This window comes from Oncorhynchus mykiss, chromosome 2, assembly GCF_057628025.1.
Source record: "Oncorhynchus mykiss isolate SJ-2025 chromosome 2, ASM5762802v1, whole genome shotgun sequence".
NCBI classification, from domain to species: domain Eukaryota; kingdom Metazoa; phylum Chordata; class Actinopteri; order Salmoniformes; family Salmonidae; genus Oncorhynchus; species Oncorhynchus mykiss.
The window spans coordinates 5,206,848-5,482,500 of record NC_143023.1 but is presented as its reverse complement, the minus strand read 5'-3'; the positions used below and the strand labels follow the sequence as shown (position 1 = coordinate 5,482,500).

Below are 275,653 nucleotides of genomic sequence, written 5' to 3'. Positions count from 1 at the left end.
TGGGAGTCAGATGAATGACTCTCATCCAGAGGTCTGGGGTTGAGTTGGTTGGGAGTCAGATGAATGACTCTCATCCAGAGGTCTGGGGTTGAGTTGGTTGGGAGTCAGATGAATGACTCTCATCCAGAGGTCTGGGGTTGAGTTGGTTGGGAGTCAGATGAATGACTCTCATCCAGATGTCTGGGGTTGAGTTGGTTGGGAGTCAGATGAATGACTCTCATCCAGAGGTCTGGGGTTGAGTTGGTTGGGAGTCAGATGAATGACTCTCATCCACAGGTCTGGGGTTGAGTTGGTTGGGAGTCAGATGAATGACCCAGACCCAGACACAGACCAGACACAGACCCAGACCAGACACAGACACAGACTCAAACCCAGACCAGGACACAGACACAGACCAGACACAGACCCAGACCCAGACCAGAAACAGACACAGACCAGACCCAGACACAGACACAGACCAGACACAGACACAGACCAGACACAGACACAGACCAGACCCAGACACAGACCAGACACAGACACAGACCAGACACAGACAAGTAAGCAGAAAGGCAGAGGAAGAGATTTAGACATATTCAGTTGAAGTCGGAGGTTTACATAGCCAAATACATTTAAACTCAGTTTTTCATAATTCCTGACATTTAATCCCAGTAAAAATCCCCTGTTTTAGGTCAGTTAGGATCACCACTTTATTTTAAGAATGTGAAATGTCTGAATAATAGTAGAGAGAACAATTTATTTCAGCTTTTATTTCTTTCATCACATTCCCAGTGGGTCAGAAGTTTACATTCACTCAATTAATATTTGGTAGCATTGCCTTGAAATTGTTTAATTTGGGTCAAATATTTCGGGTAGCCTTCCACAAGCTTCCCACAATAAATTGGGTGAATTTTGGCCCATTCCTCCTGACAGAGCTGGCCTCCTTGCTCGCACAAGCTTTTTCAGTTCTGCCCACACATTTTCAATAGAATTGAGGTCAGGGCTTTGTGATGGCCACTCTAATACCTTGACTTTGTTGTCCTTAAGCCATTTTGGAAGTATGCTTGGGGTCATTAACTTCCTTTAACTTCCTGACTGATGTCTTCAGTTGCTTCAATATATCCACATAATTGTACTGCCTCATGATGACATCTAATTTGAGAAGTGCACCAGTCCCTCCTACAGCAAAGCACCCCCACAACATGATGCTGCCACCCCCGTGCTTCACGGTTGGGATGGTGTTCTTCGGCTTGCAAGCCTCCCCCTTTTTCCTCCAACCAAAACGATGGTCATTATGACCAAACAGTTCTATTGTTGTTTCACCAGACCAGAGGACATTTCTCCAAAAAGTGCGATCTTTGTCCCCATGTGCAGTTGCAAACCGTAGTCTGTCTTTTTTATGGCGGTTTTGGAGCAGTGGCTTCTTCCTTGCTGAGCGGCCTTTCAGGTTATGTTGATATAGGCCTCGTTTTATTGATACTTTTGTACCCGTTTCCTCCAGCATCTTTACAAGATCTTTTGCTGTTGTTCTGGGATTGATTTGCACTTTTCGTACCAAATTATGTTAATCTCTAGGAGACAGAACGCGTCTCCTTCCTGAGCGGTATGACGGCTGCATGGTCCCATGGTGTTTATACTTGTGTACTATTGTTTGTACAGATGAACGTGGTACATTCAGGCATTTGGAAATTGCTCTCAAGGATGAACCAGACTTGGTGGAGGTCTACAATCTTTCTGAGGTCTTGGCTGATTTCTTTTGATTTTCCCATGATGTCAAGCAAAGAGGCACTGAGTTTGAAGGTAGGCCTTGAAATACATCCACAGGTACACCTCCAATTGACTCAAATGATGTCAATCAGCCTATCAAAATCTTCTAAAGCCATGACATCATTTTCTGGAATTTTCCAAGCTGTTTAAAGGCACAGTCAACTTAGTGTATGTAAACTTCTGACCCACTGGAATTGTGATACAGTGAATTATAAGTTAAATAATCTGTCTGTAAAAAATTGTTGTGCCATGCACAAAGTAGATGTCCTAACCGACTTGCCAAAACTATAGTCTGTTAACAAGAAATTTGTGGAGTGGTTGAATTTTTTTTTTAATGACTCTGTATGTAAACTTCCGACTTCAACTGTACATGGACTGACTAGAACCCCCCCACACACACACACACACCCTTCATATGCATCGTTTGCACTTCCACAGTTACAGAGCTAAATCTCCTCATCCTGTGTCTCCAGCGTAACCCCATACAAAGCTAGTTAACATAGTTAACACCCCACAGTAAGGTGCGGTAAAGGATTTCTGGTGGAGGGGGAAGCTCAGTTCTCAGACAATGCAGTCAATGCATGTCCTACTTAAATATTTACAGAGCGAAGTAGCAGGAACCTGATATATGTTAGAAATATTAATAAAAAACAGATTGCCCAGATGTCGAAACACTGAACCCCGTTCAACCGAAGATGTATTTTACCACTATTGAAGTGTGTTTACATTAGATTTATAAAAAAAAAAACTTTCTATTCAATCATACAAACCTTCCAGACAGCTAAAGCAGGAGAAAACAAAACACCGAACCGAGCAGGAGAAAACGTGTTAAATATCAGAAGAGAATTAGGGAGCCACCTTTTTAACTGTCATTTCCTGTAATCAGTAATAACTGAAGCAGAGTTCCTGCTCTGTATTCATTCAGAGGTTTGGTTCAGAACACTTGAGACAGGGAGGCTTAACAGAAGGAGAGAAGATGAAGAGGGGGAAGGAGAAGGACGTGGGGGGGGGGGGGGGGGGGCGAATCTCAATCTAAACGATGATTCTAATTGACCTCTGTGTTAATGAGTCCTTGTACACAAGAACGGCAAGATAACAACCATCTCGAAAAATCTGCCCAAAATCAAGCCTGCACTCTCACCTTCACCCGGCCTCCATGGGATGCTTCCCAAATGGCACCCTGTTCTCTGTATAGTGCATTCCGTTTGACCAGCCCTAATGGGCCCTGGTCAAAATGAGTGCAGTGTGCAGGGGACTAGGGTTCTATTTGGGATGCATCCCATTCCTCATCATGGACAGATGAAGGTATTTTATGAGGGTCCCAATTAGCTGTTACGATAGCAGCAGCTACTCTTCCTGGGGGTCCAGACGAAACATGAAACACAATACAGAACATTAACAGAGCAGAACAGCTCAAAGAACAGAACTACATATATGTCAAATGTTATAGCCTACATATCAGTAGATACACACAACATGTCTAGGTCAGGGTTCTCCAACCTGATGAAACACAACATGTCTAGGTCAGGGTTCTCTAACCTGATGAAACACAACATGTCTAGGTCAGGGTTCTCCAACCTGATGAAACACAACATGTCTAGGTCAGGCTTCTCCAACCTGATGAAACACAACATGTCTAGGTCAGGGTTCTCCAACCTGATGAAACACAACATGTCTAGGTCAGGCTTCTCCAACCTGATGAAACACAACATGTCTAGGTCAGGCTTCTCCAACCTGATGAAACACAACATGTCTAGGTCAGGGTTCTCCAACCTGATGAAACACAACATGTCTAGGTCAGGGTTCTCCAACCTGATGAAACACAACATGTCTAGGTCAGGGTTCTCCAACCTGATGAAACACAACATGTCTAGGTCAGGGTTCTCCAACCTGATGAAACACAACATGTCTAGGTCAGGGTTCTCCAACCTGATGAAATACAACATGTCTAGGTCAGGGTTCTCCAACCTGATGAAACACAACATGTCTAGGTCAGGGTTCTCCAACCTGATGAAACACAACATGTCTAGGTCAGGGTTCTCCAACCTGATGAAACACAACATGTCTAGGTCAGGGTTCTCCAACCTGATGAAACACAACATGTCTAGGTCAGGGTTCTCCAACCTGATGAAACACAACATGTCTAGGTCAGGGTTCTCCAACCTGGTGAAACACAACATGTCTAGGTCAGGGTTCTCCAACCTGATGAAACACAACATGTCTAGGTCAGGGTTCTCCAACCTGATGAAACACAACATGTCTAGGTCAGGGTTCTCCAACCTGATGAAATACAACATGTCTAGGTCAGGGTTCTCCAACCTGATGAAACACAACATGTCTAGGTCAGGGTTCTCCAACCTGATGAAACACAACATGTCTAGGTCAGGGTTCTCCAACCTGATGAAACACAACATGTCTAGGTCAGGGTTCTCCAACCTGATGAAACACAACATGTCTAGGTCAGGGTTCTCCAACCTGATGAAACACAACCTATCTAGGTCAGGGTTCTCCAACCTGGTGAAACACAACATGTCTAGGTCAGGGTTCTCCAACCTGATGAAACACAACATGTCTAGGTCAGGGTTCTCCAACCTGATGAAACACAACATGTCTAGGTCAGGGTTCTCCAACCTGATGAAACACAACATGTCTAGGTCAGGGTTCTCCAACCTGATGAAACACAACATGTCTAGGTCAGGGTTCTCCAACCTGATGAAACACAACATGTCTAGGTCAGGGTTCTCCAACCTGATGAAACACAACCTATCTAGGTCAGGGTTCTCCAACCTGGTGAAACACAACATGTCTAGGTCAGGCTTCTCCAACCTGATGAAACACAACATGTCTAGGTCAGGGTTCTCCAACCTGATGAAACACAACATGTCTAGGTCAGGGTTCTCCAACCTGATGAAACACAACATGTCTAGGTCAGGCTTCTCCAACCCGATGAAACACAACATGTCTAGGTCAGGGTTCTCCATCCTGATGAAACACAACATGTATAGGTCAGGGTTCTCCAACCTGATGAAACACAACATGTCTAGGTCAGGGTTCTCCAACCTGATGAAACACAACATGTCTAGGTCAGGGTTCTCCAACCTGATGAAACACAACATGTCTAGGTCAGGGTTCTCCAACCTGATGAAACACAACATGTCTAGGTCAGGGTTCTCCAACCTGATGAAACACAACATGTCTAGGTCAGGGTTCTCCAACCTGATGAAACACAACATGTCTAGGTCAGGGTTCTCCAACCTGATGAAACATAACCTATCTAGGTCAGGGTTCTCCAACCTTTTCTATCATGAGAACTACTGTTAAATGATGAAACGTGGTGTGTTACTGATACATTTTTCCTTCGTTTTAAAATAAATACTCTCTTTATGTTTTCTCCAGAGTTCTGTTTTCTTGGTTTTATTTGTTCCTGGTTTTTGGATTTCTTTCAGTTTTTCACTCTCATAGTTACATGTATTTCTAGAGAAACAATGAAATGGAACGTTCTGAGTCAACGTCAATGTTCTGATTCCACGTCAATATTCTGATTCCATGTTAATGTTCTGATTCCACGTCAATGTTCTGAGTCCACGTCAATGTTCTGATTCCATGTTAATGTTCTGAGTCCACGTCAATGTTCTGATTCCATGTCAATGTTCTGATTCCATTTAAATGTTCTGATTCCATTTCAATGTTCTGATTCCATTTCAATGTTCTGATTCCATTTCAATGTTCTGATTCCACGTCAATGTTCTGATTCCATGTCAATGTTCTGATTCCATTTCAATGTTCTGATTCCACGTCAATGTTCTGATTCCACGCCAATGTTCTGATTCCACGTCAATGTTCTGATTCCATTTCAATGTTCTGATTCCATTTCAATGTTCTGATTCCACATCAATGTTCTGATTCCACGTCAATGTTCTGATTCCATGTCAATGTTCTGATTCCATGTCAATGTTCTGATTCCACGTCAATGTTCTGAGTCCACGTCAATGTTCTGATTCCACGTCAATGTTCTGAGTCCACGTCAATGTTCTGATTCCACATCAATGTTCTGATTCCACGTCAATGTTCTGATTCCACGTCAATGTTCTGATTCCACGTCAATGTTCTGATTCCACGTCAATGTTCTGAGTCCACGTCAACATTCTGAGTCCACGTCAATGTTCTGATTCCATGGCAATGTTCTGATTCCACGTCAATGTTCTGATTCCACGTCAATGTTCTGATTCCACGTCAATGTTCTGAGTCCACATCAATGTTCTGATTCCACGTCAATGTTCTGATTCCACGTCAATGTTCTGAGTCCACATCAATCTTCTGATTCCACATCAATGTTCTGATTCCATGTCAATGTTCTGAGTCCACGTCAATGTTCTGATTACATGTCAATGTTCTGATTCCACGTCAATGTTCTGATTCCACGTCAATGTTCTGATTCCACGTCAACATTCTGAGTCCACGTCAATGTTCTGATTCCATGTCAATGTTCTGATTCCACGTCAATGTTCTGATTCCACGTCAATGTTCTGATTCCATTTCAATGTTCTGATTCCACGTCAATGTTCTGATTCCACGTCAATGTTCTGATTCCACGTCAATGTTCTGATTCCATTTCAATGTTCTGATTCCACGTCAATGTTCTGATTCCACATCAATGTTCTGATTCCACGTCAATGTTCTGATTCCACGTCAATGTTCTGAGTCCACATCAATCTTCTGATTCCATGTCAATGTTCTGATTCCACGTCAATGTTCTGATTCCACATCAATGTTCTGATTCCACGTCAATGTTCTGATTCCACATCAATGTTCTGATTCCATGTCAATGTTCTGATTCCATGTCAATGTTCTGAGTCCACGTCAATGTTCTGATTCCATGTCAATGTTCTGATTCCACATCAATGTTCTAATTCCACGTCAATGTTCTGAGTCCACGTCAATGTTCTGATTCCACGTCAATGTTCTGATTCCATGTCAATGTTCTGATTCCACGTCAATGTTCTGATTCCATCTCAATGTTCTGATTCCACGTCAATGTTCTGATTCCACGTCAATGTTCTGATTCCATCTCAATGTTCTGATTCAAAATCAATGTTCTGATTCAACATCAATGTTCTGATTCTGATGTTCTGCCGTTCCTGATAAAAAAGCTGCCTGCCATCCAGAACCTCTATACCAGGCGGTGTCAGAGGAAGGCCCTAAAAAGTGTCAAAGACCCCAGCCACCCCAGTCATAGACTGTTCTCTCTGCTACTGCATGGCAAGCGGTACCGGAGTGCCAAGTCTAGGACAAAAAGGCTTCTCAACAGCTTCTACCCCCAAGCCATAAGACTCCTGAAAAGGTAATCAAATGGCTACCCGGACTATTTGCATTGTGTCCCGCCACCTCCTACCCGCCAATGCCTCTTTTACGCTGCTGCTACTCTCTGTTTATCTTCTATAATCACTTTAACTATACATTCATATACATATTACCTCAATTAGCCCGACTAACCCGTGCCCCTCCACATTGACTCTGTACCGGTACCCCCTGTATATAGCCTCCACATTGACTCTGTACCGGCACCCCCTGTATATAGCCTCCACATTGACTCTGTACCGGCACCCCCTGTATATAGCCTCCACATTGACTCTGTACCGGTACCCCCTGTATATAGCCTCCACATTGACTCTGTACCGGTACCCCCTGTATATAGCCTCCACATTGACTCTGTACCGGTACCCCCTGTATATAGCCTCCACATTGACTCTGTACCGGTACCCCCTGTATATAGCCTCCACATTGACTCTGTACCGGTACCCCCTGTATATAGCCTCCACATTGACTCTGTACCGGTACCCCCTGTATATAGTCTCCACATTGACTCTGTACCGGTACCCCCTGTATATACAGTGCCTTGCGAAAGTATTCGGCCCCCTTGAACTTTGCGACCTTTTGCCACATTTCAGGCTTCAAACATAAAGATATAAAACTGTATTTTTTTGTGAAGAATCAACAACAAGTGGGACACAATCATGAAGTGGAACGACATTTATTGGATATTTCAAACTTTTTTAACAAATCAAAAACAAAAAAATTGGGCGTGCAAAATTATTCAGCCCCTTTACTTTCAGTGCAGCAAACTCTCTCCAGAAGTTCAGTGAGGATCTCTGAATGATCCAATGTTGACCTAAATGACTAATGATGATAAATACAATCCACCTGTGTGTAATCAAGTCTCCGTATAAATGCACCTGCACTGTGATAGTCTCAGAGGTCCGTTATAAGCGCAGAGAGCATCATGAAGAACAAGGAACACACCAGGCAGGTCCGAGAAACTGTTGTGAAGAAGTTTAAAGCCGGATTTGGATACAAAAAGATTTCCCAAGCTTTAAACATCCCAAGGAGCACTGTGCAAGCGATAATATTGAAATGGAAGGAGTATCAGACCACTGCAAATCTACCAAGACCTGGCCGTCCCTCTAAACTTTCAGCTCATACAAGGAGAAGACTGATCAGAGATGCAGCCAAGAGGCCCATGATCACTCTGGATGAACTGCAGAGATCTACAGCTGAGGTGGGAGACTCTGTCCATAGGACAACAATCAGTCGTATATTGCACAAATCTGGCCTTTATGGAAGAGTGGCAAGAAGAAAGCCATTTCTTAAAGATATCCATAAAAAGTGTTGTTTAAAGTTTGCCACAAGCCACCTGGGAGACACACCAAACATGTGGAAGAAGGTGCTCTGGTCAGATGAAACCAAAATTGAACTTTTTGGCAACAATGCAAAACATTATGTTTGGCGTAAAAGCAACACAGCTGAACACACCATCCCCACTGTCAAACATGGTGGTGGCAGCATCATGGTTTGGGCCTGCTTTTCTTCAGCAGGAACAGGGAAGATGGTTAAAATTGATGGGAAGATGGATGGAGCCAAATACAGGACCATTCTGGAAGAAAACCTGATGGAGTCTGCAAAAGACCTGGGACGGAGATTTGTCTTCCAACAAGACAATGATCCAAAACATAAAGCAAAATCTACAATGGAATGGTTCAAAAATAAACATATCCAGGTGTTAGAATGGCCAAGTCAAAGTCCAGACCTGAATCCAATCGAGAATCTGTGGAAAGAACTGAAAACTGCTGTTGACAAATGCTCTCCATCCAACCTCACTGAGCTCGAGCTGTTTTGCAAGGAGGAATGGGAAAAAATGTCAGTCTCTCGATGTGCAAAACTGATAGAGACATACCCCAAGCGACTTACAGCTGTAATCGCAGCAAAAGGTGGCGCTACAAAGTATTAACTTAAGAGGGCTGAATAATTTTGCACGGCCAATTTTTGATTTGTTCAAAAAGTTTGAAATATCCAATAAATGTCGTTCCACTTCATGATTGTGTCCCACTTGTTGTTGATTCTTCACAAAAAAATACAGTTTTATATCTTTATGTTTGAAGCCTGAAATGTGGCAAAAGGTCGCAAAGTTCAAGGGGGCCGAATACTTTCGCAAGGCACTGTATATGTCATCAACCAATGAGAGACAACGATAGACAGCTGCCTCTGATTGGGAACCAGACACGGCCAAAAACGAAGAAATAGAAAACAGACTTTCCCACCCGAGTCACACCCTGACCTAACCAAGTCACACCCTGACCTAACCAAGTCACACCCTGACCTAACCAAGTCACACCCTGACCTAACCAAGTCACACCCTGACCTAACCAAGTCACACCGTGACCTCACCAAGTCACACCCTGACCTAACCAAGTCACACCCTGACCTAACCAAACATAGAGAATAATAGGGATCTCTAAGGTCAGGGCGTGACAGTACCCCCCTCCCCAAAGTTGCGGACTCCGGCCGCAAACCTGAACCTATAGGGGAGGGTCCGAGTGGGCATCTACTCTCGATCGGGGCTCTGGTGCGGAAGCAGACCCCGCTCCGCTTGAGGCTCCCCCCACTTCGGTGGCGCCTCTGGTGCAGGGATCGTCGCTGGGAACCCTCACTGAAGGCTCCGGACTGGGAACCCTCGCTGGAGGCTCCGGACTGGGGACCCTCGCTGAAGGCTCCGGACTGGGAACCCTCGCTGGAGGCTCCGGACTGGGGACCGTCTCTGGAGGCTCCGGACTGGGGACCGTCTCTGGAGGCTCCGGACTGGGGACCGTCTCTGGAGGCTCCGGACTGGGGACCGTCTCTGGAGGCTCCGGACTGGGGACCGTCTCTGGAGGCCTGGTACGTGGAATCGGAACAGGTCTCACCGGACTGGGGAGACATACTGGAGGCCTGGTACGTGGAATCGGAACAGGTCTCACCAGACTGGGGAGACGTACTGGAGGCCTGGTACGTGGAATCGGAACAGGTCTCACCGGACTGGGGAGATGCACTGGAAGCCTGGTATGTGGAGCAGGCACCGGATACACTGGGCCGTGGAGGCGCTCTGGAGTTCTCGAGCATAGAGCTGGCACAACCCATCCTGGCTGGATGCTTACTTTCGCCCGGCAAATGCAGGATATCCTGGGCCGAAGAGATGCACCGGAGACCAGGAGCGCTGAGCCGGCACAATCCGTCCTGGCCGAATGCCCACTCTAGCACGGCAAATGCCAGGAGCCGGCAACGAGCGCACCGGGCTGTGAATGCGCACTGGAGACACAGTGCGCATCACCGCATAGCATGGTGCCTGACCGGTCAAACGCTCCCCTCGGTGAGCACAGGGAGTTGGCTCAGGTCTAAACCCTGACTCCGCCAATCTCCCCGTGTGCCCCCACCAAATTTTTTGGGGAGCTGCCTCTCGGGCTTCCGTTATTGTTCTATTTACTCGTATCGTCGCCGTTCTTGCTGCCTCCATCTGCTCCCTTGAACGGTGATACTCTCCAACCCGCGTCCAGGGTCCTTCTCCATTTAGGATTTCCTCCCATGTCCATTCATCCTGGCCACGCTGCTTGGTCCGTTTTTGGTGGGATCTTCTGTTATGACTCTCATTGGTGGTAGGAAGAGTGGACCAAAGTGCAGCGTGGAAAGTGTTCATGATTCTTTACTTTCAAAAAACACTCAAACAAAATAACAAAATGAAAGCACACAGTTCTGTCAGGCAGAAACACTAAACAGAAAACAAGACCAGAAGACTGGTTAAACCCTGAGCTGGGCTCTGGTTAGCTGTCAGAAGGCTGGTTAAACCCTGAGCTGGGCTTTGGTTAGCTGTCAGAAGGCTGGTTAAACCCTGAGCTGGGCTTTGGTTAGCTGTCAGAAGGCTGGTTAAACCCTGAGCTGGGCTTTGGTTAGCTATCAGAAGGCTGGTTAAACCCTGAGCTGGGCTGTGGTTAGCTGTCAGAAGGCTGGTTAAACCCTGAGCTGGGCTGTGGTTAGCTGTCTGAAGGCTGGTTAAACCCTGAGCTGGACTCTGGTTAGCTCTCAGAGACAATTCATGATCAGGGAGAGACTAAATAAGTGATAATGTTAGAAATGAACTGGTCTATAAATATAAAAGCCTCTACGGGTTTCTCTCTCCTCCAGCGATACACACACACACACACACACACACACACACACACACACACACACACACACACACACACACACACACACACACACACACACACACACACACTGCTACCAGTGGATGTGGAGAAGAAAACATCTATCTCAACTATCAACAATCCACCCTATCCCCCATCAACTCTGTGTGTGCGTGTGTGTGTGTGTGTGTGTGTGTGTGTGTGTGTGTGTATATCGCTGGAGGAGAGAGAAACCTGTGCATGCGTGCGTGCGTGTGTGTGTGTGCGTGTGTGTGTGTATATCGCTGGAGGTGTGTGGAGTTAAGGAAAGAGGTCATTATGGAGTCATCTATTAGATCTCTATGTTCTCATTAACGGATGGATTCATTTGTTTTGGATCCCTAAACACCTCGTTGGCTCCACAGCTGTATAACTACAATCCAAAGGGGTTATAAGAGTTTACACATGACTCGTTGGCTCCACAGCTGTATAACTACAATCCAAAGGGGTTATAAGAGTTTACACATGACTCGTTAGCTCCACAGCTGTATAACTACAATCCATAGGGGTTATCAGAGTTTACACATGACTCGTTAGCTCCACAGCTGTATAACTACAATCCAAAGGGGTTATAAGAGTTTACACATGACTCGTTAGCTCCACAGCTGTATAACTACAATCCAAAGGGGTTATAAGAGTTTACACATGATAGATATTTGGAGAAGCATATTTTTTGGGGGGTTCCTGTTCCATTCACAGTGGAGTAATATCAGCACGGTACATCAGATGTGATGTGTTAGTGTTGGAGAAGATACATCCGGGTGGGTATTTAATTCAATATTTCAATGGAGAAAACGTTCAGCTCGCTGCTAAAAAAACTAGACTACCACATGATTTATTTATTTTTTTGTTCAACAGAACAGGGAGTAACTTTACCTCTCGTCCAAATCAATAAATATGTTATCAGGGCTTGAGATTTACAGTTCTGCATCTGTTTGTTACAAGACTCAATATCACAATCGTTTTAAAGTGGATTCAATTTGCTGAAAGAAAACGCAAATCAATGACCAGAATCACAACTTCCCAGCTTCCATTTGGTTTGTAGTCACCCCTCGGAGCGGCCTTCAAGGCAACAGTCCTTACTACTACTAGTGATCACATGACTGGTAACCCAATATCACAGACTCACCCTGGGAGGGCTGGAGTCATAATGTTACGCACGCACGCACGCACGCACGCACGCACACACGCACACACGCACACACACACACACACACACACACGGATATTAAATCAAACATTAACCAGGTCCGGCAGCTCCCCCCCAAAAACTGATCCTGAACCAATGACCCAGTCAATTTCTAACAAAAACAATAACAGTCTCTCCCCCTTTTGTCTACATCCTCCCTCCCTCCCTCCCTCCCTCCCTCCCTCCCTCCCTCCCTCCTACCTCCAATAACTCTGCAAAGACTATCAACAACATTGAGGACAAATAGACAGTATTTTGAATAGTTATTCAGTAAGATGTCTCTCTGATGAGGTGTCAAAGAAAGAAAAATGCATAATGTGTGCAATCAAAATGGCACCCGATTCCCTTTATAGGGTCCCTCATAGGCTCTGGTCAAAAGTAATGCACTATATATAGGGAATAGGGTCCCTCATAGGCTCTGGTCAAAAGTAATGCACTATATATAGGGAATAGGGTCCCTCATAGGCTCTGGTCAAAAGTAGTGCACTATATATAGGGAATAGGGGTCCTCATAGGCTCTGGTCAAAAGTAGTGCACTATATATAGGGAATAGGGTCCCTCATAGGCTCTGGTCAAAAGTAGTGCACTATATATAGGGAATAGGGGTCCTCATAGGCTCTGGTCAAAAGTAGTGCACTATATATAGGGAATAGGGGCCCTCATAGGCTCTGGTCAAAAGTAGTGCACTATATATAGGGAATAGGGTCCCTCATAGGCTCTGGTCAAAAGTAGTGCACTATATATAGGGAATAGGGTCCCTCATAGGCTCTGGTCAAAAGTAGTGCACTATATATAGGGAATAGGGTCCCTCATAGGCTCTGGTCAAAAGTAGTGCACTATATATAGGGAATAGGGTCCCTCATAGGCTCTGGTCAAAAGTAGTGCACTATATATAGGGAATAGGGTCCCTCATAGGCTCTGGTCAAAAGTAGTGCACTATATATAGGGAATAGGGTCCCTCATAGGCTCTGGTCAAAAGTAGTGCACTATATATAGGGAATAGGGGTCCTCATAGGCTCTGGTCAAAAGTAGTGCACTATATATAGGGAATAGGGGTCCTCATAGGCTCTGGTCAAAAGTAGTGCACTATATATAGGGAATAGGGTCCCTCATAGGCTCTGGTCAAAAGTAGTGCACTATATATAGGGAATAGGGGTCCTCATAGGCTCTGGTCAAAAGTAGTGCACTATATATAGGGAATAGGGGTCCTCATAGGCTCTGGTCAAAAGTAGTGCACTATATATAGGGAATAGGGTCCCTCATAGGTTCTGGTCAAAAGTAGTGCACTATATATAGGGAATAGGGGTCCTCATAGGCTCTGGTCAAAAGTAGTGCACTATATATAGGGAATAGGGGCCCTCGTAGGCTCTGGTCAAAAGTAGTGCACTATATATAGGGAATAGGGTCCCTCATAGGCTCTGGTCAAAAGTAGTGCACTATATATAGGGAATAGGGTCCCTCATAGGCTCTGGTCAAAAGTAGTGCACTATATATAGGGAATAGGGTCCCTCATAGGCTCTGGTCAAAAGTAGTGCACTATATATAGGGAATAGGGTCCCTCATAGGCTCTGGTCAAAAGTAGTGCACTATATATAGGGAATAGGGTCCCTCATAGGCTCTGGTCAAAAGTAGTGCACTATATTATAACTATTACAACAATGTGTAATATATATGGCAGTATAACTCTGTTATAAGAATGTGTAATATATATGGCAGTATAACTCTGTTACAACAATGTGTAATATATATGGCAGTATAACTCTGTTATAAGAATGTGTAATATATATGGCAGTATAACTCTGTTACAACAATGTGTAATATATATGGCAGTATAACTCTGTTATAACAATGTGTAATATATATGGCAGTATAACTATTACAACAATGTATAATATATATGGCAGTATAACTATTACAACAATGTGTAATATATATGGCAGTATAACTGTTACAACAATGTGTAATATATATGGCAGTATAACTCTGTTACAACAATGTGTAATATATATGGCAGTATAACTCTGTTATAACAATGTGTAATATATATGGCAGTATAACTATTACAACAATGTGTAATATATATGGCAGTATAACTATTACAACAATGTGTAATATATATGGCAGTATAACTCTGTTACAACAATGTGTAATATATATGGCAGTATAACTCTGTTATAACAATGTGTAATATATATGGCAGTATAACTATTACAACAATGTGTAATATATATGGCAGTATAACTCTGTTATAACCATGTGTAATATATATGGCAGTATAACTGTTACAACAATGTGTAATATATATGGCAGTATAACTCTGTTATAACAATGTGTAATATATATGGCAGTATAACTATTACAACAATGTGTAATATATATGGCAGTATAACTCTGTTATAACCATGTGTAATATATATGGCAGTATAACTGTTACAACAATGTGTAATATATATGGCAGTATAACTCTGTTATAACAATGTGTAATATATATGGCAGTATAACTATTACAACAATGTGTAATATATATGGCAGTATAACTATTACAACAATGTGTAATATATATGGCAGTATAACTATTACAACAATGTGTAATATATATGGCAGTATAACTATGTTATAACCATGTGTAATATATATGGCAGTATAACTCTGTTGCAACAATGTGTAATATATATGGCAGTATAACTCTGTTATAAGAATGTTAATGAACTAGCACTGATACTATTTCAGTACTAGGTAAAGACTGTAGATCTGGGACTGGTGAGTTGTGGTTGTGTTGACCATATGGTGTTGATGATTACAGTGTGGAGTGCTGCCAACACTCGGACTTAATCTGCACTGAAACTAAACTCAGAACACTCTGTTGTTCAATCAGCTGGAGATTAAGAGGGAATTTCAAGACTTCTGTTTCCACGGGGATGAAATGGAATCTCAAACAAACACTTGAATCTGAATGTCAGTGTAGGAAGTAGGAAGTAGGAAGTACTGGTAAAAGTGCTGTACCACAGCTATAATTTAACACATGACTCACAGCCTTGGTAACGAGCTATAGAGGCTACAGTACATTTCTATATATTTCCATTCCAACCTCAGGGATAAAGTGTACAACTATCTGATGTATGCCCACAGTGATGACAAACCAATCCTAATACACTCAGAACATCATCATCATCATCAGTAATGTGTAATGTGACACCACAGTGACCAGAAACCCATTTGATGTGAATGCAGCCATATGATTACCTTTCTGTGGTATAAATCCCACATTATTATCCCATGTCTATATCAGCCAGCAGGCTAGCCAGGCCAGGAATATCTGTGGGTGAAGGGACAAGCCAGTGTCCTCTTCCTGGTCGGATCAGATGCAATGTCACCCAGGAGAACTCTACGGCTCCGGTCCAAATGGCTCCCTTTTCATTTTGTAGTGCACTATTTCTGACCAGGGCCCATAGGGATATGGTCAAAAGTAGTGCACTATATAGGGAATAGGGTGCCATTTGGGATGCAGTTATCTCTATACAGTCTCTCTGACGAGCAGCCACCTCTATCAGCTCAGCCTTTCCTCTGACTGAGGAGCAGCCATCTCTCTCTATCAGCTCAGCCTTTCCTCTGACTGAGGAGCAGCCATCTCTCTCTATCAGCTCAGCCTTTCCTCTGACTGAGGAGCAGCCATCTCTCACTATCAGCTCAGCCTTTCCTCTGACTGAGGAGCAGCCATCTCTCACTATCAGCTCAGCCTTTCCTCTGACTGAGGAGCAGCCATCTCTCTCTATCAGCTCAGCCTTTCCTCTGACTGAGGAGCAGCCATCTCTCTCTATCAGCTCAGCCTTTCCTCTGACTGAGGAGCAGCCATCTCTCTCTATCAGCTCAGCCTTTCCTCTGACTGAGGAGCAGCCATCTCTCACTATCAGCTCAGCCTTTCCTCTGACTGAGGAGCAGCCATCTCTCTCTATCAGCTCAGCCTTTCCTCTGACTGAGGAGCAGCCATCTCTCTCTATCAGCTCAGCCTTTCCTCTGACTGAGGAGCAGCCATCTCTCTCTATCAGCTCAGCCTTTCCTCTGATAGAGGAGCAGCCATCTCTCTCTATCAGCTCAGCCTTTCCTCTGACTGAGGAGCAGCCATCTCTCTCTATCAGCTCAGCCTTTCCTCTGACTGAGGAACAGACACCTCTCTCTATCAGCCCAGCCTTTCCTGTGTGTGAGCGTGTGTGTGTGTGTGTGTGTGTGTGTGTGTGTGTGTGTCTGTCTGTTTTATTATCGTTGTGGGTATCAGAAGTCCTCACAAGGATAGTAAAACAAGTACAATTAAATGATGACAATAACCATGGCTATTTCCATGACAATAATAGTTACCAAAAATGTCATCGTCACGCCCCTAGTGTGTGTTCACTGTCTCTCTGTCTCTGGCTCTCTGGCTCACCGGCTATCTGCCCCTGTCTCTAGCACTCTGTCTCTGGCTCACTGGCTCTCTGCCCCTGTCTCTGGCTCACTGTCTCTGGCTCACTGGCTTACTGGGTCTGTGGCTCACTGGCTGTCTGCCTCTGGCTCACTGTCTCTCTGCCTCTGGCTCACTGGCTCACTGTCTCTCTGGCTCACTGTCTCTCTGCCTCTGGCTCACCGTCTCTCTGTCTCTGGCTCACTATCTCACTGTCTCTCTAGACCCGTTATCAGGCCTCACTGTCCTCTGGTGTTCTGGCCTCCAGAGTGTCAGCCCAGCACAGACCCGTTATCAGGCCTCACTGTCCTCTGGTGTTCTGGCCTCCAGAGTGTCAGCCCAGCACAGACCCGTTATCAGGCCTCTCTGTCCTCTGGTGTTCTGGCCTCCAGATTGTCAGCCCAGCACAGACCCGTTATCAGGCCTCTCTGTCCTCTGCTATTACCCAGCGTTCTAATAGCTGGGTAATATGTGACTGCCACGACATCTGACCCCTGAAGGGTTTTACTGCAGGCCCAGACAAAGACCTGCTCCGAGGCAGCTTTAACTAGCTCCAGTATGTGTGTGTGTGAGTGTGTGTGTGTGTGAGTGTGTGTGTGTGTGTGTGTATGTGTGATAGAGGCCTGCCCAGAGCAGTTTTAACTAGCTCCAGTGTGTGTGTGTGTGTGTGTGTGTGTGTGATAGAGGCCTGCCCAGAGCAGTTTTAACTAGCTCCAGTCAGTCAGTCAGTCAGTCAGTCAGTCAGTCAGTCAGTCAGTCAGTCAGTCAGTCAGTCAGTCAGTCAGTCAGTCAGTCAGTCAGTCAGTCAGTCAGTCAGTCAGTCAGTCAGTCAGTCAGTCAGTCAGTCAGTCAGTCAGTCAGTCAGTCAGTCAGTCAGTCAGTCAGTCAGTCAGTCAGTCAGTCAGTCAGTCAGTCAGTCAGTCAGTCAGTCAGTCAGTCAGTCAGTCAGTCAGTCAGTCAGTCAGTCAGTCAGTCAGTCAGTCAGTCAGTCAGTCAGTCAGTCAGTCAGTCAGTCAGTCAGTCAGTCAGTCAGTCAGTCAGTCAGTCAGTCAGTCAGTCAGTCAGTCAGTCAGTCAGTCAGTCAGTCAGTCAGTCAGTCAGTCAGTCAGTCAGTCAGTCAGTCAGTCAGTCAGTCAGTCAGTCAGTCAGTCAGTCAGTCAGTCAGTCAGTCAGTCAGTCAGTCAGTCAGTCAGTCAGTCAGTCAGTCAGTCAGTCAGTCAGTCAGTCAGTCAGTCAGTCAGTCAGTCAGTCAGTCAGTCAGTCAGTCAGTCAGTCAGTCAGTCAGTCAGTCAGTCAGTCAGTCAGTCAGTCAGTCAGTCAGTCAGTCAGTCAGTCAGTCAGTCAGTCAGTCAGTCAGTCAGTCAGTCAGTCAGTCAGTCAGTCAGTCAGTCAGTCAGTCAGTCAGTCAGTCAGTCAGTCAGTCAGTCAGTCAGTCAGTCAGTCAGTCAGTCAGTCAGTCAGTCAGTCAGTCAGTCAGTCAGTCAGTCAGTCAGTCAGTCAGTCAGTCAGTCAGTCAGTCAGTCAGTCAGTCAGTCAGTCAGTCAGTCAGTCAGTCAGTCAGTCAGTCAGTCAGTCAGTCAGCACCGTAAACAACTCCCCATCAACCTTAGCTAATGATCCTATTTGATGCACAGTTGAAAAGCATATCAACCGGCCATGATGGAAAATAATCAAGCGCAACTTTTGCCCAGTCCAACTCACCTTTAGCCCAGTCCAACTCACTCATAATCAAGCGCACCTTTTGCCCAGTCCAACTCACCTTTAGCCCAGTCCAACTCACTGTTGGGATCTAGTGGTTGAGTCATCAGCCAATAGTACCAGTCCAACTCACTGTTGGGATCTAGTGGTAGAGTCATCAGCCAATAGTACCAGTCCAACTCACTGTTGGGATCTAGTGGTGGAGTCATCAGCCAATAGTACTAGTCCAACTCACTGTTGGGATCTAGTGGTGGAGTCATCAGCCAACAGCCCAGTCCAACTCACTGTTGGGATCTAGTGGTGGAGTCATCAGCCAACAGCCCAGTCCAACTCACTGTTGGGATCTAGTGGTGGAGTCATCAGCCAACAGCCCAGTCCAACTCACTGTTGGGATGTAGTGGTGGAGTCATCAGCCAATAGTACCAGTCCAACTCACTGTTGGGATCTAGTGGATGAGTCATCAGCCAATAGTACCAGTCCAACTCACTGTTGGGATCTAGGGGTTGAGTCATCAGCCAACAGCCCAGTCCAACTCACTGTTGGGATCTAGTGGTTGAGTCATCAGCCAACAGCCCAGTCCAACTCACTGTTGGGATCTAGTGGTGGAGTCATCAGCCAACAGCCCAGTCCAACTCACTGTTGGGATGTAGTGGTGGAGTCATCAGCCAATAGTACCAGTCCAACTCACTGTTGGGATGTAGTGTTGGAGTCATCAGCCAATAGTACCAGTCCAACTCACTGTTGGGATCTAGTGGTGGAGTCATCAGCCAATAGTACCAGTCCAACTCACTGCTGGGATCTAATGGTTGAGTCATCAGCCAATAGTACCAGTCCCAACTCACTGTTGGGATCTAGTGGTTGAGTCATCAGCCAATAGTACCAGTCCAACTCACTGTTGGGATCTAGTGGTTGAGTCATCAGCCAATAGTACCAGTCCAACTCACTGTTGGGATCTAGTGGTTGAGTCATCAGCCAACAGCCCAGTCCAACTCACTGTTGGGATCTAGTGGTGGAGTCATCAGCCAATAGTACCAGTCGAACTCACTGTTGGGATGTAGTGGTGGAGTCATCAGCCAATAGTACCGGTCTAACTCACTGTTGGGATCTAGTGGTTGAGTCATCAGCCAATAGTACCAGTCCAACTCACTGTTGGGATCTAGTGGTTGAGTCATCAGCCAATAGTACCAGTCCAACTCACTGTTGGGATCTAGTGGTTGAGTCATCAGCCAATAGTACCTGTCCAACTCACTGTTGGGATCTAGTGGTTGAGTCATCAGCCAATAGTACCAGTCCAACTCACTGTTGGGATCTAGTGGTTGAGTCATCAGCCAACAGCCCAGTCCAACTCACTGTTGGGATCTAGTGGTTGAGTCATCAGCCAACAGCCCAGTCCAACTCACTGTTGGGATCTAGTGGTGGAGTCATCAGCCAATAGTACCAGTCCAACTCACTGTTGGGATCTAGTGGTTGAGTCATCAGCCAATAGTACCAGTCCAACTCACTGTTGGGATCTAGTGGTGGATTCATCAGGCAATAGGCAGGACAGAACAGAACATCTGGACCCGAAGCCAGTTCCTCTGCTGATGTTAAACTCTTCCCCTCTAATCAAGGACTGATTTCGACCTGAGACACCCAGTTGTCCTGACCTCCAGACTCAGGTTGTAACACCCCTGGTCTAGAACTTTACTGAGCAGTAAGGCCTTTCTGAAAATAACTCAACATTTAACATAGTGATGGATACAGAGGGTTATTCCTCCAACAATAATACCACAGATGTTCAAACGACACCCCAAATCACTTGCCCCCTTACTGAGTAGTGACCTCAAACCACAAACCCACATTCCATTCGTACCCTATAATAATATGGACCCTACCAAGGCATCGACCTCTCTATATATACGCCATGGTTTGAGTAACAGCAGAAATGTCAGAGGGAGTGACTTTCAATACTTTAAAAACAATCATTATAATAACACATAATCACCAGTAGAAGTTGAAGAGTCTGTCTGCCACATCGAAATTGTTGTGTGTCTTTTTGGCTAGATTGCGACCCTGATCCCTCCCCGTCCATCCAGCCAACCTGCATATTATGCTAAACAGATCATAGTTAAATAGAACACTGCCAACATTCTAGAACCCATAAAGACCAAAGCAAAGGCATTCCGTCCTATTCTCACATTTAATGGAAAAGAGGGTCAAATATTTCACAGTGATAAAAAGGAGCATTTTGTCTGCCAACCGAACAACCAGACAGATATTCAAAGCCAGCTTGTGGAGAGGGAGAGAGGGAGAGAGGGAGAGGGAGAGAGAGAGAGAGAGAGAGAGAGAGAGGGAGAGAGGGAGAGAGGGAGAGAGAGAGAGAGAGAGAGAGAGAGAGAGAGAGGGAGAGAGAGAGAGAGAGAGAGAGAGAGACAGAGAGAGAGAGAGAGAGGGAGAGAGAGAGAGAGAGAGAGAGAGAGAGAGAGAGAGAGAGAGAGGGAGAGGGAGAGAGGGAGAGAGACAGAGAGAGAGAGAGGGAGAGAGAGAGAGAGAGAGAGAGAGAGAGAGAGAGAGAGGGAGAGAGAGAGAGGGAGAGGGAGAGAGAGAGAGAGAGAGAGAGAGAGAGAGAGAGAGGGAGAGGGAGAGGGAGAGAGAGAGAGAGAGAGAGAGGGAGAGGGAGAGAGAGAGAGAGAGAGAGACAGAGAGAGAGAGAGAGAGAGAGAGAGAGAGAGAGAGAGAGAGAGAGAGAGAGAGAGGGAGAGGAGGAGGGAGAGAGACAGAGAGAGAGAGAGGGAGAGAGAGAGAGAGAGAGAGAGAGAGAGAGAGGGAGAGAGAGAGGGAGGGAGAGAGAGAGAGACTGCATTATATTTAGTAATTTACCCACTGTCTTGCAGTGACATTAACAGTCTAGTGACAGCCAGCCAAACCAGGCAACCAGCCAGACCACCAGCCATCTAGCTAAACAGCCAGCCAGCCAGTGGTTTACACCTCCAGATATCTCGTTAGTATCCTCAGTCCCTCCGGTGTCATCAAGTCTCAGAGGCAATGTGCTCTCCTCTCTCCTCCCTCCCCCTCCAGGTCTTCAGCTGAGGCACAGAGAGTAGAGAAATACATGAAAACCCTCATTCACTCTATAGGGCAGAGACCCAAACCTTACTGTGAAGAGATCCATTAAAACCCTCATTCACTCTATAGGGCAGAGACCCAAACCTTACTGTGAAGAGATCCATTAAAACCCTCATTCACTCTAGAGGGCAGAGACCCAAACCTTACAGTGATGAGAACCATTAAAACCCTCATTCATTCTAGAGGGCAGAGACCCAAACCTTACAGTGAAGAGATCCATTAAAACCATCATTCACTCTATAGGGCAGAGACCCAAACCTTACAGTGAAGAGATCCATTAAAACCCTCATTCACTCTAGAGGGCAGAGACCCAAACCTTACAGTGAAGAGATCCATTAAAACACTCATTCACTCTAGAGGGCAGAGACCCAAACCTTACAGTGAAGAGATCCATTACAACCCTCATTCACTCTAGAGGGCAGAGACCCAAACCTTACAGTGAAGAGACCCATTAAAACCCTCATTCACTCTAGAGGGCAGAGACCCAAACCTTACTGTGAAGAGATCCATTAAAACCCTCATTCACTCTAGAGGGCAGAGACCCAAACCTTACTGTGAAGAGATCCATTAAAACCCTCATTCACTCTAGAGGGCAGAGACCCAAACCTTACAGTGAAGAGATCCATTAAAACCCTCATTCACTCTATAGGGCAGAGACCCAAACCTTACTGTGAAGAGATCCATTAAAACCCTCATTCACTCTAGAGGGCAGAGACCCAAACCTTACAGTGAAGAGATCCATTAAAACCCTCATTCACTCTATAGGGCAGAGACCCAAACCTTACTGTGAAGAGATCCATTAAAACCCTCATTCACTCTATAGGGCAGAGACCCAAACCTTACAGTGAAGAGATCCATTAAAACCCTCATTCACTCTAGAGGGCAGAGACCCAAACCTTACAGTGATGAGATCCATTAAAACCCTCATTCACTCTAGAGGGCAGAGACCCAAACCTTACTGTGAAGAGATCCATTAAAACCCTCATTCACTCTAGAGGGCAGAGACCCAAACCTTACTGTGAAGAGAACCATTAAAACCCTCATTCACTCTAGAGGGCAGAGACCCAAACCTTACAGTGAAGAGACCCATTAAAACCCTCATTCACTCTAGAGGGCAGAGACCCAAACCTTACTGTGAAGAGATCCATTAAAACCCTCATTCACTCTAGAGGGCAGAGACCCAAACCTTACAGTGAAGAGATCCATTAAAACCCTCATTCACTCTATAGGGCAGAGACCCAAACCTTACAGTGATGAGATCCATTAAAACCCTCATTCACTCTAGAGGGCAGAGACCCAAACCTTACTGTGAAGAGAACCATTAAAACCCTGATTCACTCTAGAGGGCAGAGACCCAAACCTTACAGTGAAGAGATCCATTAAAACCCTGAAGGCTCTCTGCTCTTTCAACAACCACTCCTCCTCTCCCCTCACAGCACAGAAAGTCATGATGCCAGGCCAGCCAGACAGCATTCAATGGAATCTACTTTAGTAGAGCCTCTGTCAGGTTTCAGATAGAACCTCCAGATTTGGGGAGGAGGGCATTGACATGTTATTGAATGTAGTAAAAGCTACTTATTCATTCCAGAATACATGTAGTTTAATGTTTTGTATTTATACTGTTGTATAAGAATGTTTTTTTTTCTTCAAAAGCAATGCTATGAATGTGAGGTTTCTATCTAAGGTCATCTTACTATTCAGACATTAGTGGAACAAAATGACACAGAACCAGCCTGTTACATACCGGCATACTATAAGTGGAACAAAAGGACACAGAACCAGTCTGTTACATACCGGCATACTATAAGTGGAACAAAAGGACACAGAACCAGTCTGTTACATACCTGCATACTATAAGTGGAACAAAATGACACAGAACCAGCCTGTTACATACCGGCATACTATAAGTGGAACAAAAGGACACAGAACCAGTCTGTTACATACCTGCATACTATAAGTGGAACAAAATGACACAGAACCAGCCTGTTACATACCGGCATACTATAAGTGGAACAAAATGACACAGAACCAGTCTGTTTACATACCTGCATACTATAAGTGGAACAAAATGACACAGAACCAGTCTGTTTACATACCTGCATACTATAAGTGGAACAAAATGACACAGAACCAGTCTGTTACATACCGGCATACTATAAGTGGAACAAAATGACACAGAACCAGTCTGTTACATACTGGCATACTATAAGTGGAACAAAAGTACACAGAACCAGTCTGTTACATACTGGCATACTATAAGTGGAACAAAAGGACACAGAACCAGTCTGTTACATACTGGCATACTATAAGTGGAACAAAAGGACACAGAACCAGTCTGTTACATACTGGCATACTATAAGTGGAACAAAAGGACACAGAACCAGTCTGTTACATACTGGCATACTATAAGTGGAACAAAAGGACACAGAACCAGTCTGTTACATACTGGCATACTATAAGTGGAACAAATGGACACAGAACCAGTCTGTTACATACTGGCATACTATAAGTGGAACAAAAGGACATAGAACCAGTCTGATACATACCGGCATACTTCCCTTGTAGTGCTCTGCTCTGCTGGTTCCCTCTCACAGCTAGAACCCTGACGTGGTACTCCTTCATGGCATCAAAGTCCTGGATCACCACTTTATGGTCCCCCTTGGAAACGCGCAGCTCCTTGTACTCTTCGCCTGTTGGAGGTTGGAGAGAGAAATCAGGGTGGGGACCAGGTGTGTGTCCAAAACGCCATCCTTTTCCCCATATCAGGGTGGGGACCAGGTGTACGTCCAAAACGCCATCCTTTTCCCCATATCAGGGTGGGGACCAGGTGTGTGTCCAACATGCCATCCTTTTCCCCATATCAGGGTGGGGACCAGGTGTGTGTCCAAAACGCCATCCTTTTCCCCATATCAGGGTGGGGACCAGGTGTGTGTCCAAAACGCCATCCTTTTCCCCATATCAGGGTGGGGACCAGGTGTGTGTCCAAAACGCCATCCTTTTCCCCATATCAGGGTGGGGACCAGGTGTGTGTCCAAAACGCCATCCTTTTCCCGATATCAGGATCATAGACTAGATGAGCAGATGGTATGGGGGGGACAGAACCTAATTACAAATCATTTGTAGACTGCAAATTGACCGCAGGAAGCCCAAACTAATGTGACCCCACCAGATATAATGTTTGACGAAAACATAATAACTTCAAACCTTACTTACATTTGTATATGATTGCACGTCTCTCTGTTAATGCGTGGGAATACTTAGGAACAGACCTCTCCAAAATTAAAATCACCTGGAGCTAATTTTTTGCAGTATTTTATATCCAACAATAGAGCATGTAAAATACTAATAAAAAAAGACCTGGTTGGCCAAATAAAAGCAGGTGTTGAGGAACCCTGCCCTATATAGGGCACCATAGGGCTCTGGTCAAATGTAGTGCCCTATAAAGGGAAGAGAGTGCCATTTGGGATGTAGACTCAGATAAGCGTTCCAATGCATCACTTTCCCATTCAAGCTTTTCCAGGAGTCTCAATGTCCAGGCTGTTGTGTGAAGCAGTGCACTATGGGGATTATTGTGGTGGTAAGGCTCTGGAGGGGGGGGGGGGGGGGGTGACAACCTTGTGTGACAACCTTAAGCGATCCCTCACAGCTCAAGCTGCACACCTCAGCATCGTCTCTAAAGGACAGGTACACATGAGACACACATCTTATCTTTGAAACATTTGGGGTCTGGATCTTTCTGCCCTGAGGCTCTGCCCATTATGAAATCTACTACGGACGCAAACGCCCAGATATCAGAAATTACAAACTTCTTTACTGAAACCGAGACCTTTTCCTTCACCCGTCATATTCAGGTGAATCGTGGTCAACCACAAATCCAGACAAAGTTTCAGATCCATTTAGTCAGTTAACCCATTTTGAGGAAGTGCATTTAAGAGTAAATAGTTTTCCATTTGTTTAGCCAAACTTCATTTGCATAAACGATCTTAGTTGCCAGTCAGCCAACATGCTGGGGCTTGATCTCAGGACCTCTCCTCTCTCCTCCTGTCCTGTCTCCTTTTATCTTATCTTCTCCTCCCCTGTTCACTCCTCTTCCCTCCTCTCCTCTCCTCGTCCTCTTCTTCTCTCCACAAGCCACACGTACGGCTCCACTTTCAGTTCCCTCAGCAGTAAAATAGCTCCGAGCTTCAGCAGTTCACATTATTGACCAATTAGGATTATTTAAATCCTACAGGCCTGACCGATCAATAGGAAGAGACTAACCCTGCTTAATCAGCAGCACTTTCACACAGAACACTGCCGAATGATGGGGTTGGATGTGTTAAACCAGGAGAGGGAGGGAGAGAGGGAGGGGAGAGAGGGGGGAGGGGGGAGAGGGGGGAGAGGGGGGAGAGGGGGGAGAGGGGGGAGAGAGAGGGGAGAGATCGGGAGAGAGAGAGGGGGAGGGGGAGGGGGGAGAGGGGCAGGGGGGAGAGAGGGGGAGAGAGAGGGAGAGAGGGAGGGGAGAGAGAGGGGGAGGGGGAGAGGGGGAGGGGGGAGAGAGGGGGAGAGCGAGGGAGAGAGGGAGGGGCGAGAGAGGGGGGAGAGGGAGAGAGAGGGGAGAGATCGGGAGAGAGAGAGAGGGGGAGGGGGAGAGAGAGGGAGAAAGAGGGGAGAGAGGGAGGGGAGAGAGAGGGGAGAGAGAGGGGAGAGAGGGAGGGGAGAGAGAGGGGAGAAAGGGGGGGAGAGAAGGAGGGGAGAGAGAGGGTGAGAGAGGGAGGGGAGAGAGAGGGGGGAGAGGGAGGGGAGAGAGGGGGGGGGGGGGGGGAGAGGGAGAGGGGAGAAAGACGGGAGAGAGGGAGAGAGAGAGAGGGGGGAGAGAGAGAGAGAGGGGGAGGGGGAGATGGAGAGGGAGAGAGGGGGGAGAGATCAGGAGAGAGGGAGAGAGAGAGATGGGAGAGAGAGGGGAGAGGGAGAGAGGGGGAGAGGGTGGAGTGGGAGAGAGAGGGGAGAGAGAGGGAGAGAGGGAGAGAGAGGGGAGAGAGAGGGGGGAGATGGAGAGAGAGGGGAGTGTTCGGGGGAGAGGGGGGAGAGAGAGGGGGAGAGGGAGAGAGGGAGGAGAGGGAGAGGGAGAGAGAGAGATGGGGAGATGGAGAGGGAGAGAGAGGGAGGAGAGGGAGAGAGGGAGGAGAGGGAGAGAGAGAGAGAGGGGGAGATGGAGAGGGAGAGAGAGCGAGAGAGGGACAGAGAGGGGGGAGAGGGGCGAGATTTAGGTGATGGATCTAGCATCTAGAGACAGAGAGAGAGAGAGAACAGAGGAGGGACATTTAGGGGATGGACCTAGCATCTAGAGACAGAGAGAGAGAACAGAGGAGGGAGATTTAGGGGATGGACCTAGCATCTAGAGACAGAGAGAGAGAACAGAGGAGGGAGATTTAGGGGATGGACCTAGCATCTAGAGGCAGAGAGAGAACAGAGGAGGGAGATATAAGGGATGGATCTAGCATCTATAGGCAGAGAGAGAACAGAGGAGGGAGATTTAGGGGATGGATCTAGCATTTGGAAGTGATGACTCAGCAGATTAATGCTGAAGGACCAGCAGGAAACAGCACGATCAAGATCAGAGAAATTGCACTTTTAATTAAAAGGTATTAGACGTTCTGGAAACTGAAACAAGTCTAATGTAACCTTTTGTATCAAACAAATGGCAAAAGGAAATCATTATGATGTAACCATAACCAATGTGTCAAAATACACTGAGAGTACAAAACATTAATAATGGACACTGGGTTAGGAGAATGGTCTCTCTCCCAGTCACTATGATAAACAGTGGACACTGGGTTAGGTGAGTGGTCTCTCTCCCAGTCACTGTGATAAACAGTGGACACTAGATTAGGAGAATGGTCTCTCTCCCAGTCACTATGATAAACAGTGGACACTAGGCTAGGAGAATGGTCTCTCTCCCAGTCACTGTGATAAACAGTGGACACTAGGCTAGGAGAATGGTCTCTCTCCCAGTCACTGTGATAAACAGTGGACACTAGGCTAGGAGAATGGTCTCTCTCCCAGTCACTATGATAAACAGTGGACACTGGGTTAGGTGAGTGGTCTCTCTCCCAGTCACTGTGATAAACAGTGGACACTAGATTAGGAGAATGGTCTATCTCCCAGTCAGTATGATAAACAGTGGACACTAGGCTAGGAGAATGGTCTCTCTCCCAGTCACTGTGATAAACAGTGGACACTAGGCTAGGAGAATGGTCTCTCTCCCAGTCACTATGATAAACAGTGGACACTGGGTTAGGTGAGTGGTCTCTCTCCCAGTCACTGTGATAAACAGTGGACACTAGATTAGGAGAATGGTCTCTCTCCCAGTCACTATGATAAACAGTGGACACTGGGTTAGGAGAATGGTCTCTCTCCCAGTCACTATGATAAACAGTGGACACTGGGTTAGGTGAGTGGTCTCTCTCCCAGTCACTATGATAAACAGTGGACACTGGGTTAGGTGAGTGGTCTCTCTCCGAGTCAGTATGATAAACAGTGGACACTGGGTTAGGTGAGTGGTCTCTCTCCCAGTCAGTATGATAAACAGTGGTCACTGGGTTAGGTGAGTGGTCTCTCTCCCAGTCAGTATGATAAACAGTGGTCACTGGGTTAGGTGAGTGGTCTCTCTCCCAGTCAGTATGATAAACAGTGGACACTGGGTTAGGTGAGTGGTCTCTCTCCGAGTCAGTATGATAAACAGTGGACACTGGGTTAGGTGAGTGGTCTCTCTCCCAGTCAGTATGATAAACAGTGGTCACTGGGTTAGGTGAGTGGTCTCTCTCCCAGTCAGTATGATAAACAGTGGTCACTGGGTTAGGTGAGTGGTCTCTCTCCCAGTCAGTATGATAAACAGTGGACACTGGGCTAGGTGAGTGGTCTCTCTCTCAGTCACTATGATAAAAAGTGGACACTGGGTTAGGTGAGTGGTCTCTCTCCCAGTCAGTATGATAAACAGTGGACACTGGGTTAGGTGAGTGGTCTCTCTCCCAGCCACTATGATAAACAGTGGACACTGGGTTAGGTGAGTGGTCTCTCTCCCAGTCAGTATGATAAACAGGGGACACTGGGTTAGGTGAGTGGTCTCTCTCCCAGTCACTATGATAAACAGTGGACACTGGGCAAGGTGAGTGGTCTCTCTCCCAGTCAGTATGATAAACAGTGGACACTGGGTTAGGTGAATGGTCTCTCTCCCAGTCACTATGATAAACAGTGGACACTGGGCAAGGTGAGTGGTCTCTCTCCCAGTCAGTATGATAAACAGTGGACACTGGGCTAGGTGAGTGGTCTCTCTCCCAGTCACTATGATAAACAGTGGACACTGGGTTAGGTGAATGGTCTCTCTCCCAGTCACTATGATAAACAGTGGACACTGGGTTAGGTGAATGGTCTCTCTCCCAGTCACTATGATAAACAGTGGACACTGGGCTAGGTGAATGGTCTCTCTCCCAGTCACTATGATAAACAGTGGACACTGGGCAAGGTGAGTGGTCTCTCTCCCAGTCAGTATGATAAACAGTGGACACTGGGCTAGGTGAGTGGTCTCTCTCCCAGTCACTATGATAAACAGTGGACACTGGGTTAGGTGAATGGTCTCTCTCCCAGTCACTATGATAAACAGTGGACACTGGGTTAGGTGAATGGTCTCTCTCCCAGTCACTATGATAAACAGTGGACACTGGGCTAGGTGAGTGGTCTGAACAGGAATAGTATTCTACCTAATTAGACCCAACAGGAAAAGTATTTTACCTAATTAGACGCAGAGACAGAGAGCTGAACAGGTGTATTATACCTAATTAGACCCAACAGGAATAGTATTATATCTCATTAGACCCAGAGACAGAGAGCTCAACAGGAACAGTATTATACCTCATTAGACCCAGAGACAGAGAGCTCAACAGGAATAGTATCATATCTCATTAGTCCCAGAGACAGAGAGCTCAACAGGAACAGTATTATACCTCATTAGACCCAGAGACAGAGAGCTCAACAGGAACAGTATTATACCTCATTAGACCCAGAGACAGAGAGCTCAACAGGAATAGTATTATACCTCATTAGACCCAACAGGAACAGTATTATACCTCATTAGTCCCAGAGACAGAGAGCTCAACAGGAACAGTATTATACCTCATTAGTCCCAGAGACAGAGAGCTCAACAGGAACAGTATTATATCTCATTAGACCCAGAGACAGAGAGCTCAACAGGAACAGTATTATACCTCATTAGACCCAGAGACAGAGAGCTCAACAGGAACAGTATTATACCTCATTAGACCCAGAGACAGAGAGCTCAACAGGAACAGTATTATACCTCATTAGACCCAACAGGAATAGTATCATATCTCATTAGACCCAACAGGAACAGTATTATACCTCATTAGTCCCAGAGACAGAGAGCTCAACAGGAACAGTATTATACCTCATTAGACCCAACAGGAACAGTATTATACCTCATTAGTCCCAGAGACAGAGAGCTCAACAGGAACAGTATTATACCTCATTAGACCCAGAGACAGAGAGCTCAACAGGAACAGTATTATATCTCATTAGTCCCAGAGACAGAGAGCTCAACAGGAACAGTATTATACCTCATTAGACCCAGAGACAGAGAGCTCAACAGGAACAGTATTATACCTCATTAGACCCAGAGACAGAGAGCTCAACAGGAACAGTATTATACCTCATTAGACCCAGAGACAGAGAGCTCAACAGGAACAGTATTATACCTCATTAGTCCCAGAGACAGAGAGCTCAACAGGAACAGTATTATACCTCATTAGACCCAGAGACAGAGAGCTCAACAGGAACAGTATTATACCTCATTAGACCCAGAGACAGAGAGCTCAACAGGAATAGTATTATACCTCATTAGTCCCAGAGACAGAGAGCTCAACAGGAACAGTATTATACCTCATTAGTCCCAGAGACAGAGAGCTCAACAGGAACAGTATTATACCTCATTAGTCCCAGAGACAGAGAGCTCAACAGGAACAGTATTATACCTCATTAGTCCCAGAGACAGAGAGCTCAACAGGAACAGTATTATACCTCATTAGTCCCAGAGACAGAGAGCTCAACAGGAACAGTATTATACCTCATTAGTCCCAGAGACAGAGAGCTCAACAGGAACAGTATCATACCTCATTAGACCCAACAGGAATAGTATCATATCTCATTAGACCCAACAGGAACAGTATTATACCTCATTAGTCCCAGAGACAGAGAGCTCAACAGGAACAGTATTATACCTCATTAGTCCCAGAGACAGAGAGCTCAACAGGAACAGTATTATATCTCATTAGACCCAGAGACAGAGAGCTCAACAGGAACAGTATTATACCTCATTAGTCCCAGAGACAGAGAGCTCAACAGGAACAGTATTATATCTCATTAGACCCAGAGACAGAGAGCTCAACAGGAACAGTATTATACCTCATTAGACCCAGAGACAGAGAGCTCAACAGGAATAGTATTATACCTCATTAGTCCCAGAGACAGAGAGCTCAACAGGAACAGAATTATACCTCATTAGACCCAGAGACAGAGAGCTCAACAGGAACAGTATCATATCTCATTAGACCCAACAGGAACAGTATTATACCTCATTAGACCCAGAGACAGAGAGCTCAACAGGAACAGTATTATACCTCATTAGACCCAGAGACAGAGAGCTCAACAGGAGACCAGGCCGGCTGATGGCTGATACAAACCCAGGGTTTGACACTATCATTTTTAGCCACCTGTCCTTCAGACATGTAGGACATCATGTTGACGTGTCAGAAAGCTCAAGTCACTTGAAAAACAGGTCTGTAACACCATGGGCCAGAAAGGTGATGCCAGGAGCCACTTCACCTTCACTATTATCACTGGTATGGTCAATGGAAGGCTGCTGGTCTCACTGGTATGGTCAGTGGAAGACTGCTGGTCTCACTGGTATGGTCAATGGAAGGCTGCTGGTCTCACTGGTATTGTCAATGGAAGACTGCTGGTCTCACTGGTATGGTCAGTGGAAGGCTGCTGGTCTCACTGGTATTGTCAATGGAAGGCTGCTGGTCTCACTGGTATTGTCAATGGAAGGCTGCTGGTCTCACTGGTATGGTCAATGGAAGGCTGCTGGTCTCACTGGTATGGTCAATTGAAGGCTGCTGGTCTCACTGGTATGGTCAATGGAAGGTTGCTGGTCTCACTGGTATGGTCAATGTAAGACTGCTGGTCTCACTGGTATGGTCAATGGAAGGCTGCTGGTCTCACTGGTATTGTCAATGGAAGGCTGCTGGTCTCACTGGTATGGTCAATGGAAGGCTGCTGGTCTCACTGGTATTGTCAATGGAAGACTGCTGGTCTCACTGGTATTGTCAATGGAAGGCTGCTGGTCTCACTGGTATGGTCAATGGAAGGTTGCTGGTCTCACTGGTATTGTCAATGGAAGACTGCTGGTCTCACTGATATGGTCAATGGAAGGCTGCTGGTCTCACTGGTATTGTCAATGGAAGGCTGCTGGTCTCACTGGTATGGTCAATGGAAGGCTGCTGGTCTCACTGGTATTGTCAATGGAAGACTGCTGGTCTCACTGGTATTGTCAATGGAAGATTGCTGGTCTCACTGGTATTGTCAATGGAAGACTGCTGGTCTCACTGGTATGGTCAATGGAAGGCTGCTGGTCTCACTGGTATTGTCAATGGAAGGCTGCTGGTCTCACTGGTATGGTCAATGGAAGGCTGCTGGTCTCACTGGTATTGTCAATGGAAGACTGCTGGTCTCACTGGTATTGTCAGTGGAAGATTGCTGGTCTCACTGGTATTATCAATGGAAGACTGCTGGTCTCACTGGTATTGTCAATGGAAGGCTGCTGGTCTCCGATCCCATGTAGTATATCTCCTGCCATTGTGGCCTTGAGCAAGGCACATACCTCCCCCGCAAAGTCAAAAAAACTGCACTGATCGGCTACAGTATAAAACACGTGGTCCGAACTCCATCTGGAGAGCTGTTGGGGGTGCAGGCTTTTTATCCAACCCTGCTCAAACAGACCAGAGTCAGCTTATCCTGTTGAGCAGCTGATTTATTTTACAATGTGGTGTGTTCGAGCAGGGCTTGAGAAAAAGCCTGCACACCCAGTATCTCTCCTGGTCTCTACAGGAGAAGGGCTGGCCACCCTGCACACCCAGTATCTCTCCTGGTCTCTACAGGAGAAGGACTGGCCACCCTGCACACCCAGTATCTCTCCTGGTCTCTACAGAAGGATGGCTGGCCACCCTGCACACCCAGTATCTCTCCTGGTCTATACAGGAGGAGGGCTGGCCACCCTACACACCCAAGTATCTCTCCTGGTCTCTACAGAAGGAGGGCTGGCCACCCTACACACCCAGTATCTCTCCTGGTCTCGACAGGAGGAGGACTGGCACCCTACACACCCAGTATCTCTCCTGGTCTCTACAGGAGAAGGGCTGGCCATCCTACACACCCAGTATCTCTCCTGGTCTCTCCTGGCCACCCAATTAGATTATTCTAAGAATATTGTTTTACTTTGTCATAATTTCATGGTCACTATTGAATAGAGGACGATCCTAGCCAAATGTGAGCGCTTGAGAGACGATTTTACAAGCAGAGTCTGCAGCATTGGTTTCATCAACGGTGCACCCTGTAACAACTGCATCCTGGCCATTTGGGGTTCCACAGGAGAGCTGGTGGAAAGTTATTTTAGGATGTGGGACAGTATATGAATACATGCGAATAGTTACATAGTTAACTAGCCAATTCAAAACATTGTGTAGATTAGCTGATTATCTAGTGCCTCTCTCTCAATGGCCCACTGCCACACACCCAGGTGATGCACACCATGCTGACCAAAAATCTGCTAGAAACAGGCAAATAACTCCCTAGCAACTATTAATCAACAAATGTGCAAACACGGCTCGCTTTGATCTCAAAAACACATCTCGCAACTAGATGATTGAAAGTCCCCTCGTGCCGATCAATGCAGGCCGACAGAAATGCTACTCCGATGCGCTCTGCAGAGATTGGGAGGACAGTGAGCAAAACATTGCATCCAGAGGACACTTTGATCTGATTCTGATTGAAGTAGCCTAATTGTTTGATATTGTGATTTTTGTTTTACAACTTAAATCTATAATCTGCTTGTACAACTATTTGTTTCACTTGCCCCCCGGGCAAGCTGACAAGCGTATATATCGAGCCCTGAAACTCAAACAATCATATGTCCTGCTCCAACCCCAGCATCTCTAATTAGTCAGAAACCCTAGGCTTCCCCAAGGTGGAACATTAGGGAACATTGGAACTGGAGTGGATTTGTGCAACTAACGCATAGGTGATCTCCCAGGAGGAAGTCCGGGATCAATCAACGACACATCAGGTCAAATTATTTTGTTGTGTCTTTAACAAAGGGAGGGGGCCCCAGAGGGGCTGGTCAATAGACCACAGAATGACTTTTCACTGAACAGCAGGTTGGGGGAGGGTGGACCGGTGTGTGTGTGTGTGTGTGTGTGTGTGTGTGTGTGTGTGTGTGTGTGTGTGTGTGTGTGTGTGTGTGTGTGTGTGTGTGTGTGTGTGTGTGTGTGTGTGTGTGTGTGTGTGTGTGTGTGTGTGTGTGTGTGTGTGTGTGTGCGTGCGTGTGTGCGTGCGCGTGTGATCTCTGTCCTCATTGTTTATTCCAAGATGTCTGACAGGCTTTGTCAGACAACACTGACCTTCCTTACAGACAGACAGGGTAAATATTCCCTAAGACTCTCTAAGCCGGCTCCCACAACTGTTGGTGCTGTCTTATCAACTCAATGTTGTCAATGGCAATAGGAGTTGTCAAGATTCATTCATTCAGCTGTATGGGGGTGTTTAACTTCATTCAAGATCAAATAAACCCCTTTTTCAAAAACATGTATTCTGTGGTCCAGTGTGTTTAGCCAACTCTTCCCTGTGTTCATTCATTATCATTACCCTGTGTTAATTCATTATTATTACCCTGGATTCATTCATTATCATTACCCTGTGTTAATTCATTATTATTACCCTGGGTTCAGTCATTATCATTACCCTGGGTTCATTCATTATCATTACCCTGTGTTCATTCATTATTATTACCCTGGGTTCATTCATTATTATTACCCTGGGTTCATTCATTATCATTACCATGGGTTCATTCATTATCATTACCATGTTTTCATTCTTTATCATTACCTTGTGTTCATTCATTATCATTACACTGGGTGCATTCATTATCATTACCCTGGGTTCATTCATTATTATTACCCTCGGTTCAGTCATTATCATTACCCTCGGTTCAGTCATTATCATTACCCTGGGTTCATTCATTATTATTACCATGTGTTCATTCATTATCACTACCATGGGTTAATTAATTATCAGTACCATATGTGCATTCATTATCATTACCCTGGGTTCATTCATTATCATTACCCTGTGTTTATTCATTATCAGGACCATATGTGCATTCATTATCATTACCCTAGGTTCATTCATTATCATTACCCTGGGTTCATTCATTATCATTACCATGTGTTCATTCATTATCATTACCCTGGGTTCAGTCATTATCATTACCCTGGCTTCATTCATTATCATTACCCTGTGTTCATTCATTATTATTACCCTGGGTTCATTCATTATTATTACCCTGGGTTCATTCATTATCATTACCATGGGTTCATTCATTATCATTACCATGTTTTCATTCTTTATCATTACCCTGTGTTCATTCATTATCATTACACTGGGTGCATTCATTATCATTACCCTGGGTTCATTCATTATTATTACCCTCGGTTCAGTCATTATCATTACCCTCGGTTCAGTCATTATCATTACCCTGGGTTCATTCATTATTATTACCATGTGTTCATTCATTATCACTACCCTGGGTTCATTAATTATCAGTACCATATGTGCATTCATTATCATTACCCTGGGTTCATTCATTATCATTACCCTGTGTTTATTCATTATCAGGACCATATGTGCATTCATTATCATTACCCTGGGTTCATTCATTATCATTACCCTGGGTTCATTCATTATCATTACCATGTGTTCATTCATTATCATTACCCTGTGTTCATTCATTATCGGTACCCTATGTGCATTCATTATCATTACCATGGGTTCATTCATTATCATTACCTTGTGTTCATTCATTATTATTACCCTGTGTTCATTCATTACCATTGCCCTGTGTTCATTCATTACCATTGCCCTGTGTTCATTCATTATTATAACCCTGGGTTCATTCATTACCATTGCCCTGTGTTCATTCATTATAATAACCCTGGGTTCATTCATTATTATAACCCTGGGTTCATTCATTATCATTACCCTGGGTTCATTCATTATCATTACCCTGGGTTCATTCATTATCATTACCATGTGTTCATTCATTATCATTACCCTGTGTTCATTCATTATCGGTACCCTATGTGCATTCATTATCATTACCATGGGTTCATTCATTATCATTACCCTGTGTTCATTCATTATTATTACCCTGTGTTCATTCATTACCATTGCCCTGTGTTCATTCATTACCATTGCCCTGTGTTCATTCATTATTATAACCCTGGGTTCATTCATTACCATTGCCCTGTGTTCATTCGTTATAATAACCCTGGGTTCATTCATTATTATAACCCTGGGTTCATTCATTATCATTACCCTGGGTTCATTCATTATTATTACCCTGTGTTCATTCATTACCATTGCCCTGTGTTCATTCATTATTATAACCCTGGGTTCATTCATTATTATAACCCTGGGTTCATTCATTATCATTACCCTGGGTTCATTCATTATTATTACCCTGGGTTTAGTCATTAGCATTACCCTGGGTTCAGTCATTATTATAACCCTGGGTTCATTCATTATCATTACCCTGGGTTCATTCATTATCATTACCCTGGGTTCATTCATTAGCATTACCCTGAGTTCAATCATTATTATAACCCTGGGTTCATTCATTATCATTACCCTGGGTTCCTTCATTATCATTACCCTGGGTTTAGTCATTATTATAACCCTGGGTTCATTCATTATCATTACCCTGGGTTCATTCATTATCATTACCCTGGGTTCATTCATTATCATTACCCTGGTTCATTCATTATCATTACCCTGGGTTCATTCATTATCATTACCCTGGGTTCATTCATTATCATTACCCTGGGTTCATTCATTATCATTACCCTGGGTTCATTCATAATGGCGCCATAGGGGATAGCTTCCGTTTAACGTGCTCCTAACCAATTGTGCTATTTTGTGTGGTTTTGTTACATTGTTTGTAACATATTCTGTACATAATGTTTCTGCTACCCTCTTTTATGACTGAAAATACATTCTGGATATCAGAGCAGTGATTACTCACCTCAAACTGGACAAAGATTTTTTCTTTAATGAGTCCGACACAAAGGATATACTGGTTCTCCGAGACCAGGCCCAAAATCCCTGTCATTCGCATGAAGAAAATGCGGAAATACAGGGGGCGGAGATTGGGATGCCTTGTGAGAATTAGTCGGCGACTGGGTTCCCCGCCTCTACCAACCGTTCTATTGGCCAACGTGCAATCACTGGAGAATAAACTGGATGATCTCAGTTCGAGACAATCCTACCAACGGGACATTAAAAACTGTAATATCTTATGTTTCACAGTTGTGGCTGAACGACGACATGGATGATATACAGTTGGCTGCGTTTTCTGTGCGTCGGCAGGACAGAACAGCTACGTCTGGTAATACAGTTGTATTAACAGCAATACTCCACTCATCATTTGCTTGTGAAGCTGATGACCACACTGTTTCTCCATTCATTAAGGGCTGTGCCTACTACTGGCCAACGTCAGTAAGGGCGCATAATATTTGCAATAGGATTGGGATGCATTCAGCACCTTGGCACGTTACTGTTTATTGACTCTGTCTATTTGTCAATAACAGCTGTTGTGCGATGTCTAATATTAAGGAAGTCTCGAGGTATTGCTCGCCTGAGGGAAGTGTACCTCATGATAAGCTGTAGACCACACTATCTACCAAGAGTATATTTTTATACTATCTACATCAACTAAAGGCACAGACAGATGATTAGAACTCTTACCTGGTTCACTCTGGTATAAAACTCTATAGCCGTCGACATTCCCTTTCGGCTCTTTCCAGGATACATGTAATTTGCTCGTCCCCAGTACTTTAAAACGTAATCTTCTGGGAGCTGGAACTGAAACAGAACAACAGTAGACCCATCATTAATACTGACTCATTCAGTTACAGTTTGAGTATTGATGATTAACATGTTGAATACAGACTTAGTCCCAAATAGCACCCTATTCTCTATTTGGTGCACTACTTTTGACCAGGGCCCATAGGACTCTGATTGAAGGTAGTGGACCACAGACGGAGTATGGTAAGATTTGGGAGGCAGATACAATCCCCAGCAGGTGTTAGTGCCACTACGGTACTACACATCAGCCAGGTTAATCACACAAAGACATTGAACAGACGTCCACAAAGACAACCCATTCTGGTATAACACAATAACATATTGGATAACATATTGGATAACATATTGTTGTCCAATAGCATATTGTTGTTCAATAGCATATTGTTGTAGAATAGCATATTGTTGTTCAATAGCATATTGTTGTTCAATAGCATATTGTTGTAGAATAGCATATTGTTGTAGAATAGCATATTGTTGTTCAATAGCATATTGTTGTTCAATAGCATATTGTTGTTCAATAGCATATTGTTGTTCAATAGCATATTGTTGTAGAATAGCATATTGTTGTAGAATAGCATATTGTTGTTCAATAGCATATTGTTGTAGAATAGCATATTGTTGTAGAATAACATATTGTTGTAGAATAGCATATTGTTGTAGAATAACATATTGTTGTAGAATAACATATTGTTGTAGAATAGCATATTGTTGTGGAATAGCATATTGTTGTAGAATAGCATATTGTTGTAGAATAGCATATTGTTGTAGAATAGCATATTGTTGTAGAATAGCATATTGTTGTTCAATAGCATATTGTTGTAGAATAGCATATTGTTGTAGAATAGCATATTGTTGTAGAATAGCATATTGTTGTAGAATAGCATATTGTTGTAGAATAGCATATTGTTGTAGAATAGCATATTGTTGTAGAATAGCATATTGTTGTAGAATAGCATATTGTTGTTCAATAGCATATTGTTGTAGAATAGCATATTGTTGTAGAATAGCATATTGTTGTAGAATAGCATATTGTTGTTCAATAGCATATTGTTGTAGAATAGCATATTGTTGTTCAATAGCATATTGTTGTAGAATAGCATATTGTTGTAGAATAGCATATTGTTGTTCAATAGCATATTGTTGTAGAATAGCATATTGTTGTTCAATAGCATATTGTTGTAGAATAGCATATTGTTGTAGAATAGCATATTGTTGTCCAATAGCATATTGTTGTTCAATAGCATATTGTTGTAGAATAGCATATTGTTGTAGAATAGCATATTGTTGTAGAATAGCATATTGTTGTAGAATAGCATATTGCAAACCAAACCGTTATAGACAAAGAAGGTTCTTAAATGTCAGTCATATTGCCTTACTTTTTGAGACACCATTTTTAACTAGTAAGGATGGAGGGGGGGGGGGGGGGAGGGGGGAGGGCATGTTTATAGCCTGAAATCCCAACTGATAAACTTTGTTTCATGTAAAATCATTGTGAAACAGAGCAAATCAGATGGGATTCCAGGCTAGCGTTTCTAAGTCGATGACGGCATCGACATTTCCTCTCAAAAAGACAGGTGCTGCAGACTGTTAAGAGTCAGTAAATGTTTGATCTCTCAGTTGATGGAGAATCAATCAGCTTCACCTGCCGTCCGATGGAAAGAACAGTCAGTGGAAGACATTCTCTTAGGATTACGTTAGCGCAGCTAGGCTATAGCTAGATATTCACCTGCCGTCCCGATGGAAAGAACAGTCAGTGGAAGACATTCTCTTAGGATTACGTTAGCGCAGCTAGGCTATAGCTAGATATTCACCTGCCGTCCCGATGGAAAGAACAGTCAGTGGAAGACATTCTCTTAGGATTACGTTAGCGCAGCTAGGCTATAGCTAGATATTCACCTGCCGTCCCGATGGAAAGAGCAGTCAGTGGAAGACATTCTCTTAGGATTACGTTAGCGCAGCTAGGCTATAGCTAGATATTCACCTGCCGTCCCGATGGAAAGAACAGTCAGTGGAAGACATTCTCTTAGGATTACGTTAGCGCAGCTAGGCTATAGCTGGATATGGATGCTATCTGCTGTTTCTATATGCAGGCAGCTATGAGGAAGAGAATGTGACTTTGTTTCTTTACATGAAGCTGCTCTTACTTTTTAGTACCATGTAACAGCATGGTGTTTCTTGTAGCCAATAAGAACAACCACATGTAAAGTGGTACTCTTTTTTTCTCCAGCTATGGACAGACAACGTTCCAGTAGTATGGTGAAATACTACCATCTGAGATTGACGCAAAACTATTTATAAGGTTGTTGCATAGCACTTTCACCATTTACTTGGTCTACATTCTATGTTAGTTGAACTACAAACTAGTCACCAGAACCACACTACTACATTGCCACCTTTTGAGTTGAGAAGACAATGAGAAGTTGAGAAGACAAGGAGAAGTTGAGAAGACAATGAGAAGATGATAAGACAATGAGAAGATGATAAGACAAGGAGAAGTTGAGAAGACAAGGAGAAGTTGAGAAGACGAGAAGTTGAGAAGACAAGGAGAAGTTGAGAAGACAAGGAGAAGTTGAGAAGACAATGAGAAAGTTGAGAAGACAATGTGAAGTTGAGAAGACAATGAGAAGTTGAGAAGACACTGAGAAGTTGAGAAGACAATTAGAAGTTGAGAAGACAATAAGAAGTTGAGAAGACAATAAGAAGTTGAGAAGACACTGAGAAGTTGAGAAGACAATGAGAAGTTGAGAAGACAATGAGAAGTTGAGAAGACACTGAGAAGTTGAGAAGACAATGAGAAGTTGAGAAGACAAGGCTCAATGCCCAGGCCAACAAACACAGTGGTGTTTGTTCCTCCTTGCAAGTAGAAGAATAGGTACCAATGTAATCTTTACATGCCTATAAATCTATGAATATACTACAGTATCTACCATATAGGGACTTGAAGCTGTTTATTAGGAAGAATATGGGCATGTAAAGTTATATACAATCTGGCACAAGCTTTAAATAAATGATGAAGGATAAAGGGAAACTTTTAGGTTAGAGAAATAAATATATATGATCACTAACCTGATAGGATCTCATCTGGGGGTTGTTTCTGTGTTCAGTAAATATCTCCTATAAACCTGATAGGAACTCATCTGGGGGTTGTTTCTGTGTTCAGTAAATATCTCCTATAAACCTGATAGGAACTCATCTGGGGGTTGTTTCTGTGTTCAGTAAAGATCTCCTATAAACCTGATAGGATCTCATCTGGGGGTTGTTTCTGTGTTCAGTAAATATCTCCTATAAACCTGATAGGAACTCATCTGGGGGTGGTTTCTGTGTTCAGTAAACATCTCCTATAAACCTGATAGGAACTCATCTGGGGGTTGTTTCTGTGTTCAGTAAAGATCTCCTATAAACCTGATAGGATCTCATCTGGGGGTTGTTTCTGTGTTCAGTAAATATCTCCTATAAACCTGATAGGAACTCATCTGGGGGTTGTTTCTGTGTTCAGTAAACATCTCCTATAAACCTGATAGGAACTCATCTGGGGGTTGTTTCTGTGTTCAGTAAATATCTCCTATAAACCTGATAGGAACTCATCTGGGGGTTGTTTCTGTGTTCAGTAAACATCTCCTATAAACCTGATAGGAACTCATCTGGGGGTTGTTTCTGTGTTCAGTAAATATCTCCTATAAACCTGATAGGAACTCATCTGGGGGTTGTTTCTGTGTTCAGTAAATATCTCCTATAAACCTGATAGGAACTCACCTGGGGGTGGTTTCTGTGTTCAGTGTATTCAGACCCCTTGACTCTTTTCCATGTTTTGTTATATTACAACTTTACTCTAAAATGGACTACATATTTTTTGTTCCTCATCAATCTACACACAATAACCCATAGTGACAGGGCGAAAACAGGTTTTTAGAATTTTTTGCAAATGTATACATAAAAAAATGATAATAGGGCGCAGTGGTCTAACGCACTGCATCGCTGTGCCACCAGAGATTCTGGGTTCGAGTCCAGGCTCTGTCACAGCCGGCCGCGACCGGGAGGCCCATGGGGTGGCACACAATTGGCTCAGCTTCGTCCGGATTAGGGAGGGTTTGGCCGGCAGGGATGTCCTTGTCTCACCGTGCACTAGCGACTCCTGTGGCGGGCCGGGCGCAGTGCACGTTGACCAGGTCGCCAGGTGTACGGTGTTTCCTCCGACACATTGGTGCGGCTGGCTTCCGGGTTGGATGGGCATTGTGTCAAGAAGCAGTGAGGCTTGGTTGGGTTGTGTTTTGGAGGATTCGTGGCTCTCGACCTTTGCCTCTTCCGAGTCCGTACGGGAGTTGCAGCGATGAGACAAGACTGTAACTACTACCAATTGGGTACCACAAAATTGGGGAGGAAAAAGGGGGTAAAAAAGTATATAAGTATTCAGACCCTTTGCTATGAGACTAAATTTAGCTCAGGTGCATCCTGTTTCCAATGATGATCCTTGAGATGTTTCCACCTGTGGTAAATTCAATTGATTGGACATGATTTGGAAAGGCAAACACCTGTCTATATAAAGGTCCTACAGTCGACAGTGCGTGTCAGAGCAAAAACCAAGCCATGAGGTCAAAGAAAATGTCCGTAGAGAGGGGTTTGGAACCACCAAGACTCTTCCTAGAGCTGGCCGCCCGGCCAAACTGAGCAATGGGGGGAGAAGGGCCCTGACCAAGAACCAGATGGTCACTCTGACAGAGCTCCAGATTTCCTCTGTGGAGATGGGAGAACAACCATCTCTGCAGCATTCCACCAACCAGGCCTTTATGGTTGAGTGGCCAGACGGAAGCCACTCCTCAGTAAAAGCCCTAAAGGACTCTCAGACCATGAGAAACAAGCGGCAGGAACTGGGAGAATAGTCAGGATCGAGGAAAATATTAATGGAGCAAAGTACAGAGAGGTCCTTGATGAAAACCTGCTCCAAAGTGCTCAGAACCTCAGACTGGGGCAAAGGTTCACCTTCCAACAGGACAACAACTCTAAGCACACAGCCAAGACAATGCAGGAGTGGCTTTGGGACAAGTCTCTGAATCAAATCAAATGTATTTATAAAGCCCTTCTTACATCAGCTGATATCTCAAAGAAACCAAGCCTAAAACCCCAAACAGCAAGCAATGCAGGTGTAGAAGCAAGGATGTCCTTGAATGGCCAAGCTAGAGCCCGGACTTGAACCCGATCGAACATCTCTGGAGGGACCTGAAAATAGCTGTGCAGCGATGCTCCCCATCCAACCTGTCAGAGCTTGAGAGGATCTGCATAGAAGAATGGGAGAAACTCACCAAATACAGGTGTACCAAGCTTGTAGTGTCATACCCAAGAAGACTGGAGGCTGTAATCGCTGCCAAAGGTGCTTCAACAAAGTACTGAATAAAGGGTCTGAATACTTATTATGAAAATGTGATATTTCAGTTTTACATTTTTATAAATGTGTGCTGAGTAACAATATCCTGAAATTCCTGTTCAGTCCATAACCTGAACATATGCTGTGATCTCTAGTGTTTTATCTAACTGTGTGTATAAACAGGTTTGTAATGAATAGAAACATTTGGTGACACCTTAAACAGTTATGGCTGGATACTAGATGTGAATATAATGTGAGGTATTTAAAACCACCTGGGAAACAGAAAAGACAATTAAATAATGGCTGGATACTAGATGTGAATATAATGTGAGGTATTTAAAACCACCTGGGAAACAGAAAAGACAATTAAATAATGACTGGATACTAGATGTGAATATAATGTGAGGTATTTAAAACCACCTGGGAAACAGAAAAGACAATTAAATAATGACTGGATAGTAGATGTGAATATAATGTGAGGTATTTAAAACCACCTGGGAAACAGAAAAGACAATTAAATAATGACTGGATACTAGATGTGAATATAATGTGAGGTATTTAAAACCACCTGGGAAACAGAAAAGACAATTAAATAATGACTGGATACTAGATGTGAATATAATGTGAGGTATTTAAACCACCTGGGAAACAGAAAAGACAATTAAATAATGACTGGATACTAGATGTGAATATAATGTGAGGTATTTAAACCACCTGGGAAACAGAAAAGACAATTAAATAATGACTGGATACTAGATGTGAATATAATGTGAGGTATTTAAAACCACCTGGGAAACAGAAAAGACAATTAAATAATGATTGGATACTAGATGTGAGTATAATGTGAGGTATTTAACACCAACTGCCTTGCCAGAAGTAGCTACAAATTCACAAATTGCCACCTTTAAGTACTTTCCATTTGTAGTGTCTGACTCACTGCACATGAATTGAGTTGACGGAGGACAGGATGTTTATTAGTCCAGATAGACATTAGTCTTCTGCTTTTGTCAACCCGCTGATATACACACGTAACGTCGGAGAGGCTGAAGCAGGGGTTATGTTCCTGTCAAGGGAACATCGGCAGTATGTGGCACCTGAGATATTGATGCCAGCAACCCTCTGGTAGATCACCCCCCCCCCCCCCCCCTCCCCTCGGGTGTATGGGAGCATCTGTCAGCCTGACTCAGCTGTACATGAGATCTGAATAATGTATAGGAACACATACATCCATTTTCTCTGTGTGAGGACGAGGGTGTGGAGGATTCCGAGAGGAACAATGGAACACTATTGTGAGTCGAGGATTCCACAGATGAACACAGTAGCTGTGAGAGGGATTCCTTCATGATGTGATGCATTTCATTACTCCACCCTTGGCTATCATCATGTCATTATTCACCCTTGGCTATCATCATGTCATTATTCACCCTTGGCTATCAGCATGTCATTACTCACTCTTGGCTATCAGCATGTCATTATTCACCCTTGGCTATCATCATGTCATTATTCACCCTTGGCTATCAGCATGCCATTATTCACCCTTGGCTATCATCATGTCATTATTCACCCTTGGCTATCATCATGTCATTATTCCACTCTTGGCTATCAGCATGTCATTATCCACCCTTGGCTATCATCATGTCATTATTCACCCTTGGCTATCAGCATGCCATTATTCACCCTTGGCTATCAGCATGTCATTACTCACCCTTGGCTATCAGCATGTCATTATTCCACTCTTGGCTATCAGCATGTCATTACTCACCCTTGGCTATCAGCATGTCATTATTCCACTCTTGGCTATCAGCATGTCATTACTCACCCTTGGCTATCAGCATGTCATTATTCCACTCTTGGCTATCAGCATGTCATTATTCCACCTGTTCCCAACCATTCTCTCACTTCTCAATGATTAAACACAAAGTGACTCCATGACAGTTACATTACAATATACATTAGAACAGACAACAGTACAAAAACAAGCAGCTCTTTCAAGTGGTTTTATCTCTCCTCTCCTCTCATCCCTCTCATCTCTCTCTCCTCCTCATCCCTCTCATCCCTCTCATCCCTCTCTCCTCTCATCCCTCTCTCCTCTCATCCCTCTCCTCTCCTCCCTCTCCTCTCCTCCCTCTCCTCCTTGTGAGGAGTCTTCTGTTGTGGCAGATAGCACTTACCCCTGAATCCTCTGAGCCCTTTACCTGTCTGTATGTCTGTCTGTATGTCTGTCTGTATGTCTTCCCTCTCTCGGCACGCTGCTCACCTACCTGACTAAGGCCTAGCTTCATCTTTTTGGAACATTCATCTGTTACCAGCATGGTGCGTAAATCCCTGCTGAGGGTATTTAAATATTAAGACTCTGTTCTGCTAGTCCTCCATCACACCATGTGGAGAATGAGGCTGCAGTATACATTCGGTGCCGTTCAGTCGAAGTTGGTTAAGAGTACTGTCATGTTAAATACCACAAACGTGGGGATTAGAGAAGAGATATTGACCAAGAGTTCTTTGGATAATGTGAATTAGGTTTACATAGAATGTCAATATGTTCCTCGTTCTACTCATCCAGGCCTAAATGAAACCCCAGACATGGATTTAAAATGAACATGAACACAGTAGCATTAACAACACAGGCAGTTATGACCACTCTACACTCTACATTCCTAGAAAAAAAGGTGCTATCTAGAACCTTGAAAGGGTTCTTGGCCTCCCGGGTGGCGCAGCCTGGGCTCGAACCCAGAGTCTCTGGTGGCACAGCTAGACTCTGGGTTCGAGCCCAGGCTCTGTCGCAGCCGGCCGCGACTGGGAGGCCTAGTGTCGTCCGGGTTAGGGAGGGTTTGGCCGGTAGGGAAATCCTTGTCTCATCGTGCACCAGCGACTCCTGTGGCGGGCCGGGCGCAGTGCACGCTAACCAGGTTGCCAGGTGCACGATGTTTCCTCCGACACATTGGTGCGGCTGGCTTCCGGGTTGGATGCGCACTGTGTTAAGAAGCAGTGCAGCTTGGTTGGGTTGTGTTTCGGGGGACACATGGCTTTCGACCTTTGTCTCTCCCGAGCCCGTACGGGAGTTGTAGCGATGAGACAAGATAGTAGCTACTAAACAATTGGATACCACAAAATTGGGGAGAAAAGGGGAAGGGAAAAAAGGGGTTCTTCGGCTGTCTCCGCCACAGAGGGTTCTACATGGAACCCAAAAGGGTTCTCCTATGGGGACAGCAGAATAACCCTTTTGAAACCTCTGTACTCTTTTGGTTCCAGGTAAACCTTTTGAGGTTCCATGTAGAACCCTTTCCACAGAGGGTTCTACCTGGAACCCAAAAGGGTTCTCCTATGGGGACAGCAGAAGAACCCTTTTGAAACCTCTCGTTGTAAGCGTGTACTCTACTGTTGCAGGTAAATGAAAACACAACCATCTGTTTGGGTTTTATTGAACTGTTTTTCGGACACTCTCATCAGAATCTCTCCCTACACATACAAATTCACCAATCTAGATGTTAACACGCTCAAATGAAACACCTTGTTTTTTTCCTAATTGGGTAACTAAAAGCTAATCTGATGCCATTTGGAGTAGAGAACGGAGCTGACCCATACAGACAGACATGGAATCAATAGAATCAATAGAGAATCATTAGCGAAGGACTCTGTCATATGAAACAGCATGTCACTGACCCCAGAGCCTGACCAGACAACACACTGTGGTGCCCAGAGACAGATAGAGATTCTCTGTTACAGGTTGTAGCAGCTAGTTGTGTCCAGTGTCCAGTGTCCAGTGTCCACTACAATAGGAGACGGAAGACAGTGGTGCCTGGGGGTTGAAATAACCTAAAATCACTTCTTTTTTTTAAACAAATGGAACTCCCAGTGTATTATATATACAGGAAATGGTAAGTGGCCTAGCTTGACCCGAGCAGAGAGCCGTGGGGGAGAGACGTGCAGACCAGATATACATTATATATACACCCTCCACAGACAGGAGTCAGTAGCCGTGGGGGAGAGACGTGCAGACCAGATATACATTATATATACACCCTCCACAGACAGGAGTCAGTAGCCGTGGGGGAGAGACGTGCAGACCAGATATACATTATATATACACCCTCCACAGACAGGAGTCAGTAGCCGTGGGGGAGAGACGTGCAGACCAGATATACATTATATATACACCCTCCACAGACAGGAGTCAGTAGCCGTGGGGGAGAGACGTGCAGACCAGATATACATTATATATACACCCTCCACAGACAGGAGTCAGTAGCCGTGGGGGAGAGACGTGCAGACCAGATAAACATTATATATACACCCTCCACAGACAGGAGTCAGTAGCCGTGGGGGAGAGACGTGCAGACCAGATATACATTATGTATACACCCTCCACAGACAGGAGTCAGTAGCCGTGGGGGAGAGACGTGCAGACCAGATATACATTATATATACACCCTCCACAGAAAGGAGTCAGTAGCCGTGGGGGAGAGACGTGCAGACCAGATAAACATTATATATACACCCTCCACAGACAGGAGTCAGTAGCCGTGGGGGAGAGACGTGCAGACCAGATATACATCATATATACACCCTCCACAGACAGGAGTCAGTAGCCGTGGGGGAGAGACGTGCAGACCAGATAAACATTATATATACACCCTCCACAGACAGGAGTCAGTAGCCGTGGGGGAGAGACGTGCAGACCAGATATCCATTATATATACACCCTCCACAGACAGGAGTCAGTAGCCGTGGGGGAGAGACGTGCAGACCAGATATACATTATATATACACCCTCCACAGACAGGAGTCAGTAGCCGTGGGGGAGAGACGTGCAGACCAGATAAACATTATATATACACCCTCCACAGACAGGAGTCAGTAGCCGTGGGGGAGAGACGTGCAGACCAGATAAACATCATATATACACCCTCCACAGACAGGAGTCAGAAATCCCCCTCTTCACACCAGATCTGGGTTCAAATAGTATTTGTTAATGGTTTGATTGAGCCTGCCTGGACTGCCAGATGGACAGGGATGACACTGTCGGGAGTTGGGACTATCCCATTGGTTCCACTGCGCCAGGCAAGCTTATCTGAACTTTCCAAGTATTTGAAAAGAAAACAAATACTAATCGAACCCAGGTCTGCTCCACATCAGTCCACAGAGCCTCCACTCCCACACCAGATGAACCCAGGTCTGCTCCACACCAGTCCACAGAGCCTCCACTCCCACACCAGATGAACCCAGGCCTGCTCCACACCAGTCCATAGAGCCTCCACTCCCACACCAGATGAACCTAGGTCTGCTCCACACCAGTCCACAGAGCCTCCACTCCCACACCAGATGAACCCAGGCCTGCTCCACACCAGTCCACAGAGCCTCCACTCCCACACTAGATGAACCCAGGTCAGCTCCACACCAGTCCACAGTGCCTCCACTCCCACACCAGATGCTTTACTCTACCGAATGGCACCTTATTCCCTATATAGTGCACTACTTTAGACCAGAGCCCTATGGAACCCTATTCCCTATGTAGTGCACTACTTTTGACCAGAGCGCTATGAGCCCTATGGGTCCTGGTTAAAAGTAGTGCACTACATAGGGAATAGGGTGTCATTTGGGATCTTTTCACTCCAAGGCCTGGATGGAATGCTGAGCTGAGCTGCGTCCAAGCAGCACACAGACAGGCCAATTAAATGTTGATGTGTCCCTGGAGGACGTTTTCATATGATCCCCCCCCCCCCTCAGATAGGATCCTGAATGTTTTCTCCCTTTCCAATCCGCTCACAGCAGACCTGGGTTCACATACTATTCAACATCTTTCAACTATTTGGGGGGGGGGGGGGGGGGGGGGGTTGACTGAGTCTGCCTAGAGTGCCAGATGGGTTTGAGGGTTTGCCATTTTGAGATTATTCTATTGCCCAATTAAACCAGGCAGGCTCAATCAAGCACAGATAAAAACAAGTATTTGAAATAATTGCGAATAGAATTTAAACCCAGTTTGTCTCTAAGACCAGAGCAGACGAGACCAGACCAAACGAGACCCCCTCCACAGGGTTCTTCCATTGACCACAGGTGAAGGTTGTTGCATGATAGACGACTGATTAAACAATCATCTTGGGGACATCAAGTCGGCAGCCCAGCTAAGCATGATAGCAATCAGATGTGCTTCTGTGACTGGGCCTTTATATCTCATTATAAGGCTCGGGTTTATGCTCCATGTAAAAATGTATATGATTACACCCAAATAATATTCTTTACAACAACAAAAAAGCATGACAAACACAAAACAAGAATGAAATTGTATTATTTGAATGTAAAATAAAGACTTGGTGTGGGGGGTGAAAATGTCACGTCCACGTACAGTTACAGACGAAATGAAATGGGACCAAATCTGCACATCAAAAGAGGAACTGACAGAGGAGACGACCAACGGAAGCATTTGGGTAATCATCCAGTCACAGTGTAGCCCTTACCTTGACCCTGGGCAGGGGCTGGGAAATGTACAGCCAACACCAGGAAGAGCAGAGGACACCACGTCCTTATTGGGAGTCCTACAATCAGCATCCTTACAACTGTGATGCTCCTTCTGCACCTAGCAGGGAGAGGAAGAGAAATACAGACTATTTAACACTGCCTGACTGCCACAGCTGTGGGCTTTGGAGAGCGCTAGAAAGAGGTTTTAGGAATAGTGATGAGAGAGAGAGAGAGAGAGAGAGAGAGAGAGAGAGAGAGAGAGGGAGATGGAGAGAGAGAGAGAGAGAGAGAGAGAGGACAGAGGGACACAATGAGAGAGAGAGAGAGAGAGAGAGAGAGAGAGAGAGAGAGAGAGAGAGAGAGTATGAGAGTGAGTGTTTACTTGCTTTGGCAATGGTAACATATGTTTCCCATGCCAATAAAGCCCCTTAAATTAGCATCCTTACAACTGTGATGCTCCTTCTGCACCTAGCGGGGAGAGGAAGAGAAATACAGACTATTTAACACTGCCTGACTGCCACAGCTGTGGGCTTTGGAGAGCGCTAGAAAGAGGTTTTAGGAATAGTGATGAGAGAGAGAGAGAGAGAGAGAGAGACTACCAGAGCCCACTGGATTCTCCAATTACCTTGAAAGAGTTACAGGACAAAATAAAAACTCTCCAACCCAAAAAGGCCTGTGGTGTTGATGGTATCCTTAATGAAATGATCAAATATACAGACAACAAATTCCAATTGGCTATACTAAAACTCTTTAACATCATCCTTAGCTCTGGCATCTTCCCCAATATTTGGAGCCAAGGACTGATCACCCCAATCCACAAAAGTGGAGACAAATTTGACCCCAATAACTACCGTGGAATATGCGTCAACAGTAACCTTGGGAAAATTCTCTGCATTATCATTAACAGCAGACTCGTACATTTCCTCAATGAAAACAATGTACTGAGCAAATGTCAAATTGGCTTTTTACCAAATTACCGTACAACAGACCATGTATTCACCCTGCACACCCTAATTGACAACCAATCAAACCAAAACAAAGGCAAAGTCTTCTCATGCTTTTTTGATTTCAAAAAAACCTTTGACTCAATCTGGCACAAATTGATGGAAAGTGGTGTTGGGGTAAAACATAAGACATTATAAAATCCATGTACACAAACAACAAGTGTGCGGTTAAAATTGGCAAAAAACACACACATTTCTTCACACAGGGTCGTGGGCTGAGACAGGGATCAGCTTAAGCCCCACCCTCTTCAACGTATATATCAACGAATTGGCACGGGCACTAGAAAAGTCTGCAGCACCCGGCCTCACCCTGCTAGAATCCGAAGTCAAATGTCTACTGTTTGCTGATGATCTGGTGCTTCTGTCACCAACCAAGGAGGGCCTACAGCAGCACCTAGATCTTCTGCACAGATTCTGTCAGACCTGGGCCCTGAAAGTAAATCTCAGTAAGACCAAAATAATGGTGTTCCAAAAAAGGTCCAGTCGCCAGGACCACAAATACAAATTCCATCTAGATACTGTTGCCCTAGAGCACACAAAAAACTATACATACCTTGGCCTAAACATCAGCCCCACAGGTAACTTCCACAAAGCTGTGAACGATCTGAGAGACAAGGCAAGAAGGGCATTCTATGCCATCAAAAGGAACATCAATTTCAACAAACCAATTAGGATCTGGCTAAAAATACTTGAATCAGTCATAGAGCCCATTGCCCTTCATGGTTGTGAGGTCTGGGGTCCGCTCACCAACCAAGACTTCACAAAATGGGACAAACACCAAATTGAGACTCTGCATGCAGAAGGGCAACCAGTGAAGAACAAACACCATTGTAAATACAACCCATATTTATGCTTATTTATTTTATCTTGTGTCCTTTAACCATTTGTACATTGTTACAACACTGTATATATATATATAATATGACATTTGTAATGTCTTTATTGTTTTGAAACTTCTGCATGTGTAATGTTTACTGTTAATTTTTATTGTTTGTTTCACTTTTGTATATTATCTACCTCACTTGCTTTGGCAATGTTAATACATGTTTCCCATGCCAATAAAGCCCCTTTAACTGAATTGAATTGAGAGAGAGAGAGAGAGAGAGAGAGAGAGAGAGAGAGAGAGAGAGAGAGAGAGAGAGAGAGAGAGAGGACACAGAATGAGAGAGAGAGAGAGAGAGAGAGAGAGAGAGAGGGGACACAGAATGAGAGAGAGAGAGAGAGCGAGAGAGAGAGAGAGAGAGAGAGAGAGAGAGAGAGAGAGAGAGAGAGGACATAATATGAGAGAGAGAGAGAGAGAGAGAGAGAGAGAGAGAGCGAGAGAGAGAGAGAGAGAAAGAGAGAGGACAGAGGGACACAGAATGCGAGAGAGAGCGAGAGAGAGAGCAAGAGAGAGAGAGAGTGAGAGAGAGTGAGAGAGAGAGAGAGCGCGAGAGAGAGTATGAGAGTGAGTGTTTACTTGCTTTGGCAATGGTAACATATGTTTCCCATGCCAATAAAGCCCCTTAAATTGAACATTTAAATTGAGAGAGAGAGAGAGACCAGCATTGAGTAGTAACAGACGTCCATAGCTATCGGGCTTTTTCAGTGTCGAGGCCCAGCCAGTCTCAAGTGGGGGCAGGCAGAAGGGAGTCAGGGGAAAAGGGGGAAGATGAGAGTCACTTTCAGAATGGGAAGTTGGAAACAGAACAGTAGAGGACTTTGTTACATTTTGACGGACAGGCACAAGAGAACATTTCCTGAGTGCCATTGTTGACATTGAGAACAAGCAGAGCTCAACTTGTCTGTCACTCATCATTAAGGCTTTGACTAGACAGGCAGATTGTAACAGCAGCACAGGAATGGAGGAAGCTAGTACAATACTGCCACATAGGACGACTGTAGGGCAGTAGGCTGAAAATGACCAGCTTTACTCACTTGTGTACATTTTTGTTCTATGACTGTATTCAATGCATTCATCATACTCACACAGCATATTGATGATGAAAATAGATTTCCAATCAACATCCCTGGACATAAGTGAATAACGCGTCAAACTGTGTCTTCATATACAGAGATAACTGTACATCTTAATCCTGGTATCTGTGTCCATCAAACTAAACCTGGACATTGACTTCATGACAGAGATATCGTTTAGACATTTAAACTATTTTATACAAACAAAAGCATAAATTGTTTTCTTCAAAACCATTATTTGCTATACTTATGCAATACAATTTAACCAAAACAAAATAAATATATTGTCATTAGATTTAGGTTAAACGGTCGTTGAAAAAAATGACGTTGTTTTTTTTTACAGTTCCATGACAGGTTCCCACGTTGTTTCAATTTCATCACATTTATTTATTGTTGTTTAAATGACGTGGAAACAGCGTTGATTCAACCAGTTTGTGTCCTTATGGGAAGTAACTATTTGCTGACAAACATTGGATGTTTTTTTTTTTCCCTACTTGTAAACCCTTATGGCCAATTATTCTTCAAAAGAGGAAGTATAGACGAATCAGCACATTCAATTTGAAAGCTGAAACTGCTGATGAAACTCGTGAAGTAGTAATCCCTAAACGCAGTCCAATCAAAATAAACCTCATTAATCTGAAGTAAGGTAGCCTACACGTCAATAGAATATGAGATAGGGACAAAACGCATCTTGTCGCCCTGGAAACAACCGGGAAATAGACATATTTCGTTGTTTTTTTTTGTATTTACAATGAAATTCCACGAAGACCATAATAATGACAGTTAATAATACATAAAAAAATCATTTCTGACTTGATTTATAGGCACACAAAAAACATTTGAATGGCTTAAATTACTCCAGTTGTGCAACTCTCACAGTGTCTACTTCAAAAGTTAATTGTTAACTTGTGCACCCGACAGGAAACTGATGAGAAGATTGCCCACAAGTTTAGTTACATTCTAGAACTTTCAATTCGTTTACAATTTATTTGGTAATTTATCAGTATACTTGATCAAGTCAACCTATCCAATTGATTGCCTTTGAGAGCGTGGAGTAAATGACCATAATAAATATAGGCTAAGCACTCGAAACAAAACAAATTCCATACTGAATTAATGAAATAGCAATCCATAACTCACAAGTCATCAAATCCTAAACGCTCCTATTTCCCACGGATCCTCTCAATCCCCAGAGTGTATGTCTGTCTCCCTGGTTTGTTTCAGCCTCTCTCAGTCAACTATTCCGTCAGTCAGTCCAGACTAAAACTGGGGGTGGGTGTTTCTTGCGTCGTTATTCACCCATCCCTTCGGCTATTCATCCCCCTCTACTTCTCTCTCTCCTTCCTTCACCTCATTTCATCCTGTGGACTGACGGGGGGGAAAGGGAGAAAAAAATCGACCAATTGCTGCTGAACAGGAGGACGGGAGCGAAACGGGAGGGTGGAATTCGACAAAAACCCTCAGGCACTCTGCCTCGACAGGACTTGTCAAGTAAACGACTTGTAACCGAATGTAGGTTTTAACACTCAGGAAATGGTCATTTAGCTCTATCGTTAGTTTTCATAGCATTGTGATGTCTGACACCGACTGGATTGGAATTGTGGAATCTGAGCAGGTGCTTCGGCAAATTCTGTTGCGCGCTCTCTGGTGCTCTGAGGCTGTGAACGCACCAAGTGACTATACATTTAAACATACATCTACGCTAAGTTGTTCCTTGAATGGCTGTTGCGTAATATCGAATGAACATTTGCAAATTCCCTAGGAATAGGGCCTTATTTTAGTTGACTTGTCTTTTGGGACAGCGGAATTTGAAGCGTGGGTTATAGTGAATTGTGCAGCATTGCGGCTCTGGAATAAACTACACTCCACACCAGGTGTACCGTAGCGACCAATGCCCCTCAACGTCTTTCCCCACAAACCTCCCATCCATCGTCCATAGACCATCCCAAATGGCACCCTATTCCCTATATAGTGCACTACGTTTGATCAGAACCAAAAGAGCATCCTTTTCCCTATATAGTGCACTATTCTGGTCTGTCTGTCCTCCTAACACCTCTCCCCTCCCAGCCAGCCCCTCCCAGAGAGAGGGAAACCCAGATCCTTGCTCCCAGAGAGAGACAGAAACCAGATGCTTTGACAGTCCCAATGATGTCACCTCAACTGTCTTTGACTAGGCTGGGAGCATCCAATGGCTGCTGGGAAGGAATCAGTTCCTTTCAACACTATCGCACTGCAATGAGATGCTGCTGGAAAATGGATTGTCTGTGTGTGAAAAAACAGAGCAAACTAGAATGCTATTTGGCCCTAAACAGAGAGTACTGCCAGTCCCAGTGGCAGAATACCTGACCACTGGGACTGGTCCTAAACAGAGAGTACACTGTGGCAGAATACCTGACCACTGTGACTGATCCTAAACAGAGAGTAGACAGTGGCAGAATACCTGACCACTAAGACTGACCCTAAACAGAGAGAACACAGTGGCAGAATACCTGACCACTGTGACTGATCCTAAACAGAGAGTACACCGTGGCAGAATACCTGACCACTAAGACTGACCCTAAACAGAGAGTACACAGTGGCAGAATACCTGACCACTGTGACTGATCCTAAACAGAGAGTACACAGCGGCAGAATACCTGACCACTAAGACTGATCCTAAACAGAGAGTACACAGCGGCAGAATACCTGACCACTGTGACTGATCCTAAACAGAGAGTACACAGTGGCAGAATACCTGACCACTGTGACTGATCCTAAACAGAGAGTACACCGTGGCAGAATACCTGACCACTAAGACTGACCCTAAACAGAGAGTACACAGTGGCAGAATACCTGACCACTGTGACTGATCCTAAACAGAGAGTACACAGCGGCAGAATAACTGACCACTGTGACTGATCCTAAACAGAGAGTACACAGCGGCAGAATACCTGACCACTGTGACTGATCCTAAACAGAGAGTACACAGTGGCAGAATACCTGACCACTGTGACTGATCCTAAACAGAGAGAACACAGTGGCAGAATACCTGACCACTGTGACTGACCCAGAATTAAGGAAAGTGTTGATGTACAGACTCAGTGAGCATAGCCTTGCTATTGAGAAAGGCCGCTGTAGGCAGACCTGGCTCTCAAGAGAAGACAGGCTATTGTGCTCACTGCCCACAAAATGAGGTGGAAACTGAGCTGAACTTCCTAACTTCCTGCCCAATGTATGACCATATTAGAGACACATATTTCCGTCAGATCACACAGATCCACAAAGAATTTACATTTACATAATATGACATTTGAAATGTCTCTATTCCTTTGGAACTGTTGTGACTGTAATGTCTATTATTCATTTTTAAAATGGTTTATTTCACTTTTGTTTATCTATTTCACATGCTTTGGCAATGTCAACATATGTTTCCCATGCCAATAAAGCGAGAGAGAGAGAGAGAGAGAGAGAGAGAGAGAGAGAGAGATAAAGAGAGAGAGGGGGGGGTGGACTACCATATCAAGTATTCTCAACTTTATAGTGGACAGTAACAGATATTTCCCCTAAATCCAGTCAGTCCCCCAAGAACGTTCCCATTGTGTATGTGTGTATTGGATACCAGTTGTGTTGTAACAGCCTTATTTCCTTCAGATAAAAATGACATGTACAATTGCAGGGTCTCATCCAACTTGTACTAAACTGGAAACACAACCAGTCGACCACCATAGTAGAAAACAGAGCAGTAATCACAGCTAGGTAGCTTCAAACAGAACTGGAGCGTTTGAGGTTTGAAAGAATCCGTGTGAAGTTTGTCCTGGCCTGTTCTACAACAGGTCTGCCATATTCAAGCCCTGCACTGCCTGAACAACAGGTCTCTCTGTCTGCCATATTCAAGACCTGCACTGTCTGAACAACAGGTCTCTCTGTCTGCCATATTCAAGCCCTGCACTGCCAGATATAAGGCTCTCAATCTCTCCTGGGTCCTCTACACACAAGACATGAATCCTTATATATCTCCTGGGTCCTCTACACACAAGACATGAATCCTTATATATCTCCTGGGTCCTCTACATGTTAGACATGATTCCTTATATATCTCCTGGGTCCTCTACACACACTACATGATTCCTTATATATCTCCTGGGTCCTCTACATGTTAGACATGATTCCTTATATATCTCCTGGCTCCTCTACACATCAGACATGATTCCTTATATATCTCCTGGGTTCTCTACACACAATACATGATTCCTTATATATCTCCTGGGTCCTCTACACATTAGACATGATTCCTTATATATCTCCTGGCTCCTCTACACATCAGACATGATTCCTTATATATCTCCTGGGTTCTCTACACATTAGACATGATTCCTTATATATCTCCTGGCTCCTCTACACATCAGACATGATTCCTTATATATCTCCTGGGTTCTCTATACATTAGACATGATTCCTTATATATCTCCTGGCTCCTCTACACATCAGACATGATTCCTTATATATCTCCTGGGTTCTCTATACATTAGACATGATTCCTTATATATCTCCTGGGTTCTCTACACATTAGACATGATTCCTTATATATCTCCTGGCTCCTCTTCACATTAGACATGATTCCTTATATATCTCCTGGCTCCTCTACACATCAGACATGATTCCTTATATATCTCCTGGGTTCTCTATACATTAGACATGATTCCTTATATATCTCCTGGGTTCTCTATACATTAGACATGATTCCTTATATATCTCCTGGGTCCTCTACACATTAGACATGATTCCTTATATATCTCCTGGGTTCTCTACACATTAGACATGATTCCTTATATATCTCCTGGGTTCTCTACACATTAGACATGATTCCTTATATATCTCCTGGGTTCTCTACACATTAGACATGATTCCTTATATATCTCCTGGGTTCTCTACACATTAGACATGATTCCTTATATATCTCCTGGGTTCTCTATACATTAGACATGATTCCTTATATATCTCCTGGGTCCTCTATACATTAGACATGATTCCTTATATATCTCCTGGGTTCTCTATACATTAGACATGATTCCTTATATATCTCCTGGGTTCTCTATACATTAGACATGATTCCTTATATATCTCCTGGCTCCTCTACACATCAGACATGATTCCTTATATATCTCCTGGGTTCTCTATACATTAGACATGATTCCTTATATATCTCCTGGGTCCTCTACATGTTAGACATGATTCCTTATATATCTCCTGGGTCCTCTACACATCAGACATGATTCCTTATATATCTCCTGGGTTCTCTATACATTAGACATGATTCCTTATATATCTCCTGGGTTCTCTACACATTAGACATGATTCCTTATATATCTCCTGGGTTCTCTACACATTAGACATGATTCCTTATATATCTCCTGGGTTCTCTATACATTAGACATGATTCCTTATATATCTCCTGGGTTCTCTACACATTAGACATGATTCCTTATATATCTCCTGGGTTCTCTATACATTAGACATGATTCCTTATATATCTCCTGGGTTCTCTACACATTAGACATGATTCCTTATATATCTCCTGGGTTCTCTATACATTAGACATGATTCCTTATATATCTCCTGGGTTCTCTACACATTAGACATGATTCCTTATATATCTCCTGGGTTCTCTACACATTAGACATGATTCCTTATATATCTCCTGGGTTCTCTATACATTAGACATGATTCCTTATATATCTCCTGGGTCCTCTATACATTAGACATGATTCCTTATATATCTCCTGGGTCCTCTACACATTAGACATGATTCCTTATATATCTCCTGGGTTCTCTACACATTAGACATGATTCCTTATATATCTCCTGGGTTCTCTACACATTAGACATGATTCCTTATATATCTCCTGGCTCCTCTTCACATTAGACATGATTCCTTATATATCTCCTGGGTTCTCTACACATTAGACATGATTCCCTGTTCTGGACTACTGTAGATGCAGCACAACATTACAGACTCCAACGAGAGAAGCCCACCAATTGTTAACTTTCTGATTTTTTTTTTATGCGAAAGTGAGACATTTTTCTTCCTTTCTAAGTAATGTTGCATTGAAAAACTTTAACTTTAACCTTTGGCTCAAAGTACCCAATTACATTTCAACAAGCTAAGCATCTCTCTCTCCCTCTTCTTTCTCTCTCTCTCAGAGCTCAGTGCCTCCTTTCGTTCAGTTCCCAGCGGACCCTGAGTGACAGCTCCTCTCAGGACCCCAGGAATCGAGTCGGACAACAGATCTGCACTGCTCATGAACCCGCCTCCCTGAACAGAACAGAATCGAATATAGAATGAATAAATGCATTATGGCTGAGTCCCAAATGGCACCATATTCCCTACACATAGTGCACTAGGTTTGACCAGAGCCCTAAATGTAGTGCACTGTGTAGGGAACGGAGGTGCCATTTGGATCGCAACCTTAGAGTTGATACGGAGTTCATTGAGCCTCAACCATATGGTTCTCTCTCTCTCTGCCGCCTGTCTCTGTCATAAACAATTTAAAGGTCATTGGGATTCAACAGTCTGTCTAGATACCGTAGGCTATTCTGATTTCTTATTCAAACTGCTGTTCTGGAGCATCGGAGAGAAACTATAAAGTGTAAAATGTGAGATGTTTTTTTGGGGGGAAATGTGACAAACAATAATTTCAATGTTTCACATGAATACACACACACACGCACGCACACACACGCACACGCACACACACACACACCCACGCGCACGCACACACACACACACACGCACACGCACACGCACGCACACACACACAAGCACACACACTGATATGCACAAACGCACACACAAACACTCACATGCGCACACACACACACTCACACACACACTCTCTCTCACACACACACACACACACACTCCCTTCTTGTCCTCATTCCCAGATACCTTTTTCGTCTTACAGTCAGATTATTATGTCACATCGTTGTCTCACCTCTGACCTGAAAGGGTTTTTAAATATGACAGATTGTCATGCTGCTTCCCGCTGGGTAACAGACAGGATGAGTCGTGGTCAAAAGTAATGCACTATATAGGGACGCAACATGTCCATCTCCTGTCCTCTTCTTGTCTTCCCCAGGGGACCAGTAAGCAGTATGTCCCGGGGCCTGTGCAATTTCATTGTTTTACAATCTCTGGTATGCACATTTTACCTTTATTTAAGAGGGGGGGGGGGGGGGGGTCTCTTTTACAAGGGTTAGAATGTACAGGACATATTTTCCGTGGTCTTTTCCACCTGGAGTATAGACCTGACTGTAGTACATAGCCTGTATTGATTATGTAAACAGCAGAGCAGATCCTTGAGTCAGTACATTTCCACAGTATGGGATGACGGTCACTGCAGTTCAATCAAAGTGACACCTGTTTCCATTGTCAGAGCGTCGACAGTGTGTCTGGAAGTGCGTTCCAAATCAGTACCCTGTTCTGTAGGGTACTGTAGTTCACTGCTTTTGACCAGAGCCCTATGGGTCCTGGTCCAACGTAACGCAGCATAAAGAGAATAGAATACCATTAGGGACTCATCCATGGGGTTCTGGAACGGCCAGCTCTCTACATAAAGGGACTCAGCGTTGGGGATCTGGAACGGACAGCTCTCTACATAAAGGGACTCAGCCCTGGGGATCTGGAACGGCAAGCTCTCTACATAAAGGGTCTCAGCCCTGGGGATCTGGAACAACCAGCTCTCTACATAAAGGGACTCAGCCCTGGGGATCTGGAACGGCCAGCTCTCTACATAAAGGGACTCAGCCCTGGGGTTCTGGAACGGCCAGCTCTCTACATAAAGGGACTCAGCCCTGGGGTTCTGGAACGGCCAGCTCTCTACATAAAGGGTCTCAGCCCTGGGGATCTGGAACGGCCAGCTCTCTACATAAAGGGACTCAGCCCTGGGGTTCTGGAACGGCCAGCTCTCTACATAAAGGGACTCAGCGTTGGGGATCTGGAACAACCAGCTCTCTACATAAAGGGACTCAGCCCTGGGGATCTGGAACGGCCAGCTCTCTACATAAAGGGACTCAGCCCTGGGGATCTGGAACGGCCAGCTCTCTACATAAAGGGACTCAGCCCTGGGGTTCTGGAACGGCCAGCTCTCTACATAAAGGGACTCAGCCCTGGGGTTCTGGAACGGCCAGCTCTCTACATAAAGGGTCTCAGCCCTGGGGTTCTGGAACGGCCAGCTCTCTACATAAAGGGTCTCAGCCCTGGGGATCTGGAACGGCCAGCTCTCTACATAAAGGGACTCAGCTCTCTACATGAAGGGACTCAGCCCTGGGGATCTGGAACGGCCAGCTCTCTACATAAAGGGTCTCAGCCCTGGGGATCTGGAACGGCCAGCTCTCTACATAAAGGGTCTCAGCCCTGGGGTTCTGGAACGGCCAGCTCTCTACATAAAGGGACTCAGCTCTCTACATAAAGGGACTCAGCTCTCTACATAAAGGGACTCAGCTCTCTACATAAAGGGACTCAGCCCTGGGGATCTGGAACGGCCAGCTCTCTACATAAAGTGTCTCAGCCCTGGGGATCTGGAACGGCCAGCTCTCTACATAAAGGGACTCAGCTCTCTACATAAAGGGACTCAGCCCTGGGGCTCTGGAACGGCCAGCTCTCCACATAAAGGGTCTCAGCCCTGGGGTTCTGGAACGGTCAGCTCTCTACATAAAGGGACTCAGCCCTGGGGATCTGGAACGGCCAGCTCTCTACATAAAGGGACTCAGCCCTGGGGATCTGGAACGGCCAGCTCTCTACATAAAGGGACTCAGCCCTGGGGTTCTGGAACGGCCAGCTGTCTACATAAAGGGTCTCAGCCCTGGGGTTCTGGAACGGCCAGCTCTCTACATAAAGGGACTCAGCTCTCTACATGAAGGGACTCAGCCCTGGGGATCTGGAACGGCCAGCTCTCTACATAAAGGGTCTCAGCCCTGGGGATCTGGAACGGCCAGCTCTCTACATAAAGGGTCTCAGCCCTGGGGTTCTGGAACGGCCAGCTCTCTACATAAAGGGACTCAGCTCTCTACATAAAGGGACTCAGCTCTCTACATAAAGGGACTCAGCTCTCTACATTAAGGGACTCAGCCCTGGGGATCTGGAACGGCCAGCTCTCTACATAAAGTGTCTCAGCCCTGGGGATCTGGAACGGCCAGCTCTCTACATAAAGGGACTCAGCTCTCTACATAAAGGGACTCAGCCCTGGGGCTCTGGAACGGCCAGCTCTCCACATAAAGGGTCTCAGCCCTGGGGATCTGGAACGGTCAGCTCTCCACATAAAGGGTCTCAGCCCTGGGGTTCTGGAACGGTCAGCTCTCTACATAAAGGGACTCAGCCCTGGGGATCTGGAACGGTCAGCTCTCTACATAAAGGGACTCAGCCCTGGGGATCTGGAACGGCCAGCTCTCTCACACTCTCAACGTCTTACTTCCAAATAACAAGCCTGGTGAAGACGGGTAATAACGATGAACTGTGGCCTTGTCATTAGGTCTGAACACTGTGGTCACTTAGCTCCACAACACAACCCTGATATTTGTTCTCCATCTTGTAATTAGCTGTCCGGACCTGGGTTCAAGGGTCAGGGCCTCTGTGTAGCCCTCGGTGTGAATTTGCAGCATACATGCTGCAGGAAAGCAAACAGCCATTAAAGTGGAGTTTAATTTCATGAATACACCTCTTAGTTGAAGTGGAGGGTATGAAGAAACAGAGCTGTCTGTCAGTGTGTTCAGCTTACTGTTAGTAGTTAGTCTGTGGTCAGGTTAGTGTAACTAGTGAGTATGTGGTCAGGTTAGTGTAACTAGTGAGTCTGTGGTCAGGTTAGTGTAACTAGTGAGTCTGTGGTCAGGTTAGTGTAACTATTGAGTCTGTGGTCAGGTTAGTGTAACTAGTGAGTCTGTGCTCAGGTTAGTGTAACTAGTGAGTCTGTGGTCAGGTTAGTGTAACTAGCTAGTCTGTGGTCAGGTTAATGTAACTCGTGACTCTGTGGCCAGGTTAGTGTAACTATTGAGTCTGTGGTCAGGTTAGTGTAACTAGCTAGTCTGTGGTCAGGTTAGTGTAACTAGTGAGTCTGTGGTCAGGTTAGTGTAACTAGCTAGTCTGTGGTCAGGTTAATGTAACTCGTGACTCTGTGGCCAGGTTAGTGTAACTATTGAGTCTGTGGTCAGGTTAGTGTAACTAGCTAGTCTGTGGTCAGGTTAGTGTAACTAGTGAGTCTGTGGTCAGGTTAATGTAACTCGTGACTCTGTGGTCAGGTTAGTGTAACTAGTGACTCTGTGGTCAGGTTAGTGTAACTAGTTAGTCTGTGGTCAGGTTAGTGTAACTAGTGAGTCTGTGTTCAGGTTAGTGTAACTAGTTAGTCTGTGGTCAGGTTAGTGTAACTAGTGAGTCTGTCAGTGTGGTCAGGTTAGTGTAACTAGTGAGTCTGTCAGTGTGGTCAGGTTAGTGTAACTAGTGAGTCTGTGCTCAGGTTAGTGTAACTAGTGAGTCTGTGCTCAGGTTAGTGTAACTAGTGAGTCTGTGCTCAGGTTAGTGTAACTAGTGAGTCTGTGGTCAGGTTAGTGTAACTAGTGAGTCTGTGGTCAGGTTAGTGTAACAAGTGAGTCTGTCAGTGTGGTCAGGTTAGTGTTGGTAGTGTGTCTGTCAGTGTGGTCAGGTTGGTGTAACTTGTGAGTCTGTGGTCAGGTTAGTGTAACTAGTTAGTATGTGGTCAGTTTAGTGTAACTAGTGAGTCTGTCAGTGTGTTCAGGTTAGTGTAACTAGTGAGTCTGTCAGTGTGGTCAGGTTAGTGTAACTAGTGAGTCTGTCAGTGTGTTCAGGTTAGTGTAACTTGTGAGTCTGTGGTCAGGTTAGTGTAACTAGTTAGTATGTGGTCAGTTTAGTGTAACTAGTGAGTCTGTCAGTGTGTTCAGGTTAGTGTAACTAGTGAGTCTGTCAGTGTGGTCAGGTTAGTGTAACTAGTGAGTCTGTCAGTGTGTTCAGGTTAGTGTAACTAGTGAGTCTGTCATTGTGGTCAGGTTAGTGTAACTAGTGAGTCTGTCAGTGTGGTCAGGTTAGTGTAACTAGTGAGTCTGTCAGTGTGTTCAGGTTAGTGTAACTAGTGAGTCTGTCAGTGTGGTCAGGTTAGTGTAACTAGTGAGTCTGTCAGTGTGGTCAGGTTAGTGTAACTAGTGAGTCTGTCAGTGTGTTCAGGTTAGTGTAACTAGTGAGTATGTCAGTGTGGTCAGGTTAGTGTAACTAGTGAGTCTGTCAGTGTGGTCAGGTTAGTGTAACTAGTGAGTCTGTCAGTGTGGTCAGGTTAGTGTAACTAGTGAGTCTGTCAGTGTGGTCAGGTTAGTGTAACTAGTGAGTCTGTCAGTGTGGTCAGGTTAGTGTAACTAGTGAGTCTGTCAGTGTGGTCAGGTTAGTGTAACTAGTTAGTCTGTGGTCAGGTTAGTGTAACCAGTGAGTCTGTCAGTGTGGTCAGGTTAGTGTAACTAGTGAGTCTGTCAGTGTGGTCAGGTTAGTGTAACTAGTGAGTCTGTCAGTGTGGTCAGGTTAGTGTAACTAGTGAGTCTGTCAGTGTGTTCAGGTTAGTGTAACTAGTGAGTCTGTCAGTGTGGTCAGGTTAGTGTAACTAGTGAGTCTGTCAGTGTGTTCAGGTTAGTGTAACTAGTGAGTTATATCTACAGGGAGGAGGCAGCCAGAACCTACAAAGGAAGCTCTCTGAAGTTTACACTTTACTGACGTCTAATTCAAGAAGAGGAGGTGAATGTGTTTCAACAGGAAGACTTGGTGCTGTAGAATGCAGCTGTGTAGACACATCTCCTGTCCAGAAACAACAACAACAAATAATATACATACCCTTTGGTCATGTCATTTATATAGCTATATATTGTCATTTTAATTTTGGGGCAAAAAATATTGTATAATCACCAGGAATTCATTACGTTTGTTTAATTAGTTTGATTTGGGAAATCTGTTCCCAAGTATTCCCACAAATCAAAAAAAATACTTGATTGTGTCTCAATGTCACCAAGGTAGGAAATAATTGTTCTTCTCAAATATAATCTCTTTTTGGTCTTAGTTGTTGTCAATTTACAGTGTATAAATTATTATAATTATAGGGAGGGGGTGTGCTGTGGAATTGTTTAAAATACTCTTTGAAGAGGGGGGGGGGGGGGGGTTCAGATGTTTTCAGAAGATGGGCAGGGACTCTGCTGTCCTAGCTTCAGGGGGAAGCTGGTTCCATCATTGGGGTGCCAGGACAGAGAAGAGTTTGGAGTGGGCTGAGAGGGAAATGCTCTCCCGTGGGGGTGGAAGGGCCATGAGACCTGAGCTGGTTGGAGTGTAGGGACTTACTTCATATAGATATAGAAAGGATAGGAGAGATATTGAAGAGACCAAACTGCTGGGTGTGTCACCCTGGAGAGCAACTAGCAAGCCACGGTATCATGGTCAAAACATAGACTCAATGGTTACTGAAATGGGAAGAGGTCTGTCCACGATAAGGCGTTGCTCTGCTTTCTTTTTTTTTTTTATTCTTAATTATTATTTTTTTACCCTTTTTTCTCCCCAATTTCGTGGTATCCAATTGTTGTAGTAGTTGTCTCATCGCTACAACTCCCGTACGGGCTCGGGAGAGACAAAGGTTGAAAGTCATGCGTCAGCGCGCATCCAACCCGGAAGCCAGCCGCACCAATGTGTCGGAGGCTACACCGTGCACCTGGCAACCTTGGCTAGCGCGCACTGCGCCCGGCCCGCCACAGGAGTTGCTGGTGCGCAATGAGACAAGGACATCCCTTCCGATCAAGCCCTCCCTAACCCGGACGACGCTAGGCTAGGCCAATTGTGCGTCGCCCCACCCGCCCCACGACAGAGCCTGGGCGCGAACCCAGGGACTCAGATGGCACAGCTGGTGCTGCAGTACAGCGCCCTTAACCACTGCGTCACCTGGTATATATATGTATATCTATGTATTAAGTAGTGGTATATATATGTATATCTATGTATTAAGTAGTGGTATGTATATGTATATCTATGTATTAAGTAGTGGTATATATATGTATATCTATGTATTAAGTAGTGGTATGTATATCTATGTATTCTATTTGTTGTGTTGTTTCCTGTTTGGACCCCAGGAAGAGAAGTTGCTGCAGCAGCTCATAGGGGATCCTAATAAAACATGAGTTTATTTAACCTTTAACCTTTATTTAACCTTTATTTAACCTTTACTTAACCTTTATTTAACCTTTACTTAACCTTTATTTAACCTTCAACCTTTACTTAACCTTTATTTAACCTTTACTTAACCTTTTACCTTTACTTAACCTTTATTTAACCTTTACTTAACCTTTATTTAACCTTTAACCTTTACTTAACCTTTATTTAACCTTTACTTAACCTTTTCCCTTTACTTAACCTTTATTTAACCTTTACTTAACCTTTACTTAACCTTTATTTAACCTTTACTTAACCTTTAACCTTTACTTAACCTTTATTTAACCTTTACTTACTCTTTATTTAACCTTCATTTAACCTTTAACCTTTACTTAACCTTTATTTAACCTTTACTTAATCTTTATTTACCCTTTACTTAACCTTTGTTTAACCTTTACTTAACCTTTATTTAACCTTTACTTAACCTTTATTTAACCTTTACTTAACCTTTATTTAACCTTTACTTAACCTTTATTTAACCTTTACTTAACCTTTATTTAACCTTTACTTAACCTTTATTTACCCTTTACTTAACCTTTACTTAACCTTTATTTAACCTTTATTTAACCTTTACTTAACCTTTACTTAACCTTTAACCTTTACTTAACCTTTATTTAACCTTTATTTAACCTTTATTTAACCTTTACTTAACCTTTATTTATTCAACTAGGGAAGTCAGTTAAAAAAAAAATATTATTTACAATAACGGCCTACACCCCGGCCAAACCTGGACGACGCCGGTTGTGATACATCCTGGATGCGAACCAGGGTGTCTGTAGTGACGCCTCTAACACTGAGATGCAGAGCCTTAGACCGCTGAACCAGGGTGTCTGTAGTGACGCCTCTAACACTGAGATGCAGAGCCTTAGACCGCTGAACCAGGGTGTCTGTAGTGACGCCTCTAACACTGAGATGCAAAGCCTTAGACCGCTGAACCAGGGTGTCTGTAGTGACGCCTCTAACACTGAGATGCAGAGCCTTAGACCGCTGAACCAGGGTGTCTGTAGTGACGCCTCTAACACTGAGATGCAGAGCCTTAGACCGCTGAACCAGGGTGTCTGTAGTGACGCCTCTAACACTGAGATGCAAAGCCTTAGACCGCTGAACCAGGGTGTCTGTAGTGACGCCTCTAACACTGAGATGCAGAGCCTTAGACCGCTGAACCAGGGTGTCTGTAGTGACGCCTCTAACACTGAGATGCAGAGCCTTTAGACCGCTGAACCAGGGTGTCTGTAGTGACGCCTCTAACACTGAGATGCAGAGCCTTAGACCGCTGAACCAGGGTGTCTGTAGTGACGCCTCTAACACTGAGATACAGAGCCTTAGACCGCTGAACCAGGGTGTCTGTAGTGACGCCTCTAACACTGAGATGCAAAGCCTTAGACCGCTGAACCAGGGTGTCTGTAGTGACGCCTCTAACACTGAGATGCAGAGCCTTTAGACCGCTGAACCAGGGTGTCTGTAGTGACGCCACTAACACTGAGATACAGAGCCTTAGACCGCTGAACCAGGGTGTCTGTAGTGACGCCTCTAACACTGAGATACAGAGCCTTAGACCGCTGTGTCACTCAAGAGCCCCAAATACAACAATAATAAAATACATTATTAGGCTGAGCCCCACCTTCTCCTCCATATTGTTTATACCCATCTCATCCTGCCAAGTCCACACAATGGTAATATGATAGGAGGAGTTGTCTAGTGGCTATATGATAGGAGTTGTCTAGTGGTTATATGATAGGAGGAGTTGTCTAGTCGTTATATGATAGGAGTTGTCTAGTGGTTATATGATAGGAGTTGTCTAGTGGTTATATGACAGGAGGAGTTGTCTAGTGGCTATATGATCTTCCTGTCTGGGTTGGCGCCCCCCCTTGGGTTGTGCCGTGGCGGAGATCTTTGTGGGCTATACTCGGCCTTGTCTCAGGATGGTAAGTTGGTGGTTGAAGATATCCCTCTAGTGGTGTGGGGGCTGTGCATTGGCAAAGTGGGTGGGGTTATATCCTTCCTGTTTGGCCCTATCCGGGGGTATAAGACAGGAGAAGTACTCCAGGTATAACAAACTGACCATAGCCCCCCGACACATAAACTACTGCAGCATAAATACTGGAGGCTGAGACAGGAGGGGTCAGGAGACACTGTGGCCATATAACCACTAGAGTTGTCTAGTGGTTATATGATAGGAAGAGTTGTCTAGTGGTTAAATGATAGGAGGAGTTGTTTAGTGGTTAAATGATAGGAGGAGTTGTCTAGTGGTTAAATGATAGGAGGAGTGGTCTAGTGGTTATATGATAGGAGATAGGAGTTGTCTAGGAATTGTTCAGGAGTAGTCCAGGGGCCACGGATGTTTCTGGACAGGGTCATGTTCGGGAAGGTGGTTGCCAGGTCTGACAGGGATTATTATATTATATTATTGTTATGACAGGAAGCAATTGGGTCTTTCCCTCACACACTCACCTCTGACCTGTGACCTTTAGGAGGTGAGAATGGTCGCGTTCCCCTGCTCAGACGTTGCATGCATCAACCAATGGTTGCGTGTCGCGTCATCGACTGTTTCCTCGACCGACAGATTGATTTAACATATCCTTGGGTTAGATCATACGATAAATATCCAGACGTTGTAAAACCTGGAGTGCGTCGGCAACGCCTGGGCAGAGGAACGCGCCCAAATACCTCCAAAAACTACAATCAATCATTTCATAACTCAGATCTGTCTTTGTGAAAGTATTTTAAACTATTTCTTGTTGAACGTTTTTTCAAGAGGTGACTGGGGTCATTTCTCCTACAGTCCTAACAACAACACACTCATCCTGACCCTAAAAGGATACAATAAATCACCACTTTGTATCATATTGGATTGGTCTTTACGACAAACCATAAATATATTTTTTTAGCTTAATAACTATTTACACACTTTTTTTATTTGTTTTTTTCAAAGTGTTTAAAATGGTTTTCCATCTACATATAAGGAATAATTGCTTCTTGTACTGAGCCGCTTGCATTTTGTTTTTCAAACAGTCTGTGAATTGAAACGTTATTACTGGTCGTTTGTTGGCCAGAGTGGCCAGACTGTATTTCACTTGGGTAAACAGCCAAACTCTCCAAAAACATCAACAACAATGTTGGCCAAGACCCTCTGTTAACAGATCTGCATGGCAACCATAGAATGTAAGATTCTAAAAGAAGTCAGTTAAATAGAATGTAAGATTCTAAAAGAAGTCAGTTAAATAGAATGTAAGATTCTAAAAGAAGTCAGTTAAATAGAATGTAAGATTCTAAAAGAAGTCAGTTAAATAGAATGTAAGATTCTAAAAGAAGTCAGTTAAATAGAATGTAAGATTCTAAAAGAAGTCAGTTAAATAGAATGTAAGATTCTAAAAGAAGTCAGTTAAATAGAATGTAAGATTCTAAAAGAAGTCAGTTAAATAGAATGTAAGATTCTAAAAGAAGTCAGTTAAATAGAATGTAAGATTCTAAAAGAAGTCAGTTAAATAGAATGTAAGATTCTAAAAGAAGTCAGTTAAATAGAATGTAAGATTCTAAAAGAAGTCAGTTAAATAGAACATAATCTCCTGAATGATCAAAGGGGGTTTGTTTTCTGAGGTATTTTGACGTTAAAACTTGTTTGAGATCCATGATGAAAATGTATCAACTGTTAGCTTCATGTTTTAGGCTGTTAACTTGATTATTTCTGTATGTACTTTAGCCAACTGCTGCCATGACAACGAAGAAACACATGGGAGTCTATCAGTATCTGTAGTCTCGTATTACCAGGCGGATTACTGCTGCACTATCTATCAGTATCTGTAGTCTCTTATTACCAGGCTGATTACTGCTGCACTATCTATCAGTATCTGTAATCTCTTATTACCAGGCTGATTACTGCTACACTATCAGTATCTGTAGTCTCTTATTACCAGGCTGATTACTGCTGCACTATCTATCAGTATCTGTAATCTCTTATTACCAGGCTGATTACTGCTACACTATCAGTATCTGTAGTCTCTTATTACCAGGCTGATTACTGCTGCACTATCTATCAGTATCTGTAGTCTCTTATTACCAGGCTGATTACTGCTGCACTATCTATCAGTATCTGTAATCTCTTATTACCAGGCTGATTACTGCTGCACTATCTATCAGTATCTGTAGTCTCTTATTACCAGGCTGATTACTGCTGCACTATCTATCAGTATCTGTAGTCTCTTATTACCAGGCTGATTACTGCTGCACTATCTATCAGTATCTGTAATCTCTTATTACCAGGCTGATTACTGCTGCACTATCTATCAGTATCTGTAATCTCTTATTACCAGGCTGATTACTGCTGCACTATCTATCAGTATCTGTAATCTCTTATTACCAGGCTGATTACTGCTACACTATCAGTATCTGTAGTCTCTTATTACCAGGCTGATTACTGCTGCACTATCTATCAGTATCTGTAGTCTCTTATTACCAGGCTGATTACTGCTGCACTATCTATCAGTATCTGTAATCTCTTATTACCAGGCTGATTACTGCTGCACTATCTATCAGTATCTGTAGTCTCTTATTACCAGGCTGATTACTGCTGCACTATCTATCAGTATCTGTAGTCTCTTATTACCAGGCTGATTACTGCTGCACTATCTATCAGTATCTGTAGTCTCTTATTACCAGGCTGATTACTGCTACACTATCAGTATCTGTAGTCTCTTATTACCAGGCTGATTACTGCTGCACTATCTATCAGTATCTGTAGTCTCTTATTACCAGGCTGATTACTGCTACACTATAAGTATCTGTAGTCTCGTATTACCAGGCTGATTACTGCTGCACTATCTATCAGTATCTGTAGTCTCTTATTACCAGGCTGATTACTGCTACACTATAAGTATCTGTAGTCTCGTATTACCAGGCTGATTACTGCTGCACTATCTATCAGTATCTGTAGTCTCTTATTACCAGGCTGATTACTGCTGCACTATCTATCAGTATCTGTAGTCTCTTATTACCAGGCTGATTACTGCTACACTATCAGTATCTGTAGTCTCTTATTACCAGGCTGATTACTGCTACACTATCTATCAGTATCTGTAATCTCTTATTACCAGGCTGATTACTGCTGCACTATCTATCAGTATCTGTAGTCTCTTATTACCAGGCTGATTACTGCTACACTATCAGTATCTGTAGTCTCTTATTACCAGGCTGATTACTGCTGCACTATCTATCAGTATCTGTAGTCTCTTATTACCAGGCTGATTACTGCTACACTATAAGTATCTGTAGTCTCGTATTACCAGGCTGATTACTGCTGCACTATCTATCAGTATCTGTAGTCTCTTATTACCAGGCTGATTACTGCTACACTATCAGTATCTGTAGTCTCTTATTACCAGGCTGATTACTGCTGCACTATCTATCAGTATCTGTAATCTCTTATTACCAGGCTGATTACTGCTGCACTATCTATCAGTATCTGTAGTCTCTTATTACCAGGCTGATTACTGCTACACTATAAGTATCTGTAGTCTCTTATTACCAGGCTGATTACTGCTGCACTATCTATCGGTATCTGTAGTCTCTTATTACCAGGCTGATTACTGCTGCACTATCAGTATCTGTAGCCTCTTATTACCAGGCTGATTATTGCTACACTATCTATCAGTATCTGTGTAGAGAGCCATGCATGTAGCCTGGTGAGATCAGGCTGGATGGCGAGGCTACAAGCAGACTGGACCACCAGACTGTTATTGTTGGTTAAGGTAGTGTTTTTATTTTATCGTTGTCATGGTATTCTACCCACCTCACATACCATCTTGAAAAAACCTGCTCTAATTTCCTGGTTTATTCAGTAGATCTGCCATCTGGGGGAAGAGCAAAACCTGTGGTATGGTTTACAATCTGATGCTTCTTCCATCTGATAAAGCTCATCCATAGAAATACCAGTATCTCTATGATCTCATCAGTCACCTGTCAGTCCCTCCTCCTCAGCCTGCTGATGTAACAGATATCACCAGTCAGTCCCTCTTCCTCAGTCTGCTGATGTAACAGAGATCACCAGTCAGTTCCTCCTCCTCAGTCTGCTGATGTAACAGGGATGATATGATGACCTTTGGCTTTGCTCCAGTCCCTCCTCCTCAGTCTGCTGATGTAACAGGGATGATATGATGGCCTTTGACTTTGCTCCAGTTCCTCCTCCTCAGTCTGCTGATATAACAGAGATCACCAGTCAGTCCCTCCTCCTCAGTCTGTTGATGTAACAGGGATGATATGATGGCCATTGGCTTTGCTCCAGTCCCTCCTCCTCAGTCTGCTGATGTAACAGAGATCACCAGTCAGTCCCTCCTCCTCAGTCTGCTGATGTAACAGAGATCACCAGTCAGTCCCTCCTCCTCAGTCTGTTGATGTAACAGGGATGATATGATGGCCATTGGCTTTGCTCCAGTCCCTCCTCCTCAGTCTGTTGATGTAACAGGGATGATATGATGGCCTTTGGCTTTGCTCCAGTTCCTCCTCCTCAGTCTGTTGATGTAACAGGGATGATATGATGGCCTTTGACTTTGCTCCAGTTCCTCCTCCTCAGTCTGCTGATGTAACAGGGATGATATGATGACCTTTGACTTTGCTCCAGTTCCTCCTCCTCAGTCTGCTGATGTAACAGGGATGATATGATGGCCTTTGACTTTGCTCCAGTTCCTCCTCCTCAGTCTGCTGATGTAACAGGGATGATATGATGGCCTTTGGCTTTGCTCCAGTTCCTCCTCGACGACAACACCGTCTGTATAGGTGTTTAACATATCAGTTGAGTTAACCACATCATATGATATATGGGGCGGCAGGTAGCCTAGTGGTCCGAGCGTTGGATTAGTAACCAGAAGGTTGCAAGATCGACTCCCCTGAGCTGACAAGGTAAAAATCTGTCGTTCTGCCCCTGAACAAGGCAGTTAACCCACTGTTATTAGGCCATTAATGAAAATAAGAATGTGTTCTTAACTGACTTGCCTAGTTAAGTAAAATAAAAATATATATTCAGTGGCCATTTTAGCATGTAAATCTTGGTGGGGCAAACTCCCCCCAATTTTTTTTTTAGATGAAAGCCACTACACAACACAACACTAAACAATACATTAATTGTACTATAATGGCGACAAACTGTTAGGGCCGACGTAAAGATGTCCCAACAGCAGAGCTTTCTTTCCAGCACCATGGAGTGAATCCTTACCACCGCTACACCTGGCTGTCAGCGGAGCCTTGTCCGGCAGCGAAACAATTCAATCAGCCTTGTTTAATAAAAAAACCCTATCTGATATGGCTGACCATATCTCCCTGGCATGTCACATCGTTTATGCAGCAGGATATAAGGCATTTTTGGACTCACCTCGTTGTACGCGACGGTCCTACATCGGCAAAGTTTGTAATCAAAGAAAGAAAAAGATGTACAATTCCGAGTTGGGCTCACATTCTTCAAGTCTATCTACCCTCACTAAAGGCGGGTCCCCATGAGTGACAGAACACTGAGCCAATCACGGTGCAATGCTGAGCCAATCACAGTGCAATGCTCCTATTTTCTGCTGGCCTGCCCCACCACCACAGAAAGCACTTGAGCTAGGCTGAAACACCTGGATTTTAGAGCTGCCTGTTTGTATGCGGCTTCATTAACTCAATGCTATATTATTATTTAATTTTTATACATTGTTTGCAAACAGATATGTGACACATATTAATGCCAAAATAACATGCAAAACAGGCAAGCCCACCCAAATACTGTATACTTTTTTTTTTTTTATTGCAAAAAAATATGGGGTTTTGTTGCTAGGTGACAATGTTGTGAGGTTTATGGATCTAACAGTGGAATAAAACAGTGAGAGAGAGAGAGAGAGACTGTATCGTTGAATGATTTCCAAAGTGACCCTTAGCTCCTCCTGTAGATCTGAAGGGGTTCTGGACATTAGCTCCTCCTGTAGATTTGAAGGGGTTCTGGACATAGCTCCTCCTGTAGATCTGAAGGAGTTCTGGACATTAGCTCCTCCTGTAGATCTGAAGGGGTTCTGGACATTAGCTCCTTCTGTAGATCTGAAGGGGTTCTGGACATTAGCTCCTCCTGTAGATCTGAAGGGGTTCTGGACATTAGCTCCTCCTGTAGATCTGAAGGGGTTCTGGACATTAGCTCCTCCTGTAGATCTGAAGGGGTTCTGGACATTAGCTCCTCCTGTAGATCTGAAGGGGTTCTGGACATGTAAAGCAACATGGCAGCGATACACCCAGTTTATCAGAAGACAAGAACCATGTGGTTTACCCCCCAATCCACTCCCCTCATATCTACACAACTGCCCAGTGGGGAGGAAAGGGGGTTGTCAAATCCATCTCTCTCAGGCTTAACTACGGATCTGTGACAGAGGTGGGACAGGGACAGGTCTGGAATTTTAGCCCGGCGGCAGGTCCCAAATCACACCCTATTCCCTAGAGTGGACTACTGTTGACCAGAGGAACAAGTCTAGAGGGCCAAACAAAGTCTTCTGTTAACATGTCACCTGTCATCCTGAAGTAATGGAGTTGATAGGGAGAGGATTCTACAGCTTTAAGGCCTGTAGCCAGGTCTGGCTCTGATTGAGAATCAGAGTGTAGAGTAAGGAGGGTACCAGTGTTGACCAAATATAGTGTAACACTGCCCCTCGTTGGTGATACAGTACATTACACATTAAAAAGCAGGAGGCATTGCAGGAACATTGAAGATGAGTATAACAAATATGATTTGACAAAGATGACCCCTAGACCCTACGCACTTGTGGAGATCTGAGAGGATTTGACAGGTGCAACCAATCTGGTAGTAGCTCAACCCTGCCCTCTGATAGACTAGGTGGAAGTTTCACCATATTGCATATATTAGGCAAATCATTTCCGATCTCTAGTGCATAGGGCCCTCAAACTCAAATTCAGACCTCGAAGCCAGTTCCACTGCATTTCTTCATTGTTCCCCTCTAATAAGGGACTGATTTAGACCTGGGAAATCAATCATTGTTCCCCTCTAATAAGGGACTGATTTAGACCTGAGAAATCAATAATTGTTCCCCTCTAATCAGAGGCTGATTTAGACCTGAGACACCAGTCATCGTTCCCCTCTAATTAGGGACAGATTTAGACCTGAGACACCAGCATTTGTATTTATTATGGATATGTTATGATCACCACTTTATTTTAAGAACGTTTAATGTCAGAATAATAGTAGAGAGAACGATTTATTTCAGCTTTTATTTCTTTCATTACATTCTCAGTGGGTCAGAAGTTTACATACACTCAATTAGTATTCGGTAGCATTGCCTTGAAATTGTTTAACTTGGGTCAAACATTTCGGGTAGCCTTCCACAAGCTTCCCACAATAAGTTGGGTGAATTTTGGCCCATTCCTCCTGACAGAGCTGGTGTAACTGAGTTAGGTTTGTAAGGCCTCCTTGCTCGCACACGCTTTTTCAGTTCTGCCCACAAAATTTCTATAGGGTTGAGGTCAGGGTTTTGTGATGGCCACTCCAATACCTTGACTTTGTTATCCTTAAGACATTTTGCCACAACTTTGGAAGTATACTTGGGGTCATTGTCCATTTGGAAGACCGATTTGCGACCAAACTTTAACTTCCTGACTGATGTCTTGAGATGTTGCTTCAATATATCCACATCATTTTCCTGCCTCATGATGGCATCTATTTTGTGAAGTGCACCAGTCCCTCCTGCAGCAAAGCACCACCTCCGTGCTTCACGGTTGGGATGGTGTTCTTCGGCTTGCAAGCATCCGCCGTTTTCCTCCAAACATAATGACGGTCATTATGACCAAACAGTACTATTGTTGTTTCATCAGACCAGAGGGCATCTCTCCAAAAAGTACAATCTTTGTCCCCATGTGCAGTTGCAAACCGTAGCCTGGCTTTTTCGTGGTGGTTTTGGAGCAGTGGCTTCTTCCTTGCTGAGCGGCCTTTCAGGTTATGTTGATATAGGACTCGTTTTATAGATACTTTTGTACCTGTTTCCTCCAGCATCTTCACAAAGCCCTTTGCTGTTGTTCTGGGATTGATTTGCACTTTTCACACCAAAGTACGTTAATCTCTAGGAGACAGAACACGTCTCCTTCCTGAGCAGTATGATGGCTGCATGGTCCCATGGTATTTATACTTGTGTACTATTGTTTGTACAGATGAACGTGGTACCTTCAGGTATTTGGAAATTGCTCCCAAGGATGAACCAAATTTATGGAGGTCTTGGCTGATTTCTTTAGATTTTCCCATGATGTCAAGCAAAAAGGCACTGAGTTTAAAGGTAGGCCTTTTAATAAATCCACAGGTTACACCTCCAATTGACTCAAATGATGTCAATTAGCCTATCAGAAGCTTCTAAAGCCATGACATAATTTCCCGGAATTTTCCAAGCTGTTTAAAGGCACAGTCAACATAGTGTATGTAAACTTCTGACCAACTGGAATTGTGATACAGTGAATTATAAAATCCCCGAGCTGACAAGGTACAAATCTGTCGTTCTGCCCCTGAACAAGGCAGTTAACCCACTGTTCCTAGGCCGTCATTGAAAATAAGAATTTGTTCTTAACTGACTTGCCTATAAAAGTAAAGGTAAATCAAATAAAAATAATAAGTGTCTGTAAACAATTGTTGAAAAGTAGATGTCCTAACCAACTTGCCAAAACTATAGTTTGTTAACAAGAAATGTGTGCAGTGGTTGAAAAATTAGTTTTAATGACTCCAACCAAAGTGTATGTAAACCTCTGACTTCAACTGTATATCTCTCACACAAGACAATCACAATATAATAAGCAACAGGCACCAAAAAGGCAGACCACATGCTATCCCAGCATTTCCCTCTCTGTCACCTACTTTAATCTCAACATTCACTTTTGAGACATGCTACTATTTAGCCATTTTGTTCAGTGAGATCTTGAAACTACCTATGGAGGTTATAAGGTTTCAAATTCTTTGGAAAATCACTCCAAATGGCAGCCGAAGAATAATCATGTTTCTTTCCTCAAAACCACTTTTAAATCTAGAAGGAACCGCATCAGTTTCACTCCTTCTAGTTGAATAGTTGTGGTTATCCCTTACTAAGCTAAAGCAGTTATATAAGTATCTGGGGACAGTCTTATGTACAAGACACCATTTTATCCAAGCAACTCTCTCCTCCACCTCTCGCCGTCTAATGCTTTCAAAGTTGTGAATAGTCAAGATGCATAATGCTGGAAATTTTAGAATAATCCTGACTCATTTTTTCTGAGATGTCTGCAATCTATTCTTTCATATCTTGGGGGCACTATTGTACCAGGAAGAGCATGCATCGTCGAAGGGCCACTGAACAAGAGCCCCTGCCAATGTGTTCTGCCCATTGTATTCTTATCCAGATATTTGGAGTTTCTAGCCAGGAACCTAATTTTATGGTTCACTTTGGCGATAACATTTTGTGCCATGCCTGTCAGATGGTTATCTGGCACACATCCAAGATACTTAACAGAGTGTTTTGCTGCGACCACTACGTCACCGACTACCACCTTTAAAAATCTGGGGATTTCCTCAGTTTCACTTTGGACCCGAACAAGATGGACTCTTGGGTTTTTCCAAGGTGAAGTAACAGCTTATTGTCATATAGCCATTTACTGGCATCCAGAAGTTCAGCACTGAGGTCTTTCTCAACCATATCTTGTCTTTCTCAACCACATCTTTGTCTTTCTCAACCACATCTTTGTTTTTCTCAACCACATCTTTGTCTTTCTCAACTACATCTTGTCTTTCTCAACCACATCTTGTCTTTCTCAACCACATCTCGTCTTTCTCAACCACATCTCGTCTTTCTCAACCACATCTTGTCTTTCTCAACCACATCTTGTCTTTCTCAACCACATCTTGTCTTCCTCAACCCCATCTTGTCTTTCTCAACCACATCTTTGTCTTTCTCAACCACATCTTTGTCTTTCTCAACCACATCTTGTCTTTCTCAACCACATCTTGTCTTTCTCAACCACATCTTTGTCTTTCTCAACCACATCTTTGTTTTTCTCAACCACATCTTTGTCTTTCTCAACCACATCTTTGTCTTTCTCAACCACATCTTTGTTTTTCTCAACCACATCTTTGTCTTTCTCAACTACATCTTGTCTTTCTCAACCACATCTTGTCTTTCTCAACCACATCTTGTCTTTCTCAACCACATCTTGTCTTTCTCAACCACATCTTGTCTTTCTCAACCACATCTTGTCTTTCTCAACCACATCTTGTCTTCCTCAACCCCATCTTGTCTTTCTCAACCACATCTTTGTCTTTCTCAACCACATCTTTGTCTTTCTCAACCACATCTTTGTCTTTCTCAACCACATCTTGTCTTTCTCAACCACATCTTTGTCTTTCTCAACCACATCTTTGTTTTTCTCAACCACATCTTTGTCTTTCTCAACCACATCTTTGTCTTTCTCAACCACATCTTAGTCTTCCTCAACCACATCTTTGTCTTTCTCAACCACATCTTTGTCTTTCTCAACCACATCTTTGTCTTTCTCAACCACATCTTGTCTTTCTCAACCACATCTTTGTCTTTCTCAACCACATCTTTGTTTTTCTCAACCACATCTTTGTCTTTCTCAACCACATCTTTGTCTTTCTCAACCACATCTTAGTCTTCCTCAACCACATCTTTGTCTTTCTCAACCACATCTTTGTCTTTCTCAACCACATCTTTGTCTTTCTCAACCACATCTTTGTCTTTCTCAACCACATCTTTGTCTTTCTCAACCACATCTTTGTCTTTCTCAACCACATCTTTGTCTTTCTCAACCACATCTTTGTCTTCCTCAACCATATCTTTGTTGGAAACCAAATCTGCTTGAACATAATCCTTTCCATGACCTTCGATCAAGCACACAATAATTGAGACAGTTTCCATGATCTAAATTATTCCATTTTTTGTATATATATAAAATGAATGACCGTTGCAAGTTTTAGTTCACTGGGAAAACACCCTAGTTCAATAGACAGATTCACAATGTGAGTTACACAGGGGGTGATAATTACCACAGCATCCCTTAGAAATCTGTCAGGAATGTTGTCAAGGCCAGTCACTTTGGAATGGTCCAAGTTCTTTCAGCCTGTCTAGCACACTCTAGCACCCTCAGCAACACCTCCACCATTGGCATTTATATATTTTCTATAAATGTTATAGCCTTCTATTGCTACCACTTTATCGTCACATGAGTTTCTGTTAAGGGATTTTTTTTTAATCAATAATGACTAATTATGTATACATTTCAATCAGGACTGACTAATCAGAATACTATTATGTTACTGTATAGATGTATGAATTTTCTTTTAATCCTAGTACTGAATATAATGTGTGTAAATATAATCAAGAATTAGAACAATGACTGTCTGTTCCTTGGTAGAAACGAATGAACTTATCGTCAGACTGGCTAGAATGCTTATCTACACAGGGAGGCCTTGGCCTTGTCATAAATTATCTAAACTAGTGAAGGATGATGTAGGAAGGCTTGAGAACTATACTGCCATTGTACCAGAGTGGAGGAGGGATGGGACAGTTCGAAACCTAATGACGTCATTTTCCGTTTCTAACCTGTTGTAAATTGTATCATGGTCAGTACTCTCGAGAATAAACGCTAGTGCTTGATTTTGAGACTGGTCTCCGCCCATTTTATGCAAATAAGTTTCTTACAAATCCTTAGAAATGGGCTGAGTGTTTTAATTGAATTGGGTAATAAACATATAGGAATTTAATTCCTCTATGTTTCAGAGATATGAATGTCATCTGTTACTATTCTGACTAGCAAATTATTGGATTTCATGAACCTTGTTTCTTAAGCTACATATATTACCGTGGATTATTTTGAGCACTTTTCTTCTGGAAAGCTTACTTGGTTTCATTGCTTTACTGGGAAGCTTAGCGGCAGTAGATGTGCTCGTGTTCTTTATGCTAGTGATGGGTGAGCTGCTCACAGTGGACTTCCTCCTAGGGCACACCGGCTCAGTGCTAACAGTATAACTCTGGTTCATAGGCACATGATTACTGCATACAATAGCTGTAGGTTCAGTAGAGGCATACAGGGCAGTTAAAGGGATACATTAGGTTACTTATATTGTGTCTGACACCCCTGGTGTAATGTACAATTACTTAAGTATTATGACAACTCTGCGTTACAATGGTAGGGATTAGCTGTGGTAGGGAATAACCAGTCACTGTTCCCCTCTAATCAGAGGCCGATTTAGACCTGAGACACCAGTCACTGTTCCCCTCTAACCAGAGGCTGATTTAGACCTGAGACACCAGTCATTGTTCCCCACTAACCAGAGGCTGATTTAGATCTGAGACACCAGTCACTGTTCCCCTCTAATCAGAGGCCGATTTAGACCTGAGACACCAGGTGGTTGCAATTAATGATTAGGTAGAACAGAAAACCAGCCGGGTTCCGGACCTCGTAGGGTCAGAGTTGAATACACCTATGTAAGGCCTAGTGGTCCATCTGAGACGGAGTTTGTGACTATTTACTAACCAGTAATTAATACATGATTAGGTAAGTAATTTGACCAAACTAACTTTAACAGGAAGTATGACGCTGTAAATACATGTTGAACCAAACCAGTATGTTTATTAAAACACATGAACTTTACATTTGAACTTTATGCCTTTAGCTGCATTGCACATTGCACAACACAGACGTGATGCCAGACGTGAGCTTATTTATTTTCATTATCCTGACATTCATTCATCCACACAATGTATTTTATAAAATGTATGTACACAAACTGCTATTAGAGCCTTTATATAGTCACTTGGTGAGCCCAGAGTGTAATCTAGATCATTTAAATGTACATAGATTATTTCATGAACATAATGATCTGTAGATGAATGAATCCCTTTAAAATGAGCTGCTGACTGATTGGTAAAAATAAACAGATTTGTTTATATTTTAAATCAAAAAGTCATTGATTCATTCAGTAAAACCTTCTATGAAGCAGAGAGTACGTGGCAGGTTGTATCTCTATCCGTACTGCCGTCACAGGTCATTGTGCTGTTCAGATCTCTGTAGCGTCCCAAATGGCATTCTATTCCCTATATAGTGATATAACCCCACCCCCACCCACCACCACTGGGCCCTGGTCCAAAGTAGTGCACTACCATTTGGAAACTCAGACCTTGTGTATCAAGAAAACACTGATTGTCAAGAATAAAATAAAAGATGTCCAGTCTGTAAAATAATCAGCAGAAGGTTCATATAGTAAGACAGATCAGGAAGAGGATTGCATAGTGAACCCTTTAATTAAGGAGAAGATATTCAAATATTAAAAACGACCACCAACTGAAAAGACGTGCAGCAAAATCACAAAAAGTTATTAAGGCAAATGTTTCAACATTTATAACATGGCACATTTAAAAAGTTCCAATAGTGACTGGATTTCCAGCTCTTTCTGGTAATTGTGTCTGTTTAAAACACACAGGTGTTAATACAGGATAAGCATTTTTATAAGCCTGATAAGAGATTATAAAAGGCTCATGGTAATAACACGTTATCATGCGTTTTACCCTGGATGCTGTCAGTAAAGTGGAACCAAAAACAGCTGAAGTATTAAAATGACTCATTGTGATGAGCATTTCTCTAAGTTCTTGCTCAACCAAACAACACAAGCCTTTCCTAGTATGGCAGAACCAATAATTCATTACAGGACTAACGTGAAACTAGGTGGTGGAGTAGAAATGTGTAAAACAAACATACCACGAAAACCTCATGCATTGCAGTGGGTCACCCAATCACTGATGTCTAATGTTCTTAGTGAGAGCAGCCATTCACCCAATCACTGATGTCTAATGTTCTTAGTGAGAGCAGTCATTCACCCAATCACTGATGCCTAATGTTCTTAGTGAGATCAGCCATTCACCCAATCACTGATGCCTAATGTTCTTAGTGAGAGCAGCCATTCACCCAATCACTGATGTCTAATGTTCTTAGTGAGAGCAGCCAATCACCCAATCACTGATGTCTAATGTTCTTAGTGAGAGCAGCCATTCACCCAATCACTGATGTCTAATGTTCTTAGTGAGAGCAGCCATTCACCCAATCACTGATGCCTAATGTTCTTAGTGAGAGCAGCCATTCACCCAATCACTGATGTCTAATGTTCTTAGTGAGAGCAGCCATTCACCCAATCACTGATGCCTAATGTTCTTAGTGAGATCAGCCATTCACCCAATCACTGATGCCTAATGTTCTTAGTGAGAGCAGCCATTCACCCAATCACTGATGTCTAATGTTCTTAGTGAGAGCAGCCAATCACCCAATCACTGATGTCTAATGTTCTTAGTGAGAGCAGCCATTCACCCAATCACTGATGTCTAATGTTCTTAGTGAGAGCAGCCATTCACCCAATCACTGATGTCTAATGTTCTTAGTGAGAGCAGCCATTCACCCAATCACTGATGCCTAATGTTCTTAGTGAGAGCAGCCATTCACCCAATCACTGATGTCTAATGTTCTTAGTGAGAGCAGCCATTCACCCAATCACTGATGTCTAATGTTCTTAGTGAGAGCAGCCATTCACCCAATCACTGATGTCTAATGTTCTTAGTGAGAGCAGCCATTCACCCAATCACTGATGCCTAATGTTCTTAGTGAGAGCTTAACCAATGATATATCAGTCCTGAAAAAAGAACCCTGGATCGTTAGCAAGCACTACATTCAAGAAACTATCTAAGTGTATGATGCATTTTGTTGCTTTACACATTTAAGCACATTATAAAAAGAGACAGAATCCTAGCTTGTCAAAAAGTGACTGTTTACCAAAAACAAACAAAAATCAAACCTATGATTTGAGGCTTGACATTATGGTAAACAACACTGCATATCGAAGAAAGATGAACATAGAGCTTGTACTGCTATTATTTTATTAAATCTTACAATGAACCTAGGCTACTTTATCTGACCAGGAATTGATGTCATAAGACCACAGTTGACCCTGGTACACTGAGCTACAGATGACTGTTATTAAATACTGCCATAGATTGTTTCTCTCGTGCCATCAATAGTTCTTCTACTTTAAATTCACAGCTAGCTACCGAAATAAAACCCCTTTCTCCTTCTTAAATACAAGTAGAACCGGGTCTGATGGCGAATAGAAAGGGTTGATCATCATGTGTTTATGTTTCAGGATGGTACAGTATAGTGACGTCTTAACACACTATCCATTTTCTGACATTTTAACTAGAAAACAAACTGATGCAGTTATTTTCATTTTTAAAGTGCCTTAGTCAGCCTACATCCATACACAGATCTACATTAAATATATATATATATATATATATATATTAACATATCCATATATTATAGAATTGACGGTAGTGTGGAACATGCCACTTCTGAAAGACTAGGGACTATAGTGGATATAAGACATCCACATTCGGCTATTGGTAACAGGTGGGTGTCATCATAGGCCTCAATGCCGGAGCTAAAGAAACAGACTCATCACGGTCATTACACATTATAAATCTTAGAAAACTATGCAAACCACCCCATTTATATCACCATGAGCAGATTCCCTGGACCAAAAAGCTCTTTCAACGGGAGATTCTCCCTTCAGCTTGCTTTCTAGTCCAAGACGAAGCAAAATGCATGTCTGGGAAAGGGGCCTGATGGGTAATAGTTTGTTGTGTCATGACAGAGTGAAGGTAGTTGTTACAGGCGCAACCTTTAGGTCTACATATCCTTCAGGTCTACATATCCTTTAGGTCTACATATCCTTTAGGTCTACATATCCTTTAGGTCTACATATCCTTTAGGTCTACATATCCTTTAGGTCTACATATCGAGTCCTATCCTTTATGTGGTAATTATAATCATGATATTCAGGCCTACAGACAGTAGAACCATCCAGTCAAGTGTTACCTCATTAACTAGCCAGTAGCTACCTACTTTGTCTTCAAAAGGACGGTTTCCTGAACAAAGAATAATCTTGGACTTTCAAATGGAGAATATCTATTGATTTAGATTTTTTAGTCCAGGATTTGTTGTCCGGGAAACTCGCCCTAAGTGAAAAGACAAATCATCGACAACAATTAGTCCTGCATAAACATGAACAATATTACAACCCTGTTTGCTTGGTTAAACTAAGGCCAACTTCACACAACTGCCACAATGTATAGTGAGTGATCTCTAGCCAACGGCACAGTGGAACCAGGCTGGTATCTGTGTCACACGCCCAAACAGCTCTGGATTAGTTGGACGTGGTTTGCATCATGTGGCCCAGAGGATTGAACAGTCACTTGTTAATGCCTCACACTCCTGTCCCTAATGATATGCTGTCTGTCTCCTTCAGGCCTGTCCCGAATGATATGCCGCCTGTCTCCTTCAGGCCTGTCCTGAATGACATGCCGTCTCTCTCCCCTTCAGGCCTGTCCCGAATGATATGCTGCCTGTCTCCTTCAGGCCTGTCCCGAATGATATGCTGCCTGCCTCCTTCAGGCCTGTCCCTAATGATATGCTTCCTGTCTCCTTCAGGCCTGTCCCGAAATGATATGCTGCCTGTCTCCTTCAGGCCTGTCCCGAAATGATATGCTGCCCGTCTCCTTCAGGCCTGTCCCGAAATGATATGCTGCCTGTCTCCTTCAGGCCTGTCCCGAAATTATATGCTGCCTGTCTCCTTCAGGCCTGTCCCAAATGATATGCTGCCTGTCTCCTTCAGGCCTGTCCCGAAATGATCTGCTGCCTGTCTCCTTCAGGCCTGTCCCGAATGATATGCTGCCCGTCTCCTTCAGGCCTTTCCCGAATGATATGCTGCCCGTCTCCTTCAGGCCTGTCCCGAATGATATGCCGCCCGTCTCCTTCAGGCCTGTCCCGAATGATATGCCGCCCGTCTCCTTCAGGCCTGTCTTCAACTTCACCACATCTCATCCCGGGATAGAGAAAGACAGACAGATCTAGACAGGTCCAGAACTGTCTCTCCCCAAACAGCTTCACACATGGGTAGGTAGTACCATCAATACATAAAGAAAACACAGACCACAGGAGACAGTGAGAAACCAGAAGGGGACAGCAGGGCACAGTCCCCTAAATCAAGGAGCAGGGGGCTGTTATGTTATCAGGGTCCATCTGATGTCTCAACATCAACTAGACAGATGAGACAGGAGACCAATGACTAGATGTGTGTATCTAACAGAGTAACTAATGTCCATCTCTCTTCTCAAAGCAGTTCTATTGGCGGCCATCAGAGGGAAGCAGCGTCCAATAGGAAAGAGACGTGGGTGGTGGCTGGCAGAGCTTGAGTCTTCCCATAGAATTAGAAGGCCAGAGAGAGTTTCCCATAGAGTTAGAAGCCCAGAGAGAGTTTCCCATAGAGTTAGAAGCCCAGAGAGAGTTTCCCATAGAGTTAGAAGCCCAGAGAGAGTTTCCCATAGAGTTAGAAGCCCAGAGAGAGTTTCCCATAGAGTTAGAAGCCCAGAGAGAGTTTCCCATAGAGTTAGAAGCCCAGAGAGAGTTTCCCATAGAGTTAGAAGCCCATAGAGAGTTTCCCATAGAGTTAGAAGCCCATAGAGAGTTTCCCATAGAGTTAGAAGCCCATAGAGAGTTTCCCATAGAGTTAGAAGCCCAGAGAGAGTTTCCCATAGAGTTAGAAGCCCAGAGAGAGTTTCCCATTGAGTTAGAAGCCTAGAGAGGTTCCCATTGAGTTAGAAGCCCAGAGAGAGTTTCCCATTGAGTTAGAAGCCCAGAGAGAGTTTCCCACAGAGTTCCATAAAGGCACTTCTATCTCTATGGTGTCTTTAGAGTCTGCCTTGGGTCTACTCTGCTCAGCCACACCCCCTGCCACGTGATCGCCTGCCTCTTCAGTAATCTGCTTCCTCCATGACTTCCATGACAACGGTCCTGGGCCCGGTCAGGATGAGGTTACTGACTGTCCTGTAGTCCAGAGACAGCACGTTTAGCCCGTTGACCGAGACCACAAACTGACACACCTAGAGGAGGGAGAAGAACAGAGGAGTTAGCCATGTCTACACATGCATTTCTCTATGGGAGAAACAACAGAAAGGGAGAGGAGAGTTAGCTCTCGATGGGATAAACAGAGAAAGGGAGAGGAGAGTTAGCTCTCGATGGGAGAAACAACAGAAAGGGAGAGGAGAGTTAGCTCTCGATGGGAGAAACAACAGAGAAAGGGAGAGGAGAGTTAGCTCTCAATGGGATAAACCAGCGAAAGGGAGAGGAGAGTTAGCTCTCAATGGGATAAACCAGCGAAAGGGAGAGGAGAGTTAGCTCTCGATGGGATAAACAGAGAAAGGGAGAGGAGAGTTAGCTCTCGATGGGAGAAACACAGAACGGGACAGGAGAGTTAGCTCTCGATGGGAGAAACCAGAGAAAGGGAGAGGAGAGTTAGCTCTCGATGGGAGAAACAACAGAAAGGGAGAGGAGAGTTAGCTCTCGATGGGAGAAACACAGAACGGGAGAGGAGAGTTAGCTCTCGATGGGATAAACACAGAACGGGACAGGAGAGTTAGCTCTCGATTGGAGAAACAGAGAAAGGGAGAGGAGAGTTAGCTCTCGATGGGAGTAACAACAGAAAGGGAGAGTTAGCTCTCGATGGGAGAAACAACAGAAAGGGAGAGGAGAGTTAGCTCTCGATGGGAGAAACAACAGAAAGGGAGAGGAGAGTTAGCTCTCGATGGGAGAAACACAGAACGGGACAGGAGAGTTAGCTCTCGATGGGAGAAACACAGAACGGGACAGGAGAGTTAGCTCTCGATGGGAGAAACACAGAACGGGACAGGAGAGTTAGCTCTCGATGGGAGAAACATTTGATTTGATTGCTGACTCACTATTGCAACAGTGTTGGCAAAAACAAACATGTTTTAGGACTGTTTTGCAACATGGCAATTCATTGTCTCAACTTCACCCTAATTTCATGCAGTGAAGGAATTCTAGAGCATCCCCTCGCTGCAAATTACATCAAAAACACAATCCCTTATTTTTCTTGGCAACGAGTCAACCGTTACCCAGAAGGCCCCAGTCACTCAGGAGTTAATACTCCTAGAAAAGAGCACTTCATTTCTCAGAAAAAGTGTTTGTTAACCATTTCATGGCCAGGCCGTGGCTGAAATGAATGAGATACTGGTTATCTTAGGCTGCAGAGAATTTGTAGAGAAGGAGCCATGTTAAACTGCAGTGTATAAATCATTGTTCTGTGTTACCACTGCTATAGGGTATAAGTCATTGTTCTGTGTTACCACGGCTACAGGGTATAAGTCATTGTTCTGTGTTACCACTGTTACAGGGTATAAGTCATTGTTCTGTGTCACCACGGCGACAAGGTATAAGTCATTGTTCTGTGTTACCACTGCTACAGGGTATAAGTCATTGTTCAATGTTACCACGGCGACAAGGTATAAGTCATTGTTCTGTGTTACCACTGCTACAGGGTATAAGTCATTGTTCTGTGTCACCACGGCGACAAGGTATAAGTCATTGTTCTGTGTTACCACTGCTACAGGGTATAAGTCATTGTTCTATGTTACCACGGCGACAAGGTATAAGTCATTGTTCTGTGTTACCACTGTTACAGGGTATAAGTCATTGTTCTGTGTCACCACGGCGACAAGGTATAAGTCATTGTTCTGTGTTACCACTGCTACAGGGTATAAGTCATTGTTCTATGTCACCACGGCGACAGGGTATAAGGCATTGTTCTGTGTTACCACTGCTACAGGGTATAAGTCATTGTTCTATGTCACCACGGCGACAGGGTATAAGTCATTGTTCTGTGTTACCACGGCGACAGGGTATAAGTCATTGTTCTGTGTTACCACTGCTACAGGGTATAAGTCATTGTTCTATGTCACCACTAAGACAGGGTATAAGTCATTGTTCTATGTCACCACGGCTACAAGGTATAAGTCATTGTTCTGTGTTACCACTGCGACAGGGTATAAGTCATTGTTCTATGTCACCACGGCGACAGGGTATAAGTCATTGTTCTGTGTTACCACGGCTACAAGGTATAAGTCATTGTTCTGTGTTACCACTGCTACAGGTTATAAGTCATTGTTCTGTGTTACCACGGCTACAGGGTATAAGTCATTGTTCTGTGTTACCACTGCTACAGGGTATAAGTCATTGTTCTATGTCACCACGGCGACAGGGTATAAGTCATTGTTCTGTATTACCACGGCTACAAGGTATAAGTCATTGTTCTGTGTTACCACTGCTACAGGGTATAAGTCATTATTCTGTGTTACCACGGCTACAGGGTATAAGTCATTGTTCTGTGTTACCACTGCTACAGGGTATAAGTCATTGTTCTATGTCACCACGGCGACAGGGTATAAGTCATTGTTCTGTCTAACCCCTGCTACAGGGTATAAGTCATTGTTCTGTCTAACCCCTGCTACAGGGTATAAGTCATTGTTCTGTCTTACCCCTGCTACAGGGTATAAGTCATTGTTCTGTCTAACCCCTGCTATAGGGTATAAGTCATTGTTCGGTCTAACCACTGTTACAGGGTATAAGTCATTGTTCTGTCTAACCCCTGCTACAGGGTATAAGTCATTGTTCTGTCTAACCCCTGCTACAGGGTATAAGTCATTGTTCTGTCTAACCCCTGCTACAGGGTATAAGTCATTGTTCTGTCTAACCCCTGCTACAGGGTATAAGTCATTGTTCTGTCTAACCACTGCTACAGGGTATAAGTCATTGTTCTGTGTTACCACGGCGACAAGGTATAAGTCATTGTTCTGTCTAACCACTGCTACAGGGTATAAGTCATTGTTCTGTCTAACCACTGCTAAAGGGTATAAGTCATTGTTCTGTGTTACCACGGTGACAGGGTATAAGTCATTGTTCTGTCTAACCACTGCTACAGGGTATCAGTCATTGTTCTGTGTTACCACGGCGACAAGGTATAAGTCATTGTTCTGTGTTACCACTGCTACAGGGTATAAGTCATTGTTCTGTCTAACCACTGCTAAAGGGTATAAGTCATTGTTCTGTGTTACCACGGCGACAGGGTATAAGTCATTGTTCTGTCTAACCACTGCTACAGGGTATAAGTCATTGTTCTGTGTTACCACGGCGACAGGGTATAAGTCATTGTTCTGTGTTACCACGGCGACAGGGTATAAGTCATTGTTCTGTCTAACCACTGCTACAGGGTATAAGTCATTGTTCTGTGTTACCACGGCGACAGGGTATAAGTCATTGTTCTGTGTTACCACGGCGACAGGGTATAAGTCATTGTTCTGTCTAACAACTGCGGTTATATTTTTCTTTACCAATCACTCCAGATGATTGGAGATGGATAGTTGTGTTGTGATCTGGGTCTCCTCAGACCTCTACTGTCTCCTGTTGTGTTGTGATCTGGGTCTCAGCAGACCTCTACTGTCTCCTGTTGTGTTGTGGTCTGAGTCTCAGCAGACCTCTACTGTCTCCTGTTGTGGTCTGAGTCAAGTCATTGTTCTGTCTAACCACTGCTACAGGGTATCAGTCATTGTTCTGTGTTACCACGGCGACAAGGTATAAGTCATTGTTCTGTGTTACCACTGCTACAGGGTATAAGTCATTGTTCTGTCTGAGTCTCAGCAGACCTCTACTGTCTCCTGTTGTGGTCTGAGTCTCAGCAGACCTCTACTGTCTCCTGTTGTGTTGTGATCTGAGTCTCAGCAGACCTCTACTATCTCCTGTTGTGTTGTGGTCTGAGTCTCAGCAGACCTCTACTGTCTCCTGTTGTGTTGTGGTCTGAGTCTCAGCAGACCTCTACTGTCTCCTGTTGTGTTGTGGTCTGAGTCTCAGCAGACCTCTACTGTCTCCTGTTGTGTTGTGGTCTGAGTCTCAGCAGACCTCTACTGTCTCCTGTTGTGTTGTGGTCTGAGTCTCAGCAGACCTCTACTGTCTCCTGTTGTGTTGTGGTCTGAGTCTCAGCAGACCTCTACTGTCTCCTGTTGTGTTGTGGTCTGAGTCTCAGCAGACCTCTACTGTCTCCTGTTGTGTTGTGGTCTGAGTCTCAGCAGACCTCTACTGTCTCCTGTTGTGTTGTGGTCTGAGTCTCAGCAGACCTCTACTGTCTCCTGTTGTGGTCTGAGTCTCAGCAGACCTCTACTGTCTCCTGTTGTGTTGTGGTCTGAGTCTCAGCAGACCTCTACTGTCTCCTGTTGTGTTGTGGTCTGAGTCTCAGCAGACCTCTACTGTCTCCTGTTGTGTTGTGGTCTGAGTCTCAGCAGACCTCTACTGTCTCCTGTTGTGTTGTGGTCTGAGTCTCAGCAGACCTCTACTATCTCCTGTTGTGTTGTGGTCTGAGTCTCAGCAGACCTCTACTGTCTCCTGTTGTGGTCTGAGTCTCAGCAGACCTCTACTGTCTCCTGTTGTGTTGTGATCTGAGTCTCAGCAGACCTCTACTATCTCCTGTTGTGTTGTGGTCTGAGTCTCAGCAGACCTCTACTGTCTCCTGTTGTGTTGTGGTCTGAGTCTCAGCAGACCTCTACTGTCTCCTGTTGTGTTGTGGTCTGAGTCTCAGCAGACCTCTACTGTCTCCTGTTGTGTTGTGGTCTGAGTCTCAGCAGACCTCTACTGTCTCCTGTTGTGTTGTGGTCTGAGTCTCAGCAGACCTCTACTGTCTCCTGTTGTGTTGTGGTCTGAGTCTCAGCAGACCTCTACGGTCTCCTGTTGTGTTGTGGTCTGAGTCTCAGCAGACCTCTACTGTCTCCTGTTGTGTTGTGGTCTGAGTCTCAGCAGACCTCTACTGTCTCCTGTTGTGTTGTGGTCTGAGTCTCAGCAGACCTCTACCATCTCCTGTTGTGTTGTGGTCTGAGTCTCAGCAGACCTCTACCGTCTCCTGTTGTGTTGTCTGAGTCTCCTCAGACCTCTACCGTCTCCTGTTGTGTTGTCTGAGTCTCCTCAGACCTCTACCGTCTCCTGTTGTGTTGTCTGAGTCTCCTCAGACCTCTACCGTCTCCTGTTGTGTTGTCTGAGTCTCCTCAGACCTCTACCGTCTCCTGTTGTGTTGTCTGAGTCTCCTCAGACCTCTACCGTCTCCTGTTGTGTTGTCTGAGTCTCCTCAGACCTCTACTGTCTCATGTTGTGTTGTCTGAGTCTCCTCAGACCTCTACCGTCTCCTGTTGTGTTGTCTGAGTCTCCTCAGACCTCTACTGTCTCCTGTTGTGTTGTGATTATATGTATTACATGGCTGTGGTTGCCATGACGGAGATGTTCTGCCTCATTCATATTATAAAATGACCTCAACTCTGGCAACGTTCGACCAACATTATAAAACTGCCGCTCTAGCAACGTTAGACGTAACATTTGGAAGCAGTGAGTCAACTCTCTCTGTCATTATCTCCTTCCAAAGGTCCCCATAGAATGAGAGTTTATGGGCCACTTCAAGAGCTGTGACTCGCTTTTAGTGCCTCTGTTAAGAGGCAGCAGCATGTGATCAATGTGAGAGTCAGAGCCGGTTTTACCACAGAGGAAAGGCAGGCAGTAAACACAAGGCTTCAGTCAGAGCCTGTTTTACCACAGAGTAAAGGCAGGCAGTAAACACAAGGCTTCAGTCAGAGCCTGTTTTACCACAGAGGAAAGGCAGGCAGTAAACACAAGGCTTCAGTCAGAGCCTGTTTTACCACAGAGGAAAGGCAGGCAGTAAACACAAGGCTTCAGACTGTCTGACCAACATGGCTTATATAAGAAGCATCAACAACCATGCAGAGAGAACAGCATTTAGTGTTGCGTAACTGACTGCCTGTGTCCAGAATATCACCATATTCCCTATGTCGTGCACTACGTTTGAACAGGGCCCATAGGTCTATGGTCTAAAGTAGTGCACTACATAGGGTGCCATTTGGGACACAAACCCCTGGCTGCACAGATCCGTTATTACTGCATCAGCTTGATTTCTATGGGATGGAGCCAGCTCTGCTCTCGACTTGCAAGAGACGAGGAGAGGAGAACGAGAGGGGAAGAGAGGAGATGAGAAAGGGAGGGGAATGGGGAGAGAGGAGAGGAGAAAGGGAGGGGAAGAGGGAGAGAGGAGAGGAGAAAGGGAGGGGAAGAGGGAGAGAGGAGAGGAGAAAGGGAGGGGAAGAGGGAGAGAGGAGAGGAGAAAGGGAGGGGAAGAGGGAGAGAGGAGAGGAGAAAGGGAGGGGAAGAGGGAGAGAGGAGAGGAGAAAGGGAGGGGAAGAGGGAGAGAGGAGAAAGGGAGGGGGAGAGGTAGAAACATAGCACATGTTTTTATGGTGATAAAATGTGACAGAAGTGACACTATCTTCAATATTGATAACAAGTTTTTTTTTAAATTAAAGTTAATTTAGCTACGGCTCCTTCGTCTTAGTTCACTTCTCTCCTCCCCCTTCCTTCTGCTCTCCTCCCCCTTCCTTCTGCTCTCCTCCCCCTTTCTCCCTCTTCCCCTCCCTCACTCCTTCCCCTGGTCTCTCTCCTCTCCATGCCCCTCCCTTTCACATCTCTCCTCTCTTGCTCCCTCTCCCCTCCCTCACTCCTTCCCCTGGTCTCTCTCCTCTCCATGCCACTCCCTTTCACATCTCTCCTCTCCTGCTCCCTCTCCCCTCCCTCACTCCTTCCCCTGGTCTCTCTCCTCTCCATGCCCCTCTCTTTCACATCTCTCCTCTCCTGCTCCCTCTGTCTCTCCTCCCTCACTAATTCCCTTCTCCCTTCCTTCCTCCCCCCTGCCCATTGTTTAGGTCAGTGCTCTCTACTCACAGCTGGCAGTGGAGTGTGTGTGTGTGTGTGTGTGATGGTATGTGTGTGTGTGTGTGTGTGTGTGTGTGTTACATACCTTCATCCCAGCTGCTGCTGCGGGACCACTGGGGTCGACAGCCTGGATGTGGCAGGGCTTACTGCCCCGCACCACGAAGCCCCAGCCCACCGCATCCCCCACGATCTGAGGAGGCAAGTCAAAATGTATTTAAAAAAGAGCATTAAAGCAGAGAGCTAGAAACAACAGGGTTGGTGTGATTAAAAAGGTTGTCACCGTGCTACAGGGGGCATGACACCGCGCTACAGGGGGCCTGACACCGCGCTACAGGGGGCCTGACACCGCGCTACAGGGGGCCTGACACCGCGCTACAGGGGGCCTGACACCGCGCTACAGGGGGCCTGACACCGCGCTACAGGGGGCCTGACACCGCGCTACAGGGGGCCTGACACCGCGCTACAGGGGGCCTGACACCGCGCTACAGGGGGCCTGACACCGCGCTACAGGGGGCCTGACACCGCGCTACAGGGGGCCTGACACCGCGCTACAGGGGGCCTGACACCGCGCTACAGGGGGCCTGACACCGCGCTACAGGGGGCCTGACACCGCGCTAATGTTTCATCATTCTCTAAAATGTATCTGTCAGGAACTGTAATGTTTGTTATGCAGAAGTAACATGAAGTGTTGTTTTTAACTGTGTGTGTGTGTGTGTATATATTACTATCCTCCTGGATACAGGAATTTCCCAAAAGTAGGGGACATTTCCTACACCCCCACGAGGACAGAGGCTATTTTAGAGTTAGGGGGTAGGGGTGTGTGTGTGGTGTGCTTGCGCGTGCTGTAACAGCCCTTATCAGATCTCTCTCATGAGGCTTCTAAGAACCTACTCAGACAAGCATTCCATTTCAGAACACAAGAGGGTCATCTCAGGCAGAGCCAATCCGGTCAGTCTGTTAGGAGTGATGATGTGTCCCACCCAGTCTAATATGAACTGGTATCAGTAGTGTATTCAGCCCGATTCCCTGGTGAATATCAGACCCGGTAAGGAGGAGAATCGTCTGTGGATCAGACCATGCAGGCCAGAGTGTGTGTATACTGTGTGTGGGATGTGGACATGCCATCTTCGGGTGACAGTAGAATGTGTGTGTGGGTTAGGGTGGCAAAGGTAGGGTATAATTACTGGAAACTTTACCAGGAAATTATTTTGGTAACTTAAGGATGTTAAAAAATATTTTAAAAATATCACAGTTGTGTGTTATTTCTGGTCCTCTGTGTGTCCTTATCACATGTAAAAATATATAAAACAATCAAATAAGATAAGTGTTTAAATATATATATATATTATATAGAATGACAAAGCTGTGAAACATCCTAAATATAACCATCAACTTAGTAAATACAATGGGTGTTTAATATGAGGGTTTCATAAATATCCATTAGATTTATTTATTGTAAATGCTTTGTCGCCAACCTGGGAGGCAGTTGTGATGAAAGTCAAACGTTGGAAGTTGCAGAGTTAGTTGATAATAATGCCAATGTTGATTAGATGCTTTTTTCATTAATTAGGCTATTTTCTCTTGAACCATATGGTCTATTTTACTAGAAACTCATAGACACAGACATAAAAATTAATACTATATATGAATACAGTTTCAGGGTCAGTTCAGTACCATATTAACAATGTACAGGGACACTGGAGTGATAGTGGTAGATATGTAGAGGGGTAAACATACTATATACAGGATCAGTTCAGTACCATATTAACAATGTACAGGGACACTGGAGTGATAGTGGTAGATATGTAGAGGGGTAAACATACTATATACAGGGTCAGTTCAGTACCATATTAACAATGTACAGGGATACTAGAGTTATAGAGGTAGATATGTAGAGGGGTAAACATACTATATACAGGATCAGTTCAGTACCATATTAACAATGTACAGGGATACTGGAGTGATAGTGGTAGATATGTAGAGGGGTAAACATACTATATACAGGGTCAGTTCAGTACCATATTAACAATGTACAGGGACACTGGAGTGATAGTGGTAGATATGTAGAGGGGTAAACATACTATATACAGGGTCAGTTCAGTACCATATTAACAATGTACAGGGACACTGGAGTGATAGAGGTAGATATGTAGAGGGGTAAACATACTATATACAGGGTCAGTTCAGTACCATATTAACAATGTACAGGGACACTGGAGTGATAGTGGTAGATATGTAGAGGGGTAAACATACTATATACAGGTTCAGTTCAGTACCATATTAACAATGTACAGGGACACTGGAGTGATGGAGGTAGATATGTAGAGGGGTAAACATACTATATACAGGATCAGTTCAGTACCATATTAACAATGTACAGGGATACTGGAGTGATAGAGGTAGATATTGTTGAGGGGTAAACATACTATATACAGGATCAGTTCAGTACCATATTAACAATGTACAGGGACACTGGAGTGATAGTGGTAGATATGTAGAGGGGTAAACATACTATATACAGGGTCAGTTCAGTACCATATTAACAATGTACAGGGATACTAGAGTTATAGAGGTAGATATGTAGAGGGGTAAACATACTATATACAGGGTCAGTTCAGTACCATATTAACAATGTACAGGGACACTGGAGTGATAGTGGTAGATATGTAGAGGGGTAAACATACTATATACAGGGTCAGTTCAGTACCATATTAACAATGTACAGGGACACTGGAGTGATAGTGGTAGATATGTAGAGGGGTAAACATACTATATACAGGGTCAGTTCAGTACCATATTAACAATGTACAGGGACACTGGAGTGATAGAGGTAGATATGTAGAGGGGAGAAGCTGTGTTTCAGTCTGCTGGCTTGGGGACAAAAGCTGTGTTTCAGTCTGCTGGCTTGGGGACAGAAGCTGTGTTTCAGTCTGCTGGCTTGGGGACAGAAGCTGTGTTTCAGTCTGCTGGCTTGGGGACAGAAGCTGTGTTTCAGTCTGCTGGCTTGGGGACAGAAGCTGTGTTTCAGTCTGCTGGCTTGGGGACAGAAGCTGTGTGTATCAGTCTGCTAGCCTGGGGACAGATGCTGTGTGTTTCAGTCTGCTGGCCTGGGGACAGAAGCTGTGTGTATCAGTCTGCTAGCCTGGGGACAGAAGCTGTGTGTATCAGTCTGCTAGCCTGGGGACAGAAGCTGTGTGTATCAGTCTGCTAGCCTGGGGACAGAAGCTGTGTGTATCAGTCTGCTAGCCTGGGGACAGAAGCTGTGTGTATCAGTCTGCTAGCCTGGGGACAGAAGCTGTGTTTCAGTCTGCTGGCTTGGGGACAGAAGCTGTTCAGGAACCTGCTGGTGTCAGACTTGATGCACCGGTACCACTTGCCGTGCGGAAGCAGAGAGAACAGTCTATGGCTCGGGCATGTCATTACATTCATTACACCCCCCCCCCCCCCCGTGTGTGTATGTGTGTGTGTGTGTGTGTGTGTGTGAGTGTGACGTACTGTGAATGTCTTCTTTATGTAAGGGCCTCCTGGCGTCTGCAGCTCCTCAGGACTCACTTGTCTCTTCAACACTGCAAAGCAAACACACAGTAAGTACTGAGACACACACACACAGTAAGTACTGACACACACACACACACACACAGTAAGTACTGACACTGACACACACACACACACTAAGTACTGACACACACACACACACACTAAGTACTGACACACACACACACACACACACTAAGTACTGACACACACACACACACTAAGTACTGACACACACACACACACACTAAGTACTGACACACACTAAGTACTGACACACACACACTGCAGAACATTCCTCCTGCAGCAGTAACTATAGTCTCATCGTGTTGTCCTGTGTGCAGGAGGAGGACAACATTCCTCCTGCAGCAGTAACTATAGTCTCATCGTGTTGTCCTGTGTGCAGGAGGAGGACAACATTCCTCCTGCAGCAGTAACTATAGTCTCATCGTGTTGTCCTGTGTGCAGGAGGAGGACAACATGGCTACTGTTGTTTAAAGGAAAAGAGGAAAGCATGCAGTCACATGACCGTGCCTCGAGGGAAACAATTTCCCTGTTTCCTATAGCGGGTTTTAAGACATTTAGTGTGTGTGTGTGTCCGTCTCTGCTCATAGTGGTGTACCCATAAACTCAGACAGAAGGAGAAACATCCACAGAACAATGGATCTGCATCCTAACAAAACTAACACGTTATATTTAAACTGAAGGAAATATTGTTGAGGATATGAATACAGGTAACTTCCACACACTCAGTATAGTACTGTTGAAGATATGAATACAGGTAGCTTCTGTATACTCTGTATAGTACTGTTGAGGATAGGAATACAGGTAACTACTGTATAGTACTGTTGAGGATAGGAATACAGGTAACTACTGTATAGTACTGTTGAGGATATGAACACAGGTAACTACTGTATAGTACTGTTGAGGATATGAATACAGGTAGATACTGTATAGTACTGTTGAGGATATGAATACAGGTAACTACTGTATAGTACTGTTGAGGATATGAACACAGGTAACTACTGTATAGTACTGTTGAGGATATGAATACAGGTAGATACTGTATAGTACTGTTGAGGATATGAATACAGGTAGATACTGTATAGTACTGTTGAGGATAGGAATACAGGTAACTACTGTATAGTACTGTTGAGGATATGAACACAGGTAACTACTGTATAGTACTGTTGAGGATATGAATACAGGTAGATACTGTATAGTACTGTTGAGGATATGAATACAGGTAGATACTGTATACTCAGTATAGTACTGTTGAGGATATGAATACAGGTAACTACTGTATAGTACTGTTGAGGATATGAATACAGGTAGATACTGTATGCTCAGTATAGTACTGTTGAGGATATGAACACAGGTAACTACTGTATAGTACTGTTGAGGATATGAACACAGGTAACTACTGTATAGTACTGTTGAGGATATGAATATAGGTAGATACTGTATAGTACTGTTGAGGATATAAATACAGGTAGATACTGTATACTCAGTATAGTACTGTTGAGGATATGAATACAGGTAGATATTGTATACTCCGTATAGTACTGTTGAGGATATGAACACAGGTAGATACTGTATACTCAGTATAGTACTGTTGAGGATATAAATACAGGTAGATACTGTATACTCAGTATAGTACTGTTGAGGATATAAATACAGGTAGATACTGTATACTCAGTATAGTACTGTTGAGGATATGAATACAGGTAACTACTGTATAGTACTGTTGAGGATATGAATACAGGTAGATACTGTATACTCAGTATAGTACTGTTGAGGATATGAACACAGGTAACTACTGTATAGTACTGTTGAGGATATGAATACAGGTAGATATTGTATACTCCGTATAGTACTGTTGAGGATATGAAGATACAGTGAATTTGGAAAGTATTCAGACCCCTTCACCTTTACCAGATTTTGTTAAGTTACAGCCTTATTCTAAATGTTTCCCCCCCTCCCCCCTCATCAATCTAAAACACAATACCCCATAATGACAATGTCAAAAATAGGTTTTTAGAAATGTTTGCAAATGTGATATATATATTTTTTTATTTGTAATAGATTTCCATAAGTATTCAGACATTTTAAAATCAGTACTTTGTTGAAGCACCTTTGGCAGCGATTACAGCCTCGAGTCTTTTTGGGTATGACGCTACAAGCTCGGCACACCTGCATTTGGGGAGTTTCTCACATTTTTCTCTGCAGATCGTCTCAAGCTCTGTCAGGTTGGATGGGGAGCCTCGCTGCACAGCTATTTTCAGGTCTCCCCAGAGATGTTCGATCAGGTTAAAGTGGGCTGCTCTGGCTGGGCCACTCAAGGACATTCAGAGACTTGTCCCGAATCCACCCCTGCATTGTATTTGCTGTCTGCTTAGGGTCATTGTCCTGTTGGAAGGTTAACCTTCGCCCCAGTCTGAGCTCTTGAGCGCTCTGGAGCAGGTTTGCATCAAGGATCTCTGTACTTTGCTCCGTTCACCCCGATCCTGACTAGTCTCCCTGCCGCTGAAATACATCCTCACAGCATGATGCTGCCACCACCATGATTCACGGTAGGGATGGTTCCAGGTTTCCTCCAGACGTGATGCTTGGCATTCAGGCCAAGGAGTTTCATCTTGGTTTCATCAGATTAACCAGATCTCTGTTTGGCCAGACCAGATGAACTGCAAGCGGGCTGTCTTGTGCTTCCGTCTGGCCACTCTACCACACAACGCCTGATTGGTGGAGAGCTGCAGAGGTGGTTCTCCCATCTCCACAGAGGAACTCTGGAGCTTCCGTCTGGCCACTCTACCACAAAAGGCCTGATTGGTGGAGAGCTGCAGAGGTGGTTCTCCCATCTCCACAGAGGAACTCTGGAGCTCTGTCAGAGTGACCATCGGGTTCTTGGTCACCTCCCTGACCAAGGCCCTTCTCCCCCCATTGCTCAGTTTGGCCGGGTGGCCAGCTCTAGGAAGAGTCTTGGTGGTTCCAAACCTCTTCCATTTAAGAATGATGGAGGCCACTGTGTTCCTGGAGACCTTCAATGCTGCAGAAATGTTTTGGTACCTTTCCCCAGATCTGTACCTCGACACAATCCTGTCTCGGAGCTCTACAGACAATTCCTTTGACCTCATGGCTTGGTTTTTGCTCTGACATGCACTGTCAACTGTAGGACCTTTATATAGACAGGTGTGTGCCTTTCCAAATCATGTCCAATCAATTGAATTTACCACAGGTGGACTCCAATCAAGTTGTAGAAACATCAAAAGATAATCAATGGAAACAAAGGATGCACCTGAGAGCAACTGAGTCTCATCGCAAAGGTCTGCAAACTTATGTAAATAAGGTATTTCTGTTATTTATAATACATTTGTAAAAATGTCATTAAAAGGGGTATTGTATGTAGATTGATGAGGAACAAAAAGTGTGTACTCCGTTTTAGAACAAGGCTGTAACGTAACAACATGTGGAAAAGGTTAAGGGGTCTGAATACTTTCAGAATGGACTGTAGGTAGCTACTGTACACTCACTACAGATGAACTCTTAACCTTTATAAACAGACGTCCTTCAAACTCAAACCAGTTCTCTTGCCCACCCACAATTCCTTGTTTTGGTGGTAGCAGCACTGAGTCGGTATGAAAAGGGTTCCTCTCTTCCTAGAAAGTGACTCACTAACGTTGACCTCGGGTAACCTCTGGACACTGCAGTGACCTAGATTCTCTTCCACCCCACAGCTGGAATACAGGAAGAGTAGAGCCGTGTTCAGGGAGACCGCAGCCATAGAAATATAATTACAAGATCGGCCTCCCTACGCAAGTCAATGAGGCCATGATGAGTGATCGGGGATCACTAATGGAATCTACAGGCTTAAGCCGCTCACAACTCTCACCAATCAGACGTTACGCCCGTCCCTCTGGCCAAACAGTCGTTACGGCCGCCCCTCTCGCCAAACCAGACGGCCGCCCCTCTCGCCAAAACAGACGGCCGCCCCTCTCGCCAAACCAGACGGCCGCCCCTCTCGCCAAACAGACGGCCGTCCCTCACTCATTTACATGACATTTTGAGTAATTTAGCAGACACTCATCCAGATCGACTTACAGTTTGTGCATTCATCTTAAGATAGCTAGATGAGACAACCACATATTACAATAAGTACATTTTTACCCCCCCAAAATAAGGTAGTATTGTCAAGTGTTGTCGATCACACTTGAATCATATACATTTCCTCAGCGTCTATTTAAATCACCAAGGCTCATCTATAGCTATAGAGGAGAAAGAGCAGTTAATGTCAAACGTCTTGGGGCAGGAAGCTGAGAACAGCTGCCTGCATGGCTCACCCTCATCTCCCAGTGTTCGAGACTTACTGAGAAAAACACTTCCCGTCTTTTCCCAAGAATCTGATTCAAAGACTTCCTGTGTATTCCAGAACAATTGTAAACAGCCTCTCTCTGGCCTTCCAGCTCTTCTCCTCCATACTGCTGCTGACTGTTTACAACTCCTTTAAAAATGGACAACACACACAGACAGAGAGACAGAGACAGACAGACACAGAGAGAGACACAGAGACAGACAGACACAGAGAGAGACACAGAGAGAGACACAGAGAGAGACACAGAGAGAGAGACACACAGAGAGAGAAAACAGAGAGAGACACACAGAGAGAGAAAACAGAGAGAGAAAACAGAGAGAGAAAACAGAGAGAGAACACAGAGAGAGAACACAGAGAGAGAACACAGAGAGAGAAAACACAGAGAGAGAACACAGAGAGAGAAAACACAGAGAGAGAACACAGAGAGAGAACACAGAGAGAGAAAACAGAGAGAGAAAACAGAGAGAAAACAGAGAGCGAAAACAGAGAGAGAAAACAGAGAGAGAAAACAGAGAGAGAACACAGAGAGAGAACACAGAGAGAGAAAACAGAGAGAGAAAACAGAGAGAGAAAACAGAGAGAGAAAACAGAGAGAGAACACAGGCCTAAACCCTTTTCTCTGAATTGTGAAAAGTTAGTAATTCACCAAAAAGGCTGAGGAGGAGTTGTGGGGATCAGAGTTAAACTAAAGCAGATGTGATTTAGTGTATCTAATCATTTTAGTAAGCTTTAAGTAGCTAGTCTAAATATACATGCCAACTTCCATGTGCCAGTGTGAGTTGGTTGTAAAAGAGTAATCTATCAGATATGATAAAAACATCCATGTTGTGAATGAACAGTATGTGAATAATCAGTGTATTGTTCTGGGTCAGAGCCTGTGTCCCGGTGTAGGGCAGTGTCATGACGTTGGCCTGGGGGTGTAGGGCAGTGTCATGACGATGGCCTGGGGGTGTAGGGCAGTGTCATGACGTTGGCCTGGGGGTGTAGGGCAGTGTCATGACGATGGCCTGTGTCCCGGTGTAAGGCAGTGTCATGACGTTGGCCTGTGTCCCGGTGTAGGGCAGTGTCATGACGTTGGCCTGTGTCCCGGTGTAGGGCAGTGTCATGACGTTGGCCTGGGGGTGTAGGGCAGTGTCATGACGATGGCCTGGGGGTGTAGGGCAGTGTCATGACGTTGGCCTGGGGGTGTAGGGCAGTGTCATGACGATGGCCTGTGTCCCGGTGTAAGGCAGTGTCATGACGTTGGCCTGTGTCCCGGTGTAGGGCAGTGTCATGACGTTGGCCTGTGTCCCGGTGTAGAGCAGTGTCATGACGTTGGCCTGTGTCCCGGTGTAGGGCAGTGACATGACGTTGGCCTGTGTCCCGGTGTAGGGCAGTGACATGACGTTGGCCTGGGGGTGTAGGGCAGTGTCATGACGTTGGCCTGGGGGTGTAGGGCAGTGTCATGACATTGGCCTGGGGGTGTAGGGCAGTGTCATGACATTGGCCTGGGGGTGTAGGGCAGTGTCATGACATTGGCCTGGGGGTGTAGGGCAGTGTCATGACGTTGGCCTGGGGGTGTAGGGCAGTGTCATGACGTTGGCCTGGGGGTGTAGGGCAGTGTCATGACGTTGGCCTGTGTCCCGGTGTAGGGCAGTGTCATGACGTTGGCCTGTGTCCTGGTGTAGGGCAGTGTCATGACGTTGGCCTGGGGGTGTAGGGCAGTGTCATGACGTTGGCCTGGGGGTGTAGGGCAGTGTCATGACGTTGGCCTGGGGGTGTAGGGCAGTGTCATGATGATGGCCTGGGGGTGTAGGGCAGTGTCATGACGTTGGCCTGGGGGTGTAGGGCAGTGTCATGACGTTGGCCTGTGTCCCGGTGTAGGGCAGTGTCATGACGTTGGCCTGGGGGTGTAGGGCAGTGTCATGACGTTGTGTGCTACAGTATTAACAGTCTACCTCTGTCCTGGTGCGACGGTATAAACAGTCCCCCTCTGTCTCAGTGGGGAGTGCAGCAACTCAGGCTGGCCTGCTGGTGTAAGTCCCCAGCTACCCCACAGTGAGTGAGTGAGTGAGTGTCTGTGTGTGTGTATATATGACTGCCAACTAAGGGCTACTCCCCCTGTTCCAGCTCTTGCCAGAACAACCCTTAATGGGTCATATGGTCCATACTGTAGACACACACACACACACACTTTCCATTTCTCAACTCATGTTCTAGGTGATGGTAGGTCAGGAGAGAGTTCAACAGGAAGAAATAGCAGGACTCCCCCGTGGCTAACCTGAAATATCCATGCACACTCACACACCAGCTAATGAAACGTCTACAGTCACAGACAAAAACACACAACTTTCCCCTGACCGAACCCTGGCCTCAAACCCTGTCACCCACAACTATCCCCTGACCGAACCCTGGCCTCAAACCCTGTCACCCACAACTTTCAACAGCCGCTTTCAACACCCTTCTCTCTCGTTTAGAGAAATAGGAGAACACAATGTCCCGAAGAGAGGGAATCTCATACTTTGCATTAACACACAGCTACACACAGCTTAAGAAAAAAAAAAATATATATTTTAATCAGCAGTCTTCGATAGAAACACAGTCTTCTTCTATACAAGACTAGAGCCTGGATATCTGAAACAGTCTTCTTCTATACAAGACTAGAGCCTGGATATCTGAAACAGTCTTCTTCTATACAAGACTAGAGCCTGGATATCTGAAACAGTCTTCTTCTATACAAGACTAGAGCCTGGATATCTGAAACAGTCTTCTTCTATACAAGACTAGAGCCTGGATATCTGAAACAGTCTTCTTCTATACAAGACTAGAGCCTGGATATCTGAAACACAGTCTTCTTCTATACAAGACTAGAGCCTGGATATCTGAAACAGTCTTCTATACAAGACTAGAGCCTGGATATCTGAAACACAGTCTTCTATACAAGACTAGAGCCTGGATATCTGAAACAGTCTTCTTCTATACAAGACTAGAGCCTGGATATCTGAAACAGTCTTCTTCTATACAAGACTAGAGCCTGGATATCTGAAACACAGTCTTCTATACAAGACTAGAGCCTGGATATCTGAAACAGTCTTCTTCTATACAAGACTAGAGCCTGGATATCTGAAACAGTCTTCTTCTATACAAGACTAGAGCCTGGATATCTGAAACAGTCTTCTTCTATACAAGACTAGAGCCTGGATATCTGAAACAGTCTTCTTCTATACAAGACTAGAGCCTGGATATCTGAAACAGTCTTCTTCTATACAAGACTAGAGCCTGGATATCTGAAACAGTCTTCTTCTATACAAGACTAGAGCCTGGATATCTGAAACAGTCTTCTTCTATACAAGACTAGAGCCTGGATATCTGAAACAGTCTTCTTCTATACAAGACTAGAGCCTGGATATCTGAAACAGTCTTCTTCTATACAAGACTAGAGCCTGGATATCTGAAACAGTCTTCTTCTATACAAGACTAGAGCCTGGATATCTGAAACAGTCTTCTTCTATACAAGACTAGAGCCTGGATATCTGAAACAGTCTTCTTCTATACAAGACTAGAGCCTGGATATCTGAAACAGTCTTCTTCTATACAAGACTAGAGCCTGGATATCTGAAACAGTCTTCTTCTATACAAGACTAGAGCCTGGATATCTGAAACAGTCTTCTTCTATACAAGACTAGAGCCTGGATATCTGAAACAGTCTTCTTCTATACAAGACTAGAGCCTGGATATCTGAAACAGTCTTCTTCTATACAAGACTAGAGCCTGGATATCTGAAACAGTCTTCTTCTATACAAGACTAGAGCCTGGATATCTGAAACAGTCTTCTTCTATACAAGACTAGAGCCTGGATATCTAAAACACAGTCTTCTATACAAGACTAGAGCCTGGATATCTGAAACAGTCTTCTTCTATACAAGACTAGAGCCTGGATATCTGAAACACAGTCTTCTATACAAGACTAGAGCCTGGATATCTGAAACACAGTCTTCTTCTATACAAGACTAGAGCCTGGATATCTGAAACAGTCTTCTTCTATACAAGACTAGAGCCTGGATATCTAAAACACAGTCTTCTATACAAGACTAGAGCCTGGATATCTGAAACAGTCTTCTTCTATACAAGACTAGAGCCTGGATATCTAAAACACAGTCTTCTATACAAGACTAGAGCCTGGATATCTGAAACAGTCTTCTTCTATACAAGACTAGAGCCTGGATATCTAAAACACAGTCTTCTATACAAGACTAGAGCCTGGATATCTGAAACAGTCTTCTTCTATACAAGACTAGAGCCTGGATATCTGAAACAGTCTTCTTCTATACAAGACTAGAGCCTGGATATCTGAAACAGTCTTCTTCTATACAAGACTAGAGCCTGGATATCTGAAACAGTCTTCTTCTATACAAGACTAGAGCCTGGATATCTGAAACAGTCTTCTTCTATACAAGACTAGAGCCTGGATATCTGAAACAGTCTTCTTCTATACAAGACTAAAGCCTGGATATCTGAAACAGTCTTCTTCTATACAAGACTAGAGCCTGGATATCTGAAACACAGTCTTCTTCTATGGTTCTGTCCGTGTGACCACTAGTCACTGGTACAGACAGCAGTCCAGAACAGGCTGGTTCTGTCCGTGTGACCACTAGTAACTAGTACAGACAGCAGTCCAGAACAGGCTGGTTCTGTCCGTGTGACCACTAGTCACTGGTACAGACAGCAGTCCAGAACAGCCTGGTTCTGTCCGTGTGACCACTAGTCACTAGTACAGACAGCAGTCCAGAACAGGCTGGTTCTGTCCGTGTGACCACTAGTCACTGGTACAGACAGCAGTCCAGAACAGGCTGGTTCTGTCCGTGTGACCACTAGTCACTGGTACCAATAGCAGTCCAGAACAGCCTGGTTCTGTCCGTGTGACCACTAATCAATGGTACCAATAGCAGTCCAGAACAGCCTGGTTCTGTCCGCATGATACTGTTACCATTTACCTAAACTGAGGATCCAAAACACTCCAAGTTTCTTTCCATGTGTTCTGGATAGTCAGTAGTTCCTGACCAGAACCTCAGTTTGGGGAGGAGAGGGTATCAGCACATTGAAGACACACTGCTGTGCACAGGGCTCCTATTCACACTCTTACCCCACTGTAATTTGTGTGTGTGTGTTAAGGTCACTCAGGGAGAATGGTGACCCTCTTACCAGACTGTGCTGTGCGCGTGTGTGTGTGTGTGTTTGAGAGAGTGTATTAAGGTCACTCAGGGAGAATGGTGACCCTCTTACCGGACTGTGCTGTGCGAGTGTGTGTGTGTGTGTTTGAGAGAGTGTATTAAGGTCACTCAGGGAGAATGGTGACCCTCTTACCGGACTGTGCTGTGCGCGTGTGTGTGTTTGAGAGAGTGTATTTAGGCCTCTTACCTGACTTTGGGTTACAGAGCACCGGGGGGCTGCTACTGAGGGTGGGACTGCTGCTATAGTAACCACTGCTGCCACAGCTGCTGCTCATGCTGCTACGACGGATACCCACTATCATCTTGATCTCTTTAGTAGGACTCACTGAGAGAGGAGAGACAGGCGAGAGAGAGGGGCGAGAGAGAGGGGCGAGAGAGAGGGGCGAGAGAGCGAGAGGCGAAAGAGCGAGAGAGAGAGAGGGGCGAAAGAGCGAGAGAGAGAGAGGGGCGAAAGAGCGAGAGAGAGAGAGGGGCGAAAGAGCGAGAGAGAGAGAGGGGCGAAAGAGCGAGAGAGAGAGGGGCGAAAGAGCGAGAGAGAGAGGGGCGAAAGAGCGAGAGAGAGAGGGGCGAAAGAGCGAGAGAGAGGCGAGAGAGGGGCGAAAGAGCGAGAGGCGAGAGAGGGGCGAAAGAGCGAGAGAGAGGGGCGAGAGAGCGAGAGAGAGGGGCGAGAGAGCGAGAGAGAGGGGCGAGAGAGCGAGAGAGAGGGGCGAGAGAGCGAGAGAGAGGGGCGAGAGAGAGAGAGGCGAGAGAGAGAGAGAGGCGAGAGAGAGAGAGAGGCGAGAGAGAGAGAGAGGCGAGAGAGAGAGAGAGGCGAGAGAGAGAGAGAGGCGAGAGAGAGAGAGAGGCGAGAGAGAGAGAGAGGCGAGAGAGAGAGAGAGGCGAGAGAGAGAGAGAGGCGAGAGAGAGAGAGAGAGAGAGAGAGGCGAGAGAGAGAGAGAGGCGAGAGAGAGAGAGAGGCGAGAGAGAGAGAGAGGCGAGAGAGAGAGAGAGGCGAGAGAGAGAGAGAGGCGAGAGAGAGAGAGAGGCGAGAGAGAGAGAGAGGCGAGAGAGAGAGGCGAGAGAGAGAGAGAGGCGAGAGAGAGAGAGGCGAGAGAGAGAGAGGCGAGAGAGAGAGAGGCGAGAGAGAGAGAGAGGCGAGAGAGAGAGAGAGGCGAGAGAGAGAGAGAGGCGAGAGAGAGAGAGAGGCGAGAGAGAGAGAGAGGCGAGAGAGAGAGAGGCGAGAGAGAGAGAGGCGAGAGAGAGAGAGGCGAGAGAGAGAGAGGAGAGAGAGAGAGGCGAGAGAGAGAGAGGCGAGAGAGAGAGGCGAGAGAGAGAGGCGAGAGAGAGAGGCGAGAGAGAGAGGCGAGAGAGAGAGGCGAGAGAGAGAGGCGAGAGAGAGAGAGGCGAGAGAGAGAGAGGCGAGAGAGAGAGAGAGAGGGGCGAGAGAGAGAGAGGCGAGAGAGAGAGAGAGGCGAGAGAGAGAGAGGCGAGAGAGAGAGAGGCGAGAGAGAGAGAGAGAGGGGCGAGAGAGAGAGAGGCGAGAGAGAGAGAGAGGCGAGAGAGCGAGAGAGAGGGGCGAGAGAGCGAGAGAGAGGGGCGAGAGAGAGAGAGGCGAGAGAGAGAGAGAGGCGAGAGAGAGAGAGAGGCGAGAGAGAGAGAGAGGCGAGAGAGAGAGAGGCGAGAGAGAGAGAGAGGCGAGAGAGAGAGAGAGGCGAGAGAGAGAGAGAGGCGAGAGAGAGAGAGAGGCGAGAGAGAGAGAGAGGCGAGAGAGAGAGAGAGGCGAGAGAGAGAGAGAGGCGAGAGAGAGAGAGAGGCGAGAGAGAGAGAGAGGCGAGAGAGAGAGAGAGGCGAGAGAGAGAGAGAGGCGAGAGAGAGAGAGAGGCGAGAGAGAGGCGAGAGAGAGAGGCGAGAGAGAGGCGAGAGAGAGAGGCGAGAGAGAGAGAGGCGAGAGAGAGAGAGAGGCGAGAGAGAGAGAGAGGCGAGAGAGAGAGAGGCGAGAGAGAGAGAGAGGCGAGAGAGAGAGAGAGGCGAGAGAGAGAGAGGCGAGAGAGAGAGAGAGGCGAGAGAGAGAGAGAGGCGAGAGAGAGAGAGGCGAGAGAGAGAGAGAGGCGAGAGAGAGAGAGAGGCGAGAGAGAGAGAGAGGCGAGAGAGAGAGAGAGGCGAGAGAGAGAGAGAGGCGAGAGAGAGAGAGAGGCGAGAGAGAGAGAGAGGCGAGAGAGAGAGAGGCGAGAGAGAGAGAGAGGCGAGAGAGAGAGAGGCGAGAGAGAGAGAGGCGAGAGAGAGAGAGGCGAGAGAGAGAGAGGCGAGAGAGAGAGAGGCGAGAGAGAGAGAGGCGAGAGAGAGAGAGGCGAGAGAGAGAGAGGCGAGAGAGAGAGGCGAGAGAGAGAGAGGCGAGAGAGAGAGGCGAGAGAGAGAGGCGAGAGAGAGAGGCGAGAGAGAGGCGAGAGAGAGAGGCGAGAGAGAGAGGCGAGAGAGAGAGGCGAGAGAGAGAGGCGAGAGAGAGAGGCGAGAGAGAGAGGCGAGAGAGAGAGAGGCCAGAGAGAGAGAGAGGCGAGAGAGAGAGCGAGAGAGAGAGCGAGAGAGAGAGAGGCGAGAGAGAGAGAGGCGAGAGAGAGAGAGGCGAGAGAGAGAGAGGCGAGAGAGAGAGAGGCGAGAGAGAGAGAGGCGAGAGAGAGAGAGGCGAGAGAGAGAGAGGCGAGAGAGAGAGAGGCGAGAGAGAGAGAGGCGAGAGAGAGAGAGGCGAGAGAGGCGAGAGAGAGAACAAGCGAATGTCCTTTATTCATTAGCACATTTTCCCCCTTTGATGTCATCAAAAACAAATGAAGGTCTGAGAGACTTTTTATCCCCAATTCAACATTTGTTTCTTTTCAGAGCGAAACACCAATTATGTCCCAAATGGAGCCCTATTCTCTATACAGTGCACTACTTGGGACCAGAGCCTTATGGGTCCTAGTCAATAGTAGTGCACTAGAGGGAAAAGGACTGTGTAAAAGCAGTGTTGCTGTCGTCAGAGGTCTGAGTTGTTAGTTGTGAAAGGATGTGTAGGTGTGTCTAATCACTCTTTCCAGGTAGGCTGTATATAGCCTCCATAAAGCAGGACGCCTCTAGACTGTGGCAGGCGGTGGAGCAAAGTCTAAAGAATCATGTCATTGTGCATCAGTGCTCTGCAATATCCTGCAGAACGTAGAGAACCCTGCAGAACGTAGAGAACCCTGAATCCTGCTGAACATAGAAAACGAAAGATGGATAAAACATATTTTTGCATCTATGTGTAGTGCTTATGAACATGTTATGAAGTCTCTATAAAGCCACAGTTTGTTTAACTAGAGAGCCTGTTGTCCATGTAGTAGTGTGACAACGTGACATTCAGCTTTAAAACCCGACCGTGTTAATAGCATCATAGGGACGGCAGGGTAGCCTAGTGGTTAGTGGAGGGGCAGGCAGGTCGCCTAGTGGTTAGTGGAGGGGCAGGCAGGTCGCCTAGTGGTTAGTGGAGGGGCAGGCAGGTCGCCTAGTGGTTAGTGGAGGGGCAGGCAGGTCGCCTAGTGGTTAGTGGAGGGGCAGGCAGGTCGCCTAGTGGTTAGTGGAGGGGCAGGCAGGTCGCCTAGTGGTTAGTGGAGGGGCAGGCAGGTCGCCTAGTGGTTAGTGGAGGGGCAGGCAGGTAGCCTAGTGGTTAGTGGAGGGGCAGGCAGGTCGCCTAGTGGTTAGTGGAGGGGCAGGCAGGTCGCCTAGTGGTTAGTGGAGGGGCAGGCAGGTCGCCTAGTGGTTAGTGGAGGGGCAGGCAGGTTGCCTAGTGGTTAGTGGAGGGGCAGGCAGGTCGCCTAGTGGTTAGAGTGGGGGGGCATGCAGGTCGCCTAGTGGTTAGAGTGTAGGGACGGCAGGTCGCCTAGTGGTTAGAGTGTAGGGACGGCAGGTCGCCTAGTGGTTAGAGTGTAGGGACGGCAGGTCGCCTAGTGGTTAGAGTGTAGGGGCAGGCAGGTAGCCCAGTGGTTAGAGTGGAGGCGCGGCAGGTAGCCTAGTGGTTAGAGTGAAGAGGTAGGCAGGTCGCCTAGTGGTTAGAGTGGAGGGGCAGGCAGGTCGCCTAGTGGTTAGTGGAGGGGCAGGCAGGTCGCCTAGTGGTTAGAGTGGAGAGGTAGGCAGGTCGCCTAGTGGTTAGAGTGGAGGGGCAGGCAGGTCGCCTAGTGGTTAGTGGAGGGGCAGGCAGGTCGCCTAGTGGTTAGTGGAGGGGCAGGCAGGTCGCCTAGTGGTTAGTGGAGGGGCAGGCAGGTCGCCTAGTGGTTAGAGTGGAGGGGCAGGCAGGTCGCCTAGTGGTTAGAGTGGAAGGGCAGGCAGGGTAGCCTAGTGGTTAGTGGAGGGGCAGGCAGGTCGCCTAGTGGTTAGAGTGGAAGGGCAGGCAGGTCGCCTAGTGGTTAGTGGAAGGGCAGGCAGGGTAGCCTAGTGGTTAGTGGAGGGGCAGGCAGGTCGCCTAGTGGTTAGAGTGGGGGGGCAGGCAGGTCGCCTAGTGGTTAGAGTGTAGGGACGGCAGTAACCGAAAAGTTGCTGGATCGAATCTCCGAGCTGACAAGGTAAAAATCTGTCCTTCTGCCCCTGAACAAGGCAGTTAACCCACTGTTCCTAGGCCGTCATTGTAAATAAGAGTTCGTTCTTAACTGACTTGCCTAGTTAAATAAAAGTTACATTTAAAAAAAATCTGTTTTGCAGAAAACCCTCACATAGGTGTTTTTGTCAGGAACCAAAGCCAGCAGCAGGTATCACACATGTAGGTTGTGGAGGAGCTGTTCCCTCATTCCTTCCTCCTTCCAGTGAATCTCAACGATAAGAGACAGACCAGCTAACTGGAGCTCAGAGGAACTCAGTGCTGTACTTTCCTCTGTAACCTCTGGAACATTCCATGTATTAGGAGTCGGAAACCGTTTGATATAATTGCGTCGTCTGCCAGCTCCTGCTGAAGAGGATGTTAAAGGAAGGTAGTGGACGAGGTTGTTCATTTAAGCTGACTTTAGGTTCTCATTATGAGGCTTAGAACCTACTGACGGCCTTCACCCACATACTATACAGCACTCCCTCAGGTCCACAAACCTACTGACGACCTTCACCCACATACTATACACTCTACAGCACTCCCTCAGGTCCACAAACCTACTGACGGCCTTCACCCACATTCTGTACACTCTACAGCACTCCCTCAGGTCCACAAACCTACTGACGGCCTTCACCCACATACTCTACAGCACTCCCTCAGGTCCACAAACCTACTGACGGCCTTCACCCACATACTATACACTCTACAGCACTCCCTCAGGTCCACAAACCTACTGACGGCCTTCACCCACATAGTATATACTCTACAGCACTCCCTCAGGTCCACAAACCTACTGACGACCTTCACCCACATACTATACACTCTACAGCACTCCCTCAGGTCCACAAACCTACTGACGACCTTCACCCACATACTATACCCTCTACAGCACTCCCTCAGGTCCACAAACCTACTGACTGCCTTCACCCACATACTATACACTCTACAGCACTCCCTCAGGTCCACAAACCTACTGACAACCTTCACCCACATACTATACACTCTACAGCACTCCCTCAGGTCCACAAACCTACTGACGGACTTCACCCACATACTATACACTCTACAGCACTCCCTCAGGTCCACAAACCTACTGACGACCTTCACCCACATACTATACACTCTACAGCACTCCCTCAGGTCCACAAACCTACTGACGGCCTTCACCCACATACTATACAGCACTCCCTCAGGTCCACAAACCTACTGACTGCCTTCACCCACATACTATACACTCTACAGCACTCCCTCAGGTCCACAAACCTACTGACGGCCTTCGCCCACATACTATACACTCTACAGCACTCCCTCAGGTCCACAAACCTACTGACGACCTTCACCCACATACTATACACTCTACAGCACTCCCTCAGGTCCACAAACCTACTGACGACCTTAACCCACATACTATACAGCACTCCCTCAGGTCCACAAACCTACTGACGACCTTCACCCACATACTATACACTCTACAGCACTCCCTCAGGTCCACAAACCTACTGACGACCTTCACCCACATACTATACACTCTACAGCACTCCCTCAGGTCCACAAACCTACTGACGACCTTCACCCACATACTATACACTCTACAGCACTCCCTCAGGTCCACAAACCTACTGACGACCTTCACCCACATACTATACACTCTACAGCACTCCCTCAGGTCCACAAACCTACTGACGACCTTCACCCACATACTATACACTCTACAGCACTCCCTCAGGTCCACAAACCTACTGACGACCTTCACCCACATACTATACACTCTACAGCACTCCCTCAGGTCCACAAACCTACTGACGACCTTCACCCACATACTATACACTCTACAGCACTCCCTCAGGTCCACAAACCTACTGACGACCTTCACCCACATACTATACACTCTACAGCACTCCCTCAGGTCCACAAACCTACTGACGGCCTTCACCCACATACTATACACTCTACAGCACTCCCTCAGGTCCACAAACCTACTGACGACCTTCACCCACATACTATACACTCTACAGCACTCCCTCAGGTCCACAAACCTACTGACGACCTTCACCCACATACTATACACTCTACAGCACTCCCTCAGGTCCACAAACCTACTGACGACCTTCACCCACATACTATACAGCACTCCCTCAGGTCCACAAACCTACTGACGACCTTCACCCACATACTATACACTCTACAGCACTCCCTCAGGTCCACAAACCTACTGACGACCTTCACCCACATACTATACACTCTACAGCACTCCCTCAGGTCCACAAACCTACTGACGGCCTTCACCCACATACTATACAGCACTCCCTCAGGTCCACAAACCTACTGACTGCCTTCACCCACATACTATACACTCTACAGCACTCCCTCAGGTCCACAAACCTACTGACGGCCTTCACCCACATACTATACACTCTACAGCACTCCCTCAGGTCCACAAACCTACTGACGGCCTTCACCCACATAGTATATACTCTACAGCACTCCCTCAGGTCCACAAACCTACTGACGACCTTCACCCACATACTATACAGCACTCCCTCAGGTCCACAAACCTACTGACGACCTTCACCCACATACTATACACTCTACAGCACTCCCTCAGGTCCACAAACCTACTGACGACCTTCACCCACATACTATACACTCTACAGCACTCCCTCAGGTCCACAAACCTACTGACGACCTTCACCCACATACTATACACTCTACAGCACTCCCTCAGGTCCACAAACCTACTGACGACCTTCACCCACATACTATACACTCTACAGCACTCCCTCAGGTCCACAAACCTACTGACGACCTTCACCTACATACTATACACTCTACAGCACTCCTTCAGGTCCACAAACCTACTGACGACCTTCACCCACATACTATACACTCTACAGCACTCCCTCAGGTCCACAAACCTACTGACGACCTTCACCCACATACTATACACTCTACAGCACTCCCTCAGGTCCACAAACCTACTGACGGCCTTCACCCACATACTATACACTCTACAGCACTCCCTCAGGTCCACAAACCTACTGACGACCTTCACCCACATACTATACACTCTACAGCACTCCCTCAGGTCCACAAACCTACTGACGACCTTCACCCACATACTATACACTCTACAGCACTCCCTCAGGTCCACAAACCTACTGACGGCCTTCACCCACATACTATACACTCTACAGCACTCCCTCAGGTCCACAAACCTACTGACGACCTTCACCCACATACTATACAGCACTCCCTCAGGTCCACAAACCTACTGACGACCTTCACCCACATACTATACACTCTACAGCACTCCCTCAGGTCCACAAACCTACTGACGACCTTCACCCACATACTATACACTCTACAGCACTCCCTCAGGTCCACAAACCTACTGACGACCTTCACCCACATACTATACACTCTACAGCACTCCCTCAGGTCCACAAACCTACTGACGACCTTCATCCACATACTATACACTCTACAGCACTCCCTCAGGTCCACAAACCTACTGACGACCTTCACCCACATACTATACACTCTACCCTAACCCTGATGTTGATATGTGTAAACCCTTACCCTAAGGGTTGTAGTGGGATTCGGCCCCAGTGTGACAGTAGATAGGGAGTAGGGGCTAAGGGTTATAGTGGGATTCGGCCCCAGTGTGACAGTAGATAGGGAGTAGGGGCTCAGGGTTATAGTGGGATTCGGCCCCAGTCTTACAGTAGATAGGGAGTAGGGGCTAAGGGTTATAGTGGGATTTGGCCCCAGTGTGACTGTAGATAGGGAGTAGGGAGTAGGGGCTAAGGGTTATAGTGGGATTCGGCCCCAGTCTGACAGTAGATAGGGAGTAGGGAGTAGGGGCTAAGGGTTATAGTGGGATTCGGCCCCAGTCTGACAGTAGATAGGGAGTAGGGAGTAGGGGCTAAGGGTTATAGTGGGATTCAGCCCCAGTCTGACAGTAGATAGGGAGTAGGGGCTAAGGGTTATAGTGGGATTTGGCCCCAGTGTGACTGTAGATAGGGAGTAGGGGCTAAGGGTTATAGTGGAATTCGGCCCCAGTCTGACAGTAGATAGGGAGTAGGGGCTAAGGGTTATAGTGGGATTTGGCCCCAGTGTGACTGTAGATAGGGAGTAGGGAGTAGGGGCTAAGGGTTATAGTAGGATTTGGCCCCAGTGTGACAGATAGGGAGTAGGGAGTAGGGGCTAAGGGTTATAGTGGGATTCGGCCCCAGTCTGACAGTAGATAGGGAGTAGGGGCTAAGGGTTATAGTGGGATTCGGCCCCAGTCTGACAGTAGATAGGGAGTAGGGGCTAAGGGTTATAGTGGGATTTGGCCCCAGTGTGACTGTAGATAGGGAGTAGGGAGTAGGGGCTAAGGGTTATAGTAGGATTTGGCCCCAGTGTGACAGATAGGGAGTAGGGAGTAGGGGCTAAGGGTTATAGTGGGATTCGGCCCCAGTCTGACAGTAGATAGGGAGTAGGGGCTAAGGGTTATAGTGGGATTCGGCCCCAGTCTGACAGTAGATAGGGAGTAGGGAGTAGGGGCTAAGGGTTATAGTGGGATTTGGCCCCAGTCTGACAGTAGATAGGGAGTAGGGGCTAAGGGTTATAGTGGGATTCGGCCCCAGTCTGACAGTAGATAGGGAGTAGGGAGTAGGGGCTAAGGGTTATAGTGGGATTTGGCCCCAGTGTGACAGTAGATAGTGTGGGTACAACAACTCCTGATGTAAAAAGGGCTTTATAAAGACATTTGATTGCTAGACATTGAGGTTTACCAGACAGGAAGCTGGTGTTGCTTCCCTCTGGGTTCTGTTTGCGGAGACAGAAGGGGCTGTCATGGCTCTCTGGGATGGTACGACAGCGCTCGTTCAGCAGCTCCATCAGACGTCGTCTCCTTCGGAAGTTCAGTCTGAACTGGTACAGCAGCCCTCCATCGACAAAGTGGTGCTTGTTGGTCACTGTCAGAGAGAGAAACAGAACAAAACGATTGTTTAGGATCGTTCAGTTACTGTTTCATATAACTGACTGTAAATCCCGGTAACTACAGTAACTGACTAAATCCTGTTAACTACAGTTACTAACTGTAAATCCTGGTAACTACAGTAACTGTCAATCCTGGTAACTACAGTAACTAACTGTCAATCCTGGTAACTACAGTAACTAACTGTCAATCCTGGTAACTACAGTAACTAACTGTCAATCCTGGTAACTACAGTAACTGTCAATCCTGGTAACTACAGTAACTGTCAATCCTGGTAACTACAGTAACTGTCAATCCTGGTAACTACAGTAACTAACTGTCAATCCTGGTAACTACAGTAACTAACTGTCAATCCTGGTAACTACAGTAACTAACTGTCAATCCTGGTAACTACAGTAACTAACTGTAAATCCTGGTAACTACAGTAACTAACTGTAAATCCTGGTAACTACAGTAACTAACTGTAAATCCTGGTAACTACAGTAACTAACTGTAAATCCTGGTAACTACAGTAACTAACTGTAAATCCTGGTAACTACAGTAACTAAATGTAAATCCTGGTAACTACAGTAACTAAATGTAAATCCTGGTAACTACAGTAACTAAATGTAAATCCTGGTAACTACAGTAACTAACTGTAAATCCTGGTAACTACAGTAACTAACTGTAAATCCTGGTAACTACAGTAACTAACTGTAAATCCTGGTAACTATAGAACAGAAGGTAGTTCAGTTCCAAATCCTGTAACTCTTCAATTATTCCATTCAGACAGAACACCTCTGATGGTGCCTCCAATACCAGTAATCAGCTAAGTCTCTTAGGGTTGGACACAAACACACTCTCTCCCTCTCTTAGCTTGGGCCGTCATTGTGCCAACACTCTCACTTGGCTAACGCTCAGTACAGGGGGAGGCTCTGAATGCCCCTTAAAATCCCCAAATCCCTTGAAAGACATAAAACCAACTCTGACTGACTATACGACTAAAGCCATCCAGGAATTAAAATGTGACTGTCACTTGTGTAACTAAGCCATAAAGCCTGCATAACTGTGCCAAGGGGTAAGGACTCAGGATTTAAAGGAACACTCCACCCAAAAACAATATTTTGGTATTTTATTTCATTAGTCCATTGTTGATATAGTCTCAATTTTGCATGTCAGCAATCAAGTTTAAGATATATTAACTTTAAAAATACAGAAATACAGCTGGTATGTTCTACTTAAGGGGCGGCAGGGTAGCCTAGTGGTTAGAGCATTGGACTAGTAACCCAAAGGTTGCAGGTTCGAATCCCCGAGCTGACAAGGTACAAATCTGTCGTTCTGCCCCTGAACAGGCAGTTAACCTAGGCTGTCATTGAAAATAAGAATTTGTCTGGTTAAATAAAGATAAAAAAATGAATAAAAAATACTAATCTGGTTATGGATGCATCTTGTGATGCTATAAAGCTGCTGTTGTGACTGTATGAAGTGGTTTTGATCCTGTGGTTTATAGTGATGGATTGTCCTGTTTGTTTTTTATCCCAGGAGGAAGTTCTCTCCTGACGTTGGTAGAGTGACAGTCCAATGCAATTCCCCCAGTCTAAAAACATGGCAGTTACCACAAACACATTTCAGCAATACAAAAAAGTTCAGAATGATTCAGTCATAATCTGGTCCATAACCCAACAATAGTTTCTGATTATGTTTTGGCACCGTGTGCCCTAAAAAGGGAGCGATCAGGATTAAAAACGGGGGTTGATTGTGTGTATTCAGAACACTTGTTGCCATGGTGTTGATTTACAAAGATCTAAATATCAGCTCATTGTAATTCACATATAATCAAACCAAAACAACATGTTCAGTGACTCTTGGTTACGTTAATTCATTCACCCATTGACTCGGTTGCACATGGTGTTGGGCCACAAAGATCAAATCACCAGCTCTCTGTGTGAGTCTATCAACCAGGAATGCAGTGATTGTGTGGGACAACAGAACCAAAACAACCCACAATGTGGATCCATCCAGGCAGGGCTGCTATTGTTCTACAGTTCAGACATTTAAAGTATGCAGTGTGTGTGTGTGCGTACGCTGTCGTGTGTGTGCGCTGTCGTGTGATGATGTGGGGGAAGGTGAGTGTTAGGACATAGACAAACACACTACCATGGCACACTTCCACACTCCAACCCCAGGTGGCAGCACCAACCGGGTCACGGCTGGGTTCTGCCAAGCAGCCTTGATTATTCCTCAGGAGCGAGCGATCAAGTTGATTCTGAGAGGAGGCCAGGCCTCTGTCTTTGTCCATTTGTGTGTGTTAGGCCCGCCTCTTTAGTTAGGCCCGCCTCTTTAGTTAGGCGGACCTAACTAAAGAGGCGGACCTAACTAAAGAGGCGGACCTATTTAGTTAGGCCCGCCTCTTTGTGCTAGTCAACCTCTCTACAGTAGCTTGCTAGCTAGCTTTTGTTGGAAGATTTCAACATTGTGTGTGTGCAGCACTAAGTAGATAGCTGGTTGGTTAGAAGCATCGTTTCAGTCAAAGATCATTTCAGTGACTGGCTCGATTGTTTTATGCTAGTTTTCGTGCCCATGGTCAAACTTCAGAAATACTGCTCATTGAAGCACAATAATCATTAGCTAGATGTCAAATGTGACTACTAAGACTTAATCACAAAAAAATACATGAATTGACACATTTACTGTTTTAGCTAAGATTCATTCAGACAGTTTTGAGGCAGGAATGGAGTTCAGCAGACAATGTCTCCTAGGTAATATTTTCTAATGTCATGGCAACCCATCGTAGCCGGTCTACTTCTGATCCATCCCATTATCCTTTGCGAGATACGAGACAGAATCTGATGATGGCTACTTATTGGTTTCGTACCAGTATGGTCTGTGCCAGCGGAGGTACCAGCATGGTCTGTGCCAGCCGAGGTACCAGCATGGTCTGTGCCAGCCGAGGTACCAGCATGGTCTGTGCCAGCCGAGGTACCAGCATGGTCTGTGCCAGCCGAGGTACCAGCATGGTCTGTGCCAGCCGAGGTACCAGCATGGTCTGTGCCAGCCGAGGTACCAGCATGGTCTGTGCCAGCCGAGGTACCAGCATGGTCTGTGCCAGCCGAGGTACCAGCATGGTCTGTGCCAGCCGAGGTACCAGCATGGTCTGTGCCAGCCGAGGTACCAGCATGGTCTGTGCCAGCCGAGGTACCAGCATGGTCTGTGCCAGCCGAGGTACCAGCATGGTCTGTGCCAGCCGAGGTACCAGCATGGTCTGTGCCAGCCGAGGTACCAGCATGGTCTGTGCCAGCCGAGGTACCAGCATGGTCTGTGCCAGCCGAGGTACCAGCCTGGTCTGTGCCAGCCGAGGTACCAGCCTGGTCTGTGCCAGCCGAGGTACCAGCCTGGTCTGTGCCAGCCGAGGTACCAGTCTGGTCTGTGCCAGCCGAGGTACCAGTCTGGTCTGTGCCAGCCGAGGTACCAGTCTGGTCTGTGCCAGCCGAGGTACCAGTCTGGTCTGTGCCAGCCGAGGTACCAGTCTGGTCTGTGCCAGCCGAGGTACCAGTCTGGTCTGTGCCAGCCGAGGTACCAGTCTGGTCTGTGCCAGCCGAGGTACCAGTCTGGTCTGTGCCAGCCGAGGTACCAGTCTGGTCTGTGCCAGCCGAGGTACCAGTCTGGTCTGTGCCAGCCGAGGTACCAGTCTGGTCTGTGCCAGCCGAGGTACCAGTCTGGTCTGTGCCAGCCGAGGTACCAGTCTGGTCTGTGCCAGCCGAGGTACCAGTCTGGTCTGTGCCAGCCGAGGTACCAGTCTGGTCTGTGCCAGCCGAGGTACCAGTCTGGTCTGTGCCAGCCGAGGTACCAGTCTGGTCTGTGCCAGCCGAGGTACCAGTCTGGTCTGTGCCAGCCGAGGTACCAGTATGGTCTGTGCCAGCCGAGGTACCAGTATGGTCTGTGCCAGCCGAGGTACCAGTATGGTCTGTGCCAGCCGAGGAGAGGAATGCAGACAGAGGCAGGGTAAGAGCCACAGGCAGGGTGGTGAGTGTGAACCCAGCAGTGATGCAGTCTCTCTGGGGTTAGAGCCCTGCTCTCTGCTCATAGGTTAGCCCATTGTCCAGGGCCCGAGAAGAGCACACTGGAAACAGGCACGCTCTGCACTACACAGCTCAGCACACTGGAATCAGATTGTATCTCAGAGCCTGTACTGAGCCAGCAGGCAGTAGGCAGTACCCACACAGTACCATCCTGCTGCAACCCGCTGCTGGCTTGTCTCTGATGACAGATAAGCAGGGTTGAGCCGCTCCGAGGATGGGAGACCATTCTGATGTGCCACAGTCAAGAGAACCAGAGCTGATTATATTAAAGTGCTGAACACGTGACCATGACGACAAGGTGACCATGACGACAAGGTGACCATGACGACAAGGTGACCATGACGACAAGGTGACCATGACGACAAGGTGACCATGACAACAAGGTGACCATGACAACAAGGTGACCATGACGACAAGGTGACCATGACGACAAGGTGACCATTACGACAAGGTGACCAGTACATGGGACTGATCCTGCAGAAAGAGGTTGACTGGTTCAGTAATAGAGACAGGTGATCCTGTAGAAAGGGGAGGTTGACTAGCTCAGTAATAGAGACAGGTGATCCTGTAGAAAGGGGAGGTTGACTAGCTCAGTAATAGAGACAGGTTATCCTGTAGAAAGGGGAGGTTGACTAGCTCAGTAATAGAGACAGGTTATCCTGTAGAAAGGGGAGGTTGACTGGCTCAGTAATAGAAACAGGTGATCCTGTAGAAAGAGGAGGTTAACTGGCTCAGTAATAGAGACAGGTGATCCTGTAGAAAGGGGAGGTTGACTGGCTCAGTAATAGAGACAGGTGATCCTGTAGAAAGAGGAGGTTGACTGGTTCAGTAATAGAGACAGAGAGACAGGTGATCCTGTAGAAAGGGGAGGTTGACTGGCTCAGTAATAGAGACAGAGAGACAGGTGATCCTGTAGAAAGAGGTTGACTGGTTCAGTAATAGAGACAGGTGATCCTGTAGAAAGGGGAGGTTGACTGGCTCAGTAATAGAGACAGAGAGACAGGTGATCCTGTAGAAAGAGGTTGACTGTCTCAGTAATAGAGACAGGTGATCCTGTAGAAAGAGGTTGACTGGCTCAGTAATAGAGACAGGTGATCCTGTAGAAAGAGGAGGTTGGCTGGCTCAGTAATAGAGACAGGTGATCCTGTAGAAAGGGGAGGTTGACTGGCTCAGTAATAGAGACAGGTGATCCTGTAGAAAGAGGAGGTTGACTGGCTCAGTAATAGAGACAGAGAGACAGGTGATCCTGTAGAAAGGGGAGGTTGACTGGCTCAGTAATAGAGACAGGTGATCCTGTAGAAAGAGGAGGTTGACTGGCTCAGTAGCAGCTCTACTCCCTGCTGTATTTTAGTCTGTCTCTGTCACACAGAGGAAGACCAGTTCCAACAGCAGCCTGGGTAGAGGACAGAGAGTAGGACAGAGAGCGTCTAGTGGGTGTGCACGTGACATTGGTATGCCGCGCGTGTGCGCAACACATGCTACCGGTGTGCGTGGGTGTGTATCTGGGTCGATGATTGTGTGTGCTGTGTGTGTGTGTGTGTATCTGGGTCGATGATTGTGTGTGCTGTATGTGTGTGTGTATCTGGGTCGATGATTGTGTGTGCTGTATGTGTGTATCTAGGCCGGATCACACACCGTTGTCCAGAGGTGAGCAGCTGATCTCGGTCGGGAACACCCTGGCCAGAGACCAGAGGCATGACGTCCATCTGTCTCTGATCAGGGGTTCACCCCCCCCCCCCGTAGTGGAACCACCTCTGAGCACAACTCAGCTGTAAAACATTCCCTAAGCTGCAGTTGTTCAGTAACATTAGTGTCAGGAGACTCAGGACAGTCACTCTAGCCATGCAGGTGGCCATGCCCTGTACATGAGTAACTGGTGTGACTTCCTGCTTTTAACTCCTAGCGCAGCGAAGGGCCTATTGGAGATGTGATTCACCTCGTCACTGTTCTACTGGACTAAATTACAATGACTGCCCTGTTACTATACAGAGAGGAATTCCACCAGGCCTGATAAGAGAACCCTTTCACCCTGTTCCTCCCCACTCCTGACCTCGGAAAACAGACCCCAGCTAACCTCTGACGAAAGAGAGAGAGAGACTAACAGACTAACAGTCATGTCACCGTGACAACACCAGTCCTTTCAGCCAGTCATGTCACCGTGACGACACCAGTCCTTTCAGCCAGTCATGTCACCGTGACAACACCAGTCCTTCCAGCCAGTCATGTCACCGTGACAACACCAGTCCTTTCAGCCAGTCATGTGAGCCAGACCAGGGCACATAATAAAAATGGCACCCTATTCCCTATACTAGTTTTGACCAGAGCCCTGTGCCTGTCATTTGAGGATGGGGCAGGAAGCGCGCGATTCAAGCAGATAAATGTGCCGTGTTTAATTATGAAACTGGTCGTGAGATAAAAACATATCGAAAGTTAACTCAATCTTCTGTGAATCTGAAATTCTGGGAGCCAAGTTTTAAAAAAAGTCTCTGCTAAACTTTCAAAACGTGTTTGGTCTCATCATCCTTGTAGGGACCCCGAAATCCTCACAAGGACAGTAAAACAAGGACAATTTGGACACGTGTGGATGTTTTAGGCTTAAGGGGTTAGGGTTTACAATTAGGGTTAGGAATTAAAGGGTCAAGGTTTAAGGTTCAATTGTTTGGTCCCAACAAGAATAGTAAAATAATTGTGTGTGTGGTGTGTGTGTGGTGTGTGGTGTGTGGTGTGTGGTGTGTGGTGTGTGGTGTGTGGTGTGTGGTGTGTGGTGTGTGGTAGAAAAACCAGGACAGATCCAATCCAAGACGGTGATGATGATGATACCAGCATGCCTTTGATCACAGAGTGATCCCTGTCTGACCAGAGAAGACACCGTGTTCCCTGACTAAAATAGGATCCTTGACAGCCCTTTGGAAGAGAGGACCCAATGTGACTGTCCACCATGTGTGAACATCAACCCTCCCACGTCTCCTCTTTCACCTAGCAAAGTCAACTTGGAAATTACAGCGCCATAGAATTAAATCGAAGCAACTGACAACAGCGCAAAATGTTATTACCACGATGGGTAATTATTGTGTAATTATCATTGGACCATGTTACCATGTAAATCCTCAGTGAAAACCAGGAAGGGCTAAATAGTAGACGAGTAGAAGAAAGTACAGCATTCAGCTTTCATAACTGCTTCTTCAAAAAGGGCCTATAATTACATTCGCTTAGGGAAGTGGTTCCCAAACGGCAGGACTAACCCTACTCAGGACTCAGAGATATGTCATTTCATCAGTGTGACAGGTGGGGTACTGGCCGTGACCTTATGTTAGTTGGGATGTCTCCAAAAATTAAATTTTAAATTTAAAAAAATCAGACCGACGATGAAAACGCTCCTTCCACTCACCATGCTGCATGATCCCGTGTTCTAGAAGCCTCCGTCCAAGATGCTCCGCCTCCTCTCGGGTCGCCATCTCTCCCTCCGCCAGCAGCCAATCAACAAGCTCCGAGGCCACCAGCGTCCGTTCAAACGTCTCACCCTCTTCTTCCCGAGTCGCTAGGATGGACGTCTCAGTGTTCATCATCAGCCTGTTGAGAAGGACAGGTTTATTGTTTTAGGACAGACTACTTTATACGATGTGTTCATCATCAGCCTGTTGAGAAGGACAGGTTTATTGTTTTAGGACAGACTACTTTATACGATGTGTTCATCATCAGCCTGTTGAGAAGGACAGGTTTATTGTTTTAAGACAGACTACTTTATACGATGTGGAAATCAGTTGTACATCGTTTTACATTCTGATTCAACACAATAACAGACTTTTCTCCATCAACCTCCATCTAAAATAGTTACCTGTGCAGGCTTTTGCTCCGACCAATAACACACCTGATTTAGCTAATGAATGACTAAGTCAAACCAGGTGTGTTAGCGTAATGCTGGAATCAAAACCTTGCTGATGGGTAGTTCCCATGTCCCCGGGAGGAGGGTAGCTTGGCCACCTCTGTGCTATTTATAAAGATGAACTTCCAGGAAGAGCACTAGGACTTAAGGTGAACAGGTTCAGTTAACCCCAGCGGCCTCCTACTGAGTGACCCTGGTACAATATAGATGTCAGTTAACCCCAGCGGCCTCCTACAGTGACCCTGGTACAATATAGATGTCAGTTAACCCCAGCGGCCTCCTACTGAGTGACCCTGGTACAATATAGATGTCAGTTAACCCCAGCAGCCTCCTACTGAGTGATCCTGGTACAATATAGATGTCAGTTAACCCCAGCAGCCTCCTACTGAGTGATCCTGGTACAATATAGATGTCAGTTAACCCCAGCAGCCTCCTACTGAGTGATCCTGGTACAATATAGATGTCAGTTAACCCCAGCAGCCTCCTACTGAGTGATCCTGGTACAATATAGATGTCAGTTAACCCCAGCGGCCTCCTACAGTGACCCTGGTACAATATAGATGTCAGTTAACCACAGCAGCCTCCTACTGAGTGATCCTGGTACAAGATATATATCCGAAGACGACAAGGGGAGTCCCAACAGACTGAATACACATGCCATGTTTGGCGCACACACACACACACACGTGTGGAAACAGGTGGAGCTATGGGAATAAACAGTATGAACAACACAGTGGAAACTATAATGGACATGTTACTGCTTGGCACTGAGACAAAGACAGTGGAAACTATAATGGACATGTTACTGCTTGGCACTGAGACAAAGACAGTGGAAACTATAATGGACATGTTACTGCTTGGCACTGAGACAAAGACAGTGGAAACTATAATGGACATGTTACTGCTTGGCACTGAGACAAAGACAGTGGAAACTATAATGGACATGTTACTGCTTGGCACTGAGACAAAGACAGTGAAAACTATAATGGACATGTTACTGCTTGGCACTGAGACAAAGACAGTGAAAACTATAATGGACATGTTACTGCTTGGCACTGAGACAAAGACAGTGAAAACTATAATGGACATGTTACTGCTTGGCACTGAGACAAAGACAGTGGAAACTATAATGGACATGTTACTGCTTGGCACTGAGACAAAGACAGTGAAAACTATAATGGACATGTTACTGCTTGGCACTGAGACAAAGACAGTGAAAACTATAATGGACATGTTACTGCTTGGCACTGAGACAAAGACAGTGAAAACTATAATGGACATGTTACTGCTTGGCACTGAGACAAAGACAGTGAAAACTATAATGGACATGTTACTGCTTGGCACTGAGACAAAGACAGTGAAAACTATAATGGACATGTTACTGCTTGGCACTGAGACAAAGACAGTGAAAACTATAATGGACATGTTACTGCTTGGCACTGAGACAAAGACAGTGAAAACTATAATGGACATGTTACTGCTTGGCACTGAGACAAAGACAGTGAAAACTATAATGGACATGTTACTGCTTGGCACTGAGACAAAGACAGTGAAAACTATAATGTACATGTTACTGCTTGGCACTGAGACAAAGACAGTGAAAACTATAATGGACATGTTACTGCTTGGCACTGAGACAAAGACAGTGGAAACTATAATGGACATGTTACTGATTGGCACTGAGACAAAGACAGTGGAAACTATAATGGACATGTTACTGCTTGGCACTGAGACAAAGACAGTGGAAACTATAATGGACATGTTACTGCTTGGCACTGAGACAAAGACAGTGGAAACTATACATGGACATGTTACTGCTTGGCACTGAGACAAAGACAGTGGAAACTATAATGGACATGTTACTGCTTGGCACTGAGACAAAGACAGTGGAAACTATAATGGACATGTTACTGCTTGGCACTGAGACAAAGACAGTGGAAACTATACATGGACATGTTACTGCTTGGCACTGAGACAAAGACAGTGAAAACTATAATGGACATGTTACTGCTTGGCACTGAGACAAAGACAGTGAAAACTATAATGGACATGTTACTGCTTGGCACTGAGACAAAGACAGTGGAAACTATACATGGACATGTTACTGCTTGGCACTGAGACAAAGACTGAAAACTATAATGGACATGTTACTGCTTGGCACTGAGACAAAGACAGTGAAAACTATAATGGACATGTTACTGCTTGGCACTGAGACAAAGACTGAAAACTATAATGGACATGTTACTGCTTGGCACTGAGACAAAGACAGTGAAAACTATAATGGACATGTTACTGCTTGGCACTGAGACAAAGACTGAAAACTATAATGGACATGTTACTGCTTGGCACTGAGACAAAGACAGTGAAACTATAATGGACATGTTACTGCTTGGCACTGAGACAAAGACAGTGGAAACTATAATGGACATGTTACTGCTTGGCACTGAGACAAAGACAGTGGAAACTATAATGGACATGTTACTGCTTGGCACTGAGACAAAGACAGTGGAAACTATAATGGACATGTTACTGCTTGGCACTGAGACAAAGACAGTGGAAACTATAATGGACATGTTACTGCTTGGCACTGAGACAAAGACAGTGGAAACTATAATGGACATGTTACTGCTTGGCACTGAGACAAAGACAGTGAAAACTATAATGGACATGTTACTGCTTGGCACTGAGACAAAGACAGTGGAAACTATACATGGACATGTTACTGCTTGGCACTGAGACAAAGACAGTGAAAACTATAATGGACATGTTACTGCTTGGCACTGAGACAAAGACAGTGGAAACTATAATGGACATGTTACTGCTTGGCACTGAGACAAAGACAGTGAAAACTATAATGGACATGTTACTGCTTGGCACTGAGACAAAGACAGTGGAAACTATAATGGACATGTTACTGCTTGGCACTGAGACAAAGACAGTGAAAACTATAATGGACATGTTACTGCTTGGCACTGAGACAAAGACAGTGGAAACTATAATGGACATGTTACTGCTTGGCACTGAGACAAAGACAGTGGAAACTATAATGGACATGTTACTGCTTGGCACTGAGACAAAGACAGTGGAAACTATAATGGACATGTTATTGCTTGGCACTGAGACAAAGACAGTGGAAACTATAATGGACATGTTACTGCTTGGCACTGAGACAAAGACAGTGAAAACTATAATGTACATGTTACTGCTTGCACTGAGACAAAGACAGACCACGTCATCATGGTGTGGCTATAGCTTGTGTTCTCCAAGGCGGGGCAGCGATTCTCTCTTCACAGATTCATTCCTCTTTCCCATAGGAAGCAATGACGTGTGACTGTTTGCTGACGTTTCGCCATCTTATCACTGAGTCAACTAACCCACCCATTAACCTCACTTTAGTCTTGACGCTTGACATGTGAAAGATTACCAAGCCGACAGCTGACCCACACACCCAGGACACATCCCAAATCGCACCCTATTCCCTATATAGTGCACTACTTTTGAAAAAGGAAAGTAATAGTGTGCCTTTCGGAACACAGCACGAATCCACATCTGATCTAAACCACCCAGGCAGGTCTGGCCACAGCTTCATTAAAAAATAACAACTCTGCAACTTTAGAACCAGTTATTATGCTGTTCGTATACATCCACTTACTGGAAGATTTGATCCACATTTGATGTTTTATCCTTATTTTTGTAATTTTTGAAAGATCAAGACACATGGTTCATCATATTGGACCTCCCTACCATATGTTGCTCTGCTCGTCTTTGTCTAATAACACCTGGACATATTTTAAGTAGACGCTCAAAAACCTACACTCTTAGAAAAAGGAGTTCCTAAAAAGGGTTCTTTAGTGACCCCGTAGGAGAACCTTTTTTTGGTTCCAGGTAAGAACCCTTTTGGGTTCCATGTAGAACTCTTTCCACGGAAGATTCTATATGGAACCCAAAAAGAGTTCTACCTGGAACCAAAAAAAAAAAGGTTCTATTTAAAATATGTCCAGGTGTTATTAGACAAAGACCAGCAGAGCAACATATGATAGGGAGGCCCAATATGATGAACCATGTGTCTGTGACCAATAACATTGGATTTGATGGATGATCAGACAACTACAGACGGGTCATATCGGTCGCTGTAAATCATTTCCTGTAGCCGTCATCTCAGGGATCCGACTCGACAACGTCACAGAGAAGCACTTTCCGGTATTGCTCACCGCCAAACAAAATCGACAGACATGAAATCATAAAATTACACTTAAAAACTGTGTAGCTCACCAAATACTTGACAATAACAAGCCACATGTTAAAAGTGGCGTAGTTGTCCTTTAATGTACAGTAAACGTGCTCTGCTGTTAAGCTACCACAGCCACCACATGGTAATGGATGTCCTGAACGCAACCTGTTCCATCCTACATACACTCTGCATCCCAAATGACAACCTACACCAAGTGTACAAAACATTAGGAACACCTTCCTAGTATTGAGTTGCATCCCCTTTTGTCATCAGAACCAGAGCCTCAATGATTCGGGGCACGGGACTCTACAAGGTGCCGAAAGCACGCCATGTTGACGCCTAATGTTTTGGCCACTCGGGTGTATTCCTATCTAGGGCCCTTAGAGCTCTGGTCAGAAGTAGTGCACTGTGTAGGGGATAGGGTGCTGTCAGACCGTCAGCTTTATTCCTGCTAGGCCAACTGGCTCTGGTCCAATCCCTGCAGATCAGCAGTGTGTGGGAGGATTCATCATAGCATTAGTTTTGTATTAAAAGCCTTCGCATCGTTTCTTTATGATTTCTTGACGCCGTGTTCGTAAAGAAGTTTCAAACCTGTTGTTCAAAATGAACGCCGTTGTTCATCTTTGAGTTTATGATAATAATAATTCACAAAGAGACTATAAAAGTCTCAAGTTATTTCTAAGAATCAGTAACAGAATATATAAATCATTATCGACTTGGAACGACGGTTAGGAAAACAAAAAGTGTGCCGTATATATTAAAAAGGGAAAAACAAGTGCCTGAATCACGTCAAGGTCTGAGCTCCATCCTTCAAAACTATTATTTGTATTTCTTATCAACAGAACAGTAAGTAGAAGCAGCGTTTGACCCGGCTGGTACCAAGATAGAAAAACTAAAATCAGGGCACAGCAGGATTACACTACTGAATGGTCCACAGAAAAGCCTGTCCACATTCAATTCCACTCCATTCTGTTCCGTTCAATACACGTTATTCATCCCAAGTGGGCAGTTAGACAGCGACGGCCATGAGGCAACACATAATAGGATACATGAACACAGTACAACGCCGGGGACAGGAGTCCTGATCGCTGTAGGCAGAGGGACTCTTACACTGTGGGATGTTAAATATACACTGTAGACTTCCCCCATGTTTAATTACCACTGTAGACTTCCCCCATGTTTAATTACCACTGTAGACTTCCCCCATGTTTAATCACCACTGTAGACTTCCCCCATGTTTAATTACCACTGTAGACTTCCCCCATGTTTAATTACCACTGTAGACTTCCCCCATGTTTAATTACCACTGTAGACTTCCCCCATGTTTAATCACCACTGTAGACTTCCCATGTTTAATTACCACTGTAGACTTCCCCCATGTTTAATCACCACTGTAGACTTCCCCCATGTTTAATCCCCACTGTAGACTTCCCCATGTTTAATCCCCACTGTAGACTTCCCCCATGTTTAATCACCACTGTAGACTTCCCCCATGTTTAATCACCACTGTAGACTTCCCCCATGTTTAATTACCACTGTACTGTAGACTTCCCCCATGTTTAATTACCACTGTAGACTTCCCCCGTGTTTAATTACCACTGTAGACTTCATGTTTAATCACCACTGTAGACTCCATGTTTAATCACCACTGTAGACTCCATGTTTAATCACCACCGTGTACTGTAGACTTCCCCCATGTTTAATCACCACTGTAGACTTCCCCCATGTTTAATCACCACTGTAGACTTCCCCCATGTTTAATCACCACTGTAGACTCCATGTTTAATTACCACTGTAGACTCCATGTTTAATCACCACTGTAGACTCCATGTTTAATCACCACCGTGTACTGTAGACTTCCCCCATGTTTAATCACCACTGTAGACTTCCCCCATGTTTAATCACCACTGTAGACTTCCCCCATGTTTAATCACCACTGTAGACTCCATGTTTAATCACCACCGTGTACTGTAGACTTCCCCCTTGTTTAATCACCACTGTAGACTTCCCCCATCTTTAATCACCACTGTAGACTTCCCCCTTGTTTAATCACCACTGTAGACTCCATGTTTAATCACCACCGTGTACTGTAGACTTCCCCCTTGTTTAATCACCACTGTAGACTTCCCCCATGTTTAATCACCACTGTAGACTTCCCCCATGTTTAATCACCACCGTGTACTGTAGACTTCCCCCATGTTTAATCACCACTGTAGACTCCATGTTTAATCACCACCGTGTACTGTAGACTTCCCCCATGTTTAATCACCACTGTAGACTTCCCCCATGTTTAATCACCACTGTAGACTTCCCCCATGTTTAATTACCACTGTAGACTCCATGTTTAATCACCACTGTAGACTCCATGTTTAATCACCACTGTAGACTTCCCCCATGTTTAATCACCACTGTAGACTTCCCCCATGTTTAATCACCACTGTAGACTTCCCCCATGTTTAATCACCACTGTAGACTTCCCCCATGTTTAATCACCACTGTAGACTTCCCCCATGTTTAATTACCACTGTAGACTCCATGTTTAATCACCACTGTAGACTCCATGTTTAATCACCACTGTAGACTTCCCCCATGTTTAATCACCACTGTAGACTTCCCCCATGTTTAATCACCACTGTAGACTTCCCCCATGTTTAATCACCACCGTGTACTGTAGACTTCCCCCATGTTTAATCACCACTGTAGACTTCCCCCATGTTTAATCACCACTGTAGACTTCCCCCATGTTTAATCACCACCGTGTACTGTAGACTTCCCCCATGTTTAATCACCACTGTAGACTCCATGTTTAATCACCACTGTAGACTCCATGTTTAATCACCACTGTAGACTCCATGTTTAATCACCACTGTAGACTCCATGTTTAATCACCACCGTGTACTGTAGACGTCACAACTCCTTCAAATGAGACAAGTGGAAACATTATGGTTGAACTTATGGTTGAACGAGGAGTCAGTCGCCACCATTAACACCACACAGGTCTGGGCTCAGGGCCGAGGCCACCCTGCTCGTTGTGAGAAGGAAAGGTTCGCTTTGTTGATTCTCTAAAAAAAAGGGTTCCTTCACCACCCTCTAAACACTACAGGCCCATTTACCAGACAACCAGGGACTGAAGTTTATCTTCACCCTGGTTGTTCAGGCAGGAAGACAATAGTCAAACAAGGAGGTTAAATATCGCCTTGAGATTGTATCCGTTGTTTCGAGACTGTGCACAACCATACAACAGCTCTTCCTGTACTGGGAACTTGGGCTGGGATTCCAGGACACACACACACACACAGGTAGTTTGTTTGTAGCTGTGCTTGTTTGAGTCTCTAGTCTGGTGAGTGTGAAGACTGGAGGTGTAGCCTGCATACTTCCCACTAAACCAGGCTGTGTGTCCCTCTACCATGGTGACTACATAAATACACCCTAACACTGGCTCTTCCTGTCTTCCTGTTACGCCACACACACACACACACCCCTCAGGGGGAGGCTGGCTCAACCACCACAGGGGCTGGAGTAGGAGCTGGCACAAAGAAGGTTGCTGTGGAGCTGGCAGATAGCTACAAACACAGACACAGTCACAGAGTATTACCGAACTAGAGAGGCACTAGACCGACATTCTGCAGGCGTGTAAAACTGCAATAACAAGTGTAATTTACAACATAATGGTGGACGTCATGATGTCCTAGTGAAATTCAATCTGAATGAAAGCACAACATAAGGAGAGGGGGCAGGGAGGCCAGCCCGAGCAGAGGGGGCAGGGAGGCCAGCCCGAGCAGAGGGGGCAGGGAGGCCAGCCCGAGCAGAGGGGGCAGGGAGGCCAGCCCGAGCAGAGGGGGCAGGGAGGCCAGCCCGAGCAGAGGGGGCAGGGAGGCCAGCCCGAGCAGAGGGGGCAGGGAGGCCAGCCCGAGCAGAGGGGGCAGGGAGGCCAGCCCGAGGAGAGGGGGCAGGGAGGCCAGCCCGAGGAGAGGGGGCAGGGAGGCCAGCCCGAGGAGAGGGGGCAGGGAGGCCAGCCCGAGGAGAGGGGGCAGGGAGGCCAGCCCGAGCAGAGGGGGCAGGGAGGCCAGCCCGAGGAGAGGGGGCAGGGAGGCCAGCCCGAGGAGAGGGGGCAGGGAGGCCAGCCCGAGGAGAGGGGGCAGGGAGGCCAGCCCGAGGAGAGGGGGCAGGGACGCCAGCCCGAGGAGAGGGGTCAGGGAGGCCAGCCCGAGAGAGGGGTCAGGGAGGCCAGCCCGAGGAGAGGGGTCAGGGAGGCCAGCCCGAGGAGAGGGGTCAGGGAGGCCAGCCCGAGGAGAGGGGTCAGGGAGGCCAGCCCGAGGAGAGGGGTCAGGGAGGCCAGCCCGAGGAGAGGGGGCAGGGAGGCCAGCCCGAGGAGAGGGGGCAGGGAGGCCAGCCCGAGGAGAGGGGGCAGGGAGGCCAGCCCGAGGAGAGGGGGCAGGGAGGCCAGCCCGAGGAGAGGGGGCAGGGAGGCCAGCCCGAGCAGAGGGGGCAGGGAGGCCAGCCCGAGGAGAGGGGGCAGGGAGGCCAGCCCGAGCAGAGGGGGCAGGGAGGCCAGCCCGAGCAGAGGGGGCAGGGAGGCCAGCCTGAGGAGAGGGGGCAGGGAGGCCAGCCCGAGGAGAGGGGGCAGGGAGGCCAGCCCGAGGAGAGGGGGCAGGGAGGCCAGCCTGAGCAGACAGAAGAGGGGCTAGCCTTAAATAAAGAAAAAACTAAGAGAGAGATGCATTCTTACTGCGTAGTAAGTTAGGTAGTAGCAGCCAATACAAGATGCCTGAGGGTGAATTTCAACATACCGTCTCTGTCAGGAGTAAAGTATTTAAGTTGTCAGTTAACACATTGTAACAAAGCATATACCTTTTGCACCTCAGTATCTCTACTTGCACATCATCATCTGCACATATATCACTCCAGGGTTTAATTGCTAAATTGTAATTATTTCACCACCATGGCCTATTTATTGCCTTACCTCCCTAATCCTACCTCATTTACACACACTGTATATAGACCTTTCTATTGTGTTATTGACTGTACGTTTGTTTATTCCATGTGTAACTCTGTGTTGTTGTTTGTGTCGCACTGCTTTGCTTTATCTTGGCCAGGTCGCAGTTGTAAATGAGAACTTGTTCTCAACTGGTCTACCTGGTAACACACACACACACACACACACACACACACACACACACACACACACACGGAAAGGTCCATTCCATAGAAACCACCCTGAATGAATTACATTTGATACGGTCCAACTACAAATTGCATATCAACTCAAACAGCATGTTGCTATGCTGCTAGAATGTTCTGTCTGCTAATGTCCTGGAGTCTGGTCTAGCAGTAATGCAGCCAACTCATCCCCCTTGCTAATGTCCTGGAGTCTGGTCTAGCAGTAATGCAGCCAACTCATCCCCCTTGCTAATGTCCTGGAGTCTGGTCTAGCAGTAATGCAGCCAACTCATACCCCTTGCTAATGTCCTGGAGTCTGGTCTAGCAGTAATGCAGCCAACTCATCCCCCTTGCTAATGTCCTGGAGTCTGGTCTAGCAGTAATGCAGCCAACTCATACCCCTTGCTAGTGTCCTGGAGTCTGGTCTAGCAGTAATGCAGCCAACTCATCCCCCTTGCTAATGTCCTGGAGTCTGGTCTAGCAGTAATGCAGCCAACTCATCCCCCTTGCTAATGTCCTGGAGTCTGGTCTAGCAGTAATGCAGCCAACTCATCCCCCTTGCTAATGTCCTGGAGTCTGGTCTAGCAGTAATGCAGCCAACTCATACCCCTTGCTAATGTCCTGGAGTCTGGTCTAGCAGTAATGCAGCCAACTCATCCCCCTTGCTAATGTCCTGGAGTCTGGTCTAGCAGTAATGCAGCCAACTCATACCCCTTGCTAGTGTCCTGGAGTCTGGTCTAGCAGTAATGCAGCCAACTCCAGACCACTTGGCGACTGGGCTTTGATTTAGTGATATTATTCAGTTGACTAAATATTGTATCGAACTGTTTGGATAATATCGCACTATTATTTTTGTGCCAGTTGGCTGTACCTGCACCAAAACTCCAGTATTTATCCTTCATAGCTAGTTGTCTGTACCTGCACCAAAACTCCAGTATTTATCCTTCATAGCTAGTTGTCTGTACCTGCACCAAAACTCCAGTATTTACCCTTCATAGCTAGTTGTCTGTACCTGCACCAAAACTCCAGTATTTACCCTTCATAGCTAGTTGTCTGTACCTGCACCAAAACTCCAGTATTTTTCCTTCATAGCTTGTTCTCCATCTTCTTTTTAAACAGGGAGACCATTTTTTTCAGCATTTTTATGTCCATGACTGATTAAAACTTCTCATGAGAGAGAGAGAGAGCGAGAGAAAGAGAGAGATGACTGTAGCTGGCAGAGTGACCGAACAAGATCTATCTGGTTGAGGAGGGGGTTTCTATGGAAACTATTAGGCTCTAACCACTCTCGCCTGCCTGCTGAACAACACCATGTACTAGACCGGTAACAACAACACAAACAGGATGCCTACACCCTAAAAATAATACTGTTCAGAACATATTTCATTGATTGAATATAACAAGTAAGAACTCGCTGTAATGAGAAAGCTTTTTACTTGGGTTTTCCCCCTGGATAAAATGTCTCCCGCCATCAACAGAACAAAAAGCCACTCTGGGTTCATTGAATTGATAAAACCTACTTTTCATATATCCGTTGTCCCCTCATGAAGACCTTGGCTTCGTTGTCCAGCGGAAACGTCCCGTCGTCTTTCCTGAAGCGATAGAACAGTTTCATGTCTTTGAACTCCTTGTGCTCGTCACAAACTGCAACACAAAAAAGAGGAACAATGTTTGTTTACATTTAGTGAACTGATAATTGCGTCATATTTCCCACCCCCCCCACACTAACAGCCCACTAAACAGAGGCGAGTTAGCTAACTGCTAATGGCCTCCTCTTTCCCCCACACTAACAGCCCACTAAACAGAGGCGAGTTAGCTAACTGCTAATGGCCTCCTCTTTCCCCCACACTAACAGCCCACTAAACAGAGGCGAGTTAGCTAACTGCTAATGGCCTCCTCTTTCCCCCACACTAACAGCCCACTAAACAGAGGCGAGTTAGCTAACTGCTAATGGCCTCCTCTTTCCCCCACACTAACAGCCCACTAAACAGAGGCGAGTTAGCTAACTGCTAATGGCCTCCTCTTTTCCCCCCACACAAACAGCCCAATAAACAGAGCTGAGTTAGCTAACTGCTAATGGCCTCCTCTTTCCCCCACACTAACAGCCCACTAAACAGAGCTGAGTTAGCTAACTGCTAATGGCCTCCTCTTTCCCCCACACTAACAGCCCACTAAACAGAGCTGAGTTAGCTAACTGCTAATGGCCTCCTCTTTCCCCCACACTAACAGCCCACTAAACAGAGGCGAGTTTACCTGAAAGCTTCGTAGTTAATGCCATTACGTTTCTCTCGACAACCCAGAGCCTGTCAATCCTCTGAAGTGAACGAAATTTGCCAAATGAAGCACTTTGCTGTTCTTTGAGTGGTGAGGTCTGAGTTTAAAGTGTTATGTTAGCTACTCCGCTATCTGGAAACTCATAGGTCATCAGACAGCAGCTACACACTGTGTATCCTTGACATACAGTATATATATATATATATACTGTATGTCAAGGATACACAGTGTGTATCAGTGTATATATATATTAACCTTCAACAAGACATTGTTGTGCTAGGCTACATCCAGACTGGCTGAGAGAAAGACAACCAACTAGAGAGAGACAGAGGAGAGAGACAGACAGAGGAGAGAGAGAGAGAGAGACAGAGGAGAGAGAGAGAGAGAGACAGAGGAGAGAGAGAGAGAGAGACAGAGGAGAGAGAGAGAGAGAGACAGAGGAGAGAGAGAGAGAGAGACAGAGGAGAGAGAGAGAGAGAGACAGAGGAGACAGAGAGAGAGAGAGAGACAGAGGAGAGAGAGAGAGACAGAGGAGAGAGAGAGAGACAGAGGAGAGAGAGACAGAGGAGAGAGAGACAGAGGAGAGAGAGACAGAGGAGAGAGAGACAGAGGAGAGAGAGACAGAGGAGAGAGAGACAGAGGAGAGAGAGACAGAGGAGAGAGAGACAGAGGAGAGAGAGACAGAGGAGAGAGAGACAGAGGAGAGAGAGACAGAGGAGAGAGAGACAGAGGAGAGAGAGACAGAGGAGAGAGAGACAGAGGAGAGAGAGACAGAGGAGAGAGAGAGAGAGAGAGAGAGAGAGAGAGACAGAGGATTTGTCTCTTTACATTAAAATGGAAGAACATTAGGTACTAAACAAAACAAAACCACATTTGAAACAGGCAGGGACTATCTGCATAGAGAAAAACAAAACAACCTGACACAGAACATTTCCTGTTGAGTTCCCTAATGAATGACAACCAGATAGAAGTCATGTCAGAAGACTGTAGAGAAGCAGGTTTGTTCTTGTTATTTTACTGCGGCTCTTTAATTACTTGTTACTTTTATTTCTTATTCTTATCCGTATTTTTTTTTTTAAACTGCATTGTTGGTTAGGGGCTCGTAAGTAAGCATTTCACTGTAAGACGCATGTGACGATAAAAATTGTATTTGAAGACCGTAGAGAAGCAGGATCTGGCTGTTCCCAGAAAAACCCCAATCTCAGAGGAGTATTAATTAGGGCACACCATCACCAAATGCTTAGCAATGGAAAACGAAAAAATGAGCATTTCTTATTGGACAGGTCCAGGAAATCTCTCCCCGTTTCAGTACATTTGGTTCCTAATGAACACAGCCCAGACGTGTCTGGTCATGTCAGAAGGCCCTACCGTGATGGATGATGCTTTGATCCAGGAGTTTCTGCATGATCTTGATGGCCGTGTCTCTGTCCGACGCCTCCTTGTGCTCCAGCAGCCAGTCGATCAGCTCCTTGGCCACAAAGCAGTTGGGATACGTCCTCAGGTGATGCCTGCGGTCCTTAACCACCTTCCCTTCATGGAGACGCAGCCTGTGGAACGAACAACACAACGTCAGGCTATTGACAAGCTGTACTCTCTCTCTCTCTCTCTCCATCATATGCTGTAACTGCAATACACATGTTCAGGAAAAGATAAGGCCTACAGCTAATAATGTAGACTACTCTTACATTATCTGTGGAACAACACAACGTCAGGCTATTGACATACAGTAGTGTAGCTTCTCTCTCTCTCTCTGTCATGTGTTGTAACTGTATCTACACAATTATGTTGCCTAGTGACATACCGCTCTCCCTCTCTCAATTCAAGGGGCTTCATTAGCATGGAAAACATGTGTTAACGTTGCCAACGCAAGTGAAATAGATCATATACAAAAGTTACATAAAACAACAAACATTACACACTCACAGATGTTCCAAAAGAATAAAGACATTACAAATGTCATTATGTACACACACACACACACACTCTCCTGTACAGTCTCTTATAACACAGCTTTGGCTGCACTGGTCTGTACTCCATGTTCTCTCAGGAAGGACATGCATGTACATGTATTGTGAATTCGTAGCACATGTTCCAGTTTCTTGGTAGTTGTCTCCAAGAGGAAGTGACAACCACCAAACAGTGTGGTGCACATTGGTGACCTCTGAACTGTGGTTATGTTAGATAGTCAGTGACACAACAGCATGCTGACTCACAGTATTGGCTGGGTTTTTTTTCTTCCCTTTTGAAGTCAATAAGTTACACTTGTTTTATATTCTTCATTTTTAAAATTGTTCATTTGAAGTTATGTAACGAGAATATTCAGAGCATTCTGCTTATGAGTGCAGTGTGTAGGGATTATCAATGGGTTATGAAGCCTCTGTGTAACCTAGTAGGTTTTGCTCCTCAGATAAAAGTGTTGTCGGGTAGGACATCCGACAGACAGGTCTGAGGAGGATGTGGATGGATGAATTAGGATTGTGTTATGATTTCCTTATGTAGGCACAGTGCTTGTCATACGTTTGGATACACCTACTCATTTCAGTTAAAAAAAAAGATATTTTCTACATTGTAGAATAATAGTGAAGACATCAAAACTATGACAGAACACATATGGAATCATGTAGTAACCAGAAAAGTGTTAAATCAAAATATATTTGATGTTCTTTAAATTAGCTCCCCTTTGCATTGATGACAGCATTGCACACTGTAGGCATTCTCTCCAGGTAGTCACCTGGAATGCATTTCAATTAACAGGTGTGCCTTGTTAAGGTAATTTCTGGAATGTCTTTCCTTCTGTGTTTGAGCCAATCAGATGTGTTGTGACAAAGTAGTGGTGGTATACAGAAGATAGCCCTATTTGGTAAAATACCAACTCCATATTATGGCAAGAACAGCTCAAATAAGCAAAGAGAAACGACAGACCATCATTACTTTAAGACTTGGAGGTCAGACAATTTCACGAACTTCTAAAGCTTTTTGAAGTGCAGTCGCAAAAACCATCAAGCGCTGTGATGAAACTGTTTCTCATGAGGACCGCCACAGGAAAGGAAGATCCAGAGTTACCTCTGCTGTGATGAAACTGTTTCTCATGAGGACCGCCACAGGAAAGGAAGACCCAGAGTTACCTCTGCTGTGATGAAACTGTTTCTCATGAGGACCGCCACAGGAAAGGAAGACCCAGAGTTACCTCTGCTGTGATGAAACTGTTTCTCATGAGGACCGCCACAGGAAAGGAAGATCCAGAGTTACCTCTGCTGTGATGAAACTGTTTCTCATGAGGACCGCCACAGGAAAGGAAGACCCAGAGTTACCTCTGCTGTGATGAAACTGTTTCTCATGAGGACCGCCACAGGAAAGGAAGATCCAGAGTTACCTCTGCTGTGATGAAACTGTTTCTCATGAGGACCGCCACAGGAATGGAAGACCCAGAGTTACCTCTGCTGTGATGAAACTGTTTCTCATGAGGACCGCCACAGGAAAGGAAGATCCAGAGTTACCTCTGCTGTGATGAAACTGTTTCTCATGAGGACCGCCACAGGAAAGGAAGACCCAGAGTTACCTCTGCTGTGATGAAACTGTTTCTCATGAGGACCACCACAGGAAAGGAAGACCCAGAGTTACCTCTGCTGTGATGAAACTGTTTCTCATGAGGACCGCCACAGGAATGGAAGACCCAGAGTTACCTCTGCTGTGATGAAACTGTTTCTCATGAGGACCGCCACAGGAAAGGAAGATCCAGAGTTACCTCTGCTGCAAGAGGATACGTTCATTAGAGTTACCAGCCTCAGAAATTGCAGCCCAAATAAAAGCTTCACAGAGTTCAAGTAACGGACGCATCTCAACATCAGCTGTTCAGAGGAGACTGTGTGAATCAGGCCTTCATGGTCAAATTTCTGCAAAGAAACCACTACTAAAGGACACCGATAAGAAGAAGAGACTTGCTTGGGCCAAGAAACAGGAGCAATGGACATTAGACCGGTGGACATTAGACCAATGGACATTAGACCAGTGGACATTAGACCAGTGGACATTAGACCAGTGGACATTAGACCAGTGGACATTAGACCAGTGGAAATCTGTCCTTTGGTCTGACGGGTCCAACATTTTGATTTCTGGTCCCAACCACTCTGTCATTATGAGACGCAGAGTAGGTGAACGGATGATCTCTGCATGTGTATTTCCCACTGTGAAGCATGGAGGAGGAGGTGTGATGGTGCTTTCCTGGTGACACTGTCTGATTTATTTAGAATTTAAGACACACTTAACCAGCATGGCTACCACAGCATTCTGCAACGATACGCCATCCCATCTGGTTTGGGCTTAGTGGGACTATCATTTGTTTTTTTCGATAGAACAACGATCCAACACACCTCCAGGCTGTGTAAGGGCTATTTGACTAAGAAGGAGAGCAATGGAGTGCTGCATCAGATGACCTGGCCTCCACAATCAACCCGACCTCTACCCAATTGAGATGGTTTGGGATGAGTTGGACCGCAGCGTGAAGGAAAAGCAGCCAACAAGTGCTCAGCATTTGTGGGAACTCCTTCAAGACTGTTGGAAAAACATTCCAGGTGAAGCTGGTTGAGAGAATGCCAAGAGTGTGCAAAGATGTCATGAAGGCAAAGGGTGGCTACTTTGAAGAATCTACGATATAAAACACTTTTTTTTCGTTACTACACAATTTCATGCGTGTTATTTCATAGTTTTGATGTCTTGAAAATAGTCAAAATAAAAAAAAAACTTGAATGAGTAGGTGTTTTCAAACGTTTGACTGCATACTGTTTTTTGCCCTAATGTGGACAGGTCTGAGGAGGATGGACAGAATGAGGGATAAAGTGGACAGGTCTGAGGAGGATGGACGGAGGGAGGGATAAAGTGGACAGGTCTGAGGAGGATAGACGGAGGGAGGGATAAAGTGGACAGGTCTGAGGAGGATGGATGGAGGGAGGGATAAAGTGGACAGGTCTGAGGAGGATGGACAGAGGGAGGGATAAAGTAGACAGGTCTGAGGAGGATGGACAGAGGGAGGGATAAAGTGGACAGGTCTGAGGAGGATGGACAGAGGGAGGGATAAAGTGGACAGGTCTGAGGAGGATGGACAGAAGGAGGGATAAAGTGGACAGGTCTGAGGAGGATGGACGGAGGGAGGGATAAAGTGGACAGGTCTGAGGAGGATGGACAGAAGGAGGGATAAAGTTGACAGGTCTGAGGAGGATGGACAAAGGGAGGGATAAAGTGGACAGGTATGAGGAGGATGGACAAAGGGAGGGATAAAGTGGACAGGTCTGAGGAGGATGGACAGAGGGAGGATAAAGTGGACAGGTCTGAGGAGGATGGACAGAGGGAGGGATAAAGTGGACAGGTCTGAGGAGGATGGACAGAGGGATAAAGTAGACAGGTCTGAGGAGGATGGACAGAGGGAGGGATAAAGTGGACAGGTCTGAGGAGGATGGACGGAGGGAGGGATAAAGTGGACAGGTCTGAGGAGGATGGACAGAGGGAGGGATAAAGTGGACAGGTCTGAGGAGGATGGACAGAGGGAGGGATAAAGTGGACAGGTCTGAGGAGGATGGACGGAGGGAGGGATAAAGTGGACAGGTCTGAGGAGGATGGACGGAGGGAGGGATAAAGTGGACAGGTCTGAGGAGGATGGACAGAGGGAGGGATAAAGTGGACAGGTCTGAGGAGGATGGACGGAGGGATAAAGTGGACAGGTCTGAGGAGGATGGACAGAGGGAGGGATAAAGTGGACAGGTCTGAGGAGGATGGACGGAGGGAGGGATAAAGTGGACAGGTCTGAGGAGGATGGACGGAGGGAGGGATAAAGTGGACAGGTCTGAGGAGGATGGACAGAGGGAGGGATAAAGTGGACAGGTCTGAGGAGGATGGACAGAGGGAGGGATAAAGTGGACAGGTCTGAGGAGGATGGACAGAGGGAGGGATAAAGTGGACAGGTCTGAGGAGGATGGACAGAGGGAGGGATAAAGTGGACAGGTCTGAGGAGGATGGACAGAGGGAGGGATAAAGTAGACAGGTCTGAGGAGGATGGACAGAGGGAGGGATAAAGTGGACAGGTATGAGGAGGATGGACAGAGGGAGGGATAAAGTGGACAGGTCTGAGGAGGATGGACAGAGGGAGGGATAAAGTGGACAGGTCTGAGGAGGATGGACAGAGGGAGGGATAAAGTGGACAGGTCTGAGGAGGATGGACAGAGGGAGGGATAAAGTGGACAGGTATGAGGAGGATGGACAGAGGGAGGGATAAAGTGGACAGGTCTGAGGAGGATGGACAGAGGGAGGGATAAAGTGGACAGGTCTGAGGAGGATGGACAGAGGGAGGGATAAAGTGGACAGGTCTGAGGAGGATGGACAGAGGGAGGGATAAAGTGGACAGGTCTGAGGAGGATGGACAGAGGGATAAAGTAGACAGGTCTGAGGAGGATGGACAGAGGGAGGGATAAAGTGGACAGGTCTGAGGAGGATGGACAGAGGGAGGGATAAAGTGGACAGGTCTGAGGAGGATGGACGGAGGGAGGGATAAAGTGGACAGGTCTGAGGAGGATGGACAGAGGGAGGGATAAAGTGGACAGGTCTGAGGAGGATGGACAGAGGGAGGGATAAAGTGGACAGGTCTGAGGAGGATGGACAGAGGGAGGGATAAAGTGGACAGGTCTGAGGAGGATGGACGGAGGGAGGGATAAAGTGGACAGGTCTGAGGAGGATGGACAGAGGGAGGGATAAAGTGGACAGGTCTGAGGAGGATGGACAGAGGGAGGGATAAAGTGGACAGGTCTGAGGAGGATGGACAGAGGGAGGGATAAAGTGGACAGGTCTGAGGAGGATGGACAGAGGGAGGGATAAAGTGGACAGGTCTGAGGAGGATGGATGAAGAGATTCAGAAGTTCTTATGTAGGTGGTGCACTTCAAATAAAATTTGACAGGTGTCCTCATTAAAAATTAACTGAAACAGTCAAAAAATGAACAGTTAACCATTTTTTTAACTAATACCTCAGTAGGTATAAGGGGCTGTTATGTAGGTGGTGCACGTCATATAAATCAGTCAGGTCTGAGTGATTTGGAGTGTCTGTCCAGGTCATTAAATGCACAGTAGAATAAATGTCCCAGGCCTCAGCAGACAGACTGGGTAGAACAAGAACTCTTTACACACTCTGGGTTCCTTGTGTATTCTGGCTCCTCTTTCAGTACGAAGATGACGAAAGACAGCAGATGTGCAACTAAATCGATCAGGAGAGGAGAGGTTGAGGCAGACGAGACAAAACTCATTGATTGGCCAACAAAAGTGAATCTAGATGTCGAAATGAATGATCCTTTACAAGAACACTGTCTCAAAGTGTACCTACAGTACACGCGTTACTCTGCTATGAACAAATGTTATGTTGCCTCTTGGACTGACCCATGAACAACACTACAACTACAACCACTAGACGGCAGATTAGTTAAACAACAACCAGGAATAAAAAGGCATCTTCCTCAAGATGTGTCCTGAATAGCTTGTGTGTTTATCGGGGTGATTCACTATAATGTTAAAATGGAGAAAGTCAACAAAACAGCCATTGTTCATTACAGCTGCTCCACTGGCTCTTTTGGGTCTCTGTAGAATCTACTACTGTCTAGAGTCTCCTGGATTAGAGGTCTCTGTAGAATCTACTACTGTCTCCTGGATTAGAGGTCTCTGTAGAATCTACTACTGTCTAGCTGGATTAGAGGTCTCTGTAGAATCTACTACTGTCTAGCTGGATTAGAGGTATCTGTAGAATCTACTACTGTCTAGCTGGATTAGAGGTCTCTGTAGAATCTACTACTGTCTAGCTGGATTAGAGGTCTCTCTAGAATCTACTACTGTCTAGTGTCTCCTGGATTAGAGGTCTCTGTAGAATCTACTACTGTCTAGAGTCTCCTGGATTAGAGGTCTCTGTAGAATCTACTACAGTCTAGAGTCTCCTGGATTAGAGGTCTCTGTAGAATCTACTACTGTCTAGAGTCTCCTGGATTAGAGGTCTCTATAATCGAATACTGTCTCCTGGATTAGAGGTCTCTATAATCTACTACTGTCTCCTGGATTAGAGGTCTCTGTAGAATCTACTACTGTCTAGAGTCTCCTGGATTAGAGGTCTCTGTAGAATCTACTGCTGTCTAGCGTCTCCTGGATTAGAGGTCTCTAGAATCTACTACTGTCTAGGGTCTCCTGGATTAGATTTGGCAGCTCAGTCCGAGCCTCGAGGCCCTATAGGGCTCTCGTCAAAGTAGTGCACTACGTAGCGAGTAACCTAAACCCACAGGGCAACCCGCCATGAATCCACACGGCTTGGTTTCCTCACTATAATTATAAAGCCAGTGGTCAAAAATACCATTCTAACACTACAGAATCCAAGGAAGTTTATGTCCTGTTATAATGTTTAGGTTTGTATTTATTTAACTAGGCAAGTCAGTTAAGAACAGAGTCTTATTTACAATGATGTCCTACCAGGGAACAGTGGGTTAACTAGTTCAGGGGAAGAGTGGGTTAACTAGTTCAGGGGAAGAGTGGGTTAACTAGTTCAGGGGAAGAGTGGGTTAACTTGTTCAGGGGAACAGTGGGTTAACTTGTTCAGGGGAACAGTGGGTTAACTAGTTCAGGGGAACAGTGGGTTAACTAGTTCAGGGGAACAGTGGGTTAACTAGTTCAGGGGAACAGTGGGTTAACTAGTTCAGGGGAACAGTGGGTTAACTAGTTCAGGGGAACAGTGGGTTAACTTGTTCAGGGGAACAGTGGGTTAACTTGTTCAGGGGAACAGTGGGTTAACTTGTTCAGGGGAACAGTGGGTTAACTTGTTCAGGGGAACAGTGGGTTAACTAGTTCAGGGGAACAGTGGGTTAACTAGTTCAGGGGAACAGTGGGTTAACTTGTTCAGGGGCAGACTGACAACTTTTTACCTTGTCAACTCTGGGATTCGATCTAGCAACCTTTCGGTTACTGGCCAACAACACTGACCACTAGGCTACCTGCCGATTAGCTACGAGCTAATCTTCAGCACAACAGCATGTCTTGTACTCTTGTTCAACTGGGCCAAAAGGAGGCAGGTGCACTATGTTCAGCTGTGACCAATTATTCCAGCTAGTGGTAGCCAGTGGCCAGCAACATCTGTGTCGGCATGTCTAAGACAGGGCACCTTATTCCCATACACTAGAAAGGCAACAGGGGGCCATTTGGGAGGCAAACATAGCCTATCCCCATATGACCTCTAGTCAATGATATGATTTAGAGACACAAGTCTTCCTGTTCTTAGTTACATTAAGCATGAGGTTATCACTTTGTTGGGAGAAAAACATGCAAACTAGACCAGACTAGTACTGTGGTAGGTTAAAAGACATGCCAACTAGACCAGACTAGTACTGTGGTAGGTTAAAAGACATGCCAACTAGACCAGACTAGTACTGTGGTAGGTTAAAAGACATGCCAACTAGACCAGACTAGTACTGTGGTAGGTTAAAAGACATGCCAACTAGACCAGACTAGTACTGTGGTAGGTTAAAAGTAGGGCCAGGGAGACCAGACTAGTACTGTGGTAGGTTAAGAGTAGGGCCAGGGAGAACAGACTAGTACTGTGCCATGCTGTGGTAGGTTAAGAGTAGGGCCAGGGAGACCAGACTAGTACTGTGGTAGGTTAAAAGTAGGGCCAGGGAGACCAGACTAGTACTGTGGTAGGTTAAAAGTAGGGCCAACTAGACCAGACTAGTACTGTGGTAGGTTAAAAGTAGGGCCAACTAGACCAGACTAGTACTGTGCCATGCTGTGACAGGTTAAGAGTAGGGCCAACTAGACCAGACCAGTACTGTGCCATGCTGTGGTAGGTTAAGAGTAGGGCCAACTAGACCAGACCAGTACTGTGCCATGCTGTGGTAGGTTAAGAGTAGGGCCAACTAGACCAGACTAGTACTGTGCCATGCTGTGGTAGGTTAAGAGTAGGGCCAACTAGACCAGACTAGTACTGTGCCATGCTGTGACAGGTTAAGAGTAGGGCCAACTAGACCAGACCAGTACTGTGCCATGCTGTGGCAGGTTAAGAGTAGGGCCAACTAGACCAGACCAGTACTGTGCCATGCTGTGGTAGGTTAAGAGTAGGGCCAACTAGACCAGACCAGTACTGTGCCATGCTGTGACAGGTTAAGAGTAGGGCCAACTAGACCAGACTAGTACTGTGCCATGCTGTGGTAGGTTAAGAGTAGGGCCAGGGAGACCAGACTAGTACTGTGCCATGCTGTGGCAGGTTAAGAGTAGGGCCAACTAGACCAGACCAGTACTGTGCCATGCTGTGGTAGGTTAAGAGTAGGGCCAACTAGACCAGACCAGTACTGTGCCATGCTGTGGTAGGTTAAGAGTAGGGCCAACTAGACCAGACTAGTACTGTGCCATGCTGTGGTAGGTTAAGAGTAGGGCCAACTAGACCAGACCTGTGCCATGCTGTGGTAGGTTAAGAGTAGGGCCAACTAGACCAGACCAATACTGTGCCATGCTGTGGTAGGTTAAGAGTAGGGCCAGGGAGACCAGACTAGTACTGTGCCATGCTGTGGTAGGTTAAGAGTAGGGCCAACTAGACCAGACCAATACTGTGCCATGCTGTGGTAGGTTAAGAGTAGGGCCAGGGAGACCAGACTAGTACTGTGCCATGCTGTGGTAGGTTAAGAGTAGGGCCAACTAGACCAGACCAATACTGTGCCATGCTGTGGTAGGTTAAGAGTAGGGCCAGGGAGACCAGACTAGTACTGTGCCATGCTGTGGTAGGTTAAGAGTAGGGCCAGGGAGACCAGACTAGTGCTGTGGTAGGTTAAGAGTAGGGCCAGGGAGAATACCCGTTAGTATCGTGGCATTGTGTTCCAGATTAAGCAGATTTAACTTCTTTAGGAAAACATTACGTTGTCATTCAGAGACACATTTATTTATTTTCAAAGTTACGACACACAATATTTTACACACAGCAGGTTTTTTAAAGGACAAAAAAAAAAAAAGAGTTTGGTCTGCTTCCCGTTTTCATTTTTGGCATAGAAAAATAAAATGCGATACTGATATTATCACAGCCCTAGTTAAAAGTAACCATTTTAGAGAGGGTCAAAGATTAACCACTGATAGGGAACACTGACATTGAGTTTATTGACTGACCTATATGATTTGACCATGATGAAGATAAAGATCTGTAAACACACAGCAACTCCCCCCCCCCCCCCACACACACACACATCCTGACAGGCGATAAAAACGTTTCAATGCCAATTATAAATTTCACTGATGTTGACACTCACTGCTGTCCCTTCCTGCTATCTCACTATTTCAATCATGCTTTTTTATGGCACCCCTAATATGGGCCAAGGGTGTGTGTTCTGTTCCACAAATAGCAGGTGTTACTTCTCTTCCACTAAAACAAGCAGCAGTGTTCTTCGGACTGACACCACAATGAATGAATGAATGGCTTTCAGTTACACAATGCAAAAAAAACAACCTTTGAGACTTGAAATAATCACATTGTGTGCGTGCACTACGCCAGTACAACGCAATACACATTGGCATTGCAGAAAATGTATTGTATTTGTGCGTTGGTTTGAATGGGTACAATTCACGCCTTTGTTTGAAAAGCCGCAACACAGTTTGAACAGGATCATACAGAGCTCTCAGCTCGAGCCAGCCACTCCTACCTCAACTGCTCTCCGGTGACGAGAACCTCGGCCATGCGCTCGAGCTCCGCAGCCTTCTTCTGCATTGTGTTCCCGATTCCATCCATCTCTTTACAACTGTTAAAACAACGGAAATATTACTGGCACTGTAAATACTGTACACAAGCCAAAGGCATCATAGCCTGTGAAAACGAGCTACAGTACACCATACATAGCTGCCTATCCTTGTCATTGACAAGCCGTCAGAATAGGTCCACTGTACAGTACACCAGCTGCCTATCCTTATGTCATTGACAAGCCGTCAGAATAGCTCCCCTGTACAGTACACCATACATAGCTGCCTATCCGTATGTCATTGACAAGCCGTCAGAATAGCTCCACTGTACAGTACATCATACATAGCTGCCTATCCTTGTCATTGACAAGCCGTCAGAATAGCTCCCCTGTACAGTACACCATACATAGCTGCCTATCCGTATGTCATTGACAAGCCGTCTGAATAGCTCCCCTGTATTCTGTCCTAATGACTGTAGCTATACTGTATTAGTGTCATAACTGACGTAACCAGTCATTCGTATATCCCCCAAAAAATTGCAGAATATCAACAGTACAATCTATTGAAATAAACAGGATAGTTTAGATAACGTTAGCTCACAGTGCAATCATATCCTCCATGATCACAGGTAAAACACCCCTGCTGTGGTCCATCTCTGACACACATGTGCTGTAGTATTTGATCATTACGTGCACATTTAAATGCATAACAATTTTTCAAATAATTTACCTTGCAAACACCATGGATAAAAAAATTGCTGATTTATTGTTCCTCGAGATAACGTTGTCCTAGATTTGCAAACCAGCAGCATAATGTGAGAAACGCATTTTAAAAAAACACGTTTCGCACAGTGAAAAATGGACAGACGCTATCTATAGCTATGCAAGAGGGGATACTATCTTGATGTCGAACTTCTTTTGTATTCTAAAAATGTAACTGGTCCGCTAACCATCTAAACGTATGCATATTAATTTTCTCGTCGGTAAAGCTTCATTCAACGAACAGCGATTCCTTGTGAAATGTGCATAGATTTCTTCAGTAGTAACGAGCTCCACTCGGACCTCTGCCTCTGTTTACTACGCGATCCTACCATGAAAAGCACGTTGACACCGTGCAGGGTTGACGACTTTTTTTTCAGTGATTACAGCTATTGGCTCCTTGATTTGTCGCTAGATTACGTTTCCGCGACGTCGTCACATCATGAATTTGGCTTGATGCGGCACAACTGCGGTCTCCACGTCGCGTTTTCGCCCTTTTTCCGCCGCACGTTGTGCCTCTCTTGATTATTGCCGCGTTCAAGTGCTAGTTGGAACTAAGAAACTCTGAAATGTCCGACTTGCTAATAGGTTGAAGTTATACACGCGTGCAACCAGGAAATGTCAGTTTCCTCGTTTCAACTAGTAGGTGAACTCGGCATGTGAGTGCGTCGTTGATGTGACTAATGTTGCACAAGTAGCCTGCACCTTCAACCACTGTTGTTTGCGGTAGAATTGAGTGGGAAAAGTCGCTAAATGCTGTTAAAATCATAGACACCCTCTGTGTCAAAACCCCAAAAGGCAGCCTGAAAAAGATAATCTGAATTTGTCGCTGGAATCCTTTACCAATAAAAGTCGCTGGAGGGGTCTGAAAACTCGCTTAATATAGCGACAAAGTTTCTGAATTGGCAACGCTCACAAGACAAGTGGGCATTGTGGAAGTAAACCAAGAATGCGCGATATATGCAAATGTTACAGAATCGGATAAGTGGACTAGTCTCAAACCAACAAACTGCACTCACTCGGTGTGCTAAGCGAGCTAAATCAAGCGCATCGCCTTTGGCGCTATGGTTAGGTTCAGTGACCGTAGATGAAGGTTGGGTTCCATCTGATCATTTCCAGTGGTAGATTTCAGCACCGTGCACCCACGTCGGGTGAACTCGGCGTGCTGCACGGACATAAATCGACTGTACTGTAGGAGGGACAACGTGACGTAATCGAGACTTTCATTGGCCTATGCCGCTGTCAATCGAACATGCCATCGTATTTCCGGTATATATTGCGGGAAAGTTAATCTAGCGAGAGTCACATTTAGTTGGAGTACACTACAAAATAGGCTATTTCTCATTAAATTTAGCTCATATATTAGAACCAGATGTCGAGAACATTAGAAGAGGTGCAGGCGACCATACAAATCGCCAAACTAAAAGAGAATGATTTGCAGAACACAATTCACTGTTTGACTTTTGGAGAAAGCGTCTCGTCCGGAGACTACTGCCTGATGGAACTGGATGACACTCTCTGTAAACACATAGAAGCAGGAAAGAGGTAAAGTATCTGCATAGTTACAATGTAGCTAATTCAACATAAATACACAGTTAAGAGATTAAACACAGTTACGTTAATACACGTAGCTGGTTATGTTAATAGAAATGTGGCGGTGGGTTGTCTCTCCTAAACATTCGCAGGTGACTGGTTGGTTTACGCGAGATTTTGTTCTGGGTTCACAGATTACGTGTGTGTAGTGTGCGTTGGCAACCCACCTGGACTGTTACCGGACGTCTGCAGGCATTTGTTCCAACACATCTGATTCTATGATTGATCTTCCCCATCAGGACCTTGATAATCTGAATCAGGTGTGTTGGACTGAAACACACCTGATTCAGGTTTAAGGAGTCTACCGTTACTCCGTTAGTCTAAAACAGAACATGTCCTTGAAGGGCAAATTGGCTCCGGAAGCCAAAAACGGCCAAATACTCAAACTAAACGTGAATCGATTCACACTTGCAGTACAGTTATAGAAACATAAATCCCTCTACTTTTCATATCACATTAAAAAAAATAATCCCACAAAAACCGTACCGCAAGAGATGCGGGTTAATGTATAGACTGAGCGTCATGTCTCTTATTTAAACTCCTCCCCCTTCAGAATACCCCTTCATCCAATGACTCTTATGTGTGATGTGATGGAACTGAGTGTGATGGTCAAGGGCCACCCACCTACTACCTCTATAGGAGAAGGGTTGTCCAGCCCTGGTGAAAACAATTCATCCAGCTGTTGCCACTTTCTCTACACATCAACGTTAAAAACAGTCTGTTTAACATTGACGAGTAGAGAGACTGTTTCAACGTTGAGTTTCTCTACACGTCAACGATCTCCACAATCTCTCTCTCCTTTATCCTTGTTCTCTACATGCAGCCTGGTTATCAGAGGAGACCAGGATGAGAGAGCTGTCCTGTGCAGTGAAGACAAGACTTATGACCTGAAGATAGCCGACACCTCAAACCTCCTGCTGTTAGTGCCTGGCTGCCTGACTCCAGATCAGCTGACTACTGACAACCAGGCCAGCTCTCAGCTGGTCCATGCACAGGTAGGAGGAGTCTTATCAACTATCTGAACACAATGAATGTTTCTGGTGTGACAGCCATTTTGAAAATCACTGATCTGTTATTGAATGTCTGTACAGTAGATATTACGTTAACATGCTGACACACGCACACTAAATAGCTATAGACATTCTAACACAGTGAGTTCATTGTGATGTATTCAATACTTTGCCCTTTGATAACCAGCGCAGTCTGTATGTTGTAAACATGTTACATGGTCGCTGCCCAGATCATTTGCATAATGCAGAAAATACACGAGAGTTCAGGGGCCTTGCTTTAACAAAGTTACCCCAGTTTGGGAGTACCTGACCCACATCATTCAATGTTATCAATACTGTACGACTTTCCCCAAATGTTACACACCAATAATGCTCTCCAGTACCTACAGAAAGTTGCAGTGTGACATAATATGTTGAAATGTATTCAGGACCTGAGAAATGACCCTTTTCCCAACAGATCTGGGGCTTTTCTAACAGTTACTGGGAGCTGAGAAAGCGCCATCCCAAACTAAAGAAGCTGAAGAGACTTCTGATGGAGGATCCGTACGAGGGCCCAGGTATCAGTGGGCAGGAGGATGTCACGGAGGGGAAGGTACTTATTAACTCTACTAGATTATATCCAGAGAGACTTACAGTCCATTCATCTTAAGGTAGGACTGTCACGTTCATAGTCGGTACAACTTTTCCTCAACAAAGCAACTATCAGCGAAGTTGGTGCCGCTAAGAAAAGACACGCAGGAAAGGCCAGTACACGCTAGAACATCATCTCTATTATACACGGAGTAAATGTCTGCCGCTACGCTACCGTTCTCTGTTTTTAAAAGCTTTCCTTTTGGTAGTCCCGTGTGGCTCAGTTGGTAGAACATGGACCTTCCGACGCCAGAGTTGTGGGTTCGATTCCCACGAGAGACCAGTACCAAAAAAAAAGTATGGCAATTTATGCACTCAGCACTGTAGGTCGCTCTGGATAAGAGTCTGCTAAATGACTAAAATGTACACTATGGGAGACCTGCTTGATAAAACGTTTCCTTTTGGCAGGACACTATGGGAGACCTGCTTGATAAAACGTTTCCTTTTGGCAGTACACTATGGGAGACCTGCTTGATAAAACGTTTCCTTTTGGCAGTACACTATGGGAGACCTGCTTGATAAAACGTTTCCTTTTGGCAGTACACTATGGGAGACCTGCTTGATAAAACGTTTCCTTTTGGCAGTACACTATGGGAGACCTGCTTGATAAAACGTTTCCTTTTGGCAGTACACTATGGGAGACCTGCTTGAAAGAATCCAAGCAAGTGAGGAGGAACTGGAGGCCCAACTACAGACTATTCATGCCTGTGAGGTCAACGGTAAGAATAATTCTCAAATGTTTATTTTCTCACAGTTTTTTCCATTTAGATATGTGATCTACTGTATGTGGTTTGTGTCTATATACATGCTGGCCTTGGTGTGTCCACATGTATGAGGAGGTGTTTGTTTGTCCTGTGCTCTTTTAACATGGTCCCCTCTTGTGTATTCCAGGCTACTGGAGGCTGTTGGATTTTGACTATGAGATGAAGCTACTGGGTCATATCACTCAGCTGGTGGACTCTGAGTCCTGGTCCTTCAGTAAAGTCCCTCTTCGTGTCAGTCTGGAGGAGTTAGGATGTCTGGAGCCACAGTAGGTGCAGTTAGGAGGTGCAGTAGGCGCACAATTGGCCCAGTGTCGTCCGGGTTTGGCCGGTGTAGGCCGTCATTTTAAATAATAATTTATTGTTGACTGACTTGCCTGGTTAAATAAAATGAAGTGGAGAGCAGTTTGATGTAATACTTAGTCATCACGTTGTCAGCTCTGTCAAAGGCCACATTTGACTAAAGGCTCGGGACAACAAACCTCTTTAAAATGTGCATTGAACCGAAGTGTGTGGAAGCTCTGTTGTTATGACAACATTAAAAAGTGTGCATGTGTGTGGCTAGGGAATACATGTATTTGTTTGATACTCATCCAAACCCCTTCTCCTTCCCAGGGAGATGATAGAGCATAGCTTGAACTGTTATGGACGGCGCTACACGGACAACGGTAAGTCAGAAAGTACTGTACGTTTTTAATGCTTTGGTGTGCTGTAGAGTGACACACAGCAACTACCTCTTCCCTCGTGCACTATTTTGGCTCTTCACAGCTATTTCATGGATATTAAACAGAAATGAAGATGTGGTGATTTTTCAGATGAGGCGTTCTTTGCGCTGAACGAGGACAAGGTGTGCAGAGCCACAGCTCAGATGCTGCTGCAGAACGCAGCGAAGTTCAACCTGGCAGAGTTCCAGGAGGTGTGGCAGCAAAGTGTCCCAGACGGCATGGGCACTAGACTGGACCAGCTGAAGGTGAGGACGGGGGTCAGACTGGCAGCTCACAGAGGGATGGGCACTAGACTGGACCAGCTGAAGGTGAGGATGGGGTCAGACTGGCAGCTCACAGAGGGATGGGCACTAGACTGGACCAGCTGAAGGTGAGGACGGGGGTCAGACTGGCAGCTCACAGAGGGATGGGCACTAGACTGGACCAGCTGAAGGTGAGGACGGGGGTCAGACTGGCAGCTCACAGAGGGATGGGCACTAGACTGGACCAGCTGAAGGTGAGGACGGGGGTCAGACTGGCAGCTCACAGAGGGCATGGGCACTAGACTGGACCAGCTGAAGGTGAGGACGGGGGTCAAACTGGCAGCTTACAGAGGGATGGGCACTAGACTGGACCAGCTGAAGGTGAGGACGGGGGCCAGACTGGCAGCTCACAGAGGGATGGGCACTAGACTGGACCAGCTGAAGGTGAGGACGGGGGTCAGACTGGCAGCTCACAGAGGGATGGGCACTAGACTGGACCAGCTGAAGGTGAGGACGGGGGCCAGACTGGCAGCTCACAGAGGGATGGGCACTAGACTGGACCAGCTGAAGGTGAGGACGGGGGCCAGACTGGCAGCTCACAGAGGGATGGGCACTAGACTGGACCAGCTGAAGGTGAGGACGGGGGTCAGACTGGCAGCTCACAGAGGGATGGGCACTAGACTGGACCAGCTGAAGGTGAGGACTGGGGGTCAGACTGGCAGCTCACAGAGGGATGGGCACTAGACTGGACCAGCTGAAGGTGAGGACGGGGGTCAGACTGGCAGCTCACAGAGGGATGGGCACTAGATTGGACCAGCTGAAGGTGAGGACGGGGGTCAGACTGGCAGCTCACAGAGGGATGGGCACTAGACTGGACCAGCTGAAGGTGAGGACTGGGGGTCAGACTGGCAGCTCACAGAGGGATGGGCACTAGACTGGACCAGCTGAAGGTGAGGACGGGGGTCAGACTGGCAGCTCACAGAGGGCATGGGCACTAGACTGGACCAGCTGAAGGTGAGGACGGGGGTCAGACTGGCAGCTCACAGAGGGATGGGCACTAGACTGGACCAGCTGAAGGTGAGGACGGGGGCCAGACTAGCAGCTCACAGAGGGATGGGCACTAGACTGGACCAACTGAAGGTGAGGATGGGGGTCAGACTGGCAGCTCACAGAGGGATGGGCACTAGACTGGACCAGCTGAAGGTGAGGATGGGGTCAGACTGGCAGCTCACAGAGGGGATGGGCACTAGACTGGACCAGCTGAAGGTGAGGATGGGGTCAGACTGGCAGCTCACAGAGGGCATGGGCACGACTGGACCAGCTGAAGGTGAGGACGGGGGTCAGACTGGCAGCTCACAGAGGGATGGGCACTAGACTGGACCAGCTGAAGGTGAGGATGGGGTCAGACTGGCAGCTCACAGAGGGATGGGCACTAGACTGGACCAGCTGAAGGTGAGGACGGGGTCAGACTGGCAGCTCACAGAGGGATGGGCACTAGACTGGACCAGCTGAAGGTGAGGACTGGGGCCAGACTGGCAGCTCACAGAGGGCATGGGCACTAGACTGGACCAGCTGAAGGTGAGGACAGGGGCCAGACTGGCAGCTCACAGAGGGATGGGCACTAGACTGGACCAGCTGAAGGTGAGGACGGGGGTCAGACTGGCAGCTCACAGAGGGATGGGCCAGTTTTCCAGCTTGAACCTGGTCCAGAAAATGTAGGGAAAATGGCGCCACATAGCTTCCAGAAAACAGTTGCTTTAAAATTAGGGATTTCGTGGCCAGTTTGAGGTTAGGATGTTTTTCTGCGCACAGATTATGCATGTATGAAGTACACATGGACACATCCAGCCCAACTCGGGAGGTTGAAACAATACTTACTAGTTAAAGTTCCAGAGCATGTCTTTAACCAACACTGTTTTGTTACATGTGGACTATTCTCAGATTCTACAGCAAAATATCTCTTAATGGATGTTTATGTTTTTAGGCATTACAGCAGGTTTTATTTTAGCCTTAGAGTTATGGTAATTACACATTTTTAAAGACTGTTGTTGGCAGACATGATTACAGGATTATCCAGATGGTTATGGGTTTCTATAGAGTCTAGCCCTTGTGGACCGCAGCTCCAAACCAGAGACCATATCTCTGCTGAGAGTGGAAGATCTTCCCGAGGACACACTGGAGAGATTCACCCACCTCTTCACCATGAGACAGAAGTGGACCGAGGAGGACATCACCCCTTACATACAGTGAGTAAAACTGAGCATCAGAATGACCGCTGTCTCTGTGCTGTCCCATAATGACTATTAGAGATTTAGACTTGTGTGCCAGATGTTTGTGGTGTCAGACACCGCCAGGTGGTGTTGGTCCAACGGTCTTGTTTTATCTGGAAAGCTCTCTGTGTTAACAACGATTTGATCCTCAACGATTTATTGTCATGCAGGGACTTGTGTGGAGAAAAGCAAACAACTGGAGCTCTTCTTACCAAATACGCTCGTTTGTCCACGCAAAACGGAATAAAAGTCTTCAATTCAAGAAGGCTAGTGGCAACATGAAGACGATTGGATATCTTAATTGACGAGCAAAGTTGTTTGGAATCAGTGTATTGTTGTATTTGTTCAAATGTTGTAATAAAAATCTAATGTTTTCGTAATTATGACCTACTTTGTGTTTTTTCCTCCCACCTATACTATATATCTTATGCTTTATTCCTAATACCACAGTCACAATTTGATCATTTAGTGCCCTCCAGTGGCAAGAGGCAGAAGGGCAGTGACAAGAAGGCTTTCAAAATAAAATGTGTTTACGTTTCTAAAACAACACAAATGATCCAACCCAATATTTTACTGTTAGAAACAAGGTTAGGATCAAATATAAACAAAAAGCACCATAAATGATTCTCCTAAATATATATATAAAATAAAAATTGTGCTGGAGGGGCCCGGGGGTCGAAGGTTGGTCAAAAGGCCACACCTGTCAGGTGGATGGATTATCTTGGCAAAGGAGAAATGCTCACTAACAGGGATGAAAACAAATGTGTGCACATTTGAGAGAAAATAAGCTTTTTTTGTGTGAATGGAACATTTCTGGTATCTTTTATTTCAGCTCATGAAACATGGGACCAACACTTCACATGTTGTGTTTTATATTTTTGTAAAGTATTCAGACCCCTGGACTTTCTTCACATTTGGTTACACCATATTTTAAAATGGATTAAATAAAAAAAATCCTCAGCTATCTACACACAATACCCTATAATGACAATTAACAAAAAAAAACTTTACTTTGTATCTAACGTATTAAATAGAACTGAAATACCTTTAAGTATTCAGACCTTTCGCTATGAGACTTGAAATTGAGCTCAGGTGCATCCTGTTTCCATTGTTCCTCAATGTTTTTACAACTTGATTGGAGTCCACTGGTGCTAAGTTCAATTGATTGGACATGATTTGGAAAGGCACACACCTGTCTATATAAGGTCCCACAGTTGATAGTGCATTTCAGAGCAAAAACCAAGCCATCTGGTCAAAGGAATTGTCTGTAGAGCTCTGAGACAGGATTGTGTTGAGGCACAGATCTGGGGAAGGGTACCAAACATCTGCAGCATTGAATGTCCCCAAGAACAAAGTGGCCTCCATCATTCTTAAATGGAAGACGTTTGGAACCATCAAGACTCATCCTAGAGCTGGACGCCCGGCCAAACTGAGAAATCGGGGGAGAAGGGCCTTGGTCGTGGAGGTGACCAAGAACCCGATGGTCATTTTGACAGAGCTGTAGAGATGGGAGAAACTTTTAGAAGGATAACCATCTCTGAAACACTCCACCAATCAGCCCTTCATGGTAGAGTTGCCAGAAGGAAGCCACTCCTCAGTAAGAGGCACATGACAGCCAGCTTGGAGTTTGCCAAAAGGCAAACTATCAGACCATGAGAAACAAGATTCTCTGGTCTGATGAAACCAAGACTGAACTTTGGCCAGAATGCTAAGCATCACATCTGGAGGAAACCTGTCACCATCCCTACGGTGAATCATGGTGGTGGCAGCATCATGCTGTGGGGATGTTTTCAGCAGCAGGGACTGGGATCAAGGCAAAGATGAACGGAGCACAGTACAGAGAGATCCTTGATGAAAACCTGCTCAGGACCTCAGACTGGGGCGACTGTTAACCTTCCAATGCAGGAGTGGCTTCTGGACAAGTCTCTGAATGTCCTTGAGTGGGCCAGTTAGAACCCAATCGAACATCTCTGGAGAGACCTGAAAATAGATGTGCAGCAACGCTCCCCATCCAGAGCTTGAGAGGTTCTCCAGAGAATAATGGGAGAAACTCCCCAAATACAGGTGTGCCAAGCTTCTAGCGTTACACCCAAGACTCAATGCTGTAATCTCTGCCAAAGGTGTTTCAACAAAGTACTGAGTAAAGGGTCTGAGTACTTATGTAAATGTGATCAGTTTTACATTTTTAATAAATTAGCAAACATTTCTAAAAACCTATTTTTGCTTTGTCATTATGGGGTATTATGTGTAGATTGAGGGGGGGAAACTATTTAATACATTTTAGAATAAGGACGTAACATAATATGGGAAAAGTGAAGGGGTCTGTATATTAGAGTTGGCTTTAGAGGCACTTATAAAGTCCACAAGCAACAGAACACGCCCCGTGACCCCTCGGCCAATCAGAGCAATGAGACTTGGAGCCCCCCAGACTTCTCGGCCAATCAGAACATCCACAGCTTACACTTGACATTGGACCCTTACCAAGTCCAATCCCTACACCTACCATGTGCTGGAGGAGTGAGTGGAGCGCCCCCTAGTGTCAAACAGAATGTACACTTTGAAATTGGACTTGGATATGGTCAGTCCAAGACTACATTTATGGCAAATCAAATTGTATTGGTCACATACACATGTTTAGCAGGTGTAGCGTAATGCTTGTGTTTCTAGCTCCAACAGTGCAGTAATATATAACAATTTCACAACAATACACACAATACACACATCTAAAGTAATGGAATTAAGAATATATAAGTATTTGGGCAAGCAGAGGCATAGACTAAAATACAGTTGAATAGAATACAGTATATACATATGAGATGAGTAATGGAAAATATGTAAACATTATGAAAGTGACTGGTATTCTGTTATTAAAGTGGCCAGTGATTTGTAAGTCGACAGTATGTATTTAGGCCAGCAGCCTCTAACGGGCTAGTGGTGGCTATTTAACAGTCTGAAGGCCTTGAGATAGAAGCTGTTTTTCAGTCTCTCGATCCCAGCTTTGACACACCTGTACGGACCTCACCTTCTGGATGATAGCGGGTAAACAGGCAGTGGCTCGGGTGGTTGTTGTCCTTGATGATCTTTTTGGTCTTCCTGTGACATCGGGTGCTGTAGGTGTCCTGGAGTGCAGGTAGTTTGCCCCTGGTGATGCATTGGGCAGACTACACCACCCTCTGGAGAGCCCTGCGGTTGCGGGCGGTGCAGTTGCTGTACCAGGCGTTAATACAGCCCAACAAGATTCTCTCAATTGTGCATCTGTAAAAGTTTGTGAGGGTCTTAGGTGCCAAGTCCAATTTCTTCAGGGGGGCGCTCCCTCTGCTGTTTTCTGAAGTCCACGATCATCTCCTTTGTTTTCTTGACATTTAGTGACAGGTTATTTTCCTGGCACCACACTCCGAGGGCCCTCACCTCCTCGCTGTAGGCTGCCTTATCATTGTTAGTAATCAGGCCTACTACTGTTGTGTCGTCTGCAAACTTGATGATTGAGTTGGAGGCGTGCGTGGCCATGCAGTCATGGGTGAACAGGGAGTACAGGAGAAGGCTGAGCACGCACCCCTGTGGGGCCCCTGTGTTGAGGATCAGTGAAGTGAAGGTGTTGTTTCCTACCTTCACCAGCTGGGGGTGGCCCGTCAGGAAGTCTAGGACCCATTTGCACAGGGGGAGGTTCAGACCCAGGGCCCTGAGTTTAATGGTGAGCTTGGAGAGTACTATGGTGTTGAATGCTGAGCTACAGTCAATGAACAGCATTCTTACATAGGTATTCCTCTTGTCCAGATGGGATAGTGCAGTGTGATGGTGATTGCATCGTCTGTGGATCTATTAGGGCGGTAAGCAAATTGAAGTGGGTCTAGGGTGTCAGGTAAGGTAGAGGTGATATGATCCCAGGCACAGGCCTGGATGTGACATCCAAAAGCCCATTTTTCCATCCATTCAAATTGAAGTGGGTCTAGGGTGTCAGGTAAGGTAGAGGTGATATGATCCCAGGCACAGGCCTGGATGTGACGTCCAGCCCATTTTTCCATCCATTCCCATATCTATTTAAAGTTAAAGTCGAAAATGTCTCTACAAGTCCTAACCTAACCTTAACCTTTACCTTAACCGTTTTAAATGTCAAATGCAATGGGTTAGGGACGTCCCGAGGAACCAAGATAGCACTGACCGAATATTTGTAAAATGGCTATATCGTTAATATTCATGAAAACAAAACATTTATGTTTGGTCTTAATTTAAGGTTAGGGTTAGGTATAATGTTAGCAGTGTGGTTTAGGTTAGGGTTGGTTTTAACATCTAATTTTAAGAAGTTACAAACAAGTAACCTAGTGATTAGAGCGTTGGACTCGTAACCGAAAGGTTGCGAGATCTATTCCCGAGTTGACAAGGTAAAAAATCTGTCATTCTGTCCCTGAACAAGGCATAACTGTTCCTAGGCTGTCATTGAAAGTAAGAATGTGTTCTTAACTGACTTGCCTGGATAAATAAAGATACAATTAAAATAAATTAAAAAGTTAAATTGTCGAAATGGGCGGGGTTTACGACTTTGTGTATTTGGTACGTCGTGACGACCGCTCAACAATCACAACACTTCGATCAGTAAAGTGTCATGGATTTACACTCCAGTCCAGCTGGTGGCGGTAATGCGCCTTTTGGTTGTCAACCGCCATTTCAAAATCACAAAACATGAAGAAGAAGAACTTTGAGCTGTCGCTCAGACGGAGAGGATATAGTTTCATGTTTTTGGAGCTCAACATTGACAAAAATGCTCATTTGAAACATAAATTATTCTTGCAAAGCTGAAAGATATTCTTTGGTAGCGTGCATATCTGGAAAAGGTGTTTGAGACGCTGATTGCATTGCACAGACAGCCGGCGGGGAAGAATGGCTGGAAGTGTTGTGTTAACTGGCTAACTGGCTAACGTTAGCACTAGCCAACTGACTGACTAGCTAGCTAAATCGCCACATTCGCTGCGCATGAACTCATTGCATTGTGATTTATTAGGACTGGAAATATATATGTTTTTTTGTGGATACAGGAAGAACTTTCCAGTCCACACGACCATCGCGTCAAATCCGTAGTTCACGAACATGATCAATTTCATATACCGTATCAATGCATGAAGTCAAGATGAACAGGAAGAAGGACAAGGGATTTGAGAGCCCGCGGCCTTTTAAATTATAAGTATTTTCTATTACCTTTGGCTTAGTTAGCTTTGCCCACACGTTTGTCCTTAAGTTATTACTTGGCACAGTATATAATACTGTAGCGCCGTTATTCCCCAATGTGTTAACCTGTTATGTCATGTTTATTCCCACACGACTCACCAGGTTGTCTGCATCAACAACATCAACTTCCAAAGAAAGTCTGTGATTGTAAGTATATCGTAGTAAATATATTCGTTAACTATAGTTCCCCCATATACCCGCAATAAAATGCTAGTTATATCCCTGTTGTTGTATCTGTAGAACCTAGCTGTAGGCCATATCCCTGTTGTATCTGTAGAGCCCAGCTGTAGGCTATATCCCTGTTGTATCTGTAGAACCTAGCTGTAGGCCATATCCCTGTTGTTGTATCTGTAGAACCTAGCTGTAGGCTATATCCCTGTTGTATCTGTAGAACCCAGCTGTAGGCCATATCCCTGTTGTATCTGTAGAACCCAGCTGTAGGCTATATCCCTGTTGTATCTGTAGAACCTAGCTGTAGACTATATCCCTGTTGTATCTGTAGAACCTAGCTGTAGACTATATCCCTGTTGTATCTGTAGAACCTAGCTGTAGGTTATATCCCTGTTGTATCTGTAGAACCTAGCTGTAGGCTATATCCCTGTTGTATCTGTAGAACCTAGCTGTAGACTATATCCCTGTTGTATCTGTAGAACCTAGCTGTAGACTATATCCCTGTTGTATCTGTAGAACCCAGCTGTAGGCTATATCCCTGTTGTATCTGTAGAACCCAGCTGTAGGCTATATCCCTGTTGTTGTATCTGTAGAACCCAGCTGTAGGCTATATCCCTGTTGTATCTGTAGAACCCAGCTGTAGACTATATCCCTGTTGTATCTGTAGAACCCAGCTGTAGGCTATATCCCTGTTGTATCTGTAGAACCCAGCTGTAGACTATATCCCTGTTGTATCTGTAGAACCCAGCTGTAGGCTATATCCCTGTTGTATCTGTAGAACCCAGCTGTAGACTATATCCCTGTTGTATCTGTAGAACCTAGCTGTAGGCTATATCCCTGTTGTTGTATCTGTAGAACCTAGCTGTAGGCTATATCCCTGTTGTTGTATCCGTAGAACCTAGCCACATGACTGAGAACCAAACATATTTCTACTGCGAGACATTGAAAACAACAGTAGAAATATGTGCAGTCTTAGTCATTTGGCCGTGTAGAACCAGTCTAGTTTCTTATCCATGTCAACGGACACACCCCTCTATTTGACAGGGCTTTGTGGAGCTGACCATCTTCCCAACTGTGGTCAACCTGAACCGGATCAAACTCAACAGCAAGCAGTGCAGGATCTACAGGGTCCGGGTCAACGACCTAGAAGCACCATTCATTTACAATGACCCTACTCTAGAGGTCTGCCACCACGAGTCCAAGCAGTAAGTCCTCATACACACACGGTCAGGTATTCATAACTCTCCATGAAGGAAACAGAAAACAGTACATCTCCATCCTCCAGTACATCTCCAACAGAACATCTCCATCCTCCAGTACATCTCCATCCTCCAGTACATCTCCAACAGTACATCTCCATCCTCCAGTACATCTCCATCCTCCAGTACATCTCCAACAGTACATCTCCATTCTCCAGTACATCTCCATCCTCCAGTACATCTCCAACAGTACATCTCCATCCTCCAGTACATCTCCAACAGTACATCTCCATCCTCCAGTACATCTCCATCCTCCAGTACATCTCCAACAGTACATCTCCATCCTCCAATGTTCTCCTTGGTTCTTTCTGATGTTTTCACCCGAAACAATGACTGGGATGTGTGGTTGTTTTATCTACCTTAGTGGAAGGCACACTTAAGTTGCTCTGGATAAGAGTTCCTGCTAACTTACATAAATGTGTGTAAAGTCGAGTGAGGAGGACAGGAGGAATCAAGGAGAAGACTTGAGATTCACCCCCTTGTATTACACAACTACTTTCAGAACACTGACCTGCAGTAAGTCCTCACCTCCTCCTCCTCTCTGCCCTGTCCCTTACAGGAGGAACCTGAACTATTTCTCCAGTGCCTACACAGCAGCAGTCAGTGCTGTGGACCCAGATGCAGGACACGGCGAGCTGGTCATCAAAGTCCCCTCGGAGCTGTGGAAGCAAGGAGACGGTAAATACAGGACCTCGTCTTGTTCCAGTCAAATGTTGTCTCTGAATCGGGTTCATCTACGTTATGACCTTCTTTGGTGAATGACTGGCCTCCGTTGCATCTGACTTGAGTCTTGGGACTTGAGTCTTGGGACTTGAGTCTTGGGACTTGAGTCTTGGGACTTGAGTCTTGGGACTTGGGACTTGAGACTTGAGGCTTGGGACTTGAGTCTTGGGTCTGTAGTTTGACTATAAAGGTTCAAGGTGTATTCTGATAGCCCGGTTGGTCCTCGATCTGTTTATAGAGTACCAACACACCAGGAACCAGGCTAATGTCCTGCGATGCTCTCAGCTTAATGCATATAGCATCAGGAAGCTTTAAAGTATTGTTTATGTACAATTGAACTTAGTGCCCTGTAAATAAATGACTGTTTCTATGTCTTCAGAGATGAATGTGCTGAAGGTGTACATAGAGTTCTCTCTGGACCAGCCTAAAGGAGGCCTTCACTTTGTGGTGCCTGACGTAGAGGGGAGCATGGCTGAGAGAGGAGCACACGTCTTCTCCTTCGGATACCAGAACTCCACGAGGTGGGGAGGGAGACATTGATTGATGTCATATTGAGACTTTTATTCTCTGTGCTGTCTAGGCTGGCCTGGTGTATCTCTCTGTCATAATCTCTCTCTCTTTCTCCTCTATCTTCTCTTTCTCTCTGTCATTCTCTCTCTCTCCCGGTTCTATGTCTCTCTCTGTCATTCTCTCTACTCTCTCTCTCCCTGTTCTGTCTCGGTTGTTCTCTCTCTCCTTTTTCTCTCTGTCATTCTCTCTTTGTCATTCTCTATCTCTCTCTCTCCCTGTTCTGTCTCTCTGTCATTCTCTCTCTCCTTTCTCTCTGTCATTATCTCTCTCTCTGTCATTCTCTCTCTCTCTCTCCCTATTCTCGGTCTCTCTCTGTCATTCTCTCTCTCCTTTCTCTCTGTCATTCTCTGTCATTCTCTCTCTCCTTTCTCTCTGTCATCCTCCCTCTCCTTTCTCTCTCATTCTCTCTACTCTCTGTCATTCTCTCTACTCTGTCATTCTCTATCCCTCTGTCATTTTCTATCTCTCTCTCTGTCATTCTCTCTACTCTCTGTCATTCATACTCTCTCTGTCATTCTCTCTCTCCTTTCTCTCTGTCATTCTCTCTACTCTCTCGCTTTCCCTCTCATTCTCCTCTATGTAATACTATCAGATATGTTGTCACAAGCCTCATCCTTCCTTGCTCCTTGACTACTTACACTCTGGTCCACCGGCCTTCCTCTCCCAGGTTCTGGTTCCCCTGTGTGGACTCGTACTCTGAGCTGTGCACCTGGAAGCTGGAGTTCACAGTGGATGCCTCTATGGTAGCTGTGTCCTGTGGGGACTTGGTAGAGACTGTCTATACCCATGACATGAGGAAGAAGACCTTCCACTACGTCCTCCCCATCCCCACCGCTGCCTCCAACATCTCACTGTCTGTCGGGCCCTTTGAGATCCTGGTTGACCCCTACATGCATGAGGTACTGTGTGTGTGGAAAAGCATTGCATAGAAACCCAGCATTACCCATCACAATGGATTTAGTAGAAGCCCGTAGAGTAGGGTGTTCACAATGGATTTAGTAGAAGCCCGTAGAGTAGGGTGTTCTGAAAGGAGAATGGATTTAGTAGAAGCCAGCAGGGTGTTCTGAATGGATTTAGTAGAAGCCAGTAGGGTGTTCTGAATGGATTTAGTAGAAGCCAGTAGGGTGTTCTGAATGGAGAATGGATTTAGTAGAAGCCAGTAGGGTGTTCTGAAAGGAGAATGGATTTAGTAGAAGCCAGTAGGGTGTTCTGAAAGGAGAATGGATTTAGTAGAAGCCAGTAGGGTGTTCTGAATGGATTTAGTAGAAGCCAGTAGGGTGTTCTGAATGGATTTAGTAGAATCCAGTAGGGTGTTCTGAAAGGAGAATGGATTTAGTAGAAGCCAGTAGGGTGTTCTGAATGGATTTAGTAGAAGCCAGTAGGGTGTTCTGAATGGTTTTAGTAGAAGCCAGTAGGGTGTTCTGAATGGATTTAGTAGAAGCCAGTAGGGTGTTCTGAAAGGAGAATGGATTTAGTAGAAGCCAGTAGGGTGTTCTGAATGGATTTAGTAGAAGCCAGTAGGGTGTTCTGAATGGATTTAGTAGAAGCCAGTAGGGTGTTCTGAAAGGAGAATGGATTTAGTAGAAGCCAGTAGGGTGTTCTGAAAGGAGAATGGATTTAGTAGAAGCCAGCAGGGTGTTCTGAAAGGAGAATGGATTTAGTAGAAGCCAGTAGGGTGTTCTGAAAGGAGAATGGATTTAGTAGAAGCCAGTAGGGTGTTCTGAAAGGAGAATGGATTTAGTAGAAGCCCGCAGGGTGTTCTGAATGGATTTAGTAGAAGCCAGTAAGGTGTTCTGAATGGATTTAGTAGAAGCCAGTAGGGTGTTCTGAATGGATTTAGTAGAAGCCAGTAGGGTGTTCTGAAAGGAGAATGGATTTAGTAGAAGCCAGTAGGGTGTTCTGAAAGGAGAATGGATTTAGTAGAAGCCAGCAGGGTGTTCTGAAAGGAGAATGGATTTAGTAGAAGCCAGTAGGGTGTTCTGAAAGGAGAATGGATTTAGTAGAAGCCAGTAGGGTGTTCTGAAAGGAGAATGGATTTAGTAGAAGCCAGTAGGGTGTTCTGAAAGGAGAATGGATTTAGTAGAAGCCAGCAGGGTGTTCTGAATGGATTTAGTAGAAGCCAGTAGGGTGTTCTGAATGGATTTAGTAGAAGCCAGTAGGGTGTTCTGAATGGATTTAGTAGAAGCCCGTAGAGGCAGGCAACCATGTAGGGTAAAATATGTTGACATATTTACACTGAGTGTATAAAAACATTAGGAACACCTTCGTCGGGGCATGGACTCTACAAGGTGTTGAAAGTGTTCCACAGGGATGCTGGCCCATGTTGACTCCAATGCTTCCCACAGTTTTGTCAAGTTGGCTGTATGTTCTTTGGGTGGGGGACCATTCTTTTTGATCCACACGGGAAACTGTTGTGTGTGAAAAACCCAGCAGCATTGTAGTTCTTGACACAAACGGGTGCACCTGGCACCTACTGCCATAACACCGTTCAAAGGCACTTAAATATTTTGTCTTGCCCATTCACCCTCAATGACACACACACACAATCCATGTCTCAATTGTCTCAAGGCTTAAAAATCCTTCTTTAACCCCGTCTCCTCCCCTTCATCTACACTGATTGAAGTGGATTTAACAAGTGACATCAATAAGGGATCATATCTTTCACCTGGATTCACCTGGTCAGTCTATGTCCTGGAACTAGCAGGTGTTCCTAATGGTTTGTCCACACAGTGTATATTTAAACAGATTTCCTTTCCACCTACGACCACTAGGTGGAGAATGACTCCTTATGCTCTGTAAGTTGAAGCAGCGTCAAGGATGTGTGAATCAGTCTAGGAAACTCGGCGTGCGATGCTGACATATTGTCCAAGATGGTTTCTCTCCAAATATACGTTTGGAGAGAATAGAATACAACAGAAACAGAATAAGTGTTTTCTCCCCCCCCCCCCCCTCGTCGGTAACCTAGAAGCTCATCGGTAACCTAGGAGCTCGTCGGTAACCTAGGAGCTCGTCGGTGGCCTTGGAGCTCGTCGGTGGCCTTGGAGCTCGTCGGTGGCCTTGGAGCTCGTCGGTAACCTAGGAGCTCGTTGGTAACCTAGGAGCTCGTCGGTAACCTAGGAGCTCGTCGGTAACCTAGGAGCTCGTCGGTAACCTAGGAGCTCGTCGGTGACCTAGGAGCTCGTCGGTAACCTAGGAGCTCGTCGGTAACCTAGGAGCTCGTCGGTGGCCTAGGAGCTCGTCGGTAACCTAGGAGCTCGTCGGTAACCTAGGAGCTCGTCTGTGTTATTTGGATCTGTTTCCGAAGGACAGCGTGGTAACTGTGGGTTCTTATCCAGATTTCTAGAAGTCTGGTACAGAGAGATTATTGAAATGATATTTCATCATCGTATTCAGTACCAGGCATAAATTGAGCAAAGCTTTGGCATAGCTGAGAGTGTCTCAGAGGGAACCTGTGTAGTGTTGCTGCGTGGACACCTGTTTAAAGATATGTTCCCCTTTTCCCAGGTCACCCACTTCTGTTTACCCCAGCTCCTGCCCCTGTTGAAACACTCCATGTCCTACCTGCATGAGATCTTTGAGTTCTACGAGGAGATCCTGACCTGTCGATATCCTTACTCCTGCTTCAAGACTGTGTTTGTGGACGAGGCCTACGTCCAGGTGTCCTCCTACGCGTCGATGAGCATCTTCAGGTGGCTACAGTCTCTTGTGTCTAGTCCTGATGCCGTTCTTCATGTGGCTTTTACTCTCCCATCAACAACACATTTTTACTTCGGAACGATGTTGCACAACGTTTGGATGTTTACATTGTATTGTGGAAACTTCTCACTGTTTGTTTGTTTTAACGTTTTACATTTTCCCACGAGTTTGTCACTGAAAATGATTTCGATTAGGAGGTCCAATTAAATTCTGATTTATTACGTCAATATTAACTCGGTTAAGACCGTCACCTCAGGTGCTTTAGCAGTTTCCCTCGGTGACAAAGAACAGCTCTCCTCAACCATTCACTTCTCACTTTCACTTTTCATAATGCTGACTTGTTTTGGCACAAGTCAAGCTGAACATGGTTTTTCTTCTCCCTTACCCCCTCTCGCTTATCCCGCTCTCTCTTGCCCTTCTCTCTCTTCCCCTCTCCCTTACCCCCTCTCCTTTATCCCTCTCTCTCGCCTGTCTCTCTCCCTTACCCCCTCTCCCTCATCCCTCTCTCTCTCTTGCCCTTCTCTCTCTTCCCCTCTCCCTTGCCCCCTCTCCCTTATCCCTCTCTCTCTCTTGCCCTTCTCTCCCTTACCCCCTCTCCCTTGCCCCCTCTCCCTTATCCCTCTCTCTCGCCCGTCTCTCTCCCTTACCCCCTCTCCCTCATCCCTCTCTCTCTTGCCCTTCTCTCTCTTCCCCTCTCCCTTACCCCCTCTCCCTCATCCCTCTCTCTCTTGCCCTTCTCTCTCTTCCCCTCTCCCTTACCCCCTCTCCCTTACCCCCTCTCCCTTACCTTCTCTCCCTTACCCCCTCTCCCTTATCCCTCTCTCTCGCCCGTCTCTCTCCCTTACCCGTCTCTTCCTCTCTCCTCTCAGTACTAATCTGCTCCACAGTGCCATGATCATAGACCAGACCCCCCTGACCAGACAGTGTTTAGCTCAGGCCCTGGCCCAGCAGTTCTTTGGCTGCTTCATCTCCAGGATGTCCTGGTGAGTAACGTACTGAGTAATACCTGACGGAATATAGTGGAGTGGTGGAGCGGCCTACAGACACCACACACACACACTCTCTCTCACACACACACTCACACACACTCTCTCACACACACACTCTCTCACACACACACACACTCTCTCACACACACACGTCAAACGTAAGAAGCACTCCTGGTTCAACCTAGGAGCTTGTCGGTGACCTAGGAGCTCGTCGGTGACCTAGGAGCTCGTCGGTGACCTAGGAGCTCGTCGGTGACCTAGGAGCTCGTCGGTGACCTAGGAGCTCGTCGGTGACCTAGGAGCTCGTCGGTAACCTAGGAGCTCGTCGGTAACCTAGGAGCTCGTCGGTGGCCTTGGAGCTCGTCGGTGACCTAGGAGCTCGTCGGTGACCTAGGAGCTCGTCGGTATCCTAGGAGCTCGTCGGTGACCTAAGAGCTCGTCGGTGACCTAGGAGCTCGTCGGTAACCTAGGAGCTCGTCGGTGACCTAGGAGCTCGTCGGTGACCTAGGAGCTCGTCGGTGACCTAGGAGCTCGTCGATGACCTAGGAGCTCGTCGGTAACCTAGGAGGGTAACCTAGGAGCTCGTCGATGACCTAGGAGCTCGTCGGTAACCTAGGAGGGTAACCTAGGAGCTCGTCGGTAACCTAGGAGGGTAACCTAGGAGCTCGTCGGTAACCTAGGAGCTCGTCGGTAACCTAGGAACTCGTCGGTAACCTAGGAGCTCGTCGGTGACCTAGGAGCTCGTCGGTGACCTAGGAGCTCGTCGGTGACCTAGGAGCTCGTCGGTAACCTAGGAGCTCGTCGGTAACCTAGGAGCTCGTCGGTGGCCTTGGAGCTCGTCGGTGACCTAGAAGCTCTTCGGTGACCTAGGAGCTCGTCGGTGACCTAGGAGCTCGTCGGTGACCTAGGAGCTCGTCGGTGACCTAGGAGCTCGTCGGTATCCTAGGAGCTCGTCGGTGACCTAGGAGCTCGTCGGTGACCTAGGAGCTCATCGGTGTTATTTGGATTTGTTTCCGAAGGACAGCGTGGTAACTGTGGGTTCTTATCCAGATTTCTAGAAGTCAAGTACAGAGAGATTATTGAAATTATATTTCATCATCGTATTTAGTACCAGGCATAAATTGAGCAAAGCTTTGGCATAGCTGAGAGTGTCTCAGTATGATGAATCTGTGTATGTGTTTGGCAACGTGTCTACAGCTGGGGGGGGGCTCTTGGCAAAAGTGCTGCTGCTGTCAGTTGGGGAGGCTGAGGTTTCACGACGTCTTCAAAGGATCACTGCAAACAATGGACCCCCTGTCTTATTAAGTGGTTGAAACTAAGTCAGATGTGGAAGCTCCACTTAGTCTTATTTATTTTTCTTGTAGAAAAAAGCCCCAATTGTGTAAGACCTCGGAGGAGTCGAACAGGCCTTTCTCTTTTTTGATACAAAGACCCGTCACCTGCTTGCAATTCATCTTGTGGTTTCATTTCTTTTCAAGCCTGTAATTGAAGTCAGCTTGTTTTCTGAAACTGCGCTCGTATCCAGCTTGTAAAGAGAGAGGTTTAGCACTTTCTGTGTGTTACAGATTTTCACATGATTTCATCTCATTACGTGAAGCTACGGCCAGTATTCATTAAATTAGTCTGAGTTAAACCACCAGGGTTGAATAAAGTATATTGTTTCTCTGTGTGTGTGTGTGTGTGTGTGTGTGTGTGTGTGTGTGTGTGTGTGTGTGCAATAAAAGGTAAGTTAGTAAATGCCTGCCAAACGGGTTAAAATGAAGTCATTGTGTGTCGTCTGGCCCGATCGCCTTACCTGTTGTCTGGTCTGTGTTCTGTAGGGCTGATGAGTGGGTGCTGAAGGGGATCTCTGGCTACATCTATGGTCTGTACCTGAAGAAGACCTTTGGAGTGAACCAGTACCGCCATTGGATCAAAGAGGTAGGGGGTGGAACCAGTACCTCCACTGGGTCAAAGAGGTAGGGGGTGGAACCAGTACCTCCACTGGGTCAAAGAGGTAGGGGGTGGAACCAGTACCTCAACTGGATCAAAGAGGTAGGGAGTGGAACCAGTACTGCCATTGGATCAAAGAGGTAGGGAGTGGAACCAGTACTGCCATTGGATCAAAGAGGTAGGGAGTGGAACCAGTACTGCCATTGGATCAAAGAGGTAGGGAGTGGAACCAGTACTGCCATTGGATCAAAGAGGTAGGGAGTGGAACCAGTACCGCCATTGGATCAAAGAGGTAGGGGGTGGAACCAGTACCTCCACTGGGTCAAAGAGGTAGGGAGTGGAACCAGTACCTCCACTGGATCAAAGAGGTAGGGAGTGGAACCAGTACCTCCACTGGATCAAAGAGGTAGGGAGTGGAACCAGTACTGCCATTGGATCAAAGAGGTAGGGGGTGGAACCAGTACCTCCACTGGATCAGAGAGGTAGGGGGTGGAACCAGTACCTCCACTGGATCAGAGAGGTAGGGGGTGGAACCAGTACTGCCATTGGATCAAAGAGGTAGGGAGTGGAACCAGTACCTCCACTGGGAACCAGTACTGCCATTGGATCAAAGAGGTAGGGAGTGGAACCAGTACTGCCATTGGATCAAAGAGGTAGGGAGTGGAACCAGTACTGCCACTGGATCAAAGAGGTAGGGAGTGGAACCAGTACCTCCACTGGATCAGAGAGGTAGGGAGTGGAACCAGTACCGCCATTGGATCAAAGAGGTAGGGAGTGGAACCAGTACTGCCATTGGATCAAAGAGGTAGGGAGTGGAACCAGTACCTCCACTGGATCAGAGAGGTAGGGAGTGGAACCAGTACCTCCACTGGGAACCAGTACTGCCATTGGATCAAAGAGGTAGGGAGTGGAACCAGTACCTCCACTGGGAACCAGTACTGCCATTGGATCAAAGAGGTAGGGAGTGGAACCAGTACCGCCATTGGATCAAAGAGGTAGGGAGTGGAACCAGTACTGCCACTGGATCAAAGAGGTAGGGGGTGGAACCAGTACTGCCATTGGATCAAAGAGGTAGGGAGTGGAACCAGTACTGCCATTGGATCAAAGAGGTAGGGGGTGGAACCAGTACTGCCATTGGATCAAAGAGGTAGGGGGTGGAACCAGTACCTCCACTGGGAACCAGTACTGCCATTGGATCAAAGAGGTAGGGAGTGGAACCAGTACTGCCATTGGATCAAAGAGGTAGGGGGTGGAACCAGTACCTCCACTGGGAACCAGTACTGCCATTGGATCAAAGAGGTAGGGAGTGGAACCAGTACCGCCATTGGATCAAAGAGGTAGGGAGTGGAACCAGTACTGCCATTGGATCAAAGAGGTAGGGGGTGGAACCAGTACCGCCTTTGGATCAAAGAGGTAGGGGGTGGAACCAGTACCGCCATTGGATCAAAGAGGTAGGGAGTGGAACCAGTACCTCCACTGGGAACCAGTACCGCCATTGGATCAAAGAGGTAGGGAGTGGAACCAGTACCTCCACTGGGAACCAGTACCGCCATTGGATCAAAGAGGTAGGGAGTGGAACCAGTACTGCCATTGGATCAAAGAGGTAGGGGGTGGAACCAGTACCGCCATTGGATCAAAGAGGTAGGGGGTGGAACCAGTACCTCCACTGGGAACCAGTACTGCCATTGGATCAAAGAGGTAGGGGGTGGAACCAGTACTGCCATTGGATCAAAGAGGTAGGGGGTGGAACCAGTACCGCCATTGGATCAAAGAGGTAGGGGGGTGGAACCAGTACCTCCACTGGGTCAAAGAGGTAGGGGGTGGAACCAGTACCTCCACTGGGTCAAAGAGGTAGGGGGTGGAACCAGTACCTCCACTGGGTCAAAGAGGTAGGGGGTGGAACCAGTACCTCCACTGGGTCAAAGAGGTAGGGGGTGGAACCAGTACCTCCACTGGATTAGAGACACTGCATCTCAGTGCAAGAGGCGTCACTGCAGTCCCTGGTTCGAATCCAGGTTGTATCACATCCAGCTGTGATTGGGAGTCCCACAGGGCGGCTCACAATTGGCCCAGCATCGTTAGGGTTTGGCCGGGTTAGGCTGTCATTGTAAATAAGAATTTGTTCTTAACTGACTTGCCTCGTTAAATAGAAAATATACTGGTTATGCTGGTCCCACTGCTAAATAAACACACAACTATATTGGTTATGCTGGTCCCACTGCTAAATTAACACACAACTATATTGGTTATGCTGGTCCCACTGCTAAATTAACACACAACTATATTGGTTATGCTGGTCCCATTCTGCTAAATAAACACATGACTATCTTGGTTATGCTGGTCCCACTGCTAAATAAACACACAACTATATTGGTTATGCTGGTCCCACTGCTAAATGAACACACAACTATATTGGTTATGCTGGTCCCACTGCTAAATTAACACACAACTATATTGGTTATGCTGGTCCCATTCTGCTAAATAAACACATGACTATCTTGGTTATGCTGGTCCCACTGCTAAATAAACACACAACTATATTGGTTATGCTGGTCCCACTGCTAAATAAACACACCTATACTGGTTATGCTGGTCCCATTCTGCTAAATTAACACATGACTATATTGGTTATGCTGGTCCCACTCTGCTAAATAAACACACAACTATACTGGTTATGCTGGTCCCACTCTGCTAAATAAACACACAACTATACTGGTTATGCTGGTCCCACTCTGCTAAATAAACACACAACTATATTGGTTATGCTGGTCCCACTGCTAAATAAACACACAACTATATTGGTTATGCTGGTCCCACTGCTAAATAAACACACAACTATATTGGTTATGCTGGTCCCACTGCTAAATAAACACACAACTATATTGGTTATGCTGGTCCCATTCTGCTAAATAAACACACAACTATATTGGTTATGCTGGTCCCACTCTGCTAAATAAACACACAACTATACTGGTTATGCTGGTCCCACTCTGCTAAATGAACACACAACTATACTGGTTATGCTGGTCCCGCTCTGCTAAATAAACACACAACTATATTGGTTATGCTGGTCCCATTCTGCTAAATAAACACACAACTATATTGGTTATGCTGGTCCCACTCTGCTAAATAAACACACAACTATATTGGTTATGCTGGTCCCACTGCTAAATAAACACACAACTATATTGGTTATGCTGGTCCCATTCTGCTAAATAAACACACAACTATATTGGTTATGCTGGTCCCACTCTGCTAAATAAACACACAACTATACTGGTTATGCTGGTCCCACTCTGCTAAATAAACACACAACTATACTGGTTATGCTGGTCCCATTCTGCTAAATAAACACACAACTATATTGGTTATGCTGGTCCCACTCTGCTAAATAAACACACAACTATACTGGTTATGCTGGTCCCATTCTGCTAAATAAACACATTAATATACTGGTTATGCTGGTCCCATTCTGCTAAATAAACACATGACTATACTGGTTATGCTGGTCCCACTCTGCTAAATAAACACATGACTATATGAAGTGTGATTTTTCTCTCAGGAACTGGACAAGATGGTGGAGTACGAGCTGAAGATGGGAGGAGTTCTCTTACACCCGACCTTCGGCGGAGGCAAAGACAAGGACAAGTGAGAGCAGCTCCCTGTTGGTTCCGAATGGTCATTTAACATGGCTCATGTATTGCATGAGAACCACCTACTTTCAGTGTCAACACACTTTGATACGTGGCTCCAATGAGGCTGATGAATCTGTTTTTTAAACTGGGTGGTTCGACCCCTGAATGCTGATTGGCTGACCCGTATCCCACGGGTTTGACAAAACATATATTTTTACTGCTCTAATTACGTTGCTGTCCAGTTTATAACAGCAATAAGGCACCTCGGTGGTTTGTGGTATATGGCCAATATACCACGGCCGTGTCCAGGCTCTCCGCGATGCGTTGTGGTCAAGAGCAGCCCTTAGCCGTGGTATATTGGCCGTATACCACACCCCCTTGTGCCTTATTGCTTAAATCACCTCTTACTTTCAGTGTCAACACACTTTGATTTGTGGCTCCAATGAGGCTGATGAATGTGTTGTCTGTTCTACCAGTCGAAAACCACCTAGTAGCGAGTAAATGACAGGTTAGACATTCCTGTTGCTACTGCTGTTGAGGGTGTTGGTCTACAAACCTGTATCTCTCACAGAGAAGTGGTGTTCTAGGTTTTAATTTAAAAAACGCATATGCCGATGTAAAGATTTCCATCTCCCAACGCTGCCGGAGAGTAAAACAACAAGTGAAGAGTGGAGTTTATTCATTCCAGCCCAATAAACCGCTGGCACACTCTCAAGTGTTTGTCATAAATCAGACCTCTTTCTCTCGCTCCTTGAGTGGGCTTGGAGAGCTATCGACACGTTATGCCAACACGTACGCCTGTCTGTGTACCGCCTGTCAATGACTTGGCTAGTAACTTCACGTTGTAGTTTATCTTAAAGTTGCTACAGTTTACAAGCTGAGGAGAAGGAGGGAAGATGGAATGAGTTGTTGTTGAGAAGTAGATTTTCTTTTCTGATTTTAATCTTCCTCTCTCTCTTTTTCCCCCCCTCTACTCTCTCTCCTCGTCCCTCACACTCTCCCTCTCATCTCTCTACTTCTCCCTCCCTCCCCCTTCTCATCTCTCTTTCTCCTCATCCCTCACTCTCTCCTCTCTCTCTCTCCCTCCTCTCTCTCCTCTCTTTCTCCCTCCTCTCCCTCTCTCCCCCCTCTCATCTCTCTTTCTCCTCATCCCTCACTCTCCTCTCTCTCCCCTCTCTTTCTTTCTCCCTCCTCTCCCTCTCATCTCTTTCTCCTCATCCCTCACTCTCTTCCCCCTCCCTCCCTCTCGTCTCTCTCTCTCTCCCTCTCTTAGCCCTACCCCTCACCTCCACTTCTCCATCAAGCACCCTCACACCCTGTCCTGGAAGTACTATAAGATGTTCCAGTGTAAAGCCCACCTGGTCATGAGGCTCATTGAGAACAGGATCAGCATGGAGTTCATGCTGCAGGTGAGCGATTTTATAATCAATTTAATAATCCATCCATCATCTAGTATGCAGGCTGGTTCTGGTAAACATCTGGCCACACGTGAAGTCTAGTTGTTTAAACACTAATACCTACAGGGATTCAACACTGGAGTTTATTAATACTACACTACAATGCAGAGTCTGGGTCATTCCAGTTCAACTACTACTTTCATGGAGGAAAGCATTTTCAATCCTCAAATCCTCGGATCCCAGCTCTCCATCAGATCCCAGCACTCCATCAGATCCCAGCACTCCATCAGATCCCAGCACTCCATCAGATCCCAGCACTCCATCAGATCCCAGCACTCCATCAGATCCCAGCACTCCATCATATCCCAGCACTCCATCATATTCCAGCACTCCATCAGACCCCAGCACTCCATCAGATCCCAGCACTCCATCAGATCCCAGCACTCCATCATATTCCAGCACTCCATCATACCCCAGTACTCCATCAGATCCCAGCTCTCCATCAGATCCCAGCACTCCATCATATCCCAGCACTCCATCATATCCCAGCACTCCATCATATCCCAGCACTCCATCATATTCCAGCACTCCATCAGACCCCAGCACTCCATCAGATCCCAGCACTCCATCAGATCCCAGCACTCCATCATATTCCAGCACTCCATCATACCCCAGTACTCCATCAGATCCCAGCACTCCATGATATCCCAGCACTCCATGATATCCCAGCACTCCATCGGACCCCAGCACTCCATCGGACCCCAACACTCCATCGGACCCCAACACTCCATCGGACCCCAACACTCCATCTGATCCCAGCACTCCATCGGATCCCAGCACTCCATGATATCCCAGCACTCCATCGGACCCCAGCACTCCATCGGACCCCAACACTCCATCGGACCCCAACACTCCATCGGACCCCAACACTCCATCGGACCCCAACACTCCATCAGACCCCAACACTCCATCTGATCCCAGCACTCCATCGGATCCCAGCACTCCATCGGACCCCAACACTCCATCGGACCCCAACACTCCATCGGACCCCAACACTCCATCGGACCCCAACACTCCATCGGACCCCAGCACTCCATCGGACCCCAACACTCCATCGGACCCCAACACTCCATCGGACCCCAACACTCCATCGGACCCCAACACTCCATCGGACCCCAACACTCCATCGGACCCCAACACTCCATCGGACCCCAACACTCCATCGGACCCCAGCACTCCATCGGACCCCAGCACTCCATCGGACCCCAGCACTCCATCGGACCCCAGCACTCCATCGGACCCCAACACTCCATCGGACCCCAACACTCCATGATATCCCAGCACTCCATCGGACCCCAACACTCCATCGGACCCCAACACTCCATCGGACCCCAACACTCCATCGGACCCCAACACTCCATGATATCCCAGCACTCCATCGGACCCCAGCACTCCATCGGACCCCAACACTCCATCGGACCCCAACACTCCATCTGATCCCAGCACTCCATCGGATCCCAGCACTCCATGATATCCCAGCACTCCATCGGACCCCAACACTCCATCAGACCCCAACACTCCATCTGATCCCAGCACTCCATCGGATCCCAGCACTCCATGATATCCCAGCACTCCATCGGACCCCAACACTCCATCGGACCCCAACACTCCATCGGACCCCAACACTCCATCGGACCCCAACACTCCATCGGACCCCAACACTCCATCGGACCCCAACACTCCATCGGACCCCAACACTCCATCTGATCCCAGCACTCCATCGGATCCCAGCACAACATTGACTCTTCCCCTGTTCAGCTCCTGAGTCTGGCCAGTACAACGTCCTCCCAGAAGTACCAGACACATGTGGAGTCAGATACATGAACTAGATTATTCTGTTTCCGATCTGCTAGGTGTTCAACAAGTTACTAAGCCTGGCTAGTACAGCGTCCTCGCAGAAGTACCAGTCACACATGTGGAGTCAGATGCTGGTATCCACCCACAGCTTCCTCAAGTCCATCTCCAACGTGTCGGGGAAGGACATAGGACCCCTCATCAAGCAGTGGGTGTATCCTTTAACCTGTCAATCAGAACACTGGAGGGAGAGGTAACGTGACTATAACACTGTAATAGCAGATTAATGGTTAGGACATAGGACCCCTCATCAAGCAGTGGGTGTATCCTTTCAGCTCCCTCAGCCTGCTTAGCAGAACACTGGAGAGACTGGCCTGGTTAGAATACTAAGAACTGACTGGCCTGGTTAGAATACTAAGAACTGACTGGCCTGGTTAGAACACTAAGAACTGACTGACCTGGTTAGAATACTAAGAACTGACTGACCTGGTTAGAACACTAAGAACTGACTGGCCTGGTTAGAACACTAAGGACTGACTGGCCTGGTTAGAACACTAAGAACTGACTGACCTGGTTAGAACACTAAGAACTGACTGGCCTGGTTAGAACACTAAGAACTGACTGACCTGGTTAGAACACTAAGAACTGACTGGCCTGGTTAGAACACTAAGAACTGACTGACCTGGTTAGAATACTAAGAACTGACTGACCTGGTTAGAACACTAAGAACTGACTGGCCTGGTTAGAACACTAAGGACTGACTGGCCTGGTTAGAACACTAAGAACTGACTGGCCTGGTTAGAACACTAAGGACTGACTGGCCTGGTTAGAACACTAAGAACTGACTGGCCTGGTTAGAACACTAATAACTGACTGGCCTGGTTAGAACACTAATAACTGACTGGCCTGGTTAGAACACTAAGGACTGACTGGCCTGGTTAGAACACTAAGGACCGACGGGCCTGGTTAGAACACTAATAACTGACTGGCCTGGTTAGAACACTAAGAACTGACTGGCCTGGTTAGAACACTAAGAACTGACTGGCCTGGTTAGAACACTAATAACTGACTGGCCTGGTTAGAACACTAAGGACCGACTGGCCTGGTTAGAACACTAAGGACCGACTGGCCTGTTTATAAAGCCCCTTTAAGCAGTGTAATAATTGAACCCTTCAACAGAAGGACCATATATATGCATTTTGCATTTTCAGATGACTGATTTTGTGTCTTATAAGTTCACTGTAATGTCCAGAGTTGTCAACTGACATGGAAATGTATTGTACATATCACCAGTCAGCAGAAAGGTCTTGTCTGTTTATAGTCTGTATGTAATATCAAGACTTTGAATGATTTAATATCCACTATACAACTGGAAATATACCATAGCACCAACATTTTCCAAAACCATTCCTGTGGTTATTACACTGCAGTAATTTAATGATTCACGCCCGATCGCTCTAGTTATTACGTTGAACTACCATTGTACCCCTGATTGGGATCAGTGCTGTAATTGTTTCAGTTTAGATATTAGCCTTAATTCAAGCCCACAGAGACCAGAGTGCGGTGGTGAAGTTCTTTGGCAGTTTTGCCTTCAACAGGAAACGGAACGTTCTAGAACTGGAGATTCGACAGGACTACACCTCCTCTGGAACACAGAAATATGTGGTCGGTCCTCTTTGAACTGAGTTGGTTTAACTTTACTGGTGTGCGGGATGGGCCTTAGTTAGCACTTTTGGGACTATTCGATTGGTTCCATTGTACCAGCAAAGCTAAATCAAACTACCGCAAGTATTTGACATTTTGTTGAGTTTGACCCGAGTCTGAGATTTAGTAGTAAGGTGAATCACTGTCTTCGTTCTGTAGGGACCCATCAAGGTGACAGTCCAGGAGCTGGATGGGTCCTTCAACCACACGCTACAGATCGAAGAGAACAGCCTGAAGCACGACATCCCCTGCCACTCCAAGAGCAGACGGTAAACTCAAGCATCTTGTTTCTGTTATTACTAACACATTTCAATAAGCCTAATGTAATGCCATCTTAGCTGTAGTTTGGAGGACCAAGCCTAATGTAATACCATCTTAGCTGTAGTTTGGAGGACCAAGCCTAATGTAATACCATCTTAGCTGTAGTTTGGAGGACCAAGCCTAATGTAATGCCATCTTAGCTGTAGTTTGGAGGATCAAGCCTAATGCAATGCCATCTTAGCTGTAGTTTGGAGGATCAAGCCTAATGCAATGCCGTCTTAGCTGTAGTTTGGAGGATCAAGCCTAATGCAATGCCGTCTTAGCTGTAGTTTGGAGGATCAAGCCTAATGCAATGCCGTCTTAGCTGTAGTTTGGAGGACCAAGCCTAATGTAATGTCATCTTAGCTATAGTTTGGAGGATCAAGCCTAATGTAATGCCATCTTAGCTGTAGTTTGGAGGACCAAGCCTAATGTAATGCCATCTTAGCTGTAGTTTGGAGGACCAAGCCTAATGTAATGCCATCTTAGCTGTAGTTTGGAGGATGAAGCCTAATGTAATGCCATCTTAGCTATAGTTTGGAGGATGAAGACTAATGTAAGGCTGTAGTTTGGAGGACCAAGCCTAATGCAATGCCGTCTTAGCTGTAGTTTGGAGGACCAAGCCTAATGCAATGCTATCTTAGCTGTAGTTTGGAGGACCAAGCCTAATGTAATGCCATCTTAGCTGTAGTTTGGAGGACCAAGCCGAATGTAATGCTATCTTAGCTGTAGTTTGGAGGATCAAGTGTCCCTCAGTTTATCTCCGCCTCCTTAGAGTTTGTATTTTCTTCCTGCTCCAGAAACAAGAAGAAGAAGATCCCTTTGATGAACGGGGAGGAGGTTGACATGGACCTGTCTGCTATGGAGTAAGACTGTATACTGCTCCCTCTCATCTCTCCTGTCTGCTATGGAGTAAGACTGTATACTGCTCTCTCTCTCTCTCCTGTCTGCTATGGAGTAAGACTGTATACTGCTCCCTCTCTCTCTCCTGTCTGCTATGGAGTAAGACTGTATACTGCTCTCTCTCTCTCCTGTCTGCTATGTAGTAAGACTGTATACTGCTCTCTCTCTCTCTCCTGTCTGCTATGGAGTAAGACTGTATACTGCTCCCTCTCTCTCTCCTGTCTGCTATGTAGTAAGACTGTATACTGCTCTCTCTCTCTCCTGTCTGCTATGTAGTAAGACTGTATACTGCTCTCTCTCTCTCACCTGTCTGCTATGTAGTAAGACTGTATACTGCTCTCTCTCTCTCACCTGTCTGCTATGGAGTAAGACTGTATACTGCTCTCTCTCTCTCACCTGTCTGCTATGGAGTAAGACTGTATACTGTTTTATACTGCTTCCATTCTTGCACTGATACTACAGGACTAGGGAGAGTAGCACTGATACTACAGGACTAGGGAGAGTAGCACTGATACTACAGGACTGGGGAGAGTAGCACTGATACTACAGAGCTGGGGAGAGCAGCACTGATACCACAGGACTAGGGAGAGCAGCACTGATACTACAGGACTAGGGAGTGCAGCACTGATACTACAGGACTAGGGAGAGCAGCACTGATACTACAGGACTAGAGAGAGCAGCACTGATACTACAGGACTAGGGAGAGCAGCACTGATACTACAGGACTAGGGAGAGCAGCACTGATACTACAGGACTAGGGAGAGCAGCACTGATACTACAGGACTAGGGAGAGCAGCACTGATACTACAGGACTAGGGAGAGCAGCACTGATACTACAGGACTAGGGAGAGCAGCACTGATACTACAGGACTAGGGAGAGCAGCACTGATACTACAGGACTAGGGAGAGCAGCACTGATACTACAGGACTAGGGAGAGCAGCACTGATACTACAGAGCTGGGGAGAGCAGCACTGATACTACAGGACTCTGGAGAGCAGCTATGGCTGTTATCGAGCATTGAGAAACTAACCAACAACCCAGCAGGCAGATACAGCTGTCTACAACCCTCCTGCCAAGTCTCAGTAGTTTACGTCCTACCCTCAGTAGTTTACGTCCTACCCTCAGTAGTTTACGTCCTACCCTCAGTAGTTTACGTCCTACCCTCAGTAGTTTACGTCCTACCCTCAGTAGTTTACGTCCTACCCTCAGTAGTTTACGACCTACCCTCAGTAGTTTACGTCCTACCCTCAGTAGTTTACGTCCTACCCTCAGTAGTTTACGTCCTACCCTCAGTAGTTTACGACCTACCCTCAGTAGTTTACGTCCTACCCTCAGTAGTTTACGACCTACCCTCAGTAGTTTACGTCCTACCCTCAGTAGTTTACGTCCTAGTCTCAGTAGTTTACGTCCTACCCTCAGTAGTTTACGTCCTACCCTCAGTAGTTTACGTCCTAGTCTCAGTAGTTTACGTCCTACCCTCAGTAGTTTACATCCTAGTCTCAGTAGTTTACGTCCTACCCTCAGTAGTTTACGTCCTAGCCTCAGTAGTTTACGTCCTACCCTCAGTAGTTTACGTCCTAGTCTCAGTAGTTTACGTCCTACCCTCAGTAGTTTACGTCCTACCCTCAGTAGTTTACGTCCTACCCTCAGTAGTTTACGGCCTACCCTCAGTAGTTTACGACCTACCCTCAGTAGTTTACGCCCTACCCTCAGTAGTTTACGCCCTACCCTCAGTAGTTTACGTCCTACCCTCAGTAGTTTACGTCCTACCCTCAGTAGTTTACGTCCTACCCTCAGTAGTTTACGCCCTACCCTCAGTAGTTTACGCCCTACCCTCAGTAGTTTACGCCCTACCCTCAGTAGTTTACGCCCTACCCTCAGTAGTTTACGCCCTACCCTCAGTAGTTTACGTCCTAGCCCCAGTAGTTTACACCATACTCTCAGTAGTTTAGACCTACCCTCAGAGGGAATAAAGGATCTCGCCATTAAAATAATCAACATACTTCAGTTAAAAGTTTTAGTCAAATCAGTTGAATTCAGACAAGCCACCCTCCTTAACAGACAAGTGTTCCGTTCGTTCCGTTCCATAAAGAACCTAAAACTTAACTCTGTTTCTCACGCAGTGCGGATTCTCCCTTGCTGTGGATCCGGATCGATCCGGACATGTCCATCCTGCGTAAGGTGGAGTTTGAGCAGGCAGACTTCATGTGGCAGTACCAGCTCAGGTACAGAACTCATCACCTTTTACTTTTAGGACCTGGCCGTTGCATGGATCTGTTTCTTCATGTCTTCTTGAGCACACAAAAAATACTATCCTTATTTACAAACATGACAAAGATGACTACAGATCACGCCACAGCGCCGCGAGTACAGATCACGCCACAGAGCCGCGACTACAGATCACGCCACAGAGCCGCGTCTACAGATCACGCCACAGAGCCGCGACTACAGATCACGCCACAGAGCCGCGTCTACAGATCACGCCACAGAGCCGCGACTACAGATCACGCCACAGAGCCGCGACTACAGATCACGCCACAGAGCCGCGACTACAGATCACGCCACAGAGCCGCGTCTACAGATCACGCCACAGAGCCGCGACTACAGATCACGCCGCAGAGCCGCGTCTACAGATCACGCCACAGAGCCGCGACTACAGATTACGCCACAGAGCCATGACTACAGATCACGCCACAGAGACGCCGCGACTACAGATCACGCCACAGAGCCGCGACTACAGATCATGCCACAGATCCGCGACTACAGATCACGCCACAGGGCCGCGACTACAGATCACGCCACAGAGCCATGACTACAGATCACGCCACAGAGCCGCGACTACAGATCACGCCACAGAGCCGCGACTACAGATCACGCCACAGAGCCGCGACTACAGATCACGCCACAGAGCCGCGACTACAGATCACGCCACAGAGCCATGACTACAGATCACGCCACAGAGCCATGACTACAGATCACGCCACAGAGCCGCGACTACAGATCACGCCACAGAGCCGCGACTACAGATCACACCACAGAGACGCGACTACAGATCACGCCACAGAGCCGCGACTACAGATCACGCCACAGAGCCGCGACCACAGATCACGCCACAAAGCCGCGACTACAGATCACGCCACAGAACCGTGACTACAGATCACGCCACAGAGCCGTGACTACAGATCACGCCACAGAGCCCCGACTACAGATCACGCCACAGAGCCGCGACTACAGATCGCACCACAGAGCCATGATAGCACATATAGATCTGACATTTCAACATGGAGTTCAATGCAAGGTGTGTTTGTTTGTCCTGGTAGTATTCTTCATGGTTCAGAAGTATCTTCCTCAGGTACGAGCGTGACGTCGTGGCCCAGGAGGAGTCTATTTTAGCCCTGGAGAAGTTCCCCACGCCGGCCTCCCGTCTGGCCCTTACTGACATCCTGGAACAGGACCAGTGTTTCTACAAGGTCCGCCAGGGCGCCTGCTTCTGCCTCGCCAAGGTAAGAGGTCCGCCAGGGCGCCTGCTTCTGCCTCGCCAAGGTAAGAGGTCCGCCAGGGCGCCTGCTTCTGCTTCGCCAAGGTAAGAGGTCCGCCAGGGCGCCTGCTTCTGCCTCGCCAAGGTAAGAGGTCCGCTTCACCCGTCCATCCATCTTTATCCCTCCATTAACCACGGTGGGGTTTTAATGTGATGAGTCCAGAGTTGAGCACATCATTCCTTTTATTTCTAAGCCAAGGGGACTGCTGTGGCAGGAGGCCACCCGCCTTCCTAGTCTTCGTTCTTCTTTTAAAACCCAATTCGACAACCCCTGTAGAACGTTATCCTGTGGATTGTTTTTGCTTTATCCGTCAACCCCCCCCCCCCCCCCATATCCGATTTAATTTCCTCCATTTATAATATTGTCGCCTGAATTATTTAAATGTGGAGTTCCATGGTTATTTCATTTCATGGTTTCATTGGCTTCCAGAATTGAATTTAGCTAGTTGATGTTAACAGGATGTTAACAGGTACCCCTGATAGCCTTGGCAGGCCGGTGATAGGCTGTCTTTGTTGAATGAGTGGGAGCCGGCAGGAAAGGCTTAGGGGCAAGTCCCAAGCAGAGTCCACACACCCGCACTTAGATACACACGCTCACATATACACACGCTCACATATACACACACCCACATATACACACACTCACATATACACACACCCACACTTAGATACACACACTCACATATACACACACCCGTCCACCCCAGGGCCTTGTGTTTACCTTGCTGAAAAATGACAACATCCTGACCGCTCGCCACCCAGCCCTGTAGGGAGACCCTCGGTTCTGTCCTTCTCTCTAATATCCTGCTGAGAGAGAGCAGGGAGACCCTCAGCTCTGTCCTTCTCTCTAATATCCTGCTGAGAGAGAGCAGGGAGACCCTCGGCTCTGTCCTTCTCTCTAACATCCTGCTGAGAGACCCTCAGCTCTGTCCTCCTCTCTAATATCCTGCTGAGAGAGAGCAGGGAGACCCTCAGCTCTGTCCTTCTCTCTAACATCCTGCTGAGAGACCCTCAGCTCTGTCCTTCTCTCTAACATCCTGCTGAGAGAGAGCAGGGAGACCCTCGGCTCTGTCCTTCTCTCTAACATCCTGCTGAGAGAGAGCAGGGAGACCCTCGGCTCTGTCCTTCTCTCTAACATCCTGCTGAGAGAGAGCAGGGAGACCCTCTGCTCTGTCCTTCTCTCTAATATCCTGCTGGGAGGCCCTCACCTCTGTCCTTCTCTCTAACATCCTGCTGAGAGAGAGCAGGGAGACCCTCGGCTCTGTCCTTCTCTCTAACATCCTGCTGAGAGAGAGCAGGGAGACCCTCGGCTCTGTGCTTCTCTCTAATATCCTGCTGAGAGAGAGCAGGGAGACCCTCAGCTCTGTCCTTCTCTCTAATATCCTGCTGAGAGAGAGCAGGGAGACCCTCGGCTCTGTCCTTCTCTCTAATATCCTGCTGGGAGACCCTCACCTCTGTCCTTCTCTCTAATATCCTGCTGAGAGAGAGCAGGGAGACCCTCGGCTCTGTCCTTCTCTCTAATATCCTGCTGGGAGACCCTCACCTCTGTCCTTCTCTCTAATATCCTGCTGAGAGAGAGCAGGGAGACCCTCAGCTCTGTCCTTCTCTCTAATATCCTGCTGGGAGACCCTCAGCTCTGTCCTTCTCTCTAACATCCTGCTGAGAGAGAGCAGGGAGACCCTCGGCTCTGTGCTTCTCTCTAATATCCTGCTGAGAGAGAGCAGGGAGACCCTCTGCTCTGTCCTTCTCTCTAATATCCTGCTGAGAGAGAGCAGGGAGACCCTCTGCTCTGTCCTTCTCTCTAATATCCTGCTGAGAGAGAGCAGGGAGACCCTCTGCTCTGTCCTTCTCTCTAACATCCTGCTGAGAGAGAGCAGGGAGACCCTCTGCTCTGTCCTTCTCTCTAACATCCTGCTGAGAGAGAGCAGGGAGACCCTCTGCTCTGTCCTTCTCTCTAACATCCTGCTGAGAGAGAGCAGGGAGACCCTCTGCTCTGTCCTTCTCTCTAACATCCTGCTGAGAGAGAGCAGGGAGACCCTCGGCTCTGTGCTTCTCTCTAACATCCTGCTGAGAGAGAGCAGGGAGACCCTCTGCTCTGTTACTTCCTAATGTAACAGGCTAGAAGCCAGTCTGCTAGAAGCCAATTGTTCTGAACTCTAGAAAATCTAATCATAGTTGCACTCTCTTGTCCCCTTGCAGTTAACTTTCAAATGAATATTACAACGTTTTGTCCAGGAAACCACCTTCAGACTGTCATGTGTCATCCTAGTTAGATTACTAGCTAATACGTCTATTATTTAGTATCTTCTGTGTCTACATAACGAACTCCACTGCTCTGTGACGTCCCTGTTCACCAGGATAGCTAGCTGTCACACATCAGCCCAGATAGAACAGGAGGAGGAGAGCTAGCTGTCACACATCAGCTCAGATAGAACAGGAGGAGAGCTAGCTGTCACACATCAGCTCAGATAGAACAGGGGGAGGAGAGCTAGCTGTCACACATCAGCTCAGATAGAACAGGAGGAGAGCTAGCTGTCACACATCAGCTCAGATAGAACAGGGGGAGGAGAGCTAGCTGTCACACATCAGCTCAGATAGAACAGGAGGAGGAGAGCTAGCTGTCACACATCAGCTCAGATAGAACAGGAGGAGAGCTAGCTGTCACACATCAGCTCAGATAGAACAGGGGGAGGAGAGCTAGCTGTCACACATCAGCTCAGATAGAACAGGAGGAGGAGAGCTAGCTGTCACACATCAGCTCAGATAGAACAGGAGGAGAGCTAGCTGTCACACATCAGCTCAGATAGAACAGGAGGAGAGCTAGCTGTCACACATCAGCTCAGATAGAACAGGAGGAGAGCTAGCTGTCACACATCAGCTCAGATAGAACAGGAGGAGAGCTAGCTGTCACACATCAGCTCAGATAGAACAGGAGGAGAGCTAGCTGTCACACATCAGCTCAGATAGAACAGGAGGAGGAGAGCTAGCTGTCACACATCAGCTCAGATAGAACAGGAGGAGGAGAGCTAGCTGTCACACATCAGCTCAGATAGAACAGGGGGAGGAGAGCTAGCTGTCACACATCAGCTCAGATAGAACAGGAGGAGGAGAGCTAGCTGTCACACATCAGCTCAGATAGAACAGGAGGAGAGCTAGCTGTCACACATCAGCTCAGATAGAACAGGAGGAGGAGAGCTAGCTGTCACACATCAGCTCAGATAGAACAGGAGGAGGAGAGCTAGCTGTCACACATCAGCTCAGATAGAACAGGAGGAGAGCTAGCTGTCACACATCAGCTCAGATAGAACAGGGGGAGGAGAGCTAGCTGTCACACATCAGCTCAGATAGAACAGGAGGAGGAGAGCTAGCTGTCACACATCAGCTCAGATAGAACAGGAGGAGGAGAGCTAGCTGTCACACATCAGCTCAGATAGAACAGGAGGAGGAGAGCTAGCTGTCACACATCAGCTCAGATAGAACAGGAGGAGAGCTAGCTGTCACACATCAGCTCAGATAGAACAGGAGGAGGAGAGCTAGCTGTCACACATCAGCTCAGATAGAACAGGAGGAGAGCTAGCTGTCACACATCAGCTCAGATAGAACAGGAGGAGGAGAGCTAGCTGTCACACATCAGCTCAGATAGAACAGGGGGAGGAGAGCTAGCTGTCACACATCAGCTCAGATAGAACAGGAGGAGAGCTAGCTGTCACACATCAGCTCAGATAGAACAGGAGGAGGAGAGCTAGCTGTCACACATCAGCCCAGATAGAACAGGAGGAGGAGAGCTAGCTGTCACACATCAGCTCAGATAGAACAGGAGGAGGAGAGCTAGCTGTCACACATCAGCTCAGATAGAACAGGAGGAGAGCTAGCTGTCACACATCAGCTCAGATAGAACAGGAGGAGGAGAGCTAGCTGTCACACATCAGCTCAGATAGAACAGGAGGAGAGCTAGCTGTCACACATCAGCTCAGATAGAACAGGAGGAGGAGAGCTAGCTGTCACACATCAGCTCAGATAGAACAGGAGGAGAGCTAGCTGTCACACATCAGCTCAGATAGAACAGGAGGAGGAGAGCTAGCTGTCACACATCAGCTCAGATAGAACAGGAGGAGGAGAGCTAGCTGTCACACATCAGCTCAGATAGAACAGGAGGAGGAGAGCTAGCTGTCACACATCAGCTCAGATAGAACAGGAGGATAGCTAGCTGTCACACATCAGCTCAGATAGAACAGGAGGATAGCTAGCTGTCACACATCAGCTCAGATAGAACAGGAGGAGAGCTAGCTGTCACACATCAGCTCAGATAGAACAGGAGGAGAGCTAGCTGTCACACATCAGCTCAGATAGAACAGGAGGAGGAGAGCTAGCTGTCACACATCAGCTCAGATAGAACAGGAGGAGGAGAGCTAGCTGTCACACATCAGCTCAGATAGAACAGGAGGAGAGCTAGCTGTCACACATCAGCTCAGATAGAACAGGGGGAGGAGAGCTAGCTGTCACACATCAGCTCAGATAGAACAGGAGGAGAGCTAGCTGTCACACATCAGCTCAGATAGAACAGGAGGAGGAGAGCTAGCTGTCACACATCAGCTCAGATAGAACAGGAGGAGAGCTAGCTGTCACACATCAGCCCAGATAGAACAGGGGGAGGAGAGCTAGCTGTCACACATCAGCTCAGATATAACAGGAGGAGAGCTAGCTGTCACACATCAGCCCAGATAGAACAGGAGGATAGCTAGCTGTCACACATCAGCCCAGATAGAACAGGAGGATAGCTAGCTGTCACACATCAGCCCAGATAGAACAGGAGGAGGAGAGCTAGCTGTCACACATCAGCTCAGATAGAACAGGAGGAGGAGAGCTAGCTGTCACACATCAGCCCAGATAGAACAGGAGGAGGAGAGCTAGCTGTCACACATCAGCTCAGATAGAACAGGAGGAGGAGAGCTAGCTGTCACACATCAGCTCAGATAGAACAGGAGGAGGAGAGCTAGCTGTCACACATCAGCTCAGATAGAACACGAGGAGAGCTAGCTGTCACACATCAGCTCAGATAGAACAGGAGGAGGAGAGCTAGCTGTCACACATCAGCTAAGATAGAACAGGAGGAGAGCTAGCTGTCACACATCAGCTCAGATAGAACAGGGGGAGGAGAGCTAGCTGTCACACATCAGCTCAGATAGAACAGGAGGAGGAAGCTGTATCATGTGTTTCCTGTTTTAAACATTCATAGATCGCCAACTCCATGATGAGCACCTGGACCGGTCCTCCAGCCATGAAGTCTCTGTTCACCAGAATGTTCTGCTGTAAGAGCTGTCCAAACATCGTCAAGACCAACACCTTCATCAGCTTCCAGAGCTACTTCCTACAGAAGGTATCACACATCACCTTAACGTAGATCACGAGACTAAGTCTGTCTGTTTAAATATCTGATCAGTCATGGGATACCAGTTACACACTAGAGGTTTTTACTTCGTCACAGAACCTAAACCTTTAGGAAACAATGGCAGAAAAAATCTGAATCAGTTTCCTTGGAAATTGCAAGAAATCTGTAATGAGCTGTGTTTGATCTGTACCTAGACCATGCCTGTAGCCATGGCTCAGCTCAGAGACATCCAGAACCTCTGTCCCAAAGACGTCCTCAACTTCATCCTGGACCTCATCAAGTACAACGACAACAGGAAGAACAAGGTGAGATGGGGGTTTGTTTTGTTGTGACCAATGATTAGAAGGGGACAGGGTGAAGGAGATGAACCGTTCAGAGAGTGTTGGACCAGGGGTCGCCATCGTTGGTAATTCTGTATGGTGTTCTGGAGTTGGTTGTGCTGACCACTTGCCCTTTTCTTTTTTTCCTAGTTCTCCGACAACTACTACCGTGCCGAGCTGATTGACGCCCTCACCAACTCCCTGACCCCGGCCATCAGCATCAGTAACGAGGTGCGCACCGTGGACAACCTCAACGGAGACGTACGCCTCATCCTGGAGGAGATCACACGGTCTCTTAACATGGAGAAACTACTGCCCAGCTACCGCAACACCATCACTGTCAGGTAGAGATAATCACTACTCTAGATACCCACTATACATTATACTATATAAACTGAACATCCTGGAGGAGATCATCACTACTGCCCAGCTACCGCAATACCATCACTGTCAGGTAGAGATAATCACTACTATAGATACCCACTATACATTATACTATATAAACTAAACATCCTGGAGGAGATCATCACTACAGCCCAGCTACCGCAACACCATCACTGTCAGGTAGAGATAATCACTACTATAGATACCCACTATACATTATACTATATAAACTAAACATCCTGGAGGAGATCATCACTACAGCCCAGCTACCGCAACACCATCACTGTCAGGTAGAGATAATCACTACTCTAGATACCCACTATACATTATACTATATAAACTAAACATCCTGGAGGAGATCATCACTACTGCCCAGCTACCGCAACACCATCACTGTCAGGTAGAGATAATCACTACTCTAGATGCCAATATACTATATAAACTAAACATCCTGGAGGAGATCATCACTACAGCCCAGCTACCGCAACACCATCACTGTCAGGTAGAGATAATCACTACTATAGATACCCACTATACATTATACTATATAAACTAAACATCCTGGAGGAGATCATCACTACTGCCCAGCTACCGCAACACCATCACTGTCAGGTAGAGATAATCACTACTCTAGATACCCACTATACATTATACTATATAAACTAAACATCCTGGAGGAGATCATCACTACTGCCCAGCTACCGCAACACCATCACTGTCAGGTAGAGATAATCACTACTCTAGATACCCACTATACATTATACTATATAAACTAAACATCCTGGAGGAGATCATCACTACTGCCCAGCTACCGCAACACCATCACTGTCAGGTAGAGATAATCACTACTCTAGATACCCACTATACATTATACTATATAAACTAAACATCCTGGAGGAGATCATCACTACTGCCCAGCTACCGCAACACCATCACTGTCAGGTAGAGATAATCACTACTCTAGATACCCACTATACATTATACTATATAAACTGAACATCCTGGAGGAGATCATCACTACAGCCCAGCTACCGCAACACCATCACTGTCAGGTAGAGATAATCACTACTCTAGATACCCACTATACATTATACTATATAAACTAAACATCCTAGAGGAGATCATCACTACAGCCCAGCTACCGCAACACCATCACTGTCAGGTAGAGATAATCACTACTATAGATACCCACTATACATTATACTATATAAACTAAACATCCTGGAGGAGATCATCACTACTGCCCAGCTACCGCAACACCATCACTGTCAGGTAGAGATAATCACTACTCTAGATACCCACTATACATTATACTATATAAACTGAACATCCTGGAGGAGATCATCACTACTGCCCAGCTACCGCAACACCATCACTGTCCGGTAGAACAGAAGTCAAGATAAGTGGAGTAATAGTGCATGGTAAATGTGGGTGGTGTTTAGTGGTGGTAAATGTGGGTGGTAAATGTGGGTGGTGTTTAGTGGTGGTAAATGGTGCTGGTGGTAAATGTGGGTGGTGTTTAGTGGTGGTAAATGTGGGTGGTAAATGATGGTGGTGCTGGTAAATGGTGCTGGTGGTAAATGTTGGTGGTGTTTAGTGGTGGTAAATGTGGGTGGTGTTTAGTGGTGGTAAATGTGGGTGGTGTTTAGTGGTGGTAAATGTGGGTGGTGTTTAGTGGTGGTAAATGTGGGTGGTAAATGGTGCTGGTGCTGGTAAATGGTGCTGGTGGTAAATGTGGGTGGTGTTTAGTGGTGGTAAATGTGGGTGGTGTTTAGTGGTGGTAAATGTGGGTCGTAAATGGTGGTGTTTAGTGGTAGTGGTGGTGTTTAGTGGTGGTGGTGGTAAATGGTGGTGTTTAGTGGTGGTAAATGTGGGTCGTAAATGGTGGTGTTTAGTGGTAGTGGTGGTGTTTACTGGTGGTGGTGGTAAATGGTGGTGTTTAGTGGTAGTGGTGGTAAATGGTGGTGTTTAGTGGTAGTGGTGGTAAATGGTGGTGTTTAGTGGTAGTGGTGGTGCTTGGTGTCTGTTTTGATTGGCCGCTTTACATTGTGTTGATCGATAAAAGACCAAATAGTGGTTGACCCAAAGCGTCATTGTTGAGCTAGCTGGTGTGGAAGCTTTTTGGCCCTTGTACCCTCTCCCCAAATATTGCCAAACACGTCCCGTACAGGAAGCTAGTTGAGTGCCGGGGGAAACCTTCCCACCTGCATGATCTTATCAATCAAAATGCCTCAAAGGCACAATCTGCTACTTTGATTTACAGTTGTAGAACTCCACATCTTTAACCCTAAAGGGTATTGGTGCGTTAGAAATCAGGAACTTTGATTTAGGCTTATAGATGAGTGACCCCGCTCTCTCTCTCTCTCTCTCTCTCTCTCTCTCTCTCTCTCCCTCTCTCTCTCTCTCGCTCTCTCTCTCTCTCCTCCATCTCTCCCTCTCTCTCTCTCCTCCACCCCCCCCTCTCTCTCCATCCCCCCTTTCTCTCTCCTCCATCCCCTTTCTCCATCCCCCCCCTCTCTCTCCATCCCCCCTCTCTCTCCATCCCCCCTCTCTCTCTCCATCCCCCCCTCTCTCTCCATCCCCCCCTCTCTCTCTCCATCCTCCTCCCCCCCCCCTCTCTCCATCCCTCTCTCTCTCCTCCCCCCCCCTCTCTCCATCCCTCTCTCTCTCCTCCACCCACCCCCCCTTCTCTCCATCCCCCTCTCTCCTCCATCCCCCTCTCTCCATCCCCCCCCCCCCCCCCCTCTCTCTCCTCCACCCACTCTCCCCATCTCTCTCCAGTTGTCTCAGAGCTATCCGGATGCTCCAGAAGAATGGTCATATTCCCAGTGATCCCTCTCTGTTTAAATCCTATGCAGAATACGGACACTTTGTGGATGTTCGTGTGGCAGCGCTGGAAGCTGTGGTGGACTACACAAGAGGTATGCACCGAACTAGTCCTAGTGAAGTGAGTAGGACACACACCCTATTCCCTATGTAGTGCACTACATTTAGCCAGATCAACGTAGGGTTTGAATTAGTCCCATAGGGCTGTAACCAGAAGTAGTGCACTTGACTGCAGAGCATTCAGAAAGTATTCAGACCCCTTGACTTATTCTGAAATGTATTAAATTGTTTTGTTTTCTCATCAATCTACACACAGTAACCCATGACGACGAACCAAAAACAGTTTTTTTTTTGTTGACATTTTTGAAAATTGTAAATAAAAATAAATAACTATCACATTTGCATAAGTATTCAGACCCTTAACTCAGTACTTTGTTGAAGCACCTTTGGCAGTGATTACAGCCTCGAGTCTTCTTGGGTGTGACGCTACAAGCTCGGCACACCTGTATTTGGGAGTTTCTCACATTTTTCTCTGCAGATCCTCTCCAGCTCTGTCAGGTTGGATGGAGAGCCTCGCTGCACAGCTATTTTCAGGTCTCTCCAGAGATGTTCGATCGGGTTCAAGTCCAGGTTCTGGCTGGGCCACTCAAGGACATTCAGAGACTTGTCCCGAAGCCACTCCTGCGCTGTCTTGGCTGTGTGCTTAGGGTCGTTGTCCTGTTGGAAGGTGAACCTTCGCCCCAGTCTGAGGTCCTGAGTGCTCTGGAGCAGGTTTTCATCAAGAATCTCTCTGTACTTTGCTCCGTTCATCTTTCCCTCGATGCTGACTAGTCTCCCAGCCACTGAAAAACATCCCCACAGCCTGATGCTGCCACCACCATGCCTCACCGTAAGGATGGTGCCAGGTTTCCTCCAGACGTGACGCTTGGCATTCAGACCAGAGAGTTCATTATTGGTTTCATCACACCAGAGAATCTTGTTTCTCATGATCTGAGAGTCTTTAGGTGCCTTTTGCGCGGGGTGGGGGACGGGACTGTTTTCGCTTTGTCATTATGCGGTATTGTGTGTAGATAAACATCTATGTAATCCATTTCAGTATCAGGCTGTAACGTAACAACATGTGGATAAAGGAGATGGGGGTCTGAATACTTTCCGAATGCAAGGAGACGAGGTGCCATTTCACACACAGCCTAGTTCTCTGGGGTTGAACATCTTGACCCTAAATATCCATCCAGACGTCACCAGTCAGTCTGTTTTAATCTGTGGGGTTGAACATCTTGACCCTAAATATCCATCCAGACGTCACCAGTCAGTCTGTTTTAATCTCTGGGGTTGAACATCTTGACCCTAAATATCCATCCAGACGTCACCAGTCAGTCTGTTTTAATCTGTGGGGTTGAACATCTTGACCCTAAATATCCATCCAGACTGTCACCAGTCAGTCTGTTTTAATCTCTGGGGTTGAACATCTTGACCCTAAATATCCATCCAGACGTCACCAGTCAGTCTGTTTTAATCTCTGGGGTTGAACATCTTGACCCTAAATATCCATCCAGACTGAATGGCACCTTTCTCAGTCATCAGTCTGTTTCACTCTGTGGGCTGTAGCTACTAGCTAGAGAGACAGCATCTCACCTGTAGAAGCAACATGCGCACACACACACACACACAAACTCCCTGCTATAAACCTCATTATAAACTGTGTGGTTCCAGCCCTGAATGCTGATTGGCTGACAGCCGTGGTATATCAGACCGTATAGTAGTAACATCACACTGACTCCTACCTAGAGAGTATCCCTTCTTGTTATAGTAGTAACATCACTCTGACTCCTACCCAGAGAGTATCCCTTCTTGTTATAGTAGTACCATCACTCTGACTCCTACCTAGAGAGTATCCCTTCTTGTTATAGTAGTACCATCACTCTGACTCCTACCTAGAGAGTATCCCTTCTTGTTATAGTAGTAACATCACACTGACTCCTACCTAGAGAGTATCCCTTCTTGTTATAGTAGTAACAACACAATGACTCCTACCTAGAGAGTATCCCTTTCCAACACGCTCTGACTCCCACACACAATCCCTGCTGATTATACACATAATTAATAAATCTCACAGCCCTGCCTGGTTGTCAGGACAGAGGTGTGTGTGTGTGTGTGTGTGTGTGTGTGTGTGTGTGTGTGTGTGTGTGTGTGTGTGTGTGTGTGTGTGTGTGTGTGTGTGTGTGTGTGTGTTAACATGCTGTCTATTGCTAGTTGACAGGAGCTCCGTGGAACTGCAGTGGCTGCTCAACATGGTCCAGAATGACCCGGCTCACTACATCAGGTACTGTGTGTTTTGTCTGTTGGGTTGGCGGCCTCATACATAAAGATGCATCATTATGTATTTATCTGGCTTCAGGATATGGGGACATTTTGTCTTCAGGCAGCAAGACAACGGGGTCGTTTATTTAGTGCTGCGTTAAAAACAAGGACTGTTACAGTGAATTTATCAACTGATTGAACTCATTTAGACCCGTAGTCTGAGGAAATGTATTGATGATACTTCAGCAGTTTGAATCTAAATATATTCATCCTGAAACATCCTGTTTCCCTTATTAGTGGATATTTGCCATGTCCCAGGAAAGGTGTTATGTGGTTTGTCCCAGGAAAGGTGTTATGGGATGGTTTGTCCCAGGAAAGGTGTTATGTGATGGTTTGTCCCAGGAAAGGTGTTATGGGATGGTTTGTCCCAGGAAAGGTGTTATGTGATGGTTTGTCCCAGGAAAGGTGTTATGTGATGGTTTGTCCCAGGAAAGGTGTTATGTGATGGTCTGTCCCAGGAAAGGTGTTATGTGAAGGTCTGTCCCAGGGTAGGTGTTATCTGATGGTCTGTCCCAGGAAAGGTGTTATGTGATGGTTTGTCCCAGGAAAGGTGTTATGTGAAGGTCTGTCCCAGGAAAGGTGTTATGTGAAGGTCTGTCCCAGGAAAGGTGTTATGTGATGGTCTGTCCCAGGAAAGGTGTTATGTGATGGTTTGTCCCAGGAAAGGTGTTATGTGATGGTCTGTCCCAGGAAAGGTGTTATGTGATGGTCTGTCCCAGGAAAGGTGTTATGTGATGGTTTGTCCCAGGAAAGGTGTTATGTGATGGTTTGTCCCAGGAAAGGTGTTATGTGATGGTTTGTCCCAGGAAAGGTGTTATGTGATGGTTTGTCCCAGGAAAGGTGTTATGTGATGGTTTGTCAGGGAAAGGTGTTATGTGATGGTTTGTCCCAGGAAAGGTGTTATGTGATGGTTTGTCCCAGGAAAGGTGTTATGTGATGGTTTGTCCCAGGAAAGGTGTTATGTGATGGTTTGTCCCAGGAAAGGTGTTATGTGATGGTTTGTCCCAGGAAAGGTGTTATGTGATGATTTGTCAGGGAAAGGTGTTATGTGATGGTCTGTGGCTGTGAAGTAACAGGATGTTAACCTCCACTTGCTCTATGTTCATTCAGACACAAGATCCTAAGCATGCTGGGTAAAAACCCTCCCTTCACCAAAGCAGCCGAGTCTCCACTCTGCAACGAGGCTCTGGTCGACCAGCTGTGGAAACTCATGAACTCAGGTGAGACCTTAGTGCATCTTAAATGGCACCCTATTCCCTATGTAGTGCACTACGTTTGACCGGAGACCACAAATCTTCTACGTAGGGCTCTGGACTAAAAGTAGTGTACTATGTAGCAAATAGGGTGCCATTTAAGATCAGACCTAATTATTCAAACCTGATGAGACACAGTACAGACAGAGACCACCAGGCCTGGCTAGTCAAACCCCCACATGGGGCTGGTGTGATATCCACTCAGGCCTGGCTAGTCAAACCCCCACATGGGGCTGGTGTGATATCCACTCAGGCCTGGCTAGTCAAACCCCCACATGGGGCTGGTGTGATACCCACTCAGGCCTGGCTAGTCAAACCCCCACATGGGGCTGGTGTGATATCCACTCAGGCCTGGCTAGTCAAACCCCCACATGGGGCTGGTGTGATATCCACTCAGGCCTGGCTAGTCAAACCCCCACATGGGGCTGGTGTGATATCCACTCAGGCCTAGCTAGTCAAACCCCCACATGGGGCTGGTGTGATATCCACTCAGGCCTGGCTAGTCAAACCCCCACATGGGGCTGGTGTGATATCCACTCAGGCCTGGCTAGTCAAACCCCCACATGGGGCTGGTGTGATACCCACTCAGGCCTGGCTAGTCAAACCCCCACCTGGGGCTGGTGTGATATCCACTCAGGCCTGGCTAGTCAAAACTCCACCTGGGGCTGGTGTGATATCCACTCAGGCCTAGCTAGTCAAACCCCCACCTGGGCTGGTGTGATACCCACTCAGGCCTAGCTAGTCAAACCCCTACCTGGGGCTGGTGTGATATCCACTCAGGCCTAGCTAGTCAAACCCCCACATGGGGCTGGTGTGATATCCACTCAGGCCTAGCTAGTCAAACCCCTACCTGGGGCTGGTGTGATACCCACTCAGGCCTGGCTAGTCAAACCCCCACATGGGGCTGGTGTGATATCCACTCAGGCCTGGCTAGTCAAACCCCCACATGGGGCTGGTGTGATATCCACTCAGGCCTGGCTAGTCAAACCCCCACCTGGGGCTGGTGTGATATCCACTCAGGCCTGGCTAGTCAAACCCCCACATGGGGCTGGTGTGATATCCACTCAGGCCTGGCTAGTCAAACCCCCACATGGGGCTGGTGTGATATCCACTCAGGCCTGGCTAGTCAAACCCCCACATGGGGCTGGTGTGATATCCACTCAGGCCTGGCTAGTCAAACCCCCACATGGGGCTGGTGTGATATCCACTCAGGCCTGGCTAGTCAAACCCCCACATGGGGCTGGTGTGATATCCACTCAGGCCTGGCTAGTCAAACCCCCACCTGGGCTGGTGTGATACCCACTCAGGCCTAGCTAGTCAAACCCCTACCTGGGGCTGGTGTGATATCCACTCAGGCCTAGCTAGTCAAAACTCCACCTGGGCTGGTGTGATATCCACTCAGGCCTGGCTAGTCAAACCCCCCAACCTGGAGTGATATCCAGCCAGAGACGAAGTTACTGCTCACAAATCAAATCCATGTGTGTAATTAGCTAACCCCAACAGTAATTAGATCAATGTTTGTGATGCTAAGAGTTGCACAACTGTCGAATTCGACGTTTGCACTTTAACCTCGTAGTCTCGTAGTCATTGTATCGTTTTCAAATCCAAAAGTGCTGGAATACAGAGCTAAAAACCCAGAAGACGTGTCACTGTCCCAATACTTCTGGACGTCCCAGTATTTCATTATGTTCTCGGTCCTAACTTCAACTGTCTGTCTGACCCATTATTACACTACAATAACAAACTATAAGCAAATGTTCAGCGCCACATTACACGGACACCCCCGTCCCCCCGTCCCCGTCCCAGCAGGCTCATTATAAACCTGGTTTCAAAAGATGCCAAAAAGTTGTGAAATGTCTTTTCAAAAAGAGAGAGAGAGACGTTTTCTCTTTTAACGGTCGTAAAACATGTGTTTCTCTCACCGGGGAAGAGAAGGATCACGTTTTATCGTGTTTGTAGGTTTGTCCATGTCTTGAGGGATACAGGGACCTGCTGGGGACGAGCCTCAAACAGGGTTGTGTCCCAAATGCCAGCCAATCTCCAAATATACAGTGTGCTTCTTATGACCAGGCCTCTGTGTAGTGCACTATATAGGGAATGGGGTGTGTTTTGGGATGTAGACCGTGTTGTGGGGAGTTTGGGGTGGGGGTGGGGGGGCTCCAGGCACGGGCTCCAGGCACGGGCTCCAGTTACAATGAGGTCAAACACAGCTGAGAGAGCCTCGGAGAACACTAACCTGCTCAAACACGGTCTGTCAGGAGGGGCCTGGAAACGCAGAGCTGACGGGTGCTGTCTGAGACAGACAGACAGAAAGAGACAGACAGACAGACAGACAGACAGACAGACAGACAGACAGACAGACAGACAGACAGACAGACAGACAGACAGACGGAGACAGACAGACAGACAGAGGGAGACAGACAGACAGACAGAGGGAGACAGACAGACAGACAGAGGGAGACAGACAGACAGAAAGAGGGAGACAGACAGACAGAAAGAGGGAGACAGACAGACAGAAAAGAGGGAGACAGACAGACAGACAGACAAGAGGGAGACAGACAGACAGAAAAGAGGGAGACAGACAGACAGACAGACAGACAGACAGACAGAAAAGAGGGAGACAGACAGACAGACAGACAGAAAAGAGGGAGACAGACAGACAGACAGACAGACAGAAAAGAGGGAGACAGACAGACAGACAGAAAAGAGGGAGACAGACAGACAGACAGTTTGGACAATGGATTTATTATGTGTTGTTGCATCAAACCAGTTTGAGCTGTAAACGGTCCTCCTCCCTTACAGAAATCTGTTATTTCAAAGACTTGCGTAACGTTTGGAAGAATTAGCACCTTTTTTCAAACAAGGTCGATATTTTTACTGGACTGCTGGGGGGGGGGGGGGGGGGGGGTTGTAGATGTGATCTGAGGCGGCGCGACAGGGGGGGTGTGTAGATGTGATCTGAGGCGGCGCGACACTTGTTCTGTTTATTGTAGCTTACTATTTCATATGTTTTGAATGTACTTCTGTGGTTGGCTGTGACTGTTGGCAGTGGACCGTCGTTGTCGTTGCCAACCCAGTTTATGACTCGCCGTCATAAACAATTGATAATCTGCCGGTTGTGTTATTATTCCCAGCACCATAACGTCAGTGATTACATTCACACCGCTGTTATTATCATCTGGCTCGGAAAACAACTGACGAGGTCTTGCCAGGATATGTTATGTTAAATTTAAACCAGTTAGTACCAGTTAATCTCTATTTTATCAGATGTTATGTACAGGATAACACTAACTATGACTGGAAACTGAATAAGCTACTGTAGTTTTATGCACAATGTGCATTTCTAGTTTTCTCAAAGCTTTTCTAAAACAAAGACCCTATTCCTAAACCGCTTCCTGTGTTTTTATGGATTTAACTTGACACGGTATCAGTGATTCTATTCATACCAATGGATTTAACTTGACACGGTATCAGTGATTCCATTCACACCAATGGATTTAACTTGACCCGGTATCAGTGATTCCATTCATACCAATGGATTTAACTTGACCCGGTATCAGTGATTCCATTCACACCAATGGATTTAACTTGACCCGGTATCAGTGATTCCATTCATACCAATGGATTTAACTTGACACGGTATCAGTGATTCCATTCATAACAAGGGATTTAACTAGACACGGTATCAGTGATTCCATTCATAACAAGGGATTTAACTAGACACGGTATCAGTGATTCCATTCATACCAATGGATTTAACTAGACACGGTATCAGTGATTCCATTCATACCAATGGATTTAACTAGACACGGTATCAGTGATTCCATTCATACCAATGGATTTAACTTGACACGGTATCAGTGATTCCATTCACACCAATGGATTTAACTTGACCCGGTATCAGTGATTCCATTCATACCAATGGATTTAACTTGACCCGGTATCAGTGATTCCATTCATACCAATGGATTGAACTTGACCCGGTATCAGTGATTCCATTCACACCAATGGATTTAACTTGACCCGGTATCAGTGATTCCATTCATACCAATGGATTTAACTTGACCCGGTATCAGTGATTCCATTCATACCAATGGATTTAACTTGACCCGGTATCAGTGATTCCATTCATACCAATGGATTTAACTTGACCCGGTATCAGTGATTCCATTCATACCAATGGATTTAACTTGACCCGGTATCAGTGATTCCATTCATACCAATGGATTTAACTTGACACGGTATCAGTGATTCCATTCATAACAAGGGATTTAACTAGACACGGTATCAGTGATTCCATTCATACCAATGGATTTAACTAGACACGGTATCAGTGATTCCATTCATACCAATGGATTTAACTAGACACGGTATCAGTGATTCCATTCATACCAATGGATTTAACTTGACACGGTATCAGTGATTCCATTCACACCAATGGATTTAACTTGACCCGGTATCAGTGATTCCATTCATACCAATGGATTTAACTTGACCCGGTATCAGTGATTCCATTCATACCAATGGATTGAACTTGACCCGGTATCAGTGATTCCATTCACACCAATGGATTTAACTTGACACGGTATCAGTGATTCCATTCATACCAATGTATTTAACTTGACCCGGTATCAGTGATTCCATTCATACCAATGGATTTAACTAGACACAGTATCAGTGATTCCATTCATACCAATGGATTTAACTTGACACGGTTTCAGTGATTCCATTCATACCAATGGATTTAACTTGACCCGGTATCAGTGATTCCATTCATACCAATGGATTTAACTTGACCCGGTATCAGTGATTCCATTCATACCAATGGATTTAACTTGACCCGGTATCAGTGATTCCATTCATACCAATGGATTTAACTTGACACGGTATCAGTGATTCCATTCATACCAATGGATTTAACTTGACACGGTATCAGTGATTCCATTCATACCAATGGTATTACTACCACTGGCTTGGCTTAGAAAACAATTGTGAAACTTTACAATATTCTGAACATTACTTTTGTCCAGCTGTAAAGTTGGTTGAAGCTGTAAAGTTGGTTGAAGCTGTAAAGTTGGTTGAAGCTGTAAAGTTGGTTGAAGCTGTAAAGTTTAAGCTGTAAAGTTGAATGTGTTCTGACCCTGTTCCCCCAGGTACGTCTCATGACTGGCGGTTGCGGTGTGACGCGGTGAATCTGTACTACACTCTGTTTGGTCTGACGCGTCCCTCCTGCCTGCCCCTGCCCGAGCTGGGCCTGGTACTCAACCTCAAGGAGAAGAAGGCCGTGCTCAACCCCACTATCAAGCCTGAACAGGGACCAGACACCACAGAGATGACTGGCAACACCATGGGCGTTCATATCCCTGTCATGGGCTTCACTAGCAGTGTAACAAGAACAAAAAATACTAACGATTTAACCTTTTTAATATAATTCAGATATTTTAGTGGGGACTTGGGCCTTATTGTGTCTTATTAAATCTTCACTTAAAATCTTTTCTGCCAACCTCATCTAAGTTTTGTTATAACACTAATTTCCCTTTCTCCCCCTCTATCTCTTCCCTCCCTCCCTCTCTCTCTCTCTCTTCCCTCCCTCCCTCTCTCTCTTTCCCCTTCCCCTCTCTAGCTGGATGAGGGCCTGATCACCATGGAGACAGTGTCCAGCGTGTCTATGTCCAGTGGTGTGGCCCCGCCCCCTCAGGGTCTGAAGAGGAAGTTGGACAGTGTCGTTGGCCCACTGGGCTCGTCCTCACCGGAGCCAGGCCAGGTCCTGCAGGAAGAGGACACCAGTAAAAAATTCAAGATCAGAGTAAGGATCTCGAGCACCGTGGGGAGGCGCTTTTACTACAGGCTTTACCCAGTTGTGTGTGTGTGTGTGTGTGTGTGTGTGTGTGTGTGTGTGTGTGTGTGTGCACGTGTCCATGTGTTAGTGTGTGTGTCCATGTGTTAGTGTGTGTGTCCATGTGTTAGTGTGTGTCCATGTGTTAGTGTGTGTGTCCATGTGTTAGTGTGTGTGTCCATGTGTTAGTGTGTGTGTCCATGTGTTAGTGTGTGTGTCCATGTGTTAGTGTGTGTGTGAGCCATTTCAGGCTTCCCTGAGGACTGAAGCAGTGCCACTGTGGACTCAGTGTGTCTGTGTTAATCTATCTCTTTCCTTTTAAACTGATACAATACAACTGGCGCAATCCCATAGCTGATCGTATTTGACTTGACGCGAATCACTGTGGGTTGTGAGGGTGTTGAACGATGATGATGATTCAGTTCAACTCCATGGAGGAAGATCAGATGGTTATGACTGATGATGATGATGTTTCAGTTCAACTCCATGGAGGAAGATCAGATGGTTATGACTGATGATGATGATGTTTCAGTTCTACACCGTGGAGGAAGATCAGATGGTTATGACTGATGATGATGATGTTTCAGTTCAACTCCATGGAGGAAGATCAGATGGTTATGACTGATGATGATGATGTTTCAGTTCAACTCCATGGAGGAAGATCAGATGGTTATGACTGATGATGATGATGTTTCAGTTCAACTCCATGGAGGAAGATCAGATGGTTATGACTGATGATGATGATGATGTTTCAGTTCAACTCCATGGAGGAAGATCAGATGGTTATGACTGATGATGATGATGTTTCAGTTCAACTCCATGGAGGAAGATCAGATGGTTATGACTGATGATGATGATGTTTCAGTTCAACTCCATGGAGGAAGATCAGATGGTTATGACTGATGATGATGATGTTTCAGTTCAACTCCATGGAGGAAGATCAGATGGTTATGACTGATGATGATGATGTTTCAGTTCAACTCCATGGAGGAAGATCAGATGGTTATGACTGATGATGATGATGTTTCAGTTCAACTCCATGGAGGAAGATCAGATGGTTATGACTGATGATGATGATGTTTCAGTTCAACTCCATGGAGGAAGATCAGATGGTTATGACTGATGATGATGTTTCAGTTCAACACCGTGGAGGAAGATCAGATGGTTATGACTGATGATGATGATGTTTCAGTTCAACTCCATGGAGGAAGATCAGATGGTTATAGCTGATGATGATGATGAGGTTGTTGTTTCAGTTCAACACCGTGGAGGAAGATGAGATCAGATGGTTATGACTGATGATGATGTTGTTGTTTCAGTTCAACACCGTGGAGGAAGTTGAGATCAGATGGTATGACTGATGATGATGTTGTTGTTTCAGTTCAACACCGTGGAGGAAGATGAGATTGACATGGAGAGTCCCCATGACAGCCAGGCGTTCATCCACCACCACCTCAACATCCTGGAGAGGCCATCCACACCAGGTCAGCACCCCGTCAAACATCCTGCACGTATCATTCTGCTTTCAGACAATCTAGTCCTTTTTTTTTTCAAGAACACTATGCACTTCTAGCTGATTGACATTCAGTACTTTAAATCCGTGTCTTCCTGTCTCCTCTCTCCCCTCCTCAGGTAAGGAACCTCCAGCCGTGGACCAGGCCGTCCTCTCCCTGCCTGTCACCCCCTTACCTTCTTCCTTCGGCAAAGAGTCCACCTCTTCCTCCAAACACAGCGGTGACCACCACCATCACCACCACCACCACGAGCACAAGAAGAAGAAGAAGAAGAAGCACAAACATAAACACAAACACAAACATGAGAGTAAAGACAAGGAGAGGGACTCCCATGCCTTCAGTAACAGCCCTGCTAGTGGACGCTCCGTGAGGTCTCCATCCATGTCTGAATAGAACACAGCGCTGCCTCCTGGTTGGTCCTTCAGTAACAGCCCTGCTAGTGGACGCTCCGTGAGGTCTCCATCCATGTCTGACTGAGCTGTGAAACATCATCCTCAAGACTAGACTCCAACTGTCAGTGGTTCAACTCCTCTGAATAGACCTTACTGGTTTGCTGCGTGTCAACTAGCCTGGAATCCACACTAAATATTGCTTTCAGAGCTAAGTTTAGTTTGAATTTGGAAAATGGAGCAATATTCAGTGTGGATCCAGGGCTGGCCCTGCAGTTAGTGTAGGAATGTGTGTAGCCTAACCGACATTCTGTGACGTCTTCATTAACCACACAGAGAGGCAGACCTGTGGGCCTCTCCAGAAGGGAGCCCTTTGGTTTTAAAAGCATCCCAGTCTCCAATCACCTTAACCACACACATACACACCCACCACACACACACACTTCTGGCTGTGCCCGAACCTGTCTGTCTCCTACCATCATCAACAACATTTTCAGTTAGTGGCTGTGCGTCCTCACAAGGGAACCTCTTCAGCCTGTTGAACCCGGTCTCATAGACTGCCACTAGACTTTCCCCCGCGTTGCCCTGGACATGGACTTACAGGTTTACTTTAACCCTGCAATTAAACTAAGAGGAGAAATTCCACTCTCGTTCAGAGACCCAATCAATTCAAAGATGGCAGAATCAAGAATGAGATGTTTCTAAACGTGTAGGATGTAGAATTTATAGTAAAATATAAATTGTCTCTAATTAGGCGGACCTGCAGTAGACCATGACTGTTTTGCGTTCTAAACCGCACCCTATTCGTTATATAGTACACTATGTTTGACCAGGGCCCATACGGCTCTGGTCAAAAGTAGTGCATTTTATTGGGAATAGGGTGCCATTTTGGATGTAGCCGTGACTAATAGCCTAATTGGTGCCCTGTATGACATCACCATACTGAAGAGTCATTGGGTTGTTCTATACCTGTTTCTATTGCATTCATATGGCACTGTTTCTAACCATGCATGTTTTAACTGTTGTTTTTACTGTTAAAGTCATTAGATTGTGTCCTTCTTGTCCCTCACCCAATCAGTAACTAGATTGTGGGTGGTCTCCTTGTCCCTCACCCAATCAGTAACTAGATTGTGGATGGTCTCCTTGTCCCTCACCCAATCAGTAACTGTTCTGTTCTTTATTCATTATGTACTCCAGTTGTGTTGGAACCTTTTCATCTAGGTTGGACATGACTACATTATTAAAGATGTTGGAAAATAAACCTTCTGAAGTCAAGAATGTGTGTTTTTATTCATTTTCTTCAATTAACGCTCAATATATAACAACAATTACACTTTGAAATGTTGTATACCAAGAATGTAATAACCAAGAGCATAAACTTTGAATAATTGCTCCCAACCACAAAAGGCAGATGGACATTTATCAGAGGAGAATGTAAATGAGATCTGGCGGTGTAGCTGTGGTCTTTAGTATCCTTGTTCTACCCTTACAACTACCTCACTGCCCGGCCCAGTAACGACTGCCACACTGCCCGGCCCAGTAACGACTAACGACTGCCACACTGCCCGGCCCAGTAACGACTAACGACTACCTCACTGCCCGGCCCAGTAACGACTAACGACTACCTCACTGCCCGGCCCAGTAACGACTAACGACTACCTCACTGCCCGGCCCAGTAACGACTAACGACTACCTCACTGCCCGGCCCAGTAACGACTACCTCACTGCCGGCCCAGTAACGACTAATGACTACCTCACTGCCCGGCCCAGTAACGACTACCTCACTGCCCGGCCCAGTAACGACTAACGACTACCTCACTGCCCGGCCCAGTAACGACTAACGACTACATCACTGCCCGGCCCAGTAACGACTACCTCACTGCCCGGCCCAGTAACGACTAACGACTACCTCACTGCCCGGCCCAGTAACGACTAACGACTACATCACTGCCCGGCCCAGTAACTACTACATCACTGCCCGGCCCAGTAACGACGAACGACTGACTACCTCACTGCCCGGCCCAGTAACGACTAACGACTACCTCACTGCCCGGCCCAGTAATGACTAACGACTACCTCACTGCCCGGCCCAGTAACGACTACCTCACTGCCGGCCCAGTAACGACTACCTCACTGCCTGCCCAGTAACGACTAACGACTACCTCACTGCCGGCCCAGTAACGACTAACGACTACCTCACTGCCCGGCCCAGTAACGACTAACGACTACCTCACTGCCCGGCCCAGTAACGACTACCTCACTGCCGGCCCAGTAATGACTAACGACTACCTCACTGCCCAGCCCAGTAACGACTAACGACTACCTCACTGCCGGCCCAGTAACGACTACCTCACTGCCGGCCCAGTAACGACTAACGACTACCTCACTGCCGGCCCAGTAACGACTACCTCACTGCCGGCCCAGTAATGACTACCTCACTGCCGGCCCAGTAACGACTACCTCACTGCCGGCCCAGTAACGACTACCTCACTGCCCGGCCCAGTAACGACTACCTCACTGCCCGGCCGAGTAACGACTACCTCACTGCCGGCCCAGTAACGACTAACGACTACCTCACTGCCTGCCCAGTAACGACTAACGACTACATCACTGCCCGGCCCAGTAACTACTACATCACTGCCCGGCCCAGTAACTACTACAATACTGCCCGGCCCAGTAACGACTACCTCACTGCCGGCCCAGTAACGACTACCTCACTGCCGGCCCAGTAACGACTACCTCACTGCCCGGCCCAGTAACTACTACATCACTGCCCGGCCCAGTAACGACTACCTCACTGCCCAGCCCAGTAACGACTACCTCACTGCCGGCCCAGTAACGACTACCTCACTGCCCAGCCCAGTAACGACTACATCACTGCCCGGCCCAGTAACGACTACCTCACTGCCCAGCCCAGTAACGACTACCTCACTGCCGGCCCAGTAACGACTACCTCACTGCCGGCCCAGTAACGACTACCTCACTGCCCGGCCCAGTAACGACTACCTCACTGCCCGGCCCAGTAACGACTACCTCACTGCCCGGCCCAGTAACGACTACCTCACTGCCGGCCCAGTAACGACTACCTCACTGCCGGCCCAGTAACGACTACCTCACTGCCGGCCCAGTAACGACTACCTCACTGCCCGGCCCAGTAACGACTACCTCACTGCCCGGCCCAGTAACGACTACCTCACTGCCCGGCCCAGTAACGACTACCTCACTGCCCGGCCCAGTAACGACTACCTCACTGCCGGCCCAGTAACGACTACCTCACTGCCGGCCCAGTAACGACTACCTCACTGCCCAGCCCAGTAACGACTACCTCACTGCCGGCCCAGTAATGACTACCTCACTGCCGGCCCAGTAACGACTACCTCACTGCCGGCCCAGTAATGACTACCTCACTGCCGGCCCAGTAATGACTACCTCACTGCCCAGCCCAGTAACGACTACCTCACTGCCGGCCCAGTAACGACTACCTCACTGCCCAGCCCAGTAACGACTACCTCACTGCCGGCCCAGTAATGACTACCTCACTGCCCGGCCCAGTAACGACTACCTCACTGCCGGCCCAGTAACGACTACCTCACTGCCGGCCCAGTAACGACTACCTCACTGCCGGCCCAGTAATGACTACCTCACTGCCGACCCAGTAACGACTACCTCACTGCCGGCCCAGTAACGACTACCTCACTGCCGGCCCAGTAATGACTACCTCACTGCCCGGCCCAGTAACGACTACCTCACTGCCGGCCCAGTAACGACTACCTCACTGCCCAGCCCAGTAACGACTACCTCACTGCCCGGCCCAGTAACGACTACCTCACTGCCCGGCCCAGTAACGACTACCTCACTGCCGGCCCAGTAACGACTAACGACTACCTCACTGCCCAGCCCAGTAACGACTACCTCACTGCCGGCCCAGTAACTACTACATCACTGCCCGGCTCAGTAACGACTACCTCACTGCCCGGCCCAGTAACGACTACCTCACTGCCGGCCCAGTAATGACTACCTCACTGCCCAGCCCAGTAACGACTACCTCACTGCCGGCCCAGTAACGACTACCTCACTGCCCGGCCCAGTAACGACTACCTCACTGCCCAGCCCAGTAACGACTACCTCACTGCCGGCCCAGTAACGACTACCTCACTGCCCGGCCCAGTAACGACTACCTCACTGCCCGGCCCAGTAACGACTAACGACTACCTCACTGCCGGCCCAGTAACGGCTAACGACTACCTCACTGCCGGCCCAGTAACGGCTAACGACTGACTACCTCACTGCCGGCCCAGTAACGACTAACGACTACCTCACTGCCCAGCCCAGTAACGACTACCTCACTGCCCAGCACAGTAACTACTACCTCACTGCCGGGTAGTAACGACTAATGACTACCTCACTGCCGGGTAGTAACGACTAATGACTACCTCACTGCCGGGTAATAACGACTAATGACTACCTCACTGCTCTGCCCAGTAACGACTAATGACTACCTCACTGCTCTGCACAGTAACGACTAATGACTACCTCACTGCCGGGTAATAACGACTAATGACTACCTCACTGTTCTGCCCAGTAACGACTAACGACTACCTCACTGCTCGGCCCAGTAACATCTTTCAGTGCTCTGGTTCTTGACCTAATCTCCTCACATGTCCCAAATTGGTGAGTTTCTTGTCATGTTTGCTCCGTTTCCATTTGAACTCAGTAATCATATTCTTGTCAGGTTGAGTATAATAATCTACTCTGGAATCTTCCCATATCTGCAACAATATACATTTTTACATTTGATTTGTTGTTTCCCTCATCAAACCCTGAATGACAAAACAAACGTATCTATTGGCAACAAACCAATGGCGCTCCAGTCCTCCACCGACTCTGCCAAATCCTGTGTGGTCTGTCCTGGAGGCAGAAAGCACCAGGGGTTAGTTATGGTACAACTCAGTCCAGGGTTAGAACCAGGGTTAGAACCAGGGTTAGTTATGGTACAACTCAGTCCAGTGTTAGAACCAGGGTTAGTTATGGTACAACTCAGTCCAGGGTTAGAACCATGGTTAGTTATGGTACAACTCAGCCCAGTGTTAGAACCAGGGTTAGAACCGGGGTTAGTTATGGTACAACTCAGTCCAGTGTTAGAACCAGTATTAGAACCAGGGTTAGTTATGGTACAACTCAGTCCAGTGTTAGAACCAGTGTTAGAACCAGGGTTAGTTATGGTACAACTCAGTCCAGTGTTAGAACCAGGGTTAGAACCAGGGTTAGTTATGGTACAACTCAGTCCAGTGTTAGAACCAGGGTTAGTTATGGTACAACTCAGTCCAGTGTTAGAACCAGGGTTAGTTATGGTACAACTCAGCCCAGTGTTAGAACCAGGGTTAGTTATGGTACAACTCAGCCCAGTGTTAGAACCAGGGTTAGTTATGGTACAACTCAGTCCAGGGTTAGAACCAGTGTTAGAACCGGGGTTAGTTATGGTACAACTCAGCCCAGTGTTAGAACCAGGGTTAGTTATGGTACAACTCAGTCCAGGGTTAGAACCAGGGTTAGTTATGGTACAACTCAGTCCAGGGTTAGAACCAGTGTTAGAACCAGGGTTAGAACCGGGGTTAGTTATGGTACAACTCAGCCCAGTGTTAGAACCAGGGTTAGTTATGGTACAACTCAGTCCAGGGTTAGAACCGGGGTTAGTTATGGTACAACTCAGTCCAGGGTTAGAACCAGTATTAGAACCAGGGTTAGTTATGGTACAACTCAGTCCAGGGTTAGAACCAGGGTTAGAACCGGGGTTAGTTATGGTACAACTCAGTCCAGTGTTAGAACCAGGGTTAGAACCAGGGTTAGTTATGGTACAACTCAGCCCAGTGTTAGAACCAGGGTTAGTTATGGTACAACTCAGTCCAGTATTAGAACCAGGGTTAGTTATGGAACATCTCAGTCCAGTGTTAGAACCAGGGTTAGTTATGGTACAACTCAGTCCAGTGTTAGAACCAGGGTTAGAACCAGGGTTAGTTATGGTACAACTCAGCCCAGTGTTAGAACCAGGGTTAGTTATGGTACAACTCAGCCCAGTGTTAGAACCAGGGTTAGTTATGGTACAACTCAGTCCAGTGTTAGAACCAGGGTTAGTTATGGTACAACTCAGTCCAGTGTTAGAACCAGGGTTAGTTATGGTACAACTCAGTCCAGTGTTAGAACCAGGGTTAGTTATGGTACAACTCAGCCCAGTGTTAGAACCAGGGTTAGTTATGGTACAACTCAGCCCAGTGTTAGAACCAGGGTTAGTTATGGTACAACTCAGCCCAGTGTTAGAACCAGGGTTAGTTATGGTACAACTCAGTCCAGTGTTAGAACCAGGGTTAGTTATGGTACAACTCAGCCCAGTGTTAGAACCAGGGTTAGTTATGGTACAACTCAGCCCAGTGTTAGAACCAGGGTTAGTTATGGTACAACTCAGCCCAGTGTTAGAACCAGGGTTAGTTATGGTACAACTCAGTCCAGTGTTAGAACCAGGGTTAGTTATGGTACAACTCAGCCCAGTGTTAGAACCAGGGTTAGTTATGGTACAACTCAGTCCAGTGTTAGAACCAGTATTAGAACCAGAGTTAGTTATGGTACAACTCAGTCCAGGGTTAGAACCAGGGTTAGAACCGGGGTTAGTTATGGTACAACTCAGTCCAGTGTTAGAACCAGGGTTAGAACCAGGGTTAGTTATGGTACAACTCAGCCCAGTGTTAGAACCAGGGTTAGAACCGGGGTTAGTTATGGTACAACTCAGTCCAGTGTTAGAACCAGTGTTAGAACCGGGGTTAGTTATGGTACAACTCAGTCCAGTGTTAGAACCAGGGTTAGTTATGGTACAACTCAGTCCAGTGTTAGAACCAGGGTTAGAACCAGGGTTAGTTATGGTACAACTCAGCCCAGTGTTAGAACCAGGGTTAGTTATGGTACAACTCAGTCCAGTGTTAGAACCAGGGTTAGTTATGGTACAACTCAGTCCAGTGTTAGAACCAGGGTTAGTTATGGTACAACTCAGTCCAGTGTTAGAACCAGGGTTAGTTATGGTACAACTCAGTCCAGTGTTAGAACCAGGGTTAGAACCAGGGTTAGTTATGGTACAACTCAGCCCAGTGTTAGAACCAGGGTTAGTTATGGTACAACTCAGCCCAGTGTTAGAACCAGGGTTAGAACCAGGGTTAGTTATGGTACAACTCAGCCCAGTGTTAGAACCAGGGTTAGTTATGGTACAACTCAGCCCAGTGTTAGAACCAGGGTTAGTTATGGTACAACTCAGCCCAGTGTTAGAACCAGGGTTAGTTATGGTACAACTCAGTCCAGTGTTAGAACCAGGGTTAGAACCAGGGTTAGTTATGGTACAACTCAGCCCAGTGTTAGAACCAGGGTTAGTTATGGTACAACTCAGCCCAGTGTTAGAACCAGGGTTAGTTATGGTACAACTCAGCCCAGTGTTAGAACCAGGGTTAGTTATGGTACAACTCAGTCCAGTGTTAAAAACCAGGGTTAGAACCAGGGTTAGTTATGGTACAACTCAGCCCAGTGTTAGAACCAGGGTTAGTTATGGTACAACTCAGTCCAGTGTTAGAACCAGTATTAGAACCAGGGTTAGTTATGGTACAACTCAGTCCAGTGTTAGAACCAGGGTTAGTTATGGTACAACTCAGCCCAGTGTTAGAGCCAGGGTTAGAACCGGGGTTAGTTATGGTACAACTCAGTCCAGTGTTAGAACCAGGGTTAGAACCAGGGTTAGTTATGGTACAACTCAACCCAGTGTTAGAACCAGGGTTAGAACCGGGGTTAGTTATGGTACAACTCAGTCCAGTGTTAGAACCAGTGTTAGAACCGGGGTTAGTTATGGTACAACTCAGTCCAGTGTTAGAACCAGGGTTAGTTATGGTACAACTCAGTCCAGTATTAGAACCAGGGTTAGTTATGGTACAACTCAGTCCAGTGTTAGAACCAGGGTTAGAACCGGGGTTAGTTATGGTACAACTCAGTCCAGTGTTAGAACCAGTGTTAGAACCAGGGTTAGTTATGGTACAACTCAGCCCAGTGTTAGAACCAGGGTTAGTTATGGTACAACTCAGCCCAGGGTTAGAACCGGGGTTAGTTATGGTACAACTCAGTCCAGGGTTAGTTATGGTACAACTCAGTCCAGGGTTAGTTATGGTACAACTCAGTCCAGTGTTAGAACCAGGGTTAGTTATGGTACAACTCAGTCCAGGGTTAGTTATGGTACAACTCAGTCCAGTGTTAGAACCAGGGTTAGTTATGGTACAACTCAGTCCAGGGTTAGTTATGGTACAACTCAGCCCAGTGTTAGAACCAGGGTTAGAACCAGGGTTAGTTATGGTACAACTCAGTCCAGTGTTAGAACCAGGGTTAGTTATGGTACAACTCAGTCCAGGGTTAGTTATGGTACAACTCAGCCCAGTGTTAGAACCAGGGTTAGAACCAGGGTTAGTTATGGTACAACTCAGTCCAGTATTAGAACCAGGGTTAGTTATGGTACAACTCAGCCCAGTGTTAGAACCAGGGTTAGTTATGGTACAACTCAGTCCAGTGTTAGAACCAGGGTTAGTTATGGTACAACTCAGTCCAGTGTTAGAACCAGGGTTAGTTATGGTACAACTCAGTCCAGGGTTAGAACCGGGGTTAGTTATGGTACAACTCAGTCCAGTGTTAGAACCAGTGTTAGAACCAGGGTTAGTTATGGTACAACTCAGTCCAGTGTTAGAACCAGGGTTAGTTATGGTAAACTCAGCCCAGTGTTAGTTTGGGTATAAATCACACCAGTGTTAGTTTGGGTATAAATCCCACCAGGGTTAGTTTGGGTATAAATCACACCAGGGTTAGTTTGGGTATAACTCACTCCAGGGTTAGTTAGGGTATAAATCCCAGCAGGGTTAGTTTGGGTATAAATCACACCAGTGTTAGTTTGGGTATAAATCACACCAGTGTTAGTTTGGGTATAAATCACACCAGTGTTAGTTTGGGTATAAATCACACCAGTGTTAGTTTGGGTATAAATCACACCAGTGTTAGTTTGGGTATAAATCACACCAGGGTTAGTTTGGGTATAAATCACACCAGTGTTAGTTTGGGTATAACTCACACCAGGGTTAGTTTGGGTATAAATCACACCAGGGTTAGTTTGGGTATAAATCACACCAGGGTTAGTTTGGGTATAAATCACACCAGGGTTAGTTTGGGTATAAATCACACCAGTGTTAGTTTGGGTATAACTCACACCAGTGTTAGTTTGGGTATAAATCACACCAGTGTTAGTTTGGGTATAAATCACACCAGTGTTAGTTTGGGTATAACTCACTCCAGGGTTAGTTAGGGTATAAATCACACCAGTGTTAGTTTGGGTATAACTCACTCCAGGGTTAGTTAGGGTATAACTCACACCAGGGTTAGTTTGGGTATAAATCACACCAGGGTTAGTTTGGGTATAAATCACACCAGTGTTAGTTTGGGTATAAATCACACCAGTGTTAGTTTGGGTATAAATCACACCAGTGTTAGTTTGGGTATAACTCACACCAGTGTTAGTTTGGGTATAACTCACACCAGGGTTAGTTTGGGTATAACTCACTCCAGGGTTAGTTTGGGTATAACTTGTTCCAGGGTTAGTTAGGGTATAAATCCCACCAGGGTTAGTTTGGGTATAACTCACACCAGGGTTAGTTTGGGTATAACTCACACCAGGGTTAGTTTGGGTATAACTCACTCCAGGGTTAGTTAGGGTATAACTCACTCCAGGGTTAGTTAGGGTATAACTCACACCAGTGTTAGTTTGGGTATAACTCACACCAGGGTTAGTTTGGGTATAACTCACACCAGGGTTAGTTTGGGTATAACTCACACCAGGGTTAGTTTGGGTATAACTCACTCCAGGGTTAGTTAGGGTATAACTCACTCCAGGGTTAGTTAGGGTATAAATCCCACCAGGGTTAGTTTGGGTATAACTTGTTCCAGGGTTAGTTAGGGTTTAAATCCCACCAGGGTTAGTTTGGGTATAACTCACACCAGTGTTAGTTTGGGTATAACTCACACCAGGGTTAGTTTGGGTATAACTCACTCCAGGGTTAGTTAGGGTATAAATCACACCAGTGTTAGTTTGGGTATAACTCACACCAGTGTTAGTTTGGGTATAACTCACACCAGGGTTAGTTTGGGTATAACTCACACCAGGGTTAGTTTGGGTATAACTCACTCCAGGGTTAGTTAGGGTATAACTCACTCCAGGGTTAGTTTGGGTATAAATCACACCAGTGTTAGTTTGGGTATAACTCACACCAGGGTTAGTTTGGGTATAACTCACACCAGGGTTAGTTTGGGTATAACTCACTCCAGGGTTAGTTAGGGTATAAATCCCAGCAGGGTTAGTTAGGGTACAACTCACACCAGGGTTAGTTTGGGTATAACTCACTCCAGGGTTAGTTTGGGTATAACTCACTCCAGGGTTAGTTAGGGTATAAATCCCAGCAGGGTTAGTTTGGGTATAAATCCCACCAGGGTTAGTTTGGGTATAACTCACTCCAGGGTTAGTTTGGGTATAACTCACACCAGGGTTAGTTTGGGTATAAATCACTCCAGTGTTAGTTTGGGTATAACTCACTCCAGGGTTAGTTAGGGTATAAATCACACCAGGGTTAGTTTGGGTATAAATCCCACCAGGGTTAGTTTGGGTATAACTCACTCCAGGGTTAGTTTGGGTATAACTCACACCAGGGTTAGTTTGGGTATAAATCACTCCAGTGTTAGTTTGGGTATAACTCACACCAGGGTTAGTTTGGGTATAACTCACACCAGGGTTAGTTAGTTAGGGTATAAATCCCACCAGGGTTAGTTTGGGTATAACTTGTTCCAGGGTTAGTTGGGGTTTAAATCCCACCAGGGTTAGTTTGGGTATAACTTGTTCCAGGGTTAGTTAGGGTATAAATCACTCCAGTCTAGAGCAGACTAGGAGCAGGCATCACTCGGCAGAGAATCATGGTTCTTTGGAAATTGGTTCTGTAAGGCTTTATGATCCATGCAAATGCGTCGTGTGCGTCCGCATGTGTCCCTTTCCGTTTACAATGAGAACTTATGTTTTGCGAATAGGCGCCCATGACTATTATGCGTTTATTACTGGTTGTCAGATGTTTTCAGGGCTTTCAGCAAGGAAGTTTTACTCTCCTTTTGTTTTCTAAATCATTTGCAGTACAAGGGGATGATGATGATCATTTCAAAGTGGCGACCGATTTGAAAAGTATCAAAGGGTATTGTTATGCATTCACCGGGGTGGTCTCTCCTTGCATTCATTGTTTAGTATCCTACCGCGCACTGCGCGCAGTAAAATGAAACGGCAGCATAAGCACTTTTCCTTGATTTAGTGGCTTGAGAGCTGGAAGGAAGCTCCCTCTGGCACCGTGAACAGGTGTTCATCTGAAATCACAAAACTTGGCCACCACACCGTTCTTGCGCTCAGTCTTAGTGATAGTCGGGGTGCAGTCAGGACGCACGGTAACGAACCGAACAGGGACCACTGCGATAAACACATGAATTCTGTAGGACGGACCTGACATAATGGGGAAATATAAGATATCATTTAAACAGGTATGATGGAAATGACCAAAGATGGTTTAGAAAACTCTGTGATATTACAATGTAGGATGTTCAAGAGAGAATACCTGGGTTATGATGGATTGTTCTGGCATGCTCCCCGCTATATTTACTGTGGGAGACTTGTCGTTATCGCCTCATATGTTTCACGTTTCATTTTATGTGACAATATTTTGTAGAATTGTATCATTTATCTGTTGTTTCGTTCATTTTCAAAGATGTTCTGTGTCCTCTCCGTCGTCTGTGGTTCGGATATCTGCTCGGGGTATGTTTATGACCGCCCTGAAAGGTCTGTAGAGGAGGCTGCTTCTTCAAGGACAGACAGTAAGCAAGATTGGACAACTGTTTTGCAATAAATATAGATATTTTGGGGGGACTTCCATCTCTCCCTTTCTCTCTATCTCTCTCTCTCTGACAATAGTTGATGGGTATTATTTTTTTGTCTATTACAGTATTGAAATTGTGAATTTAAAAATAAATGTTTGTATAATGACATATTGGGTGTTCTGCACTAACATTGTGCATGGTATACTACAAGCACAGCTGAATCATTTTATCTGTCATTTAGTTACCAAAATAAGCTTTACAGTATGTTTTGGAAAAGCCTTTATGTATTCTGGCTGTAAATGTATATAAAGCCAACTTTTCTTTTGCCATTTTAAACAAGTCAGACAGAAAACTGTCTTTGATTCCCGGAGACATTAAACTAAATCTTAAACTGACTTCGGGACAAAGTAATCAATCACTCAACAGCCTGTAGACTTAACATGGAATCCATTTACCATCTAGATGATCTTTAAACATGAGCAACATACATTATACGGAACTCACTATGTTCCCTGAGGTAACCGTAGCGATGGAATTCAAAATGCAGTTTATTTGCACATCGTTTTCTATCAGATCTGTCTGCCAGTGTACACAGAACTAATAAGCAAAGAGCGTTTAAGTGTAACAAACGATTACTGTTGTCCTTTTCGCTAGTGATTGGCCTGTTCGTGTATATTAGGGGTTTGTTTGCTCGGCTCTACCTTGTGTCAATATAAAGGGAGCTATTCAGACGTTTCTGCTCCACATATTCTGACCTGGTCTGCATGTAAAAACTCAGAGGTTTGAATTATACTGTCGGGAAACTTGTCAAAGATCCCACTGCACAGCTGTGAAAGGACATTGTAATCTTTCCTTCACAGGTAGTTTGTTTCCTTTCATCCAGTTCATTCACTGTGTCTGGGATGGGTTTGACATCGAGTAAATTACTAGTTATATGCCTCATACAGCTTTTCCTGTGCAGTAAACTGAGTTTGAATCTTCACAGAATTCGTCCACGTGCTTCTCCTGGCGTTGCCCAGGTTTTTCCTGCTGCAGGTTTGTTCCTGAATCCACAAGGAACATCTTATTGTGTACTGTATGTTACACTGGCTTGGTTCCCTCTGTTCCTCTCCCCAATCTCAGGGGAAACTTCCTATCCCCAACTTCAGGGAAGAGTTACTCTCCCCAACCTCTGGGAATACTTCCTCTCACCAACCTCAGGGGAAACTTCCTCTCCCCAACCTCAGGGAGGTGTTCCTCTCCCCAACCTCAGGGAGGTGTCCCTCTCCCCAACCTCAGGGAGGTGTTCCTCTCCACAACCCCAGGGAGGTGTTTCTCTCCCCAACCTCAGGGAGGTGTTCCTCTCCACAACCTCAGGGAGGTGTCCCTCTCCCCAACCTCAGGGAGGTGTTTCTCTCCCCAACCTCAGGGAGGTGTTCCTCTCCCCAACCTCAGGGAGGTGTTTCTCTCCCCAACCTCAGGGAGGTGTTTCTCTCCCCAACCTCAGGGAAGTGTTCCTCTCCCCAACCTCAGGGAAGACTTCCTCTCCCCAACCTCAGGGAGGTGTTTCTCTCCCCAACTTCAGGGAAGACCTCCTCTCCCCAACCTCAGGGAGGTGTCCCTCTCCCCAACCTCAGGGAAGACTTCCTCTCCCCAACCTCAGGGAAGACTCCTCTCCCCAACCTCAGGGAGGTGTTTCTCTCCCCAACCTCAGGGAGGTGTTTCTCTCCCCAACCTCAGGGAAGACTTCCTCTCCCCAACCTCAGGGAGGTGTTTCTCTCCCCAACTTCAGGGAAGACCTCCTCTCCCCAACCTCAGGGAGGTGTTCCTCTCCCCAACTTCAGGGAAGACTTCCTCTCCCCAACCTCAGGGAGGTGTTTCTCTCCCCAACCTCAGGGAGGTGTTCCTCTCCCCAACCTCAGGGAGGTGTCCCTCTCCCCAACCTCAGGGAAGACTTCCTCTCCCCAACCTCAGGGAGGTGTTTCTCTCCCCAACCTCAAGGAGGTGTTCCTCTCCCCAACCTCAGGGAAGTGTTCCTTTCCCCAACCTCAGGGAGGTGTTCCTCTCCCCAACCTCAGGGAGGTGTTCCTCTCCCCAACCTCAGGGAGGTGTTCCTCTCCCCAACCTCAGGGAGGTGTTCCTCTCCCCAACCTCAGGGAGGTGTTCCTCTCCACAACCTCAGGTTGGTGTCCCTCTCCCCAACCTCAGGGAAGACCCCCTCTCCCCAACCTCAGGGAGGTGTTCCTCTCCCCAACCTCAGGGAGGTGTCCCTCTCCCCAACCTCAGGGAAGTGTTGAGTAGTAGAGATTTTTAAAACCCAAATAGAACTGTCTTACTAGCAGCTGTGGATCCATAGTGACTGAATCCATGCTCTATTTTCAATAGTGAAACAGAGCATGGATTCAGAGTATACTCCAAGCTTCTCTTGCAATACTCTCTCATAAAAAAAGGTGCTACCTAGTTTTCTCAGAGTATAGTTTCTCAGAGTATATCTCCAGTAGATGTTAACGGTTGTCTCCCTCTCTCTCTCCCTGACAGCTCCCTCAGTAGATTTAAACGGTTGTCTCTCTCTCTCTTTCTGACAGCTCCCTAGGTAGATATAAACGGTTGTCTCTCTCTCCCTGACAGCTCCCTCAGTATATATTAACGGTTGTCTCTCTCTCTCTCTCTCTTTCTCCCTGACAGCTCCCTCAGTAGATATTAACGGTTGTCTCTCTCTCTCTCCCTGACAGCTCCCTCAGTAGATATTAACGGTTGTCTCTCTCTCTCTCTCTCTCTCCCTGACAGCTCCCTCAGTAGATATTAACGGTTGTCTCTCTCTCCCTGCCAGCTCCCTCAGTAGATATTAACGGTTGTATCTCTCTCCCTGACAGCTCCCTCAGTAGATATTAACGGTTGTCTCTCTCTCTCTCTCTCTCTCTCCCTGACAGCTCCCTCAGTAGATATTAACGGTTGTCTCTCTCTCTCTTTCTCTCTCTCTCTCCCTGACAGCTCCCTCAGTAGATATAAACGGTTGTCTCTCTCTCCCTGCCAGCTCCCTCAGTAAATTTTAACGGTTGTCTCTCTCTCCCTGACAGCTCCCTCTTTAGATATTAACGGTTGTCTCTCTATCCCTGACAGCTCCCTAGGTAGATATTAATGGTTGTCTCGCTCTCTCTCCCTGCCAGCTCCCTCAGTAGATATTAACGGTTGTCTCTCTCTCTCTCTCCCTGCCAGCTCCATCAGTAGATATTAACGGTTGTCTCTCTCTCTCTCCCTTTCATCTCCCTCAGTAGATATTAACGGTTGTCTCTCTCTCTCTCTCTCTCTCTCTCTCTTTCCCTTTCATCTCCCTCAGTAGTTGTTAATGGTTGACTCTCTCTCTTTCATCTCCCTCAGTAGTTGTTAATGGTTGTCTCTCTCTCTCTCTCTCTGCCAGCTCCTTCAGACTCCCCGTGGATCAGCACGTCAGGATCCTGCAAGAACAGATGCTTTGAATTGGACGAGGCTGAACCTCCCAACTGCCGCTGTGACAACTTATGTAAAACCTATAACAGCTGCTGCCAGGATTTTGATGAGCACTGCTTGAGAACAGGTAAGCCTGAAGCCTGCCAGCCTGTCTGTCTGGGTTGGTGGTCCCCCCCTGCTCCCTTTCATGTTCCCTCAACATGGTGGTCTTACATCTCAGTTCAACTCCTCTCCCCAGTCCAAGTTGTACATGTTCCAGAATGTTCAGTACGTTGTATTGCATCAATGTAGGGTTCAAAATGAACACACGCTTTACTTCATACTTACTGACCATCACCATCTCTGTCAGTTTCTACCTCATGTATATGACCTTATGGTGACTTGACTCATTGTTGAATGGGACACCCTGCTGCAGTTCTAATGGGTCGTTGTTACCTATGTAACATCCTCTCTCATTAATTGATTGAATAAATGATTGATTGTGTCCAGAGGGAGGGTTTGAGTGCAGTAAGGAGCGCTGTGGAGAGACCAGGAAGGACCAGCATGCCTGTCACTGTTCTGAGGACTGTCTGGCCAAAGGAGACTGCTGTACCAACTACAAAACACTCTGTAAAGGTTAGACTGATACTAGTGCTGCGTGTGCTTTAGCCAACCCTTCTGACTGTTGTTGTCATGACATACACTATCGGTCCAAAGCTTTACAACACCTACTCATTCAAGGGTTTTTCTTTATTTTTACTATTTTCTACATTGTAGAATAATAGTGAAGACATCAAAACTATGACAGAACACATATGGAATCATGTAGTAACCCAAAAAGTGTTAAACAAATCAAAATATATTTTATATTTGAGATTCTTCAAATAGCCACCCTTTGCCTTGATGACAACTTTGCACACTCTTGGCATTCTCTCAACCAGCTTCATGAGGTAGTCACCTGGAATGCATTTGGAATGCAACAGGTGTGCCCTCTTAAAAGTTAATTTGTGGAATTTATTTCATTCTTAATACATTTCAACCAATCAGTTGTGTTGTGACAAAGTAGGGGTGGTATACAGAAGATAGCCTTATTTGGTAAACAGCCAAGTCCATATTATGGCAAGAACAGCTTAAACATGCATAGAGAAACGATAGTCCATCATTACTTTAAGACATGAAGGTCAGTCAATTTCAAGAACTTTGAAAGTTTCTTCAAGTGCAGTCGCAAAAACCATCAAGCGCTGTGATGAAACTGGCTCTCATGAGGACCGCCACAGGAAAGGAAGACCCAGAGTTACCTCTGCTGCAGAAGATAAGTTCATTAGAGTTACCAGCCTCAGAAATTGCAGCCCAAATAAATGCTTCACAGAGTTCAAGTAACAGACACATCTCAACATCAGCTGTTCAGAGACTGTGTGAATCAGGCCTTCATGGTCGAATTGCTGCAAAGAAACCACTACTAAAGGACACCAATAAGAAGAGACTTGCTTGGGCCAAGAAACACGAGCAATGGACATTAGACTGGTGGAAATGTGATCTTCGGCCTGATGAGTCCAAATTGGAGATTTTTGGCTCCAACCACTGTGTCATTATGAGACGCAGAGTAGGTGAACGGATGATCTCTGCATGTGTATTTCCCACCGTAAAGCATGGAGGAGGAGGTGTTATGGTGTGGGGGTGCATTGCCGGTGACAATGTCTGTGATTTATTTAGAATTCAAGGCACATTTAACCAGCATGGCTATCACAGCATTCTGCAGCGATACGCCATCCCACCTGGTTTGGGCTTAGTGGGACTACCAATTGTTTTTCAACAGGACAATGACTCAACACACCTCCAGGCTGTATAAGGGCTATTTGAGCAAGAAGGGGGAGGATGGAGTGCTGCATCAGATGACCTGGCCTCCACAATCACCTGACCTCAACCAAATTGAGATGGTTTGAGATGAGTCGGACCGCAGAGTGAAGGAAATAGCAGCAAACAAGTGCTCAGCATATGTGGGAACTCCTTCAAGACTGTTGGAAAAGCATTCCAGGTGAAGCTGGTTGAGAGAATGCCAAGAGTGTGCAAAGCTGTCATCAAGGCAAAGGGTGGCTATTTGAAGAATCTCAAATATAAAATATATTTTGATTTGTTTAACACTTTTTTGGTTACTACATGATTCCATATTTGTTATTACTATTGGTCTATAATGTAGAAAATAGCAAAAATAAAGAAAAACCCTTGAATGAGTAGGTGTTCTAAAACTTTTGACTGGTCATGTACCTCTCTGACTGTATCCTATATGGTGGTAGCGGAAGGTTGTATTGAACCCTCATATTAACTCTTAACTCTTTCTTTGTAAGGGGACACTACTTGGTTGCAGGATGACTGTGAAGACATTAGAACCCATGAATGTCCGGCTGGGTAAGAGATCCCATTTACACACTTCAGACCTTTTTATATAAAAAAACATGTTTTTGTTTAACCTTTCACAACTATTTCACAGCGATTCACAAAAAAAAAACCCCGTAAGAACATCAGAGATAATCTCATGATCTTTTGTCCCCAGGTTTGTCCGTCCCCCTCTCATCATGGTGTCAGTGGATGGGTTCAGAGCCTCATACATGAAGAGAGGAAGCACAGTGATCCCCAACATCGAGAAACTCAGTAAGATATTATGAATCATCCATAACAAGGCTTCATTTGAGAGGGGCTACTTTATTCACTTTATTAAACTAGGCAAGTCAGTTAAGAACAAATTCTTATTTACAATGAAGGCCTACCCTGACCAAACCCTAACCCGGACGACGCTGGGCCAATTGTGTGCCGCCTTATGGGACTCCCAATCACGGCTGGTTGTGATACAGCCTGGAATCGAACCAGGATGTCTGTAGTGACGCCTCCAGCACTGAGATGCAGTGTCTTAGACCGCTGCGCCACTCGGGAGCCCGTACCATTGCATCATATCTGTTTGTGCCTTTTTACCTCTAGGAGCCTGTGGTACCCATGCTCCTTACATGAGACCCGTGTACCCCACGAAAACGTTCCCCAATCTCTATACTCTTGCAACGGTACGTACTGGTCAATCATCCTTTTTCTTCCTCCTTGCTGAACTCAGCTGAACATTTTAGCTTCAGTTTTGCCCGTTTGTAACATCCAGCCTCATCGGGTTAACACCTCCGTCCTGACCTCCTGTAGGGCCTGTACCCTGAGTCCCATGGCATCGTTGGCAACTCCATGCATGACCCTGTGTTTGATGCCAACTTTAACCTGCGGGGTCGAGAGAAGCTGAATCACCGTTGGTGGGGAGGACAGCCGGTGAGGCCCGACTCTCTCTGCTCTGTTCTGTGGTTCAGTCATACAGCGCCTTCACAAAGGATTCACACCCCGTGACTTGTTACACATTTCCTTGTGTTACAGCCTGAATTTAAAATGGATTCCATTCAGATTGAGTTTCACTGCCCTTCCACACAGTACCCCATAATGTCAAAGTGGAATTATGTTTTTATAAATGAATTACAAACGGAAAGCTGAAAGGTCTTGAGTCAATAAGTATTGAACCCCTTTGTTATGGCATAAATTACTTAACAAGTCACATAATAAGTAGAATGGACTCACTCTGTGTGCAATAATAGTGTTTAAAATGATTTTTTGAATGACTGCCTCATCTCTGTACCCCACACATACAATTATCTGTCAGGTCCCTCAGTCGAGCAGATTCAACCACAAAGACCAAGGAGGTTTTCCAATGCCTCACAAAGAAGGGCTCCTATTGGTAGATGGGTAAAAATACAGAAGCAGACATTGAATATCCCTTTGAGAATGGTGAAGTTATGAATTACACTTTGGATGGTGTATCAACACACTGAGTCACTATAAAGATACAGGCGTCCTTCCTAACTCAGTTGCCAGAGAGGAAGGAATCCGCTCAGGGATTTCACCACGAGGCCAATGGTGACTTTAAAACAGGTACAGAGTTGAATGGCTGTGATAGGAGAAAACTGAGGATGGATCAACAACATTGTAGTTACTCCACAACACTAACCTAAAGGACAGAGTGAAAAGAAGGAAGTCTGTACAGAATAAAAATATTCTAAAACATGCATCCTGTTTGCAACAAGATACCTAAGTAAAAAAATGTGGCAAAGAAATTAACTTTATATCCTGAATACAAAGTGTTATGTTTGGGGCAAATCCAACACAACACATTACTGAGTACCAATCTCCATATTTTCAAGCATGGTGGTGGTTGCATCATGTTATGGGTATGCTTGTCATTGGCAAAGATTAGGGAGTTTTTTAGGATAAAAATAAACGGAATAGAGCTGAGCACAGGCAAAATCCTAGAGGAAAACCTTGTTGAGTCTGCTTTCCAACAGACTGGGAGACAAATACACTTTTCAGCAGGATAGTAACTTAGAAGGCAAAATATACACTGGAGTTGCTCACCAAGATGACATTGAATGTTCCTGAGTGGCCTAGTTTTGACTCAAATCGGTTTGAAAATCTATGGCAAGACTTGGCAAGAAAATGGCTGTCTAGCAATGATCAACAACCATCTTGACACAGCTTGAATATTCTGCAAATATTGTACAATCCAGGTGTGCAAAGCTTTTAGAAACTTACCCAGAAAGACACACAGCTGTAATCGCTGCCAAAGGTGATTCTAACACGTATTGACTCAGGGGTATGAATACTTGTATAAATTAGATATTTCTGTATTTAATTTTCAATACATTTTATGAAATGTCTAGAAACCTGTTTTCACTTTGTCATTATGGGATATTGTGTGTAGATTGATGACCACTTTTTATTTTTTTAAATTCAGGCTGTAACAACAGAATGTGGAATAAGTTAAGAGGTATGAATATTTTCTAAAGGCACTGTAAGTCACTCTAGAAGCCCTCCCATTCTAGAAGCCCACATCCCATTCTAGAAGCCCCCATCCCATTATAGAAGCCCTCCCTCCCATTCTATGGGCCCTCCCTCCCATTCTATAGGCCCTCCCTCCCATTCTATAGGCCCTCCCTCCCATTCTAGAAGCCCCCATCCCATTCTAGAAGCCCTCCCTCCCATTCTATAGGCCCTCCCTCCCATTCTAGAAGCCTCCCCTCCCATTCTAGAAGCCTCCCCTCCCATTCTAGAAGCCTCCCCTCCCATTCTAGAAGCCTCCCCTCCCATTCTAGAAGCCTCCCCTCCCATTCTAGAAGCCCCCCTCCCATTCTAGAAGCCCCCCTCAGATTCTAGAAGCACCCCCCTCCCAAACTAGAAGCCCTCCCTCCCATTCTAGAAGGCCTGCATCTGTGTTCTATTTGCACAGTAATGGCCTTACTGACAGCTGGCCAGGTTTGCCTCTCTCTCTCTCTCTCTCTCTCTCTCTCTCTCTCTCTCTCTCTCTCTCCTTTCATATGAGACTGTTTAACTTGGCTTTGAGTATGAATGTAGTAAAACTAGTGAGTAGTGTTTAAATGTAATAACCGTCCATTTCAAGTTGAGACATTGAATTGGAAATGGCGTCAGCCTTGCAAATGTACTGTAGTGGTTTAAGGTCACAAACGCTTTTGAAGAACCTTTGTTGATGAAAATTGATTTTCCCATTGTCCTTAAAGGTGTTATATGCCATTACATGATAAATGATATTGTCTTATATCACAGTTTTACAGATAATTTACTGTGATTATATTCACTTTTATTCTTGTCCTAGATCTGGATTACAGCAGTGAAGCAGGGGGTGAAAGCTGGCACTTTCTTCTGGCCTGTGTAAGTCTCTCCCTCTCTCCCCCACACCCTTTCTGTCTGTCTACCTCTCTGTCTCTCTCTCTCTCTCCTACTGTCTACCTCTCTGTCTCTGTCTGTCTACCTCTCTCGCTCTCTCTGTCTACCTCTCTGTCTCTCTCTCTCTCTCTGTCTACCTCTCTCTCTCTCTCTCTCTCTGTCTACCTCTCTCTCACTGTCTACCTCTCTCTCTCTCTCTGTCTACCTCTCTCTCTCTCTCTCTCTCTGTCTACCTCTCTCTCTCTCTGTCTACCTCTCTCTCTCTCTCTCTCTCTCTCTCTCTCTCTCTCTCTCTGACTACCTCTCTCTCTAAACTCTCCCCCTAACCACCACCTCCCCTCTCTCTCTCTCTGTCTACCTCTCTCTCTAAACTCTCCCCCTAACCACCTACCTCCCCTCTCTCTCTCTCTGACTACCTCTCTCTCTAAACTCTCCCCCTAACCACCACCTCCCCTCTCTCTCTCTCTGTCTACCTCTCTCTCTAAACTCTCCCCCTAACCACCTACCTCCCCTCTCTCTCTCTCTGACTACCTCTCTCTCTAAACTCTCCCCCTAACCACCACCTCCCCTCTCTCTCTCTCTGTCTACCTCTCTCTCTAAACTCTCCCCCTAACCACCTACCTCCCCTCTCTCTCTCTCTGTCTACCTCTCTCTCTAAACTCTCCCCCTAACCACCACCTACCTCCCCTCTCTCTCTCTCCCCCTAACCACCTACCTCCCCTCTCTCTCTCTCTGACTACCTCTCTCTCTAAACTCTCCCCCTAACCACCACCTCCCCTCTCTCTCTCTCTGTCTACCTCTCTCTCTAAACTCTCCCCCTAACCACCTACCTCCCCTCTCTCTCTCTCTGACTACCTCTCTCTCTAAACTCTCCCCCTAACCACCACCTCCCCTCTCTCTCTCTCTGTCTACCTCTCTCTCTAAACTCTCCCCCTAACCACCTACCTCCCCTCTCTCTCTCTCTGTCTACCTCTCTCTCTAAACTCTCCCCCTAACCACCACCTACCTCCCCTCTCTCTCTCTCCCCCTAACCACCACCTCCCCTCTCTCTCTCTCTGACTACCTCTCTCTCTAAACTCTCCCCCTAACCACCACCTCCCCTCTCTCTCTCTCTGTCTACCTCTCTCTCTAAACTCTCCCCCTAACCACCTACCTCCCCTCTCTCTCTCTCTGTCTACCTCTCTCTCTAAACTCTCCCCCTAACCACCACCTACCTCCCCTCTCTCTCTCTCCCCCTAACCACCACCTCCCCTCTCTCTCTCTGACTACCTCTCTCTCTCTGACTACCTCTCTCTCTCTCTCCCCCTAACCACCACCTCCCCTCTCTCTCTCTGACTACCTCTCTCTCTGACTACCTCTCTCTCTCTCTCCCCCTAACCACCACCTACCTCCCCTCTCTCTCTCTCCCCCTAACCACCACCTCCCCTCTCTCTCTCTGACTACCTCTCTCTCTCTGACTACCTCTCTCTCTCTCTCCCCCTAACCACCTACCTCCCCTCTCTCTCTCTCTCTACACCACATCTGAAAAAAATCTGTTCAAGGCCATTTGTATCGTATTCCCCTCTTCTCAATGTAAAGATATTATGTCCCACAAACTTTATCACCTCACAGCTCACAGCCTGTCAATATACTCCTCATAATTCTCAAGTAGTGCTTAGCGATTAACTGACATTTCTGGAATTGTTTTGGTTATTTAACAACTACTTTTATCAACATCGATTCAATTACTTGAATTCAATTGAGTAAATTTGTTTTGTGAGCTCAACGCGCTGTTTCTCTAGGGAGAAATCAAAATCATTCATGAGAGAAATCAAGAACTATGTGGGATGCTGGGTTGAAGGGAGATGTAGTTTTCATTAAGCAAATATTCAACCTTGTTAAGCGCAGAAACGTGGTAAATAACTATAAATATATTGACCATAATACATTGCACCTGTTTTTTCTGGGTCAGGCAGAGAAGATAATACTCTTTTATGCCTGCTACATTAGGTTAGATACACACAGACCGCATGAGAGATGAATGGACACAACACACCGAGAGAGATAGAGATAACAGATGGTCTTAGATGGTCTGTCTGTTTGGTTGCTACTGCCTTAGCAGAGATGAGATGATGACTTTAAGGAATGAAAAATACAATATATATAATATTGTATTATTTCATAGTCATTTATTTTTAATTTTTAATTGATGTCTACCCTATGTGGACCTGACGGAGACAATGGAATATTTCAGTGTTTTGGAAATTTAATGTTAACTATTTTTGGCTTTGGAATTTCCATTAAAAAGCTCAATTGTTTTTGTAATTATTTTATAATGCATTTAATGTAAAAAAAAATAATGATATCGAAACTGAAATTTAAAAAGCGTGATATTTTTAAATGGACCTAGAAAAGCATTAGTGGCTCAGCACTACTCTCAAAGACAAAACACTACTCTCAAAGACAGTCTACTCTCAAAGACAAAACACTACTCTCAAAGACAGTCTACTCTCAAAGACAGTCTACTCTCAAAGACAGTCTACTCTCAAAGACAGTCTACTCTCAAAGACAAAGCACTACTCTCAAAGACAAAACACTACTCTCAAAGACAGTCTACTCTCAAAGACAGTCTACTCTCAAAGACAGTCTACTCTCAAAGACAGTCTACTCTCAAAGACAAAACACTACTCTCAAAGACAGTCTACTCTCAAAGACAAAACACTACTCTCAAAGACAGTCTACTCTCAAAGACAGTCTACTCTCAAAGACAAAACACTACTCTCAAAGACAGTCTACTCTCAAAGACAAAACACTACTCTCAACGACAAAACACTACTCTCAAAGACAGTCTACTCTCAAAGACAAAACACTACTCTCAAAGACAGTCTACTCTCAAAGACAAAACACTACTCTCAAAGACAGTCTACTCTCAAAGACAAAACACAACTCTCAAAGACAGTCTACTCTCAAAGACAAAACACAACTCTCAAAGACAGTCTACTCTCAAAGACAAAACACTACTCTCAAAGACAGTCTACTCTCAAAGACAAAACACAACTCTCAAAGACAGTCTACTCTCAAAGACAGTCTACTCTCAAAGACAAAACACAACTCTCAAAGACAGTCTACTCTCAAAGACAAAACACTACTCTCAAAGACAAAACACTACTCTCAAAGACAGTCTACTCTCAAAGACAAAACACTACTCTCAAAGACAAAACACTACTCTCAAAGACAGTCTACTCTCAAAGACAAAACACAACTCTCAAAGACAGTCTACTCTCAAAGACAAAGCACTACTCTCAAAGACAAAACACTACTCTCAAAGACAGTCTACTCTCAAAGACAGTCTACTCTCAAAGACAGTCTACTCTCAAAGACAAAACACTACTCTCAAAGACAGTCTACTCTCAAAGACAAAACACAACTCTCAAAGACAGTCTACTCTCAAAGACAAAACACAACAGAAAGTGTTGCTATTATATTGTCATAACACTGTTGTGGATTTCAGTTGGAGATGTCTGGAAACTACATGGACATGTTCTTGTTTAGTTGTACTCTGGCTAACAGAACGCGTTGCAGGCTGCTAAAAAAACACAATGCATCACACATGCATAAAACACAGAGGCCTTTGAGGCAGACTTCAGTTCAGAGGCGTACAGACCTAACTGTTTTGAGAGCAATTTGACTCAAATCGGCCTTTTAACGTAAAACGGGGCGCCTGCATGTGAACTTGGCCAGCTGGGGGGGGGACTCCTTCAAAAGCAGTGACAAAGTGCATTTCAAGGTGCACTTCCTGAGGAGGGGAGGGGGGGGGGGGTGAACCAGGGCACTGAGGAGGAGGGGGGGGGGCGGGGGGCGGGGGGGGCCCAGAGCACTGGGGAGGAGGAGGGGGAGGGGGGGGGTGAACCAGGGCACTGAGGAGGAGGCGGGGGGGGGGGCCCAGGGCACTGAGGAGGAGGAGGAGGGGGGGGGGGGCACTGAGGAGGAAGAGGGGGGGACCAGGGCACTGAGGGGGAGGGGGGCCCAGGGCACTGAGGAGGAGGAGGGGGGGCCCAGGGCACTGAGGAGGAGGAGGAGGGGGGGGGGGCACTGAGGAGGAAGAGGGGGGGACCAGGGCACTGAGGGGGAGGGGGGCCCAGGGCACTGAGGAGGAGGAGGGGGGCCCAGGGCACTGAGGAGGGGGAGGGGGGGCAGGGCACTGAGGAGGGGGAGGGGAGGGCAGGGCACTGAGGAGGGGGAGGGAGGGGCCCAGGGCACTGGGGAGGGGGTGGGGGGCCCAGGGCACTGAGGAGGAGGAGGGGGGGGGGGGGGGCAGGGCACTGGGGAGGGGGGGGGGGAGGGGGGGCCAGGGCACTGAGGAGGAGGAGGAGGGGGGGGGGGGGCAGGGCACTGAGGAGGAGGAGGAGGAGGGGTCACTTTACAGTACAGTATAAGACTGTATTATTTAACCAATGAGGTCTGGAGATGACGGGGAGTTGTGGTTGTAGCTTTGTGGAGTTTCTGTTAAGACCAACTCCAGGGAGGTCTTAACCAACACCAGAGGGGTTGAGAAGAAGAGAATCCCCCCTGTAGTGATTTAGTGGGATAAGATCTACCCCCTTCCATACCCCCCCCAGCTCCCCCACATGTCAAGCCCCAGTTAGAGAGGCAAACCCTGGGGTTGATGGTTGGCAGCTGTGCCTAGTGGGCTGGAGGATGGAGGTCTGTTTGTGGCCCACAAGATAGGAACAGGAGGGGAGGCTTTGAGGTTCAAAGACATCCAGGGGGGAAGGAGAGGGATGTACCCCAGGACTAAATAGGCCTGTTATGTCTTTAGTGGTTCTAATCTGGTGTATTCTAGGACTATATAGGCCTGTTATAATGTCTGTAGTGGTTCTAATCTGGTGTACCCCAGGACTAAATAGGCCTGTTATAATGTATTTAGTGATTCTAATCTGGTGTACCCCAGGACTATATAGGCCTGTTATGTCTTCAGTGGTTCTAATCTGGTGTACCCCAGGACTATATAGGTCTGTTATAATGTCTGTAGTGGTTCTAATCTGGTGTACCCCAGGACTATATAGGTATGTTATAATGTCTTTAGTGGTTCTAATCTGGTGTACCCCAGGACTATATAGGTCTGTTATAATGTCTTTAGTGGTTCTAATCTGGTGTACCCCAGGACTAAATAGGCCTGTTATAATGTCTGTAGTGGTTCTAATCTGGTGTACCCCAGGACTATATAGGCCTGTTATAATGTCTGTAGTGGTTCTAATCTGGTGTACCCCAGGACTATATAGGCCTGTTATAATGTCTGTAGTGGTTATAATCTGGTGTACCCCAGGACTATATAGGCCTGTTATAATGTCTGTAGTGGTTCTAATCTGGTGTACCCCAGGACTATATAGGCCTGTTATAATGTCTGTAGTGGTTCTAATCTGGTGTACCCCAGGACTATATAGGTCTGTTATAATGTCTGTAGTGGTTCTAATCTGGTGTACCCCAGGACTATATAGGCCTGTTATAATGTCTGTAGTGGTTATAATCTGGTGTACCCCAGGACTATATAGGCCTGTTATAATGTCTGTAGTGGTTCTAATCTGGTGTACCCCAGGACTAAATAGGCCTGTTATAATGTCTGTAGTGGTTCTAATCTGGTGTACCCCAGGACTAAATAGGCCTGTTATAATGTCTGTAGTGGTTCTAATCTGGTGTACCCCAGGACTATATAGGCCTGTTATAATGTCTGTAGTGGTTCTAATCTGGTGTACCCCAGGACTATATAGGTCTGTTATAATGTCTGTAGTGGTTCTAATCTGGTGTACCCCAGGACTATATAGGCCTGTTATAATGTCTGTAGTGGTTCTAATCTGGTGTACCCCAGGACTATATAGGCCTGTTATAATGTCTGTAGTGGTTCTAATCTGGTGTACCCCAGGACTATATAGGCCTGTTATAATGTCTGTAGTGGTTCTAATCTGGTGTACCCCAGGACTATATAGGCCTGTTATAATGTCTGTAGTGGTTCTAATCTGGTGCATGACTATATAGGCCTGTTATAATGTCTGTAGTGGTTCTAATCTGGTGCATGACTATATAGGCCTGTTATAATGTCTGTAGTGGTTCTAATCTGGTGTACCCCAGGACTATATAGGCCTGTTATAATGTCTGTAGTGGTTCTAATCTGGTGTACCCCAGGACTATATAGGCCTGTTATAATGTCTTTAGTGGTTCTAATCTGGTGTACCCCAGGACTATATAGGCCTGTTATAATGTCTGTAGTGGTTCTAATCTGGCAGTTTTCCTGGATGCAAACAGAAAGGATAAAATGTGGTGTTGTAATACACAGTAAAACATTGATACACAGCCTCCCAGACACAGCCTCCCAGACACAACACCCCAGACACAGCCTCCCAGACACAGCACCCCAGACACAGCCTCCCAGACACAGCACCCCAGACACAGTAAAGCCATTGATACACAGCACCCCATACATTTTGTTCAGTGATCTCCATTTTGTCCTCCATATAATGAACTCATCTGATGTGTCTTTCCAGGTCCATCCCGTTGGAGAGGAGAGTCCTGACCATGCTACAATGGCTTCATCTGCCAGACGGAGAGAGGTAAAGTCAGCTTCTTTTATCCTCTTCTTTAGGCTGTTACTATCTGCAATGATATACCAGCAGTGAAACACCCATCCTCTACATGCATCCAAGATGGCCGCTCTATGCTTAGCAGCAATCTCCATCTGACTTTGAGTAAGTAACTTTGCTGCCATATCCTAGGCCTGTATTTGAGACCTGGGGGTGGTAGAGGATACACATGGCCAACCTGAGATTCCCTTCCACCTGTGTTGTTTCAGGCCGTATGTTTACGCCATGCACTCCGAGCAGCCGGACACCTTTGGCCACAAGCTGGGGCCCATGAGCACTGAGGTGAGCTGGAGGCTGGGGGCTGGAGGCTGGGGCTGGAGGCTGGAGGCTGGGGGCTGGGGGCTGGGGGCTGGAGGCTGGAGGCTGGGTCTAGGGCTGGGGCTGGAGGCTGAGGTCTGAGGCTGGAGGCTGGGTCTAGGGCTGGGGGCTGAGGCTGGGGGCTGAGGCTGGGTCTAGGGCTGAGGCTGAGGCTGGGTCTAGGGCTGAGGCTGAGGCTGGGTCTAGGGCAGAGTCTAAGGGGGAGAGACAGTTGTGGTTCAGACTACCGGGACCTGAGTATGTGTTAAGCAGCACTCACGACAGCAGCACTCATGCCAGATGGAGCTAGTTACATACAGAACAATCTACAACACTGTAGTAAACACTGGCTTTCTGTTTCAACTGTCCAGCCATAGCAAGGCCTCAAACAAACCCAGGCATGTACATGCATGACTTGTACAGTGTGGAATTGATTAACCATTTACTAGAGATTTTGTATTTCTAGTCAAATTGTATTTGTCACATGCGCCCGAATACGACATACCTTACAGTGAAATGTTTACTGACAAGGCCTTAACCAACAATGCTTTATTAAGAAGTTTTAAGAAAAATAAGTGTTAATAAGTAAAAAATAGAGAAATAAAAGTAACAAATAATTAAACAGTAGCAGTGGGCACCGCGCATTGACTCTGTACCGTAACACCCTGTATATAGCCACCACATTGACTCTGTACCGTAACACCCTGTATATAGCCTCCACATTGACTCAGTACCGTAACACCCTGTATATAGCCTCCACATTGACTCTGTACCGTAATACCCTGTATATAGCCTCCACATTGTCTCTGTACCGTAATACCCTGTATATAGCCTCCACGTTGACTCTGTACCGTAACACCCTGTATATAGCCTCCACATTGACTCTGTACCGTAACACCCTGTATATAGCCTCCACATTGACTCTGTACCGTAATACCCTGTAAATAGACTCCACATTGACTCAGTACCGTAACACCCTGTATATAGCCTCCACATTGACTCTGTACCGTAACACCCTGTATATAACCTCCACATTGACTCTGTACCGTAACACCCTGTATATAGTCTCCACATTGACTCAGTACCGTAACACCCTGTATATAGCCTCCACATTGACTCAGTACCGTAACACCCTGTATATAGCCTCCACATTGACTCTGTACCGTAATACCCTGTAAATAGACTCCACATTGACTCAGTACCGTAACACCCTGTATATAGCCTCCACATTGACTCTGTACCGTAACACCCTGTATATAACCTCCACATTGACTCTGTACCGTAACACCCTGTATATAGCCTCCACATTGACTCTGTACTGTAACACCCTGTATATAGCCTCCACATTGACTCTGTACCGTAATACCCTGTATATAGCCTCCACATTGACTCTGTACCGTAACACCCTGTATATAGCCTCCACATTGACTCTGTACCGTAACACCCTGTATATAGCCTCCACATTGACTCTGTACCGTAATACCCTGTAAATAGACTCCACATTGACTCAGTACCGTAACACCCTGTATATAGCCTCCACATTGACTCTGTACCGTAACACCCTGTATATAACCTCCACATTGACTCTGTACCGTAACACCCTGTATATAGTCTCCACATTGACTCAGTACCGTAACACCCTGTATATAGCCTCCACATTGACTCAGTACCGTAACACCCTGTATATAGCCTCCACATTGACTCAGTACCGTAACACCCTGTATATAGCCTCCACATTGACTCAGTACCGTAACACCCTGTATATAGCCTCCACATTGACTCTGTACCGTAACACCCTGTATATAGCCTCCACATTGACTCAGTACCGTAACACCCTGTATATAGCCTCCACATTGACTCTGTACTGTAACACCCTGTATATAGCCTCCACATTGACTCTGTACCGTAATACCCTGTATATAGCCTCCACATTGACTCTGTACCGTAACACCCTGTATATAGCCTCCACATTGACTCAGTACCGTAACACCCTGTATATAGCCTCCACATTGACTCAGTACCGTAATACCCTGTATATAGCCTCCACATTGACTCTGTACCGTAACACCCTGTATATAGCCTCCACATTGACTCAGTACCGTAATACCCTGTATATAACCTCCACATTGACTCAGTACCGTAATACCCTGTATATAGCCTCCACATTGTTATTTTACTGCTGCTGATTGTGTTATGTTCAGTGTCTAATAATGATGAGGTATTTTGATGATCTGTATGGGGATCAATACTTCTATGATATCCCCTGATCGTTGTGATTGCTGTGTGAATATTGATCAGTGTATTCTGTGCTGCAGCTGAACAACCCTCTGAAGGAGATTGATAAGATAATTGGTCAGCTGATGGACGGCCTGAAACAGATGAAACTCCACCGATGTGTCAACATCATCATGGTGGGAGATCACGGTACTGCTGCACAACCGCCTTGACCCCTGTCCCTAACCCTGGTCAATACATACCCACCCTACCCCTGGTCAATACACACCAACCCTAGTCAATACATACCAACCCTGGTCAATACACACCAACCCTAGTCAATACATACCAACCCTGGTCAATACATTCCAACCCTGGTCAATTCACATCAACCCTAACCCTGGTCAATTCACACCAACCCTAGTCAATACATACCAACCCTGGTCAATACATACCAACCCTAGTCAATACACACCAACCCTGGTCAATACATACCAACCCTGGTCAATACATACCAACCATGGTTAATACATACCAACCCTAGTCAATACATACCAACCCTGGTCAATACACACCAACCCTAGTCAATACATACCAACCCTGGTCAATACACACCAACCCTGGTTAAGACATACCAACCCTGGTCAATACATACCAACCCTGGTCAATACATACCAACCCTAGTCAATACACACCAACCCTAGTCAATACATACCAACCCTGGTCAATACACACCAACCCTAGTCAATACATACCAACCCTGGTCAATACATTCCAACCCTGGTCAATTCACACCAACCCTAACCCTGGTCAATACACACCAACCCTAGTCAATACACACCAACCCTGGTCAATACACACCAACCCTGGTCAATACATACCAACCCTGGTCATTACACACCAACCCTAACCCTGGTTAATACACACCAACCCTAGTCAATACATACCAACCCTGGTCAATACACACCAACCCTAGTCAATATATACCAACCCTCGTCAATACATACCAACCCTGGTCAATACATACCAACCATGGTTAATACACACCAACCCTGGTCAATACACACCAACCCTAGTCAATACATACCAACCCTAACCCTGGTCAATACATACCAACCCTGGTCAATACATACCAACCCTGGTCAATACACACCAACCCTGGTCAATACATACCAACCCTAGTCAATACATACCAACCCTGGTCAATACACCAACCCTAACCCTGGTCAATACACACCAACCCTAGTCAATACACACCAACCCTGGTCAATACACACCAACCCTGGTCAATACATACCAACCCTGGTCATTACACACCAACCCTAACCCTGGTTAATACACACCAACCCTAGTCAATACATACCAACCCTGGTCAATACACACCAACCCTAGTCAATATATACCAACCCTCGTCAATACATACCAACCCTGGTCAATACATACCAACCATGGTTAATACACACCAACCCTGGTCAATACACACCAACCCTAGTCAATACATACCAACCCTAACCCTGGTCAATACATACCAACCCTGGTCAATACATACCAACCCTGGTCAATACACACCAACCCTGGTCAATACATACCAACCCTAGTCAATACATACCAACCCTGGTCAATACACACCAACCCTGGTCTATACACACCAACCCTGGTCAATACATACCAACCCTGGTCAATACATACCAACCCTAGTCAATACACACCAACCCTAACCCGGGTCAATACATACCAACCCTAACCCTGGTTAATACATACCAACCCTGGTCAATACACACCAACCCTGGTCAATACACACTAACCCTGGTCAATACATACCAACCCTAGTCAATACACACCAACCCTGGTCAATACACACCAACCCTAGTCAATACACACCAACCCTAACCCGGGTCAATACATACCAACCCTAACCCTGGTTAATACACACTAACCCTGGTCAATACATACCAACCCTGGTCAATACACACTAACCCTGGTCAATACATACCAACCCTGGTCAATACACACCAACCCTGGTCAATACATACCAACCCTGGTCAATACACACCAACCCTGGTTAATACACACCAACCCTGGTCAATACACACCAACCCTGGTTAATACATACCAACCCTGGTCAATTCACACCAACCCTGGTCAATACACACCAACCCTGGTCAATACATACCAACCCTAGTCAATACACACCAACCCTGGTCAATACATACCAACCCTGGTGAATACACACCAACCCTAGTCAATACATACCAACCCTGGTCAATACATACCAACCCTAGTCAATACATACCAACCCTGGTCAATACATACCAACCCTAGTCAATACATACCAACCCTGGTCAATACACACCAACCCTGGTCAATACACACCAACCCTGGTCAATACATACCAACCCTAGTCAATACATACCAACTCTACCTAGTCAATACACATGCTGGGGGGGGAATCACAGATCAGTTATCTTTCCAAGAAAATGTACTTCCTAAATATGATTAGGCTATAGTTTGCTACATTGCCTATATATAAATAAACATTGATCACTCATATTAGTCTCCGTCTGAAAATCGGCCCACTCATAAAAGGGAGGTAAGAAAACGTAGCTCTAGAGAAAGTGAAAGTCTCTCCAACTCAGGTCTATTTAAAGTACGCCTAGCCTATTGGCTGATATATGCCAGTAATACCGATAACCTAATATAATGGTCCACGTGAGAATCTCTGGTAATTGAAATTATTTCTTAGGTTATTTTTGCGCATTTTTATATTTCCTACAGGGCGCACAATTTACTGCAACCATGGCTGGCAAGTGAGCTGAGTCGTCACATTCGTCTAAAATAACATGGCAGTATTGCGGTTGGGTTCGGGACCAGTTCTTGCGTTAGCGGATGGGAGTCGGACAGAAAGCCAGCGGGTGTGAGCGGGATGAATAAATCAGTCCTCCACAGACCTCTAGACCAGGGCTGTCAAACTCATTCCATGGAGGTCCTAGTGTCTGTGGGTTTTAGTTTTCTCCTTTCGTTTAAGCCCTAGACAACCAGGTGACGGGAGTTCTTTACTAATTCGTGACCTCAATTCATCAATCAAGTACAAGGCAGGATCGAAAACCCTCAGACACTCGGCCCTCCAATGGAATGAGTTTGACACGTGCTCTAGACGATGTCCAATTCTCTCTGACTATAGACAATCAAGTCACCTTCTTCTTCTTCTTCTTCGTATTCATTCTGCAGTGATTTAAAGTCTGTTCTGAACATGTGTTCCTCAGGTATGGAGGAGGCTCACTGTGACAGGACAGAGTTCCTCAGCTCATACATGCCGTCCACTGTTGATGACATCATCCTGATCCCCGGCTCCCTGGGCAGGATCCGCTCCAGGTACCCCAACAACTCCAAATGTGAGCGTTTGGTTTGTTTGTCTGATTGGTGTGTTGATGTATTGATTGATTGACCATTTTAAAACACAATACTGTATTGAAGAACATGCCTTAATAAAATCATTGAGGATTTAATCAACTACAAAATCAGAGACCTATTTCTAATGTGGTCCTCATAGGCTGCGTTTAGACAGGCAGACCCATTGTGGTCCTCATAGGCTGCATTTAGACAGGCAGACCCATTGTGGTCCTCATAGGCTGCGTTTAGACAGGCAGACCCATTGTGATCCTCATAGGCTGCATTTAGACAGGCAGACCCATTGTAGTCCTCATAGGCTTCGTTTAGACAGGCAGACCCATTGTAGTCCTCATAGGCTTCGTTTAGACAGGCAGACCCATTGTGGTCCTCATAGGCTTCGTTTAGACAGGCAGACCCATTGTAGTCCTCATAGGCTTCGTTTAGACAGGCAGACCCATTGTGGTCCTCATAGGCTTCGTTTAGACAGGCAGACCCATTGTGGTCCTCATAGGCTTCGTTTAGACAGGCAGACCCATTGTGGTCCTCATAGGCTTTGTTTAGACAGGCAGACCCATTGTGGTCCTCATAGGCTTCGTTTAGACAGGCAGACCCATTGTGGTCCTCATAGGCTGCGTTTAGACAGGCAGACCCATTCCTCCAGTTACTGGAAAGTGTGTAGAGAAAGACAGAGTACTGTATCTCAGTGACCCTGATCCTTGACTGGGTCACATGGCCAGGTCAGTCGAGACCAAAACAATAACATAACTTTAGCATGTATCTTTCTGCTCAGAAGAGCACGCCTCCTCGTCCCCAGACTAGGTTGATGTGTCCCTACTGATCCAGTTATGGACTGCGTCCTCGGTAGTACGGTAGAACGAGGCACATTTCCTAACAGTCGACAGTCAATCAGAACACTGTTTGTCTTTTTTCAGATGATGCCAAATCTGTTATTGCAAATCTTACAGTGAGTATTATACACATTGTATTTCCATACACATTGTCTTCTCTATAAGTCATTGTTCTGACCAATATTCATACCTGTGTTGTGGTGTCAGAGGTTGAGGTGAAAAATACAGAATTATAGTTTATGAAATAGGGGTGATAAAGTTGTACTACAGAGCACCTGGAATCGTGTTGTTCTGCCCCCTCAGTGTAAAAAGACAGAGCAGCACTTCAAGCCCTATCTGAAGCAGCATCTCCCCAAGCGCCTTCACTACGCCAACAACAGGAGAATAGAGGAGATCCACCTGTTAGTGGAGAGGAAGTGGCATATCGCAAGGTTATACCCTCTCTGTCTCTCTGTCTCTCTGTCTCTCTCTGTCTCTGTCTCTCTCTCTCTCTGTCTCTCTGTCTCTCTCTCTCTGTCTCTCTCTGTCTCTCCCTCTCTCTGTCTCTCTGTCGCTGTCTGTCTGCTGTCTCTCTGTCTCTCTCTGTCTCTGTCTCTCTCTGTCTCTCTCTGTCTCTCTGTCACTGTCTCTCTGTCTCTGTCTCTCTCTCTCTCTCTGTCTCTGTCTCTCTGTCTCTCCCTCTCTCTGTCTCTCTGTTGCTGTCTCTCTGTCTCTGTCTCTGTCTCTCTCTCTCTCTCTGTCTGTCTCTCTCTTTGTCTCTTTCTCTCTCTCTCTCTCTCTTTCTCTCTCTCTCTCTCTTTTTCTCTCTCTCTGTCTCTCTCTCTGTCTCTCTCTCTCTCTCTGTCTCTCATTTCGAAACAGACATAGACCACAGATGTTTTGCTATGGTGTGTCCTATTGGTGGTGTGTCCTATTGGTGGTGTGTCCTACATGTGGTGTCCTACATGCTGTGTCCTATGGGTGGTGTCCTACATGTGGTGTCCTACGGGTGGTGTCCTATTGGTGGTGGTGTCCTATTGGTGGTGGTGTTCTATTGGGGGTGTGTTCTATTGGTGGTGGTGTCCTATTGGGGGTGGGCCCTATTGATGGTGGTGTCCTATTGGGTGTGTGTCCTATTGATGGTGGTGTCCTACTGGTGGTGGTGTCCTATTGGGGGTGTGTTCTATTGGTGGTGGTGTCCTATTGGGGGTGGGCCCTATTGGTGGGGGTGTCCTATTGGGTGTGTGTCCTATTGGGGGTGTGTCCTATTGATGGTGGTGTCCTACTGGTGGTGGTGTCCTATTGGGGGTGTGTCCTATTGGGGGGGGGGGTGTCCTATTGATGGTGGTGTCCTATTGATGGTGGTGTCCTACTGGTGGTGGTGTCCTATTGATGGTGTGTCCTATTGATGGTGTGTCCTATTGGGGGGGTGTCCTATTGATGGTGTGTCCTATTGGGGGGGTGTCTTATTGGGGGGGGGGGGGGGTCCTATTGGTGGTGGTGTCCTATTGGTGGTGGTGTCCTATTGGTGGTGGTGTCCCATTGGTGGTGGTGTCCTATTGGTGGCGTGTCCTATTGGTGGTGGTGTCCCATTGGTGGTGGTGTCCCATTGGTGGTGGTTTCCTATTGGTGGTGTGTCCTATTGGTGGTCGTGTCCTATTGGTGGTGGTGTCCTATTGGGGGTGTGTCCTATTGGTGGTCGTGTCCTATTGGTGGTGGTGTCCTATTGGGGGTGTGTCCTATTGGTGGTGGTGTCCTATTGGGGGTGTGTCCTATTGTACCCTGTTCCTGGAGCAGGCAGTGTCTGTTAACATGAACCTGGACAGACTCTGTATGTTGGTCATCATCAGTCCCAGTGTTGGTCAGACCCAGTGGAAAGTTGTCAGTCACTGAGTAAACACATGAGGTAATGCCTGTCTGTCGCGGGCGACAACTGAAAACAAATCAAGACAGAGAGGAGATGGCTGGTTCAGAATATGCTCCATGGGGACGAACACCCTGTTTGAGTTGGCATGCCACAGAGCTCCATGGGGACGAACACCCTGTTTGAGTTGGCATGCCACAGAGCTCCATGAAAGAGATCTTTGAGATCCCTCCTCCTGCCTGCTAAGATATAGACTAGTTTAAATCGCTGGCACCATGATTTGTGAACTTAATGCTTTCTGAGTGAGAAATTCTTACCCCTCCAGCAGCTTTGCAGCTAGCAGAGTAAAACTGTCTCTGAAATTAAATACTTAAATTAAATGAAATATTTGTTAGCCGTTTTCCCTGCCCGTTGGTGATTTTTCAGGCTCTACGTGCTTGTGGCTTGTCCCCTACACAGACACCACAGACTGTAGTGTTTAATGCAAACTTCATATAAAAAGTGTCTGTTTACCTTTTACATGGCTTTACAGGGAAATCGGGTCGGCCTTGGAAAAAACGGAATCCTTTACACTTGGGTTTATAAGGATTTCAGTGTGTTACTGTGTATGTAGGGCTGTATCTGTGTGGTCTGCTTTGAATCAAATCAAATGTTATGAAAATCAGACACAATGTCCTTGAATGTTTATTTAGGCTGCATATAGTCTTCATCCCGGTGAGGAATTGTAGATAGTTAATATTATTAAAACCATGAATTGTCTGATGTTGGAATTATTATTATTTTTTTTGCATCATGCTGTCTGTTACAGGAAGTCTCCAGAAGGAGGAAAGAGGCACCCTGGGAAATGTGGTTTTGCAGGAGATCACGGTTATGACAACAAGATAAACAGCATGCAGGTATGTTAGTTTTTATCCTCATCTTGATTGAAGTGTTCTCGTTACCATAAATGATTAATCATTACCTTCATCCTGTTCCTGCTCTTTAGACCATTTTCTTTGGATATGGACCTATGTTTAAATTCAAGACCAAAGTGCCCGTTTTTGAAAACATTGAACTTTACAATGTCATGTGTGGTAAGGCATCTTCATTATTGTTTTTTACTTGAGGGAGGCATACAGTAGCACTCATCAGCCCATACTCATACGTAATGGACAGTGAAGTTGTGTTGCATTGACTTGGGATCTTTTACTGTAATCGTAACAATACAATACTTTATTGTCCATTTTCATGGGATAGACCTGCTTGGCCTGAACCCTGCCCCTAACAACGGGACTCATGGCAGTCTGAACCACCTGTTGAAGAGCCCGGTCCACAAGCCCACCGTGCCAGAGGAGGTGTCTAAACCCACCATCTCAGGTCCCATCATTACTCTGACCGATGACTTAGGCTGCAGCTGTGATGACAAGGTCAGCTACAGAACAGCATAGCTCTTATAGCCATAGAGATAGATACTGTATCACTGTAGAGATAGATACTGTAGAGATAGATATTGTATCACTGTAGAGATAGATACTGTAGCATTATAGAGATAGAGACTGTAGAGATGTATACTGTATCACTGTAGAGATAGAGATATATACTGTATCACTATAGAGATAGATACTGTATCACTGTAGAGATAGATACTGTATCACTGTTGAGATAGATACTGTATCACTATAGAGATAGATACTATAGAGATAGATACTGTATCACTGTAGATATAGATACTGTATCACTGTAGAGATAGATACTGTACCACTATAGAGATAGATACTGTATCACTGTAGAGATAGATACTGTATCACTGTAGAGATAGATACTGTATCACTATAGAGATAGATACTGTAGAGATAGATACTGTATCACTGTAGAGATAGATACTGTATCACTATAGAGATAGATACTGTATCACTGTAGAGATAGATACTGTATCACTGTAGAGATAGATACTGTATCACTATAGAGATAGATACTGTATCACTGTAGAGATAGATACTGTATCACTGTAGAGATAGATACTGTATCACTGTAGAGATAGATACTGTATCACTGTAGAGATAGATACTGTATCACTATAGAGATAGATACTGTAGAGATAGATACTGTATCACTGTAGAGATAGATACTGTATCACTATAGAGATATATACTGTAGAGATAGATACTGTATCACTGTAGAGATAGATACTGTATCACTATAGAGATAGATACTGTATCACTGTAGAGATAGATACTGTAGAGATAGATACTGTATCACTATAGAGATAGATACTGTAGAGATATATACTGTATCACTATAGAGATAGATACTGTAGAGATAGATACTGTATCACTGTAGAGATAGATACTGTATCACTGTAGAGATAGATACTGTAGCACTATAGAGATAGATACTGTATCACTATAGAGATAGATACTGTAGAGATAGATACTGTATCACTGTAGAGATAGATACTGTATCACTATAGAGATAGATACTGTAGAGATAGATACTGTATCACTATAGAGATAGATACTGTATCACTATAGAGATAGATACTGTAGAGATAGATACTGTATCACTATAGAGATAGAGATAGATACTGTAGCACTATAGAGATTGATACTGTTTCACTATAGATATTGATACTGTATAAACTGTAGAGTTAGAAACTGTAGAGATAGAAACTGTAGAGATATATACTGTTTCACTGTAGAGATAGATACTGTAGAAACTGTAGAGATAGATACTGTAGAAACTGTAGAGCTAGATACTGTAGAGATAGATACTGTAGAGATAGATACTGTAGAAACTGTAGAAACTGTAGAGATAGATACTGTAGAAACTGTATGTATCTCTATGGCTCCCACCACAGAACTAGAATGAGATTGTATTTTTATGGCTTTCACAGCCGTAGACAGACTGATATTGAAGCTTTTGGTTTTTATATCAACTTGATATTTGCTTCAATAAAGTAAATCCGAATGATTTCTGCATCTCAAGAAATAGACTACATGTTGTTATATTGATCTGTATAGCGTGTGTGTTTGACCTATGACCTGACTGATATCTGTAGCACTGGGCATTACTACATGTTGTGTATTTTACGTGTCTAAACTGGTTTCTGTGTCTGCCACTGACTGTTGTCTCTGTAATCCATAGCTACTGTTACACATTCTCATGCTTGTTTGTTTGATTCCCTCTTCTTCTTATTTCTGTCTGTGAAGTCCTCTTGCTTCTGCAGAGATTATAGATGTTTTTGCAAGAGATTTTCACCTTCAATCTTTTGCAGTTGCGTTCAAAAAATAGGGGGCAGAGAGCATTGAAAGTCCCCGTTGTAAGAGGCTATAACCTGGAGTCACTGTGGCTCTGTCTCTTACAGAACAAAGTGGAAGAGCTTAATCAGAGACTGAGGCAAGCTGTCGATGGTACGTCTCTCTCTGGTCCACATCGTTGGTCTTATGACTGAGTAGTAGTAATGCTAATACCTGTGTAATAACACTAATTACGGCCGCCAACAATGTTGTTATTAACATTTTATTACATAGACGTGTCAGTAAAGGGTTGTATTATGTCCTATTTCTCATATCACTATTGAATATCCTCTCCAGAGTCTTGTTACCAGCTTTTAGGATGATGGTCTTCTCTTCCAGACAGCAAGAACCTCCCTCATGGTCGCCCGGCAGTTCTGTTCCGTACTAAATACAGTATTCTACACCACAGTGACTATATCAGTGGGTACAGTGAATCACTGTCTATGCCCCTGTGGACGTCCTACACAGTCTCCAAACAGGTATGTCATACAGGACACAGCATTCTACACAGTCTCCAAACAGGTATGTCAAACAGGACACAGCATCCTACACAGTCTCCAAACAGGTATGTCAAACAGGACACAGCATTCTACACAGTCTCCAAACAGGTATGTCAAACAGGACACAACATTCTACACAGTCTCCAAACAGGTATGTCTTACAGGACACAGCCTACATGTTTCCTGCCTGGTTTATTTTGATATCAGCTATATGCTATTTACTGTGTTTATAACTGATGTTTGACAAGGGAAAACAGCTCCTTCAATAATCCTCTCAAGATAAACCCATGGACTGGTACATACCTCATCAATACTTAATGTTGACTGCTCATTTCAACATGGACTGGTACATACCTCGTCAATACTTTATGTTGACTGCTCATTTCAACATGGACTGGTACATACCTCGTCAATACTTTATGTTGACTGCTCATTTCAACATGGACTGGTACATACCTCGTCAATACTTTATGTTGACTGCTCATTTCAACATGGACTGGTACATACCTCGTCAATACTTTATGTTGACTGCTCATTTCAACATGGACTGGTACATACCTCGTCAATACTTTATGTTGACTGCTCATTTCAACATGGACTGGTACATACCTCGTCAATACTTTATGTTGACTGCTCATTTCAACATGGACTGGTACATACCTCGTCAATACTTTATGTTGACTACTCATTTCAACATGGACTGGTACATACCTCGTCAATACTTTATGTTGACTACTCATTTCAACATGGACTGGTACATACCTCGTCAATACTTTATGTTGACTACTCATTTCAACATGGACTGGTACATACCTCGTCAATACTTTATACTGACTACTCATTTCAACATGGACTGGTACATACCTCGTCAATACTTTATGTTGACTGCTCATTTCAACATGGACTGGTACATACCTCGTCAATACTTTATGTTGACTACTCATTTCAACATGGACTGGTACATACCTCGTCAATACTTTATGTTGACTGCTCATTTCAACATGGACTGGTACATACCTCGTCAATACTTTATGTTGACTACTCATTTCAACATGGACTGGTACATACCTCGTCAATACTTTATCATGACTACTCATTTCAACATGGACTGGTACATACCTCGTCAATACTTTATGTTGACTGCTCATTTCAACATGGACTGGTACATACCTCGTCAATACTTTATGTTGACTACTCATTTCAACATGGACTGGTACATACCTCGTCAATACTTTATGTTGACTGCTCATTTCAACATGGACTGGTACATACCTCGTCAATACTTTATGTTGACTGCTCATTTCAACATGGACTGGTACATACCTCGTCAATACTTTATGTTGACTACTCATTTCAACATGGACTGGTACATACCTCGTCAATACTTTATGTTGACTACTCATTTCAACATGGACTGGTACATACCTCGTCAATACTTTATCATGACTACTCATTTCAACATGGACTGGTACATACCTCGTCAATACTTTATGCTGACTACTCATTTCAACATGGACTGGTACATACCTCGTCAATACTTTATGTTGACTGCTCATTTCAACATGGACTGGTACATACCTCGTCAATACTTTATGTTGACTACTCATGTCAACATGGACTGGTACATACCTCGTCAATACTTTATGTTGACTGCTCATTTCAACATGGACTGGTACATACCTCGTCAATACTTTATGTTGACTACTCATTTCAACATGGACTGGTACATACCTCGTCAATACTTTATGTTGACTGCTCATTTCAACATGGACTGGTACATACCTCGTCAATACTTTATGTTGACTGCTCATTTCAACATGGACTGGTACATACCTCGTCAATACTTTATGTTGACTGCTCATTTCAACATGGACTGGTACATACCTCGTCAATACTTTATGTTGACTGCTCATTTCAACATGGACTGGTACATACCTCGTCAATACTTTATACTGACTACTCATTTCAACATGGACTGGTACATACCTCGTCAATACTTTATGTTGACTGCTCATTTCAACATGGACTGGTACATACCTCGTCAATACTTTATGTTGACTACTCATTTCAACATGGACTGGTACATACCTCGTCAATACTTTATCATGACTACTCATTTCAACATGGACTGGTACATACCTCGTCAATACTTTATACTGACTACTCATTTCAACATGGACTGGTACATACCTCGTCAATACTTTATGTTGACTACTCATTTGAACATGGACTGGTACATACCTCGTCAATACTTTATGTTGACTGCTCATTTCAACATGGACTGGTACATACCTCGTCAATACTTTATGTTGACTGCTCATTTCAACATGGACTGGTACATACCTCGTCAATACTTTATGTTGACTACTCATTTCAACATGGACTGGTACATACCTCGTCAATACTTTATGTTGACTGCTCATTTCAACATGGACTGGTACATACCTCGTCAATACTTTATGTTGACTGCTCATTTCAACATGGACTGGTACATACCTCGTCAATACTTTATGTTGACTGCTCATTTCAACATGGACTGGTACATACCTCGTCAATACTTTATGCTGACTACTCATTTCAACATGGACTGGTACATACCTCGTCAATACTTTATGTTGACTACTCATTTCAACATGAACTGGTACATACCTCGTCAATACTTTATGTTGACTGCTAATTTGAACAGTTGTCTAATTTAAACAGTTGTCTAATTTATAGTCTCTAGAGCAGGGCTCTTCAACCCTGTTCCTGGATATATACCCTCCTGTAGGTTTTAACTCCAAACCCTGTTCCAGGAGAGATAACCTCCTGTAGGTTTTAACTCCAAACCCTGTTCCTGGAGAGATAACCTCCTGTAGGTTTTAACTCCAACCCTGTTCCTGGAGAGCAGGAGGGTATCTCTCTAGGAACAGGGTTGTAGTTAAAACCTACAGGAGGGTATCTCTCCAGGAACAGGGTTGAGGTTAAAACCTACAGGAGGGTTTCTCTCCAGGAACAGGGTTAGAGAGACCTGATCTAGCGTATTGTCAGTGACTACAGTCTACATTGGTCTAACGTTGACTACAGTCTACAGTGGTCTAATGTTGTGATTGTGTTTTCCAGGTAGAAGTAACCCCTCTACCAGAGCATCTGACTAACTGTGTCAGACCTGACATCCGTATCCCTCCGGGCTTCAGCCAATCCTGCTCCAACTACAAGGCGGACAAACAGATCTCCTTCGCCTTCCTCTACCCTCCACGTACGTCCTCCATGTTCTCTCCTGTCAGATCTCCTAGGACAAGGCTGGAGATCACTCTGTCATGCTGATTGAGTTTGAATAACAGACTGGAAGCTTCAAAAGGAGGGTGGTGCTTGGAATCATTGTTCTTCCTCTGTCAACCATGGTTATCTGCAAGGAAACACGTTCCGTCATCATTGCTTTGCACAAAAAGGGCTTCACAGGCAAGGATATTGCTGCCATTAAGATTGCACCTAAATCAACCATTTATCGGATCATCAAGAACTTCAAGGAGAGCGGTTGAATTGTTGTGAAGAAGGCTTCAGGGCGCCCAAGAAAGTCCAGCAAGTGCCAGGACTGTCTCCTAAAGTTGATTCAGCTGCGGGATCGGGGCACCACCAGTACAGAGCTTGCTCAGGAATGGCAGCAGGCAGGTGTGAGTGCATTTGCAAGCACAGTGAGGCGAAGACTTTTGGAGGATGGCCTGGTGTCAAGAAGGGAGGCAAAGAAGCCACTTCTCTCCAGGAAAAACATCAGGGACAGACTGATATTCTGCAAAAGGTACAGGGATTGGACTGCTGAGGACTGGGGTAAAGTCATTTTCTCTGATGAATCCCCTTTCCGATTGTTTGGGGCATCTGGATAAAAGCTTGTCCGGAGAAGACAAGGTAAGCGCTACCATCAGTCCTGTGTCTTGCCAACAGCAAAGCATCCTGAGACCATTCACGTGTGGGGTTGCTCCTCAGCCAAGGGAGTGGGCTCACTCACAATTTTGCCTAAGAACACAGCCATGAATAAAGAATGGTACCAACACATCCTCTGAGAGCAACTTCTCCCAACTATCCAACAACAGTTTGGTGACGAACAATGCATTTTCCAGCATGATGGAGCACCTTGCCATAAGGAAAACGTGATAACTAAGTGGCTTGGGGAACAAAACATCGATATTTTGGGTCCATGGCCAGGAAACTCCCCAGACCTTAATCCCATTGAGAACTTGTGGTCAATCCTCAAGAGGCAGGTGGACAAACAAAAACCCACACATTCTGACAAACTCCAAGCATTGATTATGCAAGAATGGGCTGCCATCAGTCAGGATGTGGCCCAGAAGTTAATTGACAGCATGCCAGGGCGGATTGCAGAGGTCTTGAAAAAGAAGGGTCAACTTTGTGGAAATTAATATTTGTGTCATTCTCAAAACTTTTGGCCACGACTGTACTATAGTTTACAACGCAGTAACAAGACATGAAGCAATCTAAATTGTACTGTACATTAACATTTTGGGGCGGCACATTTTGGGGCGGCAGGGTAGCCTAGTGGTTAGAGCGTTGGACTAGTAACCGGAAGGTTGCAAGTTCAAACCCACTGTTCCCAGGCCGTCATTGAAAATATGAATTTGTTCTTAACTGACTTGCCTAGTTAAATAAAGATAACATAAATAAAATAAAACACTGATTTTCCACCATTTATTGTTTTATCTTTAGAGCTGGCTCCGACCCAAGACGGCAAATTTGATGCAGTCCTCATCACTAACACCGTACCCATGTACCCAGCATTCAAAAGTAAGTCAAACATTTTCTAAAACTACATTGGCATGTCAAATGTAATTCATAGGCCACATTCACATGTCATCACCAGTCAACAGAAACCACACTGACAAGATGGATTGATGGAACTGTGTCCTGGTTTAGTCCTGTTTTCACTTAGTCTACATTAAATGTTTGAGGAAGTAATTACGTTGACTAACGACCTGCAGACCCAACAACGAGAGGGACTTAAAAGGAAGTGTGTGTGTGTGTGTAGCGTGTGTGAGTGTGTGTCTGTGTGTGAGTGTGTCTGTGTGTGTGAGTGTGTCTGTGTGTGAGTGTGTGTCTGTGTGTGAGTGTGTGTGTGTGTGTGTGTGTGTGAGTGTGTGCCTGTGTGTGTGTGTGTGTGTGTGTGTCTGTGAGTGTCTGTGTGTGTGTGTGTGTGTGTATAGCGTGTGTAGCGTGTGTGTGTGTATAGCGTGTGGGTCGACAGTTTCGGGGCGGTCAGTTCTATGACCCTCCAATGTTAAACTGTGCCACTGTGTACTTGAGGAATGTCCACACCATTAAAATCCCCTCCAGAAATGTATATAGGTACACACAACCCCACCCCCTCTCCATAATGTACACACTTCAAATATATATTGCTTTCACTCTGAGGTAGAGGCCTGGGTTGGAGAGGATGTTCATGTATGTTTCCTCATGGTTAGAGGATGTTTTCCTGACTGGGTAGATGTCGTGGTTTCCTCATGGATAGGGGATGTTTTCCTGACTGGGTAGATGTCGTGGTTTCCTCATGGTTAGAGGATGTTTTCCTGACTGGGTAGATGTCATGGTTAGGGGATGTTTTCCTGACTGGGTAGATGTCATGGTTTCCTCATGGTTAGAGGATGTTTTCCTGACTGGGTAGTTGTCATGGTTTCCTCATGGTTAGGGGATGTTTTCCTGACTGGGTAGATGTCATGGTTAGAGGATGTTTTCCTGACTGGGTAGATGTCATGGTTAGGGGATGTTTTCCTGACTGGGTAGATGTCATGGTTTCCTCATGGTTAGAGGATGTTTTCCTGACTGGGTAGATGTCATGGTTAGAGGATGTTTTCCTGACTGGTAGATCACATGGGCAGAAACAACTAGCACTACACTTTAGTTTCAGAACCAAATAGAAGGTAACCAACTATAAACTGAACCTACCGTAAATATAATAAAATATAACATGCAATTTAGCATAGAAGCTGGACAAAAAACCTGACCAAGAATGTTTGTTGAAGCGTTGCTTGTTGGGTATTACTGAAAGCTTTATCAAGGTTTGTTGGGTATTACTGAAAGCTTTATCAAGGTTTGTTGGGTATTACTGAAAGCTTTATCAAGGTTTGTTGGGTATTACTGAAAGCTTTATCAAGGTTTGTTGGGTATTACTGAAAGCTTTATCAAGGTTTGTTGGGTATTACTGAAAGCTTTATCAAGGTTTGTTGGGTATTACTGAAAGCTTTATCAAGGTTTGTTGGGAATTACTGAAAGCTTTATCAAGGTTTGTTGGGTATTACTGAAAGCTTTATCAAGGTTTGTTGGGTATTACTGAAAGCTTTAAAGGTTTGTTGGGTATTACTGAAAGCTTTATCAAGGCTTGTTGGGTATTACTGAAAGCTTTAAAGGTTTGTTGGGTATTACTGAAAGCTTTAAAGGTTTGTTGGGTATTACTGAAAGCTTTAAAGGTTTGTTGGGTATTACTGAAAGCTTTATCAACGTTTGTTGGGTCTCAACCAGTCATCACCTTCTTCTATTGATCTGGCCATTCCAGGAAATACACAACAGGGGTAAAGGTCTGATCCTGTCTTACCTCAGCCCTAACATACAGGGGTGTAGATCTGATCCAGTCTTACCTCAGCCCTAAACATACAGGGGCGTAGATCTGATCCAGTCTTACCTCAACCCTAAACACACAGGGGTGTAGATCTGATCCAGTCTTACCTCAGCCCTAAACATACAGGGGTGTAGAGCTGATCCAGTCTTACCTCAGCCCTAAACATACAGGGGTGTAGATCTGATCCAGTCTGTCCTCACAACCCTAAACATACAGGGGTGTAGAGCTGATCCAGTCTGTCCTCACAACCCTAAACATACAGGGGTGTAGATCTGATCCAGTCTGTCCTCACAGCTCTAAACATACAAGGGTGTAGAGCTGATCCAGTCTGTCCTCACAGCCCTAAACATACAGGGATGTAGAGCTGATCCAGTCTGTCCTCACAGCCCTAAACATACAGGGGTGTAGATCTGATCCAGTCTGTCCTCACAGCCCTAAACATACAGGGATGTAGATCTGATCCAGTCTGTCCTCACAGCCCTAAACATACAGGGGTGTAGAGCTGATCCAGTCTTACCTCAGCCCTAAACATACAGGGGTGTAGATCTGATCCAGTCTGTCCTCACAACCCTAAACATACAGGGGTGTAGATCTGATCCAGTCTGTCCTCACAGCCCTAAACATACAGGGGTGTAGAGCTGATCCAGTCTTACCTCAGCCCTAACATACAGGGGTGTAGATCTGATCCAGTCTGTCCTCACAACCCTAAACACACAGGGGTGTAGATCTGATCCAGTCTTACCTCAACCCTAAACATACAGGGGTGTAGATCTGATCCAGTCTGTCCTCACAGCCCTAATATACAGGGGTGTAGATCTGATCCAGTCTGTCCTCACAGCCCTAAACATACAGGGGTGTAGAGCTGATCCAGTCTTACCTCAGCCCTAACATACAGGGGTGTAGATCTGATCCAGTCTGTCCTCACAACCCTAAACACACAGGGGTGTAGATCTGATCCAGTCTTACCTCAGCCCTAAACATACAGGGGTGTAGATCTGATCCAGTCTTACCTCAGCCCTAAACATACAGGGGCGTAGATCTGATGCAGTCTTACCTCAGCCCTAAACATACAGGGGTGTAGATCTGATCCAGTCTGTCCTCACAGCCCTAATATACAGGGGTGTAGATCTGATCCAGTCTGTCCTCACAGCCCTAATATACAGGGGTGTAGATCTGATCCAGTCTGTCCTCACAACCCTAAACATACAGGGGTGTAGATCTGATCCAGTCTGTCCTCACAGCCCTAAACATACAGGGGTGTAGATCTGATCCAGTCTGTCCTCACAACCCTAAACACACAGGGGTGTAGATGCTGCAGAGTTGTAACAGTTTGCCTTTCTCTCTGTCTCTCTCTATCTGTCTCTCTCTCTCTGTCTCTCTCTCTCTCTCTCACTCTCACTCTCTCTGTATCTCCTTCAGGAATATGGAGCTACTTCCAGAAGACTCTTGTGAAGAAGTATGCCATGGAGAGAAATGGGCTCAACTTAATCTGTGGGCCCATATTTGACAACGACTACGATGGCCTGAGAGACTCGGCAGAGAAAATTAAACAGTAAGGGCTTTTGATCTTCACTGACATACAGGCTACATCCCAAAAAGGCCCCTATTAGAGTGCACTATTTTTGATCAGAGCCCCTAATTCCCTTTATAGTGCACTACTGTTGACCAGTGCTGGTCAATGGTAGTGCACTTTAACCTCTACGGGATTGATGTCCGGTTGAGCTAACATGCGCTAATTTGATTAGCATGACATTGTAAGTAACAAGAACATTTCCCAGGACATAGACATGTTTTTTTATTGGCAGAAAGCTTAAATTCGTGTTAATCTAACTGCACTGTCCAATTTACAGTAGCTATTACAGTGAAAGAATACCATGGTATTGTTTGAGGAGAGTGCACAGTTATATACTTGAAAATGTAGCAAAACAATTAGGCACATCTGAGCAGATTTGATACAACATTTTGAACAGTAATGCAATGGTTCATTGAATCAGTCTAAAACGTTGCACATACACTGCTGCCACCTAGTGGCCAAAATCTAAATTGCGCCTAAACTGCAGTAATACGTTGTGGCCTTTCTCTTGCATTTCAAAGATGACGGAACAAAAACACATGTTTTTTTTTCTTTGTATTATCTTTTACCAGATCTAATGTGTTATATTCTCCTACATTCATTTCACGTTTCCACAAACATCAAAGTGTTTCCTTTCAAATGGTATCAAGAATATGCATATCCTAGGCCTCCCGGGTGGCGCAGTGGTTAAGGGCGCTGTACTGCAGCGCCAGCTGGGTTCGCGCCCAGGCTCTGTCGTAACCGGACGCGACCGGGAGGTCCGTGGGGAGACGCACAATTGGCCTAGCATCGTCCGGGTTAGGTCGGTAGGGATATCCTTGTCTCATCGCGCAACAGCGACTCCTGTGGCGGGCCGGGCGCAGTGCGCGCTAACCAAGGTTGCCAGGTGTATCCTCCGACACATATGGTGCGGCTGGCTTCCGGGTTGGATGCGCGCTGTGTTAAGAAGCAGTGCGGCTTGGTTGGGTTGTGTATCGGAGGACGCGTGACTTTCAACCTTCGTCTCTCCCGAGCCCGTACGGGAGTTGTAGCGATGAGACAAGATAGTAGCTACTACAACAATTGGACACCACGAAATTGGGGAGAAAAAGGGGTAAAATTCAACAAAAAAAAGAATATGAATATGTAAAAAAAAAAAAGAATATGCTTCAGGTCCTGAGCTACAGGCAGTTAGATTTGAGTATGTCATTTTAGAGGAAAGGGTCCGACCCGTAGGAGGTTTTTAAAGGAGCAGGGTTTCATTTAGGAAGCAGCCACAATACAACATAGTACTTCTCAATGGGAAGTCAGACTCAAACCTCGTTCTGCACCTTAATGATTTGGAACAGTCGATGTTTCTCTTTCCTTTCCTGCACAAGGTCAATATTCTATTTCGTATTTTACTCATTCGTCAAAGTAGAGGCAGGGGCGGCAGGGTATCCTAGTGGTTAGAGCATTGGACCGGAAGGTTGCAAGTTCAAACCCCCCAAGCTGACAAGGTACATGTTGTCGTTCTGCCCCTAAACAGGCAGTTAACCCACTGTTCCAAGGCCGTCATTGAAAATAAGAATTTGTTCTTAACTGACTTGCCTAGTTAAATAAAGGTTAAATTAAAAAATAAAAATAGAGGCAAATTAAATGTATTGTCATGGAAATGATCCAGCAAAATGTAGTTGTAGGGCCACCTAGTGGCTAAAACCGGTCATTACAAATATCTGTACTTCTGGTTCCATTCAATCATCATGGTCATAATGTCACTGAACCTCACATAGAGCCTTCATGTGATTGAATGTGTGTTCTCTGTCTGTGGGACTGTGCTGTCTCATAGTCACTGACTGTCCTCTGGCTACATGTGTGTTCTCTGTCTGTGGGACAGACCCTCTCCTGTCTCATAGTTACAGACTGTCCTCTGGCTACATGTGTGTTCTCTGTCTGTGGGACAGACCCTCTCCTGTCTCATAGTCACTGACTGTCCTCTGGCTACATGTGTGTTCTCTGTCTGTGGGACTGTGCTGTCTCATAGTTACTGTGTGTTCTCTGTCTGTGGGACTGTGCTGTCTCGTAGTTACTGTGTGTTCTCTGTCTGTGGGACTGTGCTGTCTCATAGTTACTGTGTGTTCTCTGTCTGTGGGACTGTGCTGTCTCGTAGTTACTGTGTGTTCTCTGTCTGTGGGACTGTGCTGTCTCGTAGTTACTGTGTGTTCTCTGTCTGTGGGACTGTGCTGTCTCATAGTTACTGTGTGTTCTCTGTCTGTGGGACTGTGCTGTCTCATAGTTACTGTGTGTTCTCTGTCTGTGGGACAGACCCTCTCCTGTCTCATAGTTACTGTGTGTTCTCTGTCTGTGGGACTGTGCTGTCTCATAGTTACTGACTGTCCTCTGGCTACATACAGTCTACCATGAATAAATATTCAACCTCCTTTGGTGATCTTCACATGTATTTTGCCTACAGGTATGGAAGTGGTTCAGGGCCCATTCCAACCCACTACTACTGTGTGATAACCAGTTGCCTGGACTTCACCCAGGCTGAGGACATCTGTACTGGACCTCTTAGCAGCTCTGCCTTCATCCTACCACACCGCTCAGACAACGACGAGAGCTGCAGTGTGAGTCCCTGGCTACGTCCAAATGACATAGGGCTGCTACATAGGGCTGATACATAGGGCTGATACATAGGACTGCTACATAGGGATGCTACATAGGGCTGCTACATAGGGCTGCTACGTCCAAATGACATAGGGCTGCTACATAGGGCTGCTACATAGGGCTGCTACATAGGACTGCTACATAGGGCTGCTACATAGGGCTGCTACATAGGGCTGATACATAGGACTGCTACATAGGGCTGCTACATAGGGCTGCTACATAAGGCTGCTACATAGGGCTGCTACATAGAGCTGCTACATAGGACTGCTACATAGGACTGCTACATAGGGCTGCTACATAGGGCTGCTACATAAGGCTGCTACATAGGACTGCTACATAGGGCTGCTACATAGGGCTGCTACATAGGACTGCTACATAGGGCTGCTACATAGGACTGCTACATAGGACTGCTACATAGGGCTGCTACATAGGGCTGCTACATAGGACTGCTACATAGGGCTGCTACATAGGGCTGCTACATAGGACTGCTACATAGGGCTGCTACATAGGACTGCTACATAGGGCTGCTACATAGGGCTGCTACATAGGGCTGCTACATAGGACTGCTACATAGGGCTGTGATCAAAGGTAGTGTATTGTGTAGGGAACAGGGTGCTATTGCCTCACACACAGAGACATTGTGAGACAGAAAGAGACAAGAAAGGGCCAACCAGTGAAGAACAAACACCACTGTAAATCCAACCCATATTTATGTTTATTTATTTTCCCTTTTGTACTTTAACTATTTGCACATTGTTACACTGTATATAGAAATATGACATTTGAAATGTGCCTATTCCTTTGAAACTTGTGAGTAATGTTAATTTGTTCATTTCACTTTTGTCTATTTCACTTGCTTTGTCAGTGTAAACATGTTTCCCATGCCAATAAAGTCCCTTGAATTGACAGAGATCTCAGAGCATCATGAAATGTGCAGGTAGCTGACGTTGTGTGACGTTGTCTTCGTCCCTCCAGAGCTCTGAGGACGAGTCTAAGTGGGTAGAGGATCTGATGAAGCTGCACACGGCCCGGGTCCGAGACGTGGAGATCCTCACGGGCCTGGACTTCTACCGTCGGACTAGCCGGAGTTACCCTGAAATCCTCTCACTGAAGACTCACATGCACACGTATGAGAGCGAGATCTAAACCACTGTCTCCCTACCCTCTCCTGTCTATCTACCCTCTCCTGTCTACCTACCCTCTCCTGTCTACCTACCCTCTCCTGTTCACCTACCCTCTTCTGTCTGTCTACCTACACTCTCCTGTCTCCCTATCTACCCTCTCCTGTATACCTACACTCTCCTGTCTACCTACCCCCTCCTGTCTACCTACCCACTCCTGTCTATCTACCCTCTCTTGTCTCCCTACCCTCGCCTGTCCACCTACCCTCTCCTGTCCACCTACCCTCTCCTGTCCACCTACCCTCTCCTGTCCACCTACCCTCTCCTGTTTACCTACCCTCTCCTGTCCACCTACCCTCTCCTGTTTACCTACCCTCTCCTGTCTCCCTACCCTCTCCTGTCTCCCTACCCTCTCCTGTCTCCCTACCCTCTCCTGTCTCCCTACCCTCTCCTGTCTCCTACCCTCTCCTGTCTCCCTACCCTCTCCTGTCCACCTACCCTCTCCTGTCCACCTACCCTCTCCTGTCCACCTACCCTCTCCTGTCTCCCTACCCTCTCCTGTTTACCTACCCTCTCCTGTCCACCTACCCTCTCCTGTCCACCTACCCTCTCCTGTCTCCCTACCCTCTCCTGTCTCCCTACCCTCTCCTGTTTACCTACCCTCTCCTGTCCACCTACCCTCTCCTGTCTCCCTACCCTCTCCTGTCTACCTACCCTCTCCTGTCCACCTACCCTCTCCTGTCTCCCTACCCTCTCCTGTTTACCTACCCTCTCCTGTCCACCTACCCTCTCCTGTCTCCCTACCCTCTCCTGTTTACCTACCCTCTCCTGTCCACCTACCCTCTCCTGTCTCCCTACCCTCTCCTGTTTACCGACCCTCTCCTGTTTACCTACCCTCTCCTGTTTACCTACCCTCTCCTGTCCACCTACCCTCTCCTGTCTCCCTACCCTCTCCTGTTTACCGACCCTCTCCTGTCTCCCTACCCTCTCCTGTCTCCCTACCCTCTCCTGTTTACCGACCCTCTCCTGTCCACCTACCCTCTCCTGTCTCCCTACCCTCTCCTGTTTACCTACCCTCTCCTGTCCACCTACCCTCTCCTGTCCACCTACCCTCTCCTGTCTCCCTACCCTCTCCTGTCCACCTACCCTCTCCTGTCTCCCTACCCTCTCCTGTTTACCGACCCTCTCCTGTCCACCTACCCTCTCCTGTCTCCCTACCCTCTCCTGTTTACCTACCCTCTCCTGTCCACCTACCCTCTCCTGTCTCCCTACCCTCTCCTGTCTACCTACCCTCTCCTGTCCACCTACCCTCTCCTGTCTCCCTACCCTCTCCTGTTTACCTACCCTCTCCTGTCCACCTACCCTCTCCTGTCTCCCTACCCTCTCCTGTTTACCTACCCTCTCCTGTCCACCTACCCTCTCCTGTCTCCCTACCCTCTCCTGTTTACCGACCCTCTCCTGTCTCCCTACCCTCTCCTGTTTACCTACCCTCTCCTGTTTACCGACCCTCTCCTGTCTCCCTACCCTCTCCTGTCCACCTACCCTCTCCTGTCTCCCTACCCTCTCCTGTCTCCCTACCCTCTCCTGTTTACCTACCCTCTCCTGTTTACCTACCCTCTCCTGTCTCCCTACCCTCTCCTGTTTACCTACCCTCTCCTGTCTCCCTACCCTCTCCTGTCTCCCTACCCTCTCCTGTCTCCCTACCCTCTCCTGTTTACCTACCCTCTCCTGTCTCCCTACCCTCTCCTGTTTACCTACCCTCTCCTGTTTACCTACCCTCTCCTGTCTCCCTACCCTCTCCTGTCTCCCTACCCTCTCCTGTCCACCTACCCACCTACCCTCTCCTGTCTACCTACCCTCTCCTGTCTACCTACCCTCTCCTGTCCACCTACCCTCTCCTGTCTCCCTACCCTCTCCTGTCTCCCTACCCTCTCCTGTCCACCTACCCTCTCCTGTCTCCCTCTCCTGTCTCCCTACCCTCTCCTGTCTACCTACCCTCTCCTGTCTACCTACCCTCTCCTGTCTACCTACCCTCTCCTGTTTACCTACCCTCTCCTGTTTACCTACCCTCTCCTGTCTCCCTACCCTCTCCTGTCCACCTACCCTCTCCTGTGTCCACCACAGCTCCGATGGTCTGGTGTATATTTTTGAATATGTCGTGTTGTGTTTTTCCACATGTATTATTGTAAATGTTTATTCATGGCTGTTCTGTTCCTCTGTAATGGAACACATTTCCTGTACCTCTTTATGTTTGTGTTTTTTGATGATTAACAAGCATGAATTTAATTATTTGTTGTTACTTGTATTGATAATGTGGTGTGTTGTTGTTGTATGTGTGTGTGTGTGTGTGTTGTATGTGGTGTTTCTGATGAATGTCTTGCTGGTGATGGCTGAGAGTACTGTGTTAATAATAATAATAATAATCAGCTCTGTCTGTCTGTACTGTGAACAGTAATAATAGTGAACCTGTAGTGGTGACATCCTTTTAAATATGTCCCGGACAGCTGTGTGATCCACTTATTTATGCCTGATGTTTTAATCCAATAAACCTTTTTTGTACGACCTCGTCTGTCATTGCAGCGTATCGGGGAAGTTGGCAGCGAGGTCAGAGGTCATTGCTGCTCACCCTTGTTGTTTTGATTTAATGCTAACGATATTAGCATTATGAACATCAATCGATTAAGGCTGTTCCTGTAGTTGGGAGATTTAATTTCAGTAATAAATGTGTGTTTGAATGGGTTTGGTGACAGGCTCTAATGGGCTCCCGAGTGACACAGCGGTCTAAGGCGCTTCATCTCAGTGCTAGAGGTGTCATTACAGACACCCTGGTTCGAATCCAAGGCTGTATGTATTACAACCGGCCGTGATTGGGAGTCCCACAGGGTCGGCGCTCAACTGGCCCAGCGTCGTCCGGGTTTGGCCGGGGTCGGCCGTCATTGGGAGTCCCACAGGGCGGCGCTCAACTGGCCCAGCGTCGTCCGGGTTTGGCCGGGGTCGGCCGTCATTGGGAGTCCCACAGGGCGGCGCTCAACTGGCCCAGCGTCGTCCGGGTTTGGCCGGTGTAGGCCGTGATTGTAAATAAGAATTTGTTCTTAACCGTCTCGCCTAGTTAAATAAAGGTAAAAAAAAAATGAAATGGCAAGAGATACTGACAGGCTATTAACTTGTAGTCTACATGCTACAGAAATGTCTACCTACAACATTCCTCCAAGGATGAAATCTAGGAAGTGCATCTGGTCTGACTCAAACCTGCTAATCTCAGTGGACGCTTCCCCACAGACCTACAATAAAGGTTTGAATCGAGGCACATCGGATTACACTGCAAACACCCGTCTGTCTGTCTCAACACTACAGCGGTGATATACTGTAGTGTTCTCAGTCATTTTCTCAGTGCCAGAGACGAGAGAAAATGTATTTTACCAGCTGTCTGCCGGTAAATGACTGGAAACCCTGTGTGGTAACCTATTCTCTACATAGGCTGCGTTTACACAGGCAGCTCAATTCTCATATTTCTTCCCCCACTATTTGGTCTTTCAACCAATCACATCAGATCTCTTTCAGAGGTGATCTGATTGGCCAAAAGACCAATTAGTGGGAAAAGGTTCAGAATTAAGCTGCCTGTGTAAACGCAGCCATAGTTTTGACCGGGGCCCATAGGGATTCTATAGGGAATAAATCGGGCGTCCAGCATTGCAATCAGCCATTGGGGAAATGCTTCTTTTGAAATCGCTGTTTCACTGCCCATGTTGCGGGCAATGGCGGCGTCCAAACTCAATCATCACAGAGAGTTAATTATTGATGGCTTGACGTGCATGTTAATTCTATCTTGTGAATTGAAATAAAAGTACATTTTGGTTGCATTTGGCCTCGGCTATACACCGCTGGTTATTTTACTAAGATTTATGAAGTCAAGAAACTACTACTATTACTTAGCTAGCTACACTGACTACCGATGTTCACAATGTAAACAAAAGCAACTTGTGTAATTTGAGTATCATTTAGTACAACCACTAGCAACAATTTAATGAGTACTTGCGAAAAACTGGGCCAACAGCTATTGTACTTACGCATAATAGATGAATATGGTACAGTGCAGTAGGGGAAAATAGAATAAAGACGCTCAGCCCCTCTGCTATTCTCCGCTCCCAAATCAACGTGCTTGTGTGTAGCAGGTGGAACCGCACATTGACGCAACGCGGCTGGCAACGCGACGCTTCTGTCGGAGCTGTGATGTGCTGTACTTTTCCAATTAGCTCTACAGACCACCGGGAGACGACAGTGTGCCGGACCAGGGATACCGCAGTTATGGTCATGGATAACTTTTACTCTGGATAGGAATAACAATAGAGGTCATGTTTCCTTATACTTTCCTGCACTTCTTAAATATCACACAAGGTGTCGCTGTTTTCTGTATAGGGGTTTTATACACCCGTTCTGGGAGAGCTTTGAGCGTTCAGTGATTTCACAGACTTATAAGCGTTGGAAGTTAGAACCCACCATAGTCTCTAAAAGTCATTAAGCATTTTATGTCGCATTCATTCGACGGGGTTGTCACTAAACTAACTATGCATTAACCTTATATGAAAGGTGTTGTGACTCAGTTTTTAGGTCAATTTAATGTACATCAACTGTTGTCTAAAAATCTATCTATCTATCTCTATATGACGGTTGGAATAAAGAGAAACAAATCAGAAGTTATAGAAAATATACATATTTAATGTCAAATCATGAGTAAGTACTGTATTATTACATTGACCGAAAAGGCTGAGCGAAACACAACCAGATTAGACGTACAGACACTATATAGAACAAATATTTACATTCTGTTTACAAAGACATACAGACACTATATAGAACTCATCTTTACATTCGGTTTACAAACACATACAGACACTATATAGAATTCATATTTACATTTGGTTTACAAAGACATACAGACACTATATAGAATTCATATTTACATTTGGTTTACAAAGACATACAGACACTGTGTATTTAATACACGCTGGCGCCAACTATACAGTAAAGTATTCACATAACGTGTATCTTTCTACAAGAGACCATAGGAGGAGTAGAAAATTAACGTTCTGTTTTTAAGGAAAATCTACATTGCGTCGCAGTCAATGACAGTATATATCAGAACTGGGTGACATATATATATATATATATATATATATATATATATGCCAAATACTTTGGAGGTGCACTTGACCTGCCTTGTACAATGCAACCAATGGAATAGTCTCATAAACTGCCAACTCCACCCACTGCCTGCACACTGGTCAAGTTAAATCATCTCGAGAGTTTTGAAACATGTATTTGACCCAGGTCTGACGTGTAAGTGGGGCGGGGCTAGAGGTCCAAGAGCGGAGACTTACAGGCTGGCTGTTGAAAGCGGCAGTACATTATGAAGAACAACCTTTTGACCTGGCTGTCGACATGACTGTTGTGTGTGCCAAGACCGGGTTGACTGGAGAGCCTGAGAGAGGGCAAGAGTCTGTAAACATCTACAAGGTCTAAGGTCAGAGGAATGAGGGAGGGATAGAAACACAGGTTTTCACCAGAACAAATACAACAGCGAGCAGGTGTTGCTTTCCCCAGACATTTCTTTGTGACGTGCAGCTGGAGAATTGTTGGACGTGCAGCTGGAGAATTGTTGGACGTGCAGCTGGAGAATTGTTGGACGTGCAGCTGGAGAATTGTTGGATGTGCAGCTGGAGAATTGTTGGATGTGCAGCTGGAGAATTGTTGGATGTGCAGCTGGAGAATTGTTGGATGTGCAGCTGGAGAATTGTTGGATGTGCAGCTGGAGAATTGTTGGATGTGCAGCTGGAGAATTGTTGGATGTGCAGCTGGAGAATTGTTGGATGTGCAGCTGGAGAATTGTTGGATGTGCAGCTGGAGAATTGTTGGATGTGCAGCTGGAGAATTGTTGGATGTGCAGACATTGCACTTGAAATGATTGTAGGTAGTCTAACCGCTATTTCGGAAATACCTCTGGAACAGTCAGAGGCTGTCTAAAACGGACCCAGGAGCTGTGTATGATCACTGAGGCCCTTTGAGTCAGAGGCTGTTTAAAACTGACCCAGGAGCTGTGTATGATCTCCTGAGGCCGTTTGAGTCAGAGGCTGTTTAAAACTGACCCAGGAGCTGTGTATGATCACTGAGGCCCTTTGAGTCAGAGGCTGTTTAAAACTGACCCAGGAGCTGTGTATGATCACTGAGGCCGTTTGCAGAAAAGGAAAACTCTGTCTTTAACGTTTCCAGTTATATCAGATTCAGAAAGCATGCTCATCTATTCTGTAAAGGTAGCTAAGTGCTGACTATGAGAATCTCAATTGCATACTCCTCGTGTCCTCTCTCCTCATGCCCTCTTTCCTCACTCTCTCCTCGCGCCCTCTCTCCTCGCACCCTCTCTCCTCGCCTCCTTCTCAAAACCCATTGGAGGAGAATGTCAGAGGGGAGGGACATCTGGCTTTCTCATCCAATGGGTTTTGAGAAGGAGGCGAGGAGAGAGGAACGCGATAAGTATGCAATTGAGATTCTCCCTCCTGAGACCAACCATACACCTTCAGGGAGATGTTGTCAAGAACATTTAGAGTTATGAACATATAGAGTCACCCGACTACAATACAGTACAATACTACTGTCACGGAGGAACAGGAGAAACTGTCGTTGTGTCTGTGGTAACGGCGTTATAACCTGTAACCGCTGTAGACCAGGTCTGATGGTCGATACACGACGTTGTCTCTGGGACAGTGGTAGTGGCAGGCGCAGGTGTTGATGAACATCACGGGTTTCTTGATGGCTTTACCCTGAGCACATTGGAACTCTACCTGCGCTGTCTCGGTGCTGTGGGGGGTGCAGCAACGCCCGTCCGTACACACACCACAGTACCGGGGCTTGTAGGTCAGCACGCTGGTGCAGTTCTTATAGCTGAACCGGATGGGTTTCACCGCCTTCTTCATCCTCAGGCACTTGCTTCCTCTCTGAGCATTTAGAGGAGGAAATGGTTGTCAGTTGGCAAAACACTGGAACACTTCTGTCGTGTATTTTGTCAGAGCGCTTGTGAGTTTTGTTAGTCGGAAGATTTGCATTTAGGCGGAATGGCAAGTTGAACTTGAACTTCTATTCTGCTATTTAAATTTGTGATGTATTTTCCCTCTACAACTGTGATTTGGTTTGTATTATTAGTACAGTGACAGTGGGTTGAGTATCCTACCTTAGGAACATCCTACTGCTGGTATTAGTACAGTGACAGTGGGTTGAGTATCCTACCTTAGGAACATCCTACTGCTGGTATTAGTACAGTGACAGTGGGTTGAGTATCCTACCTTAGGAACATCCTACTGCTGGTATTAGTACAGTGACAGTGGGTTGAGTATCCTACCTTAGGAACATCCTACTGCTGGTATTAGTACAGTGACAGTGGGTTGAGTATCCTACCTTAGGAACATCCTACTGCTGGTATTAGTACAGTAACAGTGGGTTGAGTATCCTACCTTAGGAACATCCTACTGCTGGTATTAGTACAGTAACAGTGGGTTGGGTATCCTACCTTAGGAATATCCTACTGCTGGTATTAGTACAGTAACAGTGGGTTGGGTATCCTACCTTAGGAACATCCTACTGCTGGTATTAGTATAGTAACAGTGGGTTGGGTATCCTACCTTAGGAACATCCTACTGCTGGTATTAGTACAGTAACAGTGGGTTGGGTATCCTACCTTAGTAACATCCTGCTGCTGGTGTTGGTATAGTAACAGTGGGTTGGGTATCCTACCTTAGGAACATCCTGCTGCTGTTTGTCGCAGGGCCTGACGATGCACAGACGCGTCTGCTTGACCATCTCACAGCGGGGGTTCTTGTTGGTGACCCGGGTGGAGATGCTCATGCCACAGGTCCGAGAGCAGGCGCCCCACTCCGTAGTCTGCTCTATGCAGTTAGTACTGGGGTCCCACGAGTCAAACCCCACTGTCTCCTCCTGTCTGTAGGCTGTACGGGAGGACAGGACACACCAGATGAGACCGATGTTGTTGCCATGGGAAATACAGATGCACGCTAGATTGATTGATGGACGTAAGAATTACTGGGCAGAAGTGCATAAGAGGAAACTTATGTTTGGCTGGTATTGGGATCTGTGTGGTTTGCATAATTAATTCCCCTACATTGGTGTATAATCGGTATTCAGGTAATCCAATTCACAGTTCTATCGGAATTTCTTTAGGTGCCTAAAGTCCATTGATCACAGATTAAGAACGATCCAAGGTACATCACATTCCAGAGAACACGAAATGGAATGTTTTGGCTCCAGAGGTCTACACAGAGGCTTCCGGGGATAAATCAACTTGCTCTGTGAGTCTCTCGCTCTGTACTCCGAGGCTATTCAGCATTTCCCTTCCCTTCACACAGAGCCAGCCAGGTCAACCTAGAGGCATGCCAGAATCTGTCTCTTGACTTTGTGGCTTGCACCAGAGTACCAGTCACGTCAGAAGCAGAGAGAAGTAGAGAGAGGGGAACTGCGTCCCACGTGGAACCCTATCTCCTATGTAGTACACTAGAGACTGTTATTTTACTGCTGCTCTTTAATTGTTATTTAATAATTTTTAACTTATCTATTTTTTACTTAACACTTATTTTTCTTAAAACTGCATTGTTGGTTAAGGGCTTGTAAGTAAGCATTTCACTGTAAGGTCTACTACACCTGTTGTATTCAGCATTTCACTGTAAGGTCTACTACACCTGTTGTATTCAGCATTTCACTGTAAGGTCTACTACACCTGTTGTATTCAGCATTTCACTGTAAGGTCTACTACACCTGTTGTATTCAGCATTTCACTGTGAGGTCTACCTACACCTGTTGTATTCAGCATTTCACTGTAAGGTCTACTACACCTGTTGTATTCAGCATTTCACTGTAAGGTCTACTACACCTGTTGTATTCAGCATTTCAATGTAAGGTCTACTACACCTGTTGTATTCAGCATTTCACTGTAAGGTCTACTACACCTGTTGTATTCAGCATTTCACTGTAAGGTCTACTACACCTGTTGTATTCAGCATTTCACTGTAAGGTCTACTACACCTGTTGTATTCAGCATTTCACTGTAAGGTCTACTACACCTGTTGTATTCAGCATTTCACTGTAAGGTCTACTACACCTGTTGTATTCAGCATTTCACTGTAAGGTCTACTACACCTGTTGTATTCAGCATTTCACTGTAAGGTCTACTACACCTGTTGTATTCAGCATTTCACTGTAAGGTCTACTACACCTGTTGTATTCAGCATTTCACTGTAAGGTCTACTACACCTGTTGTATTCAGCATTTCACTGTAAGGTCTACTACACCTGTTGTATTCAGCATTTCACTGTAAGGTCTACTACACCTGTTGTATTCAGCATTTCACTGTAAGGTCTACCTACATCTGTTCTATTCTGCATTTCACTGTAAGGTCTACTACACCTGTTGTATTCAGCATTTCACTGTAAGGTCTACCTACATCTGTTCTATTCTGCATTTCACTGTAAGGTCTACCTACACCTGTTCTATGTGACAAATAACATTTTGATCTGATTTGAGTGCAGATAGACTGAGTGCTTACCAGCCATGGCGAAGCTGCCCAAGGCACTGGCCTCTGGTTGGGGCTCACATACCCACTTCTCACAGCACTCCCCTGGGACCGCCACCTTCCTGGGTAGAGGGCAGTCTGGGCCCGGCAGCATCACGTCCAGGTTGCAGCGGGGCACGCAGGCGATCTGACCGTCTCTGCAGGTGCACTGATACTTGCAGCTGGGGAAGAAGGTCTCTCCGTTCTGGTACACTGAACCGTCCAACAGGCAGATGTCTCCCTCATGTGCTGTGAAATAGAGGAGGACACAAGAAAAGCACTAATCATTATTTAACATTTTTAATTTCCAATACTCATATCTGGATAAAATCCTTAATGTCATATGTTTAAGTGTTTGTGTCTTCAAATGAATGTGAATTATCATCATCATCATCATCATCATCATCATCATCATTAATCATCATCAATAGCTCTTAGATAGGGGCGGAGTCCCCGCTGCCACTCTTCGATTACCCTTTGACCTTTTTCAAAAGGAGGCGAGAGAAGACGAGAGGTACGCAGGAGTTGAGCAAATCCAATTGAGACCAGGCCAGGGAATCTACCCCGTTCTGACACCTACACTAGAACATCACTGGTTCAATATAATTAACAAATGACTCACCGACACAGACACCTGTCCTCTGGTGTACATCGGCCGTGTAGTCGCAGTTCAGACCCCTGTGTGTATCACAGGGACTCATTTCCGAGCACGCCTCTCCTTTCTGCCTGGCACAGACCAGACAGCATGCGCAGTCATCCAGAATCAACTGGACCCCGGGGGCGCACAGCGGAGGCTCCTGCGGACAGAGGCACCTTGTCTGACACACCTGCGCCAAGATCTGGGAGCAAATCTGGAGGAAAAAAGGGAAACTGTGTTCAAGTGTGACTTTTCAAAGTTGTTGCTCCTTGCTTTCATATTCTTCACATAATATAGTTTGGATGAGCCTACTCTGTAACGTTAAATGAATTTATTTACCTGTGTTGAAATGTAGAAAACGAAAAGGGTTCTCTCTGCAAGCTTAGACATCCTGATTCAGTGAAAGGTAGTTTTCTCTTTGTAGAATTTTCCCTCCTTTGTATCTTGCTGAAGCTCTGTAAATCCCTTTGGCGTGCTTCAGAAGTGTGTGCAGAGCCATTTATAACGGTCCTGTCTAACGACACAGTGACGCGTGAAGGAGGAATGGAGGAGGGGGAGTAGGAGGGGAAGGAGGAGGGGAAGGAGGAGGGAGGGAGGAAGGGGATGATGGAGGGAGGGAGGGAGGAAGGGGATGATGGAGGGATTACCCCCCTGGCCCTGGTAGAGTCTGGGAATTCTGACATCTGATTGGATCAGGATGAGACTCACATTTTCCTGTTAGATCCTGAGTTCTTCGCACACAGAGGAAGGCTACGTTACTAGTATTTAGAACACATAAGCTCATTTGACAGTTTTACTGCTGCTATTCATATCAATAATCAACATTTTTCATGATCATTCAAATGAACCTACTTCAAACTAGTTCCTCCGTTCCGTGATTTTCATTATTGTGCTCATTACATCTCTGCAATTAAAATAGTTCTAGTTTGGCTGCAGAATTGATATCACACTGGTCGATCTAGTTTGGCTGCAGAATTGATATCACACTGGTCGATCTAGTTTGGCTGCAGAATTGATATCACACTGGTCGATCTGGTTTGGCTGCAGAATTGATATCACACTGGTCGATCTAGTTTGGCTGCAGAATAGATATCACACTGGTCGATCTAGTTTGGCTGCAGAACAGATAAACCAGTAAAGCCCCTCTTCCACGATGGTGGCTCCTTAGATGTCAGTCGGCAGTCAGTGGGCAAGAGGTTTCTCTTTGGAACGATTGCTGGCTGCATAATTACAAATCTAGGGGGAAACTTAGATGGCTACTCCATCTGGGTTTTATCTAACGAGTTATGGTGTGGTGGGTGCCTCTGCCTGAAGTAGGACAAATGAGGCAACTGGCTGAATCAGCCCACATGAGTGACATCACCACTGTGTTTTAAAATACCATGTCTGTGTCTCAAACGGCACCCCAGTGTCTTCCAGTGTTGTTAAGCCTGGGCATGTTCTTTACCCCTCTGTCTGACACATAGACCGTTGAGATTTGTGTCAGGGACTTGGTCAGTTGGAGATGGGGATTTAGCCGGTTGGAGATGGGGATTTGGCTGGTTGGAGATGGGGATTTGGCCAGTTGGAGATGGGGATTTGGCCGGTTGGAGATGGGGATTTTGGCCGGTTGGAGATGGGGATTTTGGCCGGTTGGAGATGGGGATTTTGGCCGGTTGGAGATGGGGATTTTGGCCGGTTGGAGATGGGGATTTTGGCCGGTTGGAGATGGGGATTTTGGCCGGTTGGAGATGGGGACTTGGCCAGTTGGAGATGGGGACTTGGCCAGTTGGAGATGGGGACTTGGACAGTTGGAGATGGGGATTTGGACAGTTGGTGATGAGGACTTGGCCAGTTAGAGATGGGGACTTGGACAGTTGGAGATGAGGACTTGGACAGTTGGAGATGACTACTTGGACAGTTGGAGATGGGGGATTTGGACAGTTGGAGATGGGGGATTTGGACAGTTGGAGATTTGGACTTGGACAGTTGGAGATTGGGACTGTTTTACAGTTGGGGAAATTAAAAAGTGAAAACATTTTCCACACTGAGTCCTCAGAAATTCTTATCGAAAAGAGCTGATTGTCCAAGAAATATGTTTCAAAGGTTGATTTCTTCTTTTATGGCAATAATAACAATAACAACAATAATAACAATAACAACAATAATAACAATAATAACAGTAATAACAATAATAACAGTAATAACAATAACAACAATAATAACAATAATAACAATAATAACAGTAATAACAATAATAACAATAATAACAATAACAACAATAATAACAGTAATAACAACAATAACAGTAATAACAATAATAACAGTAATAACAATAATAACAGTAATAACAATAATAACAGTAATAACAGTAATAACAACAATAATAACAATAATAACAGTAATAACAATAATAACAGTAATAACAATAATAACAGTAATAACAATAATAACAGTAATAACAATAATAACAGTAATAACAATAATAACAATAATAACAGTAATAACAGTAATAACAAGAACACATCATGAGAATGACCCCGTGTTCAGACCACCATGAGATTCTCTTTTCTCATCGAATTTATTGAACAAAATCAAATCAAATCAAAATGTATTTGTCACGTGCGCCGAATACATCGGTTATCGCTGGAATTATTGACATATATATTGATCTACACGGACGATCATTTACATGAAACGACACATATCATTCGGGCTCTAGTTGACTGTTGATTTTCCACGTGTCCGTTTTGACCCTTTCATACAGGGCTAGATTTGATTGGCTGATTCACAGCAGCTGCAGATAACACTAAGATTTGATTGGCTGATTCACAGCAGCTGTAGATAACAGTAAAGGTTTGATTGGCTGATTCACAGCAGCTGCAGATAACACTAAGGTTTGATTGGCTGATTCACAGCAGCTGCAGATAACAGTAAAGGTTTGATTCAATTCCTATTTTGGAGTCCAGCTCTGCATTCCTCCCATTCTTTCCACGAAACACTGTTTCCATTCTTCATTTATCACCAGTCATAATAATTAATGAAATATCTCGGCTATCACCCCTACACCTAAAACAACGCTGTGTCCAATTCCTTCTACCCCTAGGCTACGTCCCAAACAGCACCATATTCCCTACGTAGTGCATATATATATATGGAATAGGGTGTTATTTGGGACACATTCATGCTCCCGCCAGAAGGAGCAGCTGCTGGAAAAGCATCTTATTAATGTGACCTGAGATTCAGAGCGGCTCTCTCTGCTGCTGCTGTCAGTGACTTGATTCACTGCTGGTCAAATAGTGTTCTCTCTGGAAGTTGAAAAATGTCAGACTTCACAGTTGTGTGTTTGCTGACTGGGGTCTGGTGCATTCCTCTGGAGCGAGACCATGAAAACTCTACGTCAAAGCCATCCACGCCGGGAGAGAAACTTGGAGAAATGTAAAATATTATTGTATTGTAATTGAGAATGTAAATAGAATAGAAAATACATTTTCTAGTCCTTCTGTATGTTGATGCCCTGAACTAGTCCTTCTGTATCTTGATGCCCTGACCTAGTCCTTCTGTATGTTGATGCCCTGACCTAGTCCTCTGCATGTTGATGCCCTGAACTAGTCCTTCTGTATCTTGATGCCCTGACCTAGTCCTCTGCATGTTGATGCCCTGAACTAGTCCTTCTGTATCTTGATGCCCTGAACTAGTCCTTCTGTATCTTGATGCCCTGACCTAGTCCTTCTGTATCTTGATGCCCTGAACTAGTCCTTCTGTATATTGATGCCCTGAACTAGTCCTTCTGTATCTTGATGCCCTGAACTAGTCCTTCTGTATCTTGATGCCCTGACCTAGTCCTTCTGTATGTTGATGCCCTGACCTAGTCCTCTGCATGTTGATGCCCTGAACAAGTCCTTCTGTATCTTGATGCCCTGACCTAGTCCTCTGTATCTTGATGCCCTGACCTAGTCCTTCTGTATCTTGATGCCCTGAACTAGTCCTTCTGTATGTTGATGCCCTGAACTAGTCCTTCTGTATGTTGATGCCCTGAACTAGTCCTTCTGTATCTTGATGCCCTGAACTAGTCCTTCTGTATGTTGATGCCCTGAACTAGTCCTTCTGCATGTTGATGCCCTGAACTAGTCCTTCTGTATCTTGATGCCCTGACCGTTCTGTATCTTGATGCCCTGAACTAGTCCTTCTGTATCTTGATGCCCTGACCGTTCTGTATGTTGATGCCCTGAACTAGTCCTTCTGTATGTTGATGCCCTGAACTAGTCCCTTTGTATCTTGATGCCCTGAACTAGTCCTTCTGTATGTTGATGCCCTGAACTAGTCCCTCTGTATCTTGATGCCCTGAACTAGTCCTTCTGTATGTTGATGCCCTGAACTAGTCCTTCTGTATCTTGATGCCCTGAACTAGTCCATCTGTATGTTGATGCCCTGAACTAGTCCTTCTGCATGTTGATGCCCTGAACTAGTCCTTCTGTATCTTGATGCCCTGACCGTTCTGTATCTTGATGCCCTGAACTAGTCCTTCTGTATCTTGATGCCCTGAACTAGTCCTTCTGTATCTTGATGCCCTGACCGTTCTGTATCTTGATGCCCTGAACTAGTCCTTCTGTATCTTGATGCCCTGACCGTTCTGTATGTTGATGCCCTGAACTAGTCCTTCTGCATGTTGATGCCCTGAACTAGTCCTTCTGTATCTTGATGCCCTGACCGTTCTGTATCTTGATGCCCTGAACTAGTCCTTCTGTATCTTGATGCCCTGACCGTTCTGTATGTTGATGCCCTGAACTAGTCCTTCTGTATGTTGATGCCCTGAACTAGTCCCTTTGTATCTTGATGCCCTGAACTAGTCCTTCTGTATGTTGATGCCCTGAACTAGTCCCTCTGTATCTTGATGCCCTGAACTAGTCCTTCTGTATCTTGATGCCCTGAACTAGTCCTTCTGTATGTTGATGCTCTGACCTAGTCCTCTGCATGTTGATGCCCTGAACTAGTCCTTCTGTATCTTGATGCCCTGACCTAGTCCTCTGCATGTTGATGCCCTGAACTAGTCCTTCTGTATCTTGATGCCCTGAACTAGTCCTTCTGTATCTTGGTGCCCTGAACTAGTCCTTCTGTATCTTGATGCTCTGACCTAGTCCTTCTGTATCTTGATGCCCTGACCTAGTCCTTCTGTATGTTGATGCTCCCCTGAACTAGTCCTTCTGTATGTTGATGCCCCCCTGAACTAGTCCTTCTGTATGTTGATGCCCTGATCGTTCTGTATCTTGATGCCCTGAACTAGTCCTTCTGTATGTTGATGCCCTGAACTAGTCCTTCTGTATCTTGATGCCCTGAACTAGTCCTTCTGTATCTTGATGCCCTGACCTAGTCCTTCTGTATGTTGATGCCCTGAACTGGTCCTTCTGTATTTTGATGCCCTGAACTAGTCCTTCTGTATGTTGATGCCCTGAACTAGTCCATCTGTATGTTGATGCCCTGACCTAGTCCTTCTGTATCTTGATGCCCTGACCTAGTCCTTCTGTATGTTGATGCCCTGAACTAGTCCTTCTGTATTTTGATGCCCTGAACTAGTCCTTCTGTATCTTGATGCCCTGACCTAGTCCTTCTGTATGTTGATGCCCTGAACTAGTCCTTCTGTATGTTGATGCCCTGAACTAGTCCTTCTGTATGTTGATGCCCTGAACTAGTCCTTCTGTATGTTGATGCCCTGACCTAGTCCTTCTGTATCTTGATGCCCTGAACTAGTCCTTCTGTATCTTGATGCCCTGAACTAGTCCTTCTGTATCTTGATGCCCTGACCTAGTCCTTCTGTATCTTGATGCCCTGAACTTGTCCTTCTGTATCTTGATGCCCTGAACTAGTCCTTCTGTATCTTGATGCCCTGAACTTGTCCTTCTGTATCTTGATGCCTTGGCCTTTCTGTATTTTCTATGATGTAACACAGAAAAATGTATTAGCAAAACAACAGAGCGATTAAAAAAAGAAGTGTTTTATGTGTACTCCTTGACTTGGATAATTAACCTTGAATTATTAACAAAATAGCCTAGTGAAATAGATGATTATTTGTTCAGGCTCTCTATCTCAGGCCTATGTATTTAGGTGATCTACTGTATTTCCTACTGTAATAAGCTATAATTACAGTACCAGGAAAAACCCAGAGCCAAATCAGTTTGCTCTCATTATGTCAAATCTAGTGGATTTGTGTATCAGTCTCATACAACATTATATCCTGTGGTCACCAGAAATCAAAACTCAGTGACAGCCCTTCCAACAAAATCCCTTTTTGAATGTTTGTCTCCCCAATCGCACTCAGGCAAGAAAATAAAGAGTGTGCATCCGAATTCAGAGCATAATTCAAGAGAGTGTGATAGGAAGTCTAACCTACGCACATAGCGTAACATGTGAAATATTTCCGTCGTCCGCTATGCACCTCTGAAGGCCCAGCAGACGGACAGGACAGACAGGGCAGACAGGGCAGACAGGGCAGAGTACTGTGACTAATGGCCATCCAGGCCGTCCACTATGCACCCCTGAAGGCCCAGCAGACGGACAGGACAGACAGGGCAGAGTACTGTGACTAATGGCCATCCAGGCCGTACACTATGCACCTCTGAAGGCCCAGTAGACGGACAGGATAGACAGGGCAGAGTACTGTGACTAATGGCCATCCAGGCCGTCCACTATGCACCTCTGAAGGCCCAGCAGACGGACAGGACAGACAGGGCACAGTACTGTGACTAATGGCCATCCAGGCCGTCCACTAGCACTACATCTCAAATGGCACCCTATTTCCTACATAGTGCACTACTTTTGACCAGGGCCCTATTGTACACAGTGCACTTTATAGGGAATAGGGTGCCACTTTGAACACCAACCTAGGGCTAACCCGGTCCTGTCTGGGAGGTGCTAGTGTTGGAGTCTGTTCTGTACCCTCTCTGCTCTCTGGGAGGGAGATGACATCACATATATCCAACAATAGGGCACTGGTTGAAATCAACGATGAAATTACATTAAACCGACGTGGAATAGACGTTGAATTGATGTCTGTGCCCAGTGGGCTAGGATAGATGGCTGATTTCATAACCCCTCTAGGAGTGTCTGTCTGCATGTCTGTCGGTCTGTATGTCTCTGGTGCCTGTGTGTCACTGTGTGTAAAATTAAACTGTGTGTGTGTGTGTGTGTGTGTGTGTGTGTGTGTGTGTGTGTGTGTGTGTGTGTGTGTGTGTGTGTGTGTGTGTGTGTGTGTGTGTGTGTGTGTGTGTGTGTGTGTGTGTGTGTGTGTGTGTGTGTGTGTGTGTGTGTGTGTGTGTGTGTGTGTTCACTTCCTGCCTTTTGACTACACCAACCAATGTCTGCGAGCTGAACAGACTCCTAACCTATTTCACAGCCTGTATGATGCGATCTGAAAACATGCGTTTCAGAGTTAGTCATAACTGGGATAACGTTATAGTGCTTAATGACGTGGGTTTGACAGAACACTGGCCACGGTCTCTGTGACATTTGGGCCTGCTCACTTATTGGCCTGCAAGGCTGAGGTCAACACAACTTCTGAAGCTCAGAGCAGCCTCATTGCCAAACGCGATGGTTTGAATTCTAACGGCGGTTTAATAAGGATAAAAAGGTCAACAGTTATTAAAACTGCTTTGCTTCGTTCAGCCTCAATTTCCTCGTGTTCAGTTGACAGTGTTTCCCCAAACCTGAAAGGGTTCTGGAGAGGAACCAGTTGATACCTGCTACTCCCTATATGGGATAAAGTGGCGCTCCGCTGGTTTCTCCAACACAGAACAGATGTAGTTGGAGGAATAATTCAAGGGACAAGTTTGAAAGGAAACACTCAGATCATTGAGGTTTTCCATCAAACAATGTTTTTGAGGTTCTGAGGGACTTCAATACTTCCCATTGCCACTAATCAATCTTTCATCTCAGACCGCTACCTGTCAAGGGACTTAAACCCATAACCTTCTGTATGTCAGTCCAACCTCTTGATGTACGCGCTGGTGTTGTACAAGGACACTATAATGTGTCTTCTCAATCTTAAAACAGGGCCTGTACAGCCTCTATTCTGTCATCAGAGTAGTCATCTGGTTCCCAGGCACTTCTGCCCAAATGCGCAAAGAGTCTGGAGGAGCAACGCCTTCGTTAGCCAATAGGAAGACCACGAGAAACCTGTGCATTGGCTTAATTGGCTTCATCTACCAATCATTTCCAACAACACCTTCCCCCTAACCCTCCCCAGTTCTTGTCTTCGATATGTGTCTTGGCTCAATCTGGAGCTATGCCTTGCAGTCGTGTGATTCGCAGAATATAATGATGACAAATACAGTGTGTTCGGAAACTATTCAGACCCCTTCACTTTTTACACATCTTGTTAAACACATTTCTCATCAATCTACACACAATACCCCATAATGACATCACAATACCCCATAATGACATCACAATACCCCATAATGACATCACAATACCCCATAATGACAAAGGGATTTAAAAAAAAAATGTATGCACCGTTGAAGGTCCCCAAGAACACAGTGGCCTCCATCATTCTTAAATGGAGGAAGATTGGAACCATCAAGACTCTTCCTAGAGCTGTCCTGCCTGGCCAAACTTGGTCAGGGAGATGACCAAGAACCCGATGGTTACTTTGACAGAGCTCCGAGCTCCCTGCCATCCAGAAACTCTATACCAGGCGGTGTCAGAGGAAGGTCGAGCTCCCTGCCATCCAGAAACTCTATACCAGGCTGTGTCAGAGGAAGGTCGAGCTCCCTGCCATCCAGGACCTCTATACCAGGCGGTGTCAGAGGAAGGTCGAGCTCCCTGCCATCCAGGACCTCTATACCAGGTGGTGTCAGAGGAAAGTCGAGCTCCCTGCCATCCAGAAACTCTATACCAGGCGTTGTCAGAGGAAGGCCGAGCTCCCTGCCATCCCAGACCTCTATCCCAGGCGGTGTCAGAGGAAGGCCGAGCTCCCTGCCATCCCGGACCTATATACCAGGCGGTGTCAGAGGAAGGCCGAGCTCCCTGCCATCCTGGACCTCTATACCAGGCAGTGTCCGAGGAAGGCCTGAGCATTTTTCAAAGACTCCAGCCACCCAAGTAACTTTAATATATATATTGTTCCCCCCCCATCCTTACTCAAACGATAACCAGAAACAAAGTTATTCCATTTCTCATGTTGTCGGTTTGTGAAGGGTCAAGCTGTCTGCTGTTTTCATGGGAACCATTTGTAAGAAAACCACTTGGAATAGCAGCTGATGATGCCTGTCAAAGGAAGTAAGTCCAGTTGAATCACTTGAATAATTGGAATGAATGGGTTTATTATGGTGGAACTGTTTCTCTTGGTGAACGTATCAGTTATTTCTGATGTTTAACTAACAACTCAGCTTCTAGACTTTTTGACATAACCCCAATGGCACTTATCCCTGTTACGTTGCTTGCGTCCCAAATCGCACCCTATTCCCTATAATTGAGCACTACTTTTGACCAGGGCCCATATCGACTCTGGTCAAAAGAAGTGCACTAAATAGGGAATAGGGTGCTATTTGGGACATGCTATTGGTTTCCATTATGTGTCCAGTAAGGAATTTTAATCACTGTTGAACCCTTTCTGCAAGATACACAATAGACACATCTCAGCTTTTATGGGCCAGCTAAAGTATAGCAGATGTTTCAATAGGGCACGGATATTTTGGACAGTTCCCTGTCCAGTTCATGTCAGGCGATGGGCTGGGTTCACATGAAGTTTAAAGGTCCCAGAAAATAGTTCCATGTGGTCGAGGCTGATGCCCCTGGATCTATAAGCTAGCAGCATCCGGTTGGTATAAGAGGCTATATTTCTCTGATCTAAGAAGGACAGAGAGATCAACAGAATTGGTCAAAGGCCTATGTAATTGGTTGGCTATCTAACCAGGCTGTAGGCTACGAATATTTGGAAAAATCATTGTTTCACCATTTTTTTGAGCTTGTCTGAAAACAAAATCCTTCATCCTTCCATGGGGACGTACCAAATGGCCCCTGGTCTATTCCCTATGTAGTGCACTACTGTTGACCAGAGCCCTATGGGGACCCTATTCCCTATGTAGTGCACTACTTTTGACCAGAGCCTTAGCTCCACTATATAGGTAACAGGGTACCATTTGGGACTCCGAACACCATGCTGTTTTCTCTCAGCGTGCGACAGGTTTATGGAACATGGGACAGGCTGTCATGCATTGAAGTTTTGTTTTTAGTAGGGCCTGTGGTGTTGTGTGGTATTTAACACATGGATGGCTTGCAATTGCCTGAGATTTTCCATGATAACAAAACCAAGATAATTTAGGATTTTAAGATTTATAGATGATTATTTTTAGCCATTTGCCTGAGTTTTAAAACAAAACAGAACAGACGGAGGAAGGAAGGAGGAATAGAATGGACAGGAAAAAAGGAGAGCAGACAAATAATTCTTCCATAAAAGAGGAATCAAAGAGCAAGCCAGCTCTCAGCTGGGTCTGTTAGGGAGTGGGCCTGCAACCTCTCCTTTACCAGAGCAGCCAGCTCTCAGCTGGGTCTGTTAGGGAGTCAGCCTGCATCCTCTCCCCTACCAGAGCAGCCAGCTCTCAGCTGGGTCTGTTAGGGAGTCAGCCTGCATC

The 275,653-nt window shown here is 45.8% G+C and overlaps 6 protein-coding genes and 1 long non-coding RNA gene across 12 annotated transcripts in view; 3 read left to right on the top strand and 4 right to left on the bottom strand.

Moving 5' to 3' along the window:
• LOC110511431 (collagen alpha-1(XIV) chain) overlaps window positions 1-54,050 on the bottom strand; it is a 256,230-nt gene extending 202,180 nt beyond the window's left edge. Inside the window, 6 exon segments of the mRNA XM_090186206.1 lie at window positions 21,566-21,629; window positions 21,632-21,663; window positions 24,250-24,393; window positions 37,832-37,948; window positions 49,763-49,881; window positions 53,864-54,050. Coding sequence (XP_090042332.1) covers window positions 21,566-21,629; window positions 21,632-21,663; window positions 24,250-24,393; window positions 37,832-37,948; window positions 49,763-49,853 — 448 coding nt within the window. The 5' untranslated portion in view covers window positions 49,854-49,881; window positions 53,864-54,050.
• A 26,485-nt stretch (window positions 54,051-80,535) lies between these two features.
• On the bottom strand, window positions 80,536-148,530 carry LOC110507039 (DEP domain containing MTOR-interacting protein). Of its 3 annotated transcripts, XM_090186162.1 has the most exons (11): window positions 148,397-148,530; window positions 147,349-147,407; window positions 146,586-146,681; window positions 136,266-136,444; window positions 134,144-134,267; window positions 122,738-122,919; window positions 115,086-115,268; window positions 105,934-106,071; window positions 96,129-96,199; window positions 92,719-92,823; window positions 80,536-85,906 (listed from the first exon to the last, which is right to left on the bottom strand). In XM_090186162.1, the coding sequence occupies exons 2-11, from the start codon at window positions 147,360-147,362 to the stop codon at window positions 85,778-85,780; spliced, it is 1,221 nt and encodes a 406-aa protein (XP_090042288.1). In that variant the 5' UTR covers window positions 147,363-147,407; window positions 148,397-148,530; the 3' UTR covers window positions 80,536-85,777. The 3 variants fall into 3 exon arrangements, with proteins under 3 accessions (XP_090042288.1, XP_090042291.1, XP_090042279.1); XM_090186165.1 differs by lacking the exon at window positions 147,349-147,407; XM_090186153.1 differs by lacking the exon at window positions 148,397-148,530 and having other exon boundaries at window positions 147,349-148,322.
• Window positions 148,531-148,671: 141 nt separating this feature from the next.
• On the top strand, window positions 148,672-154,988 carry LOC110520744 (sister chromatid cohesion protein DCC1). The gene is made up of 9 exons (XM_090186170.1): window positions 148,672-148,922; window positions 149,794-149,965; window positions 150,438-150,572; window positions 151,239-151,329; window positions 151,502-151,640; window positions 151,987-152,039; window positions 152,187-152,341; window positions 154,436-154,584; window positions 154,779-154,988. Exons 1-9 carry the CDS (start codon window positions 148,750-148,752, stop codon window positions 154,888-154,890), a joined length of 1,179 nt encoding a protein of 392 aa, XP_090042296.1. The 5' UTR covers window positions 148,672-148,749; the 3' UTR covers window positions 154,891-154,988.
• Window positions 154,989-159,293: 4,305 nt separating this feature from the next.
• LOC110520743 (transcription initiation factor TFIID subunit 2) lies at window positions 159,294-204,047 on the top strand. 3 transcript variants are annotated; one of them, XM_090186138.1, is made up of 27 exons: window positions 159,294-159,780; window positions 159,921-159,975; window positions 161,044-161,204; window positions 161,818-161,936; window positions 162,361-162,502; window positions 163,219-163,450; window positions 166,056-166,240; window positions 167,117-167,230; window positions 169,057-169,156; window positions 172,731-172,816; window positions 174,077-174,212; window positions 176,114-176,268; window positions 177,605-177,719; window positions 177,918-178,027; window positions 178,859-178,924; window positions 181,086-181,187; window positions 182,315-182,465; window positions 187,737-187,877; window positions 188,084-188,194; window positions 188,360-188,553; window positions 191,375-191,514; window positions 193,673-193,742; window positions 194,891-195,000; window positions 200,187-200,419; window positions 200,657-200,839; window positions 202,251-202,353; window positions 202,502-204,047. In XM_090186138.1, exons 1-27 carry the CDS (start codon window positions 159,716-159,718, stop codon window positions 202,774-202,776), a joined length of 3,654 nt encoding a protein of 1,217 aa, XP_090042264.1. In that variant the 5' UTR covers window positions 159,294-159,715; the 3' UTR covers window positions 202,777-204,047. The 3 variants fall into 3 exon arrangements, with proteins under 3 accessions (XP_090042264.1, XP_090042270.1, XP_090042266.1); XM_090186144.1 differs by lacking the exons at window positions 202,251-202,353; window positions 202,502-204,047 and adding an exon at window positions 202,126-202,201; XM_090186140.1 differs by lacking the exons at window positions 202,251-202,353; window positions 202,502-204,047 and adding an exon at window positions 202,007-202,119.
• A 9,842-nt stretch (window positions 204,048-213,889) lies between these two features.
• Window positions 213,890-257,361, top strand: LOC149984768 (autotaxin-like). 2 transcript variants are annotated; one of them, XM_090186129.1, is made up of 25 exons: window positions 213,890-214,400; window positions 214,625-214,730; window positions 218,131-218,286; window positions 218,649-218,774; window positions 220,484-220,544; window positions 220,690-220,787; window positions 221,112-221,191; window positions 221,319-221,438; window positions 223,825-223,880; window positions 230,414-230,479; window positions 230,719-230,791; window positions 233,122-233,230; window positions 236,284-236,412; window positions 237,343-237,374; window positions 237,562-237,689; window positions 239,910-239,997; window positions 240,087-240,174; window positions 240,338-240,507; window positions 242,445-242,490; window positions 242,716-242,855; window positions 245,979-246,114; window positions 247,578-247,655; window positions 250,900-251,032; window positions 253,485-253,638; window positions 254,654-257,361. In XM_090186129.1, the coding sequence occupies exons 1-25, from the start codon at window positions 214,371-214,373 to the stop codon at window positions 254,822-254,824; spliced, it is 2,574 nt and encodes an 857-aa protein (XP_090042255.1). In that variant the 5' UTR covers window positions 213,890-214,370; the 3' UTR covers window positions 254,825-257,361. The 2 variants fall into 2 exon arrangements, with proteins under 2 accessions (XP_090042255.1, XP_090042248.1); XM_090186122.1 differs by having other exon boundaries at window positions 242,355-242,490; window positions 254,654-255,905.
• Window positions 255,070-258,653, bottom strand: LOC149984767 (uncharacterized). The gene is made up of 3 exons (XR_016483613.1): window positions 256,919-258,653; window positions 255,672-255,725; window positions 255,070-255,168 (listed from the first exon to the last, which is right to left on the bottom strand). It is a non-coding gene; the product is annotated as an uncharacterized LOC149984767 (long non-coding RNA).
• A 1,999-nt stretch (window positions 258,654-260,652) lies between these two features.
• On the bottom strand, window positions 260,653-265,543 carry LOC149984766 (CCN family member 3-like). Its single transcript, XM_090186119.1, has 5 exons — window positions 265,386-265,543; window positions 265,032-265,260; window positions 264,404-264,658; window positions 262,582-262,793; window positions 260,653-261,788 (listed from the first exon to the last, which is right to left on the bottom strand). The coding sequence occupies exons 1-5, from the start codon at window positions 265,434-265,436 to the stop codon at window positions 261,495-261,497; spliced, it is 1,041 nt and encodes a 346-aa protein (XP_090042245.1). The 5' UTR covers window positions 265,437-265,543; the 3' UTR covers window positions 260,653-261,494.
• Between the last annotated feature and the right edge of the window lie 10,110 nt (window positions 265,544-275,653).

Bases quoted from the DNA above. Each gene is read 5' to 3' on its own strand.
- LOC110520744 (XM_090186170.1), top strand. From the start codon at position 148,750: ATGTCGAGAACATTAGAAGAGGTGCAGGCGACCATACAAATCGCCAAA. The intron at 152,342-154,435 runs GTGAGGACGGGG...GGGTTTCTATAG, and splicing joins CTAGACTGGACCAGCTGAAG to AGTCTAGCCCTTGTGGACCG. The intron at 154,585-154,778 runs GTGAGTAAAACT...ATTGTCATGCAG, and splicing joins GACATCACCCCTTACATACA to GGACTTGTGTGGAGAAAAGC.
- LOC110507039 (XM_090186162.1), bottom strand. The intron at 96,200-105,933 runs GTAAGAGGCCTA...TTTGCTTTGCAG, and splicing joins GCTCTGTAACCCAAAGTCAG to TGTTGAAGAGACAAGTGAGT. The intron at 92,824-96,128 runs GTACGTCACACT...TTGCCTCCTCAG, and splicing joins ACATAAAGAAGACATTCACA to ATCGTGGGGGATGCGGTGGG.
- LOC110520743 (XM_090186138.1), top strand. From the start codon at position 159,716: ATGCATGAAGTCAAGATGAACAGGAAGAAGGACAAGGGATTTGAGAGC. The intron at 163,451-166,055 runs GTACTGTGTGTG...CCCTTTTCCCAG, and splicing joins TTGACCCCTACATGCATGAG to GTCACCCACTTCTGTTTACC. The intron at 166,241-167,116 runs GTGGCTACAGTC...CTCTCCTCTCAG, and splicing joins GCGTCGATGAGCATCTTCAG to TACTAATCTGCTCCACAGTG.
- LOC149984766 (XM_090186119.1), bottom strand. From the start codon at position 265,436: ATGTCTAAGCTTGCAGAGAGAACCCTTTTCGTTTTCTACATTTCAACA. The intron at 265,261-265,385 runs GTAAATAAATTC...TTTTTCCTCCAG, and splicing joins TTTTCTACATTTCAACACAG to ATTTGCTCCCAGATCTTGGC. The intron at 262,794-264,403 runs GTAAGCACTCAG...CCTCCCGTACAG, and splicing joins GGGCAGCTTCGCCATGGCTG to CCTACAGACAGGAGGAGACA.
- LOC149984768 (XM_090186122.1), top strand. From the start codon at position 214,371: ATGGGGAAATATAAGATATCATTTAAACAG. The intron at 230,480-230,718 runs GTAAAGTCAGCT...GTGTTGTTTCAG, and splicing joins CATCTGCCAGACGGAGAGAG to GCCGTATGTTTACGCCATGC. The intron at 253,639-254,653 runs GTGAGTCCCTGG...TCGTCCCTCCAG, and splicing joins ACAACGACGAGAGCTGCAGT to AGCTCTGAGGACGAGTCTAA.